Below are 212119 nucleotides of genomic sequence, written 5' to 3' on the forward strand. Positions count from 1 at the left end.
TTTATTCTTTAGTACCGCTTACTCTTTAAGGCAATTTTGAAATTGTCCTTTCTCAGTAGAGAACAACGGAAAAACTTATTTTATATGGTCCAATGAAATCGCACATTCGAATATTTACAAAATATTAAAATACGGACAGTACATTATTTCAAGGGGTTACAGGATGAAATAAAAGAATAAGTAAAGAAGTTCTTGATTTTCGACCTAGAACCCCCACTCTACCCGACCTTTAATATATAGAAAAACGTTCCAGGCTTTATTGTATGAGTAATTTTAGGTGCATTATGTTTTATTCTCAAATAGCTTACCAGAAGGTATTTTCTTCCTCCATGTTTGACTAATTTTCCCTTTCATGAGTAAAATGAAAAAGCCTGTTACAAATGAGACAATGCCCATATATATTTTTTAATATTTTAATTATATATATATATATATATATATATATATATATATATATATATATATGTATGTATGTATGTGTGTGTGTGTGTGTGTGTGTGTGTGTGTGTGTGTGTGTGTGTGTGTGTGTGTGTGTTGATTAGTAGGCGTACTCGGATTTAATTTGTTCCTGAGAACTTCATCACAATTTTAAAAACAGTTCCTACATCCCGATTTTTGGCTGTTTCAGGTTTACGATTGGTCAAATAGTTTCTCTATGAAATTTATAAATTTATTGTCATGTCTGATCTTCAGTTCTGTATCATCGTAATTTTTAGCTCTTCAAGAACATTCAATTATGTACAATTACTGTTTCTTTATAACTAAAATTAAGTATATAACCTGCATCGTTAATATATGTAATAAAATACTTTTAGCATGAAAATAAAATAACAACCGAACTTACATTTCGAATAATGCTTGTTGCTGTGGCTGTACACTGAAATGGCACATTCACACATCCTCTTCACCTTGTTGTCATCTTGCAACTCTGAGAATCAAAATACCATTAGGTTAAACAAGTGGTTAGAAATTAAGAAAATATTGTACACTAATATTTCTAAAACTCCCTACTTTAAGCTATGAATAATACAGAGCAGCCCACATGTAGGTATACAAACGAGCATCGATCAAGTATGATATATCAATTTATTAAATTAATTTATTTTCACTTAAACCTTAATCTCGGAACAAACTCATTAATGCAAATAAACTCATTAAGAACAGATAAGGAAAAAAACTAAGTCAATAACTATATGGGTAACAATAAATAAATGATATAAAAGTTAGGATCGATCAGTACGGGGCCACTCTGTATATCTCATATAATATACTCTATGAACCTTATGGCAACTCTGAATGACATTGTTTCCAGTTAAAAAAGGAAAATCAATGATAGCCCTTAATTTACGACTTGGACTGTGAGACTTTTACCATGATTTGGGTTGAAAGGGGAGAGATAGTACAAACATTTTCTATGTAATAGATCCATTATTATGAGTATTTCACTTACAAATTGAATCTTACTGTAAATACTATTACTAGTGTTACAGGTTGAGCAAATCAAAGCTCAACAAAATATTGAAGTCAGTCTACAGAAAAAAATAATTGATCGAGTGTGTTTTTGTATGGCGATAAATCCCAAATTGAAATTAATACATTACGTAGTAGAAGAGCAGAAAATAAATCTTTCATAAATCACACTTCTAACCTGGGAGAAGAGAAACAGAGCTCCAGGAAACGTTAAGAATGTTGAAATTATACCGAAAGGATATTCTGTAATTGGCAAATTGACCTAACAAAATCGAAGATATAGTAGTTAGATACGTGGGAAGTTGATGATAGAGAGTTAAGCATGAAATTATTGCCTCAAACTGGGTTCCAAAAGTGTTGAACACTGATCAATTACTATATCCCGTGTATGCCTCACAAGCAATGACGGTCCCTTTTGAACACTATTAACCCGATATTTTGAGTCATTTATTTCTAGTTTGTGAGACTTTATCTGTTGGGAAATTTAAAAAAAGAATACCGACTTGGAAAGACACATTTTGCAGTAAATGAAACTTATCTCCATATCTCCCAGTCCACCAGGTTCAATTCAGAGCAGCTATAAATTGTACAATTTAACGTGACACCCTCTATATCACCACTTACTACCGGTGACGATTAAAAATAATGTTCAATAACTGGTTCTAATATTTCGTCTTCTACTACACAATTTACATTAAAGCAAACTGAATGTTGGTTAACATCAAAAGTCTGAGAAAATTCATTACTTTCCAACGGTATTAAAATTTTACGAATAGTTTCTAACGTCTGATCAATTGTAATGGTCTTCATCCTTAACGCACATTTTCAAAAGTGACTGAACTTGTAGTTTTTCGGGGCCGGAGCCCGTCTATCTGGGGTTGCACTATTTCCGTTTGTTTCCCGAATTATTTTTTAAAGATTGAGTTATCACCATTTCTTTCGTTACTTTGATCGGAAGTGTTTTCTGATGACTCATGCCTATAGTTCGAATTTCCATTTCGACTACCACGCCACCTTCGTCGGAAGTTGCGATTTCTTCCTCGATACGACCCAAAGCCTTGATTGTTTTATGCACCTTGACCATTCCGATTATTTCTATTATCACTACCGTATCCTGAATTATCTCGGTTGGGACGTTGGCTATCGAAGTAACTAAGAAAATCGGTTTGACTCCCATTCTCTACTTGTTGAATTTTATTTTTAAGAACTAGCCTGGAAACCTTCTCGCTGGAGGCCTTAAGTCACGCGCATGCGCGTTTGCGTGACCCGACAGTGCTGCTATCTTAGCCATCAATTAATCGATGTCTGAACACGGGCTTACCATGAACACCGCGAATCCTCAGCCGGCAAGCAACCAAGTAAAACATCTATGAATTCGGACTGGTCTGGCACTTCAGTTATATTGAAATAAACATCGACTATGTGCCAAGCAAACTCAAGCTGTGTAGAGAATTTCGACCTATCGAATCTTAAAGCTTGCAGGGCTTTCTTGTGAATGCGTTCCATACTGGTAGAATAATACTGTTTCTTAAAAAGTTTCACAAAATCTTCGTAACTTTTAATATCGCGTATCATTGCAGCAACGCTTTTGCCACCCGCATCAAACACTTCGATACTATTAAACGTTTATCAGCATCAGACAACCTATACATATCCAAATATCGTTGTAAATTTCGCAAGAAAGATCGGCCTCCACCTGCAGTCACCTTTCCACTAAAGACCGGAAACTCTTTAAGGTCTTTAAATTTTATAATAGGGGAATTTTGAAAACCACTATTAGAACAAAAGAAAAACGGGTAGGAAGCTACTGGTTGACTATCAGGTTTTGGGCCTTGCCATTGCCATTGGGATTCCAAATTCGGGGATGTCATCATAAAGGAAGACCCTAAAAAATTTCCTAAGTTAGTCGTCTTATAAGTCTTGTTTTGCCAATTACCTGCCATATAAAGATAATTATCACTATTACTTGACAAAGGAGGAGTTGACACTAGAGTATGATTGTCATTCAGATGGAATACAAAAGGATTATTAGTTGGTATGTTTCTACTTCGGTGTCTTGTTTTAGGAAGCCCGGTTTCAAAGTTCACATGTGCTCTTTTCCTGGCAACTTCGTGATCTACAGATCTGTCACTTTTACTATCTTCATTTAAGGCTAATTCTAACTTTTCTAATTGATGTTTCAATACCGTCACATCAGTTCCCATTTCACGTTGATACTTTCCTAATCTTTCATTTGTTTTGGAATTCGATTTCAACTCCCAACAGCTTACTTTTAAATTCTTGTAAAGCAATATTCTGCATTTCTATCCTCTCAGGTAATTGTTGTAAACACGTATCCTAAGATCCGTGCCTGCTTAAGGTTCGCTTCATGTTACGCTCAAGTGTTTCAATTCGGGATTCATTACTCTCGACCTTCGTACTAACTATCCTATCCTATACTGTACTATACTATATTATCTATTAATTTCTGGCTTGCTACTTGCAATTCCTCATGAGCTTGTATTTTTACTTGCTCCAACTTAGAGGATAATTGCTTCACCGTTATAGCAGTTCGTTCAACTTTAGACTGCACCTAAGTAATTTGAGTCCCAAATTTCTCGAACCATTTGTCTATTTTCTGGTTTACTTTACTCACCTCCTTTTTACTACTAACTACCTCATGACTAATTTTATCTATGTTTTGAACATCTTTTCCATCATTAACATGGACAGACGACACAGTACCATTGTCTCGTAGGACAGGCGACGAAGTCGCGAAGGTGCATTATCAGGAATACCATTCTCAACAGTAAACTCCTTGTTCCCCTTTTCGGGATCCTCATCATTGCCATTATTAGGCTGAGGTGGTTTAACTGCCTCGTACCCTGCACATACCCAACAATATGAATCAGAACTTGCAAACATGCTAGAAGTATCCTTCATACTACACAATCAAAACGAAACCAGCGAAGGCAACTCTCGCACATCACGGCCTTCACTTTCTCTACTCCTTCATTACTGAAAACTTGATGCGCATTAGTACAGCATGCATATTCTTTTTGCTGAGAACCCGATCAAACGCTATCTCTATCGGAGCCACTTCCACGAGACGCCATTTCAGAATCGCTTTGTAAAAACAGTTATTATAAAAAAAACTAAAAGACATTGAAACTTTCACTTGAAAAACACAATGTATATATATAAACACTCATGAAATATTTCCAGTCAGGCCTCCAGTCCCAGCACCGGAAAACAAAACTCGTCCCCCATTTCTCCACTTCACTCTCCACATCACCTGCTTAATGTTTAAATTCTCCATTGTTAATATTAAACATTACTTCCCGAGCAGTACTCAGACGAAGGCTGGTTAGCCAAAAATGTGTAACGGTTAATTCGCTTTTTTCCTTTCTTCAAAATTTGGCCTAGGTTGCATACTCTCCTGGGTACTGAAGGTACTCCAGGCTATCCAACCGTAACTTAAATTGTATTTGCGCAACGAAAAAAAAACTATACTTTGAATCAGAATATTTTCTCCTGTTGAGACCACTGCGAGAAGCACTGTACCTGTTGATAATAGACTTCATGTTTAATTCTTTCATTCTAAAGACCACTTGCCAAATATTATTAATCCAACTTATAACTAAGGAATATCCAGATCCCACAATACAGTGACTATTGCTTCATGCAGGACAAACTAAAATTAATTGTACAACAGAAAGAAACAAACTAGAACGACAGAACTCCCCTTCCCGCACGGGGAGGAAAAAGACTGAAGCACACATTGTAAGTGGTGATTTTAAAAAATTAAAAATAAAAAGGTTTAAAATTTAGTCTTAATTTTAGTTCTTAATTCCAGTTTTATCATGGTGGCTCAGTGGTAGAGCGTCCACCTCTGGTGCTTGGGGTCCCGGGTTCGATCCCATCCCCCGCCAAGTGAACTTTGTGGTGGACAAACACCGTGTGCGTGGGTTTTCTCGGGGTTCTCCCGTTTCCTCCCACTTTCTTCATTTCACCATTTCATTCATCACTCACCATCACCGTCTCCTTTAGCCTAACCGGCATAGCCGTGGCACGTAAAACTCAAAGATTTCATTTTCATTTTTTCCAATTTTATCATCACCAATCTTACTTTTCACAACAATTTCCACGCGAACAAAACAAAATTTTAATGCACCCCTTAAATTTCCAAAGAAGATGAAAAAATTCGTTAAGAGTATAGTTAGTTAGGTTCGTACAATATAAACTCTGTTTAGTCAATCCAATTTTTAGTGCACGTACATTCTTAAGATTTTGAAGATTTCGAGTTTCATAAAACAAAATACAATTCCCATTTATATCGGCTTGACTTATAAATAATAATGAATTATTGTGTTGTCCAAATAAAACTGTCAAAATTTAGTATTAAATTTCACAACTGATCTTTAGCTTTTATCACATCACTCGAAAGGGGGTGGTAATATTTCATTGGCCTGCTGACATACAACAAGGATTTTAAAAAAAAACTATTACAAGGTTTTACATCATACATATCACATTGGTTCAAAAATTTAAATACAATTTTCACCCAACAACTTTCCTAACGGCGGAGCACCATATGAAAGTGGCAGCGGTAGAGATAGAGAATGGACAGGCCTACAAAAACACATTGAAGAAATTAAATATTATTCTTCTTCGAGCGGGCAACCTATCCCTTTGAGGCGCAACACGTCTACGAATACACACATCTTTCAGATATTTAAATTTTCGCGCATGGCTCATTAAATAGCTACTCCTTCAGTTTCGCTCAGTTATAATACGATTTTTAACTACTTATATCTGCCAATTCATATTTCGTTGTGTTACGGGTGCGAGAGAATAAGCTTAATATAATTCCATTATTGAAAGCATAAATATTAATAACATGTGAGCAGGAGAGAAAATAGCAGTGAACGAAGTAAACTTCAACCCGGATTAATCCTTCTATATGTAGAATTTACTAGGAGGATCCTATTATCAAACAACAGAGCCAATTTTAGACTTTGAACGCAATCGTTAACAGTACTAAAACTAACCTAACCACTATAACTAACAAACAAAGAAAATAAATTCACATAAAAAGAAAATTAAACCCGGGGTTTGTCATGGAGAGGTTCTAACATATACGTAAATTCGACATTTAAAGTTCTGACCGAGACAAGTACAAGTGGAAGTGAAGGAAGAGGAAGAATGAATTCTATCACCCAGGCGACTCCAGGTGGGACCAGGTGACTGAGGACCCACGCCTTACTGGAAATAGTTACTTTAAGCGATCATGTTTTTATATTTCATTATTCGGAAGAAACTTAACTATTATTACACTAACCATTGTAAGATTAATTTACAATAAGCGGGCCAAATTACACTAAAATTTAACCCCCTTTCTTAATGTAAAATACCGAAGCTGAAAAAATTTAGAAGTTCATAGTTCCGATTTTTGAGTTTATATCGATTTAAGAACTTATATAAATTACTTCACCAATTTTATTCAAATTCAAGAATTTAACCAGCTACCGCCATTTCCCTAAGCACTTTCATTTACCCGGAACCTTCCTAGTAACATGGTGTTTTTGGTTTAGAAGCCGTCTTCAAAATACATCTGTTTTGCATCCCAAATTAAAAGAAATTAACATTACCTTTTTATCCTGGGTGCTTGGATCAAACCTGGTAACTTATAAGTCCTTCCGAGTATCCATTTCGCTACGGTAGCAAACTCACTTTTTGGCAGGCAGGGGAACTCCGTAGTATCCGTCAACAGTTTATAACTTCACATTTCGCTAGTATCCTATCTTTACATAACTACATTAGTTCAGTGTCCTTCACTCTCTCCTGCCACGTAGAGGTTAGATCGTGTACTACATGTGTTTTTTTCACTATTAAGTTTGAAAATCACATTTGTTCGATTGTTAGACATTGCAACGTATAAATGTACGCTATCCTTCTTTGTTCCCGGCGAAGAATAGCTTCATTTCGCCCCCCTTTAATCCGATTGGTGCAGCGTGTACTACCGGATAAATTTTAAAATTTTAACATACTTATCGCCCTATTATAATTTATTAAAACAGCTTTGCTGTATAACTTTACAAAAAAAATCTCTTGTAAATTTTGTTTTTGCCTATAACTTCTCTCAACAGGTGGCAGCACAATCACGCAGAGCGAGGTCTATAAACGAACTCTCAATGTTGCTTTGGATCAAACTCGAAGAAGGGCGCCACTTTGGGTCCTCAAACTCCCAACGACCTTTTATTAGGTTTAAACATTATACATGAGCGGAAAAGATCGTCTGAAATTTTAAACGGTACTTCTCCGCTTATTTAAATAATATTTTTCCGGTTATTACGCAATTAAATATGCCGCCCAAATGTATCCCTTCTTTTATTTGAATATCACAAAACTTATTAAGTTCTCAGCTAGTTAAAATGGTCCTTATTCGCTTATTTCAATAACAACATTTTTTCTTGTTTGACACAAAGTGAATTTGGCAACCCAAATTTATTTCTTCGTTTAGTTAAATAGCACAAGATGATATAAAATTCTGAGTTAGTTAAAATGGCAATTCTTTGCTTATTTAAATAAGAAATATATTTTCAAGCTAATTGTATATTGTGCTGTAAAGAGTTAAAATTATTTCTTCGTTTGTTTTTTAAAACCGCTGTACTAGTTGAACTTCTACTCATTCCAGGACCCGTTAAGAACAAAAAAGTTACTTAATTTAGTTAAAAACAAATGCCGCCGAGATTAGTGTAGCAGAAATTATTTTTCCTGCCTTTAACTAAATGGACCCATATTAAAACAGTTTCCAATTACGGTACGTTAAAGGACATAAGTCACATTGGATTCGTTCTCACCACATTTTATAAAATGACATATTATAAGGGACCTTTGACCTCTGACTTATGTAATCGTCATAATCTTTTTATAATTTGTAGTATGTTAAATAAAGGTGGGGTTTTTCTGCTATATAAGAAAGTAAACTACCCAAAATCCGTTAATGTGATCTCACTGTAAGGTTCTGCTATGCTAAATAGAATTAGACAAAAGTGCCATTCTCTTATAACAGTTGTACTTGTTTCACATAAACTACTTGTTTTCTTTATACTTAAAACTACAAACAGAAATTTAATATGTTGTATCTTTTACGGGATGTACATGTTTAAATATTTGACCTGTACAAAATAGATCAAAGTTCTAAGCTTTGTAACATTTTAAGCTGAAAACGAATCTTACATTATAACTAAACAGACTCATAATAATGCAATTTCCAATTGTGGGATGTTAGGGAACGTAAGGCGCATTGGTTGCTATGTAAATTTCGTAGTCACAAGAAAAATAGTTTAGCATTTTATAAAATGCGAATTACATTAAATGCAAAGTGTTGCCTCCTTTTACTGTCCTCATAGCAGTGTTGGGCAAAATCAATTGAAATCAATTGCAATTGATCAATCAATTGAAAGTAATTGCTCTGAAAATTAATTGCAATTGATTTCAATTGCAATTGATTTCAATTTGTAATTGACAATTGATTTCAATTGCAATTGATTTCAAATTGTAATTGACAATTAATTTCAATTGCAATTGAATTCAATCATAAAATTTGCAATTAAATTTTCGTCAATTGTTAATTGTTAATTGGTCACCAGGCAATTGAAACTTTTAATTGTTAATTGTCAATCGCAAAGGGTGCAATTGAAACATTTAATTGTTAATTGTAATTGTTAATTGCAATTGAAAGCAACAATTAAAACTGAAGATAAGAAAATAAGTGTATATTGTGTTGTTAACTTGTTACTGTTTTACATATTTCAAATGAGGTACTTATAAGAAATGCTGGATAACAACCATCCCTTCGCCCCCTGGGAAGAAAGCCGTGAAAGTAAGTATTTTTTAAATATATTATGTTTATGGTTCTATCCCCCTCGAAAGAACTCTATAGGCTCATCATGCACACAATAGGAATGGGCACGAGCGATTCAAGCGAGTTTTCTTTAAAACTCGACTCGACTCGAAGCAAACATCTTTGAGCTCGACTCGAGAACTCGGATCGAAAAATTTCCCCCCGCTAGACTCGAATTCGGATCGAGTTTCCAGTCGAGTCGAGCCAAACGAGCCAATCCGAGCTAAATCCTTTGTGTAGTTCCAAGTACTACTTTCTTCAAGTATCCTACATAGACAATATAATTATCAATGATCTACTACTATTACTATAACTAATTATTATTATAACACCGTGTACCTGTATAAACATGGAATATATGTGGTTTGTATCTGAATACTGAAAAATAGTTGACTGTCGATCTCGGTCGTCAAGAAATCTTCAGGAGGCAAGGACATCTGTCACGAGATCCTAGGTTTGAGTTCAGGAGAAGCAAGTATTCGGGCTCGAGTCAAAAATTGTTAAAAGTTATAGGACTCCAGCCAAACATGTTCAAAACTGCTCGACTCGGGTTTAGGGTTGTCAACGACTCAAGCGGCTCGCTCACAGCTCATTCACTTATCGAGCCGAACCAATAGCTCATCCAACCAAGCCAGCTCAAGCCGATGGCTCACACGAGCCGGACTGAACCGAGCTGATTGCTCATTGATACTCCAAGCCATCGGCTCAGTTAAGCTGACAGGAACCCAGCCTAGGGACTCGTTTCAACGGAGCTGGTTCGAGCTATTGGCTCCAATCGAGCCGAGTGGATGACTCGTCCCTACCAAACCGGTTCAAGCCATCGGCTCAATTGAGCCCAGTCGATGGGTCATCCCAACCAATCCAGCTTAAGCTGTACGCTCAGTTGAACCGAGCCGAGCCGGTCGACTTCACTATCCCGGCTTCTACTTTGGCTAAAAAATTACAGTTCTCAGTCTTGACGGTAAGAACTACAATATATACTTTTATTGGTACTCACGGCGGCATTAACTTATTCCCCCACCAACGAATTTCGAGGTACTTTGTTTTGCGTCTTTATTGCATGTTTTCTGTCGCTTTATGCGCCTATTCCCACATTTTTTGCGTCACCGGAAGTGGGTCAAAATAGGCCTACAAATATGGCGGAACAAGTTATTGATGTTCCACTACTATAGGATTTCAAGGTCGTTAATTTCACATCGCGTACCTTTTTGTGCGCCTATTTCGACGTTTTGTGCGTTACTGGAAGACGGTCAAAATGGGCCTCAAAGGTGGGACGAAAATGACCCATTGCTCCGCCACTACCGAATTTCGAGGTACTTCCTTTCGCATCTACTAGTGAATTTTTATGCCGTTTCGTTCCCATATTTCCACGTTTTGTGCGTCACTGGAAGTGGTCAAAATGGGCTTCTAAGATGGGAAGAAAATGACCAAGAGTTCCGCCACTATCGAATTTCGAGGTCGTTAATTACTCTTTTGTGCGCCTATTTCGACGTCTTGTGCGTCAGTGGAAGACGGTCAAAATGGACCTCAAAGGTGGGACGAATATAACCCACTGCTCCGCCACTACCGAATTTCATGATCCTTCTTTTCGCATCGACTAGTGAATATTTCGTGCCGTTTCGTGCCTCTATTTTCACGTTTTGTGCGTCACCAGAAGTGTGTCAAAATGGGCCTCCAAAGTGTGATGAAAATGACCCGTTGTTCCGCCACTATCGAATTTCTAGGTCGTTTCTTTCGCATCGTTTAGTGCCTATTTTTTAAAAAGATTTCTGTGTCTACTTCCTCGTCTTGTGCATCACCCGAAGTGAGTTAAACGGGCTTCAAATTGGGAGGTAATGACTCACTGCTCCGCCACTACCGAATTTTGAGGTCGTTTCCTTCACATTTTAATGCGTGATTTGTGTCGCTTTGTGCATCAGTGGAAGTGGGTCAAAATGGGCCTTGAAAGTGGGATGAATATGTCTTTCTCTGCCATATTTCTAGGTCTTTTTTGATTCACTCTCGTTGGCGCACAAAACGTGAAAATATGTGCAGAAACGATACAAAACATGCAATAAGCAATGCGAAAAAAGCGACCTCGAAATTCGATACTGGTAGGAGAGTGGGTCATTTTTCTTCCCATATTGAATGCCCATTTTGACCCACTACCCTTGATTCACAAAACGTGGAAATAGGCTTACAAAACGTAGAAAACACGCACAAGACGATGTGAAAGAAACGACCTCGAAATCGTTCCTGACGGATACTTGTAGGATAACATTGACCCATTTTCGGTGATGCACAAAACGAGGAAATAGGCGCACAAAACGACACAAAAATGGAAATTTAGCTTAATTACATAGAAATTTTAAGTTTGTAAGCTTAATTATATGGAAAATTTTATACATTTTTTCCTTTACATTGATTTGGGACTTTCAAATTTTATTCTTTTTTCCACTGAAAATTATCTATAATTTAACAAGGAAATAATTACAATTGATAATTATAATAATTGTCTATATAATTGAATTCACTGTAATTTGGTCCATGTCAAACACTTTACCATTTCGTACTAGCTCTTATGCCCGTTCTTCGCACGGATCAGATAAAATATCAATGTAAACAAACTGAACGACGGGAGAACAATTAAGAAACATTTCTAAAATTGGATATATTTTGTGTGAATATATATATCCAACAACTTACATGTGTTTTCATTGGGAAGGCCGATGGAGGCTGAATTTGAACATAAGCACTATCTGGAGTGTCACTATACACCGGATCAACCCAGATAAATATAGATTCGACACAAATATTGTTCATTTTCTACTACTTTTACATGTCCTGGTAAACGCCCCCTCAGACCCCCATGGTTCGAATTGTGAAAAGAATCTCCTCTGGCCCCCAGCGATACCGCGAAAACTATGAATGCGACAATAACATCTGCCATTTTGTACTACTTTTTACATATCCTGGTAAATGCCCCTATGATCCTCTGGTTCCAATTTTGAAAAAACAACGCCTCTGGCCCGCAGCCGATGGGGGCTGTATTTGGAAGTCAACGACTGTGGAAGCATCACCATTCCTCTCAGCGATAACGAAAACTATGGATTTGACACTATTACATGTCTCGCAATTCCCACCCTCGGTGACTCCGGACCCGCACACAATGGTGGCTAAATTTGAAAATCATCGCTAATGAAAGTTTCACCATTGAGCTCAGCGACCTCGAAAACTATGGATTTGACATTAATATCGGCCATTTTCGATTATTTTTACCTGTCTCGGAACTCCCCCCTCTGGTGACCCAAGGCTCGCAAACAACGGTGGATGAATTTGAAAGTCATCGCTAATGGTAGTGTGACCATTGATCTCAGCAACCTCGAAAACTGTGGATTTGACACTAATATCGATCATTTTGGATTACTTTTACGTTTCGGTTTCCTCCACCCCCGTTGATCCAGGGCCTACAGCCGAATAGGATGAATTTGGAAGTTAATGGGATGGAGTTTTAACATTGATCCCAGCATCCGCGAATACTATGAAATCCACACTGATATCGGTCATTTTTTACTACATTTACATGCCCCGGTAAACGCCCCCTAAGACCCCTGGTTTGAATTTTGTCAAAAACGCGCTTCGCCTTGGTGTGGGACCTGGACCAAGGTATCTTTGACCAAAATTTGGTAACTCTCGGTCAACTTTAGAAAAGAGGATATATAGTCTTTTAGCTTCGTTATATAATTATTCCTATGTTACATCGGAATCGTTAGAGGGGCCATAGTCTTTAACTTGTAATTTCTACTACATAAAAAATTGTCTTGAAAAGACTAGCGTCGTCCATGTGACTTCACTCATCTTTCCAGATATGTTAAATAGGTTTAAACAAAAATGCCATTCTCTTAATACGAAGATGCCATAGGGTTGGCGAAAGGTTATGCATTATCTGCTATGTTATATAAGAGTTGGAAAAATGAACCATAAAAGGAGAAACGTACACCGCAACTATGTGTTCATAGTCTTATTTACTCTCTGCCATCTTGAAAACAATGATTGTAGTATTTCTTTGTAATATCTGCCTTTGTTATAAACGAGAGAAGAAAACGTAAATAATTAAGAACAAGTACACCCCGTTATTCTCTGCTGTATGTTCATAGTCTTATGTAATCTTTACTATGTTACATTGGGGTTGAAATATAAACCATACTCTTTTATCAGCTCTGCTGTGTTAAATTCAACGCCTGTAGACTTTCATGTGTAGTTTCTCATATGCTAGAACAGTGGTTGAAAATATGAGAAAATAGAACGAGTACACTCCTCCTATGTGTTCATAGGCTGTTATGTTAGTAGTCTTCACTGTTTAATTTTTGCTTTGTTATATAAGAAGTTAAGAATATGGTCATACTCTTTTATCAGCTCTATTATGTAACATCAGGGGGTTGCGAAAATATGTGTTTGTATTGTCTGCATAATTTCTGATTGGAATATGTGTTCATAATCTTATGTAATTTTTGCTCTGTTTAGGTAGGAATCGAAAAAGAGATGGCAAAAGAGAACGAATACAGCTCAATAAATAGGTCATAAAAGAGAACGAGTTTTCGTGTATTTCGATTTTCCATAGCTGGACGATACGGGTGATATCACGTATAGTGTGGGACTGGAAAATTGACTACTTACAATAAGGACGCTATGGAAGAAAACGCATTTTTTCCCCAAATTGAATCAGATGTCACCCATCTAATATTATGATTAACTCTTAAACTGTAGTTTTTGATTATTACATTGTTCAATGCTAAGACATGTCAAAAGATAAATTACTGTATACTGAGCTGAAGAAAATGATATGCTTTGAAATAAATTATCATGAGTAGTTTTAGATGAACTTGAAAAAAGTAATGGGGTTGATTGTTAATTGTCAATGATAATAATTCACTGTTTTATTTTACTGAAAGAGATTTCTATATGTACGAAACTCCTTTGTTAACTAACTTATTCTATCTGTTGTTGCTTTCCCTCTAACCGTGATACCGCTAATCCTTTACGCATAAAGTACTTTTAAACAGCAATAATATACAGATGCGCTTCAAAGAAATAACTGTATATATTTTAAATTTGAATCGTTGATTGCAGAAAGGGACTGAGTCAATTTAGTGTACTTTGAGATACTTAAAAATAATATTTAAATCTAGAACTGTAGTCTTATGTTGCGCTTGACCTTCAGTTCAATGTTGCGTTTACATCGTTGTAACACTTTCTACATACCCTTCATATAAATAAAGTAATGTATAGCCCAAGAGCAGGGATTGTGAAACGCTGGAAAAGTTTGCTTTTAACGCTATGAGATTTGTATCTCATAGTTGTTCCATAATAATAAAAAGTTTTGTGTGCATTTTTTTTTTTTTTTTTTGCATATAGGGTCAAGTAAGATGCAAAAGCATGATACCGGTACATATTTTGATGTGCCTCAAATGAAAAAGAAAAGATATTGAGAAACGCTGCCCAAGGGAAATGAATGAGATAAACCAAATTTCAGAAATGTGACTTAAGCCTTTACCACAGTCATCGATTCATTTTCTATATAATATACTATGTGGCTGTTGTTATTATACTACTCAGTAACTTACCGTACGTTTTCTTTTGTTTTAGGTAAGTGTTAAGGACTTGGTTTAAACTTCGAAAGTTGCGTAAGTAATGCTTATGAATACTTGCTTTCTTATTAAAACAGCTTGTAGAAAACCAACAATATCCTTTCTTGTCCGTAAAATTGTTTCCTAGTATACTTTCCTACATATCGCGTATATTCTAGTAGTTTTGCTTGGGGTTTTCACACACTTTACAGCACAATTTCACACTGCAAACTGCACTTATAGTGTACTGTTTCCAAGAATCAGAGAGGATTCCGTGTACGAAAGAGAAATTTGCCACAAGGACAAAGTTTCCCCAATTTCCTTTAGTATTCTGGGTCAACATTTGTTTCACAAGAAATAAAAAATAAATTATAATCTGTTTTGCTAAGAATATAATCTGCGACCTTTCAAATAATTGAAATGGAGGAATGCCACAGATGTATATTTTATTGGTAGTCATAAAAACGTTTCTCCTATTATAAAATTTTGAATCAATCATGGACCTTTTTTTTGGAAAAAAGAATATCATTTACAATGATGTGCAGTGAGTAAGGGGTGAAAAATTCGGGAGGAAAAGAAAAAGAAAAAAGGAATGAAACACAGATTAATAATTACTTGGAATATTCTAGATCAACAGCAGTATTTTTCAGCCTAATTTCACCAGGAACAGATTTACACTTTTTACGTCCCTAGCTATTTGCTAAAAGCACTCCAAATCTCTATTTACAGTGGTCCCATGTTAAGAAAATGCGTGTACATATATAAAAAAAAGTAATCAAAATCAAGGAAAAGCATGGTTTATTTTTGAAAATTTTCTTACAATTCGTGCCAACCGTGGTGGCAATCGGCGGCTGGTCTGTTGACCTTACTCATATGTACGGGGGTGCAGTCGTATAGTTTCGCCCCGCGCGCTGGTTTTCGACGACATGGCACTGTCTACGGCGTTAGCCTGACGCTCGAGCGTATTGATGATTATGGACTTGTCTTTATTGACGGTTTGTCTGCATCTGCTGAATACTTTATTGACAAATGTGTGTCTTTGGATGGGCTTCATTGCTTCAGAATCTAAACACCTTAGGTTACAAAGACATATGAATACCACCACTAACCTGGTAAATGGAATAGAAACTGTTGTGTTTCGAATTAATTATACTTCAATCAGGCCCTTAATAATACCAACATACACTTTTAAAGATATTAAGATGAGCAAAATTCCAGCCAGGAATGCAATATACTAGTATGCATTACCGAGTCTCATAGGAGAGAAAGACAGGTGGGATTCTGTGAGTACAACTACATTGAGTACAACTCCATTGAGTACAACTGCAATATCGGTTACTATGTCATTTTGGTTAACTTTAAATTCATCATTAAATCAGGGGTTCTAGAAGCCCAAGTCATACCATTCTTTCAGACAAGATAGGCGACTGATTTCAAAAGGACATACAGTGCTCAATACTTTGTACCGCATAGTGTAACAGTCTTCGTGTAACGACGGGGACCTCCTTGGCCTCAAAAAACCTTGACATGTTGCCCGTCGAACATATATGATGCAGTTGCACTGAATCATTGTCGTCACCTAACCTTAGAAGATAGTGACGATATTTCGCAGACATATAAGTGGCAACCAATTCTTCAAGAACAGACTCTACCACTGTTAGATTCACGGGACTATATACTTGTTTGCAATCTTTGATTATTTTACGTAGTGTCTTTACGCCACAGTAATTTATAACAGAGTTACAAGTTATGCAAGATTCCAAATTATATACGTTTCTGTGTAGTAATGCAATGGATTTGTGCTAGTTGTCTTTCAAATTATACTTGTCTTTGTTAATACTACAATGTTTTGCAAACAAGAGTGAAAATCTTCTATCCAGACACATTACAATAGCGTAGTTTAGAGTTCTATTTATACTTACAAAAATGGTTGATATTGTGTACACAAAATATATCAATATAACACAGTAATAAACGTTTGACACTTTAAACGAAAAAGGCGAATATAGGTTGAGAAAACTGTTAATATCAATTTGTAATAATCTTCAGCTTAACTTCTCGTTCTGAACAAATTTCAGCTTTTTATAGACACACAACTCCTGCCTTGGAGCTCCTCCGTGGCTAAGCGCTTAGCGTACGCGCCTTTGGCGTCGGAGACCCGGGTTCGATTCCCGGCGGGAGCTCATGTGGTTTGGATTCCACGTTAATTAGTGGGTCCACGTCCCATATAGTCTCGCTGCTGAAAGGGACTCTAAACTAAAAATCAACTCAACAGCTCCTGCCTTTGTCTTCCAGTGTCTTACGCCAAATATGTGCCAAGAATTGTAAGATTTTAGTGCGGTGGAAACCAAGTGTTTTCATTTAAAACTCACAGAAAATACAAAAACAATACCAACGGAGGGTATTATAATATACTTACCTGTGGTTGTATTTAATATTACTATAAATTGTACTACTACCATAAATAGCAATAATAATAATAATAATAATAATAATAATAATTGAACCTTTAATATAGGATTTCAGAGATTACTACAATTTAGCAGGACCTCAAGTGAAAAAGTTTTTCACTTTAGCGTGTTTAGTTATGCACAGTATTTATTGCTTCTAATGAGAAGTTTGTTTTTAAAGTGTATAATATGATTCAAGTAACAGATATTTCTATTTTAAAATGTCTTCAGTTATATCATGGTACCGTTTTTATGCTGCTTCTTAGCTATAAATCCTTCACTGTCTTTCTTAATAGCCACCACGGTACTTACGCTAGACTTAATTATTCGATTTATACTTTATCAATTTACTTAAACCATGTAGCAACATTAGAAATGAAATCATTATGTACTGCCATTTCTTAATGAATTCCTAGATTATATTTGTATTTTTTAATACGTAAGTACTATGCGGAGCTCTCCATGACATCCCGTTCTACCGCCTCTCCAAATTGTCGCTTTCTCTACCGTCTTGGTTATATTGAGTGTATATGAAAAATTAACAACGTGTCGGTAGTTTTTCCCCAGTGTATTGTTCGGAGTCTGACAGACTCCGCGTAGTAGTAATGTAACAAAAAACATGCGTAGTAATTAAGGGTAAATATTGGACTCTTAACTATTAATATTTTCTTTCCCAAAAACCTTTCCTTATAATCTTGGAGTCGTTGTTCTTGATTATACTACCTTCTCAATATCCCTTTCGCCGTTCTGTGTTACAACAAAAAGCACATGGGTCTTAAACAGCAATGAAGGTAAAATAATGATTATAACAGTATTCCAGTATGATCTATTATTAGTAACTTTAGAACTTTACTTAGATTGCTTACAGAAATATATATCCTACCTGACCTGTTGAGAAATGCATGAATCGAGTAAGCAAAGTTAAGGTAGTAGCACATATGTTTGAAGCCATGTGTATATAAGGTTGTGCGTAATTTCCCACTATCACAGTAGAGCATACATACAGAAGATATCTTTATTGGGATTTTTACACTGTGGAGCAAAGTTTACTACATGTTTTCTTCATGATAATTCCATTGCATTATGTAATTACAGTGTTTCCGCCTCAGCTTAGGTTGAAACTATTATTTTATTGGCTTCTATACACACGTATAACAAAATTTCGTTGTGAATCAGGGACGGAAATTTAGTTTCTCGATTATGATACGATCATAGGTAGTTACAGCCTGATCAATATTCATAACAAAACAGAGGCAGGGATAGAGGTACAAGTAAATTTCGTTCATGATCCAGTAAATAGCGAGGCTTGTGTATAGCTCGCTCCCCCCAGTTCTTTGTCACCGGAACTGGAAGAGTCACTACTACTACTAGTGCTACTACTACTACTACTACTACTACTACTACTTATATCGAGAACAACCCAACCAACCCCTGCGGGCTTTCTAACCCGTTCCTGCTACTACTACTATTACTATTGCTACTAACTACCACTACTACTACTACTATTGCTACTAACTACTACTACTACTACTGCTACTATTACTACTACCGCTTCTACTTATACTAAAGCTTCCTTACCACAAGATTTACATCTTAAATCTTTATAACATGCGATTCCGATTCATTATGAACTAGTATGAATCGTTAGTATCACTATGATTCGTTAAAAATCACTGGGGGGGGGGGAAGGACTACTCAATCCACCACTGACAAGCTTGTTTATTCTGGACAAGTACTTACTAAGGGCACTTCATTCTCTGATGGCCCTCTTCGATTCCGTGGCTTGTGTATAGCCCGCTCCCCCCAGTTCTTTGTCACCGGAACTGGAAGAGTCACTACTACTGCTACTGCTACTACTACTACTACTATTACTACTACTACTACTACTATTACTACTAATACTAATACGAATATCAAGATCAGAACCCAACCAACCCCTGCGGGGCTTCTAACACGTTCCTACTACTACTACTATTGCTACTAACTACCACTACTACTACTATTGCTACTAACTACTACTACTGCTACTACTACTACTACTACTTATACTAAAGCTTCCTTACTGCAAGATTTACATCTTAAATCTTTATAACATGCGATTCCGATTCATTATGAACTAGTATGAATCGTTAAAAATCACTGGGGGGAGCGGGCTATACTCAATCCGATTCCGTTTACATGTGATCATTGTGCTCTACTACTTAGAAAGAACATGCATTTTACCCTATGGCTATCTAGTTTTAGACCCTTTATTAAGAGATAACCTAAATAATAGATATCCTACGATAGCCTACGACAAACAGCTCATGAATCACACCTAACATAAACGGATAGCAGGTAAAGTAAACATTGGTTTATCCGAACATTGCCAGGATTTACTAAATGATTATGTTCGTTGAAGTGTAAATTACTGCAGAAAGTATTAAAAATACATTATAATTCAGCAGTAAATTTGAACGTTTTAAATATAGAAATATTCCAAAAAATAACTTACTAAATGATAATTAAATCTTGATTTAGTAAATTTAAAAAGAAATACATATTTGAAACACTGCGACAATACAAACAAACTGATTATTATTCTTCTTTCTTAAATTTAATTATGGACTAATTACTTTAGGTGCAGATCGAGAATCAAAACACCTATATCACGAAATCTTTTTGCAAACAATTTTGTGCTTTCGAACAATACTGGTCTAACAAAGGATACTTCTTATGTATGAAAAAGACATAAAATGTTCTATGCACTATACGCCCGTGAACTCATTTACAGAGCTCATGTTTGACAATTAGTACAATAAATCTCTCAAACTGTGCTGTAGTGTAGTATTTAGGATTACGATTTCTGAGGTTTTGGCATATAAGGCGATTTGACCCACCACGTTTGAGGGATGACGTCCCTCGGTGAGCACACTATACGGGGAAAGTGAAGGGGGAAAAGGGCCTAGGACCTATAAGTTAGGTACACACAGGCATTTGCCTGGTGAAGTTCTACCTAGTTTCAAAAGAACATCCCTGTTTATGTTTCTCATACTGATGAATATGATGAAAGAAAATGCATCTTGCTCAGGAGATAATACTATTAAAATAGATACTTACAAAAGTTAGGTTGAGAAACTACTAATTCTTTTACTAATCTTTTACTAATTCTTTTGTATTTTTCCCTTTTAAACATTTTATATATTTTTAGGTTTTGTGTTTTGTTATACTTAGTAAAATAAATAAATATACAAGAAAATAAGTATTACAATGTAAGTTAAATATATAGATGTCGTACGAAAATACAAGTCTCGCTTAATTCTGCTGTGGTTTTCTAATGGCAAAGGAAAGGAGAAATAATTAAGTGACGGGTGGAAAAAGAATAATAAGGAGAAAAAGGCAGACACAAGTTGAGTCTCTTCTAGGTAAGTTCAGTAGTTCAATAGTAATATGGCAAAACGAGATTAGTGACAAGTGTATTTCTAATAAAATCCAAAATATAGATAACAGTAGTAGAAAACGGATCGATCTGGGCCATATTAGAACAACATAGGCCAACTCAGGAGCCCCTGGGAAATCGAACACCCTGAGCCGTCAACCCACGGTCTTTTACGACCTCCATTTTAGGGGTGTATTTGTTCCCTTTTATGAGCACTTTTTAGGGGTGTATTCGTTTTTATTTGCACTTTTTAGGGGTGAACTCGTTTCCTTTTATTATCACTTTTCAACCCCTTAGCAGAGAATACGAACACACAGCAGAGCAGATAATACATAAGACTACGTAACATAGTAGAACAGATAATCTTTTAAGGGGTGGACTCTTTTCCTTTTATGATCACTTTTTCAACCCCTATTTGAACATTTAACCATAGCAGAGAATACCGAACATTTAGCAGAGGAGATAATACATAAGACTACGTAACATAGCAGGGGTGTACTCGTTCTCTTTTATGAACACTTTTTAGGGATGGACTCAGTCTCTGCTATGTTACAATAAGGGTTGAAAAATATGCTCATAAAAGGGAACATGAACACACAGCAGAGCATAAGACTACGTAACATAGCAGAGGTGTATTCGTTTTCAACCCCTATTTTAGCATACAATGAATACCTATCTAACATAGCAAAGGGGGTACGAACACACAACTATTTAACATAGCAGATAATACATAAGACTACGTACTTTTTGCACCCTTTATTTTACCATAGCATAGAATACATGGAGACTGCGATCACATAGTAGAGCAGATAATCTTTAAGAGGTGTACTCGTTCTCTTTTATGAGCATCGTTTCCAACCCTTATTTTTGCCATGGCAGATAATACTATTTAACATAGCACATATTACATAAGACTACGGGGGTGTATTCATTCCCTTTTATCAGCATTTAAATTGTACAGAGACTAAGAACGCATCACTCCTGTGTAATATAGCAATTGGCCTATTTTTCCACCCCTATTTGAGCATAGTCCCAACCCTTAAACATAGCACATAACGCATAGCAGACATAAGACTACGGGGGTGTATTCGTTCCACCCTATTTAAACATAGCAGAACTAATAAGAGTATGACTTATTTTTCCACCCTTAAGTGAACATAGCAGAGATTATTTTTTTTACGGGGGTAGCAACCCCCAACCTTCCTCCTTTCTCATCGAGGGCTTTGGACCAGCAATGGCGGAGTTTAGAAAAATAACAACACCATCATCATCATACTCATAAATGAATAAAGCATAATATCATTAGCATCAATAGTGGTAAGTGAGAATTTGCTTGAGAAATCGTGCAGTGAATAACCAGATGCACGACATGCTAGATATAAAAAACAGTAATGTCCACAAAATTGAGGTAAATTACCTTGAATATGTCTATTATTCCATGTATAATACAGACAGTTTCGTTTTAAAAGCCTTATATGATGTTGTATATAGGGAGGTATACCATAGCTATCGAAATACTCTCCCACACACATATTAGATATTTAAACAGCAACCAAATGTTCACCAGGCTTATCACTAGAATCAGTATTTATAATTATGGCGGCTGGAAATGTATGAATAAACAAAGGTAACTCATTTGCAGCATATACACCAATAAAATGATTTTTAGGTACATTTTGTTGTAATGCTTCATAAAGTTCAATTGTATTTAACATTTTTAATTAATATATATTTTTCTCTGGAAATCAATTTCTAATTCTGAAGAGAATTCACCATAAATAATTGCTGTTACAGGAGATGGCAGTGCTTCTTTAAAATGAACCTCTAAACGTACACTTCCTTGCCGTTGTGGACTAGTATGAAATGCAGCGCTTGCGCTAGAATCGGGAGTTAAATCAAACACCAGTAAAGTATAACCATTAGGATATTCGGCAAGTGAAATATCATTACCTTGATTAGAATAATAAATACCTGAACCTTTAAATAACGTAGAATATGCTTGTATATATAGCTTATTATCAAAATCAGGTTGTACTGATTTGGATGGAACAGGCGTTCCGTCAACATACAGTATAAAGAACGACATACTAAAATGTTGAAAATTGAACGGATTTGTTTGATAAGTACCATTGAAAGCAGCATTAGTAACAAAACCAATAAAAATACGTTTAGGCACTATGCCTGAAAACAGATCTGGAAGTGTACTATCTATAACTCCTTGTAGCAGAGTTTCTGTCTTCACCTGCACTTTTGTTAGAGGATATTTTATTCTAAATTTAGGATTTTGTAATACTTTATTTTGTGCTATTTTAACTGTTGGTGATACATCAACCTTTTTCACAAGCAATGTTGCATCTTTAATTATAACCTTTCCATCAACATCTGCGTCACCCATTAGACAAAATGTAGGTTTAGCTGGAATTAGTTTAATACGCAGTTGTACACTATTCAGTAAAAATTTCTCCCGATTGAAAATATCAGCATGCATATAACCCAATAATTCAAATGACTGACTTAAAGTAGTGAGAAGAAAACGTTCTTTAAATCCTAAATTACCATCGGTCACACTGTCCATATGCCCTGCAGTATCTTTAAATCACATTGATGTTTGAAGATGCGTTGATGTAGTATTACCATTATACTTTATTAGTTTTTCAATATATGATCGATGTGGATATGTATGTGAAGAGTAGGAAATAAGTTGATTATTCAAATATAATTGCACTTCACTGAACATTGCATGGAGAAAATCATTTACAGGACCAATTTACTTATCGGCAGAAGTTAAATTAGAACCATCTGATTTAGTAATTTTACTTTTAATATATAACATTGTGTGCAGTAAGTCCATATAGTCATCCCCATGACCGGGGACAAGAAATTCTATTGGTGTAATATCAGATATTGAAGCCACCGGCTTATATGGAACTATTTTATTACCTATTATATAATACTGGTTTGAGTGGGTAAACCAGCAGATAAATCTAATTCTGATTTCATACACTCACACTGCATTGTTTTCAGGGCCGGCGCTAGCAGTTTTGCCGCCCTGGGCGGTACTTTCACATGCCGCCCCTTTAATCCGCAAAACTTATTTTGACAGAAGACATTCAAGTGCCACGAAAAAGTAAGATGCTCCATTTAAAAACATAAGGAAAAGTAAACAAAAAAACTTCCTCTCTTGAATACTTACGTAATATTTAAACGACTCTATACATGACACAATATTCAATATGCTCGTTTCCGCTGTATAGGGGTAGTTGGGCAAGTAGGGACACGTTTTGCAATGTTCAACTTTCAACTACTGTACCAGTAACACTTTCCGGATTATCAAATTGAAAGTATGGTCGTATTAACTATGTTTTGTACACTCGATAAGCATAGGCCCATTTGGAAGCAATGTAAATACTTGTTCCACAATAACATGTTTATTAAACATCAGTTACTGTTCCCTCCTCTATGTTAACACGGGGAATAAAGAAGGCAAAGTGGGGGCAGAGTACTTGTTCTCTACTGCTGATAGGTCCAAGTTTCACTTTTCTGCTGCAGTTCTATCCAGAGATACAACATTTTGGAAATGGTACTGTGGCAAATGAGGAAAAAACAAAGAATGTCAATATTTCAAAAAATATGTTCTATTTTGGTCAGAAAACTCATATATTAGAAATATTTGCTGGACATCATTTGCTTATCCCAGAGACATTAAAATAATGAATATGTGATTACAGTTTGCCCTCATGCTTGATATTTGGTACAAGGAAAGTGGAAACAAACAAAATAAGCTTTAGTCTAGTACATAAAAAAAGAGCTCCTGATGAGGTACGTCTCTGAACTAAAGACCAACCAAATACTGAATACTAATAAATCTACTGGTGCCTAACAGTTCTAAAAATGGATAAATAAGAATAAATGTAGGCTACACCTTGAAGCCTAAGTAGATTCATAGGTCGTTGCTTTAAAGAGTGAAAACTATTACTGGGAATTGTAAGGCATCCACTTATAGTTTATAGGATACAAATAGAGTATACACAAAACATTGACTGCATGAACTAGATTTGTAGTCTAGTTTTGCCTTAAAGAAACGATAGTGTTTATTAATATCAGCTACAATGGAGAACTTAATTACGAAAGGCATAATTACGAAAAGCACACTATCAAACTTAACAGGGCTATAGAATATAGCCGTTTTGTGTACAATATCTACATCTTCTCGAAGTGTGGAAAACGAGAGTGCATGCCAATTCGTTCAAGGAACTTCATTTCATACACATTTTTGCTGACTTTGACTCTGCCAATAGACCTATTTTTCACGTAATCAGCTGCATAATACTAATCTCTCTCTAAGCCACGTGCAGTAAGCCAGACAATGCACTGTCTTCATCATCTTCGATGTATTATCGGAAATACCTACATCAGAGTCCGTGTACCCACTTACCCTACAGGTAAAAAATTTGTATCACCACTTATCCCACTGTAAAAAATGTGGAGTAAGTAGAGACACCTCAATTGTACATATACTGACAAACATAACACAATACATTCAATTTTTGTAAGTACCTTATCATCTCTTCCTAATCGTACAATGTTTTTCCCGGGTGCTTCTGTAACAATTTTCTCAGGATAGCCCAACGCTTCAAGATCTACGAAAGTTGATCAGATGCTAAAACATGACCCATTTTTGGCATAGGGGTATTCTTTTATACTCTTCATATTATATAAAATCACTCTACTAGACGAATGGCACTATGTCCACGTCCACACTCTTCAAATTTGGAGGAACTGTTTTCATATTTTTTTACCAGATTTTAGAAAACGTGCCTGTCCCCACTCACCTAAGCTATACAGCATCTGTGATATACAGCAGCGCATACAGAACATTTTTAAAAAATATACTTTAGTCACGACTAAGAATTTTAATTTTTAAGCTTATTTTATATCCAAAGATGTTTCCAATAGAGTATGGAGCGTGAAGATAATATAGTAAATCAAATATAACGGCAAAACTAAGTGATTAGCCTAAGACTTATAATGTAATTAAACACAATAGATTCATAAATTTAACATACCTTAAGTGAAAGAAACTTTTCTTGCTTTGATATAGAAAAAAAATAAGCAAATTCTTTTATCACATTCGCATACTCCAATGTTTCAGTCAGTTCGTGTTCTATGAATATCATCGCTAGGCCACTAAAGCGTGTTTCAGACATGGAAGAACGTAGATAGTTTTTAATAAGCTTAAGTTTCGAAAAACTTCTTTCTCCACTTGCCACTGTTACCGGTAAGGTTAACAAAATCCTAAGTGCAACACTAAAATTAATTAAGGAACATGACTTTACTCCCAATGTCAAAGTCTCTTTTGGTGAACTTATATAGCTTTAGGCTTAATTATAGCGGATAACACTTCAATTCGTTTTTCAAATCACTGGAGTTAATATCTTTAGATTCTTCGTGTGTTAAAATGCTGGCAAGTTTAGTACACTTTTCAGACAAAGGTTCAGGTGGCATATCTTTAAAAGTACTTATATCGTAAAGAAACTCGAAATACTCGCTGAGATGTTTAAGTTGCTCAAACTTTTACCTTAAAGTTAACAAAATCACGTTTAGAACTTTGTAATAAAAATCGATCTTGTATCTTGTTTGTGGATCTTCAAAAGTTTCATCCTCTACCTTATACTGACACTGTCTCTTCTTTCGATTTCGAGCTTACACTATATTATCTATCCGTGGATCATCCATATCTAATGCTGATGCCAACTCCATCGCATCAACTAAGTAAGATTGAAACTTTGCATCAATTCTGCTTCTCTCAAAGTACTCAGATATATTTTCAAGAAATCAGATTCCATCGAACACATGAGAATCAATGCTTTGGAGACTTTTGCTTACTATGTTTACGTGGAGTAAAAAGTCATTCCAGATAATGAGTGAGGAAAGGAAAGTAAAGTATTGGAAAGGCTAGAACGGCATGTCTCAAGTGGGAGTGTACCTTTTGCGTTCTTCAACTGGAGTGTTAGAAAATTGCTAAATAGAGAAAGATATAAAAGACATCTTGATAATCCTATCCACCCTAGCTGAAAATCTTATCTACGCCGCTGCAAGGGAAATATTGAACGAGAGCCTGTGGCTAGTGGTTTGATAATTGAAATGAGAGGCAATTCTCTGAATTTGCTGAGTGAGTATTTCCCTGAATGTGGTTGAAGTAAGTTCAATTACATTCTCAGGTGAACACAGTTTTATTTTTCCATGTGGGCCTTTTATGAAGCATTATATTTTGATAGTATTATTTTCCGTTTCAATTTTTGCCGCCCATTAGACTTGCCGCCCTGGGCGGTGGCACGGCTCGACCCCCCCTCGCGCCGGCCCTGATTGTTCCTTACTATTAATATTCACACATGGTAAAATTTACAATACTGTATTACGTTTACGAAAATGTAATTTTACAAATACACTGCCATATTGGAAAGGAAGTGGATTACCTGTACTATCTATTAAATCAATAATAATTTGATCAAATTGTTTACGTTGCACGGGCACATAATGAGGATTGTCAAAAATATGTACATTATTAATACCATGCTCTGTAATATTTGTATTTATAATACGTAGCAATGGAGCTATGGTGTCACCTACCATTTGTGGTTGTACAATATCACTGTAAATATACATAAGTGTAGGTAGCGCTTTTTGTAAATCAGGTGGATAACGAGCATGATGAACAACTGGAATATCTTTCTGTTGTATATGATCAAACCCTGGTATTCTGGCTAGTTCAGGAGATAGGCGTACTTCTATATGCTTCTCTTGATCTTTTATTAATCTATTAACCTCAATTCATTTTACTGATGCTTTAACTTTTAATTGTAAATTTAATATATCACTTTTATGATTAATTTGAGATAGAATATCATCAACATGATAATAGTGGCCTGGTAAGATTTTAGTTATGTTCCAGTCTTTTGTATTCATGATACGGTAATAAATATTATTTGTATATTTGGAAACATTCTGAAATGAACTTGTATAATGTACTTCAACAACAGCTGTTTCCCACAGTCCCTTCTCCAGTACAATAGGATAATTTAGTAGTATAACAAGCAAGATTATTTTGAGGAAAATATTCCATAGAACTATTGCTAGGAAGTGTGAGAAAAAAATCACTTTGCTCCATAATCAATCAAAAATATCTTTGGATCTTTTTATCCGCTTCAAAGCACTAAAATGAACTTTCTTTCTTTTTCTTCCAGATCCAACCAACACCTGATTTAATTTATTTTGAGCTTTATTTTTTAAATTTGTTTTAGCTTCTTGCCACCAATCTTGTAAAGACTCTTCAATAGGTCTATTATTATCTAGTACATCTTCTGCTACATTAATTCCTATTTTTTAGCTTATTTATCTCTGTTTTATTTAACTGAACATTTCTCTGTAATACGTTATAGGAACATTCGCAAGTAGAGCGAATTAAATCAGGATCTGCATTTTGTAAAATTGCCTTACGTACTTTCGCTTTTGACTTTGCTAAAAGTTTTAACAAATTTTCATTTTCCTTACTAATCATTTTTACGGCTATTAAAGCACAAATAGTTGTTAGAATATAAACCATATTGCAATTAGTTTTTTACAGGCACAGGGGACTACCATGTTCTATATTTAAAATGAGATGTACTTCTCACAGCAAATGTATTGGAAAATTTTCGAAAGACGTGTTTAAATGCTTTTAGTATTGACCTAATTAATTGTTTTACTGCACCTGGTTTGGCATGGCAAGCCAAGTTATATAGAACAAAAGTTGAACTTGAACTCTTATCAGATAGTAATATGTATATGTTTGTAGAAAAATCGATTCGAGGAGGTATCACACAAGCTGTATTAAGGTATGCCAAAGCTAATAATCCTTACGTATATGATTTTGATGCGAAAAAGAAAAATCCTATTTACTGTATATTGACATGAACAATCTGTACGGACTATCAATGATTGATTATTTACCATATGGTGGTTTTCGGTGGGAGGACAAAATTGACAATTGGCAAGACAAGTCCTATGGGGTTTATGATTAGTAAAATAATTTATCTATACAATTTATAAATCTATTATAGTCTATGCTTTCCAATTCTGTATTATGTTCTAATGTTAACTACTCAGATATATTAAGTTGCATACAATTACTGTTTCCTTATAACTGGAATCAACTATGTTACTAGGCTTATTAAAATATAAATCATTTTAGCGTGAAAATAGGTGATCAACCGAACTTACATATACATAATGATTGTGCCTTTTTAGTGTATAGCCTGAGCAACATTCGTACGTCCTCTTCATCATATTGTTATCTTCTATCTCTGAGAATGAAATAATAATTATTTAAAAGGGAGTAGGAGATAATTAAGAAACCTTTGAACACTAATATTTCTGAGAATACCTACTTTTAACTAAGAATTATATATCTTACATTTTATAAACTCTGGAACATTATGGCAACTTTGAACGTGAACTTTTTATAGTATTTAGGGAAAGAAAGGTAATCAGAAGATAGCCTCTAATATAGAAGTTTATATAAACTCTAAGATAGCCTCTGAGAGTTTTCGCTCTGATATGGGTTGAAAGCAAAAATATATTTCAGGTTACAATATAGGTTCAACTAGACTATATATTAAAATTCTATGGATATACGTTTGTCTCCAAATAAAAATGTATTTGTTTGTGCCCAATCCTTTCGAGAATGAGATCTCGGAACCTACAGGACTAGAAACGTGCCCCTTTCAGTGGTCGTTTCCAAATTTAGTGTACACTCTCCAGTTCTAATTCAACATTTAAAAAATGGCAATTATTTCTTTATTATATTTTTAGAGGTACACTGGAAATGTTGAAGTTTTAAAAAATAAATACTCATATCCTACCAGTTATATACACAACACCGCATAGTTGTATATAGGGGTTGTGTATCTTTCAGGCTTTTGTTTCATGGCCGACTGATAATGAAAACGGACGGGTAACCATTTCTTCACTTTAAAATGAATCTTTATTTTTTGAATTATATTGTCGAAATAAACACCGAATATCACTAACATAATTAATAGTGGGGGCCGCGGTGGCTCAGTGGTAGAGCATTCACCTCTGGCGCTTGGGGTCCCGGGTTCGAACCCAGCCCTCGCCAAGTGAACTTTGTGGTGGACAAATACCGTGTGCGTGGGTTTTCTCGGGTTTCTCCCGTTTCCTCCCACTTTCTTCATTCCACCATTTCATTCATTACTCATTATCACCGTCTCCTTTAGCCTAACCGGCATAATCGTGGGACGTAAAACTCAAAGATAATTAATAGTGTATGTACTGTATTTTCTTATTACATACTGCATGCAAGAAACGTAATCATACCAATCAGACTAATAACACTAATCATACATGATTTAGAAATTCCAACCGGAAGTAGCCTAAAGTCTTCTAAACGGTGCGAAAAATTGTAATATGATCAAAAAATATCGCCTTTGTGGTTCCCCTTGCCGATTTTTATTTTCCTGTAAAGGAACATGCACAGATGTTACGAGGAATGCAAAAGATATCCGTCATCGTATTTGAATTATACGCTGTGTAGAGAGCGGAGGTTAAGCTAGTATATTAAAATAAATTACGGAGGTAATATATAATATGTAGTATACACCCAATTTGGAGTTCCAAACTGGAAATTATGCCCGAAATTTAGAAAATACATTTTCAAAAAGATTAATTTCTTTTCAACTAGCAGCGTTCACCCCGCTTCGCTGCGGTCACCCCGGAACGCAATAAACTTTGTTACTTAGATAATTTTTACTTTTTCGCTTTCAAGTGATATGATAAAAACCATAGAAGATTGCAGTAAATCTTAACATTATATCGCCTGTCATTTATGTTAACCCGCCCCGCTTCGCTGCGGTCATCCCGGTGCTGGCATATTGTAAAAGTGTCTGTAAAAATAAGCAAATCAATTAAAAAATTTTAAACAGAAGATTCAAGCTATTTTCCGCTGTATATCGCCTGTCATTTATGTTAACCCGCCGAGTGACACGGTCATGCGGGTTGCATATAAATACGTTTATTTTTACCTATGATGAACTAATAACAAAGGATTTGTACGTTATGGACACTTGAATGGTCAATTATCTCAAGACACTGGTAATTAAAAATTAAAGTGATATGATAAAAACCATCTAGGGTCCAAATCCTAATAACCCCCCAAAAATGAAAGAAATTGGTTCAGCCGTATTAGCGTGATGAGCGGACAAAGGATTTTGTACGTTCTCTTTTATATATATAGATATATGGATTTACGATGAAATAACAAAAGCTTTCTAAACAATATATTTCAATGCTTAGTAACAATTTTATACAGAAATCCTTGTTGTTTACGGTATAAAGCATACTTTTATTTTCCAACAAAATTTATCCGTATTAGATACAAAGACGAACATGTACTAGTGAAACAAATGTATAAAATTTGTGTAGAGGTTATAACAGTTTTGATTTTGCATACAAAAATACTGTAGTCCACATCAAAATTTGCAAGTGTAAACCCAATATGTTGTACATCATGCAAAATTGGTATTCTTCATTGTAGAGGATAATTCACTTTCACTCCTTAGTGGAAACTATGAACACGCAATTTTCCTTACCGGGATATATTTGGTTGTATAACATAGGTTCCTTCAATATTAAAAAGTAACAAAAATGTGCTTTGGTATTGATTAAGCCTAATATTGTACTGGAGGATTATATTGTACAGGAGTTCTGTATTGTTGTGGAAGATCGTGTCGCAATGGACATCTTACTGTACTGGAGCACCGTATTGTACTGGACTGCCATAATGTATCAGAGTACCATATTGTTCCGGAGTATTGTATTGTATTGCGCTTATACTGGTTGTCCAGCTACATTTGATGGATGCTGATCTTGAAGTTCTTTAAGGAACAGCACACAACAAGATTTATAGAAACTATACACAACAAGATTTATATGCCCAAATATATCTGGAAAATAAAGAAAAAATAAATGAATAAATGAAATAATTAGTTTCAACAATTTACTTTGCAATATCATTTACGGCTGCATATTTAGCTTAAAAATACATTAAAATTAAATTGTAGAAGACAATTAGACAAACAAAATAAAATGTTTGAATGTTTTAACCCCAATGATTACGGAGATATACTGAATAATAAAGACGGTTAATGTTTCGATTTTCTCCCTCCCTTCCCGTGAGATGTTTTGTCTTGCATCAGGCATTTTTTATCAATGATATGTATATATTAAAAAAAAAAACGGATACAAAATTGTTACATCATTTACCATTATAACTCAATTTTTAAGCCTCGATGCCTCGATACCATCATACAGGTTTTAGAAACAATCATTAGCGTGTATAAAAGCATTTTATTCATAATATATCTCTAGATTTTTGATATTCAACATTTTCTTTCTAAGTGTTCGACATTCTGGATTGTCTTTCTACATTTCTGTTATTCGTCATTGTATTTAAGGTATTCTCTAAAATTAAAGTAAGAAATTTGAATGCGCTTGGAAAAGAGCTATACATCTTCTTGCAGAAACGGTTAGAACTGTTCCATTAGCTACCAAAGCCATAATAGCGATTTTTACTAATTATCAAAGGAACAATTGCATTCACTACCTGGAAAAGGGAAAAGTAGTTTTGATATAAGTGATCAGTTATTCTTTTTAATTGTTTTCCTGTAAGGACTATCACAAGTGTTCCTTACAGTGAATTTTCTTCAGCTGAAGTAGGCCTTAACAAACATCATTGCTGTTATTATGGTCAAAACTGTAAATTACACTATAAATTGCTTTCATGTAGCAAGGCAAGAGTTTTTCTACCTAACATTCTTATACCTCCATGTACTTTCTCCAACATTCTCCAACACCATTATTCCTCCCAAAAATAATGTTGGACAAAGACTTACCGAACGTTCCTGATGCTGTAGAATAAGGCCTATAAGTAATGCTACAAGTTTAAGAAAGTATTTCGTTGAAGGGATGGAGACGCACTTCTATGTACGTAACTAGGAATAATATTTGTTTTGAGTCCAGCATTCCTTTTTTAGCCTCAATATTATTTGTTTTGAGTCCAGCATTCCTTTTATAGTATACGAACTACCGGGACCAAACTACTACTGCGGTTTCTATTATGCACAAAGTTCCTCTTCATGGATTGAAGTCGTTTCTTGGCTACGGAAGTCAGAAACATAACGGTATCTCATAATTTTAAGGAGCATGCTTGTATTGTTTTGTTAATCGTCACTATTGCGACACGAAATGTGAATTATATTTGTCAAACATGTCAATCGTTAACGGTTAGCAAGATTTTAATGCGCAAACCTTCATGCTTTTCAGCGCAAGCATACTGCAGAGTTCATGGATTTTGATAATCAGGTCGACCATGTAAGCTAACAAACACACGCACACGCACACACACACACTCACTCACACACACACACACACACACACACACACACACACACATATATATATATATATATATATATATATATATATGGACCTATGGCGAAAAGTCCGTAGTTTAAGAACTAGAGCTGTTCACATTCACGAAAATCTAGATTTCAAGAGGCCCTGTTTGGAATTCGAGAGCATGTAGATGGTGGTCATCAGCATAAAGAAAGCCACGCATGCATCATCCAAAAGTGCATCATTCATGAATTTTCAATAGGTGTAGCGGGTATTTCTTACAGTATGTAACTCTCAGATTGGTTTTCAATAGAGTTTGCAGACATATGCTAATTTCAAGAAGGGTCCAAATGAGGCAGGAGGTAAACCCAAGCAACAATGGTCATCTAATTCTTCGGTAGGAAGTGTTAGGAACCGGTAGATCGATGTTCCTTTGTGTTTGGAATAACGTGTGATAATATATATTTCGTCACGGTTTTTTTCACGATTTCTTCCCTTATAAGCGTAAAAGAAAACATTGCACCATGCGTTTTCCCGTTTACGAGAAACCGTGCTGCTGACGATCCTTAACCTTCCGACATCGCGCGAAAGAATTCCGTGTTTACTGCTATCAAGGCTTATCGTTTGCCTACTTTGGACCAATCATGAAGTCATGCCATCAACCGAATTTTGAGATATGCTCTGTCTGGGAATTTAACCCTCCAGGGAATAATCCGACACCCATTGAACATTAATGAAATATTCATTTTTAGATTGCATATGTGCGCCTTTCTTTATGCTGATAAGACCCACGATCCACAGTCTCTCGAATTAACATAGGGCCTCTTCAAGTTCAGCTTTTTCGCGGTTCTGGACATCCATAGCTGCGAAATTATGCTCTTTTCGCCATAGGGTCATATGAACTTTTTCCCTTATTTTGTGATGTGAGAAATCACCTATTAAAATCTATCCTTATAGTTCATGAACACCCTATATATATATATATATATATATATATATATATATATATATATATATATATATATATATATATATATATATAATATTTTATTCAATTTGAGTACTTCCAGCAATCGGTCTTACCATATCAAAGATACTGAATCGAAGTTGGTCATAAAATCAAATACGATAATTATACAATTCCAGTAATGGTTTATCAATGCATATATTTTATTATCCTGTTCCGAAACCTAAAACAAAATAGTGACGCAGGTAATGTACTGATTGCACAATTAGCAAGCGGCTTATCGACACATAAAATTTAATGACATGTTATTATACTTTCGAATTTGTCCTGAAATATAAAGACGTGAAGAGTGAAATACTCAGACAAATAAAATAAATATTATTATAATCATTATAAATGTTATAACAATGATATGTTACAGTAAAATATAATACAATTGCTGAATACAGTAACTACAATTCCTTATCTGTTTAACAGAGTTACACGCAGTTCATACAAACATCAGATATATTTGTTAGCAACAGTTAGGAGTTGGCTGAATCTGAGTAATAGTTTAGGCAAATACCGCTGTACGTAAGAAGCAGTAGAAAAAGGTTGAGCATTAAATGTAATTTACGGTGGTACTATAAAATAGTGACTTCCCTGATTTCCGAAAAGGGCAATGCGTTGTTTGATTAAGTGGTATGATTGTAACGAAAGCAAGAAATATAATGGGCATTTCACGAGAGATACGTTTCAAGGAGATAGATTACAAAGCCCACAGCGAAATGTCGTGGGTGTCTTTGGGTCGTGGATCAGGTTTTCATTGACCCATGCCATCTCTGTCAAATCTGTAAAACCAAGAGCGATATTATTACACAAAACGCTCAAAATCTTAGCTATTTATGACATAACTATTGCATGATCCGAATAATTCTAGTATATCCACAAATAATCATTTGTCCTATTTTACCGAAATCCGTCATGACTTTTCCGACAACCTGATACTTTAAATGTTATTTAACGTGGTAACCTACTCTCTTATGATCATCAAAAGCTTTAGGGTACTCCCAGTAGAAATGTAGTATGCAGGTTTCATGTAGCTTGCAAGTAAGTAAATAAAAAGCAACAGGATTACGTTTTCCTTCCCCAAACCTCCTACAATGAAGTGTTGATTATTCAACACAAATAGTAGAAATCCAATCAGAAAATTCATAAAATGTAAAATATGTAGCCAAGTCACGACTTTGCAATAATAATAATAATAATAATAATAATAATAATAATAATAATAATAATAATAATAATAATAATAATAATAAAGAAATAATAGAATTACAAAACGATTTACATAACAATAATTTCCAATTAAGAGAAAAATGATTGCCACGACGGAATTCGAACTCGTGTCTTTGCCACACGAGTTTCATAATTTGCCAATCTACCACAAATTTCTCATACAAAGATAAAACAATATACTAGTAGGTACAGAAGATAAAAATAGAACTTTCTTTTTCTACACGTGTTGATGCAATTCAAAGCATGAGAAAATAATGTCTGCCGGCTTGCATTTTTGCAAATTCCAAGAATTTTAGATGCCCTCTGTTCTTATTGGCCGATACAGATAACACATCAAGAGTCATGAACTACATATAGCGGAAAGTAAAGGATTACTGCCGGTCCTCGTAGCCGAGCGCGCTAGCGCAACATGTAGTAAGGAAAATCTTTTTGGCATGGGTTCCAACCCTGCCCAAGGATTTCTTACTTTTCAAAATTTTCATAACACTTTTTTCATTAAGAAAGAATTGAAAATAATACTCAAAAAAGTGATTTACCGAATATTTTTAAATTTTCATAACTCTTTTTTTCAATAAAATAAGCTTGCAGTTTTAGGAATCCATAGTAAAAAAAGTTGTAGTAGTAATATTATTAGTAATAATAATAATAATAATTTCCGCAATTTATTAAGCGTCCTAAAAATAGGTATTATCTTCTCCATCAACGCTCTATTCCAACGGAAAGTGTTTCAAATTAGTAATTTTCACTTTCAATACTTAACGCAATAGAACAGAAACGATAATACATATTAGTAATTAGTTTCCACAATCGATTCAATGTCTCAAGAAAAGATACCTTCGGAGCACGGAATACTCAAAAAAAAAAAAAAAAAAAAAAAAAAAAAAAAAAAAAACAGAAATGATTGAACATTTTTACTATTACCAGTTTCAATTATGATTTGCAAGAGTATACACAGTGAAATTTTTCAAGAGCTGGTTAACTGGTTCATGGTTAAGAGGTGCCACTACAAAGCATATGCTTTTGGCGGCGTTTGTCAAACATAACCAAAGCCCCTAGTTCGAAATAATATGAGCTGTTATTCATCCTATTATATTTCATTTCCAGTCATCAGCGGCAAATGCTGAGTGTTTTCAGCACCATTGACCTTAAGATAAACCATGATGATTCACTCTCTCCGCACTCATAGTCCGCATGGCATGGAAACGACCGCAACCGCTGATAAGTGAAGACACGCGTTCAACGGTTCTGAAGCACAAATTTTTAGTGTATTACAAGCGGAAGGCTTTGATAGGACATCTTTTAGTGAGACGGAAAAATCTTTTAGGCGCGTAGGTACAGTAATTAAATCTGTTATGATCTGTATAGTGATGAATGTTATGGTGTATCACAGTGGTTACAAATGTTTTTACCTGCCGCCCTCCTTTTAGATCCTGCATTTTTCAATCTCTCTCCCTTGCCGCTCATTTTCTGATTTCGGATTCAGCATTCGATAACCAAATATTCAATAATAATAATTACCTTTTTCCATTACTTTCTAAAACATGTTTGAATACCGCTCAAGCGCAGTATTCATTTTACAAGCTACGTTCTTAATAAAACCACAATTTTTAATCTATACATTTTAGCAACTTAATGGAAACGGGAGAGAACTGCAAGTTACATAGCTAATATGGTATCGGATGATTTTCGTCTTTTGAAAAGTTTTGAAGTGACTTGAAATGCAATCAGAGGTTGTGAATGGTCACAAGGGGAATAGTAAGTGCAGCGTGTAAGAAAAACTAAACTAGTGATGCTAAATGATAAGAAAGACTGTGATTACCTGTCCAGACCCATACTCACATCTGCATGTGTTTCCGTGATACAGATTTGAGGGCCAGTATATGCCAGAAGTTAATTTATGGTGATCCGATGTTTGTTTCTTTTTTCATTATCACATTCTTTATGTTGTGTTCAAGGGGTTGCGTGTTCGATTTCCGTTGAAGACACATGTAAGTGCTATTCCACGTTACCCTGTAGGCCCTGTCCTTAAAACGCCATCATCTCATACCGTACTATTCACCATGCATTTTCATTGCTCAGGGACCTCCACATCATGTTCATCGCTCATGTATGTCAATGCCGTGGCATTTCTTTCATTAAGTATCAACATCGTTTTCTTCCATACGACACTCACCGTACTTAACACTTAACAGAAACAGAATAACCTCTAGAGGCGAGATTTCACTCTAATCTTTTCCTGGAATTTTGGAGGAAGCTTGCATTTTAGGGACCACAAGAAAGGCTAAAACGTAACTTCGTTTTTGTAAGATATTCAATAATTTAAAAGAGGTGCTTAAGTCCAAATGCCCCTTCTCCGTAAATACACCACTGACCACGGGGTATTAATAAGATAAGTAATCAATGCCACAAGACCCACAGAAGTGGTAAGCCTTTCTTGTCATTTAGCATCACTAGTGTCGTTTTTCTTCCACGCTGCACTTACTTGGTGTTATACAACGTCACAATTACATCTGGTGGTGAAAATTGGAACTAATTGTGTTTACTACAACAATCACTTCTGCATGTTTTTAAATGTACTCTTACCAGATTTGGTTACAATCTGTTAAGTGGTTACGTCTGCAGAGTTCTGTGAACAGGGATACTTATTCTATGATAACCTGGTGTAAGCACGCCCGGTGGTTTGAAATGAGATGAACGATCACTCATCCAACCAAATTTCGCTTCCAGCCATCAGCAGTAAGTGTTGAATGTTTATGGCACTTTTATCGTCATGCAAATATATAATGATCTCTTTACAGCGGTTTTGTCACAGCAAACCCACCCCTATGTTTACGCCGTGTATCAAAGCCTACTGTGAATGTAGGCACACGCTACGGAAGGTCCCGATTCAGTTTTCCGTTATTTTACGCGAAGTTATTGGATGATTCTGAACATCAATCTATGGTAATGTTCGGGGAAACATCTTGACTGACGGTTAACTACTGACCACTGTTTGTTTTCTGGGTGTAATTGTGCCGTGGGGATTTTGTTTAACTCCTTGAACCATATCTCTCGTGATATAACCAATAGCTTTGTTGCTGTCGTTACTATCACACCACGTAATCAATCGACGATCTGCTCCCTTCAGAAATCATAGGAGTCGGTCTTTTATATTATCACTGTATGTTCCATTTAATACATTTCTTTTTTCTACAGCTGCTTTCGCACAACGGTGTTTGTCTTAACAAATCCAGCTAAAATTAACTCAGCCGGAATTTCATCTACACCCGGAGATTTGTGTTTCTTTAATTTCTTTATAGCGGTTTCTACTTCTATTCGGCTGGGTTCTGGAATATACGGTTCTGCGGTATGTATCTCCTTTTCTCCACGCACACTAGTTTTTGGTTGCGTGTTAAGCAAATCGTCAAAGAAATCTTTCCATCTCTTTAAGATGCTATCCGTATCAGTGAGAACTGTACCGTCAGATTTCTTTAATATATAAGCACGAGGTTGATAGCCTTCCTTAAATTCACTGATCCCCTTATACATGTCCCGGATGTTTTTATTTTTAGCATTATCTTCAAGTTCCTTAATTTTAGCTTTAGCTGCTTTACCGATAGTGTAATTATTTGAATTAAGCTACATAAACCATGTAATATTTAAGAACAAACGTCTTTCAATCAATATTAAAGAAACTATTGTTTTTGCTTTCCCTACACTAGTTCAAATTCCATTGCATACTCAAAGAATAGAACGTAAATATGTTTGTTATTTGCATAACATTTTTACATTCCACTTGCAAAATCACTAATTTGTATATTTAGCAAGTAAATTATTATTACATCAGTCCACTCATATATTCACCTCAACAAAAATCTTAAGAATATAACTTCAAATTTTGTTAGGTCATTTTAGGAGAGAACGCCATGTTAAGCACAGAATTATACTAAGGTGGTGTACACCCTCGCACACTACACACTATGCACTTGCAGACTTGAGAACGTAGACCTTTTGACGCACACTAGGTGACGTCAGTTCCGGAAAGAAGTGTACTACGAATGCGCACTTGCATCTTTTGGACACGGCCTCTATATCGTTTGTAATTAATAGAGAAGTAAAACTGGTATTACAACAATTATTTTCACGTTGAAGTAGAACCTTAAATACCTTTTTCTTAGTAGGTCATGTATGAATGTTATGTACCATTGATATTTCGAAACGAAAAGAAAGTAACATTTTACGTAACATTTTTATTTACAGGAAAAATGATAAATACAAAAATATGAAACTAACTTTTATGGTTTAGTAATTTAATTTTCGTTAGAGGGAAATAGAATAGTAATTTTTAAACGTGTTTCAGTGTTTTTCCTTGTAAATATTTTATTTTTTTTAAAAAAAAAGTGACGCTAAAACATTAATTTCTGTACTTTTGTCATAGCGTCTTCATTATTAAATCTGCTACCTAACAGTCACCAATTGTTATCTGAAGAGTGTATTTCCCATAGTTTATAGGCGCAATCTTGAACGCCTATTTCCTATACAGTTTAACCAAACTTAACAGCAATACGAAAAATTAAATATTCTGTCTCATGCTTCCAAAGCTTGAAGGTCAAGTCCCATGTTCAAATAATTCTCGCTTTTGACGAAATATCCCTAAATTAAGAGTAAAGCTATATGATACATATATGAATATTTCGCTTTTGTGGTTTTAGAAAATTTACTTCTGAGGGATTAAGGCTATTGTAAGTCGCCCAGTATGCATAAGGATTAACGACAAGAAGAAATCACTAATGAATTGCTATAGACATTTAAGTTTTATGCTATATACGATTTAAATACTTAAAATATACCCCAACTAACCTACAGTTAGTAGAGGGTATGCCGCCAAACCCACACATTTGACTGGCTACTGCGTAGCACTTATCGTATTTCTGACATACTTCAAAACTTAGGGTCAGGGTTGCGATTGTCAAGAATGATAGTCATATCTTAAAATCTTCTTTCTCTTTTCGTCTATCGGAAACAAAAAACATGCCGAAAACCACACCAGGAAAGCCTTAATGTCTCTATTATTAAGGGATTATAGATATAAATATCTTATTTTAGGAGTTGCAACTCTGCTATTTTCCTTACGTTTTTTCTTCTTTTGTAAGGGAAATAGGAAAATCCTTGAAACACGTCTTTAGTTATTTTAAATTGAAAGTCCAAGTACAAACTTTCATGCAACTAACCTCAAGGGATTTCGATATATGACCATGTCATTTTAACAGTTGCAACACTCACATACTTGCTCCTGCCTTAATTCTTCCCTTAGAGAAATGTCAAGATAAGGTTAAACATGTCTTTAGTTAAGCTATTTTAAATGAAAACTCTAAATACCAAATTTATTTTTTTTTAACCTTGATAAATTACCAAACATGGTCAAGGAATTATAAGAAATGTATTTCCTTTCCTCCTTTCGTTTTTCGGAAATATAAAACTTTTAACTACTTTCCAATTATTCTAAATGAGAATTGAAAATACCGACTATTATATCTCTTACCTTAAAATACTTTGAGATACTTCCATTTTAAAATAAAACAATAATATAATTACAAATATTACTATTGGGGTATCCATCTTTCCCCAGTAAACTAATGATTAAAAAACACTTCTTTGATAGGATTATGTCACAAATCCTATGCCCTGTTCAAATTTGAAGTTCCTGATTTCAACGGTTAGGCATGGGTGTTGATTAATTGGTCAGTCTGTTAGCCAGACTTTTTCATTTAAGTTTAGAGATGAAGTTATTTAAAGCATGTTAAATGCTAGGATAATTGTGTTTATACATAAAGAATGCTATTCTCTTATTACACGTGAGAAAATAAATGCTCACTGTTGGAATCATGTTAAGTGGTTTTCTGATTGAGGTATATTTATGAATGTTAGTAACGACATTTCAATTTTTAGTACGACAAATAAATTAAAGCCATGTTATCGAAGATTATGATAGATAGAAGCCAAATGAATATTCTTTACTGTTATTTTCTCTGAATTAAATATTTATTTAAGACAACTGTGTTTTGTGTTTAATTTCATACAGCGAACGTATGTGTAAAAAACTAACTGAAGCCACACATACGTAATCCCTTTATTGAAATATTGACTGTTAATCATTTGTTTGGCGCATTAATCGTCCTGTGACCAGCCGTTCATTCGTTATTAATAATACAGATTGTTCAAAAGACTAGAAAATACCCAATAAGTTACAAGAGTTTCAACTATCACCAATGGAGTAAGGTAGGTGCGGTACAGGGATTGATGCATATTTGAGAACAGTCACAATAACTTAGGCTTTCTTGAATTTTCCGAAACAGTCCTAAATAGAAACAACAAAATGTAATATATCATTTGACTTGCAGAGTTTGATTTAAATGGAATGTTACTCATTCTTTAACCATGGAAGAAATCAGTATGAAGTTATCAATGCGTTTGCTTGAATAATTGCAAGTGACTTACTGTTATGGACTGCACGCAAGCAGAGGGCATTGAGCACTTGTTTATCTCTGAAGAACGAAACGGAATTTTGATTGCAGACGATTTTGAAAGCCGTCATCCGGATACTAGTCCCATCGGAAATTATATTTCTATGGTGCTAAAGAAATTTCGAGAAATTGGGTCCATAGATAGTGCATGAAAGACTTGCAAACCAGTCACGGCGACAAACGTAGCAATAATGCTTCAGTATTTTCATTATTCAGTCAAATTCCAAAGAGAAATGCTCGTGGTGAAGCCCGTGAAAGACATGTTATTCGTATACAATATTGCTCATTACGTCACAGAACATGTAACATGCTTATACTACTCACTTACAGAGAATGACCCAGATTGTCGTCTGGAAACTGATCAATGACTAGAGCAAAATCCTACATACTCTTCTGGCTTATCGTAAATTTTTGAATAAAAACCATTTTATCAATAATGGGCAAATGCTCATCGTTTATCACTAATTAACCTAAACACACCTGCTCCAATAATTTTACAACAGTGTTGCCACGGGCCGCATTTGTGTGAAAAACACCCATTTTACATACTTGAATAGCCATTTTATATGGCAACACTGTATAATTTTTGTCACATTTTCCCACCAATGGATGAATGTTGATCCATACTGTACATATACATGAGAACTCACCCGCAGGAAATTAGTTTTCTGCCACTGAATATTGATTTTCTTCTTTTTTGCACAGTTTTTAGTTTACGCATACTGTAATTTATTTCGTTACTACACGGATTTGTAACAAATGTAAGTATGTTTTATGTAGATATTTTCTGGATCATTGCCAATGTTGGAACTTGTGACGTTTCTCGGGTCTCTATCTTTCTTAGATCAAAAGATATACGCAATCAAACTTTGGGTTGCGCAACTTTACTGACACACACTGCATTTTAATAAGCAAATTGAAAACTTGAACGCTACAGAAATACAAATGCCAAATAGTACTTTGAAGATCAAGTATGTGTCTCTTCTAACTATGGCTGATGCTCAAGTGTTTAATGCAGCTACAGATACTTTCAGTCAGATAATTCCTCTTGTTAATTTATAAATTTATGGTAGTGTATGATTTTACATTCTGTATTATAATATTAACTGCTCAAATAAATTCAATTATATAAAATTAGTGTTTCCTAATACCTGGAATCAACTATGTAACTAGCCACGTTAAAATAAATGTAATAAATCATTTTAACAAGAAAATAGTATACCAACTAAACTTACATATACATAATGATTGTTTCATTTCAGTGTACAGCCACAACAACATTCACACATCCTCTTCACCATGTTATCATCTTGCAACTCTGAGAAGGAAATAATATTTGTCTAAAGGGAAGTGGAGTGAAATTGAGAAAATATTGAATTTTCATATTTCTAAAATTACCTACATATGGTTATAAATAATATATCTTAGATTTATTAAACTCTATGAACCTTATGACATCTTTGAACATGAAATTGTTATAGGTTTGAAAGAAGCAAAGCAATAATCAGGTAACAGCCCCTAATATAGGAATAGTACTCTGAAAGTTACCGCCGTTTGATGCGTTGAAAGCAGAAAGATAGTATAAAAAATATATATGAAAGATTGAATAACGTATGTATTTCAGTTGCAAATTGAGTACCTTACTGTAAAAACTATTTATAATATTCCAGGTTGTGTGAATCAAGAGTAAGCAAAATATGAAATTCATCACGCAGTAGAAAGTTTTTTTTTTATAGGAATGGATGCCGTTGCGTGATATACGACTGAAAATAAATTCTTCGTGAATCGCCCTTTTGACTTGAGTAGAAGAGAAACGCAGAGGAAAGAGAAGGTGCATTCAGGATAACACAAAACTCCTGTAATAGTTAAGATTATTAGTATTTTCTCTAATTGATGAATTAACCTGACAACATCTCAGAAATTATGTAAATACTGGGAAGGTTTTCATTACATTGCTAAAAAGAATTAAGAATGAAATTATTGCCTCAAAATGGGTCCCCAAAGAGGTGAATGCTCATCGTATACTATATCCTGTGGAAACCTCACACACAATGCTGGTCCGTTTCGAGTGCGATTTCCCCGATATGTTAAGTCATTTAGGTGTAGCTAGTTAGCTTTTTTCTGTTACGAACATAAAAATAGAATGGAATATGGGCTTAGAATAACACAATTTGCAGTTGTTGATGCTGTCATCATCGGTATTAATGTGTGCCTGCTTTGGAAAAAAGCAGTTAATATTTTGCAGCTTAAGAATTATTTCCGAGATTGCCTTCAACAACAAGTGAAAATAACTTAATTTGATATTACTGTTGACATATGTGAACCTGCTCTATGTTACACCGGAACCTTTGCGTACTCTGCTTGTAATATTTTATACTGTTATCTTCCATTGCTTATTTGTCACCATTTATGTGACTTTTCTTGCGAAATCTAAGTCAATTACCCTCGAACAGAAAGAATGAAGGGTTAGTTGAAGTTAATACTAAAAACGTAAAATGAGAAATTAAAGCAACGAAAGCGAGACAGAAGCTAACTTCAATGGGAAATTTGCAATGTGTAGCAACGTTTACTACCTGAAGTGCTTTCTTCATGCAAATTGCATGACATTTTCCCTTACATTATGTAATTATCATGTATCTTCCTCACTTTAATTTGAAATGCATTATTTACTTGCTTTTATATACAAATATAGAATAACATATCATTGTGAAGCAGGGAAGTAAATGAAATTCCTCAACTATGGGGACGCTCATTGGTAGTTACAGTCAAATCAAGTAACTTTACGAGAACACACAGACATTGACGGAGGCACAAGTGGACTTTCATTAATGGCAAAATATACAGTAGCGATTATTTCAGAATGAAGTACTGCTAAGTAAAATCAAAACCAATACTTATGTTTCCCACTTTTAGTAATAATTACTAGCATTTTTGCTTACTCTGGGCGGCCACTTACTATCACTGAGTGGCGTAATTCTTTACAACGCTGGTGTGGCTGTTGTAGCATATGTGAAGATCCCATATAGTTGTGGTATATTTATTACCGGTACCTTATTCTGGAAAAGTGGTAACATGACTTGTTGGCAATCAACAATGTACCACGTTACCCCCTCCCACAAAATAAGGAACCTAGAATGCAAATAGCACAAGGATATGGAACATGCATACATGCAAAGATAACTTTTGAAATAAATCCTTGTACACTAGCATACACACTGTCGCTGACGCCCTTATTCGCTATGGACAAATCTCCTCGCTTACGCTCGGGCCCCACTGTTGCGTTCGTGTTCTGACTCAGTAAGACAGCATTCGTGCTTTTGTTGCAGCTTTACTATACGGATCCATAGAGTGTAAAATGTATAAAGAACATCGGATAAGCCTTTAATTTACCCATTTTATTTCGGGAACAGAGCACAATCAACCCGTGCGGGGCTTCTAACCCGTTTCTACTAGAACTACTGCTGCTACTTTTACTTATACTATGGAACCGGTTAGTAAAACTACTCTGTGTTTTTTAGTGGTCACGCAACACAAGTTGTTTCGTGTCCTTTTGCACAATATTTATTATCGTGTACTTAAACTAAAATCCTCCTAAAGTAAATCTGCACAAAGGAGTATAAGTATAAATCCTATCGACGATTTTGGAGTCGGTACTGGATGCAGACTCACTAGCAAACGATTTTGGGGGAGAAAGTAAGTAATATGTTTACTCCACCCAACCCTACTCTACAGATGGAATTAGAATCTCCCTTAACTCATTTCATGGCTCCAGAACTGAGTACCTTGTTGTTCTCTAAGTTATAAAAGCGGAAACAACGAACCCTGCAGCGCTTATAACCCGCTTCGCTCGCTCAGCTATCTCTTGTGGAGTAAGTACACTAGAGATCTTTTATGTGCAAGATTGGGGGAGAATATTAAAAAAAAAATCACTCCGTTATATCCTTTAAGCGACCTTAAACTACAGTATGCATTACAATGCTTAACTTATCTCACATTGTAGGTGAGTATAGTCCACCGACCTCCACAATAAAATTGTGCAATTTCGTTCGCGGAGGAAAATGGTTCATGAAAGGAAGTTAAGCTAGATGTTCACCGAAATTGTGCCTCTTGTTATTATACTACCGCTTGTGTCGCGCCACAACGCTCAACATTTTGCGTGTGCACCACTGTCATTGGATCTACGAAATAGAATTTGAGCACTTCGCAGTGAATCATTCCTTGTAACTCATTCGACATCTCGTAAGACTTCCAGTAATCATTGTGAATTTTTGTACCAGGCTTAACCCATTTATGATGAACTGAAATAAGAACTTTAGCTGAACGATTGTGCAATGCGCTCATGAATACTTTCCTTGATTCTATTTCAAATTCCCCAAAAACCCATGTACCGTCAATCAATCTTCGGTAGTGATTTTTACGCTTCCCGAACTTAGATCAATCTATCTTAACTACTTTCCCTGGATCTCCTTGCTCAGTAGAGGAATCTAATCCCCAACAAACGCAAACTTCGTTGTAGAAGTTTAACCAATTAGTACAAGTTTTTGATGAGATATCAAAATCCCAGTAAGCATTGTTTATATTTTGTCAACTGTTCAAGTACTAATAAGTACCACACAACCAAATCACAAAATAATCGAATCTTGTTCGACCGAAGAAAGTAACATTGGAAAATGGGAAAGAAAACTCGCAACGCTTTTTTTCCCTCGAATTTCCAATGGTACGTATCTTCTTGCGACGAAACCTTTTCCATTCTTTTAAGAAGACCTCTTTCTTACCACAAGATTTACACTATTTCCCTAGTGGAAACACTCCATATTCTGTAGTAATTTCAGAGTACCACTTCCTTGTTTGACTGATAATATTTCCAGAAGCTTGCATTTACTAATTTCCAATCGTCACAAACTGGAAGAGCGTAAAAATACCACCTGTGATTTTCTATGTCAATTTACCACGCCTACACTTACCATTGTATAATAGTTTTGGAACGTTCTTTTCTACTTAACACACTTCGGATTGTTACACAGATAAACTCGAACAGTGGCTACATATACATACGACAAGGCCACTCCAAGTACTGAATGCAATTCCACTTTAAAAATCATTTTAATTAAATAACGATCTCGTGCTACACAATACGCACTATCATTTAATGTTTAAAATTCAACAAAAATATTGTCTGATCAATGCAATATAATTTTCTTTATGAAGCAAGGAACCAATACCGTAAACGTCGCCAAAAATTAGTGGTACATTTGCCGGTAAATATCGACCGTCTCCATGAGGACGCGTCGAATGATTCCCGCTACTGTGTCAGTGGTTTCAGGGTTTCGTCGAGTCAAAAGCTATTTCTAGATTTGGGGTGTTGAAATCACCATAGCGTAGTAGCACCGACTTCATTTTGGCCCGCGCTCCCTAGCTTCGTCTCGGAGAATCGCGAAGGGACCAACACGAAATTTTGACATTCATGTGCATGCTTTAATTACTATGTATTACTCTTTCCTGACGAAGAGTTTCAGAAGTGAGCTCCAAGGGTCAAGAGTAATACATGCTTCTATACAGATCGTTACCCAGCCCAAAACTTTAAAGGAGACCCAGCAGAAGTTAGCGGGGCCCAATCCAACAAAGTTATAGTTAATCACCATGGGTCTAGGAAAATTCGGTGTACAAAATTTCGGTGTAGGAAAATTCGGTGCAAGAAAACTCGGTGTAGGAAAATACGGTGTATAGAAAATTCGATGTCCGGAAAATTCGGTGTGGGGAAATTTAGGTGCAAGGTAGATTCGGTGTAATACATACTGAATACTACCACTTACGATAATTTACGACACTTCATATTATGAAAACGAAAACCATAAGATGTAACGAATAAAATGTTATTACCTATTTCAAGTAAAGCAAATTTATTTTATTATTATTATTATTATTATTATTATTATTTGCCTTGAGTCAAAAACCTGTTACATTATGAACTACTTTTCATCACAGGATTAAGCTGACACATTTGTCAGAAATAAAGCAATTACAACTATAAGTTCAGGGAATAGTTATAGGAACAACTAAAAACAACTTTCCTATAGTACATCATAGATCATATACAAGGTGATTCTTTTAAAACTCATTGGTTTCATTTGGGTCTACAATTTCTAATTGAAGTCCGATTTTCATGCGGTTTGTGGCAAATGATCAAGGAACGTTGGGAGATTTTTGGAACTATGTCACAATCCTGCTGCCAATCACCATATTATAGTTCATTTGCAAGCCTACAGTGAAAATTCTAGGGGGTCAGTAAACAAATGTAGGGAACCCCGCCTCCTAGACATTCTTGGATACAAGCATGCCCCTATATCAGCGAAGTGAAAAATATTAGGATAATTGCGTATATTTGTATGAATTTAAATGACAACTGTCGCCGATCATTTGAAAGTGAATATGGGGAACCATTGAACAAAGTAAATAGACACGCGTCGTTTTATTAAATTACACTGCGAGTGGATTTTATCTGATAAGAAACGGTTATATTAAAAATACAGGTTAAACGAACACTCTGATTAGCCAAGTTGAAAAGAATTCGACGATTTTCCCTCTACAAACGAAGTTTTTCACAGCCTCAGGGGCCAAGTCGTAAGAGTACGAGCCTAGTAATCAAAAGGTTGGTGGTTCGCGCCCACCTCGCGGTACATTTTTACTTTTTAAGTGCTTTTAGATTCACCTTAATGTAAAAAAAAAGATCATTAGACGATTTAACTTATTTGAGGGAGTAATTGTGTGACTCATTGCCGTTTCATCGCTCCTGTAACACCGTCGGGCCGCTGGTGGTATAATTTTCAAAACGGAACTGGGTCCACCGCGAATCGACGTTGCGGGGTAGACATTTTTGTGGCGAGATGTCGCCAGTTGCCCATCGATGGTCCACCGACTCATACAGCATAGGTCACTTTGAGTCTTCCCTGACACTCGGGAAATAGAACTTGCGATATAGACGCTCGCACACACCAAATATAATGTAAACAATGAACATGGCGTCCATGCGCAAAGTTTTAGGCTTTAATTGCGAAGTTGCTCGTCCTTTTAGTTTTTGGAAAAAACGAAATAATTGGTTCCTTTCTGTACCAAAGTTTAATATTATTAAACATAGTATTGTCGAGAGAGCGTTAGTTAGTTAAGACGGATTAGTGCCCCCCAGGGCACATTGCTTTCTTGTTTTTATCACATTTAAATGTGAATGGGACCTGTGTTCTTGAACCTTGCCGCCTTGTTGATTTTGTTATGTACCACTAAATTTAAAAGTCACTTTCTCTACTTTTGTTTACAGCTATTTGCTTACCCCATTTTCTACAATTTATTTTTAGATTTATTAAGCCATGACTATTATCACCAGTAATGTTTACAAAACAAATGCTCATTACATTCCCATAATCCTACCATGAAATAACCTTGCACTAAGTACTTCCCTCCGCTTGCCAAATAATTCCATTTTTAGAACCGATTATATAAGAAACTAAACACAACTCTCGCTCTCCTTATTCATTGTCAAGCACAAAAACAAGAAAATTACCTGTTCATTTTTTCCTGTAAGTTTTCAAATGTTTTCCAGAAACGGATGACAAACTTCAGAACATCAACCCAAATTTTATTACACAAGATATTTTGCAATTTTAAACTAAATTTAAAGTTATAGATAATTTTCAATCTTCGTTTGCCAAATGGGATTGAGTATAGCCCGCTCCCCCCAGTGATTTTTAATGAATCATAGTGATTCTAATGATTCATGTTAGTTCATAATGAATCGGAATCGCATGGTATAAAGGTTTAAGATGTAAATCTTGTGGTAAGGAAGCTTTAGTATAAGTAGTAGTGGTAGTTAGTAGCAATAGTAGTAGTAGGAACGGGTTAGAAGTCCCGCAGGGGTTGGTTGAGTTCTGTTGTCGATGTAAGTAGTAGTAGTAGTAGTAGTGACTCTTCCAGTTCCGGTGACAAAGAACTGGGGGAGCGAGCTATATGCAACCCACCAAATGTATTAAATTGACGTAAAAATAAAGCAGAAAGTGCACTTCTACCTACTAGAGAAGTACTATATCAGGCACATAATATATTTCCCTAAGGAAATTTCATCCCAGCCGTCCCATCCATTTTCCATAAACGTTGTCAACAGAGATATTACATAAAATTGTCGACGTTTTTACCCTACCATTTAGAAAGAACATTCATTTTACCTTTTTGTTATCTGCGTCTGACGCTTTATCAAGAGATGACTAAATAATAAAGTACGACAAACCTAACATAAACTGTTTGCAGAAAAAGAAAACTTTAGTATATCCCTCCATCCCCACATACTTACTAAATAATTATATTGTTCGAATTCAAATCAATTGAAACAATTATTAAAAAATCATGGTAATAGTATACATGAGACCGCCCCTGTTTTCGGTGCTCCAGGATACTTCTTACCCTTGCATTACGTAGGAAAATGATGGTATTTCGTGTAAAAGTGGTAACAGACACAGAGGAAACGCAGATCATGTTGTATTCACACTCCAATATAAAGTGTGAATACACCCTGATCTGCGTTTTTCTGTGTTCTATTACCACTTCTACACGAAAAACCATCAATTTTCTACGTAATGCAAGAGTAAGAAGTATCCATGTGCAGAAGACATACGAAGAAATCTCCCCCCCCCCCCAGCACATACAGTCATACATCAAGTACAAGGGCACTATAAGTACAAGGGCCCTATAAGTACAAGGGCAATAAAAGAAGAGAATAAAGAGCAAAAAGCAGTAATTTTGACTCACCATTAAATAGTGGGGGGTATATTCGGGCGACTTCCAGTAGAAAATTGTGAAACCGCGTTTCTAGGGGATACTTTTTCCGGAAAAGAAAGGAGGCCAGATGTCCTATGAAATGGTGTTTTTTATTTCCATATCTAGGAATGCTGTCCTTCGCGTCTCGCCACAACCGCTCGATATTTTGCGTATGAGCGCCAGTAACGGGATCTACGAAGTTCAGGCTATGATTCACAGTGAAGTGCTGAAATCCCACCTCAGCCAACCTATCATATGACTTCCAGCAGTCGCTATGAATGATTGTACCAGGTTTCACCCACTGCTGAAGAACGTTCAACAGCTCTTCAGCACTTCTATCCTTCACGACACACATGAATACATTCTCTGAACCAACCTCATAACCTCCAAAAACCCAGGTGCCATCGAACACACGACCGCAGTGATTTTTCCGTCTCTCGAACTTGGATTCATCTATCTGAACTGTTATTCCTGGACCACCAAGTTTAGTAGAGTAATCCATAGCCCAGCACACGCAAACCTCACGGCAGAAATTAAACCAATCGACACATGTTTTTCTGCAGATCTTCAGATTCGTAATAGCATTCCTGATGTTTGGACGACTGTTCAAACACCAGTAACCCATAAGGCGCATCACCGTTAAAAAATCGAGTTTAGCTCTAGAAAAGAACATTCCATTGAAAAGCGAGGAGGAAAAACTGCATCTCGTCTTCCTCCTCGAATTTCCAATGAAACGTGTTTTCCGACAGCTAAACACGCTCCTTTCCCTACTGAATAAAGCATCCCTACCACAACTAGGGCACAATTTACTTACCGGAAGAACGCCATGTTCTTGTAGAATGCCGATGCTTTCACTCGCTTTTTCTTTCACCGTAACTTCAACAATATAATACTCTGTTAAAGCACATGAAACGCAGCACGGAGTCACCATGACGATCCCCGCCATATTTCCTTCTTTCTCGTAGTACTGCACCACCCTGCCATCTACCGGAAGAACAACTACCGCTGCGTCAATGTAAGCAGACCCTTCAGTACACAATGGCATCTCGGCGGAGAACACACCTGTGGTTAGAGTTACAAGATATAATTGGACCTGCAAGGACTTATCCGCAATTTATAAGAACAGCCTTTTGGAGAAGTATTCTAAAATACCATGACAGAATGGTGCTAGCAACCTTCGGTTACGTCAACGGGGTACACCCTGAACTACTCATAGATGTACTGCGGGAACTGGGACCGCTAAGGAGAAACCCAGGGGCTGAAAGAAAGATAAGAGCCCTATATGACTACTGGACGACGAAACCGAAGGCCAAAGCAGAAGATCAAGGTACTTCTCTTTCGACCTAACCATCGGGTGTGTGACCGACCTGAATGGCGTTCCGAAAAGAAGACCTCAGAACTCCTAATTCAAGTAAGTACAAAGAAATGTTTTTCTCTTACGTAATTCTAAGCAAAAAAACGAAACTTCGCGTTGCATTCAGCTCACAAAAACCTTTACACAATGACGCAAACCTGTACGAAAAAAAAAACCGCAAAGCAATCACGCTAGACCTGCTACTACTGCATACATCTCTCAAACATTTGCACATCACTAAACGCCTAATGTCAATAAAGGCAGAAGAACAACAAACAGGTACGTTCTTTTTTATTTTCGTATCACTCGCGAAGTAAATGAAAGTGGGTTTGTTACCCCCTTTTTAAGTTCGTAGATACTCAATGAATAATCCCTAAAAGTACGAGCGTCCAGTTCCTTCTGGAACTGATGCGGTCTTACTTATACTATATACAAAATCATTATGATTCAGCCTTGAAGTTGATCGTTTAACATGCCAAATTATTACAAAACTGAATTTACTTAATGACAATTCACCCCTGATTTGGAACATTTAAAGAGAGAGAGAAATATTTTAAAGCAATGCAACAATCCAAACAAACTTCCTCTTCTTTCTTTAATTTAATTGTGGATTTATTTCTTCATATGCAGATCGAGATTCTAAACACCTATATAAGTGACTCTTGTTATAAATGATTACGTACCTTCGAGCTATAGTGGTCTAACTAAGAATTTTCTAAATAAGAAACGGGCTTAAAATTCAATATTCACAATAGCACTGTAAAATCTTTTAGGCTAGATTTAGACAGAGGCAGTTATTGTAACATTTATTGTAGATGTACTGCCAACAATCACGTATAATATTCTATAATATCATAAGTATATGGTGCTCTCACAAAGTAGCATTTTGATAAGTAACTTGTCGTAACTTAGCAAACAAATCACTGGAGAAGAACATAATTATGTGGCTTCGAATCTAAAAAACAGATACTTCTGTCAGTATTTCTTCTAAAGCCCTTTGTCGTATATGCTTATTGTGATGCAAAGGAGTTTTAAGGCTAGTTTTAGACGGAAGAATTTATGGTAGGAGATATGCTGCCAAAAGTCTCGTATAATATTCTATGGCATCAAAATATATGGTGCCTTACATTGTTACATTTTGATAAGCATCTTGTCGTGACGTAGCAAACAAATCACTGGAGAGGAGCACAATTATGGTTCCGACACAAGAAACAGGTACTTCAGTTAATATTTCTTCTAAACCCCTTTGTCGCATATGCTTATTATGATACGAAGGACTTTTATCTTCGTACAAGCAAGCATGCTCCTCATATATTTGAATCAGCATAATAACAGCATCCCTACTCCAACTTATATTTCTTCAATTGCACATATAAAAGACAAAGTGCATGTATATTTGGCACAAAATCTTTCGCTTCCTTTTAACACACCGTGTCGCTGCAATCGAACCAGAAATTCTGGCGGAATGCTACGAAATAGAGCAGGTTCTATCGATAAGAAATGCCATAGGATATACCATAGCATGGGAAATGCTATAGCATTTGCTACTTTACACGGTAGGATATCGATGATAGATTTTTGTTACGAGAAATGCTATAATAAATGGTACTATCTAAAACTAGCTTTACTTTGTGGAACCAAGGATGCTTCTCATATTTTTCAATCAACCTTAATTTCCCACACAAAACAAAGAGCAATGGATATTTGGCTCAAAATCTTTTATCTTCCTTTTAACACACCACGGCACTGTAATCTAACCAGAAATGCTGGGGACAATGCTACGAAATAGGCCATGTTCTATCGACAAGGAATTCCATAGGATATGCCATGGCATGAGAAATGCTATAGCATTTGCTACTTTACACGGTAGGATATCGACGATACATTTTTTGCTACGATAAATGCTTCCGTCTAAAACTAGCCTTACAGACCTCATATTTGACAAATAGTACAAATAATTTCTCAAAATGCTTACTCCAATTTAGTTTTGTGACACAAGTTACTTTCCTGACTTTAAATTTATATCTTGTTCTAAAGAAGAATGATACTATTTGGTCTAGGAATTAATTCGTGCGGTTGGTACGCACACATTGAAGCTATAGTACAAACACAAAATACATAAATACCTTAAGAAAAATATTGTCCATCGCTAGCCACCACTTTCGCCCATCTGTCAGGCAATGTACGGATTCCGTGGCGAAAGAAGTCCTCATCCTTGGAAGCGATCCAGTCAGAGACCCATGTTTCGATATCTTCTGAAGAAGTAAACCGCTGTCCAATCAAATCGTTGTTCATTCAATCGAACAAGTAGTAGTCCGAAGGAGCAACGTCTGGTGAATACGGCGGGTGGGGTAAAACTTCCCATCCGACATTTTCTAAATAGGTTTTGACCGGTTTTGCGACATGTGGGCGAGCGTTATCATGTTGAACAATAAGTTTATCATGTCTGTTCTCCCATTCTGGTCGTGTTCTGGCCAGAGCTTGCTTCAAACGCATTAATTGTCGTCGATAACGTTCTCCATTCATAGTTTCACCCGGTTGCAGCAGCTCATAGTACACCACACCTTTCATATCCCACCATATGCACAGCATAACCTTTGCACAGTGAATATCTCGTTTTGGTTGTGATGGACCTGGTTCACCTGGTTTCACCGAGGCCTTTTTTCGTTTAGGGTTCTCGTAATGGATCCACTTCTCATCATCCCGTAATAATTCGGTGCAGAAACCCCTTTCTGCTCTGTCGTTGAAGCAGCAATTCGCAAATGGTTTTTCGTCTTTCAACGTCTCTGTCTTTCAATTCATGTGGAACCCAATGTGACATCTTTTGAATCATTCCCATGGCTTTCAAGCGTTTGGAGACTGTTATTTGATCAACGCCTAATGCTGCTGCAAGTTGTTCCTGCGTTTGACACGAATCCTGCTCGAGCAATGCTGTCAATTCTTCGTCTTGAAATTTTTTTGGCTGTCCAGCTCGCTCTTGGTCTGCCAAGCCGAAATCACCACTTCTAAACCGTGCAAACCACTTCTGACACGTTCGCTCAGCTAGAGCATGGTCACCATACACTTCCACCAAAATACGATGACTTTCAGTCGCACTTTTCTGCATGTTAAAGTAATGCAGCAGGACACCCCGGAAAAACACTTTATCAGGCACAAATTGCGCCATGTTCACTTAACTACAAACTGGTGTTGTTGACGCTTTAATCCACTGCCCTATACTACGAACGATACGCGATGACAGGGGTTTGCAACACATGTGTGGATACACGGAACTGTGGGACGCTCCGTTCGTTGCGCCATCTCTTGTCCACGCGCACGAATTAATTCCTAGACCAAATATTAAATCAGAAAGATTGAAGTCTCGCAAATTTCGAAGAAGACGTCTGTTTATGTTGTTGATAGTCCTATCACGAAAGAAATACGTGACTAACAAGAGACGATGCTAACAAAATAAATGCAAAAATGAGAGTGAGAAACCTGGAAAAAGTGTTTTTTATTCTTGTGCTAGTTATTGTTTCCTATTTTACTCTTTTAAAATGTTATGTTCTCCTTTCTTGTGTCTTCTTATACTTTCTAAAATAAACAAATATGAAAAAATAAATGAATAAATAAATAAAAATGCGTTATAACTTAAATAAACATCGTGCTAAAATCCTAGTCTCACCTAATATTCCTGAGATTTCGTAAAGCCAAAAGAAAGGCGAGATAAATAAATAACGAATTTAATAAAATAATAAAGAGTGAAATATCACAGACACGAAATGCATCTGCTACAAGTAATTTCAGTAGCTTCAGCAAAGATTGGCAAATTGAAGACCCACAAAATTAAAGGAAGAAATGATGTAGCAATGCAGCATTACTAACAAAATATTTTAATATAATGAAAAATTCGCAAATAAAATGTTTAGAGAATGAAGGAAATAAATATTTTAAAGTAAATAAATAATGAAGTTGTACATATTGTCTTCGGCACCAATTTTAGTCCTGGAAAGCGATGGTTCTTAAAATTCAATTACACTATTTGTACTACATAAGGTTGTGACTAATTAAGCATTTCTTTAGAATTCTCCAAGTCACCTCAGAAGGAGAGACATATTCTTGATCTATTCCCCTCTGCCACCAAATTATACGGATCTCGTTGGCGCTGTAAACAGCAGGTCCATCAATAATGTTGAATGCATTTAACAGGAATTTTGTCTTTTGGATTCCTGGATCTTTCGTGTAGGCTAGATTGCGTTCCTCAAATCAGAAGGCCATATAATCTGTTTTTTACAAGTCGTAAAATGTCATGAAGTAGATATTCAAATATTACACGGTAAGTCATCTCTAGATTTTAATACTGCTATCTAAATTTTGTTATGATTTCATGGTACATTCAAATGCACGACATTTAATTTTGATTTTTTTACACTAATGTTACAAGACTATTAGTTCTGAGAAAGAAGCCCCTGGATATAGTTAAGACATGTATTGAAGACATTTGAATTGTCTCCTTTCCGTTTTGATCATGCCTACTTAACCAATCTCTACATTAATTCTTTCTATTTATTTCGTACATGCTCAGTTCTCAGAATGAAACTTACATCTTTTTCATAGAATTAGCAGCCCACTTCGTAGCTCAAATGGCTGACGATTCGGCCTTTCTTGTACAAGCTTCCACGTTCGGTTTCGCGTTTATGAACCTTGAAATTGGAATACAATGTAGTGCTTATATTTCATCTTAAACTATAATTCCACATATAGCATGACCACAAAGATGAAAGAGGCACTATACTTCATTCTTAGCAATTACCAGGACCATTGTTGTCTTCGTCGCCAATAAAACAAATTATATACACTGAATGATCACCAAATTGCTTCAATATCTTCACATGAGGAAGTATGACCAGCAGCCGACTTATTACATAACCAAACCGACTAGTAGCATTGCAGAGAAGGAAAACACTCTAAGCTACATGTTGGCAGACAGTACAATGTTATAATGGGAGATGGGCAGAATTTAACAGCTTTCAAGATGGAAATGATTGTGTGTACCCGAGCAATACATTCGTCAGTAACCCAGAGAGCAGAACTTGTCGGATATACTCATTCCTGTGTAGTTGATGTGTATGTACACTCATGTTCAAAATGATTGTCGCATATCTATAACTGTCTTCTTGTAATAATACAATTTGATAATGATTTTGCAGGATACTTTTAATACTGATTCTATGTGTATAATCGGGAAATGTATATATGTGGTTAACTTCATAGGAAAAGAATTATAAATACGAAAATTGGAATGAGTAAAACAAAATGTTGCTAAATGTAGAAGAAAATTTTATTTTCGTTTTATTGTTCTTTTTTATATTAAAAGAAATGTTTAATAAGTATAATAATAATCATGTACACTCATGTGCAAAATTATTGTCGCATGTCTATAAATATGTTGTTCTAGGAATATAATTTGATAACGAATTCGTCCGGTATTTCTTATAATGTTAGTATGTGTATTATTTGTCGAAGACATGTATGTGGTAAATTTCATGTCAAAAGATATGTAAATAAGAACAATAAAAAGAAAATAAAATGTTCTTGACCAATTATCAATATTTTGTTTTACTCATTCTAATTTTCGTATTTTTAAAGTCTCGTGAACGTAAGTCAATCAGTTTCTTCCTTATCTCGCTTCGTACAGTGTTGCTTTTTTTCTCTGCCTAGTCTGCTTTGATAGCTCTTTATGCCTCCACGAGCTGTCATTAAAAATCGAATACAGTATTTTGGAATGTACCATAGAATTTGTGAAGTGTCTTCGTGAAGCCATCGCACATATTCATAAATATGGAAGCAGTCACACAGATATTATCGTAACAGAAAATAGTACGTATTCTATTATACGTATATTGTATTCTTATAAATTCGAAACAGGTTTTATGTTTAATTAAGATAAAAGATTCCTTCTAACTTGTGTGAAGGAAAGGAGCTTAAGGTGCTAATCGCATTGCCTTTTTGTATAGCTAGGTTAATGCGTTGTACTAAAAATTGTTGGCTTCTGGCGTCGCCTGATTTAGTGATCAAATTGTAACCCAGTTCCTTCAAAATTTGTGAGCTTCTTTGCTGAAAAACCCCATAGTTTCAGTTGCAAAAGCAACGAAAAGATGCTATTCTTTCAGTTTAGAATATTTGGAGTTTTTTCTCATGCAGGCCACTTCAGCTGCACTACCCGCTTCATTTTGTGTTCTTATTTACTGCTCTTTTGACATGAAATTTGTAACATACATTTCTTTGCCGATTATACACATACTAACATTATAAAAATGCCGCACGAATTTGTTATCAAACTATATTCCTACAACAAGATATTTATAGACATGCGACAATAATTTTGGACATGAGTGTACATGGTGTGGGATGAGAATATGTTAACGGTCTCCAAGAAATGGAAACGCAAGGTCGTACGGAAGTACACAACGTGAGGTGGGCATGGCGTCAAACAGCTGTTGAAGCCGAACGAACCATGAATGTCCAGAAATTATGTGACGATTACAATGGTAGATGCACATCACACATTCTCCATGCAACTACACAGTGTACAGTGACACCTATGAGACTCTAGACGAGACGACCCACTTCTTATTACTCGTAACCGCCGACTTTCTTCACGCTTAGGCACAAAAACACGTTAATTGAAAAGTAGATTATTTGAAAAGGGTGTGTTGGTCCGATAAATCACGGTTATGCTACTTCTCTCGGACACCCCTGTGCGTGTGTGGGACCAACAGCACGAAGCTGTGGGCTAGTTGTGCATGGCGCTTAGTCTACAGGCAGGTGGGGGTGGATGTATGATTTGTAGATACTTCTATTGGTATGGACTTAGACCATGAGAATGCATGGGCTACAGCGAGACTTCCGTTATGTACCTGAATGTGTTACAGTATAACGTAGACTCTAAACCTCAACACTTACCCACACGAAGACGACATTTTCCAGCACTACAATGTACGTGCCGCCTAATCAGGACTACACTTACTTGGCTTAAGGGGAGATATCCGTGTTTGGGGTCACAATTTTCGATTTTTGAAAAGTACCCTTTTGAGAATCTACGGTCTTTGAAGTTTCGTGGTCATACGACATCAGGTTCCCTTCGAAAAATGGAAATTATCGTGCATTTCCGTTGCATTTTCAGGCTGAAATATATATTTTCAGTTTTGACGTTTATTCCAGGTTGTTTGATCGTCCCATTCTCCTGTAATGATATAGTAAGTATATTATTGCTTTGACGTTCCGAAAAGAGTAAACACTTCATTTTGTTTACTGTTGTTTACTTTTGTGCGTTTATAGTTCTGTTTTCCTTATTAGTGTGTATTAGTAAACTTAGCGTGAGCGAGAATGGTCTGAAAGCCAAATAAGATCAATAATGTTATCAGTAATTATTTTTTAATGGAAAGATGTAAAGTGTTTTTAAAAAGCGTAGACGTTCAATGAAAATAGACAGTCAAGTTTGGCAATTAGAAACGAAATATAGAAAAAACAGGCAACGTATGTAATTTCAGTGGAATTTGAGTGTTGGTAACATAAGGATTCATTCCCTGCCACAGTGATGGATCTTATGACACCTATATACAGAGCTCTTTCGGATCTCGCCCATTTTGGAAAATTTTTGCATGGAAAAATACAGACCCCGAATGAAAGTTTCAATGCACTGATTTTTCAGCGATGTCCAGAAACTCCATTTATATGTTTTAAAATCGTACAAACTGTACCATATTATCCTGTTCAGTGTTTTAATAGTGGCCGTAAAGGAAAAACTGGTTATTGGAAAAGATGGCAATTTCGAGCGGGGAATACACCTCTAAACTTCTGCGAGATTTGAACAGACAAGATATAACAAAAATCTGAGTTGGCAATCCTGAAGTTCACCAAGGAATCAGGAAAGAAGGGTAGAAGGTGTAGAAAGGACGAAAAGAAGACAGCCGAAGACGAAGAATATGGTTATGATGCTTTCTGAATGTTGTGAGACGCCTTATTGATGAAAATCCATTGTAAATTTTAAACTTTAATTTTTTAAAATTGCATTTTTGGACATACATGTACACTTATGTCCAAAATTATTGCCGCATAGCTATAACTGTTTTCTTGTAACATTGATAATAATTTTGCACAGTACCTCTAATTCTGATCCTATGTGTATAATCGGGAATTATATAGTTCTTGTAAATTTCATAGGAAAAGAATTATAAATACGAATATTAGTATTAGTAAAACAAAATTTTGCTAATCGGGCAAGAAAATTTTCTCTTCGTTTTATGTTTCTTATTTACTTCTCTTTTGACATGAAATTTGCCACATACATGTCTTTGTCGTTTATACACATACTAACATTATAAGAAAGACCAAGCGAATTCGATATCAAATCATACTCCTATAGTAACGCATTTATAGACATGCGAGAATAACTTTGGACATTTGCTCACGAACTATTAATGCTAAAGTAGTCAAATTTCGCACAAATATTACTTATATCTACCTCTAACAACTGAACTGGAAATATAGCATTGTTCCTTTATTTTTCGCAATTACTCTTTGGTGAATATAAAAAAAATGACATTATTAAAATTCTTCGAAATTGTAAAAAAAATATTGGTTTTACATTTAACTTAAGAAACATAAGACTAATTCGGTAGCATTACAAGCTAATGTAGGGTGTGTGGTATAAAAATTAAAGGAATCCATTCAGTAGTTTCCAAGAGAAAGGTTCAAACGCTTTTAGAACTTTACTAAAATTTAACTCCATGCTACATGCATGAAAGGCAAGATAGAGGAGAAGAAACACAGAGATTCTGATCTTACATCTACCGACCAAAACTTAAACTTCTACGAGCAACAGCAAACCGTAGGTCGGCAAATTTCTCATAAGGGGCCAATGCACGGAGATTTCCCCTTAATGAACATTCCACGGAGCATATGAATTGACCCCCTATAGAATCCTACAGAATATACAGTATATGAAATGATGTGAAACGAGCTCCTGCCACAAAGACACCTACACCAATATCTGTAGGCTTATTGTGGGATGGCATCAGGAATATATATAGGTGGATATCCGCTTGGAAATATATGAACAGCTACCAGTATCTATGCCAGACAGTTTCCAGGCTGTCCTCAGCAAAAAGTGGAGCAACACAGTACTAGGTAGGTAGTTGCAATTCAGTGAGCATTTAGTGTAGTTGTGATCACTTTAGTGCGATGCCATGTCTCCCTAACTCGCATATCTATAACTGTCTTCTTGTAATAATACAATTTGGTAATGATTTTGCAGGATACTTTTAATACTGATTCTATGTGTATAATCGGGAAATGTATATATGTGGTTAACTTCATAGGAAAAGAATTATAAACACGAAAATTAGAATGAGTAAAACAAAATGTTTCTAAATGCAGAAGAAAATTTTATTTTCGTTTCATTGTTCCTTTTTTATATTAAAAGAAACATTTAATAAATATAATAATAATAATGTACACTCATGTCCAGAATTATTGTCGTACACTCATGTCGTATAAATATGTTGTTCTAGGAATATAATTTGATAACGAATTCGCCCGGTATTTCTTATAATGTTAGTATGTGTATTATTTGTCGGCAAAGACATGTTTGTGGCAAATTTCATGTCAAAAGATATGTAAATAAGAACAATAAAAAGAAAATAAAATGTTCTTGACCAATTATCAATATTTTGTTTTACTCATTCTAATTTTCATATTTTTAAAGTCTCGTGAACGTAAGTCAATCAGTTTCTTTCTTATCTCGCTTCGTACAGTGTTGTTATTTTTCTCTGCCTAGTCTGCTTTGATAGCTCTTTATGCCTCCACGAGCTAAGTCATTAAAAATCGAATACAGTAGTTTAGAATGTACCATAGAAGTTGTGAAGTGTCTTCGTGAAGCTATCGCACATATTCATAAATATGGAAGCAGTCACACAGATATTATCGTAACAGAAAATAGTACGTATTCTATTATACGTATATTGTATTCTTATAAATTCGAAATAGGTTTTGTGTTTAATTAAGATAAAAGATTCCTTCTAACTTGTGTGAAGGAAAGGAGCTTAAGGTGCTAATCGCATTGCCTTTTTGTATAGCTAGGTTAATGCGTTGTACTAAAAATTGTTGGCTTCTGGCGTCGCCTGATTTAGTGATCAAATTGTAACCCAGTTCCTTCAAAATTTGTGAGCTTCTTTGCTGAAAACCCCCATAGTTTCAGTTGCAAAAGCAACGAAAAGATGCTATTCTTTCAGTTTAGAATATTTGGAGTTTTTTCTCATGCAGGCCACTTCAGCTGCACTACCCGCTTCATTTTGTGTTCTTATTTACTGCTCTTTTGACATGAAATTTGTAACATACATTTCTTTGCCGATTATACACATACTAACATTATAAAAATGCCGCACGAATTTGTTATCAAACTATATTCCTACAACAAGATATTTATAGACATGCGACAATAATTTTGGACATGAGTGTACATGGTGTGGGATGAGAATATGTTAACGGTCTCCAAGAAATGGAAACGCAAGGTCGTACGGAAGTACACAACGTGAGGTGGGCATGGCGTCAAACAGCTGTTGAAGCCGAACGAACCATGAATGTCCAGAAATTATGTGACGATTACAATGGTAGATGCACATCACACATTCTCCATGCAACTACACAGTGTACAGTGACACCTATGAGACTCTAGACGAGACGACCCACTTCTTATTACTCGTAACCGCCGACTTTCTTCACGCTTAGGCACAAAAACACGTTAATTGAAAAGTAGATTATTTGAAAAGGGTGTGTTGGTCCGATAAATCACGGTTATGCTACTTCTCTCGGACACTCCTGTGCGTGTGTGGGACCAACAGCACGAAGCTGTGGGCTAGTTGTGCATGGCGCTTAGTCTACAGGCAGGTGGGGGTGGATGTATGATTTGGAGATACTTCTATTGGTACGGACTTAGACCATGAGAATGCATGGGCCACAGCGAGACTTCCGTTATGTACCTGAATGTGTTACAGTATAACGTAGACTCTAAACTGCAACACTTACCCACACGAAGACGACATTTTCCAGCACTACAATGTACGTGCCGCCTAATCAGGACTACACTTACTTGGCTTGAGTGGAGATGTCCGTGTTTGGGGTCACAATTTTCGATTTTTGAAAAGTACCCTTTTGAGAATCTACGGTCTTTTAAGTTTCATAGTCATACGACATCAGGTTCCCTTCAAAAAATGGAAATTATCGTGCATTTTCGTTGTATTTTCAGGCTGAAATATTTATTTTCAGTTTTGACGTTCATTCCAGGTTGTTTGATCGTCCCATTCTCCTGTAATGATATAGTAAATATATTATTGCTTTGACGTTCCGAAAAGAGTAAACACTTCATTTTGCTTACTGTTGTTTACTTTTCTGCGTTTATAGTTCTGTCTAAATCTGCCTCTGTCATCCATAGGGCCAGTTTAACTTCATGCAATGTCTAATTTTCTGTCACGTTCAGTTGATGACATTGTTTGTCTTAAAATTGGTAAATATATTGTTGAGCTACCAAATATATCCCCAGTTTTACTTCGGAGTTTTTTTCTAGTTCCTCTTCTTATGCTTTTTATACATAATTCATGTGAACATGAAGTTGTATGGAACATTTTGAACGTGACTCGTGGTATTTTACTGGGCCCAAAACAATTTTCTGATCTTCTAGATTAATTATACAAACAAAACTGTACTTCGAGTTTAATTATTTTAAATAGAAAGTGTAAATATGAAATTTGTAGAACGCAACATTAGAAGGTACCAAGATATGGAAAACATAATAAATTTTACCTCACTTCTCCTCGGTTTAAAAAAAATTTCCACACAATCTTCCTTCAGTTTCGTCTTGACTCACATTCTTATTCTGTATTAATCTTAAACAATTTGGTTTAGGCGTTGTAACCAGTAAGTCAGACAGGATTGCCTTTTTCTTTATATAGACATGAATAGAAGTATAGAGCGTAAATTCATCTACAGTATCAGACAAAATATGTTTAAATCGCAGGATCAGAACAAGATATCCATGGTACAATATCTATATGGTACATAATTTTTTATATGGTTGCAGGTTTTTGGGGTATTTGACAGAATTAAACAAAATACAGAAACGTACGTAATAGATACATTTATGCTCATATTGAAACTGAATACGTGGATACATATACACTCATGTCCAAAATTATTGTCGCGTTTCTATATATATGTTGTAATAGGAATATAATTTGATAACGAATTCGCCTGGTATTTCTTACAATGCTAGTACGTTTATAATTGGCAAAGACATGTATGTGGCAAATTTCATGTCAAAAGAGCGGTAATTAAGAACAATAAAACAAAAGAAAAACCTTCTTGTCCATTAGCAACATTTTGTTTTATTCACTCTAATTTTCGTATTTATAATTGAGCTCCTTCGTGGCTAAGCGGTTAGCGTCCGCGCATTTGGCGTGGGAGGCCCGGGTTCGATTCCCGGCGGGAGCTCATGTGGTTCGGATTCCACGTTAATCAGTAGGTCCACGTCTCATATAGCCTCGTTGCTGAAAGGGACGCTAAACTAAAATCAACTCAACTCGTATTTATAATTCTATTCCTGTGAATGGGGCCGCGGTGGCTCAGTGGTAGAGCGTTCACCTCTGGTGCTTGGGGTCCCGGGTTCGATCCCAGCCCCGCCAAGTGAACTTTGTGGTGGACAATCACCGTGTGCGTGGATATTCCCGGGGTTCTCCCGTTTCCTCCCACTTTCTTCATTCCACCATTTCATTCATTATTCATCATCACCGTCTCCTTTAGCCTAACCGGCATAATCGTGGGACGTAAAACTCAAATATTTCATTTCATTTTCATTTTTTCTATTCCTGTGAAATTTGCCAGAAATATACACTTCCCGATTTTACACATAGTATCAGTATTAAACGTATTCTGAAAAATCATTATCTAATTATATTCTTACAAGAAGACAGTTATAGATATGCGAATATCATTTTGGACATGAGTGTACATGTAACTATGCACTTATTGTAGGAAATGTCTGAGAATGTAGACGTGAATAATAGTACATATTTCATAGTGTGAACTAGTTAACTCTTAATTGTTAATATGAGGATTCAACAAATCCCCAGCTTACACTTTTTCAGATAATTCTGAACGTGGGAAGTTTGTATTACTATTCTCTTGCTAGATATCTGCATTTTATTTTTCCTTTCAACAGTGATTTTATCTCCAATAATTGGTGAAATTTTAGTAGTTAGGTGCTAACAGGTCCCCTCATTAATTGTTTCGTTATAAAACTGAACCACTGAACCGCAAATATGAGTGAAATCATTATATATATTTCTATCCATTTCAATCGTTATGCTGTCCATCTCGTTTCTTTGGTTAACGACGTTTAAATCGCAGAAAAAGTTCTGAGAGTAAAATAGATTATTGTATAGCAGGAAGAAGGCAGTGTCATCTGCTAACACAATATAGATCATGTTTTCTAGACACAAGTATGTCAAAGTCTGATCTACCGCCGTAAGTGCGAACGATATTTGTATATGTTTGAAGTATTTGAGTACGTTATATGGTCAGTATCTAAATAATCATAAATCACCAGAAATGAGATTTTATGAATGTCTTCCACGTTACTAGTAGAGGCAATATTGCTTCGAAATACGATATTGTATTTTGAATTTATGTTGATGGACATGAAAGGTAATACCATGCATGTACAGTAAAACTTACCAGCATATCAGCTGGTCGAATGTTAGTCAATTTTACTACGTTCGGTGTTTTTTACTACTCGACCCTTTCCACCAACGAAGTGACATTCAGTAATTTCTTGATATCTTAAACCTCCTCAGTGTTATAAGTAATAAGTGTATTAATGAGCGAATTGGACAATCTCTTAATAGCACTCGAAACCGGTTTTCTTCAACGTTAGCACTATCAACATCTTTTTCTTTCATTACAGGATATCGGAAAAAGACATAATGATATTTTTTCGCACTATCTAAAACTTGAAAATATGTCTATTTTTCGATTGGTTTTAGCTTTTTTTGGGGAGAGTTTGGGCTCGGATCCAACTTCAAGTATTTTTAGCCTAATAATGTTGCCATTAAATGTGTATTTACAGAGTTAAATTGTTTGTGAACTCCGCATTTTCATACCAAGGATCTTACTAGGAGATGTTACGGTACTCCACTGGCTATCCCATAAGCACGTCCTCACCGTAGGATCAGCGTGGGACCGAAGTGGTTTAAAGAAAACCATTCGCATCAACAGAAACGAATTGCCGTGTAGAAAAGAATTGGAACATGAAACACAACTTATCTAACAACAACAAAAATGACTCTACTAGCTCTAACAGGAGAAAGTGTGTAGATATTTTTTTTAATCTTTTGGTGATTTTATATTTTATACCTTTTTATGTTTTAATAGAATTACGTTTTGTTATATTTTTAAAGATGTTGACACCGGTTAACACAAAAACTGGTTACACACAACAGTTGGTCAGGATGGGTTCACATACACCCCGTACCCGGCTCATATACTTCCCAAGACTCCCACGAGTAATTTTGAGCACTACTCTGTCTGATCAAGCTGGTTTTCATGTCCTACACTTCTCCGTCTCATAGTATCAAGTCTTTGTGACTACTTAACTACAAATCTAACTATCGGAAGCAGGCAATAGCAAGGTTGGCGTGAAGAGAAAAGCAATCCTAATTCGATATTTACCTCCGTTCTATCCTCGATCGTAGGTTTTTAAATGCCGGGTTATTGGCCCGGCACAACCCGCAAACAGTAGGCCCAGTAGCTGACTGTAGTTCCATAGAACTGGTAAGGGGTGTATCGCATTCCGATCCCGGGTAATAGATCGATAATATGTGCAGAAACTGATGTGAAAACAACAGTTTTTTTCTGAAAGGAAGCACATGAAACATTGTTGTAGAGTGATATAGGTTTTGCTGGTAGAGTTGATGGCGCAGGTCTACAATAATTGGTTATAGAAACGGAGCGTAATTCAATGCCAAACACCAATTATAACTGCTATTTGTATTTCACAAACTAACATGTAGATTTCGTATAGTACTAGCATAAAACACTATTCAAGGGCATGTCCATCTTTCTACACTAGATAAATCGGGCTTTAGTTGTTTTACTTGAATAGTTGTTTATTAACAAAGGATGAGTCTTATTTGCTGTAAGTCATATCCTTACAAGATAATCTAATAAAACTTACACATCTAACGTGAGTTAATATGAAAACTCAGATTGGACAAATGGTATACATAGGACAGGAAATTGAATTTGGAATTTATATTATTGTCTCTAGAGGGACTACAAAAATTTGTACATCTTTGTTTTAAAATGTCATTGTTTGGGTTATTATATATTTCAATAGTACATACTGAGACCAATGAGTACACTCGTTTTGGAGAATTGTATCATTGACAACGCGTGTTCAATAATAATGTATGATTTGTATTTTAACTGTTTTCAATGTAACTTAAACTTTTTATGTGTTTCACAAACAAATGAACATAGTAATTTATTTTCTGAACAATACGTTTTTTTTGTTTTTGGCAATTAAATTTTATTTTAGTCTATTAAATGACAATATATGCATTGTTTATATTAAGAATCCATATTTAATATTCTATTTTATATTTCGTAATCTTCCAGCCCAGAGGAAGATAATCTTTGAGAGAAATGACTATTCATGAATTCTGTTAGTGTTTTCAATTGAACTTCACACCTCCCAAATCCTAGATAGCGGATTAATGTATGAGCACATCTGTAGCCCTTACTCTACTTATTGACGTGCTGTATTAGGTTTTCGGCTTTGATTAGAACTGTAAATCATTCCTTTTTCACTTTTGCAACCTATCTGTGGTTTGTTTCCGGCTCACCCTAGGTACATTTCTTGTTTTATTAGTGCCAGCATTATTGTTTGTCTCTTGCGGATGGTGTATGATCTATGGATGTTAAGCTGGAAACGGAATCTGCGTGCTGAACATATTATGAGATTAACATATAAATGAGATAATATATTTAAAAGACAATCACTCCTTAGTGGCAATGTGTTCACCTGATTTTATATATATAATACTGCTTATTTCAGTTCAGTCCAATGTAAGTAATTTTTGTACAGCAACACCACGTGGATCGGTTTTCTTTCTGCGTATTATTCCGTGCCAAAGTGTATAGTTCATTCCATTTTATTATAAATGAAAACCACTTTCTCATTATCCTCAATGCGAAATGTTCAAAATAAAATGAGAGAAATGTGTTAAGAATACCGAGACTTAAATAAGAATTAAATATGGTGATGGAGGTCATAATGCGACATCTATATAAATGCTTTCTTTAACGGCGCACGACTTCCATACTGTTCCGGCTAAATCAGTGCATTGTTTCTTAACAAGAAAAGATGTTTAAATGAGTTCGATTCATCTAGTGCATCAAATCATACATTGAGACGAATTCAGATAATTTTCTACCATACCAAACGAGATATGAGAGAGAAGGGAAGAGGATTATCCATCATATATTAAACTGACCCCAATTGAACAAAATTACCCTTGAAATAATAACCCACCATATCATGTTGAACCATTTAGCATCATGGTACGTCACTCAAGGATGCCATTTTATTTTACTTATGATGTGAAGTCAATTCATCCCCAAATATCTCTTACCAAAGTATCACCCGTGAAACGAAATAGTAATCAAAATTTTCTCAACATATACACCAAGGTTATTTTCTGCTATTTTTCATTTAAACTACTCACCGGAAATACTATGAACAAAGTGAGTGTACCTGTCATGATGAAATTCTGTGTATTCGACTGTAAAATACTATGCCAAGTTCGTCAATTAATTCCAGAAAATTGCAAGTTTCTCTTCAGTTCCGATAAGGTTTCCAGCATTACATATCTGTTTTAATGGCTTGTTTGTTCATCCCATGCACATAATCGAAGTGATTTCCATACATTCAGAAGCAAGTAAGAAAATCAGTACAATTTTTCGCAGATGTTTCATATTAAACACAGTCTTTCTTTTCCCACTGAATACATTTACTCAGTTATTTAAATTTCTTATTACTCAAAGAAAAACACACAACTTCGTCTTCCGTATTATTATCTGATTCTGATTCGTAAATCAAAGTTACTAATAATAAAATATTTTCCTCAAGAGCTTGAAACATCTTTTATGCGGGTGGTATGAGAGTTACGAGAAAACTGCTTCTCAATATACGATCATGAGCGAATTGTATTTGCAGACCAACAAATTGCGGATCATATGTGTTAATTAGATTTTTTTTGTTTCGTTATATATTAAAGGTCAGTGTCTGTTTTCACACCAAGGCTGTGTAAGTCGTAGAAGAACAAGTTAACATGCATGCTGGGTTCTGAGCTACCGCAACGCCTTCAAATTTACATATATGTATGAAGTGAAAATATGGAGTATACTTACCATACAGCTTATAAATAATCTGTTCCTTGATTATAATAAGCAAAAATCGTTATTTTTGGCTGCAAATGACTTAGTTTCTACTACTGAACAAATCTTGTTTTGCCTTTTTTCTTAAAAAGAAATATCTATGAAATTATGCGCACATTCATACCATTTTTCAGCTTGTTGTGATCTTTCGGTTGGTGTATCTTAGTTGTCTTCACTGAGATTTTGGATTGGAGTGTCTCTGTGTTGGAGTCTTGGTATGGGAGTATGAATAATTGAAAGAATTACTGAGGTTTGGATTCAATTTTAAATTGTACATCCTCGTCTCATATTTAGCGTTGGACTTGAAAATGTTCTCTAATCTTCCACGAACAAATTTCAGATACAATTAGAGTTGAATATTTATTAAGTGTTAATTATAATTTTAGTCTATACGTTTCTGATCGTTCTGTCTGTTAATTATAATATGAAGAGCTTGATAAGAGAATATTTAGCATCATTTTCATCTTAACCCATTAGTGCACAAAGTTTATCAGCTATGTTATTTCAGATTATTTGGTTGTTTTTCATGCAGCGGACTGCTATGAACAGAATTTGATCAATATATATTTTTGTTGCGTCATAATATGGTAGTTCCGCAACGTCCGATAAATCGGGCGCTGTGCACGATAGTCACTTAAATCGTTTGTACTTATATATAATTACAAAGAAAAATACACCAACATTTTACAGTTTGTATATTATCAATTCATATATATTGTTTATTCTTACCCTTACAATATAATATTACTGATTATATGCATGGAAATATTTAGGATGGACTCCTAGAAGGCACTTATTTACTTAGACTTTCCTGAGCATTTATTATAAGCACATTTTCATTCAGTTTTGCTTCCTATAGTAAAATGATCATAGCAATCATTTCGCTCATCTTGAAGGGCCTTGTTTAATGACTTTCCTTGTCGAAACACTGTTCCGTACTTCGTCAATAATGAAAGGGCCATCTAAATCTGAGAAGTGAAACGATGTATTTCCTGGATTGAAACTTCTTTGCCAATAACCAAGAATTCACAACTGAAACAAATAGGAAATATACAGATAGTCGCCAGTATAATTTATTCCTTATTCTTCTTCTGTACGATAACACATTGATCTAGTGAATCTACTCCTTCACTCCCTTTATTGTAGCTGGCTATAATGTTAGGCTGCTCCACAATTATTCGTGACCTCTTTTCGTAAGACCACCGACTTGTTGAATACAATGGAAAATTTTCGTAGTTCGTTGCCACCGTAACCACAATGCTGTCGTTCAGCCTAACAAGGTTGGCCTTTTTGTTGCTACGATAGTCATGTGCACCTCCTGGTCCTTTCTTCATTTCTTTGATGTCCCTTATTGGGGAGTTGTGGATTCGTCCTTGCTGAATTGTACTTAATGCACAAATACCCATATTACTCAGATGATTCATGAAATCTATGGAAGAAAAGTAATTGTCGAAGAACATTTTATACCTAGCATTACGTGGAATGCTTGCTGAAGTTAGCAAAGATAATACGACACTCTCATCCAGTCCATACTGATACGTTTCTTCCTTTTTCTTTGCCTGTATTCAATTGGAAACACATCATATAACCTGAACTGGTGCAAATGGCCCAGTTTTGGTACCCCAAGGAATGGGCTTTCCTCTTATAAGTAGTTTTGCATAAGGCTGACACTTTCATCAATTGAAATTGTTTCCTCAAGACCACAGTGTTTTTGGAACTGATACAAAAGCTTGCCTACATATAGTTTCAGCTTGTATAAAGGATCCGGATCAGCGACTCGTTGGACGTTGTTGTTCAAATGAAGTCACACTTTATATTACGTTACATAAAAATATAATAATTAGACCTAATTGCGTTATTCCTACGTAATAGTAGATACTCATTTTTAAATTAAATACAACGCATTTAATGTAAAGTGGTTCTGAAATCTAACAAAGACTCAATACAAGCAAAATTTAAAACAAACAATATATATTATCTAGCCAAAAATTGAGTTTGTAGTGAATGAAATATGTCCCTCATGCACAGCGTCCGATAAATCGAACGCCTAAAGTTTACATCTCACCTATCACGTGCTAATGGAGATCATAACTAAATATGTAGTTAGTAATAAGTGTTGATATCTGTGCTTTAATTATTGTACAAAATCTAAAGTTTTACGAACACCTTTATATTTATTTATATGTAAATATGTAAAAAGTAAAACCATACGTGAAACAGCATACTGCCTTGCCGCCATGTTTCATTCTTCGTCAAACGAAGCACAAACAATTGGTGTTATCGAGTCAACCACAAAAAACATAGAAAAAATAGATAGTAGCCTCACGAACTACAAAGAATTAAAGTGCTGAAAACACACAGTTTCTTCAAAAATGAATAAAAGCACGTGTCCGATTTATCGGACGCTGTGCACTAATGGGTTAATAGGTGATGTTATTATCGTAGAAGACCCATTCGATATCGTTAGAAGCTTGCTTCTCTCAATTCATTTACGACCACATATAAGGTTTTGCATCCAATCTTACTATTCATCTTGACGGATTACATTTATTATCATATGTTTTATCTTTGGTCATATTTCATATATGTTGTTAATAGACATGTCTTTGGACATTTTTGCCTAATGATATTACAGATTATAATCTATATCTGTACTCAAAGTCTCAACAAAGGATTTGACAGAGTTTGAATTTAGAATTTCAAAATCAAGTATCAATTTGTTTCTTGTAGAAAGGTACTAATCAGGGGCAAAAGTGAGGAGGAACGTGGAGTACGCCGTTCCCACCGCCAAAGAATGTGTATGGCGTCCCCACATTTCCTAAAAAAAAATACGATGGGCAAAGCTAGGCACGAGGGAGGCGGCGATGTCAAGCAGCTACCTACCGTCCCAATAAATTTTCAGACACACTTTTACCCCTGGTACTAATGGTAATGTCCTTTTGTGACCCTGATTACAATCTAGTGATTCCATGATCAATGTCACTCAAACATTTCCGTCAAATGTATTGGGGTGGCATGTTTGGTTCGCGAGTAGCGTTACGGAATCGAATAGGTTCGTGACCTTAGATTCACTGTATGTGAAGATTTTTTTGGATGGCCAGAATATGTCGATTTATTGTAATTGTTCGTGAGAAACGTTCTACTCTTATTCTAAGAAGAAACTTTTTGTACTGTAAATCATCTTGCCACGTAATTCTGAAATTTGAAAAGCACAGTCAATTGCTTTTTAGACTAATACTAGCATGCACTCCTTTATCCTATTCAATCAATATTTCACTTTTAGAAGGAATGTGAAATCCTTTCCTCAAAATCACGACTTTAATTACGTACTCCGTTTCAAGGTCCAAACAATTATCTGTATATCTACGGATTGTTCAATTGATTACGCGAATCAAGAATCTGCTTTCTTCTTATATAATTTTCTAGTGTGCTTATTGCTATATATACAAGTATGAAGGAATATGGATCTAAATTCTCAGGCATATGAAAGCATCAAGTTTTACATATTTTTTCGAGATTTGTGATTACTCAGAATACTACATAAGTTAATTATTTCACTTGTTCCTTTTGTAGATTATCAGTTTAATATTACTACCATGTTGAAGAATTAACAGAGTTAATTATAAATTTTCCAACAATTTTTTTAGATACTCTAATGAAAATATTGAATCTTTTATTATTGCCTATTCTGCCTGTCAGCAGTTCCTGAGACATGACTTTTCTAAGTATCACCGTGGGAACGTTTCTTCCACGGCTCTCGATTTTCAGGTTCCTCTTTTATCTAGTAATATTTTCTTCTATATCTCAAATCAGCAACCAGTTGTGTTCTTCTTCTTCCTACTGCTCAGACTCCTTCTATCGTTCGTTCTATGTCTGTATGAAGAAGGCAATTTCTCCATAAGATGCATGCAGTTCAGTTGTTCTTCGTACGAAAGCTGTTGGCTAAAAATGTCCCCTCCTCTCCTACCCGTTTTAAGAGTTCTTTGTTTATTCTTCACTCTCTGACCATTTTGTCTTGCATCTTTCTCAAACTCTACATTTTGAAGCTCTCCAGATATTTCTTCTCTGGCTTCCTTGATGTCCAAGTCACTAAACCATACAGTCCAATACTCCATATACAACACGCGAACAATATCTTCCTTACTGCAGCATTAAACATGCTATTTGAATATTTCTTAAGTCATGGCAATTCTTGATATGTTCTCTTTGGTGAGTATAACTCCCATTTAGTTGATGTCATCAATGTATTCAAGTTCTATTTGCTCTACTTTTACAAATAAATACCAGTTTCTACAGAATCATCTATTGACTCTCGACTTTTAGATAGCGTTTTCACTTTATCTATTTTCCCAATGTCAACTATATTCTCCATTATCCCATGTAGTCTTTCTTCTGTTCTAGCTGTAATAACCGTGCCATCTGCATACCTGGTGCTTATAGTGATATGCTTACCAATCCCCATAATTCTGCGTTCATAAAACATCCACTGTAAATTTTGAATAATTGGGACGACACACATCCCAGTCTGACTCCACTTCCAATCTCCGTCACTATTAGTTTCTCCTAGATTCAAACGTAAATTCACTTGTTGCCCTACATATAGTTCTCGAATAATTCTTCGGTCTCTCCGATGAAGTCCGGTTTCTTCAAGTATTTTGAGAAACGTTGTCCATTTCACAACGTCGAAAGCTTTTCCCAATCAGTAAAACAGTTTCTTTAATGCAAGAGCTCGTTGTTTTACAATTGTAGCACTACTGTAGTATTAATTTCTATGTACGGTTTAAGTTTTTACAATCTATGCTTCTCGGGAGTAACACTGCAGTATGCAAAATTTAGCTTTGCCAAAAGCTGTGCAGCTGTCTGTACCTAGATATCCATATTAACTTAGGAACAGGTTGCAAGGTTTTTCGAAACAATCTGTCGTATTACCTGATACTAATTTAATTTACAAATCACACGAAATAACATATTGTATTTCACACACACACACGCACACATAGAGACAAGAGTAAGAGGGAGAGAGAGAGAGAGAGAAAGAGAGAGAGAGAGAGAGAGATTTGATTCTTATTAGAAGTAAAGATGATCATGTAGTAACAATCATAAAATATTGTTTATATCTGAAGACTTGATTTTTCAACTAAAATATAGCCTATCACATCTACTGTTGAAAATGTAAATACAGGTTATTCTACTTCATGAAATGTTGGTATTCTTGGCACTTGGGAGGCAGTACCTACGACACATTAATGGAACCTGTTAGCCATGAATCTGTTACGCAGGAATTTATTTCATATTATTTCATTCATTATATTAAAGCCTAGTAGATAAAAAGGTATACTTTAATAATTACATTGATTGAGTGGCGCATTTATTGCATGGGAGTGCCGTATATTATCGGAGTACCGTACGACCCTGAGGTATCGTACTGAGGGGCTCCGTACTGTTGAGGGACATCGTACTGCTGTGGGAAACTGTACTCTTGACTAAAATCGTACTGCTGCGTTACATCGTACTGAACAGGGGCACTATATTGTATCGGAGTACTCTGTGGTGCCGTATAATTCTGCTCTACTTCTACTTGTGGTTGATCTTCATTTTCTGGTTTTGTAAGTTCCATGTAGTAACTGAACACAACAATAATCATATAGAGAAGAACACCTGCAAAATAAAGAAAATATTGTAATATTAAAAGCATGATCTGAAATGTGAAATAAGGTAATTAATTTACTATGCTTTAACTTGCAATTACATTCGCGGCTGCAGTAGGGAGGAAGAATGATACCTACTAGCTTATCAAGAGATATTGTATCTGAAATTTCTTATAAGGAGTTATGCAATTTGTGACTGTATTCTGAACTGAACCACGTTTTAAGATATTGTGAAATTTCTTGGGTAGAACAATTAAAATGTACTCGGAATTTGGACTTTCCCTTCACCTTTTTTATTATAAAAGTCTTCTTATATACACATAATAAGTATTTCCTCTAATGTATATTTGGATAAGATTAAGAGAGGAACCCGTTGACCAAGAGTCCTGGGTTTTGCAAGTGAGGTTCTCTCGGCGACTAAGCGTCGTCAGAGGGGTCTAGATTAGGTCTCTCTCTCGCTGACCAGGCGTTGTGAGAAAGAGGAAAGGAACCCGATGACCAAGCGTCGTGGGCTTAAGGATGGGTACCTGTCGGTGACCAAGTGTCGTGAGAGGGATATAGGTGGTTCGATCAACCTGGGTAGATTGATGCTCGTTGTCTTCCTTTTATCTTGTAGTGTCGGCTGCCATCGGCGATCTCCGTCTTGCCGACTGCTGGCGATGGTGGGCGACTCCTCTTCGGGACCGTCGTCTGCTTGTTTGTGTTAAATATTATTAACACGTGTAGTACGCATGACTATTGCATGGACGGCGACGTGGGAATCCTTATTACACCCCCGGGCGCAGAAAAAAAATAAGCCACCGGATTATGTTTTGTGCCATCATGTGGAATCTGCATATTGGTCACAACATACACTGGAAATTCACTTAAACACTGAAACACAAAATCGAATTTAGAATCACTGGTTACTGATATCACTGTATGAGACACAATCACACAAATAAAGTAAAAATGAATGTTTACCTTGGAACACTGACAGTTTGTCCTCTTAATCTAAGCAGGATCCCTATATCACGTCATCTCGCTCAAAGGAGAGGCTGTCGAAGCTCTGGTGGTTATAAATAATAATTATAACTACGTCACTGATGGTAATGGATGTAGCATATTTTGTGAAGTTCGCACGCCATAGGGTGCTAAAAGGTTTCTAATTTCCGTCTAGTTCTTACTAGTCGTAGCAAGTGAATTTCAGAACACACTCATATAGTGGTTAAAGTCACTCGATGGTAAACATAGTCACGCCGGAAAAAAGTTTGCCAACTAAAAATCCTAATTTTCTGAACACACTGTATATGTTGGTCAATATGTTATTAACAATTATGATTCGCAGCGGAGAAGCGAGAAAAATGTTGCTGCTGGTGTTGTAAAGTTCGTTCGTTGGAGGGGAATAGAAAAATGCTGGCCTGCAATCTTGTTCGAAGGAAATTGTTCGTGTACAGGCCGTTCGAATGGCAGAATGCAGGAAGGTGAGGAATTATAAAGAGTGAGAAAAGACAAGGGATCTTTTGCAATGTAAAGACTAAGGTGCGTACTAGATTTGATCACTTCAAATAGACAGGATATCGTATTTCATATCTTGTTTTCTACTATTCAAAGTTTTGCTTCTCTTTTTTTTTTTCTTCTGTCGCAGAAACGCAAATAATGCTTGTCGCGTGTTGCTTGTTCGTAGCTGCTAGAATCATGTTATTCTTCTTTTCTGCTCTTCTTATCTCTTGTAATCTTCTTCCTAGCTGTTGTATTCGTCATCATTATCCCTGTATATATTACTCGGCGGCATGATATGGCTTAACCCTGTCGATGGAAATATTCTGTTCTGTTTCTCTGAAGTCATGAAGCATGCTGACTCGATAGAGATTATTATTTAGTTTTGAGATAATTGTAGCCGGTCCGAAGTATCTATCGGCCCATTGTGTTGACTCTCCAATTCTTCGAAAGGGGAAGTAAATGAATATTTTAACTCCATTGTGATGACTCTCCAATTCTTCGAAAGGGGAAATAAATGAGTACTATATCTCCATTGTGGAAGGTTTTTGTCAAAATACATCTTTTGCTGTTCGGGGGCCCTTAGTAAATTTTGCCCTACTTTTCCTCTTAGTTTTACAAGTTGGTCCCGTTCAACCTGTAGCTGAGGAGCGGTCTGTAATTGACAATCGCTGATTGCCCTATGCTGGTATCCGTACATTAAAAATGAGCTTGATTCATTCGTTCGCAATTGGACGAAACTGTTTAAACCATTAGTTATGTAGGGTAACAGTTTTGGTCATATACCGTGATTTTGTTGGAGGAAACATTTTAAAGAATTCTGTAAAGCTTTGTTCATGATCTCCACTAAACCTATATCCTGGTGATTAAAAGCAGGGCAGAACTTAAATTCAAAGTTATATATTTCTGCTAATTTTTTAAGTTTCTTCGCTCTTTGCACTGGGTGTTTGCCGAGATGAAGGAAATGAAAGGCGCCAAATTTTAAAATAATTTCTTCCAATAAGAATTGTTCACTTCTATCTGCCGTGATGCTATTAACAGCTTTCGTCACTATATAACGTGCCTTTGTTTTCATGGTTACTAAAACATATTTTGGTTTCTCTTCTTCGTGTGGATAAGGTCCTAAATTGTCAAACAACCATCTTTCTTCTGTGAGGCCTGGTGGATGATGAACGAGTTCTCCTTGTGGCTTTTTTGGGCTTTTCTCTGCAATATTTGATTCTAAATGCTACGTATGATTTCATGTTCGGCGTGTAATATTACTTAATGTCTGTCTTATATGATTTTGAAAATCCGATATGAGGCGTTCACGGGTCTTTGTGAATAGACTCGAACCAATGTACTCGAGCTTTTCGAGATACACAAAAGATAATGTATTCCAAATTCTGGGTGTTTCTGTGTACGATACAATAGGTTGTCTTTTAATCGAAAATAATTGGCTGCCCTCGTGTTAGAACATTTTGTCGGTTCTTTCCCTTCCAAAACTGCTATTAGTTCAGCGTATGCTTCATCTTTGCGCTGCTCTTCCCATAAGTTCTTGAAAGATCCTGGTTACTGTATTTGAAAAATGGGTTCTTCTAGAGAATTGGAACGGTATGCATGTAGATCGTCGGTCTCCTGATGTGGGTCCGTCGGTTCTGGAGTATCATCACTATTTTGTTCTAAGCGGCTGATAATGTCGGCCGGATGCTTCTTTCCTTCCATATGGTAAATGTCAAAATTATTGTCAGCTAAGAAAATCTGTAGCGTATGTATTTTCTTACCCTGTCTGGGTGTTTACGCAGAAATGTTAGACTTTTTGCGTTTGTATCCAATTTAAATTTACGATTAAGTAGGAAATATCTGAATTTACGCAGAGCATAAATAATAGCGTATAAGTCTTTTTCCCAGACTGAACTTTTGATTTCGTTTTTTGTAAGGCGACGGTTACAGTAGGAGACAATTTTTTGTTCGTAAGTTTTGGGGTCATAACTAGCTAATAACCCTCCTAGCTGAAGTCGGAATTCATCTGTGTGGAGCGTTATCTCGAGGTTTTCGTCGAAACGGTAGAGAGATGGAACATTCAAAATATATTCCTTCTGCTTCTCGAATAATTCATCGTGTTTTTCAGGCCATTTAAATTTAGCATTTTTAGTAACGAGCAGTGGAAAAGGTTCTACCTTGGCCTTGAAGTCCTTAATATGACTTCGTAGATAAGAGGAAAGGCCTATAAAGCTCTTAAGTATTCGTTTAGTAGTCTGTTTTTAAAATTCTTGATCATCTATGCTATTTTCGGTGTGGTGCTTATCTTTTCTCCAGATAAAGGAATCCTAATAAAGGGAGTTCTCAATATTACAGCTGTTTCTTCTTGGGGTTGGCTCGGAAGTCGTGGGTCCATGATTTTTGGAATAAAAGCTCCAAATCTGAGAGATGTTGTTCCTATGTATACGAACCGATCAGGATGTCATCAGCAAAATTGGTTATGCCTTTTGGTAGGCCGTCTAATAGCATTTCAATGACGATCGTTAAAGATTAGGAAGCGAAACAGTGGCCCATTGCGGATCTAAGTAATTTATAGCTTTTGCGTGTATGATTTTCCTCGAAAGTCATGTATTTAGTGCTATTTAGGTGCAGTTTTATCAAAAAATACGATTGAGAAATTTCAAGCGTTGTTATTAGGGTTTTCTCTTTTAAGACATGCAAAACGTCCTCTCTAGACCGAAACGGCATGCTCAAATATCTGGTATAGCTATTACATGTCTGTAAATTCAACACAAGCCTGAAACCTAAACTGTTTGACTCTTTGAGCGCAATTAGAGGCAAAGAGAAATTACTCGTCTGTGTCTCAGTTATGACTTTGGAATCTAGCTGTTGTTGTATCTGATTATCAATTTGGTTTCTTATCCCTAATGGGATAGGTGGTGAGCGATGATGGAATGGCGCACTTTTATCTATAAGTATTTTGTGTTCATATCCTCTAAAATAACCTATATCCTCTGGACTGTATGAAAAAACGTCCCTGTATTTGTGTAATAAGTTCCTTACAGCTATTCGCTAGTATTCCGCTAAATCAGGATTTATATCAAGAAGGTATATGTTAAAAGTGTTAGCAGTCTGTTTTAATCTTTCCCGTATCTCTTCTTGTGTTCTAAATTGATGTTTTTTATCGTCGTCTTCTATTTTGAAAGAAGATTCTTCCACGCCCTCCTCTATATACGCAACTGGTGTACCTTCATTTAAAGTTATCATGTGAGCTGTTGGATTTGAAATTAATACCGTAAGCTCGTTACTTGGTATTTTCATGGTCAATGCCTCTAATCCGTATCGTTAACAACGATTGTAGTGAAATTATGATGTAAAATGCTGCGCCATTATTTTTCTTCGGAATTGAAACATGGAAGTAGAAATGTGATTTCTCTGAGATCGTAAGTTTATTAAGTGCTGTTACGTCTGCATTTCTCTGCAAATACAAATAATGAGTAGTTTGTTGTGACATTTCTTCCTTTTCTTTTTTCCCTTGGGAAAAGCAGGCTTGCAAGGTTTTCTATATAATGATATGGAATTATGCTTCAGGTCTATTTGAACAAAAGGTCGTTCCCGACAATCGGACTTAAGTCCGCATCTATAATGCGAAAGTAACGTGAAAAGGTAGTGGTGCGAATCTTGAATTTCATTAAAGCCATTTCCTTCAAAGTCACAAAGTCAGTACTTTGTTAGCGATGCCTCTGATATGGATCTGAAATGGTATCAATTTGCAATTTGGGGTACGTCCCGTCTTGACAATAAACTAAGACTAGACCCAGTGTCTATTATAGCTGTAGACAGCTTGAATTTGCACTAATATTAAGCAATAATTTATTATTTTCTGTCCCCAGCTGGACAGGTTCTCGGTGATCGTTGTAGGTCGCCTGGGTGAAAAAATTGGATAAATCTACATTGGATATCCCATACGTATACCATTGAATTGAAAGGGATATGTGCTGCACAAGAAAAAGAGAATTTTTTAACCTAGAATGTATTTTCTCAAATGATAAAATGAACTGCACTTTCACCTTTTGTATTCTTTTGCGAGATTGAGTGTACTATGGTTTGCCTCTAGTAGTATAAGCCATGAAAAATATGTTCCTTATTTACCTTTGCGAAATTGTACAGTGCAAATTGAAATGGCCATGAAGAAAGACATTATATTAACTTACAAAATGCGTCAACCATATACTCGAACTGCTTTCTGTCGATTTTCATATAAAAGTTAAACGGTACTAGAAAATTTATATTATAGAACGTTTCGACCAGGATATCTAATTCCGTCTACAATACGCGCATACGTTTTCAGGGTATGTGGTTTTATTTGATATGCATTATCCTCAATGTAATCTAATTAGAAAGTAATCTAGGTATTGAAAATAAGTACATTTTTCAAGCCAATGCGTCACAACTCGTCTTTCAATACATCAATATGGTAATGTTTCATGTAAGTACTGTCGAACATCTTACCCATAATACAGTAGTGCTACTTGTGTTGCATCTAAATAATTTTTATGTGGCAGAATTTGTCTTTTTTCGAAGCATTGCCAATTACTCTTAATCTCTCAAAGTGAATTCACGTCAAATAGGGCCATTAATAATGTCAGTCATAATTTTATCAAAACCTTCACTTTCTGAGGATACTTCATTTTCGATTCGGTATACAGTTGAGGCTACATAAAATTTCTCACATCTTCTTTCTAAGTTAACACACACGACAAGACAGACTCGTTGTGTTGAGATAGACAAAGGACAAGAGAGAATTTTTAACGCATGAGGTACTCGTTATAAGTATCCATGATGATTAATTACTAGTGTGACATGTTCAAATTTATCATTTGTAGGATGGTTCTCGCATAAATTAAAGTGTAGCTTATATATATATATGGTGTGATATCCAGTGTGGAAGAATCCAAGATGTTCCAATGATGGATAAAAATTTACTTAGTATAGTGTTGTGCGCCGTTGGCCATATCCAAAATTTGATTTTATTCCGTCCACGTGTATCATTAACACCGGACTCTCACAATACTTTCGACCAACCCTGAATGTAGGGTGAAGAGTCATTTATATTGATATATCCTTATGACTTTTTAAGCTAATTGTTATTATGCGGTGAAAGTTGGAGGGATCCATATATTGACAGGAATATTGTTTGACATACTCTGTAATACCGCATAGTTAAAAGTGTTTCCAATCCAATATAAATGTATAGTTTCTTTTCAACTGGTAGTATATCCGTCCATTATAAATACAAAGTCTACGTACTAATCGAATACATACAATACGGTACGTTATTTATTATATAGTTTTACAAATGAAGGATGCTACAGTTTTTCGAACATTTAAAAACATCTAAATTTGAAGGGCTCTACAAAAGTAATAATGCAAGTAAATGGACGTATAGAGCAAGTTAAAATGAATCTTACGCCCAGAGGAAGTCGCCCACATAAAGCTGTGGGAATCTTAACCAGCGCCGTAACTTAGATTTTTTCTGGGCGGGCAAGAATTAGTACGCGTATTTGGGCCCCCTAAAAAAAAACTTTTTTCTAATTCTCGGCCCTCCTCCTTCAATCTTTCTCTTACTCTTGTTTGACCCTTTGAATCTGTGGGCCCTCTTGCACTGCAAGGTCTTCGGAGCCGTTAGTTACGCCCCTGGACCCGTTTCATACATGGCGAATTAATTGAGGTTACAATATTGACAAATCTCAAAGCCATACGAATACATATTATTTCTAGGGCTCCTAATAGTAGGCATCTTTCACCGAAATCATTTCACGACTCCGTTTTGATTTATTTACTACGTTTTGTATGCTGTTTTGTTTATATAATGTAGTGAACTTGTTTGATGTTTCATTTATAATTTCATGTTCGTTTCGTATATGATTCTCGCATAAATTAAAGTGTAAACTACACGTTCCTCAAGTTACGGCCCTGATCTTAACTGCTGTCCAATTGCACAACATAAGGCACTTCTGTTATAGTTTGTCAGCCGAAGCAACATTTGAAGGGTAGAAATTACCCTACGAAAGGTTTCAACTTAACAGAGCTCGAGTTATCCACACTTACGATCTGGCCTATGTCGTGATGTTTTGTAGAGCCGGCTCTACGCAGGGTGTCAGGAGGATACGGAAAGTGCAAGAAAAAATAGAAACGGATATCTATTCACTAGCAATTGATTTGCAAGGTGTACAGCCCGAAACTGGAAAAGTATCTATAGAAGTCAACGCGAAAATTGTCTCGTCATTGAGAGCAGTACACAAAATGGAGTAAGGAGATAAATGATTCAATATTTTTTATCAACACTGTAAATTCCACTATTGACAGTAAATATATACATACCAGTAGTTACTTATATATACGCGAGGGAAAAAAAGTAGTCAGACGAAATAATAGATACTACATCAATGCAGTTGAATTGGAAAAATGAGGAATCGCCCGATAATTGAGAATCTGCTTGGGCTAACCACTGTCGTCGGATAGCTCAAACATTCCATAAAAGGTTGAAGAAACCTGGACCTGGAGTAATTGATATTTTAATGAAATTGATCGACTTGAGGCCAGGGTAGAAACTCTGAATCAAACCACAAGTAGCCATGAGGATGAAACTCGTAGATGTTGAGGAGGACATTCTGAATACAGTCTTAAAGTTTAGTCATAAAGCGAACAAATACAAATGGTGCGAGTCAGTGATAACAGTAGTTGCCCAGAAGAGTTTCAAATAGCCTATGGGGAAACACAATGTATGACATGATTTTCCTCAGTGGGATCGTCCATACTAAATTCAGAACCATGGTAAATTCCAATTGAAGGCCAAGTTGTCAATTGGCGAGTAGGACAATAATACCTTGAAATTCAGTTTGACCGTATTAATAACGGTGTTATCGTAGAAGTAAGAAGAGTAACGGTACAGCAATGTATGTATAAATTAACTAGATGGTTAATTGTGAATGGGGATATCAGGAAGTGAATCCTATAGGAAATTTAGGGAGTGAATATAAGAGATGAATGAATAACTAAAAAGTTTGAATCCGTTCTTAATAATAATGATATTGTTAAGGTGAGAAGAGTTTCTGAATGGCAAATGCACATGTAAAATTGAGGAGTCTGATTGTCAGTCGGAAGTCGAGGAAAAACATTTAGAGAATAGAGATAGTGATAGTAATAGTATTATAGGTAATTCAAAATACAAATAACTTTCTCAGGTACTTGACATTTGCTCCCATTATAGTTCAAATTTTCGAAACTTAAGAGAGTTTCCCCAATTTGGACACTCAGATGTCCTAAGGTGCTGTCAATTTTTTCCTTGAGGATATTGTAATATCCTATGTGATGTTGTAAACAAACAATTCTACGCATCAGTGTTTACAAACACCACCACGTGGTTCGGCAAGGGGATCTCCCACCAGATGAATCTACAGTCACACGCAGACCATAGCTTCTTTCCCTTCCCATGGAGCAGAAGACGACATCGGAGCAGCAGCGCCATCGCCACCCAAAGGACCCTATAGATTGGATGGACGAAAAAAACTCGATACCAGTTTTCCGGTGACCCTTCTCTAGTCTGCTGCGGGACTTTTGAAGTAACCTAACCCCAGGCCTCAAGTCTTCTTCGGGATAACGCCTATCCTATCTCCTGGCTTAGCCTGTTACGGGGCTCTGTCTGGGAATCCTAACCTCAGCCGCTCAGCCTGCTACGGGGCTCTGTTGACCCCTTAACCCACCTCTGCTTGCTACGGTGGATTGGTTCCTTATGTGCACTCTGCTAGCCGGCTACGAGGTTCTGTAGAGATCCTGTCTGCGACCTTACGGTCAAAAGACTACCTATTTCTAACCTTCCATATTAGAGAGAATATTTTGTAAAAACACTTTTATAGTGGAAGCTTTTATAATAGATCTGGTAGTGGGAGTCGATTGCGGACGCTCCTTTTATTAAATGCTGTACCTATAATCTATATGAGACAAAGTTTTACAATCTGCTCCAAACTGTGGAGGTATTCCTGCTACCGATATGTATTTAATGAAAAATTGTCTTAATATCACGCCAGAAAGAAAGCGTTAATAAAAATGTATTAGTAGAAAGATATTATCTTTTAATTAAAAATTTGAGCTTTTCGTTTAAAAGAGCTAAAATGATAATAGGATATTTGTATTGTAAATGTCGACATTGTTAGTATACTGGGCAACTCTATCTCGTGTTATCGTGCTTTGGCTGATCTGCGATTACAGTTGAAGCATTTGAGTTGATTTTGAGTTTAACGTCCCTTTTGAGCAGAGAGGCTATATGAGACGGGACCTCTGATCAACGTGTAATCCGAAGCACATGAGCTTCTGCCGGGAATCGAACCCGTGTCTTCCGAGGCCAAATGCGCGTATGCTAACCACTTAGCCACGAAGGAGGAGTCATTTGAATCTACATTCCATAACACTTATATGGAGTCTGAAGGAGATATGAAAGATTAATGAAGCAATCGTATTCATTTACTGTGCAGGTGGAGTTTATATTGCATGTATTGCCTTAGAAGTTTCTTTTCGTGAAATAGATATACTTTCCACTACTTGAAATTAAAACTAAGAAAAAGATCTTGTTTATGAAGTGACTATGGAACGGATTGTAATACACTATGTATATTTTCTTTCGTTACACTTAGTTACGTGTTACTAACGATGCCACTTTTGTTTGCATTAAATTAGTCATATTTCATCGATTTATTTCCGCAGTTAGGATATATTTTGTAAATCCAAAGGCTGTTTTGAAAAGAGTACATAAGAGGTGAAATCTTCATTTTTCTTTCTAATCAATGTGATTCTCTCTATAGTAATTGGAGTAGAGCGATGTTGGTTATGTAAGCTGTTCCAAATGTTTTTTGAAGGCCATCGCAGTTTAGCTGATATTTTCGTTATCAATTTTCAGAGTTGCCAGTTGATTAAAGATTTATCTATTACATGTCATGTTTGATATGTTTGTCTTCACTACAAATAATCTCATAAGAATTGTCTTTTGTGTAAAGGCTATTAGTTCAAATGTCTTATACAGATAAAAGCACGGAATAAACGTCGACATTTTTGGGATCTAAAAATCAAATTCTCAGAGATGTAAAACGTTGAATCTAATTACAGTTTACCAACTTCGTTGATCATTAAAGGACATTGTATTTGTATTAACGGTCACGATTAGGAAAAAAATTAAGAATTCAATAACGTACTGTAGTATTAATATTTTCGTAAGATATACTGTAGTATTTAATGGAGTGGTGAAAATCCCTCAACGCGAATTTCTTTTTTTAAAATTAGTTGTATCTGTGAACGAGTAATCGAATTAGTAGTACAGATCACAAATGGATACATTTTCAAAATATTAAAAATTACGAAATCAATATAATATAATTTTTGGTGAGGGAGAGTATCAGCAATTTCGTGTATCGAATTATTTATAGTCAAACTTCAAAACTAAGAATAAATATTAATGGGACTGTTATCTGAAGATTTGTTAAAAATTAATATATTCTAATTTTTAGTTAGTAATAGCTCTAAGAATGTAGAACTTACATAGCGTTAGAGACCTTATACAAACAATATATCTATATCTATCTATATTATATATATATATATATAATATGCAAATATCTTACCTTCTAGAAGAAGATGAGAACCCAAAATTATGATTCCATGATAAGTCAAACCAGATTTAAAAAAGGGCATTGCAATTATAAATTGAGTTACAAATAGTGTAAGAAACGCGAACATCGTTACGATTAACCATGGAATAAGCATATTATGTTTTTCCTGCAATAGAAAATGAATATACAATTCTCAACGCACATTTGTTTCTCAAGACATTTAATCGCACAAAACAAATAAAAATATTTAGAACACTAGTTTATCCTAAAATGCCGCGTGCAAAATTTGCGTCTTTAATCTGCAGCTCAATATTTATTTACTGCAAATTACATAAATGTTGCTCCTGTAATTGGAACACTTGTGTATAAGTTTGTACATACACATAATCTATATGTATAATACTTTAAAGAAATATTATAATAAACGTAAATAAGTTAGTGTTAAGATAAAGGAAATAAAATCTTCTTAACATATTATTAAAATGTATGACTAGCGGTTGGGGAAATCGTCGTCAAAAACAATTTCCATACATATCCAAGTGTACAAGAGAGCACTGTATTATCACCAAAGAATTTGACGTGGAAAGAATCAGTTCAAAAGTGGTCAATCACTGGCGAACGAGTATTGGAAGTAGTGCACATGGAAGTACGAAGGAATATCTTTTATTTCTCTAAAAGCTTCCGTACAGTTTTTGAATGCATCAGTGCTGATGAGACACGAGTATTAAAGTAAGACTTTGAATTTAAGAACATTAGTTGTCAGTGCAAGTCTCTGTCGCCGATGTCGACGAAAGAAAGGTAGTCTGAAGAGTCATAGATATACAGTTCTTCAATCTAGGCTGAATTGTGCACAGTGGGTTCTTTCAATGTATTAGAAGATTAATCATGACATTTGAGAAACAAAATCCAGAGACATTTGTTTCACAACGCAAAGAGCAAATACAAACAAGAGCAAGTCTGATTGTGATTTGTCAATAGAAATTCCAATTAGAGCATATAACCTTAAGGTTGGTTGTTTTGAGTTCAATTGACTTACGCAAGCACAATTTCGTATACGTATATGTAGAGTGAATCCTATTTTCTGGGTGATAGGCAATCCCACCGTTTGCCTGGGTTGCACACTTTTCATATCTGTAAATTCTCTTGCATTAACTTCGTATTTGTCGTACGACAAATAGGTGTCTTACTTCTCTAGAATGAAGAAGCGCATCCGAGAGTATTACTTATATCATGCATTTGTTTATATCATAAGATGTTGCATAAACCTTATTTTTCCCGTGCGATGCCGGATACTTCTGCTAGTTAAAGATTTCTAAGTTTGATGAGCATACAGCACAAGAAAAATTTTCATATTTCAAAAGCCTTCATAATTTTCGAAGTCTTAATTATAAATATATCATTGTGGAAATAATTTATTTGTTTCATTTTTAATTATTTATTTAGTCTTTAGGTTTCCTATGCACTTTCCTTGAAAAGTGCAGTTAATACATGATGGCTTAGATCATGAATCTATTTTTATCTTTAACAATTTCTGAGGCTCATTACCTCTCAAACAATTATTATTTTCTTTGAGGGGAGGAGATCTAGTAAATGGAATTTCTCTGTCCGTCAGTTCGTATACGTTATTGATTTTTGTGACTTATGACTGTTGTGAGTAGGGCATGGAGAACTGCATGTTAGAAATAAATTAAATAAAGATGATTAAATCTTGAATTCGAGATTTGTGCTCCCATTTAAATGTTACAGTACAGAACGGAAAACAATTTTGTACAGTTATTGTATGAAATGTGTATACAAGTATATATATTTTAAACCTTTTCGTATAAAAAAATCTGCTTTTTAAATTTATTACTTGGGTATTATTTGTAATATTTTGTAAATATTATGAAGTTCTGGGTTTCTACTTTGGAAATAATTTTTATCTTTAAAACCACAAATGCAACTCTAAGTAATTTTACATAGTATTGGTAATAAGAATGTCTCAAAACGTGGGATGTAAAACTAAAAGAGTTTTTTTTAAAATGTAATTCACCTCTTTTTCTAAAAGAAATGGTACTTCCTATGTTAAGGATCAACTGCACTTATAGGCTATATTGGTGACTCTGGTTTAAACCAATCTCAGTTAACCAATGTTATAAAAAATACGGTGGCTTAAACCAATGTTAGGTACCTCTGAAGTCACTGACGTTCGTTTCATCCATCGCCTGCTTGCGTTACACAATGTGCTTAATCACTAAAACTGAAAGAATGTCATTTCAATCACACCAATACTATACCTATGTAAGAGAAACATTTTTATCAATCAACATACCCACGGTGGTAAGGACCATTTAGACTCAAGGAAAATTGATTTATTGTGCATGCATACATCTTTAACATTGCAACTGAGTGATTGCGTAAGCATCACTGAAATTAAGTCATTGATGAAAATTGATCTGATCTTTATATTTTTCTTCGCGTCTTACAAAGTTTAATGAACTATATCCAATAAGAAAGTCTTACCTTGAACGCAGCGATTGTAAGAGAAATATTGATGACCATAATGAACGCCACAACTCCGATAATTGCGTACAAGCAACGTAGAAAAGTCTCTGTAAGAGAGGAAAAGAGTTAATGAAAGTGTTTCCATATCACGAAATTGAAAATAGGGTTAATTCAATTTCAATTTGATTGAAAACTAAACTGTATATATTTTGTAGCTAGAGAGCAGAGAAGACTGAAATTGTCGGGAAAAATAGAAAACACGGTTATTGGTTTTCAGAGCAATACAGTTTTTTTTTTTAAAAATGAACACACTGGATACCACAGAGACGTTCAGCCCTTAATCCGGTTCTTCTCAGTGGAGTTTCATTGAATTGCGAGTTCTTTGGCTTGTACAATAGTGTTGAGTTGCCTCAAATCTTCCAAGTCCTGTGACAATGAGAAACGTACACAACATCCTTCAAAACTCTCCAACGATACAAGTGTCAGTCAATTATATCATTTTTCTCGGTGGCCATTTCAGCATAGCTCAATCTTATGTCCTACACGGTAGATTTTCCTTTGCAATATAAGCATTACATTCGATTTGAGACCGAATCAGTGACAAATCCAGTAGTGGTTACTGTGTGTCCTTCATTTTTAACAAAATACCACAAACAATCTTATAATTTTGGTTATGATGGTCTATTTCTCTAATATTTAATTAAGAAATAGCAACGAATGTAAATATGGCATTAGCAAATATAATTTACAGATTATTTAATGTCTAAAATAAAGTATATATAATTCGTATGATTATAAAAGAGTATAAAATACTCACTCACTGTCATAAATAACATAATACTGTAGGTAGAAACGTAAAATGTGGACACAATTCTCCGTTCAGTAGGGGCGTAAGAAAAAACAGAGGGATTTTCAAATACATGTTCTAAGCAAAGTTGTGTTAAATTTCTGCCTGGAGGTATGAAACTCTCTATTTCCAGAATTTGCAGAGTCGAAAAACTTAAACTTTGTCGAAATTGCATGTGATTAAAAGGAAAGAACGAATCACACTACGAATCACACATTGTTGTACGTATTCACAAGATGGCGAATCTAAATATTTGAAGAGTAGGAAATGCATTATCCAGATTGTTAGTTTGATTAACGGAACATTATTGGAGCGTTTCAGAAGTTTATTATTAAGCTTTTTAATTCCTTGATTATTAAACTACAGACAATTTTGTAACCCTCCTTAAAATCTTTACTTAGGTTTTCGCTAATTCCAACACTATTATTATTTTCGTTAATAAACATAATCATACAAATATTCCAATTGATTATCAATGCTCCATATTTTAATTATATTGGTAGTTGTTAGATTGTGACTCATACAGAGAAATTGGAAGACGAGTGGCTGTAGAAATTAAATCGAAACTGAACTGATACTGAATTGCAATGTCAAATACTTAAATTCCAGGGATCTTAAATAGAGAAAGAAAAGTAATTACGCTTGTAGTTTATTTGGAAAATGTAGTTTAGAGAAAGAGAAGGAATGGATTAACGATTTAAAGTTCGTGAATGAAAATTTATAGTAGATTATTGCGAATGAAGGAAACGAGATATCTGTATCGAAATTGCAAATTCGAAAATTAAAAGTATTGCTACAAAGTCATGAAGTACAATTATTTTCTGAACGAAAATGTAGATAAAAATATTCAGAAAGTACTTAAGAAAGATCTGGTTACGAAAACACACTTTTAAATAAAATTAAAGAGTTGTAAAATTGTAATATTATATATCGATATGAATACGTCTCAGGCAGTTAGTATTGATGATAATGTGAGAACTGATGTCACTATGGTCAGCTAGATAGAGGTGGGAGTAAATCTGAGCGCGTTTTTGAGGAATTCGTTAATTTGAGGGTAATAGATGTTGGAATACAGTTCTGGTAGATTGCTTCTTTTTAAGGATAGGATTATTGATATTCGTACCCAAGTAGCACACCGACGTCGAAAAGACGTTTTTTTTGGTGTAAAACACCGTAAAATACACACAAACATGACGTGATTTACACGTCTTTTCCCACGTGGAAAAGTCCGGGAATATGACGTGATTTTTATGACGCCTTTTACACGTCATATTCTATGACGTGATTTTTATGACGTCTTTTACACGTCATAGGATATGACGTGATTTCTATGACGTCTTTTACACGTCGAGGAGGGGGGGGGGGTTGTTCTCGAAATGAGACAGCGAGAAGCAAAGGGGTGTAAGTGACATTTGCAATAAAATATGGAGGTCTCAAAAATGGATTCTGCACAGCTAAATATACAAACTGGATGGTGAAGCTCGTCGCAGTCCAATAGAATGTCTACCCGTAAATGCTCTACGCCGAACTTCATTATGTAGTTTGTATATTTTGCTGTGCAGAATCAATTTTAGACACATACATACTCTATTGAAAATGTCACTTACATCCTTTTCCTTCTCGCTGTCTCAAAAATCATGGAACTCTGACAAGATTGTTCAGTTTCAAATGTCAAAACTATTAGAAATTGATGTGCATCCGCAGTTTTGACATTAGGAATGTACTACCTCGATTATTCTTCACACTTTTTAGGCTATTTCTCAGCCCCTATTCAACCAATTTGCACCAAAATTAGGGGTTAGGCTACTAGAGTTACCTAGTTTTGCCCCCGTAAATTGAAAATAGATCGGTTGAATAGTGGTTGAAACAAATAACCCGGAAACTGTGTCGGATAATCGAGATCCTACTATACATGGATCGAGATTCTTAATGTCAACATTGGATACACATTAATTTATGATGATGATATGGACATATGGAACTGAATAATAATAATAATAATAATAATAATAATAATAATAATAATAATAATAATAATAATAATAATAATATCTACTCTAAAACACACACAGCTTATAACACATTTTTAAAAAACAGGATCAAAAAGAAAAAATCATACTTATTCTTTCTACTTAACTGCGTTTTCTTTTTGACAGTGCTGAACTGATCTCTGGCCGCAACACCTTTCTTGGGTAAAAAAAAGTCCACAAATAAAAACTGGACAACGACCATTATGAGTAAAAAAAATAATGAAAATACATTTATCCTTGTAACTGCTGCTTGATTTTTCACCATCACTATACATACAATTGTGTTGTAATGTGCATAATAATTTACAAGCTCCTATACCAGATAAGTAAGACAACTTGGTTATTGTAATAAATAACAGATCAGGATAGACCCTAAGAACCCTAAGATCTTGCCACAGCGAAATGCATCACCACCATCTCTCGAAAGCACACATTGGGGAACGTCAAAATATTGTCGGTTATTTGATTGGTCTGTACCAAGATTTTGGAGATTGCGTTTCTCCGAAGGTTCATATTATCTATGGATTGGGGATTTGAATATCCAATTGACCATCTCTAGTCTTGTTGATTTTTACTGTTTTTTAGTATTTGGATAGTAACCTATTGAAAAGTATATATTCGCCTCTTAATGTGTGGTATAAGAAGCGAATATACAATAGCTGTCAAGTAATAATTATATACGTAGTACTACAGGAAAGAAACGGCAGCGCTTGCTCCACGAAAGGATACATTTAAAGCCATACGTTAGAAAGAAAACCGAGACGAGTTGGAAAAAAAATTAAAAAAACTCGAATGTAAGACTCACCCTTGTCAAAAAAACTACATGGCTTTTAAGAATGAGAAAAGACGAAACATGGCAAAAACAAAGATGAAATGGAAAAATAATGAATCATTGTACTTACAGTACTAAGAAGAATCCACACATTTTGGCACTGGAATTTATTCATGTGTATTTATTGGTACATTTTTCTTAATGAAATTACCGTACAACATCCATAAATTTTATAGCTATCCATTATTACGTAGTATGCATACACAAACACACAACACAAAAACCCGCATGCATACACATTCACATTCAGAAACACACAAACACAATGGGTTTTATTGACAGTGCAAAATTTAGGAATAAACTTTTATAACTCCAATTTAAGACACCTTTACTTTGGAGGTGAAAAATCGAGAAAGAAAGTACATCTTAAAATTAATTAATCTCTGAGGGATGAAAGCGGAAACACATAACCGTGAATTTGAATTCTATATTTATTAATTTTATATGTACAATGTGCACATTTTTGTCGTATAAAATTATTCATCCTATTTGTAATGCAAGAAGAAATACTAATTGTCCATATTATTTGTAATACAAACAAGAAATATGTAGACAATGCATATCTATTAGTTATGATCTAAAACCTACAGAGATTTTTTAATAATATAAAATAAAAAGGGATGCAATTTTCCTATTGATTTCGTATGAAGGAAAACACATTTAATAGTTTCGCCCTTTTTCCGCGGTAGTTAAATTTCATCTTCAGCTCTTTGGAAACCAATCATCGGAGAAAGATCATTTTTCCTCCCAATGATGACAGATACGAACGCTGAAACAGAAAAATAAAAATAAAAATCATGAAGAATCATAGTGCATAGTGCTCGGGCCCACTTGTTGTGCTTCTGACCTGACTCAAATAGAATGCATGTGTGCTTTTTAGTGGGCACGTAGCAAAAGTTAGAAAAGTTTCGTGTTTTATGCACTGTGCTCAATGTGCCATATGTCTACTCTGTATTTATACTAACCACCGTGAAATAAATCAGCAAGTAGTAATGGAGCACCTCACTTAGTGCATGCTCTGCTAAAGGAAATACAAAAGTCTAACCTAACCTGAAAATGTAATAAATGTGTCAGAATTGGGTAGAACTGTCTGTTCCAGTAATGCCTCCAAAAGCATGCACTTACTGTCATCTCGGCGTAGGAGGCCCGGGTTTGATTCCTGGCGGGAGCTGACGTGGTTCGGATTCCACGTTAATCAGTAGGCTCACGTCTTATTTAGCCTCGCTGCTGAACGGGACGTTAAACTCAAAATCAACTCATCTCTTCTTACTGTCATCTCGTTCTTTGCTTGAATCCAGCAGTCTTTTGCCTTGGCAAATATTCCACAATGCGTGCAGCCTTATTATACGGATCAATTGTATAAGTAGTAGTGGTAGGAACGGATTAGTAGCTCCGCGGAGGTTAGTTGGTCGTGTTCTCGACGTGAAATGGGCAAATTAAAGACTTGTCCAATTTTTTCGCACATTTTACAATGTATGTATGCGTATAGTAAAACTGCACCCAAGAATGACATACTTTCCCATGCATACTCACTCCCATATACGGTATATTGAGTTTAAACACATACATTATCATGTTACTACCTTCACTATTAATATTTTATATAGTATTCTACCTTAAAACTATTTAATTTGGTAGAGGCGTCTGCTAAAGTTAGCCTAATGGAGGCATCCTCGTTCTTTCTATGGTATTTTCATACACTGTAATAAGAAACCATAGTTAGCGCTGTATGAGAGGAGCTAATCTTCACAATTACAATCCTCAATCTGCTGAATTTTACACAGAATACACCTAGATAGGAATAGGATAGGAATTATACTTACTTGTCTTAAAGCTGACCTTTATCACAGGTGAATCTAACTTCACAAAAATCCACGTATTTTGAGGTTGTTCTCTTGTTATAACTGCCCGTTCGAAACGACTGGACAAATTTCCGTGGGATGACCCAGATGTGGTGGGGTATTATAATTGGATTATCAGGCAATAGTTCTTCAATAACAAAACACATTGTTTATATTCACACAAAACTATCATAACCCCACGCAATTATGGCTCACGATTCCCACCATGCACTGCTCAAACTGCAGTTACAGTACGAGGAACATCCGCGCATTCAGCACCTAAAAAAGACGTCTATTTTTGGTGATATTTGACACGTGATTCTTTGTCCCATTCTGGCACGTGATAAACACGTACAATTTAGGTCATGTTTAACACGTCATTTTTGTTACCATTTTGGTACGTGATAAAGACGTTCCAAATTTTCAAACGACGTCATTTTGAATTGGAACCCCCCCAAAAAAGACGTGTTAATGGCGTGACTGTGCTACCTTGGTAGTGATAGAGAGGAGTTAAATCTTATTAGGTATATGATTAAGAGAGATTTGTGGAGTACTGAAGGGATCTCTAGCCAAAAGATAAGTCAAATACTTAAGGACAAAAATTTACGAACTTTTTATATGTTGTTTAAATGTATTACGGGTAATCAAGGTGGATTGAGTTATAGACAAGATTGTATTAAGAAGGTACACATAAAAGCCGAAGGTAAGTTTATAATCTTCTGTACTAAAAAAGCGTTCATGGGGTTTTTCATAAATAGAACTACATTGACCGAAAACCTGGCAAAGATTTAAATAGGGTCTTCATCTGGAGACCTACCATAATACGGTTTATAGTTTGTAGACCTTTTAGGTTTATTATAGAAAGAAGTAGGAAAAGTGTTAGATATAAATAAAGCGCAGGAGAATTTCATGCTAATTAATACTACCTGTTGAATCAATTTTCCATAGAAACGTTAATGAAATTTGGTAAGAGTAGAAAGGCAATGTAGAGTATAAATCGTTGCTATTCGAACGGACTTTGATTCAGTACTCCACGGAGCCATTATTAAACCATTTATAGAGAAGTCAACCTCTCCATATTACGTAAATATAGTGGAAAATGTGTACAGTAATAATAATACAGAACTTCGTAAAAAGAGCGTAGCGCTAAAGGTGAGTATTCGAGTATGCCAGTGGAATCCGCTTAACGCTCTCGTCCCCTAGTGTTGGATACCGTGGTGCGAAAGATACTTAAGTTACATATTGCATGAAACGACTCACAAATGTTCATAGTTATCTTTAATAATATTTGTGGAAATATTAGATATAGCATAGTTGTAGATACGTGTTTAATTTTTGGTGTTTAATCTTATAGAAACTCATGAACTGTAAAACATATCCATTTTTTATTAGTGATGTTGAAATTAAAAGGTTATAATTGTTTGTATACACGAATTCGAAAGTGCATTACCACCTGCTACTCTCTCTCTCCTTCAATAGCAGGCAACCCAAAAAGCTCGGCGGTTGCGCTGGTTGTGAATTCGAAAGGTGTTGGACCAAACCTCAATTTTGTAACAAATGTATCAGTGTGGCAAACTGCAAATAAGAGAATAAAACAGAATACTTAAAAATGACAATTTTGTTATTTTGAAGGAGTTGAATGACATCAAAAGTTACAAAATGATCTTACTTAACCAGTTCAAACAAGATGAATGACAAGAAATAGATATCAGAGGGAAACATTTTTCTTTTTTATGAGGTTCTCTTTTTTCGGAGTGGAAAGAGAGAAAAGTTACATAATGTTAAGTTTAGTATAAAATCCACACTCAAAATTTGAAAACTGAGACTCGAAAGGCAACAACGCCTGAACCGAAGTGAATGAAATTGTGCACATATATTGCAGATTTAAGATGAGGGAATACGGGTTTCGTATTTTCCTGGAAAAAACGGATGGCTGGGGCACCGACCCCTCTAAATCTTTGATCACGAAATATCAAAAGTGCCAGTAACAGTACAACAGAAGTATGAAAAGAACATGAAGAATTGCAACATAATTTTTTCGAACGACCATACATAAAAATAAACGAATACGTTCTTTTTACTTTATGTGGAAAACTGTTTTAGATGGCAAAAGCCCCCACCCAAAATTTTAAAAGGTGACGCCCGAAACGTAAGGAGAAGTGAACCGAAGTGAATGAAATTGTGCACAGATATTGTAGACATAAAATGAGAATATGGGTTTCGTATTTTCCTGAAAAAAAATTGTTAAGTGAGGCACTGACCGTTTTAAACTTAGATCACGAAAATGAAAAGTGATAGTAACACTATGTGCGATGTGTATGAAGAACAGGGAGAATCACAAGGAAACTTTGCAACGCAAGAAATGAACCGCAATATGCAAGATGAACAATACGCAAGAAATAAAGGATATTGGTTTTTATGTTATGTGGAAAATATGTTTAGGGGGCAAAGGCTCCCACCCAAAATTTTGAAAGTTGACGTCCGAAAGGCAAGAATAAATTTACCGAAGTGAATGAAATTTGGAAAGATATTGTAGACATAAAACGAGGGAATACGGGTTCCGTATCTTCCTGGAAAAAATGGCTAGGTGAGGCATTGATCCATCCAAACAATTGATCATGAAATATCAAAGGTGCTAGTAAGAGTAATTAGATGTTTGTAAAGGAGGAGAAGAAGAGCAACGAAGCTTTGTGTGTGAACAATACCCAAAAAATAAACGAATATCGGTTCTTACATTCTGGGCTAAAACGGTTTTAGGGAGCAAAATCTCCCACCCAAAATTTTCAAAGTTAACGCCGAAAAGGCAAAAAGAATTGAACCGAAGTGAATGAAGTTGTGTACGGATATTGTAGACATAAAGTGAGGGAATATGGGTTTCCTATTTTGATGGAAAAAAAGGTTTGGTGGGGCACTGACCCCTACAAACCTTTGATCACGACATATCAAAAGTGTTTGTAACAATATGTCAGATGTGTGTAAAGGACATGGAGAATCGCAACGAAACTTTGTGTATGAACAATATGCAAACAATAAATTAATACCTTTTTATTTTCGGGGAAAAATGGGTTTGGGGACAAAAGCTCCCGTCCAAAATTTTGGTATTTGAACCACAAAGGTAAGAAGTATTCAATCGTTGTGATTGAACTGTGCACAAATATTGTAGAGGTAAGATGATGGAATACGTGTGTTGTATTTTCCTGAAAGAAAAAATCTGTTCAGTAGATCGAGGCTTTGAGTGGCGGAAGAAGTGGACGTAATCGAATTAGATTGTATGTAGATATTGGATATGTAAAATATGGCTTTCGTGTTTCACATGTGTTGTGTATCCATTCGATTCCTTCAAATTGGTCAGATCAACTACAAGCGTAAACAGTATAGCATATTTCATAGTATTTCTGGAGGTGCCTTAAACCTTTCAATGTTTTTGTCCATAAACAAAAACACGTGTCGATTTATTTTCAGTTTGCTGTTGATGTGCCAAATTTGAAGCGAAACTGATCGAGATACTTGAAAAACACGAAAGCCATTATTTTACATAGATTCTATATCAGGGATGGAAATAACTCTGATATATTTTCTGTTTGCATGTCTGGTCTCTTTAATACCTACATACAATTTCTGCCAGATGTATCGATATATTAAAAATTGTGTGTGATAAACCAACATACAAGAAGTACAAACGGTCAGAATATGGGATTCGTAATTTCCTTCTTCGAAAATGGTAAGTACGTTTTTCTATATCAGATATTCTTAACTGGATGCCCGCAGATCTTAGGGATTGTGTGAAGAAATTGTGACTTAGTGGTAAACAGATTTCCTCTGGTATATGGGGTCTCTGGTTCGATCCTCAGCCAAGAAACTTTGTTGCAGACACCATCGTATAGTGTGTGTGGGTTTCCTCGGGACACTCCAATTTCCTTCCACTTTCATTCCATCATATCTTCCATCAACATTCACTTGCCTTAATCATTGTCTCCCTTAGCCTATAATCGTGAAACTCTAAAATGAAATATTTGATTTCATTTTACAAGGGTTGCTTACCGTTTTTCAGTTACTGATACTATTATTTGTAAGGTAGAAGGAGTCTATGGGGTTCATAATTTTCGAAAGGCTGAGAACAACAATTGTACGTTGATTCTAAGAAATGATAAAGGTACGAACCAAATATGATTTGTGAGTCTTTTAGCATTATTAGTCGTATTATAGACAAGAAATAGCTCAAATATCTACAAACTAAGAAAACTACAATAACAGTAAAATTTGATATTCGATAGTGAAATGTAATAATATAAAACATGGATATCAAATTTCGCTGTTTGTTTTCTTGGCTTTGGATATGTTCAACTTATATGTGTTTTCGTGATAGTCCACACTTTCAACATACGAGTATCAGTCTCCTAAATTTTCGTAAATAACTATGAAGATTATTCAAAATCTTCCAAGTAAGTACAGATAAGGATCACTAAAGTTCATAATTGACTTTTGAGAATATGCTGGTCCTAGCTTATATATCACATCACTACTTTTCCATTAACAAAATTATCACAGATTTCAAAATGGCGGATTTCAAGATGGCGCCCGAGGTTATTTATCTACTTTGACCGTTCTTCTTTTGTGAAACTACCACCGTTTGCATTGTCTGTCTTACACTATTTTCACGATTGAATGGTTTATTTGATGTATTTCAATAACATAGTATAGCCCTTTTCCCATCAATTTTGACCCCTCCGTTTCTTATTACATTCAGCCTTTATAACTTTGCACATATACATATTTCCACATTCTTCAATCAGTCGCACTATGTCTTATCCCGCAACTCGATTCATCCATTTCTACCCCTCACTTCTCAGACAATTTCTTATTGATGAAGGAGCAGGGAAAATAATTCTACAATGACTGACAAGTAACACTTCCGAGTGTAACACTAAGATTTTGGTAAAATTTGGAGGGTAGATACTACATATAAAATAAACGAATACGTGTTCTAATTTTATTTTGTACAGAAAAACTTTTTAGGGAGCAAAAGCAACCAACAAAAATTTTGAAAGTTGACGCCCGAAAGGCAAAAACCAGACGACCAAAGTGAACGAAATTATGCACTGATGTTAAAAACGTAAAATGGAGGAATACAGGTTTCGTATTTCCATAGAAAAAACAGTTACGTGGGCCAGGGACCCCTCCAAAACATTTATCACGAAATATTCGAAGTATGTCACATGTGTGTAAAGGACATGAAGAATTGAAAGGACACATTTTGTAGGGACAAAACGCAAAAAATAAACGAATACATTTTTTCTGCAGAAGAACGGTTTTATGCGGCAAAAGCCCTCACTTAAAATTTTGAAACGTGTTTTAATAGTTGCGGAAAAACAGTGTTGTGGCCTAGGCCCCATCCGAAAAAAGTAAATATTACCGTAAAAGCGTAGCAAGGAGTGGAGCGAAGAAAATGAAATTGTTTGTAGATGTTATATAGTCTCTATGTAAAATAAGGTATCAAGTGTCGAGGATCAACAGCAAACTGGAAATAATCGACGGGTGTTTTTGTTTATGCGCAAAACATTGTAAGTTTAAATGTGCCTCCTGAAATACTATAAAATACGTTGCATTTTTTGTGCATGTAGTTAATATGTCAAATTTGACGAAATTGGATGGAGACACACCACTTGTGAAACATGAAAGGCCATATTTACATATCCAATATCTACATGCAATTTCATTCGCTTCGGTTCAGTCATCCCGCCACTCAATAGTTTCCACTCAATAGTGGACGCCACGGTCCACTCAATAGTTTCTTTTTCTTTCAGGAAAATACGAAACACGTATTCTCTCTTACTCTACAATATTTGTGCACATTTAATTCACATCGATCGTTTTGCCTTTCGGGCGTCAAGTTTCAAAATTTTGGATTGGAGCTTTTGCCTCATATAACCGTTTTTCCGCAGAAAATTGAAAACCGGTATTCGCTTATTTTTTGCGTATTGTCAATACACAAAGTTTCCTTGCAATTCTTCATATCGTTTACAAACATCTGACATACTGCTACTAGCTCTGTTGTTATTTCGTGATCAAAGGTTTGGTAGAGTCCGTGTTTCGTCCAACAATTTTTCCCAGGAAAATACGAAACCCGTATTCCCTCATTATATGTCTAGAATATCTGTTCACAATTTTATTCATTTCCGTTCACTCCATTTCACCTATCGGGCGTCAACTTTAAAAATTTTGCGGGCAGCCTTTGCCCCTAAAACCGTATCGCCGCACAAAACAAAAGCCAGTATTCGTTTATTTTATGCATATTGTCCATACATAAAGTATCGTTGCAATTCTTCATGTCCGTTATACAAATATGACATACTGTTGCTATCACTTTTGATATTCCGTGATCAAAGGTTTGGAGGGATCCGTACCGCATCCAACGATTTTTCCAGGAAAATACGAAACCCGTATTCCCTCATTTTATGTCTACAATATCTGTGCACAATTTCATTCATTAAGGTTCCTTCCATTTGACCTTTCGGGCGTCAACTTTAAACATTTTGGGGGCAACCTTTGCCCCCTAAAACCGTTATCCTCAGAAAACGTAAACCAGTATTCGTTTATTTTATGCATATTGTCCATACATAAAGTTTCGTTGCAATTCTTCATATCATTTACACACATCTGACACACTGTTACCAGCTCTTTTGATATTCCATGATCAAGGTCTGTAGCGGTCCGTGCCCCATTCAATCGTTTCCTACAGGGAAATACGAAAACCGTATACTCATTTTGTGTCTGCAAGATCTGTTCACAATTTCATTCATTTGGTTTCACTTTTCTTACCTTTCGGGCGTCAGATTTCATAATTTTGGGGTGGGCACTTTTGTGCCCTTAAACGGTTTCTAAATGGAAAATTTGAAAAAGTATTCCTTCATTTTTTGCTTATTGTCCATACACTAAGTTTCGTTACAATTCTTCATGTCCTATACACACATCTGACATACTGTTACTATCACTTTTGATGTTTCCTGATGAAATGTTTGGAGGGGTGTGTGCTTCACCCAACGCTGTTTTTTTAGGAAAATATCAAACCCGTATTCCCTTATTTTATGTGTACAATTTTATTCAATTCGTTTCACTTGTTCTTGCATTTCGGGCTTCAACTTTCAAAACTTTGGGTTGTAGTTTTGCCTCTCAAAACCGTTTCTCCTCAGAAGATATAAACCCGCATTCATTTATTTTTTGCGTGTTGTCCATGCGCAAAGTTTCGTTGCAATTCGTCATTTCTTCTACACACATCTGACGTACTGTTACTAGCACTTTTCATATTTCGTGGTCAAAGTTTTTTAGGGGTCCGTGCCCTACCTAACGGCCTTTTCCAGAAAAATACGAAACTCGAATTCCCTCATTTTCTGTATACAATATATGTAGAAAATTTATTCACTTTAGTTTACTTCTTACTTTTCGGGCATCAATTTTATAAATTTTGTAGTGCGTTATTTACCCCTGAAACCGATTTTCCACCGAAAACAAAACAAACTGTATTGCTTAATTTCTTGCGTAGTGTCCATACACAATGTTATGTTGTCATTCGACTTGTCCTTTATAAACATCTGACGTACTGTTACTAGCACTTTTGATATTTCATGACCAAATGTCCGTGCCCCACCCAACCCTTTTTTTAAAAAGGAAAATACGAAACCCGTATCCTCATTTTAGTCTGTAATATCTATGCACAGTTTGATTCACTTCCGTTCCCCTCTTCATGCCTTCGGGGTGTCAACATTCAAAATTCTTGATGGGTGTTTTTGCCCCTACACCCGTTTTTCCGCAGAGCGTAAAAAAAAACAAATTCGTTTATGTTTCGCGTATTGTTCATACGTAGAGTTTCGCTGCAATCCTTCCTCGCCCTTTACACACATCTGACATACTGTTACTGGCACTTTTGATATTTCATGATCAAATGTCCGTGACCCACCCAACCTCCTTTTTTTTAAAACGAAAGTACGAAACCCGTATTCCGCCATTTTACGTTTCCATTATCTGTGCACAATTTCATGTACTTCGGTTCAGTTGTTCTTGCATTTCGGGTGTCACCTTTCAAAATTTTGGGTGGGGCTTCATATTAAACCTTTACATTATGTAACTTTTTTCTGTTTGTGAGATTCTTTTTGGGGAGGGAGAGAAATGCTTTCCTCTTATATCTGTTTCTTGGCATTCATCTTGTTTGCACTGCTTAAGTAAGATCATTTTGTAACTTTTGATGTCATCCAACACGTCAAGATAATAAAATTGACAATCTTATCAATTTGTTTTATTCTCTTGTTTGCAATTTGCAACACTGATATATTTGTTACAAAATTGACGTTTTGTCCGTCGCCTTTCGAATTCAAAACCAATCAAAAAACCGATGTCTTTGAGTTGCCTGCTATTGCAGGGGAGGGAGAATAGCAGGTGGTAATGCACTTTTGGAGCCCTGTGTACTTTATACTTATTAAAGATTTTCATACGCTAGTAAGCAAGATAATTAAAATGAATGTTTATCCATAAGATAGAATCAAATTCAGTTAAAAACATGCCAAAAACGTTATTACTTCAGACGTATTTAGCATCCAACTATTTTTATGAATCGGTGTGTATTCTGTTTCTCCAGCTTTCCCTAAACAATTTGATACCCTGATTAACTCGATAATACTAACCCTATTTTTACTTCTTAATACTACGTATGTGAGAGACTCTCAGACATCCAGATATGTGGTAAAAATATAGATATGTTGAATAATAAAATTGTATTAATGTTGAATAAATTTTATTGGTCTACAATTCTATCACACAAATTACTGTGGCATATGCATGAGATTGTTTCGGCTTATGCTTTACACTGCATTACCATACTAATTTATATGCTATGTGTAAAAGCTAATTTAATTTTATGTTGATATCACCTATACAAAATTTTCTACCAATACTGAAATGATTATTTCTTCATAACAAAGACTTCGACCGTTTATCTTCAAAATGAAATGAAATCTTTGAGTTTTACGTCACACGATTATGCCGGTTAGGCTAAAGGAGACGGTGATGATGAGTAATGAATGAAATGGTGGAATGAAGAAAGTGGGAGGAAACGGGAGAGCCCCGAGAAAACCCACGCACACGGTGTGTTTATCTTCAAGTTATTACATGATTATACACAGATTAGTGTCTTCCTTACTCACTCTTGACAGTCATTCTAAGTTTGGGCAGAATTTCCTTTCATGAGGACTACTTTTTTTACTTGCATTTTGTGTAGTATGTTCCACTAAATCTCTATTTTAAGTAATGGCAGTAAAAGCATTATCTTCGTTGCCCTTTTTATTGTTTGGTAGGGTTTGCTGTTCTGTTATCCCTAACAGCATGCTTATTTTAATTTTAAGATACCTACTGTTAGATAGTTTTCCAAAGTGCAACCAGTTCCTTGTGTAATTCTATCGTGAAATTCAGTCTTGAAAGATAACTTGTACTTTCTTCTCTTGATGTTCGGAAAAACCGATAACAGTATATAACATAAGCTATATTTAGCATAACATACATAATGAAAATGACCAACGTGTTGTGTTCCCGCTGCAATTCGTATGTCCACAGATGAGTTGAAAAGTGTCTACTGTTGTTTCGTTTGGGTGTATGATAGTATGATTGCAGGTTTCTTTGAAGGTTTTTCTATCCCCAGTCCATCATGCATATTGGGAAGAGCGAAACTAATTTATTTTGATGCAGCTTTAAAGTATACATCTGTCAGTACTTCCGGGAATAAGAACACATTCTATTAACTTCTTAGTTTCGAAAGTAACATCAACTAACTCCCCTGAGAATACACTCATATTTTTTTTATGCTTCCTACAGCAGTTAATCCATGCTCAGAAAGAAGCTATTGGAAAAGGGTCACGTTTGTAAACAAATTCTCTCTTGTTATATTTATAAAGTATCTATTGAAGCTTTCCTTGCGACGTATTGTAAACAGGTCTTCTCGGTAAATACTGTTATATCTTGCGACGTTCCGAAGGCTGACATCGTCCTCATTTTCAGGCGAATATGATGGTGCAATAGAGTGTATGGAATATATATATACTCATGTATGTACGATTGGACTCTTCTGATTGGTGATTGAAATGGCGGGATATGATTGGTGTCTTTTTTTACTCCGTTGGAATCCTATGTCTCTGTTAAAGTTCGTTCTTTCTTCTGTGATTGAAACAGCTTCTTTTATCCTGCTGTCCCAAACTGTTGAACATTTTGCTATTATTTCGATATCTGTGAACAAAACCTTATATTGCTGTTTGATGCTATGTTCGGCCAGTCCGGATTTCTTTGGCTGGTTTAGTCTGATGTAACTGTTGTGTTTTTTTTTTCATCTGGCTACAATGGTTCGTCCTGTTTGTCCAATATATGACTTACCACATTCACATGGATATGCGGTAAACCCCAGGAGTTCGGAGGCCCATGTTAGTCGGTCGTTGGTCGTATTAAGTTTTTTTATTTTTCCTGGATGTTTATGTATCGTCCTGATGTTGTACCTGGAAAATAGTCTGCTGAGCTTTCCAGAAGTTTTCCCAGTGTATGGGAGGCAGATTGTGTTCTTCCGTTCTTTATTCACAGTTTCTTCTGCACTTTTGTCCTTGATGTCAGTGTCTTCGTTCTAGTCCTTTTCAGGGCCAGATTTTTATCTCTCATTGACTATCCATTCTGTAGCATGGTGCTGCGAAGATGATTAATTTCACTGTATTAAATAATCCTTGTCGGAGATGGAGAATCCTCTATGCGCTAAGGTGTTGAGAACTCCAAGCCGTTGAGCTTTGTGATGGAAACTCTCTGCGTTCAAGTATAAATCTGTGTGTGTTCGTTTCCTGTATACCCTATGGCCTACGCTACCATCCGGTCTTCTGTATATCATAATGTCAAGAAATGGTAGACGTCCTTCTTGTTCAACTTCCATCGTGAATTTAATATTCGGATGCTGGTTATTCAGATGCTGCAGGAATTCCTGTAAGGAGTTGCGTCCATGTGGCCAGATGGTGAAGATGTCATAAACATACAACGATAACGTTGTATGTAATATTAGCAATCTGTGCCAATTTTACAGAAAGGGAGCAGAGGCGAATTATTTGAGCAGTATTATGTATAAAGAAAAGAAAGACACTTAGAGATTTCGAGATAATATTTTGTAATCGTTAACTAAAAAGAGAGTTGTTACTATAGCAACGTCGTAAATAAATGTACACGTACGTAGACATCTTGTCGAAAAAATAAGTGTATGTATGAAGATGTAGACATTTTGTTGTATATGCAGAAAGTTGATTACGTACGCTCCTCAAGATTAAGTATTAAAACCCAGCTAAGAAAGTGTTAAAACGTTTGAATTAGTTTTTATTGAAATACGAACCAGGACAGAACCCTTACAAATTGGTGCATCACCACCGGGAGTTATAGTGTCGTTTTGAAGGATAGTAAAAACGGCAAGCTTTCAACGCGACCTTAGTATTACTATATTGAGAAGTGGCAAAGTAATTCATTGAAATATGGCTATGAATACAACAAATAATATAACTGGTGATCAGAATGTGTATCCAGAATTGACTCCTAGCAAAAATTTGACTGACATTTTAAAAGACTTGGCCCAACAAATAAGAAACCAGTCTGAACAAATAAGGAACTAGTCCGAGCAAATTCAACAGTTTGAAGAAAAATTGGACCAGAAGATAATACAGTTAGCTAATGATTTTGACGAAAAATTAGCGAAGTTGAATCAATGCAATGAAGACAGATGGGATCGTGTTCAACATCAATTAAATGAGATGAACCAACATGTAGTGGAAAAATTTGAGAAGTATGATGAGAAAATAGAAAAAGTAGTACAAACGAGCACAGAAATTCAAGAGTCAATTTATGTTTTAGAATCAACGATTAATGCCCATGAAAATCATATTAAATTACTGCAAGACGAAGTAAATTTCATCAAGGAAAGATGTATTCCCGAAACTCCACTTCAGGATAACGGATGCACGAATCATCCCACATACACAGGTTGGGTACCTGATCGTCCTCCCAGAACAACTTTGGAACTTGATGGTTCTTCGAATGGTGCAGAGAGTAGTGAAAGAGAAGGAAGAGTAAGGCAAACATCCATGCGCAAACACATCTCCAGTAGAGTTATGAAGACGTAAACAGTTGCGATTTAGCGAATTTAAGTCGCTTACAAAATTTAGTGGCGTACCAGAAGATATCCCCGCTAGGGCATTTCTCGAAAAATTTCAGGATGAATGTGAGCTCATGAGTGTAGATGAGACTCAGTTTTTAAAACTATTGCCGCACATCTTGTTACCACCCTGCTTAACATGGTTTAACCCTTTGCGGATCCTATGGTACAATTTGTACCATACGGGGTGTTTCATGGTACATTGCGTTATAACTCTCCTATTTGAGCTTTTTGGTCCGGTTTTCTTTTTGTTTTTCAAGTCCAGAGGTATTGCAGAAGACAACGCGGATGGTTTCACACCTTCCTGTGTCGAGATATAGGAGGTGATGACTTCATAAGTCTAAAATTTATATTTTCGTGTAATACTTTTTGGGGGGGTTATGTAAAGTATTTTTGGCGGGCTTATTTTTGAACGTAGAAGATTGAAATTTTGCACAAACATGCAGTCCACCGAGTAGTATTTATCAAATTTTTTCCTTCAGATTTCTGCGTTAAAACAGGGGGGATCCAGAGGGTCAAAAAGTTAAAAAAAGGGATTTTTTTACCCAAAAATCCCGTTTTTCCTCATTTTCCCGCCTGAAATACATGATGGAGACAAGTGAATGGTACCGCCTGAAAAACAGTTCTATTCTGAAGAGAATGATATGCGACACATGGCCCTAGGGTAATTACGGAAGTGTCAGGGAATTTTTATCAAAATATACTTGTGTGTAGGGGAATTTTGGACATTTCCGGTACTATTTAAGTGCTGGCTTATTTTTGCATCTAGAAGATTGAAATTGTGCACAAACATTCAATCCACCGAGTAGTATTTATTAGATTTCTTTTTCAGATTTCTGTGTTAAAACAGGGGGTATAGAGGGGCTAAACGTTCAAAAAGAAAAATTTTTACCAAAAAATCCCTTTCACGGGATTTTCCCACCTTACATACACAAAAGGGACAAGTGAATGGTACCGCCTAAAAGGCAGTTCTATTCTGAAGAGAATGGTGGGCGAAACATGACCCTAGGGTAATTAGGGATGTCTCAGGGAATGTTTAAAAATTTCCCTCTGTATACGGGAATATGGGACATTGTGGGTATATTATTTGGCGGGCTTACTTTTGCACCTGGAAAATTGGAATTGTGCATACATATTCAGCCCATAGAGTAGTATTTACCAGATTTTTCTCAGATCTCTGCGTTAAAACAGGGGGTCCAGGGGGGCTAAAAGTTTAAAAAAGGATATTTAGACCCCAAGAATCCAGTTTTTCCTCATTTTCCCGCCTTAGATACACGATGGAGACACGTGAGTCATACCTCCTGAAAGGCAATTCTATTCTGAAGAGAACGATGGGTAAAAAGTGACCCTAGGGTAATTAGGGATGTCTCAGGAATTTTTTACCTGAGATCATTGTGTTTTACGGTAATTTGGGGCATGGTGGGAATTCCTGATAAAATTTCTCCCGCCCTTGGTATTCAAGATAGAAACTTGAAGTTTGGCACACACATTAAGTATACCGAGTACTATTTATCAGATTTTTTTAAATGGCTACGTTCACACAGGGTCGCTCCAGGGGTTCCCAAAGTGCGAGAAATAGTTTCCCTCCAAAATTTTCCTTTTGATATCATTTTTCTCGCTCCTGGTATATGGTATGAGCATGCAAGTGCTATCGTTTGAATGCCAGCTCCATTCTGAAGAGAATGAGGTATAAACCATGATCCTAGGAAAAATAGTGACGATGCAGTAGTTGCTTGACTGAAAGTCTAAAAAATAGCCCCAAAACACCGGATCTCTTAAGGGTTAAAGCTATTAGAGGTAGTCTTCATACATATTCAGATTTTAAGAATTCTCCTCTATCAAATTATGAAAATGATTTTATGGTAGCGAATAGAGATGCTGTTTTGCGAACGAAGCATTACAATCCAAAATTACACCGGAGTATTACTGAATTTGTAGTATCTGCATATCGTGAGTTAAGATCATTAAATCCAAACCATCCGGGATCTCGAATTATAGCTTCTATTAGAATCTTATTGCCATTTAGACTACAACAGTTGTTAATGTCGGCACAGTGCATTAACTTCAACCATTTAATTATGCTCATTCAGAGTTATGAGAATCAGTCTGCAATACAGAATAACAATAAAATGCAGGATAGAGGTCAGGGTAATTATGTACGTAATCAGACACAATATGCTTCTGTTCGTAATGTAGATATACAACCTGAAAATGATTCTAATGTTCGTAGTTGCAATAATAGAATGAGTAGTTATAATGGTACCGGAAATCAAGCGCAACCTAATTATAGAAATGGAGCTAGGAACTTCAGAAATAGCAACAGGAATTTCAGTAGAAGTAATAATTATCGCCGATTTTAACAAAATCAATTTGCAGATGGCAGGAATTTTGTAAATAGGAATCAAAATATGGTAACAATGCCTAATCGCTCAAGAAGTACTATAGATTGTGGGATACAATGTAACTTAAATGAGGTTGCAAGTCAACGTAATTTAAACTAGAATGTGCTGATGTGGGAGGGGTTGAACTCACGTCGGCATCGAGTACTACTGATCAATTTTCAGATTGCGAAACTAATTTAAAGCTTTTAGATACAAATATCGCTTATCAATATATACCCATTGCCAACTGGTTTTGGAGATTTGATGATGATATGGATGTAAATTTAGGTAACATTGACAAAGATTTTTTATTTATAAAAACTTTCTGTATAGCTAGAATTGATATAACAGTTAATGAAATTCCTATTCATGCCTTAATCGATACCGGAGCTACAGTTTCGCATTTATCGTATGCTTTTTGGCGAGAAATAACTAAGGACTTCTCGAACCCAAGACTACAAAAGGTAGACAATTTGTTATTGATCGATTATACCGGTAAACACAAGAAATATGTGTTAGGTAAAACTCAAATCGAAATAGGCATACAGAACTTTAAAATTATGATACCTATATTAGTCATTAACGAGCTAAATGAAAAAATATTAATTGGATTAGATTTCTTAACACAGCTGCGTACCGTATTAGATTTCGAAAACAAAACTTTCACTATAAAAACGTTGGATGATGCTATTGTTCAAAATTAATTCCTGCACAATACAGTATTGCATCTCAGTGTCAGCCTTTTGGAAATGATGTTTTTTAATATTAAATTTAAAAGACTGAAAGAAAATAATGTTAATATGATAAATGAGCCGCCAATTATGAAAGATGATGATTTCTTCTACAAGCGCGTAGATGAAATTTTAAATTCATTAAGATCAGTTGATGGAGAAATCGCTTCATCATTTAGAGACATACTCTATAAACATAAAAGGGTATTTTCACGTAAACCAAGGCTGTTGTAAAGATTTTGTATATACTATTGAAGTGGATACCAAAGACCCCATCGTAACAAAACCATACATTATTCCATACCGCTTTAGAGATAATGTGCATAAGCAAATAGCTGGAATGTTAGCTCAAGGGATAATACGACCTTCCCAGAGTATCCATCTCAATTCATTACATGTAGTGCCCAAAATGGTTGGAAAAAATCTGACAATTGTAATGGATCTCAGAAAACTGAACTCGCACATTAATTTAGAACAGGTGAGATATCCTCCCGTAGATGAGATCCTTGGTACATTACAAGGTAACACTGTGTTTGGGAATTTGAACTTAGTTATGGCATACAATCAGGTGCTATTAGATGAAGATTCTAAGCCATATACCGCCTTTTTGTTTGAAGGTCAGCTTTATGAATACAATCGCGTAGTATTCGGACTGATTAATGGAAGTGCAGCATTAGCTTCTTTTCTGAATAAAGTATTAAAGCAAAACCTACGTGATAATGTAGTTTATTACGCTGATGATATTTTGATTATGGGCAAAACACCGAAAGATTATTTGAAAAATCTGGATTTAGTACTGGAACGATTAGGGAATTTTGGTTTAACAGTAAACATTGAAAAGTCGAAATTCTTTCAGAGATCTATAGAATTTTTGGGTTATTTAATAGACGCCAATGGAGTGTGCTATAGCGACTCTAAAGTACAAGCAATTAGATATCTACTAATTTCCACGAATTTAAAAGAAACTCGGCAGGTATTAGGACTTTTTAATTGGTTTAGGAGATCCATTCCTAAGTTTGCTGAGATGGCTGAACCTTTGTTTTCTATTACGAAGAAAGGAGTACCATGGCGATGGAGAGAGGCACAAGAACGAAGCTTCCAACGTTTAAAAATCTGTATAATGAGAAACATTCGTTTAAACCATCCAGATTATAGTCGTCCTTTTTTGTTCAGTGCGATGGAGCACTTACAGGCATTTCTGGTATAATCTGGCAACCTGGGATTAATACTAATGAACCGTCATTAATACATTGTGTAAGTCGGACTCTGAAAAATGCAGAAAAGGCATATACCATAACAGAAATCGAATTATTGGCGTTGCGAGTTTCTTTGCAAAAATTTGCTCCATACTTAATCGGATGCCACTTTACCGTTATTACTGACCATAGCTCACTATGCCATTTGAAGAAAATACAGGGATACAATAGTCGCTTGTTAAGATGGTCCTTAGAAATGCAATCCTTGGATTTCGAAGTTAAACATATAAAGGGAATAGATAACGTGCCTGTACATACACTATCCCTATTATTTCCTAGTGAAAACCATCATGTATTATCAATAAATGTCTTCAAAATTTTACAAGAAGAAATTTCAAATATTTCTGTTGACGAATTGCAAAAATCTCAAAGAGAATATGAACCATATGCATAGATCATTCAACATCTGACTTCATGTCCAGAAAATTGTGATTGCCCTCGTTCTTGGAACACCCTGTATCGTATGTCGAACAATGTGTTGGTAATAAAGGATTTTAAATTTGAACACCGAAACAAAATTTGTATTCCACCTAAATTGGTGCCCCACATATTGAAAGCTTATCAGGATGAATTTGGACATTTCGGTTATCTGAATGTATATTCTCTTATAAATAAATAATTCTACTGAAAATCATTTACATCTCAGATTAAAAATTATATTAATGATTGTGAAGAATGTATGAGGATCAAGCACAACTATCGTTCTATGTATAAACCTATGATGTCCATAATACCTGAACGACCACATTCATTCGTCTCCATAGATTTGTATGGACCACTTCCAATAGCTTCCACTGGCGAAACCTTTTTGCTTGCTGTAATGGATATTTTCACCAGACACAGTAGCCTATCCTTTGCGAAGAGCAACTGCATCAGCGATAGTTAACCGTATTTTCAATGTACACATTCCGCATTGCGGTCCTGTTGAACATGTATTATGTGATAATGGTGGACAATTTAGGAGTCATGTGTTCTTACGTGGTATGAATAATGCAGGTATCAAACTGCATTTCGTGACACCGTATCATCCCAGTAGTTCTGTTGTAGAGAATGTTCATCGACATCTAGGAATGTTGTTTCGACATTGTTGTCGTAATAATCATAAGGACTGGATTAAATATGTGACTGAAATCACGTATTTTCTGAACTATTCAGTGTTTGATACACTGGGAGTGGCGCCTGCCAATATTGACAATGGTACAGATTACGTAGCGCCAATTGAACAACATTTTGGGATTCGACTCGACAATAACAATGAAATAGATTATTCCCACTTGGTAAGCATGATTCATTTACGACGAATACAGAAATGTAAATCTCGAAATTCGAAATTTGAAGAACAACAATAGGGAAAAGTTAAAATTCAACCTAAAAATTTGGTATTTGTACGATTACACCCTCAAAGTCACGCTACATTAAAAAGGATATACAAATTTTGTGATTTGTACGCTGGACCTTATCTATGTTCTAAACAACTCAGTCCTAAGGTATTTGAACTTGTGGATATAAAAACGGGAAAAACTTTACGACTACGGAATGTTGTTGAAATCAAGCTATGGCAGCCTACTGAAAGTACTAGAAAACGGTGGTTAGATGTAGTCAAACTTTAGTCCCTTCTGAGGTCATGACGCGAGCAAATATAAATAATAATTGATAAAAAAGGTTCATTGTATCCAATTTTGTTATTTTATCGTTGAATTTCCAGAATTGTATATTTTATCTGATGTTTGATGTTTGTGTTTCATGTCTTTTACAAGGTTCTCTCATAATTACTTATATGAATATTATAGATATTTAAAAATAAAAGATCATAATTTTAATGTAAACTTATGAAGGTAATGACAGACTTATATAAAATAGATGTACCTTATTCTATGGAAAGAATAAGAATAATGAATATCGAATCTCTTAATTTTTCAAAGTTTATTAATATATTAAATGATAATCTTCAATGTTTTTATATGTTCTAATTTTGTTGTCTTCTGACCCTGATAATATTTAATATTACGAAGATCTTTGTTTGTAAATAATGTTGTTTGTATAAGAAGGAATAGATAATTTGTACCCTAGAAGGAAACTATCAGTTAGGTTTAATTTTTGAATAGCCTTATTCATGATAAATGTAATTCGTCGTTATTAGTATTAAGATATAGTGACAAATATAAAAATGTGTTATATTATAATATATTATATATAAATGGAAAAGCAGAATATGTGTATTAAAGATGATATTAAATATACGAGGGCTATTCAAAAGGTAAATGTTTCATGATATTTAACCCAGGGTTCTTTCCTTCATAGTAGCACTATTATGGAAGTGCCGTCCGAGCGACATCTACAACGATAACGTTGTATATAATATTAGCAATCTGTGCCAATTTTACAGAAAGGGAGCAGAGGCGAATTATTTGAGCAGTATTATGTATAAAGAAAAGAAAGACACTTAGAGATTTCGAGATAATATTTTGTAATCGTTAGCTAAAAAGAGAGTTGTTACTATAGCAACGTCGTAAATAAATGTACACGTACGTAGACATCTTGTCGAAAAAATAAGTGTATGTATGAAGGTGTAGACATCTTGTTGTATATGCAGAAAGTTGATTATGTACGCTCCTCATGATTAAGTATTAAAACCCAGCTAAGAAAGTGTTAAAACGTTTGAATTATTTTGAAGATTATTAAAATACGAACCAGGACAGACCCCTTACAAACAAATCTATGTAAATGTGTGGGTGCAACTTGTGCTTTCTTCAGTGCTTAGTGTTCAAAGTGCTCCATATAAAAATTGGCTATTGCAGCTTGGAGTGGAGAACGCATGGCGACACCGTCTGTTTGTTCATAGTACTGACTACGGTATAGGAAGAAGGTTGAAGTGAGAACGTGTTGAAAGAGATCCAGTATCTCAGGCCGGAAGCGTTTCCCAAGAACCAGTATTGTGACATTGATCGGAACTCTGGTAAACAATGATACCACATCGAAACTAACCATAAGATCATTGGAAGATATCTTCATCGTCTTCAGGCTTTTTACAAACTCTGTTGAGTTTTTCACATGGTGTTCACACTTTCCCAAGTATGGTTGGAGTAATGTTGTACGGTTGGGCTTCCTATTGCACTATCAATTGGTCTCAGGGGTATCCCTGCCTTATGTATTTTTGGTAAGCCATATAGTCTCGGAGGTATGCTGCAGTGTGGTGTAAGTTGTTTGCGTGTACCTTCGTCCAGTCCCGGCTTTTTTAGTACTGAGGCTGCTCTTTCTACTGCAAGTGTTGGATCTCGTGACAAGGTGGTATATGCTGGATCTCTAAGTAACTGTGAAATCTTCTCTTGATAGACATCTATGGGAAGCACTACAGTAATGTTTCATTTGTCAGCTGGTAGAATAGTAATACTTGCGTCGTCTCTTAATGCTTTAAGTGCGATCCATTCGGCTTTGCTAATGTTTGGACTGCGCATGAGGGCTCTTTTCAGGACCACGCTGGCTTCCTGACGTACTTCTTCTGCTGTATCGTTGGGAAGATTGCTAACTGCTTGTTCTATGCTGGCAATGATGTCTATGGCCGGAATTTTCTTCGGTGTGATGGCAAAATTTAGCCCTTTCTTTAGTAAAGTGATAGTGTTTTCATTCAAAGGTACAATAGTGAGGTTTACAGCCACTTTCTCTGCTTCGATTCCGTGTTTGGTTGGTGTGGATGGTTTTAGTCGATTGAATTTCTTAATCTGTTTAGTTGTCCTTTTGGTGCGTGAGATATCGGCCAACGCTGCTGAAGATATGAATTTGGGTCGAAACAGTGGTGCTGGCTGAACAGTGGGTCATTTTCATCCATCCTTGGAGACCCATTTTGATCCACTTCCGATGACTCATAAGACGTCACAAAACACGCAAAAAACGATGCGAGGGAAACGACCTCAAAATTCGTTGGTGGCGGAAGAGCATGTAATTGTTCTGTGAAACTGTGAAATTTTGACCCACTTCTGGTCACACATAAAACTTAGGAATAGGCACACAAAACGTCACAAAACACGCACAAAACGATGCAAAAGAAACCATCTGGAAATTTTTTGGTGGCGGAAGAGTTTGTCATTTTCGTCACACACTGGTGGCCCATTCTGACCCATTTCCAGTGACGCACAAAACGTGGAAACAATATCATCTTTTGTGAAGAAACACGAAACGCATTTGAGCGTCCTAAAATGACCAATACAATTAAACATAACACCTCTTGACCCGCAAAACGTACAAGTTGATGAAAGTGTCGTACGCAAAGCATATTTATTATCAGTTATATAAGTTCCTCTTAGTCAGATCAAAAAAGTCAAAACATCTTCTGTTAAATGTTCTTTATTTTTTCTTCTCATTCTTTTTTCGAAAACCATATGGTACAGATTATAAATTAATATAGAGCCGATGAAACAAATAGGCACAGAGTAAAATAGAGGGCACCGACAAATACTCAGGAAAAACTGTACGTCTCATAGCTAAAAGTCTTTCATGGAATTCTTATTGTGACTTCCCTTAAACCAATTCAAAACCAGGTGTCAGTATTTTTAGTTTAGTATCTCACCATTATGTCTAAGTTAGAGGGTAATGATGAGATTTATGTTGGTGGTAGAGTCACGAGAAATTAAGGAAAGTGAAGAACTTCAAGGAAACCCAAGCACAGGATGATTTTCCACCTGATTGCGCTCTAGCTGTTCTCATGTGAGCAAAATGATTTATAATGAATCGTAATGCACAATTTGAATAATGAAAATAGAAATACTAGTAAATTTATCAAACCGTTCTGTGTATGCATAACAAATGTAAGGTTTTTGAGATGGGGTTAGAAGCCTCTTACCCCAATTCTTGCTAGAATAGACAGCTTTAAAATGTTTACAGCTATGGACGTTTGGGATATCAACTTAGCATAAATGACATTATAAATTGTACAAGCATTAAAAATAGTCTATGTAATTGTATGTGATGTTTATTTAAGAATTGTTTCGTAATAAACTCTTTCGAATAAAGTCAAATTATCAATTCATTTTAGTATTGTATTAAGTATTCGAAATATTCAAGATCTTGATCATTGTATTCAACACTAATGTACCTTCAAGTTGCTCCGTTCATGCATTACTACCGTTGAAAAAGCCTCAAAAAGGCATTTCCTTTGATATTTGTGGTATTGCTGTGTCCTTAAGTTACTAAACAATTAATGTGATATTTAAAATAAATAACAAGATAATATGATGTGATGAAAATTACGTGAAAATAATTACTTTCATATTTTCCCATACTAGTCTACTGGTTGGCGTGTATGACTTGTTGCGCGTGATTCTTGGTTCAATTCCCGGAAGGAGAGTACTTAAAGTTAATTTCACAAGCATTCATATTCATCAATCATCTGTCTCGTTTAGTCTAACGGCTTAACTCTGGGACGTTGCGCTTATAATAGTGTTCAGTTGTAGCTGTATGAAGATAAATTCATATTATTTGTCGTTGCAAGAGTAATCTGTCCAAACAATATGAACGTACTGCAATACACTTTCTTTGTTGACGTATGATGTCAACCAGATCAGGTATCTTCGGATGACGGATGTGTATGCTGACGCTTGTGTATCGAGAATAACCATTGTTAATTTGTAAATACTGCTTCGGAAAATATGTAAATGAATAAGACATTATTCTAATTTCAGTCAAGCCTATATAGTTGTCATTAAGGGCAATTAATTAAATGTGTCTGCAGATAATACAGTAGTAGGAATTGCCATTCGCATTTCATCTTCAGTGAAGCAATTCAACATGTGCTATGGTACATCTAGATGACGACCATGGAAATCGGTGTATGTGCAATATTCGATCACCAATTGCTCTCACGTACTTAAGTTATTTATTTTATAATATGTAAATGTCATCTCTGAAATATTGCGCTAAAAATTATATTAAATTATTTGGATAACATACATTAAATAGTACTCACGTATATTTTTCTTTCCTAACTCCCTTTTAGCCCACGATTTTATTTCATTAAACATCACACCAACAGCTATCAAAAAAATTGTTCCAGCAATCTACAAAGATATTAAAATACAATAGGAATATATACAGTAAATATAAGTATTGTAAGTAAAAGCGTAGACATGAAAAACTAACAAAACATAAATAATATATCCAACAACGTTTCCTCCATACAACAATATTTTGGCAACATTTTTTATTTATAGCAGTCTTAATTCAATAGTGGTAGTCATTAATCTCATATCAGACCTAAAAATCAGTCAACAATAAAGAGAGTGAACTTACCACTAACGCACAATTAAAAAGTGCGTTCAGTGATATATTCTGTGAAGTTGATTGAATGATACAATATGATGTATAACGTATATTCTATGAGTCTTTTACTTAATGAGTACTACATTTGGTTGAAATCAAATAAACACAAGAGAACTTCCCTAAAATGCAAACGTATGTTTCATTGTAATTATTTATTAAAAAATCGATATTTAAGAGATACAAGTTATATCTATTGACGCTTCTTAATCATCTATCTTGCTTCGAGTTCGAGTGTGTAAAGAATTCACCAGTCTTTATATTTAAAAGAAAATGGGAATTCGATTTATTTTTTAGAAAAATAAAAACATTTATTAAATAGAGCACTTTTTGAGTTCGAAATTTCAGACGTAATGCTTTTGTTTGAAGTAGAGATCTGGAAGCAAATATTGAGTAACATCATTGAATATTGCCCTGTATTTTCTTAAACGTTTCTCAAAGAGAGAGATTTCTTAAAATGTCACCTTTTTAAAAGATAACTACCGTGAAATATATAAATCTAATTGTCAGTGTGGAAGATGCATGGTTTATTAAGCAGTTAATACTTCCCGAGAGGAATTTGATACAGTAATATATGAAATCCTTTAGCTTGTATGGGATGAAATGTAAAATGTCTAGCTACGAAACATCGAAAACGGATCTCTATCATTGTTCGTAATGGCTATGAAACTGATAACAAAATGCTTCAATATAAATGCTTCAACACCGTCAGTTTAATCCAACCACTATATCCTTTTGATATGTATTACATCAGAGGTCCATTTAAATCAGAAAACAAAATCAAGCACCCAAACATGCATTGATAATCCACGGATTTTGTTGCGAAGGGATGCTGGTGTTTGTACTCTCTGCACAACACTTGCCCAGACAACGCAATGGAAAGTCAATTGCATTCTATCATCAAAGAGATACTTACTGGAAATAGGATTCTAAATTATTAAGAAAAGTAACTAGTTGGATTAATGCCTCGTCTAGTGAAAAGTCAATTAGCACCGGATAAGTGCTGGTGTTTTCTTATATTAGCCCTATACTATTTCTTGCTACAAGGTTACGAATGAAAAAATGTTTAGTTGAGAGAAATTATAAATAAGGGTTTTTAAGTCCTCTACGAAACAACTTGACTTAAAATTAGAATCACCAACGGTAACTTCTGTGACGTAATGGTCACTTAGGAGTTACCATATATAGATTGAATATATAATTGCTAAATTGATGTCTCAATTGATTCATTGTCTTTGCACAGCCTTATAACATGGAGTTCTGAAGCAAAGGAAAAAGAATAATGAACAATAGAGTAGGCTCCAGTACCATATTCTATACATTTCTTTCTAATACAGACGTGTATCATTTGTTAAATATTCCTTTGCACGAGTCTGTGGGAGATACTTTTCGTTGTTATTGAATGCCAGAAAGGCATCGATGCTTAATTATCAAACATTTTATTAACTGCCTGACGGAATTAAATTAAAGTCTGCCTGGGCTAGGTTTACTCTATTTTTGTCCTACTAAAATGTGTCACTCCAATTTCCTAACGTAAACCTCTTTTTTCTCTGACGTTATGAAACACGAACAAGATTATCCTTAGAGAATACTTTTCAGACAAAAACGTTCCACCATCAATTAACTACCTTATGTCAACTTTTCACCAGAAACAATGGGTGTGATATTTTATGGTTTCTAATCTAACGATTAATTTTCAAATATAAAAGAAACAGAACTATTTTGAAAAGAAATAATCAAAATATTTTCAGGATGAAAACTCAAATGATTCTCTAAATTTCTGTTCTGATCTTCTTCAAGAACAAGTTGCAATGTCATATTGTCAGGTTGTTAATGTGAATCTTATTTGTGAAGTTGAACAGTTGTTGAACAAAAGTTGAACAGAAGTTGAACAAAATGACTTGAACAGTTTTGCGGAAAATCGTAATTTTTCTCGCCTTCCTTCAGTAATCTAGTCTTACTTTTGGGTGAAAGAGAAGAAAAAAGAATAAATAGCCGAAAATAATTTTTTGAAAACCACAATTTTTGAAATTTGCTTGTTGAATGGACAAATAGTTAATATGTTTACATGTTACCCAATGGACAATGAAACGAATAGACCACTTTTCTGTATATTGGAGTCATGAAACGTAAAATTCTTTTGAAATTAAAATTCGATTCAACTCATTATCACTATAATTTCTTGTATAGTTGCACGAAATAGTTAACATGTCAGTACTAGGTGTGTCGTATAGGCGAGAGAGATATAGTAACGTTCGTTATGGTTTAGTCAAGAGGTATTTATTGCAAAATCATTGATGGAATAGAATAAAATATTCCCAGCAGAGGAAGAAAATAGTGTTGCCATTTACAGTGCCTAACCACATAAGATAATCTACAACTAGAAGAAGTGTTCAGCAGTTGGTATCACTGGTGAAATAGAACCTTTTAGAAAATTGCTTCTTATTAACATTATTTGTCTCACATATAGCAAAAAAACTTATTTTGTTAGACTTATTGGTTGAGAAAATCTTTCCTAAAAATTATACCAGGATCATAACCCACATATCTTGCCGTATGCTATGTTAGCTCTGACTTTCCCTTGAATCTTATCGCTGTAAAAAAATTTAGTCTTCAACATATTATACATTTGAAAACGTATTAGATGTTTCGGAAACAAATGGTAAACCACATTATTCTTACATGCAATCTTGTAATTAGTCAAATAATTTATCTATTTAATGTATATATTTTCTCTAAGGTCATATCTTCAATTCATGATTATTACATATTATTAATTGCTGAAGAATGCACTAGTTCTATAAAATTGCTGTTCGTTTACAAATAAAGACAATGTGCAGCGTTTCACCGTAAAATATTTATTCTGAACAACGGTTAGTAAGATAGCATAATACCAACCCAAACCATGATGCCAATAATGAATGTGCCAGTCTTCAGTGTACAGCAATAGCAACATTTATGTAGCCTCCATGCCATGTTGTTGACTTTCAACTCTGAAAATGAAATATCATTATTATAAAGGAAGTTGAAACACATCTATGAGAGTGTGAGTCAGTAATGTTTATAATAAAACTCCCCAGTTTTAATTACGGACGAAATATTAGAGTCTGTCTCTCTTCGGAACTTTAAAGTTATCTTAGTTTTCAGAGGTAAAAAGTTAGATGAAACTATGAGAACCAATAAACTTCGGGATGGAATTTGAGGAGTTCCAAGCATAAAGTGCCAAGCGAGCGGAAAAATTGAAACAAGTGGAATGTGTAACATTTTTCTAGTATATACTTAGGTCGCAAATTAAAGTTTTTGGTGCTAAAATCTTATTACTCTACATTGTATGAATGATGGTGTACCAAAATATGAAATTTACCCTTCAAAAGATGATGTGATTCATCAAGTCCTTTTTTGCAGATTTGAATGCCAAGGAGGCTGACGGTGAATTACATGGTTCTTTAGGTGAAGAAAGGTTTGGATATTGCATAATCCAATATTGAATTTCTTACCTTGATACACGGAAAGCATATACAAAAGAAGAGGCACTTACAGTACGACATAAATGTATATTGCCTGGTGACAACGTTGAACATATGGACGAATCAAATCCTAAAGTAGAAGCTTTGGGCTGAAGAAAATTGCAGAGATAGAAGGGATGTCCAAGGGATATATTGAAGACATATTTCGTAGGAAATTAGGAGTGAAAATTTGCCGGCAAATTTGGTCCCTCAAAATTTGAGTGCTTATTAGAAATGCCATCATGCGCAGCTTCACGCTCGATGTTCGTCTTGGACATTATCCTTCGAATATTTCTAACCGTTTCACGAACCTATTATTTATGTATGAATTTGTTGTTCCCATTTAAGAAAAAGTACTGAAGTTACCAAATTGTAGGGAAGCAATAATGAATCATTGACGATGTTAACGTGTAATTCCTTTACACGTAGATATTACTTTTTTCTCGGAAGGCTAAGGAACATTTACGAAGGAGTATTAAAGTGATGGAGAAATACATTAAATCAGTTGGTACATTTATTGCTCTCTATCTTTAAGTTAGGACGCAAAATATTTCAACACCTCCTTGTAATTTGATGTAGTCTTATTTCCTGTTGATTTTGCGAAAGCAGATTTCAGTCTACTTTTTTTGAAATTTTAGTTCGAAATTATGCAAATAAAACGAAATATTTCAATTCAACATGCGACAATTCTGCTCTTTGTAACTTTATCTAATTTCCACTATAATTCACTTATCTTCAATACTCGTTTCTATTCGCCCAATGTGGTGGGAAACGGAGGTACCCAGATACAACTCACAGTCACTATGTTGTCGACAGAAAGCAATTTGACCAGGAAGGGATTAGATGAGGAAAGTACTGGATTCTAGCTTTGAATCTGCAATAAGGCTTGCTGCGTTGGCAAAATAATAATAATACTAATACTTATTATATTTGTAAGATAATTTGTTGGTCACTAATCACTGAATGGAACACTGAAATATTAATGTATCTTGAGTTGTGATTCCCAAGCAAACATCCCAAGTAACTTTATAACTTCAGCTAAAAATACAAAGACGTAATTGTGTTATAACATGATCAAATTAACTTCGTGTATGAAACAAATTATGAAACACAAAATAAATTCCCCTTTAGCTAGGTCTATATTGGTTGTTTACAGCACCATATTTCCTTCACACGTTTCGTTTTATTTTGGTCTTTTTGCTTGAAGATAAGCACGGACCCCGTTTTAAAGTTTTGGAACCGATAAAGTGTTGGCATTAAATGTAATATACATTTATAAAAAGAAATTTAGTTAGAGCGCCACAGCTTCACATTGGCGCTTGCGAGAGAGCATACGCTACTTTTGTGGTCATCCAATAAATACCCCTTGCCATAGGAGCAACTTCGGTGTGAAGCTGTGACGGGAACTTCTCGTGCAAGAAACAATTCCCATCAACTTATACACGTGACTCTTAACCCATTACCCGCCAAAACTCTTGTATCGTTGTTAATGTCATAAAATGTGTTTATTCATAACTGTGTGAGATATAAAGACACAAAATTAGTGTTAAAATAGAAATAGCCGATATAGTTCAGGAAATACAACCCGTCCCATTTTTGGGACAATGGCAGAATACGTAAGCCTTTTATATTTGTATTTCACAAACGTCCTTGAAATTGGGAAATTTATGAAATTGTTCCAAATGAATACACATTTGCACACTTATTTGTTTTACATACACGTAATTCTAAATTACTTTATTGTTATCCTAAAGGAATTTGTACACTTATATTGCACTTATCTTTATGCATTTGTTAGTTCATCTCCGTTATGATTCCTTTTCACAATGAGAATTTCATTTTCTTTATCAAATCTATGGTCCATTAAACCACGTTATGTTTCTTTCTCCATCTGATTGCTGTTCATCAAAGGGCAGGGGTCGATCTCATCACTATCTTACTTTTCTAATAAATTTACAATTTCCGCACTGTGATGGCAGGCTTATACAATGTCAGTGTTCTACGAAATACAACCTTCGTTACTTACCATCAGCATCTAATAATATCTTTAGAATTACCAATATTGGATAAGACTAAACTATAACTCACACAGGAAACAATACTAACGTAATCAGCCAATGTCCCAATTTTGGGACGCTTGAAATAAATAAAGGAGAAATTTAACTAAATCACATATGTTGCATAACAAACGATCATATTACTTTGAGATTCATGTTGTCATAGAACAAACGTTATTTCATTGAATATGCGGTACAAATATTACGCTAAAACGGAAAAAAGTTTGCACAGCTGAAAAATGCAAATTCGACATATCGTGGCGCCATATCTTGGCCATCGTATTATTAAAAGTTTGCAAGTAACTTCTGTATCATGGAAAAGAGACTGTAAATAAATGAAAGGAAATGAAATATTTGAAGAATATCTTTCCAAACACTTTCAAAAATAGTAAAAAAAACCGTCCCAAAAAAGGGACAATGGCTGATAATGGCTTAAAGAAATAGGGAAACAAGAAACAAAATAAAAATGGAACAAAACAGCCTGCCAAGTAGATAAATAGAATCCACTAGCCCGCAATAGAACAAAGTGTGTGGATTTTATTTTATCTACTTGTGCCTTTGTTATTTTTATATTTTTATATTTTAATAGCTCTTTTGTCTTTGTTAATACTTTCAAATCTTGGACGACGTACGACACGAAAACTGGACGCACTAAAGAGTTGACGGGACGTTTGTACTAGCATCTGAAAAGCATGAAAACGTCTACGGACCAGTAGCGTCCGAAGACTCCCACCACTATTTCAGGCACCACTCTATCCGGTCTGCTGGGTGTGCTTGCACTTTGCATGGACCGGGTCCACGTGTCTTCCAAATCATAAATCAGATTATTAGATACATTACATAGCATTTTGGTGTCCACAGAATCCAGTCCACATCTGAAGCTTACGTTTGCACTTGGCGCGATCGCAAGTTATAAATACCCGTTGAACCTGGGACAACCCGCAACCTGGAGAAGCACCGGCTGATTACAGTGCGAAAGAACATAGCTACGCGGCACCACAATACGACGCCGGATTCTCAATGTTAACTTAGAGCTTGGAAAAGGTAGAGACTATGGACTTTTCTCGTTGAGATTTTGACAACGTCTGCTAAACACACGTAGTTAGTGGGTTCATATTTTCTCAGATCTTAAACACATCAGGATACGAGATACAATGGAGGACTTACCACTGACGTGCTAGCGGCCAAAAGCAGTCGATGATATTTTAAACCTAATCGGGCCTTAATCAACCCTTCAGAAATGGCCAAGTATGAGTTAAACTCTATTATAGTTACCACAATAAGCTAGGTTATAGTGTTGAGTATTATAGCGGCCACACGGGACGTAAAATTGTGTAAAGCCTTATAAAAACATCATACAATATTGGCTAATTGCGCTGTATTTAACTTCATATCTAACCATAATCCGAGAACTTATAGAGTCTGAAATTGTAGCCCTTTTTTTAGAAGACTTAAGATATCATGTTTTGTTAGAGAAATGCTCGATTATATGAATGAACTTCATCGAAAATTGTTGAATTGCAGAAGCTTAATTTCTGCACAGCCACTTGAAATATCTCCTATCTAGCATGTATGTGATATGATTGGCCGATACCTTTGCTTCTCACCAACTTCTAGCATATAGTGTGGTTATGTCGCTTGCAAACAGCAAGAAAACATGTCATTTTTCAGATCCAACAGTCGTCAGATTCCATCTTGATATGTCAGGATATATAGACAGTAAGAGGACTAAAGAACGTGAATGTGTACTGCAAAACTGATTTTTAAATATTAGAATTTATGTATATTTCTGAATCACTGTATAGACTTGTACAGAACCTGTTAGAACGTTTATTAGAATATGCTTGCCTTTGTTGCTGTATCAACTTTCAGAAGTCAAAGATTGTCAAATCGATACATTGGAAATATATCGTGAGATATTTAGCTGATGTATAAAAAGTAGCGTATGTTCTACTTCAAAATTTAATATCACATACTAGTATAATTTTGATAAATCTGTGCAATACTTTAAATGCACAAAATGTTCATCAGTCATATTAACTCTACATATAGCTTTTGCGATAAACTTGTTAACAATTTTGATTTTCTTAATGGACAATAATTGTCTGTTTGCGTAAACTCAGAGGAATTCCATACTGTCATAGCTTTTCTTATCATAGAAAGAATAGAACCTTGTTAGACTTAAATGGAACAGCAAAATAAGAATGTGCTTCGGTAGAGAAAAATCCCACACATAGAAAATGAACAAGATAGGAAGGAGTCATAGTACGCATTTCTGCGCTTCAGTGTAGTATCGCTGCAACAAGTGTAAATCAGATTACTTACATTGATGGGAAAAATGAACTTAACAGAAATTGACTTGTGAAGCAACAATTATTTAAAAATGATGTTCTGACGCTTCATCACTCCTACACATGTGAGAGGAGTAATAAATAAAAATGTTTTATACCACTAACATTATGAGCTATCAAAAAACACTACACATTGAATAACATTCCCCACCTATTCCTTAAGAAACGTGTTTCAGGATAAAATAGTACCTTAAGTTGTATATGTACAGTCAGGAAAGTAAATGTACACCTGTTTTTTAGTCTGGCATTCCTGCGCTAAATCTATTGAAGTATGAGAATTAAAGCAATCAAATATTTCCTGAGCGGCAAGAGGAAAAGTGTAATCTGAATAAGACATTACAGAAAGACACAAGCTGTGAATACGAATAACGCATAGTGTAAATAAAGGGCGACACCGAAAAAGAAAGCCAGAGACATCTGCTAAACGGAGAAAAAAGAGTAAAACTTGTCGAAGTGGGAACATAAAATAAAAATACCAGCAAATACGATGACCACTAAACGTTTACGAAGCAACGATCTTGGTGACGTGGTTAAGGTGCTGGCTTACAAATGCAAAGGACGTCAGTTCGTATCACCTGCAAGGAGGTTTTTAAAAAGGTTTGTTAATAATGCATACAGCTCATGAGAGATGGTAAAAGAAGTCGTATTTAGTGTTTCGCAGTAATTACTATTGCTAACGTTTAGTATTATCGGTATTAGTAGTATTTTTGCTTTTACGTATTCCTGTTATTCTTGTCTTCATTCAAAAGAGAAGAATAACCGAAGAAATGCTACCAAAATTCCTGTAATTTTGAATGTAAACGTAATTTGCAGTTAGTAAAGAATAAAAATTGAAGGTTTCGACGTAGCTGAAAAAAAGTAAAAAAAAATGAACTGCAAGGGATCGAACCCGTACGCATGGTCATGAAACATACAATCACTACTTCGTTTAAATTTCTCGAACACGACTTCTACGTTGAGTACTGGGAGGTTTGTGTTTAGGTTAGGCTGTTCAATACGTTTTGCAAAATAGCTGGTTTAGCTCTGACGCAACCCAGGTGCGTGAAGGGAGAATGGAACGAGGCATTTTCTTTCTCTCTCTCTCTCTCTCTCTCTCTCTGTGTGTGTTTGTGTGTGTGTCTATCTATCTGTATATATATATATATATATATATATATATATATATATGTAACTCTTTTTGTGAATGCCATAACCAACGTAATTTTCAGCGGACTGAGACGAAACTTGACACAAACATTAATTGTTGAAATATCTTGAATTAGTCCGTTAGCCAGAATAATCAGATGAACATGTTCAAAATGGCAGCCTTTCAAACTCTTAAAACGATCCAAGGGAACCAAATTTCCCCATAAATGGGTATTCAGAATGTTTGAGTGACTTTTCCACTTTTACTGAAATATTTGTGTACAGTTAATTATCCTCTTTTATTGAAATATTGGATTCGACTAATCACCTAAAGATGGTTCACGCCCTTTCGCTACAGTCAGGCTTCCTTCTACAGGGGGATATTTTCCTATGGGAACAAGACGATTCTTAGTGATGATATGAAGTTTCACATTCGTTTCACAATTCGTTTTATAGAAACATAACACCTATATATAAAGCAAAAATATTCGAAAGTAAAAGAATGAGAAGACGAAAGAATTTTGGAGGCTAATTACACATCTACATCGTCATCGCCTACGCTAACACTGTCCTCACTATATTCATTTAAACAGTTAAAACATTCTGTTTCTTGGCAGACACCACAAGCAATGGCACATGGACGGCCATGCTTTCTGCAAGTACAATGCGTTGTTGCACACCCGGTAACACAGTTGCAATGAACAATGGTGAGCAAATTTGCTGGAGCTGGTGGTAGATCACATAAGATTGGGTGGAGCTCACCATTCCTTCTTTGCCAGCCCCATTCTGTAGCGTTTACAGGTTTCGACTTCCACACCTGGACCTGGTGGTAGGTGCGAAGAGAGTGGAATTTGGTGGAAGACGCAGTTGGTGGCAGTATTTCTGGAGCTACGAAACATTTGGCTGTTGTGACTTTTGCACTGAACATGCGATGTCTAAGACGAGTGAGGTCGATCATCAGCCCCAAACAATAGAACCATTGCTTTATGCCCGGCTTCGATTATTGCGCTTGCTGGCTGGCCAGGAAAACAAAATACAGAAGCTATTTCTCGAAGTCTAGAGTCTATCTGCATTTTTATAAATGCCTCCTGCTTTCCAAGCCCATACACTTGTGATGTGCTGTCGCAATTAGTAAAGGCATGCAAAAAGATTAGATGTTCACACAATCTGGGACTGAGACTTTCACGAATTAGGTGTATGTCGTAATCGGGCTTAACGTTTTTTCTTGTATTTATGTCACTGCGGTAGACGAGGCAGAATGGAGTTGGTTGTGAGTAATATAGGAGTAAAAGTAGTACGTCTGTGTCTTCTCCAATCACAAAAGTGTGATAGGTTTTGCAAGCTGTGGCTGCTGCTGTGGTTATCAGAACATCAGCATCTCCGTCAGCGTGAAGCACTGTACAACCTACTTTCTCTAGGTGGACTGTTATGAGGCCGATCATTTGCTCCTTATTACTTTTGTTGGACAAGAAGCTGTCCTTTTTGCCCACGAATTACATCGATGGCATAAAATGCACTGTTGGACCAGCACAGGATCCAGCTCGACGGCGGTGTGTGACATCTTTCGTTGATGGTGATCCATACCCATCAAACACGGTGGTTGATGGCCATATTTACGAACTATATACTCAGCAAATGATGCAGCTATATTGTCATACGAACTGCCTTTACACCATTGTAGTCTATGTAACAAAGATCCTCCGTCTAAGACATACAGAATATTGTCTGGCTCCGTTTCCTCAAACTGTGCGGTCTGCTGCTTGCTGAACTCTAGTATCACATGGGCCAGTGGGGCTTTGTCTGCCTTACGCATCACGCTGGGTGACTCAAATAAAGCTGGTGGGTAGGCACATAATTCATGAGCTAAGGTCTCCTCTAAAGATGTGCTGCCTGCATTAGCGACAACTAACAGTCTTTGAAACAAAAGATTCGAATCGACGGAGATATCGTTGCTGATTTTAACACTACTCGCGGATGCTAGAGTTTTGACTTTATCAGCACGATTCCACTTCACAGTGAACAGGTCTTTGCCAGATAGTTTATTCGCAAGCTCTTCCCCAACTGAAAATAAATTATGGACGTTGACCGAGGAATCCGCTATGACACCAGTGACAATGTTTCTCAATGATTTGTCTCCGTCAAAGGGTGAGATGGGCTGCAGTCGTGCAAGAATGCGATGTGTGTCACTGATATCACGTGACATTCTTGACATTTCGGCTTCTTTATGTTGTTCGCTAGTGACATATGCTGTGTGAGTAAGAGTTTGCATCGCCAGATTATACTCGGAGCATGCTGGCATTGAGAGCACCCACAAAGATCGTTGCATCTCCGACATTCCACTCCCATGGGTTAGACCTCCAGTGGATTTTAGCGATCTCATCAGAACCTGCTCTATGACTAGATCAGAAGACAACCCAGCCCAATAACGGTTGCTTCTTCTAATAGCTCCGAATCCATTTTGAAAGCTTTCGTGAACTGCTGGATTAACCGAGGGCAGCTTTAACATTGTTTGCAGGTACAAGCATGTCGACTTCAAATAATTGAAGTGTCCTGCTGCAGTGAATATGGGAATGCACTCTGCTATAGCATCAAGGTGATCCTCCCAGCTTCCTGTTCGGTCTGCTGCCACAAGTTTCTTTGCTGTAGTCAACATGCGCTGGTATGCAAGCCACAACTGACTTGTTTTTCATATGTTAATAAGTTCTGACTTTCGTTCTTCTATTTTTTTTCTGGGCTTCTTGAAGAAGAGGTAAAGAACTAGCTCCAGTTACATTAATCTCACCGGACATCAGACTCTGGTAGAGAGAGTAAGCATCGTTGATAGTTCTGTGTATTCCGTTATTGGTCTCCAGAAAAACATTCTCCACAAGCAATGCACTTAATGCGAGGTCAACCATCATGTGCGCAGGGAAGGCTCTTGCTACGGACTTGCCACTTAACATATGTACAACCGAATTTTCTCCATAAACCTCATGGAAGATTTCACGTAAGCCTGAACCATCCATCAGGGAACCAATTGCTCCTAGAAGGTTCATCAGAGTATGAAATGAGCCCAACAGGAGAACCGTATCCTTAATACTGGTGTTATGTGCTTTGTCATGCAGGATACGTGAAGCTTTCCAAACAGTGGTTGGTCTAAGGTGATGGTTGGTGTGACTTTATATTTCCTCGCAAGATTATTCAGGTACACTAAAGTGGAATAGATGCATGACATATCAGATGGAGGGAGGTCAATAATCGGTAAGCAGAGAACAGTGGATTTCCCTGGATGATGAAGAGATGGATCTGCGTGAATGGCCTGCATCATTCCTGACCAGTTTGGAGTGCGTGACGGAAAGTGCCAGGAAAGTTTCCACAAAATGTCCAGGGAGCTTTCGTTCGGTGATGGTGATGTTACCAGTTCACAGTTGACCTTTTCAAGAATAGCCCTGGCTTCAGCATATGCATGAATGGAAACACTGGCAAGGGACTTCACATCAGCTTCAGAGACAGGCTTCCGAAGAATGGTTAGACTCGTAGTAGTGAATGGAGTAATGGCCGCCAACATTCCCATACCAGGGAATGTGCCTAAACCACTCAGCGATTGGAGATTGTGGTCTACATTATCCGCTGCAAAGAGGAGAGTCTGGTCTGCTGACATTTCGGTCACACGATTACCAAATGTACTTGCAGCACAGCGTTCAAACTGCTGCACTTACGCGTATGAAGAGCAAAATCCCAGGTGATGTAGCGTGTCAATCAGGTGTTTCGGTCGACTGTGGTGGTGCAGCTGCACAGCAACACCTAACTGCAGAGGAGCTAATATAGCTCTTGTTCTGCCTGCTTGCATCAAACACTGACCAATCGATGCTATTTTGGTCTCATTGTCCTTTCCGGCAAAAAGTGTGGCACAGAATAGTTTAAGGCTAGGTGGAATGTACTGATAGGATTCCTGAATGGTCAACTCGCTGGGTGAAGGATATGTATCACTTCCAGATTGTAGTTTGGATTTTATGTTTCTTTTGATCAGTCGAGCTGCCGTTTCTATGATTGTATGTTTTCCCTTTTCTTCATCATACTCTCGTAGCAAATCACGATATGCCCGTAGAATGTGATTGGCAGTTTCTCGAAGTGTAATGAAGTCGGTTTTTCCACTGTCACTAGAAATTATAATTTTGTCACCGAAGTACTCCATTACTTGACGCTTCATGTGCCGTTTGTCATATGCAATGTGATCAGTCCCTTCAAGAAATGTGCCCATTTTTGTAACAAGTTCTCCAACAGTTAGTTGCTCATCATCGTGCTCTTCCAAATAACTACAGATGCGCTGAAATGCACGGATTCTCTCATTATTTGTAGGTCGGCCAGCCCGGAACTTTTTTGACGTTGACTGATTATCGGTGCAGTATTGCGGAACAACATTGCGGAACACTTAAAGTAAATGTAACATTCATCTTGGCTTATTAAACTACATAGTTACTATGGTTTATTCTTTATGATTTTAAGTACGCTTTTCAGGACTGATTTGTAGAAAAGCTTAAAGAACCCCCTCGACGACGTATCGTATGTACCCCTTCTGCACAACGATTTTTAAGGTTTCCAGAGCCCAAGGAAGGTAAAAGTGTAGATTTTCCCAATTTTTTCATGGTTTCTTCTCCTTCTTTTCACAGGGGGCACAAACGATACGTCGTTGTCAAGGGAGTTCCATAAGTTTTCCAATGTGGTATGCTCCATGTCTGTGACAATTAGGGAGGATGCTAGATCTAAGAAACACAAGTTAGACCACTGTAAAAAATATACAGAGTGACCCTCCTTGGTCCGCGGTTCCGAATTTTTATCTCCCTTACTGTTAACCCTACGTCCTTCATTTTTTAATGTTGTTGTTACCAATATCTGGTCTACGCCCGGAATTTTTTCTGAAGGCGTATGAGGACGTACAGTGTTGCAAGGGTCCAAGAAATATCAATTTAAAAGAGAAAAAACAAAAAATCAACTTTCTTCTTCTTTTTCTAGGGGTTGGGCACGATGGGTACAAAAGTCACTTTGTTGGAATTTGTTGTCTATGAGCGTTTCAACGAGGTATCATTCATGTCTCTGTGTCAATTAAGAGGACTACTAGAGCCGCCAACGTAAAGGTCTACGATTTTTTGGAAAAACCATGGTAAGCCATTTCGATACCCGTTTTCGGAGGTGTTCCCGTGGTCCGATTTTGTCGAATTTTGGATATTATCATCAGATGGGGTACCTAAAGAAAATACAGGTGTAAAACTAAAGGTTGCAATTTTGCCCAGGTTGAGGGTAAAATTGCTCTAGATTTCCTGGACTATATACAGATATTCTGAAGAGTGGCAATATAGTCTCTGTTTTCAAACAAAAAAATACAGTTCGGTTTCTGAATTAAACGAACACATTCTGTTTCAAGCTTAAACCGAACCCAAAAGCTGTTACCCGAGTCGTGAGACAATGAAAAGTTGACCTACTACCCACTGACCCACCATCCATCGTGATCTACTCTCACGACCCACAATGAAAAACCATCAACCATGAACCACTGTTCCATCAAAACACACCATCATCAACTCTGACACACGATCCAAGGCCTCTTCTCTACCCACGAAAGACTTTACACTGATAATAAAACAAGATTGTGAAATTCTAACTAATCGGAGTTTGAGTTTTTACTGTCAATCGCTACAGCACAGCTTTGTTACAATAACTATGGATCTGACCTTTACGATATATAATTGTAAACTGTTTGCAATGGGTAAAATTCGATGAATTTTAATTATCATGGTTTAATTATTTCCTTTCTGAATTATCGATTCTTTTCTTCGACTCTTGGAAAAACGGATGAAATTATTAAAGTCCCAAATGAAGGTAAGTAGACCTACGTACAGAAGCTTACATTAAAAACTATGTTTGTTCCATTTTATAGGTTGAATGCCCTGTGCTCTAAGCGCTCCATATAAAAAAACAAGCTTCAGCAATTATAATAGTAGAAAGCGCATGGTAGGCATATATGGATTTATAATACGAAGCACTGTATTGTTTGTTTCTCAACTGCGAGTAATATTGATCGTTTTCGATTATTGTTACAAACTAACCCACTATAAATTTACCTTATATACAAAATGCCGCCCCTCACCATAAAGGAGAAGTTTAAAAAATGCGAGAAGACGTTCTGTTCATTACCAATAAAGAGTTAATATACTGAAATACAGCTCCGTAATTTGAACGGCTTTGAGATACTCAATTCTTTTTTTTTTTTTTTTTTTTTTTTTTTGCAAAAATTTGTATCCCCAGTATCCCTTAGGAAACTATTATAATGAAAGCAAATGGCAACATCCCAGTTTGTATTAAGATCTAACTATATACTGTTACACAGTTGTGCCTCGTAGTCCTAAGCCGGACTCCAAATTATAGGGCGAGACGCCCGCGCGTTTCAAATTGTGTGTGCAGTAAGGGAAAGAGAAATAGGGAGAACGGAGTCAGGTGAGGTCCAGATTGAATTAACAACCTGATGCCTCATTGACACCAAACCACACGCATGGGATAGTGGTATGACCCTAGCTTTGATTTTACTCAGATCACAGAGCTGGGTCCTAGAGGCAATAGTTAGGGAATATCCCGAGAGCAATAAATATATGAAATCTATTATGTAGTTAGAACCAGGTATAAAACAAAAACTGTAAAAAGAAATGTAAAATAGGAATTTCAATCCCGGCGTGATAGAGAAAAATCATAGAAAAACCTGGAAGTCTTAACCACTATTGAGCATGCGCGTGAAGAAGTCTCTCCCATGCTCGATGAGGCTCGTGACGTAGCGTTCGAGCTACGTCAGAAAAGGCAGAAATGCGTGGGACGAAGCGCCTTTATAAACGAGGCTTGTCTGCCGCACCGGTTGATTCTACGGACGGACGGCTAACAGTGAACTTCGCTCTGGTTAGGGACGGTCTTCAGAAAAATCAGGTATGTGCTAATTTTTTCTAAGTTCCCCCTCCACACGGGAAGAGCACTTTGAGATTGTTTAGTGATCAATATGAGTTTTATTTTCAAGTCCCATCAATCTGAGACCACATTCCCTCTTCGAGACTTAACATTTCTTCCTTTCGGGCCAATGCAAGTTGCGATGTACAAAGTTCACACTTTACTATTTTCAACAACTCGCGGTTTAGCAAAAAAAAAAAAAACCTTCTAGCACCCATTGAGTCTTATGGGGTTGTGCTCCCACTTGAATAATGTAGAAAAACTTCCAAGTTGTAACTCCAAGTAACCGAGTTTGTTAAATTGATCTGTATTCTTATTTTATTTTTTTTTTTAATAAAAAGTAAAGTGAAATGGTCTCTTTGATTCAGTCAAGCTATCCCACCTAGTTAGATTCAACTCACAGTCTTCAAGTGTTACCTGGGTTTCGATTTCCTAGTACCAAGCTCTACCACTGTTAGTGCACTTTCTCATCATCTTCGAACCAGTAGGCTAAAGACGTTTTCAAAACCGAGGCTATTAGGGAGTTGGACTCCGAACCAACTTCGTCGTACTGGGTGGAGAGTGAAGAAGTGATCTCAATTACGATTTCACAAAAGAAAGTGTACATAATTGCTACGCCAATCCCAGAACAACAAAAACATCATACTTAACATTTTATGGTGTTCGGTGTTCGCCGGGTAGCCAACTGTGTGTTCTTGAATCACTAAACAAATCTCTGGTGCTCATTCACTTTATAGGGGAACCTGCTATCTCAGTTGTCCTAAAACGCGATTTTAGCGAATCGGGAGTGATTTTTTTTTACCGAAGAGCTTTCAATAGATAAAAGTGAAAAGTGTACGCGAAGTTTTTCTTTTGACTAGTCAAGTGGTGTATCAGTAACATGTAGAGTCAGTAAAGTTCAGTGGCGTACTTAGCCTGGGCGGCGTTCAGCCTTTGACTCTGATATACAAATATAATTTTTTTTTTGCCGCTCTAAACAGTGCATTTCACAAGTAGTAAAGTGGCGACGAAAAATTTTTTATTCTCAACTTCTCTCGCTTTAAGTTGTTATAAGTCAGCGGAATAGTTGCTAGGTTCCGCAGATCAAGACTTAGTTTACCTCACGATGTTTTCTTGTGTAGTAAGGGAAATGGAAAAATCGGGACGCGAGTGTTAAAAAAATGAATTCAGCTCTTGTCTCATGTACTTGCAAAACTTTAAGTCTGCTTATGCTTCTGCTCGCTTTGGTAAGGTCACAGTCAGTTTTATCTCTGGTCAACAGAACCTCCCGTGTTACGGGATGAAAGTTCGACTAGTTTGTCCGGCGATAAGTGGCTAATACCTTTACCACTTATTTGGGGAGGATCACAGGCAGTTTATCTCTAGACAGTAGAACCGCCCGTTTTACGGGATGAAAGTTCGACTAGTCTGTCCGGCGATAAGTGTCTAAAATCCTTTCCCATGCAACGCTTGGGGGTCACAGGTATCTTATTCTCTAGGTCCAGCAGGGCCCCTCTGTAATAGGGGTGCAAGCCCGACGGCTGCCTGGGAATAACTGCCTAAAACTCACCTTTATGCAAATGCAATATTGGAAATGAAAATGCAAGTACATGAACCAATGGTTGGATGATCGAAGTCCCCTTTGTGAATTTAAAAGCAAAAGGATTTGTAGTTAAAAAAAAATGAAGTTAAAAAAAAAGTTAAAGAATAGAAGTAAAAAGTAAAACTTCTCATAAGTGAACAAATATTTATTATCTGTTATAAACAGCTGTCTAGTCACTTTCCGTTTCCCGTTCTAAAAAGTAAAGCAAAATTTATAAAGAAAGGGAAGTTGAGTATTTCAAGTTCAAAGGAAGTTAAATAAAGATATTGAACTAATAATAAGTCGCAAAATACGTAAGAAATTTTGACGTAGCATTTCCGAGGGAAGTAGCTATCAGTGATTAAATTCTTACCATATCAGAGGAAATAGGTTGATTACCCACTGCCCTGGTTTGAGAGGCCACTGACTTGCGAAAAACAGATTTATTGTCAAAATGAGTTTCGCACAGAAAATAAAAGAAAAGCTATTAGATTTAGGGCAATCTCATTGTCCTAAGACGCCCACGGGCAAACACCGTTATATTTTAGATCGGTGGAATAATTACTATTGTATTGAGTGCAATAAAATAAAAGTACACGGGCATTCTCCTCCTGAATTTGGCCGTTGGAAAAAGAATCCATTACCGAGATACTTGGATACCTGGAGTCAGCCCAGATATCGTGAACCAACGACCGCTAGTCCTCATACTCCAGATGCCCCGGCGAGTGGCTGCGATCTAACGCCGCTGGCCGCGTCTAGCCCTATCCCGACTAGAAATGTTATAGCAATACAAAGTGCTGGTTCAAGTGAAAAACCAATGCCAGCTCCTAGGACGATATATGTAAATTCAGATACGGACGAGACCCCACCTGGGGTAGATCCGAAAACTCTAGTGAATGATGTAAATTTAAAAGATGAACTAGAGATAGCCGAACTAATAACTGCAGGTCAGGAATGGCCTCAGGCAACAATTGAGATAGAAACAACAACAGGTGTAATACCTGATGTCCCCTCGAACCAAAGTCCCTTAGATAATAATATGTTAGCTGATAAGGAAAATAGATTAAGTGACTTAGTGTTAAGTTCAGAAAATAAAGATATTGGTGTATCTAAAGGACCGGATAGCCCAGTAGCGCTATATTTTCCTATAAAATACGAACTGTCAGATCCTAGAACGCCGTTAGAAATGCAAAGACCCACCTTTCAATCTTTTTACGCTGGTAGTAGTGATGAAACGGTTTATGCCGAGATCGGTCCTAGAACCATGTATGCTAACTTAGATACTGAATCACGAACATCAATGAGTAAAGAGCCAATCTACGAAAATATTGGTCTCGAACCCAAGGCAATCACGAATAAAGAGCCAATTTATGCAAATATAGGAACCGAACCAAGGGAAACGAAAATTGAGAACCCTGACGAGAATAATGAAAATGAATCGCGCTCTTTGTCACAATCTAACGATGAAGCGTTATTAGACCAGATTAAGCATTCGTTACAAACAGAACTGTCCCCAGCAGTAGGAAACTTAATTCGACCTTTAACTAAACAACTACGAAACAAGAAAGTACAGGTCACAGTTGTTCGTCGCCAAGGTGACGAAGAAGAGAAATTAGGTATTTTATTTCAAGCGGACCCCTCAGCCCCCTTTGAAGATTTATTACCTGAGGAAAATGTAGTTGGAAATTTTGATATGGAAATACAGACCGACGTTTTTCAAAAGAAAGATGTTAGTGTTCAGACCGAATATAAGTTTCCTAAAATGATCCGGATTGATACAGACCGTGAACTTAAGGTTCTTCGGACAACTGCTACTCAAACCAACCCTGTCATGTTTGAAGACAGCCTCACCCTCCAAGGGAAACTGCAGTATTTGGACAGTATAGATAACGTACTCAGTGTAGTTAGTAAAGTTAGGTGGTCAAACGGAGATATTAGTAGTGCAGATTCAGATGGGGGCGAATCGTTGAAAGACGATTGGTTAGGTTACGAACTAGAGAAATTACAAAACGAAGAAATAGCGAAATTACAAGACGACAACCCGGAGTCTTCTCCTGCGTCATCCCTGGAGGCTGAGTCAAAACCTTCGTGGAACTCCGAAGAAGAACTCCGATATGACCATTGGGATCCTCCCACGGTCTCTACTCCCCGAGTAACGAACCAAGACCCTCCCAAAGAGGACGCTGACCAGAGAAATGACCTCGTCGCCCCTGCTCCAATCGAGAGGAGGTTAGGCGAAGAGACGAAAAGTGATGATGTTTTTCCCTCAGTTTGCTCCGACCACCAGAAGCAAATTGAGAAAGAAGAAAAAGAAAATAGCGATTCCTGGTCTGAGAGTAAAATAAACGAAAACGTTGGTAAAATCTTTGATTACGCGGAATTTGGTGCGTCTGTAATTTGTTTAGATGAAGTAGAAAATAGAGACGATCCCTCAACCTCTCCAACCCAGAGAGAGTCTAACAAACTAACTGATACTGTTAAGAATAGTGGTTTACAACCTTCAGCTAGTACTAGTTCTAAATTTAGCTCCTATAATGAACCTAGTGAATCACCTGCGACTAAAGAAATGAAAAAGTACCAACAAGAGGAAAAGTTAAATCCCTTACAGATAGTGTTCATTTCGCCACCTAGTAGCGTAGTTACACCCATGGCCCCCATGGAGAAATTAGAGTTTAGCGAAGGGGAAAAGGCCGAAAAATCAGCATTCAGCGAACAAGATAGATCTTATACCTCAGAATTTAGTTCAGAACAAACCTCTAAGTTTGAAAATAGAAGCGTAACTGATACCGACTATAGGTCCGTTTCTGAAAATTTCAACACCTCGGTTTCGTTAGACAGGTCCTTAGATCTGAAAGATGAGCCCGTCTCACACTCATCCAGTGAAGATAAGACCTCTGATAAGCAAAAATCAAATTTTTCGCCCTTTTTGAAAGTAGATCCTGAGGATAAGCCTCGCATAAATTTAAAATCTGAGCAAGAAATTAAAACTAGTCCGGTTACCGACCCATCTATACCATATAGTTTTGAGAAACCTAAATTTACGGATACAGTAGTAACAGGCAAAGTTAGCAACCCTCCTCCCGAGGGTGACAATCAAAATTCTACTATTGGTGCTATACCACAAGCCTTTAAGATTTATCCAAATGTTGAAATTCCCTCCTTTTCTGGTAATAGACATGAGTGTGTGGAACTTTTCCTACAAGAATATGAATTAGTGGCTAGCATATATGAATGGTCAACCCTAGAGATAGCAAATTACCTTCCTTACTGTCTGAAAGGGGAAGCTTTCTCCTTCTATTTAGTAGACCTAGCAAACATTTTACCTTTAAACTATAACGAGATGAAGGAAAAACTTAAAAAGGCTTTCCCTAGTATTGAGTATACTGCAAGATTAGAATATGACGTTGATACAAGGAAACAACAACCCAATGAAAGTACTTTAGCGTTCATTTATAAGTTAATAAAGGATTTGAAATTCTTGCGAGGTTGGGTTAATGAAAGTGAATTGATGAGTAAACTTAGAATGAGTTTGTTGCCAGACATCCTAAATAAGCTGATGCTTGAAGTGGATGATTGCGATGATCTCGAACAGTGCTTACTATATCTTAGAAAATTTCACACAGCGCAAAGATTAGTTAGTCAAAGGAATGGTTATGACATAATATGGGAAAATGACCGCTCGGACTGGTCATGCATTAAAGAACAACACCAACCAGGATTTGTACAGATTAGTTCTTGTTACACAGACGAAGTAGTAGCAGAACCGGGTTACAAAACGTATAGGAACACTCACCAAAATACCTATGGCCTTGGCCATGGGCAGGCGCAGCTTTGTACAGTCAAGATAAAAATAGGAGACCGCTGGGCGCAAGCTCTTATAGATTCTGGCTCTGAAATTTCGATAGCTTCGAAAACCCTCTTACCTCCAAAATTTCCACTAACTGAACGACTGAAGGGTTATGTGAAACTTCGCGGCGTCGGTGCTCAGCCCACAGATTACATTCCTGTGGTGAGAATAGCGTGTTGCTTTAAGGATCACTTGAAAACAACCAAACGAAGAGTCCTAGACGTAGCTATAGTTGACCCACAGTTTTGCGCCTATGACGTTATTTTGGGGATAGATTTTCTGCACAAGTATGTCACCACCATTCATTCCAAATATATGGAATTAGCAGATAAAGACGGGAATCATGTTGAAGACCTATGGTTCACAGTCCCAAAAAGTACATATGGAAATCGTCATGGTGTGATTCATACCTTAGATTTAAAACATGTTAAACGATACCCACCATCAGTAGGAAAGAGATCGTTTAATGATTTCCAATCAAGACAGAACGAAAATGCTAGACAAACGGCTTTCTCTGTCCCCCCTCATGGAAGCAAACCAATTTATAGGAAACGGAACCTCTCATATAAGAGAAAGGATCCGTCTCCAGAATTGGTCACCAGAAATCACATAAATCCCGTTGTTAGCGTACCCGATGAGAGACAAAAACTTCATACTGAAGAAATTACGTCCCGCGTATTCGTGTGTTCCAGGGAAACTACAAATTTTCCCTCGGAGCCTGCGAATAAAACGAATGGGAAAGTCAATAGATGTAGGAATGCGAAACGTAAACGAACTAAGAAAAGCAAGGTGTCTTCCAGTGCTCCTGAGCTGGAACTTACCCATTCGCCTGACTTAGAGAAAGAGGAAAAGAACCTATCCAACTTTGACCCTCAGCCAGGCCCTAGTGGAATTTTGGCAGTTAGTTCCACAGATAGTTCGGATACAGAGATTATACCGAGAAAGAAAGAGAATGCGGCTTATGAGACAAGATATAACAAAAAGAACCAACGCTCTGTAAAGCCACCCCTGGCCTCCCAGGCGCCTCATGAGCCTGTAGAGGAAAAATCAAACAGTGGACAGTTAGAGCCATTAGAAAAACAATTGATAACGCAAGGAAGTGAAAATGATCCAGCAACTCCCCCTGACCTAGAGAGTTCTGCCCAGGATCATAGTCCGAAAAAGGTCGTACCAAACCCCTTGGGGTTAGGCGACGAACTTTTTGATATCTATCCGTACACTACCTACAAAGTACACCTTCCGACAAATGTCCGCGTGCCGTCCAAGGCTTCATATGACATAGAAATTACCGCACCGACCGGGAACGTGCATATTTGGGAATTCTTACCGTCCAAAGGAATTCGATATTGGCACTCCTGTTTGATCCCGAGAGGTCCAGTTTTTACTGACAATGGAAATATTACTCTGACTATTTTCAATAGTTCAGATCGAACCAGATCTTTGTCTAAAAACCTTTATCTAGGGAAACTTGTACCCCAGGCCGAGTCCTTAACTGACGAAACGGAGGATAACGTACAGGCCGTTAATCAGATCATACACCTTACTAACAAAGATGAAACAGATGACGTGGAAGTCCCTGAACAACCCCAGAAAGTCCCCCAAACAAAGGAAGAATTAGCTCAAGCACTAAATATTGGCCCAAACTTAAACCCCGAAGAAAGAAACCAATTACTGGACTTATTGATGGAATTTAGGGACGTTGTAGCCTGGGACAAGTCTCTTCTGACTGCGGCTACCGATAAATTTATGTGTCCCCTAGAGGTCATTACAGATATACCTGTTTCTCATCCACCCTATAGAGAAACACCAAAACAGAGAGAGATAGTCGCGGCAGAGATTCAGAGAATGTTATATAGCAATATTATCCGAGAAAGTCAAAGCCCATATTCTGCACCAATTGTGATAGTAACTAAAAAAGATGGCTCCCCGCGTATATGTGTCGACTTCAGAAAACTGAACTTAATATTAAGGCCCAATTATACGCCAGTGCCGCGTATAGATGATATATTAGCATTTCTGAATGGTACCAAATACATAAATACGCTCGATTTGCAAAATGGTTATAACCAATTATTAATCCGTCCGTGTGATATAGAGAAGACTGCATTCATCTGCAGCCGTGGAAAATTCGAATTTTTGAGACTACCATTCGGACTAAGCACGGCTCCGGCTCTTTTTCAAAATATGATGAACGTTATCTTTGGTGACATTATGTGGAAGTATGTAATTTGTTATTTAGACGATTTGGTTTGTCCTGGTCCTTCTTTCTCAGATTTAATAGAAAGAACGAGCATTATTTTATCTCGACTCCGGGAGGCCAACCTAAAACTCAACCCTAAGAAATGTTACTTTGGTTACGAAGAAGCCTCTGTGCTTGGTCACATCGTCGGTAGACGAGGAGTTTGTGTAGATCCCGCAAAAACGGAAGCTATAGCAAAGGTACCATACCCTACTACAGTCAAAGAAATACGTAGTTTTATTGGACTTTGTTCATTCTACAGAGCTTTTGTCCAAGGGTTTTCTACTATTGCCAAACCACTCATTTCATTGACTAAAAAGAATGCCAAATTCGAGTTTGGAGAAACAGAGAAACAAGCATGGGATACTTTGAAATCTTGTCTTATATCTGCTCCGGTCCTGGCCCACTTTGACCCGAATCAGGACGCCATAGTCTATTCGGATGCCTGTCGAGACGGAATAGGCGGATACGTTGCACAAATTAAAGAAGATAACAAAGAACACCCAATAGCCTATTTTTCAAAATCTTTGTCCCCAGCGGAGCTCAACTACTCTACGGTTGAGCTTGAAGCGCTAGGTGTTACTAAGACAATTTTGCATTTCCACTTCCTATTGGCTGACCGTCCCTTTATTGTGCGGACTGATGCTCACGGTATATGTTATCTAAGAAACAATAAGATGCTAAATTCTCGCTTTATGCGTTGGGCAATTCGTTTACAACCCTATCTATTCACAATCGAACACATCAAGGGCCGCAATAACGTGACCGCCGACTTTTTGTCAAGATGTCCGCTAAAGGATGAGTTACCCTCCAAATTTGGTCAAGAAGAAGATTGTGCAGAAGTGTGCAACCTAGTATTATGTCCCAAAATAGATATCAAGACGATGCAAAAAGAGGACGATAAAATTAGAGAATTAATACAAAAGAAAAAAGATAACCCTAATGATCGTGCTTTAAAACCCTATGTTGTGGTTGACGATGTGTTATATCGAGTCATGAACAAAGATAAGAAACTAGTGATACCAGAAAAGGCGATCCCCGACATTTTACAAGAGGCCCATTCGTCTCCGCTGTGTGGAGGCCATACGGGATTTTCTCGCACTTACTCTAAAGTGAACGAACGTTACTATTTTCCGAACATGGGGAAAATAGTTAAGGACTACGTACGCTCTTGTGACGAATGTCAGAGGGTGAACATCCCTAGAGAAAAGAAACAAGGTTTTCTTCACCCTTTGCCGGTAGAAGAGGAATTGTTTTCCCGCTGGAGTTTAGATATTTTTGGCCCGCTACATAGTAGCGCAGGCTACAGCTATATCCTGGTTATGATAGAATATCTCAGCCATTTCGCAATATTAGTACCGCTACGAAATATTAAAGCCCCGACGGTGGCTAGGGCCATGTTGGACGAGTTAATCACGCGTTTTGGCCCTCCTAAAGAGGTACTGACGGATAGAGGAAGTAATTTTTTATCAACGATAATGGCCGAATTGAATGACTTATTTGACATTAAACATGTTCGAACCGCAGCATTTAAACCGTCAACGAACGGGCTGTGTGAGCAATTCAACTCTGTCATTGTAAGTTTCCTTACTAAGTACACGGCTAAACAGCCTACTAAGTGGGCGGAATACGTCCGCTTGTGTGCGTATACTTATAATATATCAACCTCCCCTATTAGGAAATATTCCCCATATGAGATTGTCTTTGGTCAAAAGGCCAGATTTCCCACTCAATTGGACACCCCGTATCAATTCACGAAAATACAGGAACATCAGAAACAATTAAAGTTAATCCGTAAACTAGCCCAGAAGGCTATGACACATGCACAGCAGCAGACTAAATTACGCGTTGATCGCACTAGACAACCTATTAAATTAAAGGTTGGTGACTTAGTATTATGTAGAGATTATTTGCCTAAGAAGGATATTTCTCCAAAGTTAACACCAAGTATATGGGACCGTATTACTTAAGGAGTATTTCTCCCACAAATGCTTGTAAAATTGAACTCGTAGCAAATCCTAACCACACTCAGATTGTAACTATTGAAAGATTAAAGAAGTATTTTCCCCGAGACAACTTACGCGAGCCGGAAGACTCTAGCGATAGTGAGGACGATGAATGTTAAGCGTAATATATAGGTCGCTCAGGAGACCTGGTCGCCTCAATTGAGACGGATTTAAAAAAAAAAGAAGAAAAAAAAAAGACTAGACGTATAATAACTAGTGCGTGTATAGAATGTCTCATATAGCAGAGCTTGTCTCTTAAGGCTTATAAACCTCTAAAAAGGTGGAGTACACGTAGTCATGCAAGACCCCTGGCATACCGGAACACTTGCATACAGGGCTATGGATAGAGCCTGAAAAGAATACATTGTGACATTGAAAACAAACAAAAAGTTATAATATACTATTCATCAATCGGAAAACCATAAGTTACTTTCTGGAATCCATTCTCCTCTCCCCTCACTGCTGTAGACGGCATTAGACACCCATGGGCTACCATGAGTAATAGGCAATCATCTTAGTTGGCGGCGCTAAAAATTGATCTGAGGAGCAAATAAGTCGTTTTTAGAATCAGGAAAAAGTTAGACGCGTCACAGAAAAAGTTATGTCGAGTTGATACCGAAATGAATGTTTTGCCACCATATTGGGATAAGTATTTTTTTTGTTCTTTGTGTGAATGTGGCCGGCCACGAATGAGTTACCCTTCTTCTTCTACTATAAGACTCCCAATATGCTGCCAAACACAGAAAACCTATAAGGAAAATAAGTGTTGACATAAGCTGAAAAGTAAAATATTATTAGTAGCTACTAACATTAATAGGGACACGTGTCTTTTATTGTATACTCAACTACGAATTTAAATAAACGTCGTGCAGATAAAACCTCCTCAGTCACAGTACAGGATTCCATCCGTTGCCGCCGCCTGATTATTTCATTTCTCTCTTTTGAGAAACTCGCCGCTCTCCCTCTTCTTGTCTAGGAAAGCGTTAACCTAGAAAATAAAGCAAAGTCAATATTGCCTGCTCTCGGTTGTTCCGCTACAAACTTATGCCTACTTATGATACACGCGTGCTTACGGGTTGCTTTCTTGTGAAAAAAAAAAGAGAGGAAAAGGGAAGCTGGATTCCCCCCACCAGATAGTTACATAGGTTACTCCACTACCTACCCCATTTGTTTTTCCTTGAGCAATTATTATTTTTATTTTATTTTTTTTTCCGCGTAGTTCGGGCGGGAAGCATATTGGTTAAATTAAAAAAAAAAAAAATAAAATAAAATAAAATAAAATAAAATAGAATAAAATAAAATAGAAAATGAAATAAGGAGAAATGCGCCTTAGTCTCTGACATGTTGTTCTCTGCTGCTGCTGCTCCATAGATATGAGTGAAATTTTGAACACAAGTGAACACAAGTGACCTTATGCTGATGTAAAGATGACCAATCTCTTAGTAAGGACCAATTTATTGGCAAACTACTGCAGTGTACTGGCATACTGCGCATATTGTACATAATGTAACATTATGTCTACCATTTTCTTAAAAGAATGTAAATAGCTACTTGTGTACTATACTTGCTACATTTAGTCAGTAAGATTACATTACCTTTAAGTTATGTTCAGTTAATGTTGAATTATGATCAAGTATTAACAGTTAAGCTTATTAAAGCTGATGCTCATTCTAGAATAATGTTTTCAATTATAAGGGCATTAATAATATTTATCGAACTACTAGATAGTATCCTGTTGTATCATTATTTCATTGTGGCAAGACAAACTTAAGTTAGTGTTAAGGCTACCATATGTATTTCGTAAGAACATTTGGGGGTAGATTGATCCCCCCCCATTTTTTTTCCTGTCCTCCCATCATTGGGTAATGGGCTAGAAACCGCTCATTGTACCTAACTTGATTATATTACTATCACCATGTTATGTACAGTCACGGTTACGAAAAGGACATCATTGTGGGCTATAGTGTTATTCAAGATGTTGTCCTACCACTACACCACTATACTCGTGTTTTTCAATCATCCTTGTGTAACTGCCTTCATTCAAGTTAAAATCTTGGCTTGGCTTGATTAAAAGGCACACAACGCTATTCCTATACCGCAGAATGGTAATAAACCACGCCATCAATAATAATAATAATAATAATAATAATAATAATAATAAAACACTGAAGGAGAATCATTACCTGTACAGCAGGTCGTATTGAAATCCATACTCGAATAATAGAATCCTTCATACTTTACATGACACATAGTAAGGATACACGCGCTCTGTCAAATTGTTTTAAATAAATTTGGTATAAAATAACTTAATTCTGTTTAGAATTACACTTATGATTATGCCCGCCAAAAGATTTACAACTATAAGTCGGGAGACGTTCAAAATTTGGTGGCCCCCTTCATAAGCGGCCCTGTTTAATAGATGGATAAACGCTGCTTCACAACAGCGCATGGCGCACACGAACTTTAGGATATAAATTTAAAACAAAACGTGATGGTAATTATCACTTTGAATGAAATAAATTGTGAAAATAAACAAATAAAAAGGGTATTCTTTAAAAATTAAAAGTTAATCGAATGGCATTTTGTTGATGCAACTTCTTAAAATGTTCACGGATACTGTCTCAACACTTGTCTTTCATTCTGCCTTAAAACTAAAAGCAAATCACCTCTTATCGGGTGACGGAAGTGAGTCCAGCTGTTAACAAGGACTCAGGATGTTGTTGCGTGTAGATTCTATACACACCAACATTTATAACGGGAAAATAGATAAGTAAGAAAATAGGGAAATGACGTCACAACGAAATGAATAATAATAATAAGGTTGCCTCATAAATCATCACGATTGGGATAACCCATAGTCTCAGATAAACAATTGATTCTTAGCGATTCCTGGTTCGATCCCCTAATGGATCAGTTCTTTTATCCTATATCTACATTATCGCTCCTCACGAGCGCAAGTTTATAGCTGTATTGGTTATGAGAAAGTAGGTGCGAATCTATTACTTTCAATAGACACTTAGTGGATCACATATCATCACTACCTACACTAGAGGTCCTGAGTTCGGGCCCCGAAATATTTACCCCCAGGTAATGCAAGCCGCACTTCGTATAATCACTGTTACCTTGTAACTTAGGTCACTCTCGTTCATTATGATCTCTTGTTTTTCTCAATTAATTCAGTAGTAATAAAATCAGTATGGGATACTCCCAGGATATGAACTGTGATTTCGTTGCACTCGAGTTAGCACTCAACTATGTTAACATTCACTAGTAAAAACCAATTGATAGCTTGACGTGAAGAAATTGAAATGCATGCTTCAAAAATAACACACCAACAAGTTAAGGAGATAGTACTTACCCTGTGACAAGTAAACTACCCTTATTGTCTCTGGAGACGTGAGTCTTCCCTTCTCCTTCTTTTACGTTCTCCGAGCAACAGATGATACGAAGACTCCAACAAGCTGAAAAAATATGAACCACAAAGTTAAGATCTTATTTAAACTCGTTGATTATCATACTTAATAAATTAACACAGTGCAATAATTGGCATCATACTTAATAGTTAGAAATTAAACAAAGGAAACTACTAGGTAAATCTAGTCACGCCCTAACTGTCAAGTTCGTTAATTGTCGGCTCATAAGAAGCCGGGACACTACACTCAACTTCAGGTCCCCGCGTCCAATCTATAATGCTATGTGTGGGTGTGAGAATTTTTCGTTTCAGGTTTTTCCTTACAGAAGTCGAAGTAGCAGAACCTGCCCAGAAACAAGGGGTAAGGGTGAAAGCAGTGAAAGGACCTACTCCTTGGAAATAACTGAGTATTCATTTTCCTTTTTATATTTTTGTTAAAAGATAGTTATTTTTAATCACTTGATTGTCAATTCACTTTGTCAAGGGAATTTAACATTTTCCTTTATTATTCTTCCTAAGTTACTTACAAAAAAAAAGGATGCAATATAATGGATAAATCACCATGTGCCCAAGATAAGACGGCCTCCTCTGAGGGACTCGTTTATCTTAACTAACCTTATAGAATTAACAACCCCACAGTATTATTTTAAGAAACCTATAACGATTGAGACAACAAATTATTAGAGATTTAGCAAGACACTACAATTGTGAACAAAAAAAATATGCACGCTTAACTGAGCATTTCTCAAGTGCTGGATTGCCCCATTGTGAGATACGTCTTGTCTTGAACACTATGAGTACTTAGGTTATAATAAAGTGTAAACCTAGAAATGCAGTCTCATTATGAAATCTTGCATGTTTAAAGTTATATCAGTTCTCCTCGATTGTGTTTTAGTTCAATTAGTTGCCAGAAACTTTTATTAGTTTGCTTTAGATAAGTTACCATTTTTGTTTTTAATTAAATTCATTAACAAATTTTGATGATACTTTGCAACTAATTTTCTTAACTAGCATATTTGCAATGGTATAATTAAATTTAATTAAATCTTGTTGAATCTCAACTCTGTTTAATAGTTCTGGGGTTTCCGAAGTAACCTAGATTCAAAACTCACAATCTTTGTTATAGTTAAATAAAAAAAAAAATAAAGAAAAGGTAGATAATATTAACATTCCAAGGTATAAAAGATTGTATACAATAGACTTCTTGTACTCATGCATGAAAATCTGAACGACTGACCACTTCTTGTCTTCTAAATTAGAAAAACAATGCAAATATACTTATCTGACAATGCTGAGATGTCACTGGTCTGAAGCTGGCTTCTGTAACAGTATACTAGATGAAATCTCTCAGTTGCGATGCAAAACCCCCGTTTTCCCCTCTCTCCCTCCAAACATTCGTCAGCTGAGCTGATAATTTACCAAGCCACTTGTCAGTATACCAAGCTGTATAATTAGTTCACTTCCGCCACGCTGGCTAAATTCAAACTTCCTTTTAATACTCTAGTTCTCAACCTGACTACAGCTGAAACAAAAGATACGGCAAATGTATGTCAATATGGCCATTACGTCCTGACGTGTCATAACACACTAGGTATTGACCCATCTTGTAAAGTACCTTGGATTTACTCACCATATGATTCATCACCCATTAATCATAACAGTAAGTGGAAAGAATATTTAACAATGCAGTTTCCTCCATCATTATCATTCCACTCACAACGAAACAAGCCGAGTTAGGTACATCAATCAATTTGAGACGAACTTGTCTTACCGTGACATTGTTCGATCTTCATCCACAGTCACAGCTTGAACACAAGAGGCATCCTAACAATAAAGTGTGGTCAACGCACATACAATCAATTCTAGGCTTCTGGTTTATTTGTTCAACGATACAAAATTGATTCTTGTAATATTACTACAATCACATACAATATTTAAACAGGTTTCTATACCTAGATGCTGACGATGTGTGGTCAGCACCTTCAGGACATCTGGAGGAAAAACATTCTGTATTCGAATCTCATCTTCGAATAGCCTCATTTTTGGGTAACCCCTGCAGGTTCCATTGATTACTATATCTTTCTGAGATTTGATGTGTGGTCAGCCCCGTTGAATAAATATATATAATAAACAATTAAAAAAAAAAAGAATTCGGTGGACTTCCTATGTAAACAAGTACTTCGCATAAGACAAGGATATTATGTATTAATGATTATGTAGTCTAATAGTCTCTCTGATTGCAGAGCCATATCCATTGCCTACCCAGTGTGATGTCTAGAGTAAGGCCCCCCCCCTGGTATCTGGAGGTACCCAAGGATCCAGATTGCAGCCTGTCAGCCCCCTCCAGGGCTGATCCAGAGGGATGATATGGTAATCGATTACTGTTATTGATCGATCCATCACTGTTTAGTAATGGGCAACAGTGATCTAAAATCTGAATTTCCATCCGGATCCAGAACTTTCTTTGTGCTACAAAATTTTATAAAATCCTGCAGTGACAAGAAAATCTCGTTTATCTATGGACAGACTTCCATTGACTTACCTCAGTTCATTGCTTACAGGTGAAAAACTCTTCTCGTATCAGTACAAACAGAAAATTTGGACAAGTGATAAGACTCAAAATAAAAGGAATAAAAACTCCTTTCAAATCAGCGTTGTGAAAAATCATAAGAAGATTGTAAACATTTTTCAATATATGCATAAATGACTTTAGATATTTTTCAATATATGAAACAACTCAATTTCATTGTAATATCCACGATCTAACGGACCAATAACAAAAACCAGGGACAGTTATTGTCTAAATGTAAAAATTAAATTTCTATTGTTTGGTCAAGTAAAAGCACAAGTTTGTTTTTTTTTTTTTTAAACATGTTCGAAGCCTATAAGTGAGTATGGTAATCGAGTTTACACATTTTCATTCCACCATGTTAAAGACCGTAAGTTTTGGAACCCTCTGTATAGCTATCTTTTGGCAAACACCGAAGCGAAAAAGACAAGGAAGTAATTTATTAAATTATCCATGGCACATTGGATTTAACTGTTGCTTAACAACAAGGTCACCACGACGACTTCATATAGAATTATTCTCCGTATAATTAAATCACTTACACGATGTATTTAAGATTTAAAAACAGAAAAGTTCACCACAACGGAAACCGAGGCGTTATCAGTCAAGGCTAGTAGAATTAAAAGAAAGAACGGAACATACTTCCGGTGTGTTTTAAAAACATATCAAATATAGCTTATGTTGTGGTTAACTTTTGCGTTTAAAATCTATCCTATAAATCAACAAGATCCACTAACACGATGAAACATGATGTAACTTGACTTCGTAAAATCCCCTTTGTAACCGTAAAGAAATCCCTTTCGATTTCGGTGTATATTTTAAAAAAAATAAATAAATAAATAAATTAAATAAAGAAGACATAACATACGTTCATACTATTATTAAAGTAATAAGAACAGGAATACTAACAATACTAACCTATAACCCCCACTGACATTCCCCTCTAATTATAAGGAATCGATATGAAATCCCCTGCAAGAAACCTGTCTTTTGGTATAGCAAATGTAACTGCATCCCTGATTATTAGATTTTGTATCTGATACTACCATAGGCCATTAGGGCATAAACTAACACACTAACCATAGGGTCAGTATTTTAACCATTCAGACTCCCCCCTTTGCTAACACAACCTCTCATGGATTCATGAAAAGAAGTCTAGAGTTGTTATATGTAATCCTTAGGTGTGCTAAAATGCGCTAATCGATTGTAATGTCTGTACGTTATCAGTATACGTAAATATCATTGCGTCTAGCGTAATGCATACCACACAGGATGAGAGAAACCAAATCGAGGCCAAAATTGCAATCAAGCTGAGTAGAAGTTTAGAAAAACACATGTACATACTATGATTACCCTGTATGGAACAGAGCTATACAGTAAGTTTGAAATATATTACATTTTTATTGCATTATCAATATAAAGAGCAATAACTAATAATGTGAGATGCATTTTTGATAACAATAGGATAAGTTTAATATAAAATGCGTATAGACGCATTTCTAACATTTATTAAGCATTCAGCAACTGTTGTAATCGCTAGTTGTTAATTACTCAAGTTATTTTACATATGCGATTTAATCATTTAGTATGCAATCACTTCTATGTTACAAGTAAATATATTACCAAATATATTACCAAATATGTAATGGAGTATTCAAATATCTTCAAAGGTTTACTCAAGGGAGTACTCCAATACTTTCAATACATTACAGGTTATAAAATCTTCATTTGATTCTGGAAAGTAGAGTATAGCCTATGATTGATAAAGTATAACTGGTATATAGAAACAACGTAAGAAATGTTGTTCACAAACTGTAAAGCACAACCCCGCATTAATTTAAAAAAAAAAAAAAAAAAAAAAAAAAATCAGGCAACACAATTGAGTATACTAGTCTACATCATTACATGTTATCCCATTTGGCTTATACTATAAACAATGAGAACTACTCTTGTATTTTTATCGTTCATCACAGTCAAACTTTAAAGCGCTTCACGCTATTTTTTTTTTTGTTTGAGTGTATATAATGTCAAAAATTCTTTCATTTCTAGTTGAATAAACTTAATAGCCTGCGACAAGCACATTTAACACGTATAACTATACTTGTACTCAGTACCGTAAATACAATGGTAATTAGCAAATTATTGGATTCACAAAATCTTACTTTTCTTTATACTATTAGAAGCTGTACTCATAATCAGTTCGAAGTCATGCTTACTAATATGGTTAGGAATTGGTTTTTTTTTTTAAAAAAGAAAAAAAAATTTTATAAAATAAAATATATATACTATTGTGAGTTCATGCAAAACCTGTTGGTAGATATAAGCTAGAAGGAATCCATGGTTGTAAGGTTTCATCCTACAGAGTTTTAATCTAAGAGTTTGTTAATGGAATTGAGTAACATTAATACGTACTATAGTCAGTTATGACACATGAAATCTTACAATCACGCTCTCTTGCGGTTAGTCGTGCATAATCTCCAAATCCCTCAAGAAAGTTTGTGTTTTAGTTTCCTAACACCTTGTGTAAGGCCAGTTCTATATTAACCCTTTAACTCCCAGCAACTTGCCTTGGACAACCGTTTCTGTAACCGAATAAACATGCCAGAAAGATAACTTTCGACATTTTTTTTTTTATCTTTTTTTTTACCGAGGTCGGCGGATAACTGTTACACAGTTGTGCCTCGTAGTCCTAAGCCGGACTCCAAATTATAGGGCGAGACGCCCGCGCGTTTCAAATTGTGTGTGCAGTAAGGGAAAGAGAAATAGGGAGAACGGAGTCAGGTGAGGTCCAGATTGAATTAACAACCTGATGCCTCATTGACACCAAACCACACGCATGGGATAGTGGTATGACCCTAGCTTTGATTTTACTCAGATCACAGAGCTGGGTCCTAGAGGCAATAGTTAGGGAATATCCCGAGAGCAATAAATATATGAAATCTATTATGTAGTTAGAACCAGGTATAAAACAAAAACTGTAAAAAGAAATGTAAAATAGGAATTTCAATCCCGGCGTGATAGAGAAAAATCATAGAAAAACCTGGAAGTCTTAACCACTATTGAGCATGCGCGTGAAGAAGTCTCTCCCATGCTCGATGAGGCTCGTGACGTAGCGTTCGAGCTACGTCAGAAAAGGCAGAAATGCGTGGGACGAAGCGCCTTTATAAACGAGGCTTGTCTGCCGCACCGGTTGATTCTACGGACGGACGGCTAACAGTGAACTTCGCTCTGGTTAGGGACGGTCTTCAGAAAAATCAGGTATGTGCTAATTTTTTCTAAGTTCCCCCTCCACACGGGAAGAGCACTTTGAGATTGTTTAGTGATCAATATGAGTTTTATTTTCAAGTCCCATCAATCTGAGACCACATTCCCTCTTCGAGACTTAACATTTCTTCCTTTCGGGCCAATGCAAGTTGCGATGTACAAAGTTCACACTTTACTATTTTCAACAACTCGCGGTTTAGCAAAAAAAAAAAAAAACCTTCTAGCACCCATTGAGTCTTATGGGGTTGTGCTCCCACTTGAATAATGTAGAAAAACTTCCAAGTTGTAACTCCAAGTAACCGAGTTTGTTAAATTGATCTGTATTCTTATTTTATTTTTTTTTTAATAAAAAGTAAAGTGAAATGGTCTCTTTGATTCAGTCAAGCTATCCCACCTAGTTAGATTCAACTCACAGTCTTCAAGTGTTACCTGGGTTTCGATTTCCTAGTACCAAGCTCTACCACTGTTAGTGCACTTTCTCATCATCTTCGAACCAGTAGGCTAAAGACGTTTTCAAAACCGAGGCTATTAGGGAGTTGGACTCCGAACCAACTTCGTCGTACTGGGTGGAGAGTGAAGAAGTGATCTCAATTACGATTTCACAAAAGAAAGTGTACATAATTGCTACGCCAATCCCAGAACAACAAAAACAACATCATAACAATACCGATCTGCATTTCATTTGACTGCCATTGGCCGTGATTTTTAGGCACACATAGTTACATGAACCAACAAGTAAGTGTGAGGATAGGGGAAGAAATGACCAAAGAGAGTGCAACTGCCAAGGGAGTTTGAAAAGGATGCTGCCTCTCGCCAACACTATTTAACGTCTATCTAGAAGATATAATGAAAAAGAGCCTACACGATGATGATGGTATTTCGGTAGGAGGTAGAATGATTAGATGCATAAGATTTGCAGACGATATGGCGCTTCTTGCAGAATCTGAAAAAAAATCAATAAAATGTTAGAAAAAATGAGAAAGGGCTTTGAAGAATATGGGATGGAAATAAATGTTAGAAAGAGTTTGAGTTGAGTTGATTTTAGTTTAGCGTCCCTTTCAGCAGCGAGGCTATATAAGATGTGGACCTACTGATTAACGTGGAATCCGAACCACATGAGCTCCCGCCGGGAATCGAACCCGGGTCTCCCATGCCAAAGAAATGTTAAAAAGACAAAGCCATGGTGATTGGAACGAAGTGGTCTGTGTCAAATATAAAAGTAGGAGGGGAGAAAATAGAACAAGTATATAGTTTTCGATACCTGGGTAGTATTCTTAGTAATGACATGAAGTACGAACGTGAAACAAAAGCAAGGATAGGAATAGCGAAAGAAGCCTTTAGGAGGAAGAAAAGTCTGTTTTGTGGGACCTTGTATAAAGAGTTGAGAAAAAGACTCATAAAATGCTTCGTTTGGAGTGTTGTACTGTGTGGGGCGGAAACGTGGACATTACGTAAAGGTGACGAAAATTGACTGGAAGCCTTCGAAATGTGGGTGTGGAGAAGAATGGAAAGAATTAGTTGTGTCGAGCGGAAAACGAATGAGAGTGTGTTAGAAATGGTGAGCGACAAAAGAACACTTTTAGATAGTATTAGGAAGAGAAACTGGTTGGGACATTGCCTAAGAAGAGATTGTATCATGAGGGACGTCCTAGAAGGTATGGTGGCGGGAAAGAGAGGGAGGGTGCGAAGGATTAGGACTACAATTAATGGATGATATTAAAACAGAAAGATCATACACGAAGACGAAGAGGTTAGCGGAGGACCGTGGAGCATGGAAGCTTCTCAGCTGCGGAAAGTGACCTGCCAATAAAGGCAGAATACCTATGATGATGATGATGATATTTACATTCAATTTTTATACAATAATTTGAATAGTAGAGTGTTTCAAAAATGATCTTTTTCCAGTAGTTAGCTCCTGTGAAAGCTCACAGGCTGTGTGTCTCGAAAGCAAAGTAGAAGTATAAGTTCTATTGGTTTTATTACAATTGCAAGTATCAAAATCGAAAATTTGCTCAAGTTTTATTATTTCACTTAGAGATACTCATCTCAGGTAAGTAAAAAGAAACAAATGAAAAACGGAAATGAAGACCTTGAAAGTAAAACGTAGACAAATTGACCAGTATTCAGAAGCATATTTTGAAATCACGCTCGACTCTACTCATAGGAACTAAATACGAAGTTCTGGTTAGTTGGAGTTATCAGTTTCTCGCCACGTACTATAAATGAAGCAGAAATCAAATGGCTGTTACTTGTGATACTCGTGGGTGACCGTACTAGCACATGAGCTAGGAATTGTAGTTGCTTTCGGTGAGAGTTCAAACCAGGATTATGGATTTGTTTTTATAAAAAAAATAATAGTCCAAAGAGTGATTTACCTACCTTACGTGTGCAGTTTTGTTATACGATTCCACTGTATAGATAGTAGTAGTGGTACGAGTAGTAGTAGTAGTAGTAGTAGGAATTGGTTACAAGCCCCGATTGGCTCGTTTTGTTCCACCTTGAGTGCCATGTTAAAAATTTAACCTCAACTCTTCTTGAATGTTCTTCTTCAATTCCGACAAAATGAGAATTTTCTTCTATTGCTTCTATAAGACACAATACATGCACCAGAAGGTTTGGACAACCGCAAACTGCAACAAAAAACGTGTTTCAGTTTCAATGACTAGGAACGAGGGTGAAGAAAAATATGCTGTTCAGAAGATGCTGTCTACAATTGCAGTGAGTAGAGTTGGTCGTTGGGTCAGAGTAGATCATGGTGGGTGGTGGATTACAGTGGGTCACATACTGATAACCCACGATTTATTCACCTACTCAGAAAACTGGATTCATCTGACCCACCGACCCAGTGTCTCACTCCAACTATGGTGGATAACGACAAACATCAACATATATATAGGGTGTTTATGAGCCAGACGACAAATTGTAATAGGTGATTTCTCACATCAAAATAAGTAAAAAAGTTCCTGTGGACCTGTGGGAAAATTACGTAGTTTCGGAACTATGGTTGTCCAAATTCGCGAGAAACAAGCAAGTTTTAAGAAGCCCTATTTCGGATTCGAGAAATCGTGTAATAACGATTCTTATCAGCATAACGGAAGTCATACCTATACTTTCCTAAAATGCATATTTCATTAATGTTCAATAGGTGTGATGAATATTTACTTCAGAATGAAATTCCGAGACATGCCATGAACCAATTTTGAGATATTCCCTGATTTTGTGATTGGTCTAAAGTAGGCAAAAGATATGCCTTGACAGCCGTGACACGGAATCCTTTGGCGCGAAGTCGGAAGTGTTAAGAATCGTCAGCAGCACGTTCTCTCATCCGCGTAAAAAAAATGATGCAATCATTTTCTTTCATGCTTATAAGTCAAGAAAACGTGAAAAATATCGTGACGAAAAACATGCATCACACGTTATTCCAAACACAAAAACATGAGGCTGCAGGCTCCTAATACTTCCAACTTTCTTCCGAAGCACTGGATGTCGACTGTTGTCAAGGCTTACCTACTTTTTTATCGATCCTCCTTGAAATTAAGGTATATCTGAAAACTCTATTTAGAGGATATTTGAGAATTATATCTGGCATGGTATACTCTGCACACCCATTGAAAATTGATGCAATATACATTTTTGGATTGTGTATGTGTAACTTCGTTTACGCTGAAAACGACCACCATCAACAATTTCTGGAATTCGAAATAGGGCCTGTTGAAATTTAGTTTTTTCGCGATTTTGAACAGCCCTGGCTTTGAAGCTATGCACTTTTCGCAGATAGCTCCATACGAACACTTTCTCTTATCTCGATGGTAGGAATGACCTCTTAGAATTTGTGAACACAGTTCATTAACTCCCAATATATATATATATATATATATATATATATATATATATATATATATATATATATATATATATATATATATATATATACATTGAGTTCCACGAATAACACTGAGGTCCATATCCTTAAGAAACGAATTCAGATAGAAACATGAAACCTTTTGGAACCTTCAAGGAAGTTAAAAGGCAATATTATGCTGAGAAGGAGAATCCCCCACAAAGGGGCTAAAGGGGGTTACTGGGGGAAACTCAAAAATTTTAAATAGCAACCCCCATCGTGTGGTACCTCGTTTGAAATGTAATCACAAGTAAAGAGCACTTGTGAAAATTGTAAGTCGCTAGCATGTCCGTAGCCAACATGGCGGCCATCCGTAAAGGACGGTCGATGTGCGTTCAACGAAAAACACTAAAGCTCGTCTCCAGAAGAAACGAAGGCAGATAGAAACATGAAACCTATTGGAACCTTCAAGGAACTTAAAAGGCAACATTATGCTGAGAAGGAGAATCCCCCACAAGGGTGCTAAAATGGTTACTGGGGGTAACTCAAAAATTTTGAATAGCAACCCCCATCGTGTGGTACTTCGCTGGAAAAGTAATCGCGTATAAAGATCAGACCGTGTCCACAACAAAACTAACGTAGGTCTACTTCGGAACGAATGCACAATACACATACCACACAACTAACAGTATTGCAAATACAAAACATTCAAATAGAACTGAAAACGATAGAAAAGAGACTACCATACTATTATTGAAAAATCTGAACCGTCCGAGGCTCTAACCCCGGACCGCACGTGTACTGAACCAACACTTTACCATTGCGTTACTGTCGAACTGCTACTCTTACGGACGAGGAGATGTAGTTCATGATGACGAGTTGCCCGTGGTGGCGCTTTGGTGTTGGACACACGTACTTTACCAAAGCTACTCTGTTTACTCGTGCACCACTATCAGATGTGCTTTTCCGACCAACAGTGCGCTACATTACAACCCGGAACAGTAGGTCTGAAGGACGTAGAAGTGTTTTGTGCTGGTGCGTTTGACCATCCTACATTGCATACATAATGTGGTCTCTTGAACAGAGAATTGAAATTGTGTTACTCTTTGGTGCTACGAATCGTTCGTACAGTGCAACAGCACGGTTGTTCAATGAAAAAATGTGCGCAATCCAATTAGTGTTTTTTCTGTACACCATTCATTAATCAAATTCTTTACGACAGGCAGTGTGACCAATGCCTCAAAGCCTCGAAACCCTAGTGTTGCTACGGAAGAAACACAGATACAAGTGTTGGTGGAGCTGAATGTGCATCCTCAACAGTCCATAACAACTGTGGCTCAAACGTGTGGTGTGTCAAGCACAACGACATACAGAATCTTAAAAAAACGTTCCTTCCATCCATACAAACTACATATGGTCCAGGAGTTAAGTGAACATGATCCCGATATGCGTATCGAGTTTTGTGAGCAGATGTGTGAGGCATTGGCACGTGGGACCATTATACTGACAAACGTGTGGTTCAGCGATGAGAGTAAGTTCTACTTGAATGGCAAGGTCAACAGGCATAACTGCCGATATTGGTGTGACACAAACCCTCATGTATTTCGTGAAGGCAACACTCAACACCCAGAGTCGCTGAATGTCTGGGCGGGTATGTTAGGTAATCACATAAACGGGCCCCTCTTCATCGATGGAATATTAACGGGTGAGAAGTACCTGGCGCTGCTGCAAGACTTTATTTCACCGTTGATTGTCGAGGCAATTGAAGAGAATCCGCAAGAATTTGGAGAGATTGCGCCCGATTTTCAGCATGAAAATTGTCCTGCCCATTTTCACCGCCTTGTACGTGACTATTTAGATAGTGAGTTTCCGCGACGATGGATTGGTCGTCGCGGCACCATTGAATGGCCAGCCCGTTCGCCAGACCTTGCTCCACCCGCCTTTTTTCTCTGGGGCTATTTGAAGACTATAGTGTTCCGCACGTAGCCGAACAGCATTGCGGAGTTGCGCCAACGCATAGTTGATGCCTGTCATTCTATACCGGTAATGACTTTTACCCGTGTTCGAGAGGAGTTCGTCCAACGTTTACATTACTGCCAGGAAGTTGGCGGTGCACACTTCGAGCATCTCCTGCATTAATGAGGCATGCTCCAAACCATACTATGTTACTCTACTATGTTACTATGGATACTATGTTACTCTATGCTTACAGGTTTGCAATGTTTCCTCGATCATAGTTTATGGATGGCAGCCATGTTGGCTACGGACATGCAATCAACATGAACTTTCCAGAACGGGTCAATAAACGTGATACCTTTCAAAGGAGGTACCACACGATGGGGGTTGCTATTCAAAATTTTTGAGTTATCCCCAGTAACCCCCTTTAGCCCCTTTGTGGGGGATTCTCCTTCTCAGCATAATGTTGCCTTTTAAGTTCCTTGAAGGTTCCAAAAGGTTTCATGTTTCTATCTGCCTTCGTTTCTTCTGGAGACGAGCTTTAGTGTTATTCGTTGAACGCACTTCGACCGTCCTTACGGATGGCCGCCATGTTGGCTACGGACATGCTAGCGACTTACAATTTTCACAAGTGGTCTTTACTCGTGATTACCTTTCAAACGAGGTACCACACGATGGGGGTTGCCATTTAAAATTTTTGAGTTACCCTCAGTAACCCCCTTTAGCCCCTTTGTGGGGGATTCTCCTTCTCAGCTTAATGTTGCCTTTTAACTTCCTTGAAGGTTCCAGAACGTTTCATGTTTCTATCTGCCTTCGTTTCTTCAGGAGGTGGACCTTAGTGTTATTCGTGGAACGGACTGTATATTTACATCAGTTAATGATTGTGACACCAAACACAATTCGAAGCTTGCTTGCACCCACTGGAAAACGTGAAGTATATTAATATTTATTTGCATATATTGTTATTGTAGACTGTTCCATAATGCCCACTGACTTCGATTTTACAAAATTTGAGAAATAAATTTCACTTTTTATTTTGTGTTCAATTTGAAGGCGTTTTGTTATACTACCATTAAGAAACCCATATACATCATATTACGAATCAATCATTATGGAATAATTTCATGTGTTACACGCAGCAGTGGTACCTATCTTTGAAAGTTTCATTTACAACATTTTTCTTTTTCCTTTTTAATTGATTTTGTGAGCAATGGTGCATTTAGTATAAAGGTACAATAAGATTTTCTCTCTCTCTCTGTCTGTCTTTCTCTCTGTGTATGTGTGTGTTTCTAGTTTCCGGCGTAAACGTGTGGATACTACCAGGTGTGCTTCCGTGTGTACATATGCTAGTGTGTGTGTGTGTGGCGGGGGTATATGAAGTATTAATTGGGATCGCGTAGTGGAACTTATCAATATTAGTACTTATATACATGCGGCCAATACTTCACACGATAACTTTGGAAGAATGCGAACTTTTTAATTCTGCTTTTAGCAATAAATAAGTAGAGTGATTCCTCTCGAGGGAGTTTGTTAATAGAGGTGATTCGCCAACTGAAAGTGGTAGAAATGAGTCGTTTCCGATTTTAACGTTGATCACTATAGAGCGCAAATTGTAATAAATAGTAAGAAGCAGCTTTCGGCAATCGATAAAGGGTATCAAGGATAACTTTCAGCTTCATCCTTAACATCCATGTAAATCCAGAAGAGATAGAAATTAACTATGATTTCTGGCTTCAAATTAACCTACATAGTGAGTAAGAAGAAGCTGTTTTAACAACGAATTTAGCATTGCGGGAATAAATATCGTCTTCCCTTTTAAACTTCTAATCAAATCGGAAGTAGCAAAACTAACTACTTCCCATTTTAGCGTTGATCACAACAGATTTAAACGATACTAAATAGCGAAAATCAATTAAGTGTCTCAACAATATGTTCTATCTCCACTCTAATCTTTCTACTAAAACTTGAAGTGACAGAAATAAATCGTTTCTGGTTATAACATTGAGTGTTATAGAATAAATAGCGAGAAGTCTTTTTATTTAATTCATTAAGTGCTCCAAGAGTATATTCCATGTCGGCAGTAATCCCTCTACTCAAATCGGAAGTGAAATAAGTATACTAGAACTTTAGGTTAACAAACCACTTCAGAAAATATAACATGATCCTCTTTAAGATTTTATTATTATTAGGATCTCGTAGTGGAACTTGTAATATCATACTGTTAGTAGGTACGTACACTCATGGCCAAAATTATTGTCGCATGTCTATAAGTATGTTGTTGTAAGAATATAATTTGATAATGATTTTGCCCGGTATTTCTTATAATGTTAGTATGTGTATAATTGGCAAGGACATATGTGGCAAATTTCATGTCAATAAAGCAGTAAATAAGAAAATTAAAAAGGAAATTAAATTTTCTTGTCCATTTAGCAACATTTTGTTTTACTCATTCTAATTTTCGTATTTATAATTATTTTCATTTGAAATTTACCACAAATATGTATTTTCCGATTATACACATAGTATCAGTATTAAACGTACCCTGCATAATTATCAAATTATATTCTTACAAGAGGACATTTATACCTATGCGACAATCATTTTGGACATGAGTGTACATATATACGTCCGTTAATTCGAACGATAACATTTGAAAAGATGCAAATTTTGTAATTGTTTTTTGCAATAGGTATATAGTGTGATTTTCTCGAGAGAGTTCATTAATAGAGGTGATTCGACAAATAAAATGGTAGAAATGAGTAATTTCAGGTTTTAACGTTGATCAATATAAAACAAAAACGGTAATGGAAAGCGAAAAGCTGTTCTCGGCAATTTATTATACGTTTCAAGGAAATCTCTCATCTTATTCTTAACATTCTAGTAGAACTGAAAATTGTAGAAGTAAGCCATTTCCGGTTTTAGCATTCATTGCTATAGAGCAAAAACGATAATAGATAACGAGATGTTTTCGGCAAACCAATTAAACTTTTCAAGGATAACCTTTATCTTCACATTTAACAAGCTAGTAAAAGTGAAAGTAATAGATTTGAGCCATTTCCGATTTCAACGTTGATCACTACACAGAGAAAACTGTAACAGATAGTAAGAAGCAGCTTCCATGGATCTCTATAACGTTTCAAGGACAAGCTTCATCTTCTACACTCTAGTAAAACCGGAAGTGGTAAAAAATGAACCACTTCCGGTTGTAACGTTGATCACTATAGAGCGAAAACGAAAATAGATAGGAAGAAGCAGTTTTCATCAATCGATAAAGCATTCCAAGAGTAACTTTCATCTTCGTGCTTAACACCCTAGTGAAAAGGAAGTGCAGAAATCACCTATTACTTCCGGTTTCAATTAATTTACATAAACTATAAGACCTAGGGAGAAGCAGTTTTATGGAATCAATTTAACGTTGTGAGAACAGGTAAGTTATTATCTCTCTTAAACACCAAACCGGAAGTAGCAAAACCCAACTACTTCCGGTTTTAGTGTTGATCGCATTAGATTAGAAAAGATAATAGATAAGGAGAAGCGGTTTGCTATAATCTTTTAATGTCCCAAGAATATGTTCTATCTCAACTCTAACCTTTATACTGAAAGCAGAAGTGGCAGATATCAATCACTTCCGGTTATAAATTGAGTGTTATACAGCGGAGAGCTAGAAGGGATTTTATGTATCATAATTCATTAAGTACCCCAAGAGTATATTCCATCTCGACAGTAATCTCACTATTAATACCAGAAGTGAAACAAATGTGATACAAATTCTGGTATCCGTATTAATTCAGAACATATTCAGTTTATTTTTAAATCAAATACTGGCCGAATCTTTTCTAAATTTTGTGAACTACTAGCCCATTTCCTAAGGAATAAGTACTGGTATATTCTGTGGTCAAACTCGGCCAAGAACAGGGTGGGCACGGGTTGCATTTCATAATTTATTTCTCGGTAAATACTTAATTAGCTAGAAGCATTTTCTTTATAACTATTGGCCGAATCGGAACAAAATTCGGTGATGAGCAGCCCTCATCCTAGTTAAAATAGCTACATTTGCTGGCCGAGCTTGGCCAAGTTTTGGGCTTGATTTGCTTGTGGTAATTTATTTCTCGGCAATTTCTTGCCAGATCCAATGGAAAGGATTTACTATTACAGAAAATCGCTCGTCGCTATTATCGATTTTGCTCTATAATGTTCAACGTAACACCGGAAATGTTTTATTTCTACCACTTTCGGTTGGTAACAAAAGGAGATGAAAGGTATTCTTGGAATGCTTAATCAATTGCCGAAAACCGTTTTTGTTTTATAGTGGTCGACGTTAGAACTTGAAAATGGTTGATTTCTACCATTTCCGGTTTATGGATCACTTCAATTAACTAGCTTTTCCTAAATAATTACTCTACCCATAGTTTGCAAAAAAAAAATAAATAAATAAATAAATAAATAAATAAATAAAATAAAATAAATAAATAATTAAGAATTTGCTTTTCTTCAAGAGCTATCGTGCGCAGTAACTTAGTCGCAGCAGCTATCGTGGTCTATTATTATTATTATTATTATTATTATTATTATTATTATTATTATTATTATTATTATTATTATTATTATTATTATTATTATTATTATTGTGTCCAGGTTCTATTATTCTTTTAACTGTTAGAGGAATGGTTCAATTTTTCTACAGTCTTATTTTTCTATAATGGTACTTCGGTATTATGCTTAATGTTTAGTTAACTAAAGAAGAAGCGAATCTAGTTGTGTGGAGGCGCCATTTCATGTTAGCCTTCGGTGAACATTTAGTACTGTTCAGCAGAAGTACAATGTTCTTATAGATTATTCATTGTATTGTTATAAAGTAGGAAATGGTACAAGACGTTGTATTTTCTAAATTAAAGTTTTGGGATCTTCCAGGGCAATGGTTTCAACTTTATATAATCGCCCACATTTTTAAACCCTACATACTTCACGTCCACATCATTCGCGGTTGTCTTTGACCGGTTTGCAGTTTTAGTTGCAGCATTGTATTCTCAAATCATCAGTAATAGTAACAAAAATTGAAATATCGCTCTGCAATATGAAAAAAAATGTTCCGATGATTTTGGTTTGAGTGGCGTTTTCTTATAATTTTAGGCCGCTGATTACGAATATAACATCAATTTCCCCCCATCACGTCACGTTTCCCTGGGAATGGGGGGGGGTATGTTTATATCAAGACGCACAAAATACATTATAATACAGAATAGATAATATATATTTTTCATGTACATACAGTGGTTTCAGAATGACAACAGTAACTAAACACACACAGATCCAAACAAATTTCAAAATTTACTGAAATATGTACACTTTATCATACAAAAGCCTACTAATTCGAAACAATTTCCTTCGTTTGGTCAATTTTCGAGGAGTTACAACGCCTGTGTTCTCCCTTTTCAGCAGCAAACGATTCTTGCCTATCATATTAATGGTCCAATCACCTTCATACATTTTTCAATATCCTGTAAGTCCTGGTAAAAGCGTTCCCCGTGTTCTTCACTATAAACATATTATGTGGGAAATTTTCGAAATGTGCATATAAAATTGTAGTTAGACACTCATATTACACCTAAGATTTCTAAGATATCGCAGCAACTTCTCTACAATAAGTTACTAATCACAGAGTCTTGTATTACCCACGAAGTTCTTCACAAATCCTGAAGCTTTGTCATGTTTTATTCTCCATTTGAGTCATGGAATTCTGAAAACGTGGATCTTTGATAAGTTTTCTTATCTGTGGACCAAGAAATATACAGCTCTGAGTTTTTCGAAGCTCATAGTACTAAATACCTTGCATATGTACTGCGAACACTTAAGACCTTATTTAGAGCACGAACTGTGTAACGATGCCTAACTTTATATGTAGGGGAGCGAGTAAAATTTTTGAACGTTCAATTCTTCACTCCAGGTGACAGAGCATTTCGGGATGACCATTCTTTCCTAACCTAATATTTACCCTTTGCATGACTGTCGCTTTCCCAGAGATAACAAGGATGTTTAGTGTATCCTGATTGACGTCCCAGCAGGAGGACTATAACTTTAAAATTGCCGCACGAAAGCCATTGGTGTTGTTTGTAATTCACTGAATGTAGCAAACACGTAACATTTTCATATGTCTCTTTCATATGAGTAGAATATGCAACAGGAATAGACCCAACGATATTGCCGTTGTTAAATAGGAAACCTTTCAACTTGATTTCGATGAATCGATAAAATGTCTCCGATGAGAAGCATTGTAAGTCACACCAACCCATTTTATAAATCCCACAGCAGTAAACTATTGATCCATGTTCAACAAAAAAGAAATAGTTTCATGTTTTCTTTGCCTATACCATAAGAAAATTGTCCGGGATGAAAGTCAAGACATCGTAGGACTTACAAATAGCAAAATTAATGTCAATCTTCTAGCAATTACTAGAATATATCCATGTTTTCTACTAGTTTTTCCCATCGACATAAGTAGTTTTTCCACTAAACCTTGATTTCTGAGTATGTTGCATTCTCAAAAAACTGACGTGATAGAAATAAAGTGATTACATATTTGAAATCAGTGTAAAAGTCCATTTCAGAAAATGTCATTCATTTGAAAACATCAGAAAGCATGCAGAGCAGTGAAATAATAACAATAATATTAATAATCTATACAGTATATAAGACAGTATAAGTTAGTTACTCATTATCGACCAAGCCATAATACTATAATTAGTACGAATACACTTTTTGAAGAAAGCAAGGGATAAGGAAGGATTTTTGGAAATATATATCATTAGGGGCGTAAATAGCTTTTTTAAAGGATAGTGTATCTTGCTAATCCCTGAAGTAAGGAAGATGAAACTAGGCATATAAATTAACCATAAAAAATAACTGAACATGTTTCTCACAGTTTCTGAAAATTCCGCACCTAAACAAGGAAGGAGTAATTCGTATAACAATAATTTTTCAAGTGTATTTTATTTCATTTATTTTTAGAAAATGATAAATATAAAACTTCTTTATATTGGACACGTGCAATTTCAAATTTAAACTCAATTAAAAACAAACCATTACATGTACAGCTTTTCCGAAAATTCTGTCCTAAGGGCAGGATGGAGTATAGTGTCTACCTATTAAAATTTCTGCATGCGCTTAGTTCGAGGTGTGAAATTTGGCTTTGACTTCTTAACTAAAAGCAAATGAACGTATGTTTCCGGAAACCCACCTCTTTTAAAGATGGAGAAGAGAGAGGATTTCAATAATATTAAAATGTACCACTATTTATTCAGGAAAGGTCATGAAATGTGAAATTCGCTTAAATTCGAAATGTGAAACTTGGTATATAAACTTTGAACTAAAAAGAATGGAATACGTATTTCAGAGTTTTCGAAATTCTCCTTTTAAGCAGAAGAAAGGAGGAATTAATTTAATTATTTCTCAACATTTAAATCGGCGTTCGCTGTCTCATCATCATAGAATGTTCGAGGAGAATTACTGAACATATTTAGAACTATTCTAGAGCATGGTATCATCATATCACTTTCACTGAAATGCGTATCCTAAGGGGAGGAGTCAACGTCTAAAATATTTGCTAAAAGTACAGTATCTAACATGTCTCTTATGCATGAACATGAAATTATATATAAAACCAAACAGACACGCAACCCAGCGTTCTAGGAAATTCCACTCCATCTCATCTCATGAAAAATTATTGAGAATTTTAGAACATAGTTAGCACTTGGCTGAAGTCATTTTTAACCATGTCAGTTTCATTAAAATTTGTATCCTAAAAGGGTGGAGGAGTTAATATATACGGCAAAAATTAAATATCTTCCATGCCAAGGAGATGAAACTAGGTATATAAACTTTTTACTTAACGAAGTCACCGCGTGGAAATGCCCCAGCGTTTTCGAAAATTCTGCTTCCAAAAGAGATTACAGGGTGGAAAAGTGTTTGAAACGTCTGAAATGAATTTTTAAACTTATTAAGCACATGGGACATTTCTATTTTATCAACTCACTTTGAAAAAAAAGAATCGTAAAAGCAGAAGAGAATATAGATTTCTTGCAAAGAATAAATACTGCATTGTATGAGACACATTTTTGAACATAGTCGAGCTAGGGGTTTTATTTCACTTTTGTTCAAATAAGTTACGTAACGGGGAAAGGGTGATCAAATATAACTTTCAAATATTTCCCATACACCTATTCTACCCGTACGAAGAACGGGCTTGCATATAATAATAGTAAATAATAATAGCCATATTCTCAGGAATTTATATTTATTTCCAGCAAGACTCCAGCATAGCATTGTAGTGCAGTGGAATATTATATTTGACCAGTTATGTCCTTAATGAAACCACAGTTTTTACACAATAGTTATTTCGTGTTTAAATAATATTTAATTTACTGTTTGTTACAACATTCATAATATTTGTAATTTTAAATGTAGTTCTGTCAGAGACTCGCACCCCTAGATTAGGAACCACTGCTCTAGGGACTATCTAGAATCTTTGAATTTACACCTACGTAGGATTTGTGACGTGTTGTACCACTAAGAAAAAATTTTGCAAATTCACGAAAAGAGAAGGAATTGGTGTGAGAGTCATTTTAATAAGATACCCTTATCTCCGAAACGTATAGGACTGGGATCTTAAAATTTGGTATTTGGATTTCCAATTTAAAATAATTTAACACGTGTTTCAGCATTTCTTTGATCTTTTAGTAATCAAGGGGAAGGAAAAGATGAGGATAGGAATTATTACTCATATAATAGCATATCGGTATCTCAGAATCTCTGAAAGTTACAAACATGAATTTTGGCCTTAGGACTTCTTATTTAAAACAAAATCTCTTAAAGACAGTAAACAGGACCACCCAATATTTTTCAACTAAAATTGAAATCTGAAGTTGTAGTAGATATCTACCACTTAGTTTTACAGACTAGTGATTAGAGTGGAGATGAAATATATTCTAGGGACGCTTAATCGAATACAAAAACCGTGCCTATTTATCGCCGTTTGTCATATACAGTCTTGTTCAAGGAAACGTTACCACTCACCTCTCTTTGAAAAGGCCTGTAGTCTTACCTACAGTTAAAATTAAATCAAATAAATGTGAATTTTGTTTGGTCGATTAAGAAGTTTATTTAGAGCCACAGCATTAAAATTTCCTTTTGCGGTTGCAAGAATATCATCTTTCATAGCAGGGTGAGTGGCCAATATTTCTCGAACAAGACTGTACAACGATGAACGTTAAAACCGGAAGTGGTTGATTTCTAATAATTACGTTTGATTACAATGTAAAAGAAGAGATGGTACCTATTTTAAGAACGCTAACTCCTTTTTTTTTTAAAAAAAAAAAACTCTTCTCGCTGTCTCTTATAGGTCATGTTGTATGTATATTACATGTAAACTGGAAGTCATACTGGATTACCAGGGTGTCTATCGGTCACGAAAGGGATTTCAAAAAGTCGCGAAATCAGAAGACGGTCATGAAAGTCAAGAAATTTTGCTTTTGTATCACGATTCATTTTATCTGTACAAATATAAGTACATACCGTACTGGAAACTGTTGTTCTATAAAATGTCAAAATTCACCACCAAAAACGTCTATGGTTTTAGACGCTACCAAATCACAAGTAAAGCACGCTTCTATCTCTTGCATGAAAATTGGCCCAAGTCGCACTCAAATTCGCTTTTGAGAATGTTACTAAATTTATTGGTTTGTTAAAGAAAGGGTCATGGAATTTCATTTTGGAATTTTAGTAGACACCCTGTCATTTCTGATTTTATTAGAGTGTTACGGATACACAAAATGTATTCTTGAGATGCTCAGTCGATTGTCGAAAACAGCTTCTCGCTATCTATTACAGCTTTTCCTTCACAGTAATGGAAAGTAAACAAAAAATTGTTGATTTCTACCGGTTCTAGTTTTATCAAAGTGTTAAGGATAGAAATGAAGGGTGTTCTTGGAATCTTTTAGTAGATTTCTCAAAACTGCTTCTCGCTATATATTACCGTTTATCCCCATTCAATGTTAAAGTGGGAACTTGTTTATTTCTGCCACTTTCTATTTCAATACAGTATTAAGGATGGAGTTGAAAGGTATTCTTGGGATGCTAAATCGACTGCCGGAAACCGTTTCTTGCTATCTATTACACTTTTTGGTTTACAGGATCAATGTTAAAAGCAAAAATGGTTGATTTCTATCACTCCTGGTTTCTGATCCACAACCTCCTGGTTTATGATCCTCTACTAACGAACTCTTTCGAGATAATTACTCTATCTACCAATTACAAAAAAAAAAAAAAAAAAAAAAAACAGAAGTCAAATTCAGTTTCGTTCAAGAGTTTCGTGCAGAGTAACGGACGGGATGGACCAAAGTACTAACTGTAGAATATTATTATAAATCTTACTCTGTAATCCCAATAATTAGATACATATTTCAGCGTTTTTGATTGTGATCTAAAAGGGAAGAAAAGGGTTTGAAAGAGAATAGAGGTGGATATTACAATTATTATTATACTAAGATGTTTATATCTCGGGATCCCGTAAAGTTGAAGACATGAAACGTGGTATTTGAACTGAAATTAGTATGCTTCCAGATATATAAAGTGCAAGGTAATAGGCCGAACAAACACGGTGGCCTGGGAACAAAGCCCCGAGGTATTTCAACTGAAATTCACTATAGTTGCAGGTATTTGATGTGCGAGGCCGTAAGCCGAGCAAACACTGATGATTGCAGGTTTGGGATGCAAAGCGTTAGATCGAACAAATTTTCTGGTCTGAGGGCAAAGCCTTCAGCGAAATGAAGGCTTCTATTGAATAAATTGATGAAGACACTAAGGAGGCTCACACAATATTTTCTTAATTAATAATGAAATAGAAAATGATAGTAGATTTGTACCACTTCTGGTGTTGGTAGACGGATTGGATTGGTGACACAATTATATTCTTGCAATGCTTAATTGATTGTAGAAAACTGCGTCTTGCTATCTACCTCCGTATAGAAGTTGATATCTATCAGTTCCAGTTTTAGTAGAGGGTAAAGAATGAATATGAAGTGTATTCTTAGTTTATTGTAGAAAACCGGGTTACGGTTTCTTTCCTGCAGTGATAAACGTTAAAACTGGAAAGGGTTCATGTCTACCACTTCCAGTTTTAGTATAGGGTTAAGGATGGAGATGAGAACGGACGGTTAATCGATAATGGAAAACAGCGTTTTGTTATATATTACAATTTTTCTTCCATAGCAATCAACGTTAAAAACAGGAAATAGTTAATCGCTACCACTTCCTTTTTAGTTGTATTCTAAGAACAATGATAATATACATTCCTAGGACGTTTAATCGATTTTCAGAAACAACTTCCAGCTTTCTATTAACGTCTTTTGTTCTACAGTGATCAATCTTAAACCGGAAGTCGTTGATTTCTGCCACTTCCAGTTCAAGAATCACCTTCATTAATTATAAAACATTTTTTCCTACATAATTATATAACACTTCGTTTAATTCCAACTTAACTTGATACATATATGCCTTACAATCTGGAAAGAAATACTCGGGAGGGTAAGGAACCCTAGTATCCCAAGGAGTGGGGATGGGAGAGCTGACATTTTAAAAATAATTGTAATGATCGATATTCGTGTTGAATCAATAGTTTTCGGGTCAGTCGCTGATATGGATAATGACTGTTTCCATGCCGTTCAAGTTCATCCCTGAAGAATCGGGAAGACTGATATTTTAAAAGTAATCAAAAATGACGGATATTTAAGGCGAATCCATAGTTCTCATTAGTGCTAAGACGAATAGTGGTACATTTGATACAATTTAAAAACCAGTTAGAATGCAACTTTTGAATTTAATTAATATAAACTTATGCGTTAAGTAAAACTAGACTATTTGCCATCCAAAGTTGTAGGTGCAACTGTAGAGTTTTTTTTTTATTATTATTTTTAATGTATACTTTTTAAATAGCACCACGACATGGGAGGGAGAGAGAGAGTGAGAGATTTCTGGCCTTCTCAACATATTCTTAAACGTTTATAAAGTTTTTGTTAAGATTTTCTTATAATTTTAATTTATGTTTGTTTCTTATACTGCAAGTACACAAATCTGGTAAGATGTAAATACAACTTAATTTTGAAGAGGCTCGAAAAAGGTGACGCAATTTCCGTTGTTCTAGTAGCTAGCACGCGCGCCTTTCGTGCACGTAGTCACACGTTCTATTCCCAGTGGGAGTCTCTTACAAAATTTGGACGATTACTGTGTTTGCATTTCATCATAATCTTTGAGTCTACGTCTCATATAACCTCGAAACAGAAAGGGAATCCTAAACTTAGATAATTAACTAACTCGAAACCGATGAGAGTACAAAACAAGTTTCAGCAGAAAACTAGCACAAAAATTTGGAATAGAAAAAGTATCAAGTATTCATGGAGGGGGAGGGAAAGGATGGGAACACGGACATAAGACCATAAAACACATTTTTGAAATGTCAGTCAGTGATGATTATAGAGGTGGCTCTTGGGCCTAGAGCTTCGAAATTCCCTCGAGGGCATTTCCCGAGCGTGCTCAGTCTAAGTTAACAGAATTTTCACAGTACTATATTCACCCATCGTTTATTTAATCCCACCGCACTGGAAAATCTGAAATGAACATGTCTCATATCGTGCTCAATATGAATTACATGTATTTGTGCAGTACTGCTTTTCACCTTTAGTGTAATGAAATTCTTCCACGAGAAAATCTGTAATCAACACTCAGGCACGTAGCCAAGGTGGGGTTCTGGGGGTCCGGACCCCCCCCCTTCAAGACCAGAAATGAAAAATTAAGAAAGAATAAAAGAAAATGAAATGACAAAAAGAAGGATCAGCTTTAGAAATTAAAAAGAAAACTACAGAAAGCTTTTGCTTACTCTTTCTTATGAGGAGGTTTGTATTACTTGCAATATGGTGGCGAGGTAAGTGAGGTATTCTGGAAGAGTCAGGGAATTTGAAATTTTAAAAAATTATGGAATTCTCAGAATTCCTGCAACTAGTCAGGGAGATTTCAAGCTTTCGAAAATATAAGTGCCGTTGTGTAACAGCGTGGACATTTTTAATCATAACTTTTCGTCATCGCATCCTTGCAGTATCAAACATGTTATTTCAAGGACAATTTTCTGTTGCTCCTTTAACCTGTCATTTGGAACAGACAGTAGTTGACGGAATAATAAAAAAAATATGTTGAAAGTTTTGTTAGCATTTGATTCAACAAAGAAAGGAACGCATATATTGTAAAACTAGTTGAATACACACATGCTTCGCACAGGGGCTGTATTTGGAAGTCAACGCCTGTGGGAGTATCACCATAGATCTCAGCGACCGCGAAAAGTATGGATTTGATACTAATATCGGTAATTTTGGGCTATTTTTTTTACATGTCTCAGTATCCACACCCCACTGACTCCCGGCACGCATACTTGAAAGTCATCGCTAATGGGAGTGTCATCATTGATTTCAGCGACCGCAAAAACTATGGATTTGACACTAATATCGGTCATTTTGGATTACTTTTAAAATCTTGGTATCTCACCCCCCTTCGGTGACCCCAGGCCCGGAGCCGAATAGCTTGAATTTGGAAGTTAATGCGACTGGAGTTTCACCATTGATTTCAGCGACCGCGAAAATATGAATTCGACACTAACAGCTGAAGTGGTAGAGCGTTTCTTGCCATTCCCGAGGTTGTGGCTTCGAATCCCGCTGCCTACAATTCTGACTGAGGTTTTCTAGGGTTTCCCTCAGTCCTACCACGCGAATGCCGGGATGGCACTTACTAAATAGGCCCTGGCCGATACCTTCCCAAATCCTTTCCATTGTTAATGTTGTTGGATATTCAATGTAAAATGCCCTCTGAGCTGTATCTGGTGATGGGTAAATAAATAAATAAATAAATAAATAATGGTCATTTTCTATTACTTTTACATGTTCCGGTAAACGCCCCCTGAGACCCCCTGGTTCGAATTTCAACAAAAACGTTTAACTCTGGTCTGGAGCCTAGACCAAGGTATTCGTGACTAAAATTTGGTAACTCTCCGTCAATTTGTCTGGTTCCCAAGCTGGTTCCGGTAAACGCACCCTGAGACCCCAGTGTTTCGAAATTTAAAAGAAACGCTTCGTCTTGATCTGGAGCCTGGGCCAAGGTATCCCTGACCAAAATTTGGTAACTCTCGGTCCACTTGTCTGGTCCCCACGCCGCACACAGACAGACAGACAGACAAACACACAAACAAACTCTTTATTTTATTAGAAGATAGGTTACAAGACAGTATTCAGTATGTACTTTATATTATAATTGAGGTCGTAACGAAAAGAAAATTGTTATATTTGAATAAACAGGAGAAGGACGTAAATATTGCTAAATCTTTTTCAATACTTTTTTTTATTATTACTTTGCTCGAAATTTCTTCATAGTTTGTTATTAAAATACTTGCCAACATATCCTCATTTTATTGTCCTAACAAACCAATATATGTTGATAGCAAAAGTAGTTTAGATTGATCGAGCTCCTGAGGCTTCAGAATTTCATGTCACTTCCCCCCAAACGTTACGAAATTCTGGCTAAACGAACCAATATATGTTCCAGTAAAATAGTTTAGAGTGATCGACCTCTTTTGTGATGAACACAGTATTTCATGTCACGGACCCCCCCCCCCTTCACGATATTCTGGCTACGTGTCTGCAACACTGTCAGTAGCTACGTCCTCGACTAATATACATTTACAAGTACAGCTTTATTTTCGTATTTTTTCAACACTTACCCAATTTAAAACCGTATTATAATTCAAATTACTTATCATATTTCTATCGTAAACAAGGATATGTAGTTAACTTCTTAAATACTTCGCTCCGCAGGAACCCGTTCAGCGCGTGCAACAAGCAAAAACAACATGTTTGGCGTCTCAGAAATGACAAAAAAAAAAAAAAAAAAAAGCAAAAGCAGCACAGCAGTGCCTTATTGCAGTCAGAGCTGACAACATAGTTTCGGTCGTCACTTACGCCATAGTCTCGGTCCCATTTGAATACACTGAAAACAACGCAATGTCCGTACCTCATCATATCAAATGGGTTCTCAACATGGCCTGTGACCTTGATTTGACACCATGACACTTGATTAACGCATATTTGGTCGGCTTGCGACATAGAATCATACCATACAGCTTTTTCTTTGTTATCACTAAGATTAACGTTTTTTCAGGCTCTTTCAGAATTTAACATTCCAGTCCCATAAGGAAAAAATCGAAATTTGATCTTTGACCTTACATCTCTTCAACCCTTAGCACAAGTGACATGCTTCTATGACGGAACAAAACATGTCCTTCGTCTAAAGTTACACCAAAATGCACGGCTCTACCTCATACCACTTTAGCACAGTGAACAAATGAAATTGACACACGAATTAATCGACCCGATATATATATATATATATATATATATATATATATATATATATATATATATATATACAGGATGGGTCAAAATAAGTGGTTACAAGCCAATATCTTGCGAACTATACATTATATATGAAAAATATTAAGACACAATATACAATACAATACAGAGGGGCCTCAGAAATGAGTCAAACACTAGGTTTTCCCCGCCCCCCATTTTGGTTGAGTTGAGTTGAGTTGATTTTGAGTTTAACGTCCCGTTCAGCAGCGAGGCTATATGAGACGTGGACCTACTGATTAACGTGGGATCCGAACCACATGAGCTCCCGCCGGGAATTGAACCCGGGACTCCCACGCCAAAGGCGCGTACGCTAACCGCTTAGCCACGGAGGAGCTCACCCCCCCCATTTTGGGGGGAGGGGGTGAACGTGAAATTTTCAAATGGGAACATAGGTCGAGTGATACCTCGTTCGAAGGAGCTTGAAAAATTGAACAATTTTTGTAGGAAACAATTTTTGATATGGGGCACCGTTTTCAAGATGGGCCCCAAAAATTGTCCTGTATCCGATAAAATTTCTAGTACTTATAAATAAGTGTTACAAGCCAATATATCGCGAACTATACATCATATAAGAAAAATATTAAGAGACAATGTACAATATAGAGGGGTTTCAGAAATGAGTCAAACATTAGGTTTCCACCGCCCCCCATTTTGGGGGGACGGGGTGAACGTGAAATTTTCAAATGGGAACATACGTCGAGTGATACCTCGTTCGAAAGTGCTTGAAAAATTGAACGATTTTTGTAGGAAACAATTTTTGATATGGGGCACCATTTTCAAGATGGGCCTCAAAAATGGTCCTGTATCCGATAAAATTTCCAGTACTTATAAATAAGTGTTACAAGCCAATATATCGCGAACTATACATCATATAAGAAAAATATTAAGAGAAAATGCACAATACAGAGGGGCTTCAGAAATGAGTCAAACATTAGGTTTCCCCCGCCCCCCATTTTGGGGGGAGGGAAGTGAACGTGAAATTTTCAAATGGGAACACAGGTCGAGTGATACCTCGTTCGAAAGAGCTTGAAAAATTGAACAATTGTTGTAGGAAACAATTTTTGATATGGGGCACCATTTTCAAGATAGACCCCACAATTGGTCCTGTATCAGATAAAATTTCGAGTACTTATAAATTGGAAACGTATGAGTAGGAAACGATTAAACAAAAAAATGGAAAACGAAAACATCATAGGCAATGTAGAATGATGTTGTCGTGGTGTCCCCAGGGCCCTAATCATGGGACTCCGGGACCATTTTCAAAATTTCAAATTGGAATACACCTGTAGGTTGAGTAATACTTTGTTTGATAGATCGTGGAAAGCCAAACAGCTTCGTACAAAATTTGTTTTCCTTTTGGGCAAGTCTGTTTCAATATGGCCCCCAAAAATTGTTCCACATTCAGATAGAAAGTGCAGTGTTCAAATTGAGTATTACACTAGGGTGGGTCGTTTTGCCACTTTTTCTTCGGAACGAAATGTAATACCTGGCAAAAGTGCCCAATCCACATGGACATTTCAGGTGTAGATTTTTTTTCAAATCAGATAATATCTTCTGTGAGAACTATTGCATCAAAGTTTCAAAATTTACCTGAAAATTACAAAAAAATACCAAAGTTGTTCATTAATTTTAGTTATGTTAAAATAAACGTATTTTTGGTTAAATACATGTCAGTTGCTATGAAAACTGACATACAAGTATAAAAATGCCAGTTATATGCCTTTGGGAGGAATAGGGGAGCCTCCTCTGGGGCCAGAAAAGGGGGCAAATTCAGTACAATTAAGCGTTTCTAGGGCTTTTTTCGTCCTTGCCTTTTCCTTTGGGACCTGCTGGACCAATATGAAGATGAACTTGACAATTTTTTGGATAGCATCGTCACTGGAGATGATACGTGGTGTTATCACTACGAGCCGGAATCCAGAAGACAATCCATGGAATGCCGATTTTTACAAGCGCGACATGCAGGCTCTGGTTCATCATTGGCAAAAGTGCATAACAAATGGTGAGAACTATGTGGAAAAATGAGTCTGTAGCTGAGATATTGCTCTGTTTAGCTGTGCTGTTGTTAATTATAAAAATATGAACCAGCTACAATATTAGTATTAGTTAACTCCATTAGTTTCCATAAAAAAAAATATGCATTACTTTGGGAACGACTTTCGTAGATTTGACTGAAACTGTTATGATTGCTCACAGATACAATGTAAGCGAAAGGGCTGCGGCACATAATGTGCTTCAGGCAGCTTCAAAGGCTGGTATTATAACTTCTAAAAAATCTAGCGACATAACATCTGCTTTAACTGTAGACAGGAACAAAATAAGGCGTGCGAAACTTAAACTTGCTTCTAGAAATGATGATCCCATTAAAATCCTATACTTTGATGATAGAAGGGATGACACTGAAACACACACAGGCATCGTTAGAGAAGAGCACTTATCACTTGTGTCTGAACGTAACTCTCAATACGTAGGTCACGTGACACCATCCTCTGGCTCTGCACATGACGAGACCAGAGCTATTTTCGAATACATCATGAACCAACTCAAAGTTGACTTTGATAAAGTTGAGGTTCTTGAGTGTGATGGAACATACACTAACATGCTTGGAATGGAGTTGTTCTTCGAAAATTAGAGGAACTAACAGGAAGACAAATGCAATGGGCCATTTGTCTCTTGCATTTTAATGAACTGCTGTTCCGAGCTGTTTTCACGCATATTCACGGCGCTTATTCAAGCTCCTATTCTTACACACGTCTCATAGTTTCAAAACTATCTAACTGTGAAAAAGCTTTCAGTGTTGCTATTCAAACCAATAAAATGTGACTTACCTCATCATAGTCCAGAAGAGCACAGAAAACTCAGTAAGGACCTGAGACGCTTGTTCCAGATATCTCAAGCCATTGATTCCAGAGCATGCCCGGAAGAGCTTGTTTCTATGTTCCCTGGCAAACTAAACGAAGCTAGCTGGTTGACTAGTGCAAAAAGAATTTTAACATTGTATATTGCAACAAAAAACCTACCAAGAAATTAATAGAAATTGCGATATTCATACTTAGAGTCTGTGTGGTTATGCAATGCCGTATCAGAACACGGTCTTCCATTGCTGATGGTCCTCTCACGTCTTTGAGGTCATTCAATGTCTAGATACTTACCAAGGGAATACCAGGCTGTAATCCGTTCATCCGTTCAGACGAATGCATTCTTTGCACTCCCAGAAAAATTCTTCTCGCCATGATGACTGATGGTCGACTTGCTGTCCGACAAGATGCATTACATAAGATTCTTAGTGCTCGAGAATACGAAGCAGGGAATCTCCATAACTCCATTAGATATAAAATCATTCCCAGACTGAATTTTGAGGCAAACGATTACACTGCAATGATCTTTTGGGAAAGCACTGATGTTTCAATAACTGTACTACCAGTAAGTTCTATGGACGGTACCAAACAAACAGCTCATGGTCAAACTTTCACTTCCTGACAACACTGTGCCAGAATAGTCCTTCACCGTCCATCCGTGCCACACGGTGGCAGTAGAACGGATAGTGAAATTGGTCACTGAAGAAGCCTCCCGCGTATGTGCCAGTGAGGCTAGAGGCGGAATAATCAGGTCAACCTTACTTTCTAGGCAAGCTGCGTCTAAATTTCAAAGTCCCAATTTGTGACAATTTTTCCTGACACTGACTAATCGGATCAGTTCATCCGGCCCAACATATGGTTGGTTGATTGGATAGGCCTAGCAGAGGAGCCCTAGGTGCAGCCACCTCTACATGGTGGGCTCTGGGTCACTTGGCCAAGCTATATTGCCAGGTGAGCGAGGAGCTGCACAACCGCTTAACTGTACTGAATTTGCCCCCTTTTCTGGCCCCAGAGGAGGTACCCCCATTGCCCCCAAGGGCATATAACTGGCATTTTTATACTTGAATGTCAGTTTTCATAGCAACTGACATGCATTTAACCAAAAATATGTTTCCTTTAACATAACTAAAATTAATGAACAACTTTGGTATTTTTTGAATTTTCAGGTAAATTTTGAAACTTTAAGGCAATAGTTCTCACAGAAGATATTATCTGATTTGAAAAAAAAATCAATACCTGAAATGTCCATGTGGATTGGCCACTTTTGCCAGGTATTACATTTCATTCCGAGAAAAAAGTGGTAAAACGCTGCACCCTAGTATTACACGCCAATATCAAGCGAACTACGCATCAAATAAGAAAAGTGTTAAGAGTCAATGTACAATACAGAAAGCCTGAAATTTGTGTTAAAGTTCCCTCTCCCCGCTTTTGTATGGAGGGGCGTACAAGGAGTTTTCAAATCGCAACATAGGGCGAGTAATACCTCTTTGATAGATCGTGAAATACCAAACATCTTACTACAAAAGTTGTTTTGATTTCAGGCAAGCCTGTCACAACAGCATTTCCACAACCTAATATCCTGTAGAGTAGCAGAATAACGTTTAGTAATTTTACGGGTATGTGCGATGTTAAAAATTGTAATTTCAATCACTGTAAAGCAAATAATTTCAACATTTACCATGTTACAAATGATGCACGATATGTCCTCCATCCTGCTCCACACACCTCCGTAAGCGGCGGCACAGGGATGTTCGTACATCATGTAGCATCTCTGGAGTGATAGATGCACACACACCTTGGATACGCGCCTTCATATCATCAGTAGTTGTTGGTACGTTGGACATTACCCGATCCTTAACATAACCCCAGAGGAAAAAATCAAGTGGGGTTAGGTCAGGAGATCGTGGAGGCCAGTGAATAGGACCTCGACGCCCAATTCATTTATTCGCCATACGGTGATCCAATAAGGCTCTGACCTGGCGTGCGTTGTGTGCTGGAGCACCATCATGTTGATACTACATTCTTATACGTTCAGCGAAAGGAATATTGTCTAACAACTCCGGGTATAGTACATCACTGATAAATGCGGCATAGGTATCACCAGTAAGACGTCCATCAAAAAATATGGCTCAATGATACGGTTACCAAGGATGCCACACCATACATTAAGAGACCACCGATGCTGATGGGCAACTTGTCTCTGTCATAGTGGATTTTCCCTAGCCCAATAATGCATATTATGTCCGTTTACGTGTCCTGTGTTTGTAAATGTAGCTTCATCTGTCAACAAGATGGTGGATATGAAGTTGCGCTGTCTGTTTTCCATACCTTCCAACCATAGACAAAATTGCAATCTGGCATGAAAATCATTGCCAGATAGTTCCTGATGTAAGATGATATGATACGGATGAAACATGTACCCGTGCAAAATACGCACTACAGATCTTTGGCTAACTCCACTGGCCTCAGCAAGATGTCTCGTGGTATCATGTGGGTCTACATGCACTGCTGCCAATATTCCTGTTGCACGTTCTTCATTGGTTGCAGAGCGGTAACGACCCATACCTCGTTCTTAGACAAGACTACCATGTTGCCACAAACGTCTTTCCAATCGCAGAAACGCCGTGAGATGTTTGTTGGCGTTGACGATAGCGCATTGCATATCTTAGTGTCGCGTTACGATAGTTTCTTCTACATTCGCCCAACACCAGCAACATATCTACACAATGATCAAACACCGCCATTGCTCTATTCAAACGCTACCCAAACTAATAATATTAATGCGATAGTGTTCGTTTCCTTGTACGGAAAACTTATCACCAAAGTTTATACCCCGTTCTTTCTACGCTTTTGAACCGTTCAACACACAACTACAGCCCCTACCTACAATATCCACACTGCCACTTCCCTTCAAGTCACTAACACTCTCACTAACAGCTAGGCAATGTAACATCAATGATGATTTTACGTTGAACACTACTACTCAAAAAGAAAAAAATAATACCAACTATTCACACTGCATGAACAAACAACACACAGGTACAGTCAAATGTTCTCAGTAGAACAATGAAAATCACATTCCCCGTCCCCTGTGTGATCGGCTCTATTGACACTTGTGTATACCAGCCATTATTAAGGAGGTAGAGTACTAGCTATTGCTACGTTTCTAATATATATTTTCGGGTTTCCGGCAACAATTTATAATAACGTTAAAATGTCTATTTTCTGGAGTTGAGACACCACTAATTTTACTACATTTATTTCTACGTAGTATCTAGGTTGTATCCCGGTTCTTAAACTACGTGACAAACACAATTATAATTTTCTTAAATTGGTTTTAATACTTAATCTTGAGAAGCGTTTATATTCCTCATTGACATATTTAACAAGATGTCTGCACACTTACACTTACTTTTATTACGTTTCCATAGCGATTACATTAAGAGTTGACGAACAAAAATAATCTAAAGGTATTTCCTTGCAACTTTCTTTTCTTTGTATAAAACGGCTCAAATAATTCGCCTTTGATCCTTTTTTTTTTTTTTTTTTTAATAAGATGGTACAGATTGTTAATGCAATATACAATGTTATCGTTGTGCTATGTTCCGAAGACCATCGTTTCCATTCCCCAGGCAATGACGTTGACGGGCTTTCCTTACTCTAACTGGGCACATGTTGAGATGTTGCCTACAAGTAGGGCGTAATAGGTACCTTCCTATCCCTTTCTCATAGGATTGTAGTGATTGATAAACGACGTCTTTTTGCGCATACGTATTAGTATTATTCATTGTCTTATTATTTTCATTCATATTATTATTATTATTATTACTAGTTTCATTATTATTTTTCGTAGTAGTATCCTCCTCCTCCTCCTCCTCCTCCTTCTTCTTCTTATTATTATTATTACTTTAACCCTTATAGGTCGATTTTCCCCCGAACATTTTACTTGTTATTCACTTCCAGTATGATGATGGAACCTCGTGTTCGACATATTTTTAGGCATGTTTTTATTGTACATTGACTCTTAACACTTATTATTTGATGCAATAATTCGCGGGATATTGGCTTGTAACACTCAGTTTGAACACTGCACTTTCTATCTGAATGTGGAACCATTTCCGGCGGCCATTTTGAAACAGGCTTGCCCGAAATCAAAATATTTTTTTTAATAAGCTGTTTGGTTTTCCATAATCTATCAAACAAGGTATCACTCGACCTATATTCAGATTTTAAATTTTAAAATTGGTCCCGGGGACCCATGATGGGGCCCTGGGGCACCACGACAACACCATTCCACGATGCCTATGGCGTTTACCTTTTTAATTTTTTGTTTCATATTTTTCTACTTAGCCATTTCCGATTTATAAGTACTGGAAATTTTATCGGATACAGGACAATTTTTGGGGCCCATCTTGAAAACGGTGCCCCATATCAAAAATTGTTTCCTACAAAAATTGTTCAATTTTTTTAACCGTTTCGAACGAGGTATCACTCAACCTATGTTCCCATTTGAAAATTTCACGTTCACCCACCCTCCCCTCAAAATGGGGGCGGGGGAAACCTAATGCTTGACTCATTTCTGAAGCCCCTCTGTATTGTATATTGTTTCTTAATATGTTTCTTATATGATGTATAGTTCGCGATATATTGGCTTGTAACACTTATTTATAAGTACTGGAAAATTTATCGGATACAGGACCATTTTTGGGGCCCATTTTGAAAACGGTGCCCCATATCAAAAACTGTTTCCTACAAAAATTGTTCAATTTTTCAAGTTCTTTCGAACAAGGTATCACTCGACCTATGTTCCCATTGGAAAATTTCACGTTCACCCCCTCCCGCCAACATGGGGGCGGGGGAAACCTAATGTTTGACTCATTTCTGAGGCCCCTCTATATTGTACATTGTCTCTTAATATTTTTCTTATATGATGTATAGTTCGCGATATATTGGCTTGTAACACTTTTATAAGTACTGGAAATTTTATCGGATATAGGACCATTTTGGGGGCTCATCTTGAAAACGGTGCCCCATATCAAAAATTGTTTCCTACAAAAATTGTTCTGTTTTTCAAGCCCGTTCGAGCGAGGTATCACTCGACCTATTTTCGAATTTGAAAATTTCACGTTCACCCTCCCCCCAAAATGGGGGCGGGGGAAACCTAATGTTTGACTCATTTCTGAAGCCCCTCTGTGTTGTACATTGTCTCTTACTATTTTTCTTATATGATGTATAGTTCGCGATATATTGGTTTCTAACACTTATTTATAAGTACTGGAAATTTTATCGGATATAGGACCATTTTTGGGGCCCATATCAAAAATTATTTCCTACAAAAATTGTTCAAATTTTCAAGCTCTTTCGAACGAGGTATCACTCGACCTATGTTTCCATTTGAAAATTTCACGTTCAACCACCCTCCCCCCCAAAATATGGGGCGGGGGAAACCTAGTGCTTGACTCATTTCTGAAGCCCCTCTGTATTGTACATTGTCTCTTAATATTTTTCTTATATGATGTATAGTTCGCGATATATTGGCTTGTAACACTTATTTATAAGTACTAGAAATTTTATCGGATACAGGACCATTTTTGGGGCCCATCTTGAAAACGGTGCCCCATATCAAAAATTGTTTCCTACAAAAATTGTTCAATTTTTCAAGCTCTTTCGAACGAAGTATCACGACCTATGTTCCCATTGGAAAATTTCACCTTCACCCCCTCCCCCCAAAATGGGGGGCGAAGGAAACCTAATGTTTGACTCATTTCTGAAGCCCCTCTGTTTTGTACATTGTCTCTTAATATTTTTCTTATATGATGTATAGTTCGCGATATATTGGCTTGTAACACTTATTTATAAGTACTGGAAATTTTATCGGATACAGGAGCATTTTTGGGGCCCATCTTGAAAACGGTGCCCCATATCAAGAATTGTTTCGTACAAAAATTGTTCAATTTTTCAAGCTCTTTTGAACGAGGTATCACTCGACCTATGTTCCTATTTGAAAATTTCACGTTCACCCCCCTCCCCCAACATGGGGGGCGGGGGAAACTTAATGTTTGACTCATTTCTGATGCCCCTCTGTATTGTATATTGTGTCTTAATATTTTTTTATATAATGTATAGTTCGCAACAAAGAACTTTTGTGTGTGATTACTATTACACAAAAAGTATAGACCAATATGGGTGCACAAATACTCACTTTCGGAGCTATAGGCTGCTGAAAGCAAAATAAAATGAACTTCGAAAGGCCCATAGCCCCAAAATGATGGGACATGATTCAGACTTTTTACGGGGTCTCCCGAGAAAACCCACGAGCAGGAGGTTGTCCGTCTCAAGCTTACATGACTTGAGAACGAATTTACTTACCTTGATTTCGGACTTTAAAAATTTCATGTCTTTCCACTCAAAAACATCAATAATTCAACAATAAAATAATTAGACCATGGTAATTTAATTGAAATACCTCGTAATTTTACCCATGACAAACACTTTACCATTTTATACCGTAAAGATCAAATCCATCGTAACAGAGCGGTGCTTGAGCGATTAACCGTAAAATTGAAACTCGGATTAGTTAGAATTTCACAACCTGGTTTTATTATAAGTGTAAACTCCTTAGTCAGTGGAGAAGAGGCAGTGGATAAAATGTCGCAGTTAATGACAATGCGTTTTATTGGGTCAGTGGTTCATGGTGGTTGTTGGGTCGGAGTGGCTCATGGTGGGTGGTTTGTCATAGTGGGTCACGGTGGGTGCTGAGTTGTGGGTCAAGTCGTAGTTTACAGGTTGGTTTTCTTCACCACCAACTACAGATATGGTAGATTTAATTATCACACTCTGCATTTAATTATCAGCCACCGTACATATTAACCAAGAGAAATTAATTTTCCGGAAGCGGAACTTTCACTTTCCGGATTTCGGAAAATGATGGAACTCGGTAAATTTCCGGAATTCAGAAAAATTCCGGAACTCCGAAGAAATCCGGAATTTAGAAATTTCCGGAATTCAGAAAAATCCAGCAATTCGTCAAAATTCCGGATTTTTCTGAATTTCGGAATATTTACGAAATTAGAAATTTCTAATTTACGGATTTTTCCGAATTCCGGATTTTTTCGAATTCTGGAATTTTGCGAATTCCGGAATTTGCCCTGTTTTATTTTCGGGAGTAAAAATTCTGGAATTGGCCATCTCTAGTTTACACACAACTTTTGAGAACACTTAACTAATAGCTTTCTACAATCAAACAAGTAATGCAACGCATTTTGTATTATGCACTACGTCATGTATTAAAATCCGACAGTAGTTTCAGTATCTAACCAGAAATTGCATGTGTCCAGCTACTGGAAGCTGAGGTATGAAGAATTGTATTATGTCTTATCTTTCAGGGAATACACATACCTGCAAACCACTGAATGTCTAATCAGCTTTACATCCATTTGTGTCTGTATGACGAGGTTAGTAAAGCTTTCTATATGATAAGGTTAGTAAGTCTTTCTCTGCTCTCCCGTAAAATTGTGATACTATCTACTACAGGATACAGAACGAATTATCAATTTAACCAAAGTTGTTGCATTACTACACATCTGCTTCCGCCTCTGTGAACTCTGGTCGATCTGGTTGACTAGACATGTTTGCTTTATATACTCCTTTCTTCTTTTACGGAACTAAACAGTAACTATTCTGAATTAGTTCACTGATCATGCCTCATAAATAAATATTTCTGATGGCAACTGTTTCCGTTTTGACCAATGAATGTTCTTTTTCTTATTCAGAGCATGGCCCTTATATTACATTATATGAAGAGCATGTAGATCTAAATACCACATGTATTACATAGTATGTAGGTTAAGTACTACATGTAAAAGCATTGTCGACTTTCAGCAAAGATAGAACACGTGATCATAGTATACAACCCACGGAAGTGATAGCTGTTAATGCAGTGGTTGTAATCCCTAACGACACTGTTGGTGAGTGGACAAAGCAATGGCTTTTAGCGCTGTCCACCCGAGTTGGAATGTACCTTGGCTTGATTTTTTTTATCCATTTGAGAGAAAGCACTGTTTCTTTTCGGTACAGACAGTCACTTTTTTCGTATTTTTCGTCGTCCTTCATAGTTAAAGTAACTGTCTATTCTTATTCTTTCTACTAATGGTGAATCTTCTCTTTGGTTTCATGTCAAACATTACACGTAATCAAAAGACGCTGTTGATAATAATAATAATAATAATAATAATAATAATAATAATAATAATATGAAATATATTGTTCCAAATATACGCTCGAGTTAGCTAGTAGTAATTTTATATTATCATGTGGAAATAAGTTATGCTGGCTGACGCCCCCTCATAATTTTTTCAATACGCCTTATGGCTCAATGGTATCCAACGTTGGTCCCATCCCACTATAACTTTCTGTTCTCTCGATATAAGTTATCGATATTTTGCGTAAAGAGGGCTCTGCCTCTTCGTTCTTTTTGCATTGAAGTCTCTTATTTTTTCTGAGTACTATGAGTGCATACTTTCCAACCTAGCTCCCATCATATCCCGTTCTCTCCATATAAATTGCTAATATTTTGTTTGTAAGGAAGGTATGGCGTTTCAATCATTACGTTTGATAAGAATTGAGGAAGATAGTGGGTTGCCACAAACAACACCTTATATATATATATATATATATATATATATATATATATATAGGGGAGCACAGAAACATTCCCAGGATTCAAATTAGTGTAAATTTAATATGCGAAGGAATATTTTGTTGATATTTTGAACAGTGATACATAAACGTTTTTGTTGTAGAAATAATTGAAATCACAAAAACTCGATATGAGCGCCACCTGTAACGCGGGAAATATCGAAGTGGTAATCTAGCTCCAACCACACATTGTGAAGCATATCCGATGTGATGAAGTTGACAGCAACACTGATGCGTTCTTGGAGATCGTTCAGAGTTGCGTATAGTGGAGGTGAATCCACTTTGTCCTTTACAAATCCCCACAGAAAGAAGTCACAAACAGTGAGGTGAGTTGATCTTGGAGGCCACTTGCAAAGAACTTGATCATTGACTCGAGAGCGCCCTATCCATCGGTTTGGGAGGTTCTCGTTTAGAAACCTGCGTACAGCGTGATGTCAGTGTGGCGGCGCTTCATCTTGTTGTAGAACGTAGTAGTCTATCTCTTCATTACTATGTTGCGGAATCAACCATTTGCGTAGCAATGCTAAGTAACTTTCACCTGTAATTGTTTGTTGCTGAAAGAAGAACGGACCGTGATCCCGACGCTCTGATACTGCACAAAAAACATTGATTTTCTGTGAGTCACGTTCCACGTTTACATTTGCATGAGGATTCTGGGTTCCCCATATCATTACATTGTGTCTATTCACCTTTTCACTTAAATGAAATGTTGCCTCATCGCTGAAAATGATCTTCATCCTACATGCAATTTTGCATAGTCTCACAGAACTCACGGCTCTTTACCTTGCCTTGTGGCTATAACATCTGAAGCAACTGCAGTCGCTACAGGTAACACCGCAAACGCCTGCGTAAGATCTTGATTACTGTTGTTTGTGACATCTACAACTCGCTGTTAGCTTTACGTGTAGACTTCTGTAGGCTGTGTACGATAGTTGCTCCTACGCGCTCCACAGTTTCCTCGGAGACTGGACGTCGCCCTGAACTTTTTTGTTTGATCACAAATGCACCCCGTCGCAATAAACGTTCTATACCACTTCACAATGGATTTGTGTGTGGGTGGATCAGCATTAAATTGTCGTTTGTAATCACGCAGTACTCTCACAAAACTGCTTGTTTTTGCAAATTGTAAAACGCACCATGTTCGTTGCTTTGGGGTGAATGCCAGTTTCAATGTTACTGCCCTTTAGCTGCCCTAGCAGAACTAGGATTCTGAAAAGATAGATGGGAAAATACTTTGACATGCTCTGTACAAAATTTCATGTAAATATTCAATTAAACGTTAATTATATGGCCCTTCAAAATCAGGTACTGTCTCTGTGCTCACGCTATATATATTATTTTACTTACCACTAATGTTGCCTACCACTAATTGCAATGCAATGTGTTACTAAAAAGCAAATCAAATGACACTCCTCGCCATTCACGCTTCCGAACACGAAGTACATGCTTTACAGTTCTCGGTGTTAGGAGAGAGCACATTTATTATATTATTGTTTCAAATAACACGTTTCACAAGCTACTTCACTTTCAATGTGTAAATTCATGTCATCACTAACAATTGTCTTGTTCCGATAAGAAAATATCCTCTCTTAAAAAAAACAAATGCCTGACCGTAGCGAAAGGACGTGAACCTTCTTTAGATTATTAATCGGGTCCAATATTTTAATAAAAGGGGATAAGTCTCTGCACAAAAATATTTCAGTAAAAGAGGAAAACTCACTCAAACATTGCGAGTATCCATTTATGGGCGAAATTTCGTTTTCGTATTTTAACAATTAATGTTTGTGCCATGTTTAAGCTGAATCCGATGAAAATTACGGCAGTTTTAGCATTCACAAAAAACGTTATACATACACACACACACACACACACACACACACACATATATATATATATATATATATATATATATATATATATATATATATATATATATATATATATGGAAATTGATAGACACTGAGAGAGAGAGAGAGAGAGATAGAAAGTGCCTCGTACCCTTCTCCCTTCTCGCACTCGTGCTGCGTCAGAGCTAAATTGAGCTTCTTTGCAAAACGTATTGTCCAGCCAAACCTAAACACAAACCTTCCAGTACTCAACCTAGAAGTCATAGTCGAGAGGTTTAAGGGATGTAGTGATTGTATTTTTAATGACCATGAGTATACGTTCGAACCCCTCCATTTCCATTTTTTTTTACTTTTTTCAGCTACGTCCGAACCTTCAATTTTTATTCTTTACTAATTGCAAATGGTGTTTACATTCAAAATAAGAGGACTTTTGTTATCATTTTTCGGATGTTATTCTCTTTCGAAATCAAGGCAAGAATAAAAGCAATACGCAAAGACAAAAAACTACTAGTACTGATAATACTAAACGTTAGCAATAGTAGTAGCTACGAGGGACTAAATACGACCTCTTTTACCATCTCTCATGAGTTGTATTCGTTATTAACAAAAATTTTAAAAACCTCCTTGCAGGTGATACGAACTGACGTCCTTTGCATTTGTAAGCCAGCACCTTAACCACTACACCAAAATCATTGCATCGTAAACGTTTAGTTGTCGGCGTATTTGCTAGCATTTGTATTTTATGTTCCACTTCGACAATGTTTACTCTTTTTTCTCCGTTTAGCAGCTGTCTCTGGCTTTCTTTTTCGGTGTCATCCTTTATTTACACTATGCATATTCGTATTCACAGCTTGTGTCCTTCTGCAATGTCTTATTCAGATTACACTTCTCTTCTTGCTCTTCAGAAACGTTTAATTGGTTTAATTCTCATATTATCCATGGATGGAGTGCAGGAATGACAGAATCTAAAAACAGGTCTGTATTTACTTTCCTGATAGGCTATACATAAAGGGGCAGGAAACCATCACAAATAGTGAATTTGGGTAAAGATTATCTCCTTCATACATGATACTTGGTTTCACTGTAAGGGTATCAAAATGTGATTTGTTGCGTGACTAAAGCTTCTATTATCACACTGAGAGCGGCAAAGTTTCTTTTTCAATTACCAGTGAGGCGACAACCAATGTAGAGCAAAAACAGATAGTTCAATTTGAAAACTACCAAAGCTTTACTTTCAGAACCTTTCAACTACAGCGACACTTTGCTCTGCTCTTATAACAAAACTAGCCTTTGGTTGAATAATATTAAATGCATAATATGGTTGAATAATATGGTTGAATATTATAGCTGCTTTGAATAATATTAAAGGGTGCCCCAAGCAACCTAAAGTTTTGAATCCAGTTACAGTACATAGTAATTATATGTGTAAAATCTGGAATAAACTCATGTAATTTAGTAACAGCTAAAGGTAATGCAATGGTACCCTGGATAATAGAAATAGAGGAAGAAACATATCTAATTTTGTACAGTACTGCCATTGCAGCCTTCTTGAATCCCGCCATCTTGGATTCAGGTGAAAATTTTTAAATAGAAAGAGGGTCATGTGACTAAAATAGTGCCATATTTGTGCTTCTGGTAAAACGATACCTCAAAACTATATAAGATAGCTTTAGTCATGTAAGAATTATTACCTATGAAAAGATTTCTCCTTTTCAGATTAATAATTCTCACACAACTAAAAGTAGAGACATGAGTTTGTCGTGAAAAGAAGAAAGGGATATGCGCGGCTACAAATGAAAGAGGAACGCGAAAGAAAATGCACTTCTGAAAATGCTTTGTTTGAACTTAATACACCAAAAGACATGGAGCATTTCAAGTAATGAAGAGGAAAACCCAGTTGAGAATGTTAGAGAAAATGTAAATACGAATGCGGGTGTGCCCGGATTGTCCAAGAAATGTAAAAGGGGGAAAAGTAATTTTATTACTCAAAGACTGGTGTTGCTCTTAATCGATAAAAGATCACTCATAGAGCAGCAATACATATTCTAATAGCAACAGCAGAGGCATTAGGCCATAATGTAGCTCAATTAGAAAAAAAATAGATCTTCCATTCACCGATGCATAATATGGTTGAATAATATGATTGAATATTATAGCTGCATTGGATAATATTAAACGGTGCCCCAAGCGACCTAAAATTTTGAACCCAATTACAGTACATAGTATATGTGAAAAATCTGGAATAAACTCATGTAATTTAGTAACAGCTAAAGGTAATGCAATGGTACCCTGGATAATAGAAATAGAGGAAGAAACATATCTAATTTTGTACAGTACTGCCATTGCAGCCTTCTTGAATCCCGCCATCTTGGATTCAGGTGAAAATTTTTAAATAGAAAGAGGGTCATGTGACATACTCGTATAGTTTTGAGGTATCGTTTTACCAGAAGCACAAATATGGCACTATTTTAAACATAGATTTAGTCATGTAAGAATTATTACCTATGAAAAGATTTCTCTTTTTCAGATGAATAATTCTCACACGACTAAAAGTAAAGACATGAGTTTGGCGTGAAAAGAACGAAAGGAGTATGCGCGGCTACAAGCGAAAGAAAAACGCGAAAGAAAATGCACTTCTGAAAATGATTTGTTTGAACTTAATACACCATAAGACATGGAGCAGTTCAAGTAATGAAGAGGAAAACCCAGTTGAGAATGTTAGACAAAATGTAAATACGAATGCGTGTGTGCCCGGACCGTCCAAGAGATGTAAAAGGGGGAAACTAATTTTATTACTCAAAGACTGGTGTTGCTCTTAGTCGATAAAAGATCACTCATAGAGCAGTAATACATATTCTGATAGCGACAGCATAAGCATTAGGGCATAATGTAGCGGAATTAGAAAAAAATGGGTCTTCCATTCATCGATGCTGAGAGAAAACCTGTAGTGAAGTTGCACAGAACTACGAGAAACAATTTCAGACTGCATCAAGTGCGTTAGTTGTTCATTGGAACGGAGAACTACTGCTGAGTTTGACTGGCAGAGAGACTGCCGACAGGTTATTAATAATTATTACAGGAGTTGGTCATCAGAGGCTAATTGGTATTCCCATTTTGTCGTCATCAAGAGAAGAACATATTGATTCTACTATAGTACATTCGCTTGAAGAATGGAACTTGGTAAAGTTCGTGTAGGCAGTTTATTGTGACACTACTCCTTGCAATATGGATCTTGTTAACGGTGCTTGCATTCTGCTAGAGCAGTAGCTCAAAAATAAACCTTCTATACCTTTCTTGTACACACCACATTTATGAATTAGTTTTAAAATGTGTATTTGGTAACTTTTGCGTTTCGTTAGCATCTAGACCGGATGTTCTTCCATTGAAGTGTTTTCAGAACGAGTAGTCTAGAATAGATTGCACTAACTTTATTCCAGGAATTGATGATGATAATGTAAAAACAAAATGTCCGATGTAAGAAATGGAGTGTTGAATTTTGCTATCAAACTTGTAGAAGCATGACACAGCAGAGATTACAGGAAATTTTTAGAACTGACCATAATATTCTTGGGTGGGATACCTCCTTGAAGAGCTTTCTTTCGTTTCCCTGGAGCAATTCACCATGTAAGGTGGATGGGAAAAGCAAGCTACTATTTAAAATATTTCTCTTTCGCCAACAATTTCGTTTAACGAAGCAAATTGAAACGGGTCTTCGGAGAGTATGCACTTTCTGATCCGACTATATGTTCACAGTTGGCTAAAATGTGATCAAACATCCAATTCACCATTACAAGATCTACAATTTTTGAAAGATATGTACACTTAAAGACAAATAAATGTTGAATTATCTGAAGTGGCTCTTTTTAAATTTTCACGCCGACTCTGGTACTTGACGGAGGAATACGTAGGATTAGGGTTTTTGATGATGGAGTTACCATAATGGAAAAGCAATGGTTGAAAGAATTCAAACTATAAGGGGAAACCGTGAAGCAGCAAAGAAGTTTGACGCAAGAGATGATACCATAAAATTCCGTGTGAAAAGAGAAATCAGTGATTTTGTTACAACAAACAAATTTTCCTCGAGAGATTTAAAATACTCAAAGGGTTTCTTAAGTGTGATCCGACTTCATGGCCAAATAACAATGACTATCTTCAAGGAAAGACAATAGTTTAATTCATGCACGTAACAAACGGTGTGCAAAAAGGGGGAGTGTAACTAATAGAAAATTACAACAACGTTCTTACGAAAAATGAGGAGCACAAAAGAGTTTCTTTTGCAGATAATAGAGGCCCACACACAATATTTTCCTATATGCGACAAAGTGAACAATGTAGCAAATAAGATTCATAACTTACCAAAAAGATACTACATAAATAACGGATATTTCAATTGCTTCCAAGTTATAATTTTTCTTTTTCCTCATAATGGTGTGGGAATCATCAGGGTGGAAAAAACTTATTTGTAATTCAAAGCGAAACAAGCAGTTTGTTTCAGTTTATGTAAAAGACTCAAAATTCTTAGATATCTGTATTCCACAACTGCAATAAAATAACATTACATGAAGCATTTTGTTTTTCACACGTAGTAACTCTTACATGAATATAGGTGACTTGAAAATAATACCAGTTTGTGCATCTGATGAAATGCTACCTCAAAAAGATATGTCAAATGATCCTCTTCCTATTTAAAAATTTTTGACCTGAATTCAAGACGGCCGCTATGATAACGTATACAAGAATAGGTTGGTCTCTTCCTCTAGTTCCATTATCCAAGATATTTTTTCATTGCCTTGAGCCGTTTCTAAATTACGAGAGTTTATTCCAGCTTTTCCCCATACACTATGTATTGTAAACGCATTCAAAATTTTAGGTCGTTCTGGGGCACCATTTAAAATTATCCAATGGATCTAATTATTCTCTTGGCTTAATTTGGTTCCATATGGAACCTTTTAGTGATGAGTCCAAATAAATCCCTAAATGTATTTTTCCCCATATAAATTTGGACCACCCGAATATATATATATATATATATATATATATATATATATATATATATATATATATTACAACTATGTTTACGCCGAAACTTAAGATAAATTAGGGCATTTTTGATATTTTGTTGCAGGACTGAGTTTCGTAACATATTTACATCAGTGTTTTACATATGATCACTAGGGTTTATAGAATTATATTATGTATTACCAAAGATGTTCGTTCTAACGTGTTGACATTTTATTAATACCAGTTATAGCCACAGGAGTGAGTGCTTCTTTCAAAATGCCTAAATTTTGACGTTTTTCTAACATCGCATGCGATGGGTCTACGTTTCACTGGAATGCACCTTTGTGAATTACCCGTCTCATTTAGCATACTGTGCATAATCGTAGTTTGTTAAAGTAAAAAGAAAATTCTCATTTCACTTTTATTTTTGATGACACTAATAATAATATCCTAGATTGTGTCGAGGCGATTCAACAGTATACGTAATACCAACGTTTAGTGACACAGTCGGACGTACATTAATCGATTATAAGTTTGCACGTTTCTAAAATAATTGGAACTTAATGACTTAAGAGCTTATACGATACTAGTTTATAAGCAGTTCTACAATTGTACATATACGTAGTACAGATAACCAAATGGAGAATATGGGTGCCTGAGGTGGTGGGCCAGACTACTACCAAAACATTTTAGGCGAAACGGGTATTAGATGAGCACTTTTCAACCAGTGTCACTTTCTGTAGAAATAGCAAGAAAGAAATGAAATCTTTCAATTTTGCGTCCAACGATTGTGCCCCTCAATGCAAATGGAGAGAGACGATTAAGTAAATAATGATGAAAGGCTTGATGAAATGAGAACAAAAAATGAAGTGAGAGTTCCCCGAGGTAACCCATGGACCCAATATTGTCCACTACAAAGTTACTTTGTCGGGAATCCTTCACACTGTGGGTAAGCACTCTACCAATGAGCCACCTTGCTCCATTCTTGCAATTCACAAAGTACCTACAAGTAGGTTAGATTGCAAATTTAAATATTATGGTGCAATGTGTATTGTCTGCGGTACTTTCACCAGGGCCGGCCGTACGTGGTGCGGGGCCCGATTGCAAACATTTTGCGGGGCCCCAGGTTAACAACTAACTTGCACCAAGGTCTGTAGAAGTAATGGATATGGATATATATATACAGGGTGTTAATGAACTATGCCGACAAACTGTAAGAGCTGATTCTTCACATCAAAATAAGAGAAAAGTTCATATGGATCTATGGCGAAAAGTGCATAGTTTCAGAGCTAGGGCTGTCCCAAATCGCGAAGAAGCCAAATTTAAAGAGGCCCTATTTCGAATTCGAGAGACTGTGGATGGTAGTCCTTATCAGCGTAAAGGAAGTCACGCATACGTAATCCAAAAATGCATATTTCATTAATGTTCAATGGGTGTACAGAGTATTCCCTGCAGGGTGAAATTCTCAGACATGACATGAACCGAGTTTTTAGATATGTTCTAATCTTATGATTGGTCCAAGGTAGGCAAACGATAAGTATCGGCAGCAGTGAACACGGAATCTTTTGGCGCGATGTTGGAAGTTTTAATGATCGTCAGCAGCACGATCTTTCGTACTCGGGAAAACGCATGCTGTGATGTTTTCTTTCACACTTATAAGTAAAGAAAACGTGAAATATACCTTGTCGAAATACGTCGCATCACACCTTATTCCGAATACAAAAATTATGGAGCTGCCGGTTCCTAACACTTCCGCCTTCCCTCTGAAGCATTGGAGGCCCATTGTTGTCAAGGCGTACCTCCTGCCTACTTTGGGCATTTCTTGAAATCAGGGTATATCATAAAACTCTATTGAGAGCATATCTGAGAATTACACTCTGTACGGAATACCCTCTACTCCTATTGACAATTGATGAAATATGCACATTTGGATTGTGTATGCGTGGCTTCCTTTTAGCTGATAAGAACAACCACCCACAGTTTCTGGAATTTGAAATAGAGCCTATTGAAATTTAGCTTTTTCGCAATTTTGGATAGCCCTAGCTCTGAAACTATGCACTTTTCGCTATAGGTCCATATGAACTTTTTCTCTTATTTTGATGTGAAGAATCAGCTCTTACATTTTGTCGGTATAGTCCATTAACACCCATTATATTGCGCTTTCCCTACTGATCAAGTGATTATATCCATTTCCCTTTATAACGTTTTCCCATCTGCAAAATCTTTTGGTGAAAACGTTCACGAAATTCATTGATTATAGCAGCTAATTTTTCAGAGAAATAACTCAAATGGAAATGCAGATAGTGAATGAATTTTATAATACATATTTCACCCTTGTGCCTCACAATTTTTCAAGAATATTCTGAACCAGTATTTCAGAGTTTTCTTCTCTCACAAGTAAACTTATCGATGTTGAAATCTAGTTTTTTGACCAAACTTGGCAGAGAAGTGTGGAATATTAACAAACGAGCGTAAGCAAAATTTAAGTGCTTCTATACATAAAGACGGCCGCAGTGCCCAAAAACCTGATTATCAGAATAAGGCAAAACAATATGTTTCAAGTTTGAAAAATTTTATTTCATTTGTAAAAGGGTAAAGGAATGAAAAACAAAAACACATTAACCGCCACCGGGAGGAAGTAGACATCTATTTGAGGGTATGTTTATCATGACCGCCACCTTGAAATCAGCCATCCTTGTATCTCGCTCAACTTTTTTTTAAATAGGAAGGGGGTCAGTAATATATCAAATTGGGCTACAATTACGAGAAACATAATGTTTCCGTAAGTTTATATTTGTAAGACATAATGAAATGCACATTGATATGAATACCTTGGTTCAAAGATTTCTTAACAGCTGTATCTTTTTGAAAAGAATTCGTCAGGAAAACATAATGTACACTAGTGAGCAGTGCCGTGCCGTGAGGGGGCGAGCGGGGCGACGGCCCCGGGCACCGAAGTAAGGGAGTGCAAAATTCGGGAGGAAAGAAGGAAGAAAGAGAGAGGAAAAATTGCTTGGGATAATTTAGTACATATCAGTACAAACTATAGAGGTAACCAAGAAAGTTCTGTCGCTTTCTCATCCACCATCTTCGAACATCGATATGTCACCTAAGACGTACCTGGAAGATCAAAATTATTCCCCATCAACATCGACGACCTTCTGCCAACGTTCTGGAAGGTCATGAATCCATCGCGGTAGAATTTGGTGGGCCGTGAAGGGAAGAAGGTATCAAGTGCATTTTGCAACTCTACTAGGGATTTCAACTGGCGTCCTTAATGATGATTGTTTAAGGAATGAAACAGGTGATAATCGGACTGTCCAATATCCGGAGAGTATGACGGATGCAATAGTGTTTCCCAACCAAGGCGTAGAATGACGTCCCGGGTTATCCAAGCCACGTGGGGCTTAGCATTGTCGTGTAACAGAATGATCCCTTTGAGATTCAGAAGTGCTTCAGAGTTTTGAATTTTTCTTGAACACGGCTCAACTGCTGACAGTACACAGTCTGCTGACAGTACACAACTGCTGACAGTGCAGTTCTGATTTCGGCTGTTTTGGAAACGGTTTATGGGATGCTAAACAATGATGACAATGCCGTGGAGCTTCGTACAGGACTCACTTCTAATCACATGTCAACATCCTGTCCAAAAATGGGTCCTTCCTCAGACGAGACAACAAAGAAACACAGATGTTGTCTTCTGGACCGGAGTTGAATCATGTGGGACCCATCGACCCAACTTGTAGTGCTTCCGAAGTTGATGGAAGTGCTGCCGAATGGTTTCTCCACTCACGCTGAATTATAGTCCCAGTTCCTCACATGTCTGGTACTGTTCGCCTCAATTGCTGCCTAAAGATATTCATTTTGTACATGTGTTAGTCTTTCGGAAGGTGTGCGTCTTCGAGTGTTTGGTCACCGTCCTTAAGCCACCGCTGCACTGTCCGCGTAGTTACGACACCCTTACCAAAGCCCTGGCGTATCTTCTGCCTCACTGCAGCGACGTTTGACCCGAGTTTGAACTCGTACAGTATACACGCCGTTATGACGCTCTGTGGAGGTCCCATGTTCACTCTGTTCTTACGCAAGTCCATGGTATAATTGAACTGCCACAACCAGGTAGTATGTTGGACATACCCAAACCAATAAGTGACCTTCGCCTTATCTTCATTCGCATTTAGCTCACGGTGTGAGGGCCAATTGAACACAGACCTCCACAAATAGAGACAAAACTTTCTTGGTTACCTTTATAGTTTGTACTTAAATCCTCTTCCTTCGTTAGGAAAATTAGGAAAATGCAGATGCATTTTGTGCACATATATAAAATGGAAGGAAGAAAAAGTAATAAAAAGTGCTCAAAATCAAGGAGAAGCAGGGTTTATTTTTTAAAATTTTCTTACGCTTCAATACTGTATCGGCTGGTCTGTCGACCTCACTAATATGTACGGGGCGCTGATTTTCCACGGCACGGCACTGCTAGTGACAACATCGTATCTATCTACTTATGAAAGGTATAATCAGCTTGAAATCGTCATCGACTGAAAAAAATGCTGATGAGACGATCACAAACCTTAAGGAACTGATGGAAGATGGATGACATATTCCATTGGATTATTCGAGTTAGAAGACAAATCTTCATAAGTAGCCACCTCTTCAGTACGCACTAGTATATATTCTGTTTTCCTGACTTGATTTAAAATAAAAATACATCCACGGGATTTTGTACAGGGGAGGGCAAAGTTTGTTCTCTGGTTTTGTATTTTTAATATAGCTATAATAAGAGAAAGGGTATATGCAAAGAAGTCGCACTGAGGCTGATTTGTTTGATACCATCTCGGTGTTCACGGTAATATATGACATAATGAATAAGAACGCCAGAAAATTTTACTTAGTGGGGTGTTCAAAATAAAAGAAGGTGTGCACCCAGAATAATGATATACATTTTTACACAAACTCAAAGAAAACAATATTTTTACGCCCAGGGGTATTTGTAAGGAAATTTGTGGAAGTGTTAGGGGTATTGGAGGTGTGCAGAATACTCCCTGGACATAAAATCTATTTTTACAACAGAAGTTGTAAATGTGGAAAAATAGAGAAACTACTGCAGCATTAAATTCAGAAAATATTTGCTTAAGCCTGGAAACTTACTACAAACTATACCCTATTCATTAACTTGTTAGGGAGAGACCATTCGCTCCCTTTTGGATTCCATGGATGTACTTGTATTGCTATATGTTGTTCTGTGTAGGTCTACTTGACAACCGAGAATAGCAGTCATCTTAACGGTACCATAGTCACTTGGCTGGGGGCCCCGCGAACAGAATGGCATGTATTAATTACATGTATTAGGAGCAAAATTTACTTATAGGGACCACAAGACACTTGTTTGCTCTGGGCTTAATATGCTATTAAAATGGCACTGGAGAGTAGATTAGATTGGACAGTAGAATAGACGGCACTAGCGCGGGGCCCCCTTAGGCGCGGGGCCCGATTGGGAGCAATCGGTCCAATCGGCTTAAGGCCGGCCCTGACTTTCACTATGTCTTCCAACTAATTATACTGCTTCCGTTATGTTGTAGTAATATTGCTACATTATTTCAGGTAGTTGTGTATATATAAACTCATCATTATGTGAAACAATAATGTCACAATAAAATCAAAAAATCCTTACCTTGTTACTTGGAGATATAGCGGATTCAATTTAGAATTACTAAGACTATGATTAAAATATGTAGTATAGTAGGGCGGGTTTCTTGGGTAATAACATGCCACTTGAAACACACTCAACAAAATCTCTTAGGTAAAGAAAAAAATGTTGTTAATAGTGACCCATCACCATAGACAGACCAAAAAATACAGTGAGCAGAAAGTTTTCATAAAATAACAGTCACTGTGACATAGATGAGCTCTACATTATAGTTTTTTTCGGATTAAACATTTCCCAGAAGAAATTCCAAAGAAAGAAATTTCAATTGATATTCTGGTTTCACTTAACAAAATAAAAGACTTGAAAGGAATTCGAAACGATCAGTACATTCAAATGCGGAGACCTTCTTCCCTTTACACACATGTATCCAAAATACTTCTTTATCTTTCATGCCCGAACTGAATTACATATTCAGATGCAGACTTAGGTTCAGTAACCTATGCCATTCAATTATTTTGTATGTGACTAAATTTATTATTGGAGTTAATGCAAATGAGTGTTGGTAATGAACGATGACGAAAGTATCCCCGTTCTGGATAAATATTCTTAATATGTAAGGGTGATCCTATTCTAATAAATCGCCGTCGCCTGCCTCCACCTTGATTCAACAACTAAAGGATATTTACCTAGTCACAAAGCATATATCTAGAGAAATCAGTACTTTTATTAATACATGTTTGTAATTATATGATTGTCTGAAATAAGGATAATTGGCATTGGTTTTAGCTATTTCTATAACAAAGGAGAAGTATATAAAAATAAGTCCAGTGTTTAGTTGAAGTTGGGCAGTTTTCTTTAATAAGTTATGGCGCGTTTACACTTAGTCGATTTGCGTTCGATTCAGTTGAATTGAAATCACTTTCAACTTAATCGACCGTGTAAACGGAACTTCAACTTAATCGCTTGTTGATCGAAGGCGACTAATCGACTAGCAACTGAATTGAAAGATCTTCTATTTTCTGTGGTCGATTCGATCAGATTGCCTAGCGAATAGGACTAGATAGCTTAATGTAAACACCTGATTCCAAAACATTTTCAGGGGAAAGGAAAGGTGTCCGGCATGCGGTTATGCTTATTTTACATTAAATTACTTTTATAATTATATGGCAAAAATGAATGTTTATGGAATACAAAAAATACTCTTTACAGAAGTATTGCTACTAGAGGAACAGCACTAGATTTATTCATGAAATGAATTTAAAAATCTAGAACGTACATGTCTACTTTTGCTTCACCATTAGAAAGAATTGTTGAAAAATTATAAATCTTTCACTAATGTCCTTCTTATTACAACCTAAAAAGTTTCCACTGGGCACCATGAAAATACCTCACTTGGCATAGATAAAATCCATAGGGTCCACAAAAAGCAATTGCTGAAAAAATTGTAATTCTTTTACGATTTGCTTGTAAATACGGCTTCCGAGTGGGTAGAATAAAAACTACAGTTAAGAAACGCAAACCAAACTTTGCTATGTGGCTATTGAAAGAAAAATACTATTTAACGGATTCAGACAACACGGAGCTAGTGGGTCCGCGTAGTAGCGCGGAAGGGGGACGTATGAAGAGACCAGGAGCGCAGGCGATGGTAGGTGTGCGCGCAATCGAAAGTAGTGGAAAATGTTGATTTTGACAATGATACGAGTTTCAATAGCACTGGTTATGGTTTCATACTAGTAAGGCTGGACTTGTAAACATAAAATAAAGGTCCTGTACACTGTGCAGAAATATGCCATAGGTGGAAAATAGCATCAAATAACAAAGCTATCTTTCATACGCTATCACTTATTTTATCCATCTTAAAGCACTTGTAACTGTTTTACACTAGTAACTTTACACTTGTAAAACTAAAATATAGGTGTATTACTTTGTATTTAATTCTGATGCCTGCAGAAATTTGTTCCTTATAAACATGTTTTTTTCGTGCAAGGTATTGAATTTTGTCTGTAAATCTTCCAAAATAGAATGCGCCAAAACAAAACCTGCACCCGTTAGTAACGTGGTAAGTGTTATGATTTGATCTGCTAAAAATAATATATTATTTTGTGCTAAGCAAAGGTTTTGCTGCTCCTGGTCTGTGCGCTTTAAATACCATTCTTGCTTTATCTTTAGTGTGAGCGGTCCCTGGTTCGATTCCCGGTGGGGGCACTCGATCGAAAGACTATAAAAAAGCTTTTTAATGAGAACCATCCTGAATGAGGTTTCCTTATTCACACTAGGCAAACGCCGGGATGGTACCGAACATAATCCCAGGCCTCCTCCTTCCTTCCTCAATTCTTACTTTCTACCCTTTCAGTGTGCTCGCCGAGGGACGTCATCCCTTAAAAGCGTAATGTGCTAACATGCACTTTGATGCCGAAAGCCCAGAAATCTAAATCCTAAATCCTAAATCAAAATTCTCGCTTTTAGTTTCTACCTAACACAAGTTGGTTAGTGCTTTTTGTAGCTATTTACTGTTAGATTTTATGACACTTCTCTATACTCGTACCGATAACAGCTAAACCTTTTTAAAGTAAATCTGCATCCAGTAATACAAGTCCACCCTTCTGCAAGAGTAAAACTACCATTGAAAGACATGCATACATTACTAATAAGACTCCAACTGACCAAAACAGTATATATATTTTAAAATTATATGTTTGTGTTATAGTTTCAGCTATGTAACATAGAATCATAATGTAACCATTAGCTATATTATCTAAGTATCCATTATAATGAGGAAGGCTAAGTATGTGTACCTAAACTGGGACTGCACAGTTTCCACTTACTAACGACTATCCTACTAAAGAACTTGTCAATTATACGAGATAATGTTAATTAAAAAATAATATCATTTTTCATTATTTAATGACTTTTAATACATTGTATAGTACAAGTTTATAATAGACCGTCATAAAAATGGCAATTTTATGGTAAGAAAGAGTTGGCTATAGATGAAAGTAGACTAATATGATAATTATTTCTATTGGTGGATCATTTTTGCATAATGAAGGTAAGCAGTATTTTATGTTAACAAGTGGATTACTGCGGTTATAATGAGTGACTCCATATGCAAGACGACTGTGTAATATATTAATTTCACCAGCGGAGTCTTTCTCTATAATATAGGAATGTATATTTATGTTTACAAGTTTAGAGTTATTACTGTGGAACTATGACAAGTGCTTAAACCTACACAAATTTTCTCTACTGAAAATTCTTTCATCATAGTACACGTAAACAAAGCTTCTAAATACTGTTTTCGTAATATAAATTCCCTTATCCAACCCCAATTTCTTTTATTTTTTCTTGTCACTGCTATTTAATTTCGTCCCTTAATTCTTCTGCTATAACACCGCAAATTGTAGCAATTACTTTTTGCTTGGACATTTTTAAAATTGCCAGTCGATTTCGAATCGACCAGGAGAGCGAGTCGACAAGCAGCATTCAATTTCGGTTAAAACAATTGAACACATCCATCGATCTGATTCGGCCTAGTTGCTTCGATTTAGTCTCAAATGCAGCGAGTCGATTTAGCCGAGCCACCAAGTGTAAACGCCCTATTAGAATTTCGCTAATTTCTGTTAATATTAGGCTAAATTCATTTAAGGATAACTACTAGTATAATTTATTCACATTCCCTTATATGTTCTACCAGTAAGTATATATACTGAGAGTCCTTACAGCATTTCTCATTTCTGCGAATCCACTTCTTTCCACGTCTTAATGCTACACATACCGTAAAACGGGGCTACTTTGACAGGTTTTGGACTAGTTTAGATGTGTACACGGGACACTTTCTGCAACCAATGAATGATACTATTCTCATCATAACAATAGGTATCTAGACTATCACATCCACTACTAAACCTTAGTTTCTACAAGTAAGTTTTGGCGGGAAGAAATTAAGAAATATCGGTCAAAGTAGCCCCGGGGGTGGGGCTACTTTGACATCTTATGTATTTGCTGCATAAGCTCAAAGTTACTCAACGTATGGAGTTATTTTGACATGGAATTTATGTAAAGTGTATAAAACACTGTTTTGGTCATGTGTAAAGTACGGTGTGCTGTATACTTGATAAGCACGAAATCTTTATTTTGTTGTGATACATTATTATACACCACTATACAAGTTTTTCTAAAGCTTTACTTTTAACATCTTTTACTTTGAACATACACGGTGCTTTACCTTACATTGTTACTTTATTTTTACTCTACTTTATTTTTTACTTTACTTTACTTTTAACATAATTACATATGTATCGGTATGTTATCTTTACATGTAACAATGGAAAGAAAAACCTTAGTCGTCAACATCACAGTCGTAACAAGCATGTTGAGGATCTTTTGATCCACCATTACAAAACCCATATACCCATTTTTTGCACAGGACACATTGAATCCACTCTCTATATCTTCACAGTGCGAATTAGATTATTCATTTTTGGGGGGAATAAACAGTGGCGGATCTAGAAGTCCTTATATTATATATTGGGGGACAGGAAGGATATTGAGAGGGGGTAGAAATACAATGGGAGAAATACCTCATCCCCTTCGGCAATTCGCACCGTGGACACTATATCAGCCTTTATCTATGAAAGTATATGCAACAATTCTCACAGGAAGCACGAATTGCTCATCTGTCAAAGTAGCCCCACTCTATGTCAAAGTAACCCTAAATGTCAAAGTAGCTCCGTTTTACGGTACCGATTTCCCTTCCTTTACTCTCTCCTCTAAATTTCCTATATTTTACCTACTCTTGGCCCCGCTCATCTAAACATAACTTAGACCAGAGATAATGCCGGTATAGATAAAATGGAATAATTTTTTCTACAGTACCCAAAGGGATCTCGGTAATAGTATACATGAGAACCCCCTGTTTTCCGTGCGCGAGGATACTTCATATTATATATTTATACGTTTCCAAATTAAATCACTGCGTTGAATTCATTATATGTGCTTAACATTCTATTTTTACTTGCTAGAATAAATTTTGTTGATTTCGATTCGAAAAATGTTAAATATTTTTAAATTTATATCATGATGCAGACCAAAATCCTTGTTGCATATAATGTAATGCGCTATAGCATATAAAGTACAAGGGCAAATAGGTACGTTCTTTCTTATTTTCGTATCAGTGGATAAGTAAATGAAAGTGGGTTTGTTACCCCCTTTCTAAGTTCGTAGATACTCAATGAATAATCCATAAAAGTATGAAGGTCCAGCTTCTTCTGGAACTCAGACGGTCTTACGTATACTATATCCGGGATCTCAAATCTTAATAACATAGAAAATAATCTATGGCTTTCTCAATATGATAATTTATCTTGTTCCTGTTATTTGACGAGTGAAGCCCTACAAAAGAATTCACTTAGTTCTGATATCCTGTCACGCCCAAGATGCGTTTGTTGCAGGTCATTTAGCCCATTATTAACTGTTAGTTTGTAGATTTATTCCTGTTATATCGAGTAGACATTAATGAAACCCTTATTTCTACTCACGTTTTTATGAATTATGTTAAAGTAGTATAGTTTGAAAAATAAATTGCATGTGGATTAGAATATGGGGACACTTCATAAAATTCTTTTATCACATTTCTTATCTTAATGATACTCCAGTATACAGTTGAATTTTATTTTATATTAACGTGTGTTCAAACAACTTCTTTTAAAGATTATTATGTGTCGACAAACTGATATACTACAGAAATGATTATTCTTGAGAAAAAGCGCGCGAACCTTTCTACAGTTACACTTTCTGGCTTTAATAATAGATTCTATAATATATTTTGCTCTGCCTTGGCAGTTTCGTACAATTGAGTTATATGCGTGTAAAATGATACGGCATGGAAACTAGATTATTTACGTAAAATTCTTGCACAAAAGTGTATTGTACGCAGTTGAGTAGGTCAAGTTCGTTTAGTAGTGTAGCTTAGGTTAAACTAAGTAAAGTTTGCAAGCGAGCTTAGATAAGGTTAGAGTAAGTTTTTGAGAGGCTTCAGTTTGTAGAGAGACTTAGGAAGGTTAATTATATTTCGTACAGTTCTCTTTCATAAAAAAAAGACATGCAATTGTTTCAGGCTAGGGTACGGAACAATGAAGGGTTGTTGGAAATTCTCCTCATTTAACATCATTAGGAAAAAATATCTCACTAAAACCTTATTGGGTTGAATAAAGCGAGAGTATTGTCCAAAGTTTTCAAATTCAATAAAGTATTTTACATATAATTAACATGTAATTCATAGTTATGAGTTCTTTGCAAGTTATGTTTAGGTGACGTGAACCCTCGCGTTATAATAGAAGATGCCATTTGATATTTTTCGTGTGGTCGAAATATAAGGAATATGAACAAGCTGTTTTGTTTAAATAAAAATTATTTTAGTTAGTTTTTACCAAAGTTGGAACTAAAAGCAAGTCTGAAGATTTGAATGTATCTCAAGTCCTAAAGGAAATCCACTTGCGATTATGAAGTGCCATAGTGCAATTTTACATGAACTTAATCAAGTGCCCCGTAAAGAATACTCCCTAACGAGACAAAAGGTATGACATAAACTTTAAGAAATTAGTTACCATGGTTTTATTATTGCTATTGTTTTATTCTATCTTCGATTTCTCACATTTTAGTACACTATTTCAATTCCCGAATTATCTTTTTTCTTTAACTTTGTTGGAACAAAACAAACATAAAGAACGTTAATGACTGGCGGTTTTGCCTTCGGAAAACGTACAATAAATAAATTATAAAACAATGGGAAGCGCATACCACCTCTAGTGAAAGCGGTTTCTGGATCAATTTTCACCCTGAGAGTTTCAGGTTGGCAACATCATGTCCGAGGTTTCCGTTCCTTCCCATATTCTTATTCCATAAATTATTTAATAATCATTAATTAAGCATTCGTCGTTTTTTAAGACTAACGGCTATAATGCCCGGTTGCACCAACCGAAGATTAAGATCGGATAAGATAATCCATTGATTATTTTTATCTTTGGATAAGAATCTTACATCGTTCACCAACGGTTTGTGAGAAAGGATTAACTTATCCACGAGTAATCGGAAGCAGTATAAAACTATGACGTTTATGACATGACGTCATGCAATATCATGCATTTGATTGGCTAAAACAGTGCAGTAACAACTGAAAACTGATTCGCGTAGCATGTAGTAACTTTTGTATTAGATATGAGAAGAAAGCGGGTTAAGTTGACTGCTCGGGAAGGCAAATATGTTTTAATGCTTTTGGACAAACATATCCTTTAACAAAAAATAAATAAATAAAATAAAATAAAATAAAGAAAGTAATATCAAATACTAAAAAAGAAGCTGCTTCTGATATATATATATATATATATGTACGAGCGTTTTTTTTGGGGGGATAAGCCGAATGGCGTGGAAAATCCGCCGGCGAGAGCTCATGTAGTTCGGATCTTACATTAAGCTGTAGGACCGCTTTTCATGTACCCTCGCTGCTGAAAGGGATGCTAAACTCCAACCAAATCAAATATAGATATCTAGGTTCCAAATATTAAATTGATAAAAAAAAATTAAAAGAATAGCTCTGTTCTAGCAGATCAAACTCCTTTATCCGGTTATTAAGAGACATTTTCAAGTAAGGGTGGGTAGTCCATTTTTCTTAAATAATTTTTGACTACAAACTACGCTAAGCTTCACACAAATACCGTCTTGTCTAAAATCCAACGTTCGGTTTTTGCACTGAAGTATAGGGTAGGATAGGGAGAAGTAGATAATATTAGGGTAGAATACTGTAGCGTAGGGTAAGTTAGATTACGTTAGTTCAATGCCTTGCCATTATTTTCAAATGTAGAGTAGAGTAGGTTAGGTTATGTTAGCTCAATGTTTAACAATTATTTTAAAATGTAAGGCAGAAAAATGAAATGAAATATTTAAGTTTAACGTCCCACGTTTATGCCATTTAGGCTAAGGAAGATCAGTGAATGATAGAAGAATTGGTGGAATGAGAATGTTGGAGGAAACTAGAGTACCCTGAGAAAACCCACGGGCACGATCTTGTCCAAAACAAATTTACTTGACCTGCAATCGAACAAGGGACCCCACGCACCGGAGGTAAGCGCTCCAAATGTAGGGTAGAGTAAGTTAGGTTACGTTACGTTAGGTTACCTTATAATCAATATTTAGGCCATTATTTTGAAGGTAGGGCAGAGTAGGAAAGGTTAGGTTAGGTTAACTCATCATATTGCCATGTCTCACCATGACACTGTATTTAACAGTTATATGAGTATGAGCGGGGGAATAATGGGGACATCAACAATGAGGTTATATGTCCCCGTCTCGCCCCCCACGACTCTGTTCAGACAACCTTTTTAAAACCCAAATTTTGACATAGATTTACATCTACATCGCCTCGCCAGTTCCGCTCAAAAAAAAGCAATAATTTACATTTGCGTCGCCAGTTGGTTATACTTCATTCCAGAAAGTAGCACTGATGTACGTAAATATGGTCATCTTTATTAAGTAAAGTTTATTTTAGTGATTGACTGTCGGGTTTGCATAATGTTACCAATTGGCGATGCGGTGCAGATTTACGTAAGGATCCAGCACAAATTTCTTGCATATACAGTATATATATATATATATACTTCTTTTTCAGTAAATCGACTTTTTGTATCTTAAATAATCATTCTTGGGTGAGGACTTCCATTCCTTTGTACAGATTCGTTTTAGGGGAACTTCAGTGTATGTATACGATAAGAACTATTGCGCAAAAGACACTAACCAATTCTTGGTAGATGGTCACTAAAAGCATTAATGTTATCTACGCAAGTTACGGTAGGAACGCAGAGGAGTGACCCGATCGGTAGCGACGGTGGGTATAGATGTAAACGAGAATTGTGCAAACACTATATATGGCATCAAATTACCTTACATGTTGAATAATGTATTTGTTCGTTACTAAAATCGTTATAGGTAATATCCCGATTTTTTATTGCTTGTATATTTGTGTTCCAAATTAAGGGTTAAGTGCTGTATCGCCGGACCAGTTTTAGGAAATTTACCGGGTAAATTGGTTTATTTATTTTGATTTCTGATGAAGAATTATTGAAAGTAATGTGATGGGAAAAGTTGAAGTTAAGGAAGTGTCTGTTGTTGGTTGTTTTTGATGTAAGCGGCATTGCATATGGAGGCGGAAGGGACTGTTTGGCGGCGAGGTACACTTGTTATGATTTAGTGACAGATAAGGCAGTGTGGAAATGGCGCGCACTTGTCAAAGTTCAGACACTCGTATTTGAGTTTTATCGAATTATATCCTAACTAAATGTAAGTTAACCAACCTAACCTGCTAGGTGGCTACTACGACAATGTGTTTCTGCAAACAGTGCAGACAGTGAAATTTATGTTTACTAGTGGATAGTTATTAGTATGAATCCATGACAACTGCTAATGAATCTCGTATCATTACCAAAATTCACATGTTTTCAATACCCTCGCTTATCCGCGTACACGCCGTCGGTGACGCGCCCGCTCCTTCCGGATGCATACGCTATCTTGTGGATCCACTAGCTTCGCCCTACTCCGACTCGGTTAGGTAGCACTTGTGCTTTATAGTGGCCACCTAGCACAAGTTGTTTTGTTTTTTGCACTGTAGTTTTTATGCCATACCTATATCCGGACTCCATATTTATACGAATATACTGATTTTTTATTCCAAGCTGTAAAAGTTTACACGTATCTGTTTTCAAGATAATTGACTTGTAACTTATCCTAACCTAAGGCTTAAGTTTAGAGTTGCTCCTCCAGTTTCATACCTACAAAAAAGGAGTAAAAACATCAAAACGTGCAGTTTTACAATCCGGATCCATAGTATAAGTAGTAGTAGTAGTAAGAGTAGGAATAAGAACGAGTTAGAAGCCCCGCAGGGGTTCATTTGGATCTGTTCTTGACATAAAATGGGCACACTGCTGAATCATCGAACCTTCCGCGTCTTGCAAATAGTACCCACTTCCATATACCTTTTCTCGTATTAAACATAACTTTACTGCCAAAGTTACACACCTAAACAACACCTAACAACTGCAAATCATCATTTCTTACCTCATTTCTCCTGTAAATTTTCCTAATTTTTATATAAAAAAAACGGAGGGTTAACTCTAAACTTTACAGTAACCTAAAATAATGTTATCTAATATAATCTAACGAAATGTATTTTTTTGTTTTGATTTTCGTGTGGTCCAGCGATACAGCACAAATGCTCAAATTAACATAACACATCACTAACGTAAATTTCACAATTATGTGAACCTCTTAATTCTCAGACATTTGTCGTTGCGCGGCATGAATTAACACATTGACTTCAGATACTTTACTTCATATACTATGGTTAATAGATACCTTATAGGAAAGTCTGCGGGGAAGGTTCTAGATTACTGGTTCCCCATGTAGGTTAGTAGCTGGGGTGATTTCTTTCTGTACTAAAGTTTATACATTTAATTTACAAAGTACTGCCGAGCGAGTGAAGGCGAGTTAGAGCTCCGCAGGGCACGTTGATTTCTGCCTTTATTACTGATCAATGGAAAGGGGGACCAGTAATCTAGAACCTTGCCAAGTCCGCGCATAACAGGTTCGACTTTCATTAATATATTTTTACGTAGCTATGTATTTGGGATGTCTTCAGGTAAGAAGAAAACATATTTCGATTAGTAACACATTAGTCTGCTAAAATATTATCACAAATTTGTTCTGTAAATTTTACAAATCTATGGATCCGTGCAGTAAATGTGCACCGGAAATTCTAATGAAAATTTGCTTACATTTTTTAAAAAAATATATACACATCAAGTTATTTCTTACGGTGGTTACTGCATGACTTATTGGTAGAAACACGATAGCAGCAATCAATAGTTTTTATTGTAAAATTTGCAGAATATGCTAGCAGATTTAATGTAAGGATGAGAGCAATTCTAGTTTATGACATACAAAGTTAATGTTCCCATTTTCTGCTTCGATTTATTACTTTTCTTTTCACACTTATTTCTGCAGTATTTAATATACAAGGGCATATTCAACCCAAATAAACCAAAATTGTAAAAATTTGAAATGCCAATAGACCTGTTAAATGAACAAATGTGGCAGTGTATGCCATAAAATATAATTGACTCCAAAATAGTGTTTTGCAGCAAGGTCGAATCTTATAAATATAATTACCTTAAATGTAAGGTAAATTTAACCTACTATGTCCTACTCTGCTAGGTCCAACTCTTCAATTCACAAACTATAATAAATAAGTCAATGAATAAAATAAATAATATAATGAATTAGTGCAAGTATACTACTTTAATCGGCCCATTGTAGTAATGACAGAAATTTATTGATGCAAATATCACTTCCTTGCTTTAGGAACAATTGAAATAAGCACAGTAACACCATTTATATCCACATAACCACATAAATAACACATAAACAGCCAAATTATGATATAATCTTCTGCAAGCAATCCTGTAACAAAACGCTGTAAAATATCCAAAACAGAATACTTCGACAGGAGAAAACGATTACAAAATGCATCATCGTTGAAGTATTCAAAAGGAATTTCCCTGTCTCATTATTCTTCTAGCTCGGATAGCATATTCTATCTGTTCGAGCACTTGAGATTCATCTAAAATATCCAAATCTTTTGCAAGCATATTCACTCTACTCACAGCTGATCACGACGTTATCAAGGATTAATCTCCCGTTTTCGATGGCTAATCTTAATTCGACGATTTGACGATATAATCTTCAGATCAGTGTTGGTGCAACACATTATCCTCATTTCGATTATTAACTTTAGTGTAATCCCTATCCACGGCTTAATCCTCGGTTGGTGCAACCGGGCATAAGAGTAGTACGATAACTAGTAGTTTATTTCAGGCTTCATTTCGTAAAGTGTACTTGCTGTCAGGGAGAAACATAAGTGCATTACACTCAATGTGGTATATAGACCACAGCGAAATATTGTAAAAGGTATTTTCTCAAATCAAATCATGACAAAAAATATTCGTTTGAATCTGTGGACAAAACGTCATAGTTTCAGCAACTGGATACCATGGAGTGTCATTCATTATTAGCGTAAACAAGGGCACGCACGCAGCATTTAAAAATACACAGTGTTGGTGACTCTTGGTACTATTTGACAGTATATGCCACGCATGCGTAGATGTCGAAATCTCCATGTAAAAAGGGGCAAAAGATTTAAGTACCCTATCCTTTTTACGCGGTTTAAAATATAAAAAGGCGGTTTTCTCGAAAATACAGTTTTGTGACATTCCTCCTTTTTTCCCCTTACCCTTCGTTTATGATTCTAAAGTTAGTTTCTTAATTACACATCTACTTGGGAACCTATGATGTTTTTATATAATTTTGTTTCATTTAAGACCTTCGCCACAAAGACCATTATATGAGCTATATCGTAGAAATGGCTTCCCTAAGGAGAAAGCTCAATGTGTTGTGTGGCTTCCAGAATCCAAATCACCGATTACTGTGCAGCGGGTGTTTAGACCCCACTATGGAAAGAAATCTTCTGATTTTTAGTTAATCCTGACATGGATGTAAACGTTTTTAGCAACGACGTCAATTCATAAACTCCAAACCAGCGGCATACTATCTGTTTCGGAGGCGACTTCGCAGGCAGTTGAAACCACATTCACTGGGTTGGCACAGAAATCGATAAGACATGCTTCGAGGAGATTCAATTGCCAAGGAATACAGTGCATAAAGTAGTTCACAATGCGTACAATTAAATGGGTACAAAGTACAGTTTTTCTCAGGCATTATAACCAGATGATCGCCGAAGACGTGAACAATTTGCTAAAAACATTGTGAATAATTTGGATGACGAAAATGATTTTTTTAAGCGTCTTTGTTTTTCCGTTGAGACTGGATCACTTAGCCGTTATAATGAAGGGATCTGGGAATTTGAACTCTCCCGAATGTGTTCTCGTGCAACATTAGAATTTTCTAAGATTAACGCGTAGTGTGGGTTAATGTAATATAGTCATTGGCTCATTTTTCTTCCTTGAAAGCAATCTAGCTAGGCATGTTTGTGCCTAGGAAGTGACTACATGATTTTTAAAGATCTGGAATGAAGATGTTGTGTAGTCAGGAGAAAATGCTAACTATGATGGATTTCATACCCAAGGTCGTGCATCTATCTGACCAAGATTCGAGCACAGAACGCGAATATTTTTTCCCAAAAAACAGACACCGTTTTTCAGCATGCCACGCTCTGAGATTTCACAGAATCCCGCAACCCACGCAACAGTGAGGTATGATATATCCAGTGTAATTGTGGTTCCATTTTCCTGGAAAGCAAGTTGGCAGCACATACTGTGTTCAACTCTGAATGTACAAAGTGATAATAACGTTTATTTGGGATCATACTTCCTTTGGTGATGGTTTGTCGGTCATTAGTTTGTCTAGGTTTTCCCTAGTTTTCTTTACTCCTACCAGGCGAAGGCAAGGACCGTACCATCTAGAATGCCATCGCCGTACCATCTAATAGACCGAGGTGACATCGGCGTTGCAAGTCCCAAACCTTCCTTGAATTATTCTCTTGAATACATAAATAAATAAATACCAATCAAATACATTGCTTTAATAACTGTAGTTGTTATGACTTTCCAAATTTTACATTTTACCTTTGTAGGATGCTTATAACTTTAGTCTGTAATTGCAGCAAATGGTACTTCAATGGTCATAATTTTGTTCGGTTGCTAATTGTTTCTTTCTTTATACATTTACGCAAGGCAATGACTCACGCAAGGGAATTGTATGCTGTTCAACACGAAGCAGCGACATCTATGTCATTGAGAGAAATGTGGATTAAATCTACAAACGAAACTTTTAACGAAATAATTCTAATGTGTCTTATTACGTGCATTATCTGCAAACTCCAAATATATGAATATATGCCAAGTATTAACGTAAAGAAAGAGCAAAAAGTGGAAATTATCTATGGAAAAGTACGAATTGGTAGTGCGGCCGTAATGAAAAATTGTCTTTACCGGAACAGGCCCAGTTTACGTAAGAAAACAAATAGCTCAGTTAATTAAAGGAACGAGTGTATATGCCGAAGGTAGTGGGTTTGAATTCCCATGGAAATGTCCTTGTCATTTTTATTATTATGGTTATTTTATTTATTTCTTGTGTGAGAAAGAGTCAAATTGTTACATATGTTTAAAACGCATGACGATACCAAAGAAAAAGAAAAAAACGTCGTTGTCGCACTTGCATTAGCGTCTCTAATTTTGTTTGCAAACAGTTCAGTGATTATTTCCCCTGTGCTCACTGCTCAGTATACGTTATGCTCACTGGCGCACAACGAATGTTTCCCAGTAAATGTTAATTCTAATTTGGAGAATTTTATAAAGTTTCACAATATTTCTCACTAGATGGTCTTCTATGAACTTGTTTGGATATTTTGATAACATATTTTCCT

The 212119-nt window shown here is 36.3% G+C and overlaps 1 protein-coding gene and 1 long non-coding RNA gene across 3 annotated transcripts in view; both read right to left on the minus strand.

The window, feature by feature from the left end:
- LOC145681629 (uncharacterized) overlaps positions 1-20019 on the minus strand; it is a 34798-nt gene extending 14779 nt beyond the window's left edge. Inside the window, exons 1-2 of the long non-coding RNA XR_014130842.1 lie at positions 19909-20019; positions 845-928 (exon numbers count right to left, since the gene is read on the minus strand). This is a non-coding gene — a long non-coding RNA (uncharacterized LOC145681629). The remainder of the gene's footprint in view (positions 1-844; positions 929-19908) is intronic.
- A 54628-nt stretch (positions 20020-74647) lies between these two features.
- LOC145681630 (uncharacterized) lies at positions 74648-198052 on the minus strand. 2 transcript variants are annotated; one of them, XM_081753244.1, is made up of 7 exons: positions 197659-198052; positions 154670-154920; positions 120286-120380; positions 117038-117128; positions 88971-89059; positions 86481-86634; positions 74648-75376 (listed from the first exon to the last, which is right to left on the minus strand). In XM_081753244.1, exons 3-7 carry the CDS (start codon positions 120361-120363, stop codon positions 75087-75089), a joined length of 702 nt encoding a protein of 233 aa, XP_081609370.1. In that variant the 5' UTR covers positions 120364-120380; positions 154670-154920; positions 197659-198052; the 3' UTR covers positions 74648-75086. The 2 variants fall into 2 exon arrangements, with proteins under 2 accessions (XP_081609370.1, XP_081609371.1); XM_081753245.1 differs by lacking the exon at positions 154670-154920.
- Between the last annotated feature and the right edge of the window lie 14067 nt (positions 198053-212119).

This window comes from Thermobia domestica, chromosome 3, assembly GCF_964235325.1.
Source record: "Thermobia domestica chromosome 3, izTheDome1.hap1.1, whole genome shotgun sequence".
In the NCBI taxonomy this organism is placed as follows: domain Eukaryota; kingdom Metazoa; phylum Arthropoda; class Insecta; order Zygentoma; family Lepismatidae; genus Thermobia; species Thermobia domestica.

What these genes read in the sequence shown, in the direction of transcription:
- LOC145681630 (XM_081753245.1), bottom strand. Translation starts at nt 120,363, where the DNA reads ATGGCATGGAGGCTACATAAATGTTGCTATTGCTGTACACTGAAGACT. An exon ending in TTATTGGCATCATGGTTTGG is followed by an intron (nt 117,129 to 120,285) that starts GTTGGTATTATG and finishes ATATCTTTGTAG; the next exon opens with ATTGCTGGAACAATTTTTTT. An exon ending in TTCTCATCTTCTTCTAGAAG is followed by an intron (nt 75,377 to 86,480) that starts GTAAGATATTTG and finishes TTTATTTTGCAG; the next exon opens with GTGTTCTTCTCTATATGATT.